General features: G+C 42.8%; 3 protein-coding genes, 2 long non-coding RNA genes and 1 other non-coding gene across 7 annotated transcripts; 4 read left to right on the top strand and 2 right to left on the bottom strand.

Annotated features, from left to right (window-relative positions):
* Positions 1-26987: 26987 nt before the first annotated feature.
* On the bottom strand, positions 26988-53331 carry Lbh (LBH regulator of WNT signaling pathway). Its single transcript, XM_070025307.1, has 3 exons — positions 53059-53331; positions 49929-50031; positions 26988-29584 (listed from the first exon to the last, which is right to left on the bottom strand). The coding sequence occupies exons 1-3, from the start codon at positions 53082-53084 to the stop codon at positions 29396-29398; spliced, it is 318 nt and encodes a 105-aa protein (XP_069881408.1). The 5' UTR covers positions 53085-53331; the 3' UTR covers positions 26988-29395.
* A 407-nt stretch (positions 53332-53738) lies between these two features.
* Positions 53739-57103, top strand: LOC138829169 (uncharacterized). The gene is made up of 3 exons (XR_011372500.1): positions 53739-54525; positions 55940-56073; positions 56697-57103. It is a non-coding gene; the product is annotated as an uncharacterized lncRNA (long non-coding RNA).
* A 50623-nt stretch (positions 57104-107726) lies between these two features.
* Ypel5 (yippee like 5) lies at positions 107727-123474 on the bottom strand. Of its 2 annotated transcripts, none has more exons than XM_070025305.1 (3): positions 123394-123474; positions 111265-111429; positions 107727-109573 (listed from the first exon to the last, which is right to left on the bottom strand). In XM_070025305.1, the coding sequence occupies exons 2-3, from the start codon at positions 111403-111405 to the stop codon at positions 109349-109351; spliced, it is 366 nt and encodes a 121-aa protein (XP_069881406.1). In that variant the 5' UTR covers positions 111406-111429; positions 123394-123474; the 3' UTR covers positions 107727-109348. The 2 variants fall into 2 exon arrangements, with proteins under 2 accessions (XP_069881406.1, XP_069881405.1); XM_070025304.1 differs by lacking the exon at positions 123394-123474 and adding an exon at positions 122396-122475.
* Trnaa-ugc (transfer RNA alanine (anticodon UGC)) lies at positions 111490-111553 on the top strand. Its single transcript has one exon. It is a non-coding gene; the product is annotated as a tRNA-Ala (tRNA).
* LOC138829329 (basic salivary proline-rich protein 3-like) lies at positions 122408-123482 on the top strand. Its single transcript, XM_070025702.1, has 2 exons — positions 122408-122464; positions 122787-123482. Exons 1-2 carry the CDS (start codon positions 122408-122410, stop codon positions 123480-123482), a joined length of 753 nt encoding a protein of 250 aa, XP_069881803.1.
* LOC138829167 (uncharacterized) lies at positions 123482-284785 on the top strand. Its single transcript, XR_011372499.1, has 3 exons — positions 123482-124051; positions 191941-192055; positions 284675-284785. It is a non-coding gene; the product is annotated as an uncharacterized lncRNA (long non-coding RNA).
* The last annotated feature ends 3573 nt before the right edge of the window (positions 284786-288358 follow it).

Genomic DNA, 288358 nt, shown 5'->3' with positions numbered 1-288358 from the left:
TTGGTGAATGGATAAATGCTCTGTGGTACATCCATACAATGGGATACTACTTTGCAATAAAGAAAAATAATTACTGTATACAACAACTTTAATGAATCTCAAATGTATAATGACAAGCAAAAAAGCCATAGGTCATATACTGTACAATTCTATTCATATTGCATTCTAGAAAAGGAAACATTATAGAGACAAAAATAGCTCAGATTTTTTTTCAGAAGATGAGAATAAAGGCAAGGTCTGTATACTAAGGATTAGCATGAAGAAATTCTTTGCAGTGTTGGAATTATCCTTTGTCTTTTTAGAAGCAATAATTATATCCATCTATTCATATTCAGAGGACTGAATATTACCTCACAAAATACCTTCTACCATAGGTAAATTAAAAACACAAAAAGCTGATAAAGTATTTTTGTATTGTTAATTTATCTGAGTTTCCGAAGAACATATTAGTGAATTCACTGGACACTTTGAAGAAGGATTAAATCATTCACTCATTTATTAGTTTCAGAAATATTTATGAGCCCTTATCATGAGCCCTAATCTAGGTAAAGATCAAAGCAACAGGCAGAAAGTTCCCATTCCCGAAGGCAATTCTTCTAAAGACTCGGTGGAACCCACTGGGAACCTGTAACTTTCCATTTCAACTTTCTCTGCCTCCTGAAGAGCAAGCTACAGCTAACCTATCCATCCCAAGATTGGGCTATGGTCTCTGTGGTTGCCTATCCTTCAGCCCTGAAACTCCTACCAAGCAGTAAAGAGAGCCTGCAACATCATGTCTTTTATCTGGTCCAAGCTGACCCTGCCAAGGTAGTATTTGACCTGACCTTTTCTAACACACTACAAGGATCCTCAGCATAACTTTGTTCTTGTACTGGGTTTTTAGGCCATTTCTGCTGTGAGTTCCATTGTTTCTCTGGTGATTAGAATCAACTCAAATGTGATTAGGAAGGGGGTAAAGAGTAGTATGAGCAAGAGGCAGAGAGGTAAATGGTAGAGGATGAGTGGTTATGCAACACTTGTTTAGGCCAACTACCTATGACAGGTAATTCTTTGGATCTTTCTTGAAATCTTATAAAGCAGGTGCCTTTTCTCTGTAGACAAATGACCCTTGCAGGAGAGGCACTTAAGTGACTTAACTAGTACCACAAAAAGACTGAACTGGGTTTCTAGCTCAAGTCCTTAGGATGTAGGGCCTGTGCCCTTCCCTGTACCACCCTGACTTCGGTCCATGTGAGCCACAGGCCATTTCTTGGACAGGCAGCCCAGAGCGTCTCTACTCTCCCCCAAACCCCCTGGCCTTACACACAGGGTGTACACAGCTGCAAAGCTCCACCTGAGTCTGGGTTCTACCTTGCATTGCTTTAGACCAAGAGATCATTGCTTCCCAGCCTTAGTTTCCAGGGATTGTTGGGGGGAGGGTATTTATGAATCTCCATCCTATGATGGGATAAACAGTTACTCAAACAGCAACTACAAATTGCAAGGTGAGCCTGATAAATCTTAGTCTAAGTTGACCCTCAAGCCATCTGAAAGAGCTACTTGGCCTGTACTTTACCGGCCCTTACTAGTCTTGACAGGGGCTCCGTGGAAACACAAGGTGGCTTTGTGATAGAGTACACTTGCCTAGCATGCATGAAGCTCTAGGTTCAATTCCTCAGTACCACATCAACAGAAAAAGTTGGAGTGCCACTGTGGCTCAAGTGATAGAGTGCTTGCCTTGGGCACAGAGAGGCTCAAGGACAGTGCCCAGGCCCTGAGTTCAAGCCCGAGGACTGGCAAAAAAAAATCAAGGGCTCCTCAGGAAGTCACTGCTAAGTCCCATGAGAGGCTGGAGGAGGGCTGAGAGCTGGTTGGCACAAGAGAGGGGCCTGGATGTAAACAACTCATGGACCAATACTCAAATTTGACTGAGCATCCTTGGCGGGGGGGGGGGGGGGCGGGGAGGACTTGTCAACTAGTTTTGCTGCCCATTCCTAGAGGGAATCTCTAAGTCTGTATGTATGGGGTAGGATCAGGAGATGTGCATCTCTAATCATTTTCTAAGAACATGCTGTCTTTGAGACCACCCTTTGAGAGGCAATGGTGAAGCTCTCAGGCCAGCACCTAGGAATAGGGGGGAGATTCTGGTTCACTTTCTAGCTCTGAGAGAGACGCTAAACAATTTACTTCATTGGGTCTTAGTTGCTTTGCTTCAAATATTAAAGACAATTGTACCTTAGAGTTGTTGGGAAGTGTTGTAAAGGTTAATAAATGCATAAAGGACTTAGAAGCATACCTGATAAAATGTAAACACTCCAATGTGTTAGCTCTTACTACATGCTAGGCTCTCTGAAGATACAGTATCTCAGTTGCAAAAGACCATTCAAGGTCAATGTCATTATCATTCTGCAGAGGAGGAAATGCAAGCTCAGAAAGGTGAGGTGGACCAGGCGAGCAGGATCTAATCTCAGTTTCTGTCTCCATAATTGGGGTTATTAAAATCTGCCCTCACTGCTTCCTTCCTTCTTGGCCCCTTTCTTTAGACCCCAATGACTGAGAATTAGTGCTCTGTTAAGCTGAATGAAGACCTGGGTTGCTGAGAGTACACAGGGCTTGGTGCTCAGAGACAAAAGGATGTTTAGATGGGAATCTAGCACAGAAGTTGCTCAGAACATCCAAGGTGGGCAATTTTGTATGTTCAGAGGGCAAATTTGTGAGGTGATTCAATGTTGTGCCCACGCATTCCCTCTTTTTTCTTTTCTTGGCTGCCTTGGCTGATTGAAGTCATTAGTGAATGATGAGGCAGGTGCAAATGGTTCACCCACTGATGGTTTACACAGCCCTGGAGGACATCCGTCCTCCTTGCCTAATATGGACAGAAAATCCAGCTAGTGGACTCAAGCATCAGAGCTGCTCCAACCTGTGGATGATGAATCAGAGCACCCACTCACCCACATGGACCACAATGTTCTTCCAACCAGCAGGAAGGATCCACATAACAGGCCCATCTGCCGTAGGTGGGGAGCCTTTGTATCCTCCATTCTAATTACAGTCGGGATCACATGCTTATAAACAAGGGGGAAGCAGTATGCATGCTCAGCCTAAACCCTCCTGGTTTCAGAAGAAACTTTGATCCCTATTTAGCATTTGGTGGGTGACAGATTGATCATAGCCGTCATGTATTTTCAGCCTGAATTCCAAAGTCTGCAATGCCCTGGTCTTGAAGATGTGGTTACCCAAGTGTGCCTCACTTTTTGGGTTTGTCATATCTAAATCTCTATTCCATTTCTTGTCTTCAGTGTACATCCACCCACTGAGCCACCCAAGCCAGAGACTCAGAGAGGACCAAACATGTACTTCTAAATTTTAACTGATAGATTTTATTTCTTAGAGAATTTTTAAGTTTGTAGAAAATAAAAAAGAAAATACACATAGCTTCTCTCCCTGTTTAGGGCCCCCCTATTACTAACATTTTGCGCTAGTATGCCATGTTACTGTTTTTATAACTGATGAATCAATAATGACACATTAATTATACACTAAAGTCCAAATTAACATGGGGACAGCATGGGACAAATGGATTCTGTATAAATCCATTATAATGGTGCAAATATCACAGCAAGATGCACAATTTAGTTATAAAATTCATTTCTGAAGGGTATAGTGACTTGAAAGTGTGATCCACCAAGAGCATCCTCCTGGAAGAGGAGCATCAGGACATTTTTAAAAATTTGATTATCAAGATGATGTACAGAGGGGTTACAGTTACATAAGCAAGGTAGTGGTTACATTTCTTTTATTTGGGGGGGGGATCCAGTTGTGGGGCCTGAACTCTGGGCCTGGGCGCTGTCCCTCAGCTCTTCAGCTCAAGGCTAGCGCTCTACCACTTGAGCCATAAAGCCACTTCCGGCTTTTTTCTTTTTGCTTATGTGGTGCTGAGGAATTGAACCCAGGGCCTCAGGCATGCAAGGCAAGCGCTCTACCACTGAGCCACCTTCCCAGCCCCGTGGTTACATTTCTTGAGTCAGGACATTTTTGATAGCACCTTGCTCTCTTTACCCCCAGGTCCCAGGAATACCCACAACCCTTATTGGGTTTCCTATTGGTCCTGGCCCTAACCTGCCTCTTTCAGAAGGGAAGTGTCCATGGTTTGTAGATTAACTCTTATCTTGAATGCTAAATTCAAGGAGCTGCCTCACACACAGTATTGGCATGGTCTGATAGTCTTGGGTATAGAGCACATACAATAGCTAAGCCAAGAGCCCACACTCTTAACCAGAGTGCCCGTGACTCAGCCCTTGTCAGTTTTATTTGCTCAGAACCTGATGTCTACAATAGGATTTCCACTTCCAAGGGGGAAGCAGTGACTTGGGACATCTGAAGTCCTAAAAAATTTCCATTTGACCTCCTTTAATAGTTTGTTGAAAGGAAAGAATGCTTTTTACTCCTTCTTCCTGCTCCAATAAGGCCTTGAAGTTCAGTTCCTGGTAGTAGGATAGGGTGAAGGAAGGGGAAAGGATAGGAAGAGGAAGAAACTGAGATATTCAACCATACTTCTTACTCTTCATTACCATTACCTTAGCTTGAGTATGCTACATTACGGTTTATAGACTATAACATGCTAAATCACTAGAAAATTTGTTGTAAGGGGGTAAAAACATTTCAATAAGATATATTTACAAATGTGTGTACGTTTGTAATAAACCTTATTCCTGATCTTCACATTTAGACTTCTCTTAGCTAGAACAGTTAACTTTTAGAAGGAACAATAGACCGACTGATCTGGAATGCCTCCACTTGTTACAGTATAATTCAACCAGGAAAAAGGAATGTATTGTTCAAGTCTCCAAGCCTTCTTTTTCCTTTTTGCTTGTGTGATGGGGGCTATTAAAATGTTTTCCCCAAAGCAACAACAGAAAGGCTTCTTTAAAAAGAAGCCTAGGAAGGTAATCATTTTAGTGATGTTGCTTATAACTATAGAGTTAGGCATGCCCTAAATGCTGAGAGGAAGGCACAGCAGCAAAGTGGTCTGTGTGATGAACATTCTAGACCCATCTCCAGAAAAATCCACTTTGATCAGGCACCCATAGATAGACAGATCTGTATTTTCATTGCCCTATATCTCACAATAAGATAGATAAACAGGCAGGCCAACAGGCAGACAGACAGACAGATGGGAGGAGAGAAAGAGAGAGAATTACTATGTATTCCAGGCCTGGAATTTACTGTGTAATCCAGTCAGGCCTCAGGAATCCTCTTGCTTCACTAGATGAAAGACATTTTTTATAGATGATCGTTGGGGTGTGTCTTAGTTCCTCTGCAGCCCATCTAGTGATGGCCATGAGGTCAGAAAGGTAAAGCACAGCTAGGTAGCCCAATCCCAGCCCCAAATCTCTGATTTCTCATCTGTAAAATGTGGACCTAGAAGATCCATCAAGACAGAGTCTCCCAGCTTTTCCATTCTGATGGCATGTCTATGTTTCTATGTGTGAAGTGGATGATAATAAAATTATGAGGCTGTCTGATGCTGTTTTGGCCCAGATGCACACATAGACATCCCAACAACACTCCTTCCCTGACTCTTCTTACCTTTGACTTTCCAGAGATATTATCCTTTCTGGGAAAGGATGCTCCTCCAAAGAACCCAATTTCCCAACAACCTCTTACAAATATTGTAGATAAATGTTGTGTTCTAGTGGAAAACTATGCACCATCTACAACCCGGCCTTCTAGGTTATCCAAGTTTACTATTCATTTTCTTTGAGTTATTTTGCAATACTCTTTAAACTGTAAGTATAAGATACATGCACCCTGTTCTATCTGATAGTGATTTAATTAACTTCTCCTTTGGGGAAAAATATGTCTATTTTGTCTCCATATATAATGCATCTTAATAGAAATGTGTGTGTGTGTGTGTGTGTGTGTGTGTATGTGTGTGTGTGTGTGTGTGTGTGTGACAGAGAGAGAGAGAGAGAGACTTCTTTTGAGAACATCTGTTTGGTTTCTTGGCATAAGAGTAAATAAATTCTTATATTAGCATATACTTTTATGTTTGTATGTGAATCATGATTTTATCTTTTCCTGAATATTTCCTTTTAATGATATATTGTCTCTTCCAAAGCTTTTAAGAGATGATTTCTATTTTCATCTCATTGCTTTGATTTATTGTCCTTCATCCCTTTCCATTCCTTACAAACACCCCTTTCCTCTCCTCCTCCCTACCCTACCTACTTACAGCAACTCCTAAATTCCTCTGCTCTTTTACCCCAGACTTGGGCAAAATCAAACTTGAACACATGCTGGAAACCAAATGTTTTGAGGTTTGTTATGTTGGAAATTTCAGCTCCAGTGCCTAAGAAATACAGCCCGGGCATGTTTTGGAATTTAGAAACAGGGCTATGTAGCTGGTGCCAGGAGACAGAGACCATAGTTAGCATTTTCCTAGCTGACCTAAGGTCTGCATCTTTTCACATGATTGGTATGACATTAATTATGTGAATAATCTAGTCTTGTGCTTCAGACTTTTTTTTCATTTTATGATATAGTTTAACATTGAAGAGGATCTCTGTTACCTTTAGTTAACATTTTTGTTTTTAAATAGCTTCCATGAAGAACTACAGCAAACCTTCAGTGTAACTTTGTCAGTATATTTAGGCTGATTTATTCGGGTGTGGGTGTGCATGTGTGTGCAAAACACAGACAGAAAATAGAGGAAATGAGAGAAGGCCTCACCGACTTGCAACGCGTATGAACTGTAATGCACTCACAACCCTCCTTTCTTCTGCCACCAGGTTTGAGCTGTAAACATTTCTTATCTCAGCAAAGACAACTGCTCTGTCAGCAGTCCATGTTCATGGCTTTTCTGGCCCTTGGTAGAGTCTGAGCCAATTTTTTTGTTTGTATAAACTAATTACAGACATTCAGTTTACTGTTAGTCAAATTCTTCATGAGGGGAGGTAGGAGAGAGAGGAAGTAAATAACTTTTTCTTGCTGAAGTTTCTATTTTCTTTTTTTTTTAACTCCTTCTTTACAGGTGTGAGCAAAGTGAATTATAATCCAAAAGGTCATGATTCCAATTGAACACTTGATTTATGTTCTTAGATCTCCTGCCAAAAAGCATGTTGCTACATTGGAGAAAGGGGGAAATTATATGCTTCACAGCTTGTGTGTGTCTGTGAAAATGAGGATGGAGGCTGGCTTATAGATTGGGACTAAACATAGACTATGGGCCTTGAAGAAGTTTCTCTGGTTAGCTCAGTGAGCATGGAGGATGTCATTTCAATGTTTTATGAATGAAAGTCTTCATTAACATTTTTTCTTCATTAGAAATAGAGACAGACAGACTTGATCCTAGACTAATATAATTGCAGCACAGAGCCATTAATGTAATTTTGAGGCATCATTTCACATGATAAAAACACAGTGCTATAAAAGACTCTAATTTGCCAAACACCCTGAGGCACCAGATGGTACACGTACACAGAGAAAATTGTTCTTTGAACAGGAGAAAGTCTGTGATGTTATAGGCAGGAAAAATCATCGATGCTCAGGGCCTTAAAATTGGACACTGGTAAGGGACAAAATCGTAACAATTTAGTCTAAAGATCTTAATTGGCTTCATTTTCTATTTTAGAATCTGACAACACTTCATTCCATAAAATGGAATGAATGTTTGGATAGGCTGAACAGAGAGTTTGGTTTTATAGACGGAAGAAGGCTGAAAAAAAAGTTTTTGAAGAGTGTGGTTTCAAAGCCTCTGTCCTTATAAGCCAGAGATAGAGAGACAAGAGTCAAAGCGTAGAGCAATAACAGATGGGCTAGTGACAGGTTATCTTTTATTTTAAGGCAGAGAGTTCATTCTCATGCAAGTTAAAACTGGCCTTTTGAGGAAATGTGACTAGCTTTCTCATTTGTGATGTTTTGGAGCATTCAGTAAACATCTAATTTTAGTTTGATGGTATATAAGTTTAGCATGGGTGACTCCATTTTAGTTTTTAAGTCAGGTCTATGGCAGAAGCTTAGTCTAAAACAGTGGCCTCCTGTAATGTCTTTTTCAACAACACTAAGATTTGTTTAAGCCAAGAAATAAAAACTCAGCAGACACTCAAAGGGAAGTGCTCGGTTGTATGGTCCTGCCTCTGCCTCTGTCTGTCGTGGGTCCTCTAGTACTAACAGAGACTCAAGAAGGGGTGATGGGCAATGCTGGCCTCTAACAACACTATTATGATTTCATCTCCTCCGAACCCAACAGAAATCCAAGTGGGAAACCACAGATCACTTCAAACTCATCCTTTTATTCTGTTCATATCAATCACCATTGACTGGAACCCTGATGTCCCAGACCCTTGCATTGACTGCTGCTTGAACTCCAGGATTCTCTCCTCGAGCCAGATGAACAGTGGGCTCTGCCTTGGATCTCTGTTTTCTTCATGCTTCCACAATGGGTTTTCTTTTCTTTTTCTTTTTCTTTTTTTTTTTTTTTTTGGTTGGTTGTGGGGCTTCAATTCTGGGCCTGGGCCCTGTCCCTCAGATCTTCAGCTCAAGGCGAGTGTTGTACCACTTGAGCCACAGCACCACTTCCGGCTTTCTGGTGGTTAATTGGAGATAAGAGTCTCACAGATGTTCCTACCAGGCTGGCTTTGAACCATGATCCTCCTGAGTAGCTAGGATTACAGGCGTGAACCACCGGTGTATTTGTATTTCTTAAATACAAATCCTATTATGCCCTTTTCTTGCTTAAAAAAAAATCATGGCACTTCACTGACTATACCCCTAACACATAGCAGGTGGTCCTTCCCCAAAAGCAGCTCCCCATCACACTTCCTACATTATCCAGGCAGCATAGTTGGTTAAGGGAAGAAAAACTGAGCCCCAAATAGGGTGGAGCTGTGCCCAAGGGCTTTCAGCAGCACCCTTCCCACACCAAGATGGCTTCCTATGGCCTTGCCTCCCTGCCCAATCTGCTTCTCTCCACTTGGTCAATGAACGTGAACCAGCCCAGCAGACCTGCTGTCCAGCTGCCTGGGTAGGGTCCATGGGGGCACAGGAGTGGTTCTGTGGTCACAGGCCTCCTTAAGGCTGGGTACCTAGGATAGGAGGGAGTGGCTGCTGACTGAGTTCAAGATCAGCCTGAACCAGATGTGGAAAATTCTAGAAGGGCAGCAGGATCCAGATACTAAATATCTCTTCCTCTTTGCTGAGGTCCTGTAATAGATCTTCTCACTGTACCCAGGTCTCTTCCCTCCACTCTTTTTTTTTTTTTAATTGTGAAAATACTGTACAGAGGGGTTAAAATTACATGGGCAAGGTAATGAGTGCACTTCTCATCAAGCATTGTTGTCTCCTCCATTGTTTTCCCTTCCATCCCTTCCCATCTCCACCCCTCCTCCCTCCTCCCCACACCCCGTGCCAATGTTGTGAAGTTCATTTTCAACATAACATCTTGTACATCTCATTGTTGCAATGGGTCCACCTGTATCCCTATTTAAACAATTTGTTTTTTCCCTTCCCCTCCACAAAGTATACCAACATCAAATACAGTGAAAGCAGGGGGTTATACCGTGGGGGAGGGACATACAAAGCAACAAAAAAATAATCTTATAAATATGCTAGAAACAATAGCAAGAAAGAAAAAACATTTGAATCCTTATCTTGGGGTTCATTTCACCTAACATCAACTTATCTGACCTTTTCTGCTTGACTCAGACATATACTAGTTATTGCAAATAAGGGAAACCATGGGACCTATGTTTCTTTGGGCCTAGCTTACTTCACTTGATATAATTTTTTCTGTCTTTCCATTTCCTAACAAAGGGGCAATGTCATTCTTTCTGATGGAGGCATAGAATTCCATTGTGTATAGATACCACATTTTCTTTTCTTTTCTTTTGGTGGGGGGTCCAGTTGTGGGGCCTAAACTCTGGGCCTGGGCACTGTCCCTCAGCTCTTCAGCTCAAGGCTAGCGCCCTACCACTTGAGCCACAGTGCCACTTCCGGCTTTTTTCTTTTTGCTTAGGTGGTGCTGAGGAATTGAACCCAGGGCCTCATGTATGCAAGGCAAGAGCTCTACCACTGAGCCACCTTCCCAGCCCCAGATACCACATTTTCTGATCCATTCATCTACTGAGGGGCATCTGGGTTGGTTCCATACCTTAGCTATGGTAAATAATGCTGCAATAAACATAGTTATGCTGGTAGCTTTAGTATGATCTTGTTCGTGATCATTCGTCTACCCTCCACTCTTTGCCTGGAACTGAGGCTTCTAGTTTTAACCAATAGTTCCAGTGTGGGCTTAAAAATAGTTAGCTCCCCAAGACAAATGATTCTAGGACTAGAGAAGGGGGGCTGGGCTGCAGAAAAACAGCCCCCATGAAGTAGAGTCCTCTGTCTTTCAGCAGTCTACACTGTAGCCTGCTTCAAAGAACTGTTTTGTTTGGAGAGGCCCAGAAGGACAATCCAGAGTGCCCTGGCCAACTCTGCTGAGAATGATCCAGAATGGACAGAGTGCTCAGGCTTGCAATTGGCGAGCAAAAAGAGCTGGTGAAGTTCTTTATTCTAGGATCCAAGAAGTGAAGTGATGAGAGGCGAAATGTGTTGCGTTCTGAAAGCCACAGCCCTTGCTGATGTGAATGATGGAGTGCAGCAGTCATGGTAGTGGGATCCTTGTGAACTGGAACAGGAACTATATAGTATTCCACAGGAGGAATAGGGCCTGATTCAAGACCTGGTGTGCTCCAGCCTCGGGGCTTTTGCACCAGTGATTATCCAAGTGTTCTAGCTTACTCCCATCTTTGCTAGGAAGGAAGCTTCTCCAGGCTTTCCAGGCTAAGGACCACTCAACTGAAAATGGTACTTTCCAGCTCCATTAGGTATTTTGTAATCCCTATTTTCTGTTTTCTCCACTATGTATCAATTCGATCTACTAACCATTTTGCTATGCATATATGTTTTATTGTCTAACACCTCCTATGAGAAGACAGTGTACAAAGACTGACCCATGAAGTGGGTTAGGGGAAAAGCAGCAGGGAAAGGAATCTGTGTGATTTCCTGAGGAAATGGTGAAGTAAGAAAGATAGAATCCAATGTGAAGCAAAGAAAAAAAAACTTTTTTTAATTTAATTTTTTAAAAGTAATGACATTGGGCTGAGAAAGTGGCTCAGTGGTAGAGTGCTTGCCTTGCATGCTCAAGGCCCTGGGTTCGATTCCTCAGCACCACATAAGCAAAAAGAAAAAAGCCGGAAGTGGCGCTGTGGCTCAAGTGGTAGAGTGTTAGCCTTGAGCTGAAGAGCTGAGGGACAGCGCCCAGGCCCAGAGTTCAGGCCCCACGACCAGAATTAAAAAAAAAAAAAAAAAAAAGTAATGACATTTTAGTTCGCGTGCATTAACTATTCAAGATGGGATTTCATTGTGACATTTCCACACACGTATAGAATGTATTTCAATCAATCTCTCCTCCCCACCCGACCTCTCATCATTTTCCCTAATCCACTCTGAGAAGGGAAATGTTTCTTCCTTTGGGCTTTATGGGCTGGCAGATTTAGCTGATGGTTTGGGGAATTAATGCAGAGACTTTCTAAGTAAAATAAGAAAGGCAACAGATGTAGGACACTCTAGGAAATGGATTAAGTGTTTTGCATGCTTTGGCCTTGAGTGTTGGCTGACATGGGGGTGGGGTTCACCTGGCTCTCTCCAAGGACATCTTATGGGCAACACTCAGCCTTTTAAAGACTAACTCTGCCCTGTCTCTTTCCCTTGGTAAGACAGAGCATTCTACAAAGTGAGCAACTTGTGGTCCACAAAGATTTTGCCCAGTGTTCCAGGAGAAACCATTCAGCCAGAGCAGGCCTATGGTGATGAGGTAGGCCAGGTACCTAGGGTTCGAGATTTAAGGAAGCAACTCAGTCACAACAGCATGAACTCATACTTGCTGGAACCTGAAAACGAGTGTGTCCTTGGTTCCTCATACTTAATAGGATGCTCACTTAGGATGGCAGTCAGTAAGACACTTCTTTTGGTTTTGTAGTCCACCGTAGGCATAGTTACATTTTAAAATCATATTGATATAAAGACAGACATGATCTATTTCTTCATTTCATCCATCTATTCATTCTCCCCTAATTAAAAATAAGTTGAAATATTCTCATGCCCCCCCCAAAAATGTCCTTCATCCTAGAATTACTAAGTGCTTCCTAATGAGAATTTGGACCCTTTGGAGGGGCACACAAAACTGGAAAGGAGTCTCCCACATTTCACACCTTAGACATCTCACTTATGTCCCAGCCCTGGGCACAGAAATATTAACAACCTCAAAGTGAACAGCCTTCATTGAGTGAATCCATGTCCTTAATTTTTCAAGTTTTAGTGTCTTTGTGTTCAAAATGACTACAATAAAGCAGTTCTTGGTCTGAGGTATAATTTGGTTGTAGAGCAGCATATATAAAAACCTGGTTTAATCTGTGTTTGAAGGGAGAAAGGAAGGGAAGAAGAGAGGGTGCTTCATTTCAACATAAATAAGAAAGAGTAACAGAATTACTATGAAATCCAGCCTATCCTGCCCCTAGGTATATACCCAAAAGAGATACTTGTATAGATCAATGTTTGTATCTATGGGCAGGTGAATGGGCAAACAAAATGTAGTATTGTACACACACACATACACACAAATACACACACAAATATTATAATAGAGTATGCATTATACATAGAAAATGAATAAGTTCTAATATGTGCTGCAATATAGAAAACCACAAACATTTTGAGTTAAGAGTAAATAAACCATACACAAAAAGACAAATACTATGTTATTTCATTCCTTTGAAATTCATATAGATGAGAAGTCATTTCGTTTCTGTTTGCCAGGAGGAGAAACTTTTGAACATGGATAGGCATGGTTGTTGAACAACTTTGTGAATATACTTCATGTCACTGAATCGTACACCTAAAAATAGGCTGGTAACTTTTATGTACATTTTCCACAATAAAAAAGGAAAATACCTGCGTAAGTGCTTTATATGGGGTAAAACGTCAGACAAATCATTATTGATAATTACTATATTGCTATGGTAAATGAGTGTTCCAAAGTTCAGACAGACTGGCAGGCATAAACTGCTGTGTAAACAGAGCCTGCTCTAGCCCAGACCTGTTGCTCACCACCCACTCCATTCAACCCACAGACTTGATGACCAAGTGGAAGAATGAGTGGCCCATAGCCAGGATTCTGGAGGCCTGGGCATCCCAGAGCAAGCATGCTCATCCTGGAAACAGGTCATCCCTTGCTCTTTAACAGCATGCCCCTTGGGGACCAGGGATTATGGTTTGGGCCCAGAGTTCTAAGACACTAGAGCACTATCTAAGACAGTGATGTTGAGAGAACAGGAGTGACTGGTAAGAGATAAAGCCACCTACCAGACCATTGGGCACTTGTGCGGGGGTGGGCCTGATGAGATTTCCTAGTTTGGAAAGAACATCTTGGTCCTTGAAAAAGCTGACAAGGGAGAGTTGTGGAGGTCTTGACTTGGAATTTGTACCCATCAGCTTCAGCATCTGCGTTGCTTCTCACTCTGAACCCACTTTCAAACATGAAGTTTAACAACACACAGAATGGAGATTTGGCAGGAAGGGCTCCAGGGAGAAAAGGACATTTCGCAAACAATTCTCATATATGTTTCTGTCTCATATAATTTGGTTTTGGGGGATCCCCTACCCACTCCCAACCCCCTAGAGCTTGTAAAATAAGTTTGTGGGGAGAACGTCATCTATAGCTTCTATCATATTCTCAGAGGAAATGACTGAAAATGCTCTCCTGGAATTTATGATCTCTGAGATCAGCATGGAACTTGTGTCCAGTGTTTGCTAAGCCATATGCGTAGCTTTAGTGATGTGTTCTCTATGTATATGAGGGCCTGCATGCATGATGTCAGGACTGACCACTGACTCATGCGACATTGTCCTCCCAAGCAGAACCATTTGTTTTGAAACAAGCAAACCACAAGGGTGAAGCTGTTATTTCACACCAAGATACTAGTTGCAAGTGCCAGCACTATCTCATTGCTGACTACCATTCCTCCTCATTCTGCCTGGCTTTGGTAGATGTGTGAATGACACATTCATGTCACCAGTTCAGCTCTGAGCATGCAGGATCTAGAGGCCAGCCTTCCAGTAGCCACCTATCCTTTAAGAACCCATTTGGGTCTCTTTCATGCCATGAGGTGAGTCTTAGGTAGTGTGCAGAGTCTTCCCAGGTTGTCAAGCAGCAGGAAAATGGCAGCTTTCATGGCCCTGCCCATCCCCTGGGCAGGGAGGGGACAGGGTGAACCGAAGGGTCAGAATGAACCAACTGGTCATTTAAAGACTCTGCAAGAGTGACTCAGACATTCCAGATGAGTTTTTATTTCTCCTTTGTGTTGATCTGTGAAATGTAATTGTGATCATTTTTTTCCAACAAGTGGGTAAACAATGATTAGGCATGCCAGCTTGTGAGCCGGGACATCAGAAACAGTCCACATGCCAACATTCCTCTCTCCTGCCCTAACGTCTTAAGACTCAAGCCTGAGGTTGATAGTTTCTTGACCCCAGGTATTTTAACAAAGGTCCAGGCTGCTATGCCAACGAGGGTGCTGGAAGTACTGGTCTGATCTCCCCAGCCTTTGCTTCTTGTTACCTGAGGTGAAGCTAGAGTACAGAGATGGCTTGTTGGCGGCAAAAAGGTGGTCACTAGAGAAGAGACCGAAGATGATATTTGGTAAGCACCCTGTGATCACTAGCAGGCATGCTAGCTAACTCTTCACCAGCATCCATGTCAGTCCATAGCAGTGGAGAAATGAAACGCTTGGTGCCCACTCATGTCTGGCTTTACAACAACACACAGCCTCCCTGTCCATACTCTGCATTGAAAATATATTTAGAAATTGCATAGAATTCCATTGTGTATATATTCCACATTTTCAAGCAGAAAAGGTCAGATAAGTTGACATTAGGGAAATGAACCCTAAGATACGTATTCAAATGTTTTTTCTTTCATGCGATTGTTTCTAACACATTTATAAGATGATTTCTTTGTTGCTTTGTATGTCCCTCCCCCACGGTATAACCCCTGCTTTCATTGTATTTGATGTTGGTATAATTTGTGGAGGGGAAAGGAAAAACAAATCATTTAAATAGGGATACAGGTGGACCCATTGAAACAATGAGATGTACAAGTCGTATGTCGAAAACGAACTTTACAACTTTGGTGGGGGGGGAGGGTTGGGTAGGGAGGGAAAGGATGGGATGGGAAGGGGAAACAAAGGAGGAGGCTACAATGCTTGATAAGAAATGTACTCATTATCTTGCCCATGTAGTTGTAACCCCTCTGTACAGTCACAATTTTAAAAAATTGTGGCTGAGCTGAATGTGTGCACACTTTTTGTTTCCTAAACAAGGTAGTACAACAAATATTTACACAGGACTCACATTATATCAGGTATTTTAAATGATCAAGAGTTGGCTTAAATCCTACAAAGGGGAGGTGTAAGTGATGTCCAAATACTATCCTGTTTCATATAAAAGACGAGCATCCGAGGGCTTTGATATCTTGGCAGGGGCACGGGTTCTAGAACCAGTTCCCTGCACACTCTGAGGGACAATTGTATTGCAGTATAATACAGATTACAAAAAAACTTTTATTCTACAGTAATTTCTCTGATAATTACTGTCCTTTGTAATTTACAGACAAGGAAACTGCAATGCAGGGAATTAAAGTATGTGACCATTTGGTGAGTGATAGGAGAATCAGGATTTGAAACTAGGATTGTCTATTGTAAAATCTATTTTTTTAACCGTCTGATAAAGGACTGTCTTGCATCAGGCTCTGGCCTCATTATTCCCAGTGGCCATGTGAGGAAGTCAGTCTCATATATACAGCTGTGGTGATGAGTTAGAGCCCCCAGATAGCCTCTGTACCAACTACATGTATACAGGCTGCCCAGGAGAAACTGTTATATGTACCTATCAGTTGGCTCTATAGTAATTCACTCACACTCATGTGGTTGTGGAGGTCATGAAGTTCCCCCTCCATGTGCAAACTAAGCACAGGTTTAACCCAGACACATCATTCAAACCCAGCTGAAAGTCTGAGAATTAGGGCACTGAGCCAAAAGCCAGACAACCAAGAGCATCGCATTCAAGGGCAAGTGAAGATGGATGCCCAGCTGAAGCGAGACAGTGCATCAACCCTTCCTCCTCCTGCACTCCTCCCAGGCCCGCCGTGAATAGGAGGGTGCCACCCACACTGGGAAAAGGTTTTATTCAGCTCAATCAATTCAAATGCTTATTTCTTCCAGAAATAAAGTTTTATCACCTCTGTGGTAAAACCCAGTCATGCTGACATAGTTTACTAGCACAGCAAAGCTGGGACACAGCCTTCACCTCTATGGGGAAATTCTCTTGTTGGTGCCATTTGGGAATCAAAAATACACAGGACTCTTGGAGAGCTCCATGCCAGGATGCCAAAGCCCAAATCTTGCTGGTACTGAGAGAAGGAAGAGGAAGCAGGGCAGACCTGGGTGATTCTTTGGGGGACTGGTAAAAAGGATTCTGAGCTGCTCTCTCTAATCAATTCTTGAGGACCCCTGCCAGAGTCTTCTATACAGTGATGATAAGGAAGGTTGAGACAGCAAGAGCAATGGAGAAGAATGTTTCGGTGAAGATAGACTGGTCTTAAGGAAATCAGAAGTGAACCAGTAATTTGAAGCTGAGATTAGGATGGAAGGAACTTTTTCCAGTTAAGTTCATGCAAAAGACCAAGTAGAGCTTGGCTCTCCAAGCTAAAATCGTGTTTGGGCCATTTCTTCCCATAATGCTCTGGTACGAACAGAAAGAGCCTGAGCAGGCACAGGAGCTATCAATCAATCAATCAACACAGCCTAAGAGAGGTGATATGGGAGGAGCCCCATACTGTCAAAATTGCCATTGGACTTCTGGGGGGGGGGGCTCTCTTTGGTGAAAGTCTATTTCACTGCTTTCCTTCCCCTTTTAAAGAAACTTGCTCTGAGCTAAAAATAAGTAAATACAGTAAGATTGTAATTAAATTCTAAAACTTAGGCACAAGTTTAAAGAGGAGTGAGTGCTGGAGGTGTGGCTCAAGTGAGGATCAGCCCAGCAAGCGTGGAGTTCTGAATTCAAACAGATCAAACCTTGGTACCACAAAATCAATTAAGTAAGGTATAACTTTAGAGATAAACAAAAATATCAATAAATATAAGAGGGATGATTAAGGGTTAGTCAAATAAAGCCATTAATATGGGGAGTGGGGAGAAGGGGGAGGGCTGGGAGGGGAGACTACTGTCCTTCATTGTTAACATAAGGATGCCACTCCTCAGGACAAACTTTGTCATATAGAAACCACATGATCAAGCAGTGTACCCTTCCTGGTAAAGAGAGCCAAACACACAATGATTACAGTGGGCAGGGGGTCGGACGCTTGATAGACAAACTGAAAGCAAGTCATTGCAAATATATTTCTATGATGAATCGGGATAGAAGGAAGAGGACAGGCCTTCTAGATCTTTGCTACTCTTCAGTATGACTTATGAACAGGTAGTGTCACAACTAGTGCCACAACTTGTTAGAAAATCGAACTCTCAGGCCAAACCCAGCCCTGCTGAAACAGAATCTTCTTTAAACAAAAGCCCCTAGAAGATTCATATGCACTGTGAAGTCTGAGATGCTCGCTTCCTTCCAAGCCACGGCTGGGAATACGAGTCACCTGAAGTGTCGGAACCTGGCTCATCCTCAGAGGCGATGGTTTCTGTGGTCTGGAGGGAGGCCTGTGTACTGCAATGGTTTTAAATCTTACTTTTGCTATGCAGCCGGGGTTGAGACCCACTCCTGTAGTTCCTGTCAGCTGAGAAAAGCATCTGGAAAGGGTGAGGCAAGGAAACACCTGTCCCTTCTCAGCCTTCCCCAGGCCAAACCCTTCTAGCCAACAGAAATCAGTCCTGGCTTTCCCCAGAGAGCTGAGTTCTAATCTCAAGTCTGCTTTTGCCAACTGGCTGTGTGTTCCTGAGTCCAATCGATGCTGGTCAAAGAAATAAAGGATTAAATGAACCACCCCTTTCTGGATCCTCTGTGTTCTCATTGAAAATGAGGCTGTTGCTTTCCTCCAGCCAAGGTATCCTGTGTTCCACCCACCTTCCCAGATCCTGCTCAAGAGAAGGATCACTTGCAGCTTCTATCAAATATAGAGGTACAAAGGATCTGCTTCCATGGACAAAGGTCACACTCAGCTCTGGTGACAGAAGTCAAAGGTGTGGACAACAAAAGGCATTACAGAACCTTCTAGGGCCAGGTGCTAGTGGCTCACACCTATAATCCTAGCTACCCGGAAGACTGAGATCTGAAGATCACGGCTCAAAGCCAGCCTGAGCAGGAAAGTCTGTGAGACTCTTATCTCCAATAAACCACTCACAAAATGGGAAGTGGTGCTGTGGCTCAAGTGGTAGAGCGCTAGCCTTGAGCTGAAGAGCTGAGGGACAGTTCCCAGGCCCAGAGTTCAAGCCCCACAACCAACAACAACAAAAAAAGAACCTTCTAGAAGGGATTGCATTCTGCATCTTGAGCTGGGTGATAGTTTCCTGGTCTATAAATGGGGGCTGAGCTGGTCAGCTAGGAATTGAGCACTTTATGTTAAACTTCATTCTGTGAAGGAAGCATCAGTGGAGCTCAGCAGGCCCCGCAGGGGAAAGGCAAGTCCTCAATGCACTTAGCCAACAGAGCTGGGGCCAAGCTTGAATGCTAAACAGAAACTCGGGGGGGGGGGGGGGGGGGAAGGTAAGCACTACAGAGACCCAGATAGGCAAGTATGGACAGAGACAGACAAACTGGCACTTAATGGTATTCTTGCCTCCTGATTCTAGGCAGCGGAATCAGTTCCAGGTGTAATAGCAGAGCTTAGCTTCCAACCAGGGTGACCAATCCCAACCAGGGTGACCAATCTTACTGGTCTGACCTGGGATTGTCCTAGTTTCAGCACTGGAAGTGCTGCACTCTTGAGCCAAGATGAATGGGGACAGTTCATCATCACCCTGCTCACAGGCCTGGGGCTGTGGGTGGTGTCTGAACTTCTTAGGGAGGAAATGGAGCCGGCCCAGGAAAAAAAGTCATTCCATAAAGGGTTCCTAAGCTCTTCACAAGAGTCGATGCTGGTGTAGGAAGGCAGCAGTGGGGTCAGGAATCCAGAGTCTGGTGGAGGCAATTGCCACCTGATTCTCAGCCCCAGACTGCAGCAGCCCTTCCAGGCTCTCCAAGCCTGACCTCTGACCTGCAGTCTCCTGCACAGTTTCTCATCAGGTCAATGTGAAATTTGCTTATGGGTATTTCTTTCAGGCCCCTGAGGATATTGATGAGGCCTTTGTACCTTCCCACAATACTGCAGCTCTGCTCAGGGCTCTCTGGCCAGCTCTTCTGCAATTTCTCTCTCTTTGTTTCCCTTTAGCTGTCTTTAAAAAAACAACATTACCATCAATTACTTATGCATGGGGGGGCATGCCTCATTTTTGACATGTCCCTTTGTGCATACAATGCATCTTGTGCAGTGGATCTTTTGGGCAGCTGAAAGAATTTTTAATCCCCTTTCAAGTGTAATGCTTTAATAGTATGACATGATTGTGGGAAAACCTGTAGGAGGGGGAGGGAGAGCAGAAAGGAGAGGATGAATATGATCAAAATCATCATATATATACATATGAATATATATGTATGAAAATAGAACATTGAATGAGCTGGTGGCTCATGCCTGTAATCCCAGCCATGCAGGAGGTTGAGGTGAGAGGATCTCATTTGGAAGCCAAGCTGGGCAGGAAAGCCTCTGAGATTCTTTTTTTTTTTTTTTTTGGTCTGGTCGTGGGGCCTGAACTCTAGGCCTGGGTGCTGTCCCTCAGCTCTTCAGCTCAAGGCTTGAGCCAAGCACCACTTCTGGCTTTTTCTGCTTATGTGGTACAGAGGAATCAAACCCAGGGCCTCATGCATGCAAGGCCAGCACTCTACCACTGAGCCACCTTCCCAGAGCCACTCTGAGATTCTTTTCTGGAGTAAACCACCAAAACATGGAGCTGTGGCTCAAGAGCTCTAGCCTTGAGTGACACACACACAAAATAACATAATGAAACTCACAAAAACTGGTAAAATGTTGAGCAAGAAAAAAAGGATTAAGAAAGATTGATCAGGAGAATTTGATCAAAGTTCATTGAGGGCATGTATGCAAATATCCCCCCAAAACCCCTTTGTATGAGAGATTGATGCTAATAAAAACAGAACAAAAAAGAATAATTACTTAAATGTATAACATGATATACAGAGAATTGCAAAGAAAGTCAATTTTGCTGAGATAAAACTGTCAAAAGGGGGAGAGGTTTGGGTCGGGGGGTGGGGGGAGGATGGGAAGGGATGGGAAGGGGAAACAAAGGAGGAGGCTATAATGCTTGATAAGAAATGTACTCATTGTCTTGCCCATGTAATTGTAACCCCTCTGTACAGTATTTTCACAATAAAAAAATAAATAAAAATTTAAAAAAACTGTCAAAGGGGTGACATTGATCAAGATTCATTGTATTCATAAACTGATTTGTTAAATGGCAATTCCTTTGTACAACTACTTAAAGATATTTTAAATGTTTAAAAGCATATACATTTGTAAACAATCATAATGTCCTTTCCCCCCACTTTATCAGTGCTGGGGTTTGAACTCAGGACCTTATACTTGATAGGTGCTCTACCACTTGAACAATGTCCCCAGGTCCAAATACCCTTTTTTGTTGGTCATGGGGACTGAACTCTGGGCCTGGGCACTGTCCCTCAGCTCTTCAGCTCAAGGCTAGCACCCTACCACTTGAGCCACAACACCACTTGCAGCTTTTTCCTACTTATGTGGTGCTGAGGAATCAAATCCAGGGCCTCATGCATGCAAGGCAAGCACTCTACCGCTGAGCCACCTTCCCAGCCCAATACCCTTCTTTATTAAAGCTTTGCCTATTGTAATCCAGCAGCATGTGTACTTTGAGGTAGCTATGCTACAAGTAATAGCTCATGATACCTGCTTGCAACAAGTATAATGTGAAAATAACAATACTTGTGATTTCTATGGATAACAAATGGAGGGTGTTGCTGACATTACTATGATTTGTTTCCTACACTCCTAATAACAGGAAATGCTAAATTTCACTTGGGAGTTTACAAAATATAGATGTCATTTTTACTCCAGTTTCACATGCACTCCTAAATTCTGCAGATTCCAATTTAAGAACTGCAGTACAAGCAAATGAGAGATAAGAAATGTGCTTTGCCAACTGTCAAGGGCAATGTCCTTCTGAAGACCATTAGTCCTTGAGGGATGAGAATGTTTCTAGAATCTACTAGAAAGATACAGAACTGGGCTCAAACTGCATTATTTATTTGCTAAGGAACTATGAGACCAGAGGTAAACAGAGATCTTTTGTCTCTTTTTTCCAGAGCTGGGTGATGATTCCTGATGGGTTTTCTTGCAGCAAAATGGCATTTGATGTGACCCTCACCACCCTAGTGGCTTCCTGATGTTCAGGAGAACAAGCTGGCTGGCCAAGCCCAGGTATCAGGGGCACATGGAGCCTGTCTACATTCTGGAGAGAGACCTTTGAAGAATAGCAACAAGCCTGGGTTGGAGTCAGCCCATCTTGGCCAAGAAGAGGGCTGCTTAGAAGGCCTGTAACTCCCATGGTTCTTTGCATAACTGCACCAGGCAATCCTTCTTATAAAAACCACAGGGCCCCTTTTGAAGATGAAATCCATGTTGGAGTGGGTGTGCAATCAGACCTCAAGATTTTGGCATGAGTGATGCTTAATTATCACCCTGTACAAGAGAACAGAACATGTGAGACCCCACAGGCAAGTCACCTGCCTCCTGGTACCAGTCCAAATGGCCTTGGGCAGCAAAAGTGCCCTCCAACAATCAGAAGAGCAAGGCCTATCACAACACCAAGTGGCAAAAACCTCTGCCCCCACCCAGCCTGGCAGAATTTGAGTCCTCCAGACAGCTTGCCCTTTCCTGCCATTGCACACCAGGCTGAGACCCCAGGAGTTATTTTTGTCCCGTGGTGCTATTGCTGGTTGTTGTGGTAGCTGCTGCAGTGGCAGCAAGCATGTAGAGATTTCCTGTGCAGCTTCTTCCTCCTTCTCATACACTGCTGCCCCTCCCCTCCAGGGCTCATGTGGCAGATGCTTCCTGGAATCTAACCTTGGCCTTGGAGGAGACCAAGGGCACAATGGTCTTCCCAGGCTTAGCCCCTATACACTGTCCACCCAAGATTTACCCTTGCATGTTGCCACCCAGTTTCCTTTGCAGAAAGGCTACCTAGGTACTTTTCCTAGTTGTCTCTCTCCCACTCACAACTCTGTTAAGTGCCTTCTAGAAAACTAGATTCACCAAGTTGGCACCCAGACTGTTTTGATTAGGAGCCACCAGCAAGAAAAGTACGTTCCCCATGACCCAGTGTACATATTCACCCATATCTAAGGGTAAAACAAAAACTTCAGGGACTTACTCTCTTCCTTTATTTGCTGAACTTGGATCCCTTCACTTCTATACTTATCATTTTTATTTGTTTTCTTTCTTTAAAAATTTCTGGTTTTTACCCATTAGTAAATTGATTTCATAACCCATTAATGAGTTATGATTCAGCTCCAGATAATTTTCTGCATGAAGGAAGGTCACTGGAACTTACAGGGGCCCTATGAACTAAGCCCTGCTTTGAGGTTATACCCACTTTACAGAAGAGGAAACTGAGCCTACTGATAAGTTAGCTTAAAGGGGGAGGTTTGGAAAGTACTAGAAGTATGCCCAGCAGGCTCATCCTGGCTCCACCTCCAATCAGTCTCACAAAAATAGCCAGAGTGGAAGAATTCATACCATGGAAATGGGCAAATGCCTTAAGTCAGTACATTTGTTCTGTTTTGTCTTTCAGAGAATTGGTTGTTCCATATTACCAGTACATAATTGATTCTAATTCTGTCCTATTTCCAAATGCAGTATAGTATGAAGCCCTCTGACTTCAGCTTCTTTGTCTGTAAAACTGCCTACTTCAAGGGGAAAATATATGCACTGAGTATTTTCTGGTAAGTAGGAGGGACACTGACTGGAAGGAAACCAAAATGCAAATAATTGATTTACTATCATGATGGGATTTGAAAGACAGAGTCCCCGAAATTCCACCCTGTTTTATCATTTCTGTTACTGCTAGTTTGTGTGGGAACAAAATAGATAGGAGGCCACAATTTTCAGAAGTGGGATGAAAATGAGAAGAAATGAGGGGAAGCCAGCTCTCTGTAAATGGCAGTCAGTGGTAGAACAGCATGAATCTGTGTTTTTCTCACTGGAAATGGCAAAGGAAATGTGGTAAATGAATTGCATTTCAAAGCAGGACTCCAGGTAAACAGAGAGAAGGAAGCAGTTTAAGGGATACTCTAAAAACTAGAATGATGAAAATGCCATACATGAATCACTCATTCTCAGGTCTAGAAGGAGGGTTTTATAGCTATAGAGTTACTCAAACCCCTAGCTAAGGTAGACCCACTGTCTGACAGATGCTGCTGCTTCATTACACCCATGGAAGATTCTGAGCCTCAGAATATTGTGGACCCTGGCTAACAACAAGCAGCCTCAGCCCTCTTCTACTCACTGTCACCCTGTTGCCTAAGGCCACACAGATAGATGATAGCTCCAGCATCATTACCAGTTATGAGGACCAGGGAGATACCAGTTTCCTACTGTGGCTGTAACAATCACCCAAAAATGAGCAGCATAGAATAAAGTTCTGGAGAGCAGAAGTTTGAAATGAATGTCACTAGCTAAAATCAAGGAATTGGCAGGGCTGTGTTCCTTCTAGATGCTCCAAGGAGAATCACTTCCTCACCTTTCTCCAGCTTTTCCAGATGCCTGCTTCTCTTGGCTGTTCCCCTTTCCCTCAGTTTTCAAAGTCAAGAGGATGTCATCTGCAAATCTCTGATTCTCACACTCTCCTGCCTCCCTCTTTTACTACAAGGGCCTTGGTGATTAGATAGAGCTCACCTGGCTAACTCAGGATTTCCCCAAGCCCAAGTCAGCTCATTATCTGCAACCTTAATACCGCTTCGCCACATCACATAACACAGCCCCAGGTTTCTGTGACTTTGAGCACTTATCAAGTACCTGGTCCAATTCTAAGCATGTTGATTTAATAGCCTCACCCCATACCATGAACATGTATGCATGTGTCATCACTTGCAGAAAAGGGAAAAGGACGTGTGGAGAGACTAACTTGCTCAAGTCCACACAGCTAGTAAGAGGAAGAGCTGAATTGTAGATCCAAGATTTTTACAGCAGAGCCTATGGTCCTTACTACAGTCACACTCATTTGAGGACAGTTACACAAACAGGTCTCCCTAACTCAATCCTCTTGTGAGGATCCAGAATCCCCTCAGGACATGACAATGACTCAGGGTCATCCACTATATACCACTAATTTGGGATAGGTTTCCAAGGGCTAGGATTCTGTGATGAGCACATTTCCTTCCCTAAACACTTCTCACCCTCATGCAAACTCACAAGACACTGCCATGTGTGGCTCAACTCAGCTGCTTCTTTCTCTCTACTCCAAGGCCATATCTAACACAGGACTTTTGTACTTGTTGTCTCACTCACCTGGAACTTCTCCCTAATCTACACAAAGCTCCATCATCACTTCAAACAAGTGTCTGCTCAAGGATCATTATATAACCTCCCAAGTGAGAGACTACCCCTTTTCCTTTCTTCAATATTTCTTTAATATTTTCTTTGCCTTTACCCTCTCTGGATAGTGAACAACAAGGTGTAGACCAAGGGAGTTGCATTTGAGGATAGAGTGTCTTTCCCTTGAGTCTACATGAGGTTTGGTGTCAGGACCTTGAGCTTCCTTAGTAGGTGCTCTACTTCTGAGCCACTTCAGCCCCTTATTGCACTAGTTCTTTTTGAGACAGGGCCTCATTTCCTATTGGGAAATGTTTTTTATTTCTCTACCACTTGACCCATAAACCAAGTCCTCTTGCTGAATTTTCAGTGTGTTTTGACATCTTAACGACATCAGGTCTTGGGGTCCATGAACATGGTATAGCACTCATGTTTGTACCTCTTCTTTAGCATCTCTCAGTGTTTTGCAGTTTCCGTAGAACACATTTCATATGCCTTTTATTAGACTTATCTCTTCATAAATTGTATTCCTGATGCTAACACAAATGAGATTTTACACTTCAACTTTCAATTATCCAGTACCCAGAAATAGAATCCATTTTTGTATATTGACAAACCTTGCTAAGTTCCATATCAGTTCTCATATAACTTTTTTGGGGGTAGTTTTACCTTTTTTTTTTTGCATAGAGGATGCCATGTAGAGATAAAACTCGATTTCTGTAAGAGTCCACACAATAAACTCTATGTTCAGGCTGTTAGAAGGAAAAGAAGGGCAATCCAATATAAGGATGGACAGATCTTGCAAGCTGTCCACAGGACAGCAGTTCTGTGGATCCGGTGGCTTCATTAAGGCTAATGATAATACGGACTAGTAATCATATTGGAGGACATCCTCAGTACAGATCCACACTTACCTTGGTTAAGAACCCAAAGACTGAATATAAGTAAAAATATTCAGCCATGGATTATTTTTAAAATGTCCAAAAAGTCCTTCTTACTAAACACAACCTTTCACTCTGACTTTCACAAAGCCTCTTCCCAGTCTCTGGTTTCTCATCTTGCCTCCTCCAGCCATCACTGTCAAGATATACCATATAAAAATGTATCTCATACTGGATAGGCCTTGCACTTAGACTAAGATCTAGACTTTTCACCCAGGCCTTAGCAGCCCTCTGCACCCGACTTCCTTTCCCAACTGATCTATAAACTACAGACACAACACAATTAAAATCTCCTCCATCAGGCTGATTCCAGGCTGTTTCCCCGCCCAAACCATTCCCCATGCTCCAAATCCCTCTTCTTCCTGCTACTCATTATCTGTTCACCTCCTCTGGTCACTTTTCTAGAAACCCTTCCTGACCTTGCTAACTAATGTGTGCTTTCAGGGAACCCTGGCTTTCCCCTACCTTGCACTCATATATTTTCATTAACTTTACACTTAAGCAGTGCCAAGCTATGAGGGTCAGGACCACCACTAGTTTGTCTCTCACTCCATCTCTTACCTAACTACCAGTGGGTACTCAATGAATCAGTTCTCTCTGTACCTGCATTCATTCACAGGCACCCCAGGCTTTGTGATCAACCTTATAATTCTTGGGTTTCTTTTCCTTTACAAGGGTAGTTTAAACTTGGTTAACCCCTCCCCCAAGTAATTCTAGAGAATACTAATACTTTGACCCTACCCCAAACCATTGAAATCCAAGTCTGTCAGAGTAAGGGCCAATTGTTTGTATTCATTTATTTATTTTTATGCCAGTACCAGGGCTTGAACTCAGGGCCTGTCCATTAGCTTTTTCCCTCAACAATGGTGCTCTACCACTTGAGCCACAATTCCACTTGCAGTTTTTTTGCACGGGGTGGGGGTGGTGGCTAACTGGAGATAAAACATGGACTTTCCTGCTAGGGAAGGCTTCAAACTGCAATCCTCAGAGGTCAGTCATCTGAGTAGCTATAGTGTTTGTCTTTAAAAGTCTCCAGTCTAGATGCTTCTGATGTGAACCCAGAATACAGAACCACTGACACAGGAAGACAAAATTGGAAGGGAAGAGGTGGGAAGGGGAGGGGAGGAAGAGGAAGAGGTGAGAAGGGAAGGCAAGGCAAGGGAAGGAAAGGGAAAGGAAGGGAACAGCAAAAACCAAGACTGCTTTCAGTCAGCTAAGTGATGGGCCAGCTTGTGAGATGTATGAGGTACCTCACGGGGCTCCATGATCCCCAACTTAGCCTATTAGGAGGACTTGCCTTCTTCCTGAGTTGACTCCACCCAAATTGAGCAGGATAAAAGAAGGAAACCAGACCAGAGTGGAAAGCATTTTCAAACTTTATTTACAACTGTCACAGTGACAAAAAGTAGTTTGGAAAAAAAAATGCTAGTTTCTCCCTGAGCCTCAAAAAAGAACAGATAGAAGTTACAGGAGGTTCATCTGACAACAAGCATGTTACTCAAATACTAGGATTTTTTTTTTCAATACAATCCATTAAAAATACACACAAATTACTGAGAAAAAAAAAAAAAAAAAAAAAGAGGAGGCCAGACAGGAGCTCAGCCACTTGTCTGAGAGCAGCTGGGTCCCCGACAGCAGGTTCAACCACTGAGGCTCCTGACCTTAGCTGTCAGCCCCTGGCCTGCTCAGACTGCAAACGGCTGTACAGAGCCATCTACGTGACCGGCAAAAAGAAGAAACCACCCCGGACACATACATATACACAAAGTCAATTGGATACTTGGTTTACAAGCACGTTCCCGTCACACAGCAAGACTGGGACAAACAATCCAGGGTCAGGGATGAGGGAGACACCAAAACACAGGGATTTCAAAGGCAAGACCCCCCACCCACCCATGTCGGGAGGCAAGGGATGAGAAATGCTGCAAGGGAAGGAGAATGGGGTGAGCAGATCTCCTTGCATGGCCGGCTGCAGCCCTCTCCTGCTTCCTTGAGGAGCCTGGAAGAAGTTATTGCCATTGGTGTGTGCATTACTGGCAGACGACAGAGGGAAGAGGCAGGAGGCGGGGATCCCAGAACCAAAGCCTGTTGCCTACTGGGTGAACAGCACACCTCCACCCTCCTGCCCCGACGTGGCCCACAGCCACACTGACCTTGAGGTATTAGATACAGCTAGACACACAAGTCCAAAGCCCGGGGGGGGTCAACCTGGACTTATCAGAGACCTGAGGGGGTGGGGGTGGGGACAGGGGACATCTGGCAGGATATAGTCTAAGGAAGGCTCGAAGAACGCTTCTGGGCCCACAGAGTCCCGCTCTGAAATGGAGATGGAAGAGTCTTTCCTGCAATCTGCTGCTCCAGAAGTTTGGGGGCTCTTAAGTCCAGAGGTGACTTCCTCATGCCACTGCAGCCCTTGCTGGAAACAGGTGGGAGGGCGGTGGGGATGGACGAGGTCCACCATTCTACAAGGACACCACTGTGTTCCCCATGCCGTCCTCCAACCCACACCCAGGAACAGTGAAGAGGAGAAGCAGACACACGGGGACGACTATTGTCCCACACTGACCCATAACCGCAGCACAGGGGCCTTGGCATCTCTGTGCAGTCCTGCCTTGACTGCGCCAGTCCTTAGGACCTGCACAGAAGCTCCCTTTCCCACCAACAAACTTGCTCTATTCTCAGTTCCCACAAGAATCCATAAGGGTGTGGTGCTGCTGCTGCTGCTTCTCCTTCTGCTGGTCATGTAGGCTTCGAGCCAGAATAGGACTGGAAACCACTGCCTGGCTGTCAGGGCTAGAGGAGAAGGATGGGCAGACCTAGTGGAGCAGCTCCTCCATCCCTCTGCTTCCTGGGACTCTGAGAGCAAGTTTGGGGAAGGGGACAGTGGAAGGAAGGATCTGCCTGCTCAGGCAGTGGCCTTGGAGTTCAACGATGGTGGGTGGGAAGAGTTCTCGTTACTCTCCCAAAGTGCTGGGAAGCAGAATGGATAAATCAGGGGCAAAAAAGCTCAAAAGTACTGCTTAAAAAAAAAAAAAGAAAGAAAGCAAAGCAACTTCCAGGTGTCTGGGGTCTCTGAGAACCTGGGGCAATGGGGACAAATCCATGGGAAAGACAGGGTGCCCTGCCAGCCAGCTTTGCACACGGCCCCTTTCCCCTCTTTTCCACCACCGACCAACACACCACCGGAAGTAAAAGCAAACGCTGGCTGTGGGTAAGACAAAGCTGGAGATGAGGCCGCAGGTGTCTGGTGCTCTTGCAGCCAGAGCGAAGGCTGACTGAGCACTTCCTGGCTGCGACACTCCGTTTGATAGCTTCTTAAAAACACGTACTTTGGGCTTTTGCCTGTTGTTGATTACCCCCCCACACACAAAGTTCCTTGTTCATTTGCCCATCCCTCTTAGCCCCACTGCCTCCCCTTCCGACCCCTTCCTCCAAACACTGCTGCTTCCTTCTGGGGAGTGGAGCTCAGATACTGATCTCAGAAGCTGCACCCCTTCCCCACACCCCACACCCCTTTCTCAGCAGCTTCCTTTCTCACAAGGCTTTGCAAGTTACCAGAGGGCTCCGCTGCTCAACGAATTAAAAAAAAAAAAGTCAAGAAAAGAAAAGAACTCAAAACCAACTGGGTGATTTGCAGGTGTAAAACGGAAGCCTCGTTTGATATTTTCAGCTTGTGGCTCACTCTCTTCTTCCATCGAGATGGGAAAAAAAACAGTTCAGGTACAAGTTGTTGGCTGGTATGACCCAGGCGAGATTGCAGGGACTCTTACTGCTCCTTGTTTTCTTTCGCTGTCTCTTCGCAGGTGTCTTGCTCATTCTCCTGGACCAAGAACTCCTCAGGAGGCCATCGGAGCTCTCCACTTTCCACCTCTCCCTCCGTGGGTTCCACTACTATGGAAGGCAGGCGGTCCTTCAGTTTACAGCAGCGGTCGAAGTCCGATGGGTCAGGAAAGATCTGAAATCAAAGCAGGGCACAGACCTGGGTCACAAGCATATCTGAAAAAGAGAAATTCAGTTCTCTTCATACACACATGGTATTGTCTGTCTACAGGAGACTAAGCTCCGCTTCTCAGACACTGTGGACACACGAGACAGAAACCAGGGAAGAAAGTTCTAGGAGCAACTGTCCCTCGATCAGACTTCATTTTGAATCCTGAAGCTGCAAGTTTTGGAAGGAGTGCCACCAAATTGTAAAGCCTGGTTTATTTTATTTCCTATTTCCAGATAAAAAGAATTCAAAATCATGTCATCACAGTAAGCCATGTTTTTTCTTGCCAGCAAGCATTTTATTCTTGGAGTCCAAAGCATGCAACAGGTACCGAAGTATTAAGTTCTTGCCAGCATCATCACTGGCACCTAGCAGTTTCTTTACATAGCTCATTTCAAACCAAGGCAGTCCAAAAAGGGTGCTTCTCAGGCTGCCTGGAAGACTCTCAGGCTTGGACAAGTCAACCATACAGACAGTCAGGGATGGAATGAGAAGCCAACTCAGGTCTGTCTGACTCTTGTCTATCCTCCAAGACCACCCTGCCCCTCATGTAGACAGGTCCTGATCCCACTATAGCTGCCAAGTCCAAACCCAGACAGAACGCAGGACTCCCAGTCACTGGCCAGCAGGAAACAAGATCCAAGGTGCCTTCCTTTATCACCTGTGAGTAACTCCAGGCTTACTGGCAGCTCTACATCTGGAAGAAGCTACTTGGCTTTCCAGAGTTCCATCAGTGAGTCTCTGTTTTATAATGCCTACTGTGTGTCCTGCTTAGAGCTGGCAGAAACCCCAAGCCAAGCTATAAAATCAAGGGCCAAGTCTGGCTCTGTGGTTTCCCTCTGCACACACTGCCCTGTGACTACAGCTGACCCAATTCTTTGCCCAACCGCTTAAGTACTTAATCCGCTGGGCTGCTGCTCCCTTGCCTTTCACAGCCCTCAGTGACACACCCAAGAGCTGGAGAAAGGAGGCTGGACCTGGGAAGCAGGGGCTCGCCCAATCACACACATTTTGGCACCTTTAAAGCTACCTCTTTCCAGCTCTTCACTGACAGAAGAAGAAACTCAGGTCCAGAGTGACCAGAGGACTTGCTCAAGGTCACCAGCTTGTTCATTGCGAGAGAACAGTTGGCAGACACCTATGAAGAGTTCCCAGAAGGCTGCCTGCTCCTATCTGGATGAGGATAGATCCATGGCAACAGACAGTGGTCTTCCGTCCCCAAGAGGTAGAAGAAATGCTCAGGACCTCCCAGCTTCCATGGTGCACTGAGGGTGTCCAATCTTACTGTACCCCAACTATACACACGGTGCTTCCCCAGCCATGTCACAGTCTGACCATGTCACAGGCCACATGGGGCTTCTGAGAATCACAGGCCTCAAGAAGCCTCCCAATCCCTACAGACCAGTGGTTATTAACCATTTATCCAATAAAGGCCTATTGCTGGGGATTAAGCCTTAAGCCAACTGCCCAAGCAGGCATCATTAAAGACTTAACAGGGCTCATAAAAAATATCATAATAGCAGCCAGAAGAAAGACAAGCCAGGGAGGGGCCAGGCCTGGGCAGGTGAAAGGAGGGAAGCTGAACACCATCCGCAGCTTTCTCCTCCTGTGTGAGCTAACCCCAAAGTTGTGTCCTTGGTCTGTGCTATGTGAACAGACTGGAAGGTGCTGAATGGGGAGCGACAAGGTTAGAAAGGCACGAGAACTGTAGGAGGGGAGAGCATTTGATTTCAATGCAAGCTGCGAAGAAATATCTCTCATTTGGATTTTAGGTAAAACAATGTCGATGCCGATGCTGATGGATGCAGTTTGTGTTGAGCACCCTTTCTTCATAAATAATAATTCCACAAAGTCTGTACTGGGTGATCCCTCTGTGTGTGTGTGTGTGTGTGTGTGTGTGTGTGTGTGTATGTGTGTGTATGTGTGCACATTTGCTAGCTTGAACTCAGGGCCTTGTATTCTCACTTGGCTTTTTGCTCAAGGCTGGTACTCTACCAGTTAATCCATATCTCCACTTCCAGCTTTTTGTTGTTGTTGTTGCTGGCAAATTAATCTCAGATTTGTCTGCCTGTGTTAGCTTCAAACCACGATCCTTAGATCTCAGCCTCCTGAGTAGCTAGGAATATAGGTGTGAGCCACCAGCACCTGGTTGAGTGATTCCTATTGCATGGGTCAAAAAAAAACAAAACTGTAGTACAGAGGGCATGTCCCTTGCTCAAGGCCATATCCTTGGAAAGTGTCTGTAGAATTTGAAGGAAGTATTCATTTGAGGATACTCAGTTGAGCCACAGAACAGAGGTCCTCACTGTGATTGTTATTGATTGATTTCTGTCAAGTCCTCTCAATTCCAGGCTTAATTTCTCCTTTTGAGGAGCCAAGTAACCTTCTGGTCTCATTACATGGTTACAAGTTCTTGACAAATACTGAGATGGTGGGATGCTTTGGGGACACAAACAAAATTCAAATGTCTTCTCCGGAGCAATTTCAACATCACGATAGCAAGTAGCCAGTTTCTAAGCAAGAGACAGCAATTAAAATAACTCCAAATATGCTTTTCATACCAAGCATGCCACAATTAAGTCTTTGAACTCCTTGGAGGGAAATCTGAGCAATGAACTTCTGATACTGCTTAGTTGCCGAACAACTTTGCTCCCTGAATTGCTCAAAATAGGAACCATTTTCTTTTTAAAAAGTGAGTGGACAGGGCTGGGAAGGTGGCTCAGTGGTAGAGCGCTTGCCTTCCATGCATGAGGCCCTGGGTTCAATTCCTCAGAACCACATAAGCAAAAAGAAAAAAACCCGGAAGTGGTGCTGTGGCTCAAGTGGTAGAGCGCTAGCCTTGAGCTGAAGAGCTGAAGGATAGTGCCCAGGCCCAGAGTTCAGGCCCCACGACCGGATCAAAAAAAAAAAGTGAGTGGACAAAGCTTGTTAACTGTACTTTAAAAACCATTATAATAATTACTCAGATAATAATAAAATCAGAGATTTTATTATCAGATTATATGAATTTTTGCCTCTGAAAAATTGCTGCTCTCTTCAAAATTAAACAGAAGGTGCCTAGACACAAACAGCCTCACGGTTTCCTTGCAAACAAGACAGAAAGTCTTACAAAGTGTTGCTAAGTCCTTTGCCAGAACAATCTTATCTCCAACAGCTGCTTAAGAGGCTGACCCTAAGGAGGTCAACGTTTTTCCACTAAGTCATGCTTTTTAATCATCCAGGCAGCAGAAAAATGAGAGGTTGCAACTGTAATTGGATGGGGTGGGGAAGGGAGTGGAAAAGAAAAAAAAAGAACTTGAGCTAGACTTGCCAAGCACATGACAGGTAGGGTTGAGGCCAGCCCAGCATGTTGGTTGCCTGCAGGAATTGGCAGGGAATAAAGAATGACTCCTGTTCCAAAAAGAAACTGCTTCTGGTCAACAACCTAGTCCAGAGTACCCCTTCTTTTCCTTCTGAATTGCAGAAAGTCAAGGGGAGGGAGGTGGGGGAAGAAAGAGAATATCTTTCTCAGCAGACACTTCTCTAAGAGGGTCAGAAGTGAAGATGGGGAAACTGAGCATTTTTTATCCTTATCCAGGGCAAGGTAGATCTAGAAGCAGCCATCCCCAGCTGTGATTCTCCCAGCCCTACATCTACAGCCATTGCTGGTTGCATCCAACTGTCACATGGGCTGCCTGGGAGGAGGGCTTGGACATAAGGAATGGGCACCAAGCCTTTCCTTTGCAAATAGAATAAAGTCTTGTTAACCACACTCTAAGAAATCATTGAGTTGTGTGTGTGTGTGTGTGTGTGTGTGTGTGTGTGTGTGTGTGTGTGTGTGCCCCCTCTGTGCAAGCGTTAGCAGGCATTACCAGGGCCAACTCTGGAGAGGCAAATTTTGTCAGGTGGTCCCCAATCCCAGTAAGTCATCACATTCGGAGTACTCAAATGAATTCGTGTGAAAGGTCAAAGGGGATTCAGGATAATCGAGGAGGGATATAGCCTGTGAGATGGAGTTGAGAAGCTAATATATTGGAGTTTCTAGCAGAAGTGAGTTCTGTCCTTCAGAATGCTCTGTTATAAAGAAAATATTCTGTAATGTCCAATAAGCAAACACTAGTCAGTCACGTGCTGGCTCCTGAGCACTTTTAGTATGTCTGAATTTCATTGAGATGAATTTACATACGGCTTAATATAAGATAAATATAAATATAATAAAAACTTTAAAAGCTACCTGTGACTAGAGGCTACTACATTGGAGACATAATTACGAAGACAACGAAGGAAGAGCTGTCCCAAAAACTCAGGTGATTTGCTTGGCTGACCAACACAGGTACCTCACAACAGAAAACTAGGGGCTTGGGGACAAGCTTCTGGAGAATAGTAGTTCATCAGCAAGGTTTTGCTCGGGTATGAAAGTCCCAGGTAAGCCAGCTCCCATTTCATACATGGAAGGGAACTGAAAGGCAACACCAAGTCTCCAAAGGCCCCAAATTTGGAGGACTGGCTATCAACTGTCTGCTTCTAAGCCAGGTGACCGAAAGCTGGCTGCCCCTGGGATGGGGACAGAAGACAGAGATGCTTGGCATCTTGTGTGGAAAATGTGAGTAATTCTGGTCAGAGCCACCCCTGCCCGTGTGTGCATCCCTCAGTCGGCAAGTCGAGCTGGCCACAGAGAGGCTGGAGGGGCTCCACAGAGGGCTAAGTGATGCTGATAGGGAAAGCAGACACCAGCAGGTGGAGGAGATGAAAGGTGGTTAACTGGACACAAAGAGCTAATTACCAGCTCTGCAAGCTGAGACCTTGGCAGCCTGAACACCCTGCTCCTCTTTGCTGGGGAGGAACAGAGGAAAGGAGTGGTGGAGGAGGGGCAGTGGGAGGGGAAGGAGGGCAGAGGGCCTGGGAGAAACAGTCTGGCTAGCTCCCCAAGGCACTGGGTACAAAACCACACAGTAAGCCTCTACCCTCTCCAATTGCAGAGAAGAACAAAGAATCAACCCCAAAGCTGCTATGGAAAATCACCATCCCACAAATGAGCCAGGAAAAATTCTGTTTTTACCTTGTTCCATCTCGTCCTAACCATGCAACCATGATCAAGTCATTTTGACTTTTTAGAACCTCAGCGGCCTCCTGAGAGAAATGGAGCAATGAAAGCTAGGTACCCCAGCAGCTCACCCCTGTAATCCTAGCACACAGAAGGCTAAGATCTGAGGATCACAATTTGAAGCCACCCTGGGAAAAAAAGCCTGTGACACTCTTAATTAACTACTAAAAAGCTGGAAATGGAGCTGTAACTCAAGTGGTAGAGTACCAACCTTGTGTGAAAAAGCTAAGCAACAGCACCCAGGCCCCAAATTCAAGCCCCAAGACTGGCGCACACACACACAAACACACGAATGTGCACACATCACACACACACACTCTCTCTTTGCAGTGTTTTCGGAGTGGATACTGATGTTGGCTATTAAGAGGCAGACATTCCCCTCTTCTCCCGCTGTATAAATTCAGATGAATGCACTAGTAGGGCCTTGGAGAGAATCTAATATAGTTATGTGTAAACTCTTGAGTTCCTAAACCTGGTTCTTAACTTAGTCAAGCAGGGGTCCCCACAGAGCATTTAGAGTGAGGAGCGACCTGGAAAGCCAACAGCCATAGCTTGGGATAGTAGCATATGAACAGCAGTTTGGGCTCCAGATTCACTGGAGAAATGACTGTGGCATCACTGTCCACCTCCCAGTGCTTCTGTTTCCTCAGCACTTGAATAAGTCCATGGATTGTGCAGCCCCTGGACTCTTTGCGAAGACCCTAAAGCCAGAGGGTCTCCTACTCCAACCCTCAGCTCGTCACTCCAGGGACCTGCACCTGAGCAGGTCAGATTCCTCCTGACTCCCAGTGCCCCATATCTGAGTTTATTTTTTTCTAGAGATTAACAATGGATTGGCCTTGTATGTTTATTGATTCCTAGGAGGGGGTTGGTCTGTAACAATGATCAGATTTCTCCCAGCATCCTGTTCTGCCAAGGGAAGAATGAATGAGCAGCAGCTTATTCAGATGAACAGAACATCCTACACTTTGCCCCTGACCATCTTTGGAACATTTGCCTTCTACTATTTTCTAATCACTCTAGTGTTAGTACTGTTTGCACCTTAGTGGTTTCTCATGTGGTATGTGACTGGTAAGAACATAAAGAATTATAGCACCGGAGTAGCAGGGCAGTCAGGGATAGGAGGGGAGAACCCTCCTCTGCTCCAATGCCAGTGACTCGCTGACCATCCCACTTCCCTGAGCTGGGACTAAGTCTACCTCACTCAGTCCTGCTCTTCCTTGGTGCCTCTAATCCTCAGGGCACTTGAGCAGAGATTTGGGCTTTACAGCAACTGCTGAGCCTCCTTCCTTTGGATCAAAGATGCTTAAGCCTCTAGCCTGGAAACTTGAAAGAAAAGGAAATCCTTGGGATAAACACCATCTTTCATAAACATCTTTCAAACACACACCCATCCTGCAAGGCAAGAGTTCCAGATTCCAATTAATTAATACTAATTGCTACTAATAATGCTGGACCCAGAGAACAGATGAGTATTTTTGAAATGTGAGAGGTTTCCCAAAACTCTCTAGGCATGGCAGAAAAAAAAGGAATAAAGTTATCTGACATAGATGATTTCAGATACTTGCATCTGACTATGTCATCACTGAAAGAAGACAGGTCTCCAGTCTACTAGATCTTTCTCTCTCTATGGTACACTCATACGACCCAAATGTCCCATGATCAGACCCTATTCCTTCTTTCATCATACAGCCTTCCCATCCTTGTCCAGAGTACCCTTCTTAATCCTACCATATCTTCCAAAATCACCCTGAATGGAAATAACTCTTTTTTTTAGGCCTTCTTTGCAGCCCTGTCTCATGGTCACTGTTTGACTTCCAAAGACATTAGCAGCACATTACCAAAGCATGAATAGTATAAAAAGCAACAAGGAGTGACACTAGTGATTAGTGACACTAACGAATACAGTTGCTGTAAATCGTACAGGTCCCACAAGCATTAACTCCACAATTAAAATGAAAAACAAAATGTAATGTCCTTTCAGGTCCATTCATGTCCTTAATGCATCAACAAAGATAATCTTCATTGAATATTGGATCTTACATGCAGGTAATTTTTAATCATAGGGAATGGTAAAATAGAAAGTTGAAATATTCTTCTGCTTACTCAGGTGTCAAGGTCCTAAGACAAGCAAAGCACTTGTATTGACTGAGTGGCCAGCTGAATTAGTCACTTTCTCGATGGAGTACCATTGTTACTTGAAAGAATGACTAGCAAATGGATTATTCCAACTTGGTATTTGGTAGCCAATTTCTTCAAAGTGAACCAAGTGAACTTGTCACTTTGAGAAAAATGATTGCTTGCATTTGTTACTGATGATTTGAAAAACTGGGCTTTCAAATGACAACTAGACTTGTATCAGCTTAATAATACTTACAGACTTTCTGATGAGACCAGTGGAAATATTAACAAATACGAATTTTTAACTATTACAAAATGAGATATATCAACACTGAGACATCTGCATAATTCAGAGTTGATTTGTTTTTCAAACAACCAGTGCATTATACTATAAAACAAAGTATGGGTAAAAGATTCAATAAAATGGCAATCCAGATGAATGAATGTTATCTGTTAGTGGTGCTGGAGACAGTCCAGGGCCTCATGTATACCAGGTAAATACTGTACCACCAAATCATGTTTCCAACCTGCACCAATGAATTTCAATGTAAAAGATAAAAACTTCATTCATAGACTTCAGATATCATATGACTTTTAAGGAACTACCACTTGGCTGGGCACTGGTGGCTCACACCTGTAATCCTAGCTACTCAGTAGGCTGAGATCTAAGGATCGCAGTTCAAAGCCAACCCAGGCAGGAAAGTCCGGGAGACTCTTATCTCCAATTAACCACCAGAAAATGGGAAGTAGCACTGTGGCTCAAGTGGCAGAACGCTTGCCTTGAGCTGAAGAGCTGAGGCACAGTGCCCAGGCCCAGAGTTCAAGCCCCACAACTGATTTAAAAAAAGAAAAGAAAAGAAAAGAAACTACCAGTTAGGGTTTGATGAAGTATCTAATTCAAAACACCTGAAAAAGCTGTGAACATATATGTCTTCCTTTTCTAACTACATATCTATATAGGCCAGGTTTTTCCCCCCTAACTTCAACCAACAATTGTAAAGGACTGGCTTATGGGAAACACATGTGAGGATTGAGCTATCTCCCCTTAAAATAGACATGAAAGAGAGTTACAAACATGTTCAGCAATGTCCTTCTTCTCATTGCACATCTTCTGTTTTGGAAAATATAGTTACTTTTATAAAAATCCAATATTTATATTAACATATGAAGGTTTTATTGTTCTTCTAAATGAATTAGCAATGGTGGAAAAATCTGTTTTAATTATAAAACAATAAATAGAGACAAAATCCACATAAACAAAAGCTCTTTGGGTGATCATAAACAATTATTAAGAACATAAAAAGTACTGAGACCAAAAGTTTGAGATCTCTTGGTCTAGTGGGGGAAAAAATACCCTGAGGAAGAAAAACATGTAAGTCAAGGTTAAAAGGCAACATTTCAAAACTGGGAAATAGTTGAGGGGAACCTACCAGGGGCTTTAGATGGCTCATGCCTATAATGCTAACTACTTAGGAGGCTGAGATCTGAGGATTAAGGTTTGGAACCAGCCTGGACAGACAAATCTGAGGGATTGTTATTAACCACCAATTAATTAATTAATCAGTTAATCAACAAAAGCTTGAAGTGGAGGTGTGGCTCAAGTGGTAGAGCACCAGACTTGAGAGAAAAAATTAAGCAAGAACATGAGACCCTGAGTTCAACCTCTACTACCAGCACAAAAATTAACAAGTGGAAAATCAAATGAGGTGCCTTCACACCTGTCCAAAGGAGGATATAAGAAATACTCTCCCTCCCTCCAATGTGAAAATCTAGGATGAGATTGAAGGATTCCATTTTATTACTTATTTTTCTAATAAAAATGAGAGAGAGGAACTCTTGTAGGTAAGGAAATGAAGGCCCAAAGAGGTGACATACGTTGCCTATGATGGCAGAGAGATTAGCAAAGCCAAGGTCAGGAGCCAGCTATCCAGAGTTGCAGTTCTTTAACTCCCTGAGTGGGGAATTCTGAGTTCTTTGTCACTGGTGGTGTCCCAGCAACCCTTGGGTGACCTAATGTCATACTTCTGTAGAGGATGACCCATGTTCAGATGGCTGGCCCAATCTCTGCTCTGAGAGGCAACAGCGTACTGATTCCAGGAAGAGTATATATCCAGTGTTCCTAAACTCTTAGTCTATGTGCTTCTCCAGAAGAAGTGTGTCTCTATTTGCATGTCCTAAACTTCCCACTATATTATAAATATTAACACTGCAAACATGTATTAACATGAAACATGTATACCTCTCTTTCTGTGTGTGTCAGTACTGGGACTTGAACTCAGGGCCTGGATGCTGTCCTTGGGTTTTTTTGCTCAAGGCTAGTGCTCTAGCCTCATGGACTTTTGCCCAGGTTGGCCTCTAACCATGATCCTCAGATCTCAGCCTCCTAAGTAGCTGGGATTACAAGCATGAGCCACTGGCATCAAGCACCATTCTTATTAATGAACTCAATAGGTTATAAATACCATAGCAATTTAAGATCAAACATCAGCTACTAAGAAATTCATGAAATCTAATACTTAAGTCTTAAAGCATCATTTCTCTACCAGAAACTTTCTCTTTTGTTTCATAGATATTTTCCTTAATGTAATATATATCTTAATATATATGCATAAGTTTCAGTCATTAGCTTTCCATAGTTCTCTGTAATAAGAATATCTATTATGTATATAAACTGATATATTCAAATGTCCAGTGACCTTAAGGTTTTGTTAAAAGAATTCTGTGACATAATTCTGAAGCTATGTGTGGTAGTGCATTCCTATAATCCCAGTACTGGTACTTAGGAAGCTAAAACAGGAAGATCAGTGTTCAGGCCAGCCTCAGCTACATGATAAGTTTGAGGGCAGCTTGGACTTCACAGCAAGACTATATCTTACAACACAGCAATATGGGGCCAAGAGGAGAGGAATAGATGAATGAAGAGAAGGAGGAGGGGTGGTGGTGCAGTCAAGAATTCAATGTATATACTACACAATTAAGGAAAGTAAGGGAAGGGGTGCATTGGGAAGGGTAGGTAAGAATATTGAAAGGGATGACATTGACTGCGGTGCATTGTATTCATAAACTGCTTTGTTAAATGGCAACTCCTTTGTACAACTATGCAGAAAAAAATGTAAAAACCCAACACAGTAACAAAAAATTATGGGTTAACTTATTGTAGCTAATAGTACCTAAGTGATCGAGGAATATATCACAATAATTAATAAACACAAAGGTAAATTAATTTCTTACTGTGGAGGAGAGATGGACCTTAGAGGGATACCTAGACCACAACATTTGCTTGACATTCTTAAAGTTTCAAACCCTGGGGTAGCATCATGAGAGAAGGGTAGAAAGCAGATCTTCTCTTAGAAAAAGGGAGGAAACACTGGAAAATGGTATGGAGGTTCCTCAAAAGACAAAACATAGTTTCCCTATAACCCAGCAATCCCACTCCTGGGCATTTGTCCAATGACCACAAACCGGGCCACACTAAAGCACAACCATGTTCATTGCAACATTGTTTACCATAGCTAGGATATAGAATCAACCCCGATGCCCCTCAGTGGACAAATGGATCAAGAAAATGTGGTATATATACACGATGGAATTCTATGTTTCCATCAGAAAGAATGACATTGCCCCATTTGTTAGGAAATGGAAAGACTTGGAAAAAATTATATTAAGTGAAGTAAGCCAGGCCCAAAGAAACATAGGCTTCATGGTTTCCTCATTTGTAATAATTAGAATGTGCCTATAAATCTACAAGTGAACCCAATGAATAGTAAAAAACAAAAACTTATACGTGGACATGATAAATTACACAAGACTCCAAACATTCACACAGTGAGAGCAAAGGAGGATATTCCTTAGAGAGGATCACAAAGGCTCAGTAGCTATGTGCACACGCTCATATAAAATGATGCTTGTCAAAATGAACTCCAAGAAATGGAAACAAGGGGTTTTTTTAATCACACTATTTGCGGTTCTTTTTTTTTCTTTTGTTTTTTCCCTTTTGTCGCTGGTTTTTTTTTTTAATTTCTGTACCTTTTGTCTTATATGTAAGTTTATCTGATTTGGGGAGGGGAAGGGGAAGCACAGAAATGGTGAGACAAAGGGTGAACTAATTCAGCAGTGATCCTCACTAGACAGCCATACTGAAGATGAACTACACAACTTGTAGAGGAGGGGGAATCAGGAGGAAAAAAACTAGGAGAAAACGAGAGAGGGAGTGACATTGTTCAAAAAACAATTGTATTCATCACTTGACTTATGTAACTGTATATGTGACTGTGTGTATCACCGTCGTGATGTGCACCTTTACAATAAAAACAAATAAATCTGCTAAACCAAGAAAGAAAGAGAGAGAAAGAAGAAGGAAGGAAGGAAGGAAGGAAGGAAGGAAGGAAGGAAGGGAAGGAGGGAGGGAAGGAGGGAGGGAGGGAGGGAGGGAGGGAAGGAGGAAGAAGAAAGAAAGAAAGAAAGAAAGAAAGAAAGAAAGAAAGAAAGAAAGAAAGAAAGAAAGAAAGAAAGAAAGAAAGAAAGAAAGAAAGAGAGGGAGGGCAGTCGTGACAGAAAGGTAGGAAAAGGAAATCACGGAAGCCTATCTTCAGGAACTGTAATTTGAAAAAGTCACAGAAGGAAGCTGAAAATGAGGATATGAATTTCCTGAGAGCCCTTCCTGCTGACATGGCTCTTGGAAAGTTTCTGTGAATCCCTGGGCCAGCCATCTTCCTGTTTAACACTGTTCAAATGCGGAGTAGTGTATTCACAGAAGCATTATTAAGAAGTTATTTGGCATGAAACTCTCTGAAACTAACGTGCCAAGCAAAACAGCCAGAAAGGATCCGGAGGCTTCAACTGCCTCCTCCAAGGGAGCGAATGACCAAACAAATACAGAAATCATAATTGCGTAGTAGCTGTTGTTCTGAATGCTTCTGTCTGAGAGGATAGAAGCAACTTCTGAAGAAAGCAAACTCCCTTGTGATATCAGCAGTACTGTCCCCTAGAAGAACTGCACTGTATAATTTCACAGTTCAAGAAGCTGAAGTCTCAACCTTCCAAATTCTTGTTATATCCAGATACCTGCTTTTTTTTTTACTCACTTGTTGAAAAGCATAGGTGTGTAAAACTCAAACTCCATGACCACAAAAATGTAAAACTAGTGTAGGTGTCATAGTACTAACATTTCTGAAGTTGTCTGTGTAATGCCTGAATTTACTTTATAAACCAATAAGAGGATTGTAGCCTCTACTCAAATGCTTGGCTAGGCTGTCTGTATGCACCTGGAGTCCAGCAGACTTGGGGTAGAAGGCCCCTGGATTCTGAGTTCAAGATATCCATTATGTTTCAATCTACTTCTAAGCATCCAGCTGAGCCTTACTGCCAGGGAAGCAGTATCTCTCAAACGTGACCATTCCATGACCCAGGCCAAGAACCCCTAGGACCTCATAGTAGTTTACTGGACTAAGCATGCATCTGGCCAAGCTTCATAGGTCTCTAAGTCAAAAGGATTTCCTGGTTTTTTCCAAGGTCATATAGTACTCCAATGCTGTTAATGGAATAAAAAGGACACTTGGAGCCATGGCCAGCCCATGGACATGTGTAATCCAGAGTGTGCCTATCATGGTTAAATTTGGCTTCAACATCATCATTATCATCATGCTTGGAATAAATAATGAACTACAGGAAAAGATAAATAATGTTGAAACACACTGCAAAAACAAGCACCTTTCTGACTCAGTACACAGTGCTCCTCAATCATTACCCTATCTCAGTAGATGTTACCGCCCTGAGCTGTTGTTTTCTAGAGCTTTCAATGCTAGGAGCTTAATGTTTTGATATGCTCTTTTATTTTTTTAAGGTAATACATAATCAAGAGGCTTAATGATGTTGAATTTCTCTGAATCAGACATTTTACCTCCAGGAATTTATTCAAGGAAACAAACCAAGCCTGTGCAAAAAATTTATGTAAAATGGTGTTCAAAACATTGTTCCTTGTAAGAACAAAATATGCCACAACTTAAATATTCAGTAATTAGAAAGGCATATAACAAGATGTAATCCTATTTTGCAAAGGAAACAAAATACAAAGAATACAGTCACAATATTGTATTAAATGAAAAATAAGGATTCACTACAGTAGATTTTTAAAAATAGAAAAATGTAAAAAATAGATGTACAAATGTTTCAGTATTCAGAGAGCAATACACGGTGTTTTTATTTTTTTCCTTCTTCTTCTCTTTGAACTACTGCATGCTTTTCTAATTGCCATAAAAAATGAATTGAGGTCAAGCATGGTGGCAAGGGTCTGTAATTTTAGCTATGTGGGAGGCAGAGGCAGAAAGATCTTGGCTTGAGGCTGACCAGGGCAAAACTAAGAAATCCTATCTTAAAACTAAAGCAAGCTGGGCGCTGGTGGCTCATGCCTGTAATCCTAGGTACTCAGGAGTCTGAGATCTGAGGATCATGGTTCAAAGCCAGCCTGGGCAGGAAAGTCTGTGAGACTCTTATCTCCAATAAAAACCACTAGTTCAAGCGGTAGATCGCTTGCCTTGAGCTGAAGAGGTGAGGGACAGCGCCCAGGCCCAGAGTTCAAGCCCCATGACCAACAAAAACAAAAACAAAAAAACTAAAGCAAATGAAGGCTAGAGGCATAACTAAAGTGGGAGAGTACCAGAAGAGCAAGCAAGCCAGTGAATTAAAAAAACAGTACTACCAAATATTTTCTTAAATAAAATACATACTTTACCAAGAAAACTACCCCCTGAACCACAGTAAGCAGACCTGGAGATCAACCATCTTTGGATGATTGGGTGACATTCATCACACTCTCTTTGCTCAGGTCCATCCAGAACCTTCCTTCCCATTGATACCATCATTTCTCCTGGCTGAGAGGCCAAAGTCCAGTGTATAGCTAGATGCTTAAGGGCTTTTTAAAAACAACTTATCAAAATGAACAAGCCCCAGGGAACTCAGTGAAGTCCCCACACCCAGCCCACTCCCCTCAAGGCCAGGATGCTTATTTGACAACACTTTGGGGAAATTGTAGGCACATTTACATTTTGTCCAAGGTGGGCTTGAGCCACAAGGAGTCGTCTTCAGACTATAGAGGGAAGCACTCAGTAGACACAGGATTTGATTTATGGACACAGGGGAGAGGCTGGCAGAAGACTGGAAGAGAAGGAAACCCCCACAAGCCTCCACCCTGCATGAATGAGGGCTTGTCTTCATATCCTCTGAGGACTATTTCAGCACTTGGCCCTGAAAGATCAGCTCAGGACATTTGCTAGACACCCAGGAATAGCACTTGGCTTCCATCACAAGATTCACCACCCAAAAGCATCCCTTTTCCTCACGGTACAATCCTCCTTTTTCTTATCCAACGGAAGAGACTGGGTGAACTAGAGGGGAAAAAGTATCTGATTCTATAAAAACATTTGCCATGGGATATCCAGAGTACCGGATCGTTCACAGCACAGGAAAGGGAGAGGGGAAGAACCTAATCATTAAGGGACTGTGTTCTCAACACTGTAGGAACAAAGTGGAGTCTAAGACACAGCCTGGCTCTGCAGTGGGATGGATGGATGCACGGCCACTGCGAGAGGGGGGCGATAGGTCCAACACAGGCTCTTTGAGAGCAGCTAGCTGTATAGCTCCAGTGTGCAGACTGGCTGGAGAGTGAAGAACACTTGTTCTCTTGCTGGCTACGCACAGACCCACGGTTGTGTGCACGGGAGACAGGGGGAGAGGGAGAAGTCTCCTAGGGGACCAATTCCCAGCCCTCCACAGGCCCTAATCCAGGGGTCATCCACAGCGATGAACATGACTTTGTGCTGAGGCTTTCAGCACAGGAGGGAAGATGCTAGATCCTCAGACAACGTGAACTTGGTAGAAAGAAGGGAGGCGATGGCTCTGTAAGGGCTAATGCCACTGAGAGAAGTAGGCACCTTGTGATTCTGACCCCCATGGTCCTAACTGCCTGCTGTATTCCCTTCACTATGATTTCTACCCAGGAGAGGGGTGGAGGGAATAAGGAGGATAGGAGAAAGAAAACTTGTCCCAATTCCAGTAACTTGTCGTGTCTATGGCTGCCCTTCTCCTGCCAAGGCTTTTGGAATTTTAGCTTTATGTCTCCCTAGGGACAACGGAGGCTTTTTAAAGTCTGGTGTTGTGAAAGACGATTTCCTGACAACCATGGGACTTGTGTGCACAGCTGCGCATCGCAGCCTCCAAGAAACTCTGGACTCCATGTGGGGTATGATGGGCTGGGGGTAACCAAGGAGACAAGGGGAGTGGGGAGGAGGACACAAATGTAGCTGATAAGTTGTGTCCAGTCTGGAGGAAGAGGAGTTGCTAGTGGGGACAGGATGGTGATTAAGAACCTGCCTGAGGGCTTCACCAGTGATAAAGGAAGCAGATTCTACTGTTAGGCAGCTCAGCTATGCTGCGTGGGATTAGAGGGGCACTTAAAAGATGACAGTGTTGGACTGGGAAGGTGGCTCAGTGGTAGAGTGCCTGCCTAGCATGCATGAGGCCCTGGGTTCGATTTCTCAGCACCCCATAAGAAAAAAAACGGAAGTGGTGCTGTGGCTCAAGTGGTAGAGTGCTAGCCTTGAGCTAGAGAGCTCAGGGACAGCGCCCAGGCCCAGAATTCTGGCCCCATGACTAAGGGGGTGGGGAGATAACAGTGTTGAACTTTGCTGCTCCAGATACGATAATGCACAGTGAGTTCATACCTACTGCTGGGCACTGGTGTGGCTCACACCTATAATCCTAGTGACTCAGGAGACAGAGATCAGAAGATCACAGTGTGATGCCAACCGAAACAAACAAACAAACAAAAAAAGTCTGTGACACTTTTATCTCCAATTAATTGCCAGAAGTGAAGGTATGGCTCAAGTGGTAGAACACCAGCCTTAAGTGGAAAAAACCCCAAAAACTACAGACAGCATTCATGCCCTGGGTTCAAGCATCAGTACCAGCACATTAGGGGGGAAAAAAAAGACTTCATGCAGACAGACTTACAAAATGGGAGGAAAGTTTGTGATAACAGGGAGCAGCCTCTCCTTAGAGAGAAGCCACTGCTCTTCTAGAGTGAGGGGCAGAGGAGGCAGCAGCTGACGCTAAGACCTGGTACTGGGAAGCTGCTTTTCAGGCCACACAAATCCTTCAGTCCTGTCCCCAGGAACACAGCCTCAACTGAGGTTCTTAGTACTGGAAGAAGCAAATAATAGGTAGACATAAAGAAAGGTCAGCCCAGCACTCTCCCTCCTGCCCAATTTCTCTCCCTCCTACCTTAGCAGATGAAGCACTGGCTCTGTAATCAAAAGGGAGATCTGTGATCTGTTCCGTGCACTGGGCATGGGAGCCCTGCATGGGGCCTCCTGGAGGAGAGACCCGATTCCTGCCTGACCCAGAGTAACAGCTCTTCATGACCAAGAGTAACGGTGGCTGGAAGGCACGTGCAGACACACAGGTGCTGCTTAGGGAAGGATTTAAAGAGCCCAGGAAAGGATGACGGTATCAGATACTAAGGAAGGGACAGACAGAAATGAAAACCAGATGTCACCAAGGGCATAAAACTGTAAGCCTCCACATGCCGTGCTAGGGGAGTTTAGGCAGCAAGGCCAGCAGCCCAGAGCCCCTTGGGTTTCCACAGACAAATCCCCAGGACTCTTCTCTGTCTAGAGCCCAGGCCAATGTGGGTATAGAATGGAAAACGTCCCTCAGAGAGAGACAATTTCCCAAACTCTATTTATTTGTTTTTTGTAGTGCTTAGGGATTGGATGCAGGGCTTGGGCATCCTAGTCCAAGACTCTACCAAGACTACCTCAGCCCCAATCACCATATTCTTAAAGAGTCCTAGAGCCGTGGAAAGAGCAGGCTCCACCAAGAAGCAAGTGACTTGCAAGGGATGGATGCAAACATCCTGTCTCCCAGGCTGGTACTCACGAACAAGGTGCAGAGAGAGAGACAAACAGGCAGGCAGGCAGACAGACAGACAGACAGACAGACAGACAGAGACTGCAAAAGAGAATGCTACAGCTCTGGTGGACACAAATGATCCTCCCACTCATCTCTGAGAGCTGGCTGCTGCCTGCAGCCTGCTCAACATGTCCTCAGACTTTCTAGTAACCATTTACTCACCCACTCCATGAGGTGTCACAATTTGTGCCAAGTAAATGTGCAAGCATGGGTTCCACTTGTTTCATTGGAGATGTAGACAAAACAAGGCACAGGATTTGTAGACTTTTAAATATGCTCGCAATATGGCACTAACTTTCAAGGGACAGTAGTAGACCGACCTAAATCTTTCAGGACATAAAAATGCATCTATCTGTAGTAACCTGGACAGACATAGGTCTGAGGCTAGAGAAGAAGTAATGGGTGCCTACATGCCCAGCACCTGCCATGTGAAGATGCTGGGCATCCAGGGTGAGGGAGGGAGGGAGGGGGATAACGATAACAGTAAGTTATCCCTTGCTCTCAATGACCAGGTAAGGAGACGGTGAGGTATCATTGAGAAGTACAAAATGCCACAGGCACTGATAGACAGGTCACGCCCAGGAGAAAGAAATCAGAAAAGCTTCATTCTCAGTAGGGCTAGATGGTGGGGGCAAGGATTGACAAATTCCAATGGGTCATATATTTGATGACCTTGTTCCAAGGTCAAATCACAAGCTTGAGATTCTGTTCATATGCCAAGTCAGGATTAATGCCTCTCTCAGTTCCTTGGAAAAGTAGGTCTCAGAAAAAGCTACATACTATTATTATCCTCAGGAGTAAAGCCAAGAACAGAGCTCTGAGACTCCTAGCCATGAGCCAAGCCCAAGTATTCATGGTGATAGACTTAGCTCAAGAGGCGGCCCAGACAATCCCCAGAACGTTAGTGGAAAAGCTTTTAGTTGGATATCACTAGCTTGAAGGGGCCCAGAGAGTCAACTAAAAGTTGTTCTACCTGCTCATTTCCGAGCCCCTCATTTAGCCTAAACAGGAGCTAGCCAAGAGGGATCTGAAGCCTCAACAAAATTACATGAAAGGTGGTAGTATCCCTCCCAGGTCCTCATTTTCCTTTGAAGCCCTACCCTGACTTCCCTGCCCCACACTTACTCAGCTTCTGTGCATCAAATTGCATCAGCATGGCTTCTATTGAGATTGACTGTAGCTTCCTACAGCCCATCCCTGAATGATTGACCACACTGCCTGTGTTCTGTAAGTTCGTGTGCATGTTAGTTCCCCACCCAAACCTAGACTCTGTGGAAGTGGCCAACAGAGCAAGTTTCACATGGAAAAGGCCCAATAAGTATTGCTTCATTCCACATCAAGGTAACCAAGAGCCTTTTCTGAAATCCTCTCATGAAAATAGTGATCGGAAGTTCCAGGTAAGGTCTTATGGTACTGGGCAGTGGTCCCCACTCAGAGGACAGGGACAGATTTCCTGGGGACTGTGGGAATGGGATTTAGAGCCAGCATCATGAGGCCAGAAAGACATGATCTTATTTTTCTCTGGCCACTGCAGCCCTAACTCAACTCCTCTTGGAGTTGGTCACTTGTGCTAATAACCCTCAGATCTAGAAGAAGGGCCTGAAAGACTTACAGGTCTAAAAGACTACCCTGCTGTGTCTGGCTGATGTTGCAAACAATACAAGAAGTACATGCAATACTTACTGATGACTATGTCTGGAAAGGTTCTGTGATGGAAATCTAGAAAGAAAACCTCACCTATAACCATTAAGAGATTCAATATGACTCAGGGGCTTGGAAATTACTATACAAAAACATACTGGATGGTTGACCAGGAAAGTCCTGTACCTCCCCCTAGGCCAGGAGGCCCTTGACTGTCTTTCTTGACCTACTTTGATGGAGGAGAATATGCAACCAGCCCAGGAAAAAGCAGCACCCTCAGCTTCCTACTTCTGTAGCTTCATGGGATACTTATTAGCAACCAGCAAGACTGACTATATTGACACAAAACAAAGGGGCCTCCTTGATCCTCCCAAGCATTTCTGAAGTTATGTTCCCAACCTTAGTTTTCATCTTTGCTCCTTTTGAGTCCCTTCTTCCTATCATTCCAACTTTCCTACTAGTTTCTATCTTTATGAAATCAATGCCCCTGGAACTACTTTTGGGAATAATCAACCAGATAGCTCTAGACTACAATCAGAACCAATCCAAGGTGCAGGTGCATGGTACAGCAGAAGAACAAAGCTTTGAGGGTAGAAAGACCCATGTTCTTCCCTAGGGCTGGGCCTAGGGCCTCATTGCAGGATGAGAGGTCATAATTTTGCTAGTTACTTGGAGGTAGAAGTCTCTCAGATTTGCTTGCCCCAGCTGGCTTCAAACTGTGATCCTCCTATCTCAGGATTATAGGCATTATAGGCATAAACCACTGGCACCTGGAAAAAACATTCCTTGACAGTCCAAAACCAGTTCTCTACCCCAGAGATGACTGAAGTGCCCCGTCGCCTGCTAGGCATGGCAAGCCTGAAAGAGCACAGGAAAAGGAGTGTGGAGAAGTCACTTTACTCCCTTTTTGTGGTCTTTCTGCAGTTTGGATCTGGCATTCAAGACGTTCTCTCAGCTAGATTCCAGTAGCAGCACACCTTGAGAGAGCTTCCTTTGTTATTTTAAGCAGCTCAATCACAACCCTGAGGAGGCAGAGAGGGTCTGACAGTCACTCTCCCATCAGACTGCCCTCCCCCATGGGCCTTCCCATTGCCATGTTCCTCCTGCCCCAGGCATGGCTGGTGAGGGAAGTTCTGGTCTGAACTGAGTACACCTTTGCCAATGGGAATGAGATTTCTCAGAGCCAAGCTGGCTAATTAATAATGACAGCTAATGTCTGCTGGACCCTTATGTGTCCCAGGCATTATGTCTTAATCCCACACTCCTGTGACATTGCATCCTTACCATGTGTGTGTATGTGTGTGTTTGTGTGTGTGTGACATCATATCATTGCTCTCCACATTGCAGATATACAGCCCAGGATTACTGATATTCAAGGAACTGTCCTGGAGTCACATAGCTCTTATAGGTGTCACGGGGACACAAAACCAAGTCTTCTTCCAATCCCAATGACAGCCACCAGGCTCTGAGCAATCAGAGGGAACCTAGTACTTAACTTACCTGATAAGACAGACCATCCTTCCGGGGGCTGAGGCCAATCTCCTCCATGGATGGGGCATTCATCATCACCTCAGTCATCTCGGCCGATCTCAGACAGTCAGGGCTGCCAAGAAACCCAGACCAAAAGTCAACACACACACACACACACACGCGTGCGTGCATGCACACTCTTACATTCCTCTTCTCAGCATCTTTATGGCTCTGAGAACAGGGCACTGTCTGAAGACAGGAAAAGAGGTGCCCAAATCAGAGCTCACAGCAGCAAAACAAGCTTACATGGAAGTAAGCACCTTCCAGGCCTCCAGTACCATGGATTAGCAAACCCCATTGTCTGCAAACCTCCTTTTCCCTACTCTCCTCTACACTGTAATCCCCTCCCACAAAGGGTGACCCTGGATTTTCTTTCCATTGATGAGCTAAAAAAAAAAAAAAAAAAATCCACAACAATAGGTAGCTGAGTCAAGTGTCCATATGAAAGCCAATTCCTCCAGGTCACCCTTCATTCCTCTACCTAGAATAAAAATCTCACATAAATTTACAAAGAGAAAGTCCATATCATTATTATTACATAATAACAATAACAGGCCAGCCACAGGGAAACAAAGCCCAGCCATGCTGGCTCCCTATATGGCTGTCTGTTTGGTGCTCCTTTTAGCAAACTGTCCCACTTAGAGTCCCAAGGGGTCAGCTTTTCAGCCAGCTTCTTATCTGCCATCCAACTCCCTCCCCTCGCCTCGCCTCTCCTCAGCGTGGGCAGCTGCATGCTCATAGTTTGAACAACATCCTCTGGATTAAAAAGCTTTAAGGATACTAGGTCTCTGATTGCAAAGGAAATTTCCAGAGGGGCCAAGCCGGCCCACCAATGGCCGGCATGTGAAAGTGCTTTGTACTCTCTAAGCAGGATACAAATGTCCCATTATCCTCGCACAGCCACGGGAACACACAGGGTTCCCATAACTCGTAATGCCAAACACATCAAATCCAGGTACCAGCTACGTAACACCTAGTATTTTCACCATCATGTCTGTGCAAATTGTTTAAGAAAAAGGTGAGGTGGGCATTAGAGAGACGATAGCTAAGAAAACAGCAGGTTCTTCATTGTCTTTGTTACTACATAGAGTACATAGAAATGCCATTGGAGCTGGGTGCCCAGGGCTCATTGTAATCCTAGCTACTCAGGAAGGTGAGATCTGAGGATTGAGGTTCAAAGCCAGCCCAGCAGGAATGTATATGAGACTCTTACTTCTAATTAAGCATGTGTGGTGCGTGTGTGTGTGTGTGTGCGCGCACACACACACACACACACACACACCTCTGAAAGTGGCACTGTGGCTCAGGAGGAAGAGTGCTAGCCTTGAGAAAAATGCTCAGGAACAATGCCCAGGCCCTGAGTTCAAGCCTCCAAAACTGAAATATGAGAGGGGAGAGAGGAGAGGGAGAAGGAGGGGGGGGGGAGTCAGAGGGAGAGAGGGAGGGAGGTAAGGAGGAAGGGAGGGAGGGAAGGAGGGAGATGGTTAGCATCAGGTTTGGAAACAGAAGCCAAGAGTTTCTGTTCTAGGCTCTGCCATTCAAGAGCTGTGTGATCTTGAAAACAGTGGTACAACCACTGAGCCACAGGTGCCCTGCTTGTTACTAAGAGGCTAATCTTAATGCATGGCATGATTGTATTAAAGACATAGTCTAAGGAAAGAATGTGTTGCAGACTATCCAATGCTTGTCACTACAAAGAACCTTAAACTTCCAATTTCTTGAAGTGTAACATATATATTACATATATATATATATATATATATATATATATTTGAGGGGCCATCTACTTACTAAATGCCATCTACTTACTTAATTTTAAGAGACACAAACCTCTACCAGCCTTCAAACCCTCACCCTCAAGACACCCTACCAATGGTGTACCAAGGAGGAAGGATCTAAGGACCCCCCTCCCAGAAAAGAGGGGTACCAAAGTCTCAGGGATAGGGAATTTACTTCGTTGTGAGAGTTCAGTCCCCTCTCTAAACAGCCAGGTTGTTGGATGGGAGGGGAGATTAAGGGAAAGATGCTGGGCTGGAGAACAAGTTTAGATTCAGGAACTGGGACTTGCAAGGCAATTTTCCCCTGGGCCCTGAAAATCCCCCCCAAAAAAACAAAAAAACAAACAAATAAATAAATAAATAGCCAGAGGAGCATCCTCGGGGCTCTTGTGGTCTGGTGGAGGGGTGTTTCCTCCTCTCTTGGATTTGAGGAACAGGTCCCACAAGTTGAAGCGCGAAGCATGAACTTGCCGGGGTGGGGGACGGGGGCTTTTCCAATGCAGTCCACCCCTGTCCCCATCCCGTCTGAGCTCTTTGTGCCGGCACCTGAGAGCGTGCGCGGGAGATGGCCGCCCCTGGTCCCCCTCGGCCGCCCCCTCCTCTTCCCCGACCCCCCCACCCCCTCCCCCTGCCCAGCTCAGGAAGGAAGAAGCAGCCGCCTGCGCGCACGTCCCTTCTCTCTCCCCCATCCTTCCTCTGCCTGACCACGCTGGCTAGGGACAAACGTCTACCCACCCCAGCTCGCTCCGGGCAACCTGGCCCAGGAAGGGTGGCTTCTCCCCAGCCCGGCCCCTAGGAGACAGGGGCTCTGGGGAGGACAGGGGTGGAGAGGGTGCGCGCGTGCCCGGCTGCAGCTGGTGGCTTCGGTGGTGTGAGGACAGCGTCCCCCGCCCCCTTTCCCCAGAGCTCTGCAAACCCGGAGGCTGCAGCGGCTCAGCCCCGCTGCAGACAGCCGGCCTCCACGTCCGGCCTCCACGTCGAGGCTCGCAAGCAAACAAAAAGGAAAAAAGGGGGGAGGGGAGGGGAGAGCAGACCCCCCCCCGCGCCGGGCGGCACGCGTCTCCGCATAGGGGGTCCCCCCGGAGGGTGGGGGTTCAGGCAGGACCCCGGGCTCCCGCACCCCCCCCCCAGCCCTCCCATCCCTCCAGGGAGGGCTCCCAGCTCACTTCCTTTGTCTGGCTGGCCCTCGGGCCACCACCCCCCACCCACACCCGCACCTTGGGCCACCTCGATGTGACTCCCGCAGGGGCTGGGGCGGGCAGTGTCCGTGCCACCGGCTGACCTCGAACCCGCAGCCCGGCACACCGGCTTAGGATACTCACCAGTGAATGGGGAAATACACAGACATGAAGTCCTAGGGGAGGCTGACCCACGCCCTGGGGGATTTAAATGGTCTGTGCGTCCCGAATGAGGAGGACACGGGCGCTGCCAGGCACGGCGGGCAAGCCGAGCGCGGGCACTGCGCGATCGCCGGTCCGCCTTCCCGAGACCGCCCCGCTGCCGCTGCTGCCGCTGCTGCTGCTGCTACTGCTGCCGCTGCTGCTGCTGCTGCTGCCAGCGGCGTCGGCGGAGCACGCGGCGCGCCTCGCTCTCCACCGAGCTCCGGGTCCCACAAAGAGCCGGGCCGGCCGCCTTTATAGCGGAGGAGGCGGGGCTTGGCGCCGCGTGGCCCCGCCCCCTCGCCCACTCCTGGAATAACGTCACCAAAATCATGAATGGCTTCAGCGGCGCGCGCTCGCAGCTCGCGCGGGCGGCGGCTGGGGGGCGCGCTCGGCCGGGCCTCGAAGCGGCCCGAGGTGCGCGGAGAGCCGGCTGGGGGCGCGCTCGGCCCGGCCTCCCCGCGGCCCGAGGTTCGCCGCGCCGGAGCGCCAGCCGTTCCCCCCCCCCCCCCCCCCCCGCCTGCTTGCGCGCCCGCGGCCCCGCTTTGTAGTTCAATGACACGGCCGTTTCCAGCCCCGAGGCACCGCTCGGCGCCTGCGCACCCCCGCAGGGAACGAGGGGGCCGCGGGGGCCCGGCCGGGACCGGTCCTCGCCCCGGTGGGGGGGGGCGCCTGGCACCGCGGCCCCCTGGGGCACCTCTCACTGTCCCCAGCGCTCATCCTCCAAACTAGGCCTCTCCCCGCGATCGTTGTCCGGGGCAACGTCATCGCGATACCCCCACCCCGGCTCGGGAGCCTAGCGCGCATCCCCGGGATGCTCCCCGTGGAGACGAAGACGGAGCTGGGGAGGAAGCGGTGAGAAGGTCGGAGAGGAGGAGAGAGGCGGCGGGTCCGCGGCGCCCGCGGGGAGGGGACATCTGCAGCCCTGCGACCCGTGCAGGGGTTTGTTTATGGGAGAAAGGATGTGGCGGCTTACTAGGGTTTTTCCATTGCACACACGCACACGCGCACACGCTCCACCAGCCTTTGCTGCTCCCCAGATCTGCTGCTCCCCAGGGTTCGTTCTCTCACCGCAGAAATAAAGGTTCAGGCTCAAGCCGCACACACTGCCCAGATTGCAGCTCCAGGCAGTGTGAAGCGGCGCAGCCCCCAGAGCCGGGCCGGATGATGAAGAGTCTCATTGTGCATCCAGCGCTGCCCCTCTGTGGCCTCGGCTTCAATTACTCCTGTAAAACAGCTTTATAACCTTGACCTACGGGAAGAAAAGGAAGCTGCGGAAATCGGATAGGGCTGCTCAAAAACTAAACCAAATTGAATTTGCTTTGAAGTCAGTTATTTGAAAAAAAGAAAAAAAAAAGACTTGAGTATTGAATTCATGTATATGTGCAGCAAATGGAACTATAAAGCCAGGTAAGATTACACACCTATAGCTTAGCAGTCTGGAGGCTGGGACAGGCGGCTCATAAATCCCAGGGTAGCTTGGGCTATCTAGCAAATTCCAGATTATGCTGAGCCACAGTGAGGCCTAGTCTTTGAAGAAGAAGAGGAATGGTAGAGCACTCTCACCTTGAGCTGAAGAGCTCAGGGACAGTACCAAGGACCAGAGTTCAAGCCCCATGACCCACCAAATAGCTATAATAATTTTTAAATAATTGTGCTTTTTTTCTTTTCCTTCGTTCCTTCGTTCCTTCCTCTCTTTCTTTCCCTTCCTTCCTTCCTTCCTTCCTTCCTTCCTTCCTTCCTTTCTTTCTTCCTTCCTTCCTTCCTTCCTTCCTTCCTTCCTTCCTTCCTTCCTTCCTTTCTTTCTTTCTTTCTTTCTTTCTTTCTTTCTTTCTTTCTTTCTTTCTTTCTTTCTTTCTTTCTTTCTTTCTTTCGCCAGTCACAGGACTTGAACTCAAGGCCTGAGCACTGTCCATCAGCTCTTTTGGTCAAGGCTAGCACTCTACCTCTTTGAGCCACAGCTCCACTTCCTGTTTTATGATGTTTAATTGGAGATAAGAATCTCACAGACTTCCTGCCACAGCTGGCTTTGAACTTTAGTCCTCAGATCTCAGCCTCCTGAGGTAGCTAGGATTACAGGTGTCAGCCACCAGCGCCCGGCAATAATTTCTATTTTTAATTGCATTTACACATATACAAGTTGAATAAAAACAGCATACTTCCTAATAAAATATAGGCTTAGGATACGCTGTCTCCTCCACTCAGAAACATTCAGGAGCCTGCCTCTACCACTCAGGTGAAGCCAGAAATAGATGTGTGATGCACAGGACCATATACAGGTGGAGGCCATACTTCCAAGGACAGGGACAATGTGAATTTTCTGAAGGAATAGGGGAACTTCTGTGTCATTGCTGGGTTTGACTTGTCATCTGAGGAGCCAAAGGAGAAGCCAGTGTTTGGAAAGCTAGATCCCAGGCTGGGGCTTTCCAGGGCCCTCCATAGGAGAGTCTGAGCCAGGTTCGGGGTGAACCTGAGGACACTTTTGGCCAGAGATCTAGGCAACCAATCTCTTACAGTTGAGAAGCTGCCGTGACACTTTGACATTGAGCAAGACACCTTTTACATATTTGTCATTTTGACCTAGTGAAACTTTCAAAACTTAGAAAGCTACCTCACTCCCTTTCAGTCCCCCCCACCACACACCTTGAGTCAAAATGGGTTTCTTTTATTTATTTTTTATTTGTGCCAGTACTAGTGCTTGAACTCAGGGCCTACGTGCTATCCTTTAGCTTTTTCACTCAAGGCTAGCACTCTATCACTTAAACTATACTTCCTCTTACAGCTTGTTGTTTGTTAAATAAACATTTTTAAATTTGTCTGCCAGGGCTGGCTTTGAACTGCAATCCTCAGATCTCAGTCTCCTGGATTTCTGGTGCTGCCAAAATGAGCTCCTTTTGGCAAAGATCTCCTAAGGCCTCCCATCCCCTAGCAGTGACCTGGCCCCAGGAGTACACTGAGGTAATTATCTGCTGCCTAACCTTGGGAAAACTGTATGGGGTCCTGTTTTGGCTGCATATCACTTATTAGTAATTACAGTGAAAATCAGCCTTGGCTGAGATCCTCCCAATCTACACTTAGTCTTTCCTCTGGGATCACAGACTCATTCATGTGAAAATCTTGGAGGAGCGGTGCTGAAGGAAGCTATCACAGCATGTCCCAAGCATGCCCATTCTCAGTTTACTCTTTTCCTTGGTGCCTTGCAAATTTCCAAAGCACTTTTATTAACTCAGCTTCCGAAAGATGATGAGCTTCACGCAGCACAATTTCTAGTGCCTAATCTACAGAGGTGCAAGTAGAGGCTGAAATTAATTAGGCGTCTTGCCAGACTGCATGGCTAGATGAGTTACGCTGGGCCTGGAACCGGAAGGTACTCACACTCAGTCTTCTCCTCTGTTACATTGCTCTGCACACATCATTCCTTATACCTCTAAAGCTACAGGGACTTCCAAGAAGTGCATTGACTATTTCTATCCCTAAATGAAGAAATAGAAACACACGCGAGTGAAGTGACTCAGAGCCCCAGAACCTTAGAGCTGAAAGAAACCTTCCAAATAGCCCAGTCCAGTCTCCTCATTTTACAGGTGAGAAGACACTTAAGAGAGATTAAATAGCACATCCAGTGTCACCAGGCTATGAAGTAGGATTGCTGGAAGTTGGACCTTCAGACCAATGGCCAAATGTTCTTTCCACTATAATTACTAGTGGCTTGCTATATTTGCCAAGAAGTCAGCAACAGAGATCAAGGCCAAGATGAAGTCTTGCTAAACGTCCTCAGTCTACTGCCAATATTTGTTGAACTTCATCTATTACATACAGACCAGTGAGCTAACCCCTCCCCCACCCACTCAGAGCCCTCAATTCTCTCTTTCTTCCCACCTGTTTTTACTGGGGAGCAATAATAGGGTCAGTTTGTGCTTCAGCCTCAATAAAAATCCAGATAGAATTGTCTTGTTTTCCAACATCACAGAAATCCACTTTCGCAATTTCTTCTCCCCTTTGCCTAAAATTTTTAAAAAGAAATGGTTAAAAAATAAAGGTAACCAAAACACAGGTGTTCATAACCTGTAATCTTCAGGAGCCTGCGATCTGAGGATCAAAGTTCTAAGCCAACTTGGGCAGCAAAGGCCAGGAGGTTCTTATTTCCACACACAGAGAGATGGAATTAGATGTGTGTCTTAAGTAACAGAGTGTCAGCCTTGAACAAAAAAAGCTAAGGGACAGCACCTATGCCCTGAGTTCAAGCCCAGCACACACAAAAATAAATAAATAAATAAGGTAAAGAACTTAAGTTAAAGAACTTAAGTTGTCAGTTACTTTAGTTGCAGCTGTGCAGTGATTACAACTATGTAGCTAATTATTTACCTAGTTAAGAAGGACTCCATCTAAATTCATTTAGCAACATTTATACCTACATGACATCTCCCTGTGGCTTGCAGAAAACAATGTTGTGTTTAGGTTGCCTAGTTGTGGTGAAACTGGTACTTTCGCTAGTACTTTTGGTTTAGTTATAAGGAACTTCACAAAGTGGTTGCTTGACCTCAAAGAGGAAAAAAGAGGAAGCAAAGGGACAGCGTTTCTGATCTGATCTGCTGCCACCTCATGCCTCACAACACCTTATTACTCCATTGCACAGAGGAAGAAATCAAGACTTAAGAAATCAAGTAACTTAACTATGGCCACATGGTCCTTAAATGGTTGGATCAGAATTTGACTTGCTGGTTCCAAAGTCTGTTCACACACACACACACACACACACACACACACACACACACACACACACACACACACACACTACTGTACTGTACTACATGGTCTCTATAGCTTTTTTGTGTGTGTCTTAACAGCTCAACTATGAACTGAATTACAAAAGGGTTAGTTCCAATAGCAAAGACTAAGGACTCCTACTCTCCATTCAGTAGAGCAGGGCAGGCACAGTAAGCAAGTTTGCCACCCTGCCCGGGGATGTGGAGCCTCTTGGGATATCAGTTGAAGTTTTAGGGGTTGGTTTGGTTTGGTTTTGAAGTGAGTAGGAGAAGAAGAGTTTCTGTCCAATTTTTTTTTTTTTTTTTTGGTGAAACTCATTTGGGTACATAAGAAATGTGAAAGGCAAGAATGTATGTGGGTGGGTTGATGAGAAGGCGAAATGAGACAATGATGGGAAAACACTTGGTAAATGGGAAAGCACTGAGCAGATGTAGGGCTTGTTTTAAGTGTTTGGGAGGGAAGGGGGAGTTAAGCAGATTTAATTGCATCCACTTTGGGCTTTTGCTCATTCGTACACAAACCTCTCAGTTCCACTGATTGATGTGAGGCTCTGCCCACATCAGGCTACTGTTCTGGTCCTACCATCTTCTTACTTGTACCTCCACCAGTACCTCCCAGGAAGTACTCAGCTGGGTATTAGGCACACAATTAATTCAGAGACCTCAAAATGTGATCTTGTGCCATTGGAAAACGAGCAGATGACAATACAAAGCAGACAGGTGCCAGCAACTCACTCTTGTAATTCTAGCTATTCAGGGACCTGAGATCTGGGAAAAGCAGTTCAAAGCTAGCCTGGGCAGGAAGTCCATGAGACTCATTTGCAGTTAACCACACAAAGGCCAGAAGTGGAGCTGTGGCTCAAGTAGTAGAGCACCAGTCTCAAGAAGATAAAACTAAAGGATAGTTCCAGACCCTGAGTTCAGTACCAGCACCAAAATAAATAAATAAATAAATAAATAAATAAATAAATAAATAAATAAATAAATAAATAAATAAAAGCAGCCAAAACCCATCGGAAAAAAACTTCCAGCCTTTGACTTCTCTTGCTGTTTGTCCTCAAGCAATAAATACACTTGACCTCTCTGTATCTCGGATTCCTAACGCAATCAAAGCAGGCAATGGAAGTCTCTCTTTTCAGGTCGTAGGGTTGCTGAGAGGAACTGCTTCTATAACTGCCCAGAAAAGTGGTTTGCTTCAGGACTCAGTACAAAGTCTGGGGGGCTCCCTGTTCTGGGCCATCTCAGAAGGCGCCTTCTTCTTTCCATCTAGAATCCTCCTGCCCTTAAAAGAAGCCTGGAATCTGACTGCCCATAAACTCTTGCCTTCCCAAATATCAAAGAAATTCAGCCCTGACTTTTTCTTTATATCTATCAAGGGGCCTTTGAACCAAAGGGATTTTTTTTTTTTGAGAAAGAAAACTATGGAACCTTAAGGGTTCAGGCCCTAAAAGAAAACACTCCATCTGGAACCAGTTCAAGGCTCTCATGTCCAATTAAGGAAGTACATTCCTGCGTTAGCTCTGGCTCTATCTTGCCTTTTCTCCTTCCATATCCGCAAAGGAATGTGTTTCCACAGCCAGAAAAGAGAGGTTTACTATCACCGGACATGCTCACATAGCAGAGCACCCCTTAGCAAAGCTGCAAGCTCCTTCAAATTAGATGGGAATGCCCGCTCACAGAACAACATAGACACCGTCACCTGCTCTCTACATCCTGCGTGTAACTACGAACTCTACTGTACCTGCGGGGATGTGAAGAAAGTAGAAAACAATCCAACAGTTTCCCCCGGAGAAACCCACTTTCAGTTTTCTTTTCGGGTAGACAGGATGTCAGCCAGCTTCCTCCAGGGACAGCTGGTCTCTGCCGATTTCATACCCCTGCCCCTCCTTGGAGGAGCAGGCAGCGGCCAGTCCTACAAAGGGCTCCTCCTGAGCATCACCTCGCTGCCTGCAAGCTGGACAGAAACCCGAGCCTGCCTAGCCTGTTGGAGTCTGTGGTGTGGATCACACCACACACGCCTGCCTTGGAATCAGATAGCTGGGTGTCTGATACACCTCCCTGCCCTTTCAACAATTCCAGCAGGCATCCATCAGTGCCTACTGTCTGCCAAGCAGGAGGCGGTGCTGACAAAGAATAAAGTTAGGAGGACTTTTATTCTCTCCCATCTTTATCACCTGCAAAACCAGCCCAAGGAAGCAAATAGTCTGCATAAGCATTCAGGTTAAGGCAGGAGGGAGTTCCAGGCCATGCAGATTACAGAGTGAATTTCAATCCAGCCTGGGCTTCCCAGCAAGGCCCTGTCTCAAAACATTACAACAACAACAACAATGACAAAAACCCATAGCTGGGCATCACTGGCACATGTCTATATGCTAGCTACTCAGGAAGCTGAGATCTGAGAAGCTCTAGTTAAAGCCAGTCAGAACAACAAAAGTCTGTGAGACACTTACCTCCAATGAACCAGCAGAAAGTCTGTCCTGGAAGCATGGCTCAAGAGGTAGAGCACCAGCCACAAGCAAAAAAAGCCAAGTCAGTGAGGCCCTGAGTTCAAGCAATAAAACACCACCACCATGAATAAGAACAACAACAAATTCCCTCAACGGCATCCAATGATGCCTAAAGATCATGAAGTTCGGAAGAAGCGGCACAGCCACCATGCAAGTACAGGGTGCAGCTGAGTCACACCCTCTAGGCTTCCCATGGATTGCTGCCTGAGTTCCTGTTATAAAGGAAGAGCTGACCCTGTTTCTTGGCAGAAGGTCAAACACTGGGGAGACAGGACAGAGATGCTAGCTAGCTCCTGTAATACTGTCTGCAAACTGCCACAACCCAGACCCTGGTCATGTGACATGGTTAGGTCTGCCTAGAAGAGAGGCTAGGAAGAGGGGTGCTGACCTCAAGGTCGTAAGCTCTGTCTGAGAAAGAATTGTGCTGGTTGCATCCTGCTGTAACTCTGCTACCCAGCACACAGTAGTTGCTCCACCATAGCTATTGAGTGAATGGTAGCAGGAACAGTTAAAGGAGGAGGGTGCCCATTGAGGGGCCTAGAAAGATAGGCAGATGTTGGAGAAGGACCATTCTGTTGATGAGAATGGAGGGAGTGAAGGCTCATGGGTAGGAAAGGCCAGGGGCATACCAGGAACTAGAAGAGAGCAGAGAGAACCCTGGGAAGAGGGACTAGAGCCCCCTGCAACCACAATTGAATAACTAGTGGTAGGAAGGGGCCTTGTGCTCTGTGTATGGGATTATGAAAAATTTCTTACGAACTGAAAAAGATCTGTCGCTGTTATTAGTCAAGCCAATCTAACTTCTTTCACCTGTTTTCACTGGGATAATGTCAGGGCCTTGTTTCCCAGCTGGGAGGGGCCTCAGCAGAAGTGTTAAGTAGGTCAACTGTAGTTTATATGACCCGTGTCTTCTGAGACTTCCCTTTGAATCCCCACTGGTTTCACACCTCTCTGCAGACCATAACCTCAGGAACTTGTTCCTCCCTTCCTAGCAGCCTCTCCAGCTTCCCCTACACCCCTTTTCTTTTCCACTGAAACTTCCATCCTGTGGCTCCCTGGGTTCCTGAAGCTGCTAGGCAGAGAACTAGATCTAACAAATAAATTCACACTATTGTGAGAATGAGTGACATGTAGCACTGGCTCAAAGGTTTGATCTAAGGTGGGGTTTCAGGCAGGGTCAGTAGAGAGGGGAGGGCTGTCCAATGCAGGAGCCGGGATAAACCGTGATGACAGACAGGAAGGAGGGGGCTCTCCTTAGAGAGTCTGGGATGTGCACCATCAGTGGGCACACATAGGAGAAGATGACTTTCTTCATGGGTCACTGGCCCTTCTGGAGAGGGATGATTGGATCCCTTAACCCTAGCAATAATGTGATAACAATATTTCAGTGTATTAGCTCCAAAGATTAAAGAGGAAAAGGGGGGCTGAAAAAATATGTTTCTTCATTTTAAGAAGCAACAGCTGGGCCAGGTGCACATACTTAGGAGGCTGGGATCTGAGGATCACAGTTTTAAGCCATCCCAGGAAGGAAATTCCATAAGACTCTTCTTTCCAATTAACCACCAGAAAACTGGAAGTGGCGCCGTGGCTCAAAGCGTGAGAGTGCTAGCCTTGAGAGAAAAAGCTCAGGGACAATCCCCAGGCCCTGAGTTCAAGCCCCATGACCACCACCAACAGCTGGGTGCTCATGCCTGTACTCCTAACTACTCAGGATGCTGAGATCTAAGGATTGGGGTTCAAAGCGAACCCAGTCAGGAAAATACATGAGACTCTTATCTCCAGTGAACCACCCTAAAAGCCAGAATTGGAGCTGTGGTTTAAGTGGTAAAGTGTCAGAAACAGTTAAAGGACAGCATCCAGGGTTCCCTGATACCAGCACAAGTAGAAGGAGGAGAAAGAAGAGGAGGAGGAGGAGGAGGAGGAGGAGGAGGAGGAGGAGAAGGAGGAGGAGGAGGAGGAGGAGCAGGAGCAGGAGGAGGAAGAGGAGCAGGAGGAGGAGGGGAGGGGAACAACTCTTAGAAGGAGAATGAGGAGGAGAAGGGGAGGGAAGTGGGGAGAAGAAGGGGAGGAAAAGAGGAGGAGGAGGGGAGGAAAGGAAGAGGAGGCGGAGCTTTTGACCTAAGGTTATTCTCTCAAGTGCCTTTCCTGGGAGCCTACTACCCTGTCCAGGTGTGCACCTGCAGAAGAGGCCCTGGCCTTGCTGCAGAATTCCTGCACCAGCCTACATGAAAGCTGGGTGACAACTGAACAAAAGGCACCTGGCATCTCTCGTGCTTGAGGAAGCAACAGAGGCTTTGCACAGGTTGAAGACTCACAAGAGGAGTAATGCAATACCTTTTGGCCTTGTTTAATATTCTTGGCCCTAGGTACTGAGGATGGTGGGGTAGCTGGCCATGTGTTCCTCCCACCCTTACAGAGGGTTCTTGCCCTCAGGATTCTGGCCCTGCCCTTACAGAGCACTGGACTCTTCTGCTGGCTCTCTTCAGGAAATGAAAAGTAGGAAAGCATAGTGATGTCCCCAGGACCTTAGCTCTGATGCTTCTGATGTTAGTCCTGGAAAAGCAGGAGCAATTTGTGTGCGTCCAGGGTGGCATCATTTCCTGTGTGTAGTCACCAGCTCTTTTTTATCTGGGGTGGCCACAGAGTACACCAATGACAGTCGTGATCCTGCTGAGGGTCCTTCATGCACATTCCTAGTGTTATTTTCATCTTACTGTCTTCATCTCCAGAAACCCTCCTCATTTCTCCACTTAAGAAAATATAGGGGCTGGGAAGGTGGCTCAGTGGTAGAGCGCTTGCCTTGCATGCCTGAGGCCCTGGGATCGATTCCTCAGCACCACATAAGCAAAAAGAAAAAAGCCAGAAGTGGCGCTGTGGCTCAAGAGGTAGAGCGCTAGCCTTGAGCTGAAGAGCTGAGGGACAGCACCCAGGCCCAGAGTTCAGGCCCCACGACCGGACCCAAAAAAAAAAAAAAAAAAAAAAAAATATATATATATATATATATATATATATATATATATATATATATATATATATATATATATATATAACTGAGCATGGTGGTACAGACCTGTAATCCCAGCATATAAGAGGCAGAGAAGAAAAAAAGAAAAGAAATGATAAAGTCACAGACAGGTGACAGTGGCTCACACCTGTAATCCTAGCTACTTAGGAGGCTGAGATCTGAGGATGGAGGTTCAAAGCCAGCCCTGGCAGGAAAGTCCATGAAACTCTTATCTCCAATAAACCACCAGAAAACCGGAAGTAGCTCAAGTGGTAGAGTGCTAGCCTTGAGCTGAGGGACAGCGCTCAGGCCCAGAGTTCAAGCTCCACGACCGACGGGAAAAAAAAAAAATGAAAAGGTCTATGTTTGGATTCAATCCATAATCACAACTTAGATAGATCCCATCTCAATCAATAAAAAGCTGAGCATGCCTGTCACCCCAGCTGTGCAGGAATCAGAAGCCAAAATAGGAAAACCAAAATCCAGGTCAGCCTGGGGAAAAAGCAGGACTCTATTCCTAATATAAATAAAGAAAAAAGGTCTGGGGTTGTGGATGAAGTGGTAGAGCACCTGCCTAGCAAGCAAAAAAGTGCTGAGTTTATACCCTAGTACTACCAAAAAATAAAGGGCTGCATAGAAGATAGGGTATTTCCTGGCATTCTTCTTTTGGTTTTTGTTTTGTTTTGTATTTTGTTCTACTGGGGTTTGAAATTGGGATCTTGGGCTTGCTCAGTTTGCCTTCAAACTATGCCTCCAGACCATACCTTGCATTCTTAACAAGAAACAGCAGCTCCCTTCTCTTTTCAGACCTCACCTAGTCATCTGTAAAATGGCCCTGATATTCCCCACCCTCAGCTTAAGGCACAATATGACCAGTCTTAGCTTGCTTAGCAGAAAGGTGCAGCACTAACTTTCCTTTGATTGGATCTACTTGAATATGGAGCGAGGAAGAGGGAAAGTAAAAGCCACACTGACTGCTCCATTTTGCTGCTTAGCAGGCAAACAGGGCAAAGGAAGCAGCCCTCTTTCTTAATTTCTGAACAGGAAGCCAAATCAGCTGTAGAGGAGAATGATGCCATGTAGAATAACCGTACTTCATCGGGTGTATTTGTCTCATATTGGTGACACCTTGTGTACTAGCCCGCAGGAGTGAGAGCTGACCTATGTGTATGGCAGTACAGGGAGGTGACACTGATTTTTGATGGCAGGCTTGAAGTCTCCACCCTCACCGCTTGCCCTTCTGTACATGTAGCCAGTGGTATTGCCTTCAGCATCTTAAAGTTGGTTCAATAGGAATATTAATAAAATACCCTAAACTGACTGCTGGAGCATCACACCTGCAATCCTAGTTACTCAGGAGGCTGAGGTCTAGAGGTTCACAATCTGAAGCCAGTCTGCAAGATCCCACCTCCCATTAAGCAGCAAATGTCTGGGCTGAAGGTATGGCTCAGTGAGCAAGTGTGCCAAGACTGGAGCTGGAGACACTGAATTCAAACCATGAAAAAAGAGAAGAAAGAAAAGAAAGGAAAATACGATGAGAGAAAAGGAAAGGCTACCCTAGTATGGAGTGCCAGCTAGTCTACAGGCCACCCTGATCTGTTGGCATTTCACATGTCCACACAGGCTCACACACCTCATGAATCTCAACACTTGAAGAAGTGCTGTTTTCTCTGTTGAAGCTAGGGAAAGAACATGGCCTTCCATTGAAACAGAGACTTCTACACTTCCAATTGCATTACCGCCTTATGTTTGTTTGGGTGTTTCCAGCAAGCAACAACCAATACCCGCCAGTGAAATGGGTATGCAGGATGGGCCTGCCTCCTATACGGCATGCTCTTCCCTCTAGAGAGCAGTGACCCCAGGAGGGCAGACAGCAGAGGGGACATCACATGACAGGACTGGCCACTAGGGAGGAAGGAGGGAGTATCCAGGAGAGGTGGGTGAGGGTGCGGGTGAGTGACAAGGCAGAGACCATGCTTCTGAACTGTAGGTATGAGAGCCAAAGGGAGACAGAAGGGAAATAGGCTTGGAGATCTTGATCCGGAGTAACTGGAAAAGAGCATCACCAGCTGGAAAAGCTGTCTGGAAGGGCAGGTTGAGAAGAAGAGGGTGACACCTATGGTGGAGCTCCACCATGTGTGACAGCATACAGTGCAGTAGCCGTGGCAACTCGTGTGGCCAAACCATCATCATATCCGTGGCTTCGTAAGCTCTCGGGTCTGTAGCGCTAAGGCTTCTGTTGAAAGGTCATGTGGAAGCCTGTGATGGGGGTGCTTGGCTCTACAGAAGCAGGAGCTGAGGAGGCAGGGCCTGGATCAACCTCTCAGAAAGAAAGAGGCCAACTGGGGTGATAAAGGGATCCACTGGAGATGCAGGCCAATGAACCTTGATCAACCCTATGGAGAGGTTTGGAGCAAACAGTACCTGTCTGGATGCAATACTTGGGCCTTTCTTCCCTTGTCTCACTCAGTCCATAGTATGGGCTATGTTGAAAAGGCAAAAGTAGCCAGGCAGTACTGGCTCATTATTTGGGAGGCTAAGAAAGATCTGAGGATTATGGTTTGAAGCCAACCCAGGGCAAGAAAGTCTGTGAGATGCTTATTTCCAGTTAGTCAGCCAGAAGCTGACATAGAGCTGTGACTCAAGTGGTAGAGAGCCAGACTTGAGCAAAAAAAATATCTAAGGGACCATGCGTAGGCCCAGAGTTCAAGCCCCAGTACTCTCTCTCTCTCTCTCTCTCTCTCTCTCTCTCTCTCTCTCTCTCTCTCTCTCTCTCTCTCACACACACACACACACACACACACAAATGTTTTTTAAGGGGAGGGAGAAGAGGAGAGGAGGACAAGAGCTTGAGCTGGGAAGGTAGTCCTCTGCCCCCAAGGCAGACTTGGAAAGGCTGCCAGCTAGAAGGGTTGCCCACAGCTGGGCCTAGGGTTCTAGATGGTCCTTTGTGTGTTTCACAGACCCCAAACTTTGCAGTATTCCTTCATTGCATCTCTTTCGTTTGCTGTGCATCTCAGAACATTGCAACTTGGAGAACTGCTGCTAAGTTCACGGTCAGTGAATGGCAAGCCCAGGATCAGCTTGCGGTCCTGCTAGTCCTGCTCAATTCCACCATGGAAACTACTCTGTGCCCGTTTTCCATGTCTGCAGCTTTGCTCAGAGCCCTAGCAAGTTGTTTTCAAAAGCATTGAGTGAGGTCAGTACAAGACCTGGAGAGAACCAGGTTCAGATTCCCTGAAAGGTGGGGACCATCAGAGTCTCAAAGCAGGTCATTCTGAAGCCTTTCATACTTGCTCTTGCTGGACATGGGCATCCACACCACCCTCCGCCTGCACTGAAGGAGTTACAGGAAGCATCCCATGAAAATAATTCCCTCTAGGCTTTGCTGTAGGGCTGCTGCAGCACATGCCCTGGGACTTTCTGAAGTGTCTTCTCATTCTTCCTTAAGAGGCCCATAGGGGTCTCAGCACTGAAAATTGACCTGCTTCTTTGAAGCTCCTTTCCTTGAGCTTTTGCTTTATAGAGTCAGAGGATCAGAGGTTGCGTTATAGGGTCAGGACGTCCAAGCTCAATTTAATGTGCCAGGTGCACAGGAGCTCACAGCATGCTGGGAAGCAGCAAGCACTTAGGATCCTCCTCTGCCTTTATTTTCCCTTCTGTTTATACCCTCTCGTTGAAAAACAAAAGAACAAAAGACAACAACAACAACAAAAATCCAAAACAGGCCAAACAAACATCCAGATGCTGCAGCTTATGCCTATAATCCTAACTGCTCATGAGGCTGACATCTAAGGATTGTGGAGATAAAAATCTCAGCACTTTCCATTGATCAGCCAAAGGGCCAGAAAGGGAGGTATTGCTCAAGTGTTAGGATGCCAGCCTTGAGTGAAAAAGCTAAAGGAAAATGCCCAAGTCCTGAGTTCAAGGCCCATTACCAGTACACACACACACACACACACACACACACACACACACACACTAAAAACAACAACAAAAAAAAACCCTTTGCTTTATTTTATATAGTTTATTTTATATAGAATGCCTCAAAGCCATTCTGGAACAATGAAATATATAAAGACCAACATTAATATGCCTTTTTTTGTTGGGGGCAAGGGGGAGCTTTGGATTTGGCCAGTGTAGGTGGGGAGGTATTGCACAAGGCCCACAGTGCAAATTCTTCTCAGAACAGCTCCATTTGCTAAGTGGTCATTAAAGCTCAGGTCTTCCCAGATGTTGTGGGAGGGGGAGTGGTTGGAGGAAGCATTTTTTCCCAGAGTTTTCCTGAATGTACCCTAGGGCTAGGATCAGCCAACCAGGCTACCTTGCCCCCTGCCCCTTTGTAGTCCAGAAATGATGCAAGCTTCCTGCTGAGAGCTGATGAGTTTTGCAAGTTATATTGCAGTTCTTCAAGGTTTGTTGTTGTTGTTGTTGTTTTGTCAGTTGTGGGAGGCTGAACTCTGGGCCTGGACGCTGTCCATCAGCTCTTCAGCTTAAGACTAGCGCTCTACCACTTGAGCCACAATGCCACTTCTGGCTTTTTTCTGCTTATGTGGTACTGAGGAATCGAACCCAGGGCCTCATACATGTGAGGCAAGCGTCTTCAAAGTATTTTAATACCTCCACATGGGTCAGTCAGTTCTTCGTGGCCTTCTTTTGGTGTTTCCACAAGCTAAGGCTTCTGTTGCTGCTGCTCTCCTGTGGTCGTGAATGGCCTTCACCAGGCGTTCTTTACAAGCTGACACATCAAAGAGATTCTTCCTGGTATTAAGAATTTTCTCCAACTGTATGTCCTAGAGTCAAATACATCAGCACCAGGCATTTGAAAAACAGACAGGTCCACCTTTCTGAGCAACTGTCTCTTGATGCTAGGCCTTGGTAAGTCAAACGCTGATACTAGGATCCCTGAATCTTTGTGCTGATGATTCTGTACAAAAGGAATTATTCATGCCCAGGTGTTGAGAAGGCCACGCCCATTGCTACCACAGAGTATCTATTATCCTTTGTCTTTGGGTTATTTCAGATCACCAGGAAGGGAATAAAGATAGCAATGAAATCTGTCAAAAAATGACATGTAGAAAGCATGAACTAACCTCTTCCATCCCCTTGCCTGCCAACAAGGGGGCGAGATTAACAACAACCACCTTACAGAGTTGATGTGAAGAGTTAACAGAGAGAGAAGATAGAAAACACCTGGTCCAGCACCTGTATCCTGTCTCAGTGCAGCCTAAAGGGTAAGCGTTTATGCAAAATCCAGTCATCTGAACAGTCTTTACAACTTTGCTGGTTCCTTGTGACCCACACACTGATCCCTCCATCAGCACCTGAAGTGCTGGCAAATTTGATGGGAAGGCAATTTCTGGCCACCCAGTCCTGCTGAATCAGAGCCCACATTTTCAATGAGATTCCCATATGCACATGTTTGAAAGTCTTCTATTTGAAGGACAGGAATGTTTGATAGCGTTTCACTTGGCAACTAGTATTCAGTTCTGCCCATCAAATTAAAAACAATATTGACCTAACCCAAGTGATCCTGGGCCAGTCTGGCTCGACAGTGGTTCTGGCCAGTCCAAAGCTGGCTCACCTGCGCTGTTCACCTGCCTCTCTGTGTCACCTGCTCGGTGGCCAAGGCTCTGGGGAGATTACAGCTCCTGGTTTACTGGGCAGGCACAGATAAGGTTTCTCACAGCCCCACCTGAGCTCTTATGCCAAGGTAAACTTGCTCTCCAGAATCGCTCCCTGACTGGAAAATGTGTCAGTCTATTTATTTCACACTCCCACTGGAAAAAAGGTGGGGTGGGGGGGGAGGGGTTGGTGATGATGTCATTTTTTCCACAGAACTTCTCAAAGGCATCGCATGTCAGGCTCTTCTTAGGTTTCTCTACACAGGGCACACAACAAAACTGGCTGAGGATGCAAGTTTCTCTTTCTTCTCTTCCTGCCCTACCCCTCCCATGCCAGGGCGTTTAGTCCCTGGGGGTTGGAGTGGGGTTGGGGGGGGGGTGGAGAGACTTGCAGGCAGCTCTGAAAAGGAACCTGGGCTGGCTAGCAGGTGTGGGAAAGTTTTCTTGACAACTCTCTGGGGAGGTGAGCTCCGGGTGGGACAAACAGTTGTTGATCAGTGGGGATTGGAGAGCAGGTGCTGGTCAGACACATCAGAGAATGTAAAATGAGCTTTCAAAAAACCACACCAAGAGTCAGCAACAGTTGCATTCATCACAACTCCATTTACATTTCTCTGAAGCAGAGCTAAGCTTTCCGTCTGAGAGACATCAGTCAGTATGGAATTGGCTCTTGAGGTCATTTCATTTATACTTCACTGGCCAAAGGAAGCTTCTGGGCTACCCCTACCTTCCAAATGGATAGGAGATGTTCCTGAAAGGAACAGTTATTAGTAGTATCCATGATGGCGACATCCATTTAGCAAATATTAACATATCACCTTATTTGCTTCATCGCTTTTACTTGAAAGTAAGTAAATATTGGAATTACAACTGAGTGCCTGTCTCTAGGCCTCCTCGTTCCATCCCTCACTTCCCATAGCGAAGCACAGTTCTGAATCACCTTCCTGCATGTATCTTATTACTGCATTTTATGAATTCACAGACATTATAAAACACGACGCAAGCTTTTCAACTTTATACAAAAACTATTAGAACTTTTCATAATACCTCATATGACATAACACATAATCATATACATACAGAGTATTATAATCTGCAGTGTGCAATTTCTCCCTTAGCCTGACAATAGTGAGATTTTTATCTCTGCTGACACCTGGTGTTGTATTCCATTGTCTTACCAAAATACAATGTCGTTATCTGTCCTGTTGTTGATGGATGCTTTGGTTGTTTTCAGTGTGGCGGTGAACACCTTCATAGATGTCTTTCTGTCTGTTGATCTAGAAGTGGAATTTCTGGATTCAATCACTTTCAACTTTGCTAGTTCTTGCCAAAATGTTCTCTGTCATGCTTGGATCAACTTACAATCCCGCTAGTGATGAATGAGACTCCATGATTTAACTGCTCTTTCCCAACATTTGGCATGAGCTGACACACATTTTTGCTGATCTGGTGGGTGTGAAGTATCTCACTGTTGCTTTGAGTTGTTTTTCTTTGATTAATAGTAAGAGTGTACATCTTTTTATGTTATTGTCTCCAATGAATTTATAGTTTAGTTTCTTTGCTTATTCCCCTTCTATGTCATCTTTTTCTTATTAAGTTGAGATTTGTATATATGTCATATTCATTGCAAATATTTTCTCCCAGCTATATAATTAAAAATCCACTTTGCTACAGTGGCTTTTAATAGAAACAAGTTAAGTTTCACATAATCAAGATTATCAACTTTTTGCAGCTTTTATTTCTCTATGTTTATGTGTTTGAGGGTTTTTGTTGTTATTTGATTGTTTGATTTGCTGTGGTTTTTAATGAAATAATTATTATGGGGTCATGAAAATGTTTAATACTTTCTTTTTTGGGGGGAGGGTCCAGTTGTGGGGCCTGAACTCTGGGCTTGGGTGCTGTCCCTCAGCTCTTCAGCTCAAGGCCAACGCTCTACCACTTGAGCCACAGTGCCACTTCTGGCTTTTTTCTTTATGTGGTGCTGAGGAATCGAACCCAGGGCCTCAGGCATGCAAGGCAAGCACTCTACTACTGAGCCACCTTCCCAGCCCCATGTTTAATACTTTCATATGATGCTTTAAAATTTTACTTTTTAATTTTTGTCATTTGATTAGGATTGATCTAATGTATAGATCTACTTTTATGTTTTCTGTACAGACCACAGCTGTTCCTAGAATGTGTGGATCAGATAGTCTTTCCTTTCCACACTAATCTATAACATCATTTCCGCCCTACATTGTTTTCAGAGCATGGGTGGGCCAGGGCTGTATTCTGTATTCTGTCTGTCTGTCTGTCTGTCCCTGAATTGTACTGTCTTCTTTACTGCATATTCTGAGAACAAATTTTGACATCTGATAGAGCAAGTTCTTTGGCCTTGCACTTTTTCAAATTAATTTCCTAGTTATTTCTGGCCACTTTTTGCTCTTCCAAGACAATTTTGTGAACAGATTGTCCAGTTCAAAGTAAGACAAAAACCCTATTGTACTTTGTACTTAATCTATAGTTTAAGTTGAGAAGAAATGCTATCACAATTATTTTCTTTCATGTAATTTGTGCTTATAATTTCTGAGTGCTCCATAAGACTCCTAATCTCTTTCTCTCATCTCCTTTTCCCTCTTTTCCTCTCCTCCCTTCTCATTACTTCAACTGAAACATTACATTTTATTGCTTATTGTAACTTCAACATCTTTCTTTATGGCAACATCAATCTCTTTAAAAAGTTTCCTCATTCTCCTAACCATTCTTGGTATGTAAAAGCTAAAGCCGAGACATGCATCATACCGAGGGGAGGGGAGGAGAACATTCTGGCAGTCTTCTATGTAGGGTATAAGGCGCAGTTAGTTACACATGAGAGGTACACAAAAATCCTTTCTGAGCTTCAAAACATATGTGCCAAAAAATTAAAAAAAGAAAATACGTGCCTGGGTGCTGATGGCTCATGCCTATAATCCTAGCTACTCAGGAGGCTGAGATCTGAGGATCACAGTTTAAAACTAGCTCAAACAGAAAAATCCCTGAGACTCTTATCTCCCCCTGCCCCATTAACTACCAAAACACCAGAAGTGGAGCTGTAGCTCAAGTGATGGAGCACTAGCCTTGAGCCAAAAATCTCAAGGATAACATACAGGCCCTAAGTGCAAGCCCAAGAACCAGCACGTGCACGCAAACACACACACACACACACACACACACACACACACACACACACACAAAATATGTATAGTGGTTAACATACACCTAATGTCTGGCATGTAGCCTTCTGGATTTGAATTCCAGCTCTTTCATAGTCCTGATCTTGAGTAAATTATATAACTTCCCTGTGCCTCAGTTCCATCCAACTACATGGGGCAGAAAATATTAATTATCTCGTAATCATTGTGAGAAGTAAATGAATTAATATGTATAAAGTACTTGGGACAGTGTCTGACTCATTGTAGTTGTCTCCAATGTATTGTTTCTCTGTCATTAGTGAGATGGATACCTAAAGCACGCTGAAAATACTTAGCTTGAATGTTCAAACTGAATTTCAGAATTACGCACTGATCTTCCTACTAGACAAGAAACTTGCTTGTTACTGTTGTGTGTTCTCCTTAAGCAGAAAGGCATCATGCTTGCCATATTAGATATAATAATTAGTGATCTAAAAAGATGTTATGTTAGTGTTAACCATGTTCACATTTTCACTCAATATAGCTGCTCCAGGTGGAATGACACTTGAGGTAACCCAATTCAATATCCCACTGCATGCTAGAAACCTCTTAACATAAAGTATCTATGAAAAGGAGGGTTTTAATGAGAAAAGAAAAAAATCAGAAAGGGAGGAATATTGAAAGATTATCAGACTTTTAAAAACTGAGGAGATGAAAATAGTATGAATCAACAAAGCAAGGCTAAAGGTTGCTGGGAGTGGCTAAAAGAAGCCAAGAGAGGAAGTTTCTAGAGAGCTGATAGTGGGAGGTCTTAAAGAGAGTTACCAGAGAAAGGTCTGAACCTTGGCTTAGGAATCATGAACTATTTCTCATTGGTCTACATTACTAACTGGCTACTTGTGGCACTTGGGACATGGTCCCCCATCCCTATCCTCGGCATCTAGGAGACCTAACAATTTCCACCATTTTTGTTGGTAGAGGTGGTGGGGCTTGAACTTTGGGCCTGAGCCCTGTCTCCGAGCTCTTCAGCTCAAGGTGAACACTCTACCACTTGAGCCACAGCACCACTTCTGGTTTTTCTGGTGGTTAATTGGAGATAAGAGTCTCACAGACTTTCCTGCCTGGGCTGGCTTTGAATCACAATCCTCAGATCTCAGCCTCCTGAGTAGCCAGGATTACAGGCATGATCCACTGGTGCCCGGCTTCAATTTCCACCATTGATGGCCCTTCTGGTTAGGAGTTTGGATGTTCCTATTGAAAAGAAAATAAAAATTATCTTCTGAGGAGTAGGTCCTTGTTACCTTGGAGGCCCTTAATTTAAATCCCCTGGCTTAGGCCTAGCTGAGAGCCCAGTTATAAGGTGGAGTGTAGCACAAGACTTTCTGCTGGGAACAACGGGGAAAGGGAAAAACTCGTTAAGTCAGGAAGGCCAGAGGGAGGCCCAGGGAAACTAGAAGAGAGGCTGTTGGGAGGATGGGAAAAGAGTGAGTTGAATCACAGCCATGGAGTTTTCTCCACCTGACTTAAAGCTGGCTCAGGGATCCAGAAAGGCCTTTTCCAAAGATCAATATGGGTCAGGATGCAGGATGAAATCAAGGACTCCACCTCAGCATGCAGGATTTCTCTTTAGGCCTTTAAACTGCACACTGGCATAGGGGTGTTGAGAGTTACCCCTATTGTGTGTCACTCTGCATTTATAGAATACATAAAGGTCTCATTTGCTTCCCCTTAGCCCCTGGGAGTTTGGCAAAGCAATGGGTTTGTTCTCTAAGAAAACCACTTATTCCGAAAGAAGAGGATAAGTTAGGCCTAGCTGTCAGAATGGAACATGGAGCCAAATGGAAACCTAGTGGAGAAAGCCAGCACTTCCTCAGGTCTTAACTCTGGGTTGGGTGGGGTGGGGCTGGGCTGGACTAGGCTAGGCTGGGCTAGGTGGCTGCCCCAAGTGTTCCCTCCTACTGGGAGGGTCTTCTACAGGGGTTACCACCCTGATAGAGGTCATGAACCTGGGTGTGAGCTCACAATACAGTACAATCTCGAGGCTTGGTTCCTGCTACATCCTGAGCTCTTCCTGTTCCTGCTTGTGGTCACATTCACTCCCTCCTTCATTGTCTTCATTCATTCATTCATTCATTCACTCATTCACTCAGTGCACAGTGGCCACTGATGAATTAGGGATACAAAGATAAAGTAGGACCTTTCCCTGCCTTTCAGTGCAGTAGAAGGAGGCTGGACCTGAGCAGACAACCACAGGAAAAGGCTGATTGTCTTTTCAGCAAGGGAGGACCATATGGTAGGAGCAAAGGCTTGGAGCCAGCAGGAGAAAAACAACCCCTAGTGTAAGGTATATTAAGGAGGTAAGTTTCATTAGGTAGCCAGTGACGAGAGCACCATGCACTATTCAGGCAGGAAAAGAAGTTTATTTACCCAACTGCTGCCCTCACTGTGCATAGTGGAGAGGCATGGCTGAAAAATGGGGGAGGGGGGTGACCCACCCCTGGGCTAGGACTTATCTAGGCCAGGGACAGAAGAGGTATGGCCAGGTGGGGGAAAGCTGTGGTCACACTGGATCTGGATGTGACCTTAGGGCCTGGGACTCCCCTAAGGTCAGATGGGAGGCATGTGACCAGAGTCTAGCATTTTGTATCCAGACAAACAATATTTATAGAAAATGACTATTAATTATTTAAGGTTTCAGTTGGATTATCCCAAATCTCTTTTGGAAACATTCTTGTAGTTAATTTTTCTTTCTTTCTTTTTTTTTTTTCCCCCCGGGTCTGGTTGTGGGGCCTGAACTCTGTGCCTGGGCGCTGTCCCTCAGCTCTTCAGCTCAAGGCTAGCCTCTACCGCTTGAGCCACAGTGCCACTTCTGGCTGGTTGGAAGCCAGCCCAGGCAGGAAAGTCTATGAGACTCCTATGTTCAATTAACCATCAAAAAGCCAGAAATAGAGCTGTGGCTCAAGTGGCAGAGTACTAACCTTGAACAAAAAGCTCAGGAACAGTGATCAGTCTAAAAAAAAAAAAAAGCTAAAGGAAAAAAGAAGTAAGCTGTATGTGTCTTAATATGGAACCTTAAGGGATCCTAAATAATTCTGATAAAAAATAACAAAGACGGCCAAGTGCTGTAGGCTCATGCCTATAATTCTAGCTACTCAGGAGGCTGAGATATAAGGATCACAGTTCAAAGCCAGCCTGGGGCCTGGGCAGGAAAGTCTGTGAGACTCTTATCTCCAATAAACCACTCAGAAAACTAGAAGTAGTGCTGTGGCTCAAGTGGTAGAGAACTAGCCTTGAGCTGAAGAGTTAGTTGAGGGACAGTGCCCAGGCCCAGAGTTCAGGCCCCACAACCAACAAAAAAAAAACAAAAACAAAACAAAGATGGAGAACCCACACTTCTTGGTTTCACAACATACTACAAAAATACAGTAACTGAAACACCATGGTACTAGCATAGAGACAGACAAATGAGGGAAAGGATAGAGTCTTAAAACAGTATTGACAGAGAATGGGGTATCCATATGTAAAAGGATGAAGACAAATCCTTACCCTATTCCACATACATATGAAAATGCACTCAAAATATGAGTTAAAGATCTATACATAAGACCCCAAATTGTAAAATCCTAGGAGAAAACATGTCAAAAAAGCTTCATGACAATGAGCTTAGCAAGTATATCTTGGATATGATGTCAAAATTACAGCCAACTGTAATTCTTTTTCTTCTTTGGTTTCCCCCCCTCCTCCCCCTCCCCCTCCCCCTCCCCCTCCTCCTCCTCCTCCTCCTCCTCCTCTTCCTCCTCCTCCTCCTCCTCCTCCTCTTCCTCCACCTGCTCCTACCCCCTTTATTATTCTAGAGAGAGAATGTTACTATGTAGCCCAAGCTGGCCTCAAACTCACCATCCTCCTAGCTCAGCCTCCTAAGTGCTGGGCTTACAAGTGTGTACCATTAGGCCTGGCACTCATTTCACTCTTCAGTGGATTCATTTAGACTGGTACTTGTAAGTTTTGCATTTCTTATTGTATTTCCTGAATTCCTCCTTCAGTTGTATCAGATCCTCATCTTCCAGTGCTATGTTTCTAAAGCCACGCTCTGCTATTCACTGCAAAGAGATCCAAGTCCACTGAGTGACACCTGCAGCACAGGGGGCAGAACTGCACCTGGAGAGAGGTAGAGAGGGGACAGGTTTGCCTGGCTGAGTGAAGATCTCAAATAGTGAGGAAATCTCCCTGAAGGAATATGGGACAAAGCCTTCCAAGGCCAGAGAAATATAGTGGGGGGGGGGGGGGGCGGCGAGGAGGAAGAAGGAAGAACAAGAGACTGACTTTGGTTACCTGAAGTTTTGGCATAGGAGCTACTGAACACCATCTGTGCTCAGCCTCTGCCACTGGTGAAGGTTTTGCATTCCTGAATTAAGGTGTCACATCTGGAAACCCACACACCTTGGCCACTCACAGCCCTGCTCTTTCTACCTAGGACTCAACTCTTAAGCCAAGCATCTGCCTTGTAGTTCATTACAATTCTCTTTCATCTGTGTTCTATCCCCTTGGGGAGAAAGTAGGTGTGGATTTAAATGAGATGGCATTGTTTGCTAAGAACAGTTTGCTTGGCCTGCAACTTACCTGCACACACCCAGGTGTATGACCGTGGCACAGAGGGTATATGGATCTGCAGGCTCCAGTGAGGTAGAGGCAAGGAGAATCTCAACCCCTGCTTCTCTAAGTGTCACCCAGAGCAACAGCCTGGATCTCATCTGGGGCTCATTAGATGCTGAGTCTGGTTTGCACCATCACAAGATTGCTGGATAATTTACAAAGGCACTGAAAGGGAAGACGCATGATCTTAAAGAATGCTTGCCCCCAACCTCCCAGGGAGACTTCTTCTTTCTCATCTCAGTAGTTGGTATTGGAACTCTTCCAATATTTTCAAAACCTTTCTGATTCCCCCTGACCTTTTCTCTTTATAGGAAAAAGAAAAAAAATGAAGAAGAAAAAAAAAAGAAATAAAATAGCTGTCATCACTGATTTGGAGCCCTGGGGGAGAGAGGAAGAGGTCAAGGGTCAACATCTGTGCTTCTGCAAATAGAAAATGAAGTTTCCCAGGCAGGCTGGGAAGTGGCTTGAGGTTGCCTGACTGGTCCTCCCTGGGCCCTTCTGAGATGGCTGTGCTCAGTGCAGAGCCTTTAAAGGGAACACCAGGGCTGGCTGGCATGGGGAGGAAGGCACACTCAGTCAGGTCCTCGGGGAAAACTCGAGGTGGGTGTACAAAGGCCTGGGAACTAGCAGTAACAGACACAGGGAGTCCTGCTGTTCACTGGAGATCTTTAGGAGGGGCAGAAAGTCCCCCCAGACACAGGACACTTAGTACAGGTGACATTCTATCACTTCCTGGCTTATTGCCAGAAAGTGAAGGAAGCTAGGTTTGTCTGGGACACAGGAAATGATTTAAGATGCTAAGTCCTCTTGCTAGTGTTCCTTTTTTAAATTTCTTTATTGAGATTAAGTGATTACATAAATTTCACAGTATTGTGAGAGAGTGATACTTAGCTAAAGTCACAAACACATTTTAACTTTCACAAGGCGAAATTTCATTATCATGGTCTATAAAGCTTGTGAACTCTACAAATTTTGACAATACAACTATTTCTTCCACATCGGGTGATAAGTACATTTTTTTTTTCCTTTTGCTTAGTGTTAGCTGTTCCCTCTACCTCTCTCATTCCCTCCCTCCCATCGCTTCCCTTGAGTTGCTTAGTTCGTTTTCATCAATGTCCAGTGCAGCTGATGGGAGCCTCTGCTGTATTTTTTTCACCTGTTTCCAGCTGATTCGGTGCCCTCCTCCTAGCTTCCCTCATCTGAGGGAACATGTATTTACCATTGTGGGGTCAGGTACGTAGAGGCATCTAAAAGTGATGCAACCAATTAAAGAGAGGCCCTTTGTTTCTTGAGTCCTGTTTACTTAGTATTTCTATTTGGCTGTTTCAAAAAATCCAGAAGGTGGAAGAAGAATCTGGCTGGTCTGAATGTGGTGGGCATGGTTGGAACTCTCTGGGTGGATTTTTCCATCAGGACTCCTAGAAGAGGTGATGGCAGTAAATGAATGTTAGAACTGACTGTAGCGAGGTCTTCTGGGGACCAGATAGCACACTGGATCTTGCCAGGTGAGCAGTGGCTGGTTGGAGCTCTGGGGGAGGAGTCACCCTGCCTAGGTTCAAAGAATTCATAAGAGGCAAACCTTGGAGTAAGTCCAAAGTTGATGATCTTTCCATGCTGTATCTGCCTCGGTACCCAGGGGTTGAAAGTATCCAGTTCTACTCCCAGCCTTCTTAATTAATTAGTCCTGTAACTTTAAGTAAGGCCATTTGTTTCTCATGGCCTTGGCTTGCTCTTTTTGAAAAAAAAAGATGAGAATATTAATAAGATTCCCTTGTGTGGGGAAGTGATGGGTAAAGACTACATCTCCAAGCGAACGTAGTTTTCTTCCTTCTTGTTTTGTAAGATGAACAGATTTGCCTTGGCCCTGTGGGGTGAGCAATGGAGGTTTAAGATGGTGTTACTGGGTCTCAAGGAGACTGGCCATCCTCTGGCCAGGACTGAGGCCGCTGAAGGACACTCCTGGCATGACTCCTGGCTTCATTAGTGGTCCGAGTTTTGCTGTCCACATGCAAACACAATCATCTCATCATCCTACTTGGCTTCAGCTCATGTGCCTTCTCCTCCATTTAGCCCAAGGGCTGCACCAAGACAGGCTCACCTTGGCCCAGATGCGTTACTCCTCCCTGCTCTGAATCCCAGCCAAGAGCAAAATTCAGATGTACTGGTGTCAGGAACATCCATTCCTCAGTGCCTGGCAGGCTGCCCAGCTGGAGAGAGAAAAAGGATGTTCATGAAGCCAGGTGGAAAAAGGCTCCTGAGTTGTGCAAGAGGAGGTAATATTCCAGCCAGTGCCTCCTCTACCCCACCACAACACAGCCTGAAGGATACTCTCTGAACAGCTCAGCAGGGAGTCCTGAGCTGGAGTCCCTGGTTCACTGCATGATTGCTCAGGTTTGTGCCTTCATGGCTGCCAAGCACCTGCCACCTCTGATCTCCCACCATCAACACAGAAGCCCTTCCAGGCCCGAGTATAAGGAGCCACATCTGGAGAATGAGCAGATGTCTATACACACTCTTGGTCCTGTTCCCTTCCCACAGGGGTCCAGGCCAGGTTCTAGCTGGGCACAAGAGCCTGTTCTCCAAAGAACTTGTATCTGCCTCAAGACAACCCTCTACCTGGAACACTGGGTGGGCACTGTCCTCACCAGAACCTGCCTCTGCCATTCTTGTTGCTAGCCCTCAAGGCTGAGAAAGCCATGAGCAATGGAGCTGACAGAACCAGAGAGACCTCACATCCAGGCTGTATACTCACTGTAATATTCCCTAATCTGAAGTTTTGCTTTCCACAGTTTCAGTCACCCATGGTCAATGGTGGTCCAAAAACTATGAAATGGGCAATTCTAGAGATAAAGCATTCATAATTTTAAGTTATATGCTTTCTGATTAGCATGTTAAAATCTTGCATTATCCAGCTGTGTCCTGTGTTGAAGTTGAGAATATATTTGTCCAGTGTGTCCACACAGCATGCGCTACCTGCCCACTAGTCACTCAGCAGTCTTCTTAGTTATTGTGTATCACAGTGCTTGTGTGGAGTAAATCCCTCCTCTTTTCTTTTTTTCTCTTCCCTCTTCCTTCCTCCCTCTCCCTCTCTCCTTCCCCCACTCCCTTTCTTTCTTGTTTTCTTTTCTTTTCTTTTCTTTTTTTTGTCAGTCGTGGAGCCTGAACTCTAGGCCTGGGTGCTGTCCCTCAGCTCTTCAGCTCAAGGCAAATGCTCTACCACTTGAACCACAGTGCCACTTCCTGTTTTCTGAGTGGTTTGCTGGAGATAAGAGTCTCACAGCCTTTCCTGCCCAGGCTGGCTTTGAACTGTGGCCCTCAGATCTCAGCCTCCTGAGTAAGCTAGGATTACAGGTGTGAGCTACCATGTCCAGCCTTTTATCTCTTTCCTCTTCCTTTCTACCTCTTTCCCTCCCTCTCTCTCTCCTTCCCCTTCCTTTCTTTGTCTCTCTTTCTTTTGGTGGTACTGGTGTATGAACTCAAGTCCTCACATGTGCTAGGCAGGTACTCTACCAATGAACTATGCTTTTAGACAAGTAACTCTTATTTTTCTTAAAAACAGCCCCAAACTTGGGATGGGAGAGAAAAACTGGGAGTAAAGGAAGGGGTGACACTGTTATAAAAGAAATGTATTCTTTACCTGATTTATGTAACTGTAACCTCTCTGTACATTGCCTTTATAATAACAATGGAAAAAAACAATGGCTTCAAACAGCCAGCCTAGCAATGATGGCTATTTAAGACGTAAAGAGTTTCCTTTCTAGGAAAAAGTATGTTGTTTACTTGAGGAAAGAAAAAAAAAAAGCTAAAGTTGCTAAGAGAATTAATCCTCTGTACAGTTTTGAAGAAAGTAAAAGAAATTCGTGCTGATTTTCCTATCATAACTCAAACTGCAAAGGTTACAGTATATGATAAGTGCTTAGTTAAGAAAGAAAAGATAGGGCTGGGAAGTTGGCTCAGTGGTAGAGTGCTTGTCTTGCATGCCTGAGGCCCTGGGTTCGATTCTTCAGCACCACATAAGCAAAAAGAAAAAAGCTGGAAGTGGCGCTGTGGCTCAAGTGGTAGAGCGCTAGCCTTGAGCTGAAGAGCTGATGGACAGTGCTCAGGCCCAGAGTTCAGGCCCCACAACCGGACCCAAAAAAAAGAAAGAAAGAAAAGATATTGACACAGGAATGGAGTGGAAGAGTAAGCGAGTCAGTCATTATATTCAATATACCTCATGTAAAAATGAACTATGTAACTTGAAGGTAGGGATGGGAGGGAGAAAATGGGGGAGAAGGAAGGAAGGAATGACACTGACCAAGAAGCATCGTCCTCATAGCCTGACTTATGGAACTGTAACCCCTTTGTACTACTACTTAATGATAGTAAAAGAGGAACAGGCATTGACCTGCAGGGTTTGGTGCCTATCTGAAGTTTTAAGCATACTGAAGATTGGCGTTTCCCCATGAAAGAAGGGAATTTTGCTCTAGATTCTCCAGTATCCCTTTTGTGAGGATCATTTTGATGGTCTCAGGCCTCAGCAGGCAGTCCAGGACAGCCCACACATCCTGATCCTTCACAGATCCTTAATCACAGCTGTGGAGTCACTTTGGGAAAGGTAACACAGTCACATCTCCTAGGAATTAGGACACATTCATCTTTGGTGGACATGATTCAGCAGACCTTATCCTGAGAGTGGACAACTAACAACCTTCCCCACCCTGCAATGTCCTGAGGTGTGAATCACACCCCGGCCTTTCCTGTGTCTGTGGATCTGATAACCTAGTCACCACCCTGCACAGAGGACACAGGTGCAGAAGGACCGCCAGGCAGTGCCTGAGGCACCATGAAAGAGACGAGGCTCCATTTTTTCCCCCATCACACGCAAAACCCCAATTCTAAGGTAGAATAACAAAGAATGTCAAGAGGGCAACTAGAGAACTAGAGAACTTGAAGTTCCAGGTCTAGGAGCCCCACAGTGAGCCAGGTACCCTATGGGATGGTATAGATCCCATGTCTCTGAGACTGTCCTGCCCAGGGTGCCTAGCCTGATGCCCTCCCTTGAAGATCCGTTGGGAATCTTCAGGCCCCAGACTCTGTGAGGCACAACCAGTCATAGCAAGTCCAGAGAAGAGGGAGCTAGGAAACAAATATAGAGGGCAGGGTGGTTGTAAACAGTCACTAAAGCCTAGGAAACCACTGAGGAGACATAAGGCTATGTAAGATGGCCCAGGATATGTTTTTCTTTTGAAATCACTTCATACAAGCTAAATGATGCTCTGTTGTGATGTTTTCTTTTTAACAAAAAACTCTACTTTGATTATTTTTTTGTCCCTGCAGACTATCTTTTGACATTCAAAATAACACTGGTACCATCAAACTGAATCTGTGCCTGCCTGAAAGTAAATGTTTTTGGAGAGTTGTAAAAATATTTTTGTTAGTAGACTGGTTTTTTTTTGTAATCTTAGCCTAAATAAGAATATTACAGAAATATGAATTTATGATGTTTTCTTCATTTTAAATGTCAACTTAAAAAATAAAAGGATTTTGCAAAAAGCTGCCTGTATAAAGCTTCCTCTGTTTTTCATCTTATTGTTTACAAATGTTTTGTGTATATGTCAAGTTACTTGACAAAAATATAATACCATCTATCTCCTATTATAGTATCAGACAGAATAGTTTCATGTTTATTCTCTAGGATCAAAAACCAAAGCATAAAAGTTGCATAGTCTTGGAAGTGGTAGAGCACTCGCCTTGAGCTGAAGAGCTGAGAGACAGTGCCCAAGCCCAGAGTTCAAGCCCCATGACCAATAACATCAACAACAACAACAACAACAACAAAGTTTCATGGTCTAAAAACTGTTCGTACTGGGCCTGTTTGCATCTCCATTCCCCAGGCCACTGCAGGATGTCAATAGTTGGGATGATACAGTGTATAGTCTTTGCAGCCTGAATTCTTTCATTTACTAAAAATGCTTAAGGCTCCTCCATGTCTTTTTATCTCTGAATAATATCCCATTGTCTGGATGTACTAAAGGTACCTACTGAAAGACATCTTGGTGGTTTCCAAATTTTGGTTGCATAAATATCTCTGTATAAGTTTTTGTATAGACATAAACTATTTCAAAATACCTTATTTACTTATTTTGAACACCAGTCCTGGGGCTTGAACTCAGGCAAGCACTTTACCATTAAGTCACATTCCCAGCCCAAGGTGCCTTATTTTTAAGGAGGTACAATGCATAGCCTAGTACTACTAGTTTCTCACACCTGTAATCCTAGTTACTCAGAAAGGTGAGATCTGAGGATCACAGTTTAAAGCCAGCCCCAAATAAAAGTAGGCAAGACTCTTTATTTCCAATTAACCAGCAAAAACAAAACAAACAAACAAAAACTAGACTGGAGGTGGGGTTAAAATGGTAGCATGACAGTTGTGAGCAAAACAGTCAAGTGAGAATGCAAGGCCCTGAGTTCAAATGCTGATTTTAGTGTGTGTGTGTGTGTGTGTGTGTGTGTGTGTGTGTGTGTGTGTGTGTGTGTGTGTGTGTGTGTACACACAAAGTTACAAGGCAAAGAAGAAGAAGGAATTTTTCAGGCCTTGTGAAATGAGTTGGAATTATGGGGACCTGTGGTATCTTACCTTGAAATCTTGAGACCAAATTCACATTTCCTAAGCATCAATCTTGTGACAAAATTCACATTTCCTAAGCAGCAATGGGAAGACAGCCTGGAATTCCCTCCTCCAAAGGAAAGGAGGAAAAGGAAAGTGCCCTTGACCTTCCCTCCTACTGCCTCCAACTCAAGAGACCTCCAAGTTGTCACAGGACCACAACTTGATTGTGCTCCTGGCATGTTTAACACTGACCTCCTTCCCAGAGGCTCTGGATGGGGAACTGTATGTTCCTTATCTCTATGTGCTCCATCCTGTTCACTGAAACCCCTCTTAATAAAAACTACTGAATAAAAATAAGTATTTTTTAAAGTGTTACCACTTTTAAAAGTATGCATTAGATGTATTAGGGAATGCTGGTAACCACCACAAGACACACTAAATCCAGATTTTTTTCCTGTATCTAAAGCTGTATTCGTTCATGTGTTTGGTGACTGCTCTAGGAGCCAAAGGGCTTACTAAAAACTTATCCATTTCACTGATCCTATGAGTCAGAAGGTGTTGCTATTCCTGTGAGGATGTAAATTCCAACGTCACTGAACAAGTCCTCAAGCCAGGAATAGAACCTGGGTCTTGGGTCTTAAACCAATCTCTTCTGTATCTATGCCAGCACTGTTTTCTGAATATCACTGTATAGATCATCATTAAGTCAGGAAGGGTCAAAGTTCACTTGATAATAATAACATAATCAAGTAATAAATCTAGGATCTAGACTTCCTAGATCTCTCACCTTATAATATAGAAACTCCAAGCCATACATACTAATTTCCAGGGACTCCCATAACAGTGTGTTCAGTATAAGTAGGGGCTAGGACTATAACATGTACAGAGTTGCATTTAGTCACAAGCATAGAAATAAAAAGGGGGGAGAGAAGGGAAAGGGAGGAAAAAGAAAATGGAGGGGGAAGAGGACAGAAGAGAGAGAAGGAGGAGGGAAAGTGGGACTGGAAGGAGGAAGAGAAGGGAGAGGGGAAGGGAAGGGGAAGAAAAGGGAGAGGGAAGAAAAGGGAGAGGGAGAAGAAAAGGGAGACGGAAGAGAAGTTTTCTCAGAGTCTGGATGGCCAGAGGGCCCTCTCTTTCCAAAGTCCAGAGAAGAATTTCCCTTGCCTCTTCTAGTTTCTGGTGTCTGCTATTCTGGGTGCTTTTTGGCCTATAGCTGTGTCACTCCAATTTCTGTCTCATAGCCTTCCTCTGCATCTCTGTGTGCATATTCCCCTTTTTCCCATAAGGACACCAGCCATACTGAATATAAGAATTCCCTCTAACTTAGTATAATATCATCTTAACTTGATGACATGGTCCAAGACCCTATTTTCATTCAAATATGTTCAGTCACAGGACTTTGAGGCTAAAATTTAAAGACCTAAACATACCTTTCGGGCTGAGGCAAGTCCACCTTTATTTAGCACCTTGTTTTCTCTATAATTTTGCTCTGATGACAGATAACGAAAATGTAAAATACTTTACCCTCACACATTATTTATTCTTGGTCTGCTTAAAGACATTAAAGTATGGAAACAGAAGTAAGATGATCATTCCTGACAAGCTGTGCTTTATACTAAAAGCAACTGCTTCCCTTCCTGTCTCGGGGCTACTGTTTCCACAGGTTTGATCTGTGGGAATCAAACAAGCGAGGTAAGGAAGTTCCTTTCTAGCCTTCTAGATGGATATGTGGGCTAATATAAAGAAGAGAAAGAGAAAATCTCCTAGCCTGCCTCTCTCTGTCCTAGTTATGGCTATTGAATCCCATTCACTAAGTATTTACTTTGCACCATTCTGCATCCATCTCTAATGATAACTGCTATTTCTACTACTAGATAGGCTCCTGAGTGGTAGTGGTTATATCTGGCACTGAGGGTAGGCTAAGGAAGTGTCTGTCAGATATACACAGTGTGATAGAGTGGTCAGAACAGAGGAGGCAGAGAATTGTGTACTAATAGCCTGTAATCCCAGCTCTTCAGCAGGCTCAGATCTGAGGCTTGAGATTCCAAACCAGCTCAAACAGACAAATCTCAGAGTCTTACTTCCAATGCACTAGCAAAAACTGGAAGTGGAGCTGTGGCTCAAGAGGTAGAACTCTAGGCTTCAGTAAAAAAATCCAAACAAGACTGCTAGACTCTGAGTTCAAGCCTCAGTACCAGTTCAATAAAGAAACAAAGAAAAGAAAGGAAAAGGAAGAGTATTGAATTATTATGCTGACTTGCTCACTAAGTGCTTCATGGATTAGTCTTTGTTTTCAAATGGGTTTGAAAGCTGCCAGTGAAGAGAGTATTTCTCTATTCAGTAGAGTGTAACAGGACTAGAGCCAAGCAAGATACACGTACAGCTTTAATATCCCACCTCTCCCTTTGTTAAGTAAACATATAAATGTGATTGTATCATTCCTGCCTGACTGGTGTTTTGGTAATTTTTTTTTAAATTTTGGTACATGAGCATATATATACATATTGAGAAATGTTAAGTGGGAGTTGGTTTTTCATTTTTTATATAATAGGATCATATCACAGAAGCTTTAAAAGCTACAGTACCTTGCTTTCCCCCATCAATAATACCTGGTGAAAATCCATCCAAGTTCACTGATGCAAAACTAATTTGTACTTTTAAATGGATGCACGGTATTTCATGGTGTGGGTGTACTGTAATTTATTGAGCCATTCTCAGGCAGATGGGCAGTGTTGATTTATTGATCCCTTTAGGAAGAGTGTTGCTGAGAATTCTCTGCCCTCACTGCCTAAGTACACTGTCTCCATTTTACTCCTTTCCCCTCCCATCTTCTCACCCAGGTGTTCACAAAGTCTCCAGGTACTTGGAGTTCTGTTTTCTTCCATCAAATCTAAATCCACATGGTTCTCTATATTTCATCTTAATGGGATCTAAGGCTTTTGAAAATGGAATCAAACTTTTTGGGCCGTTTCCAAAGGAGAAGAAATTTTATATAATGGCATCAACCCCACTAATCCTGTCTGAAATCTAATCAACACATCAGACAAGGGAGGAAAATTCTGTTTCTTACATGAAATGGAAGAAGCTGTCTACAAGTTATGCCTCCTCTCCATCAGAAGCTCTGAAATGAGCCCTGAAGTCATCTGGAAGGGGAAAACAATTCCTGGGAACTTTCTCTCAGAAAAGGACAGCAGAGCCAGTGGTTAGACCCCTCCTTGAATTGAAGCCACTCTACCTGAGGTCATTCCCAGAGCCTCAGCTCTGCAGTAACATCAAAAGAACAAGTTTCAAGCATTTTGTGGTTTAAAGCTTTTTGAAGTGGTACAACACAGCACATATACACAACAATATATAAGACACAGGTGTCAGGAAGCATTCATGAATGTGCATGTAACACCTCCAGGTCTAGAGCAGAAAGTGATCTCCAGTATACCTTTAGGAGCCTTTTCCACCTATATCTTTACTCTTTAAAGATTGAAGTCTCCTGTCTCCTATAAGAATCATCTCTGCATTAAAAAAATGTTTACTTTGCCAGGCGCTGGTGGCTCACGCCTATAATCCTAGCTACTCAGGAGGCTGAGATCTGAGGATCGCGGTTCAAAGCCAGCCCGGGCAGGAGAGACCGTAAGACTCCTATCTCCAATAAACTACCAGAAAACCAAAAGTGGTGCTGTAGCTCAAGTGGTAGAGCGCTCGCCTTGAGCTGAAGAGCTGAGGGACAGCGCCCAGGCCCAGAGTTCAAGCCCCACGGCCGACCAAAAAAAAAAAAGTTTACTTTAAAGCTTCATACAATACTACATATTTGGCCTTTTCTTTTTTTTTTTTTTTTTGTCGGTCGTGGGGCTTGAACTCTGGGCCTGGGCGTTGTCCCTTAGTTCTTCAGCTCAAGGCGAGCGCTCTACCACTTGAGCTACAGCGCCACTTCCAATTTGGCCTTTTCTTGAGTTGCAACAAGTAGAACAAAATGCCTGAAACATGATGGAATGTTTGCATATGGATATACTTGCAGAATCAGTACCTAGCCCAAGACCTAGAACCTTCCCTGTACTCCCAGAAGACTTTTCATACCCATTCTCAGTGAACATTTTCCTAGGTTACCTCCTTTTCACATCAATCACCCTTAAAAAAAAAAGTAGTATCTGTTTTTAAACTTCATCTAAATGGAATCTCATATTGCAAGTCTACTTTTCCCACTTGATAAGAGATGAGACTCATCATGTGTAACAGTAGTTACTTCTCTTTTAATGTGGGGGTAGTCTTTCACTGAATAACTGCTTGCTTTCGATTTATCCAGTCTATTGATAAATGTTTGTTTCCAATTTTTAGGTGTAAACAAATACAAAAAGGTGTGTGCATTCCTGTGCATATTTTTGTGGACTATTGCTCTCTCTCTTGAGTCTGTTATATACTTGAGTCCTATTGCTAGGTGATAGAATAGGAATATATCTGACTCTAATAATACTTCCTGGTAACTTTCCAAGTAAATGGTACCAATATACATTTCTAATGCCAATTTATGATAGTTCCAGTTGTTCCCAGTCCTTGCCAGCACCTGATATGTTTAGTCTTTTAAAGATTAGCCATTTGGGTGCACCTAGTGCTACATCATTATAATATTAATTTATGCTTTTTTTCTAGTGACATTGGATGTTGGCACTTAAGACCTGGGGGGAAGATAGGAGGGCAGGAATGGTAAGGGGAAACAAAGGAGGAGGCAACAATGCTTGATAAGAAATGTACTCATTTCCTTGCTCATGTAATTGTAACCCCTCTGTACGGTATTTTCACAATAAAAAAAAAACTTATTAATAAAAAAAGACTTAGAGAGACCTTACAGTTGATTGACATCAGCTTTCAGAGGGGACACTCAGTAGAGCTGCCACTTGGTCCAGCCAGTCTGTAGCAGGGCTCTTTCCATCCCTATACTCATCTCCACTGAGCAGCCAATATTGGAGACTCCCAGTACTTAAATTTGTTCATTCATATGTAGCCACTCGGCCCACAAAAAGGTTAGCTCCAATGTGATTTATGATGTATTAACTGGGAAAATTTGGTCAACTCACTGTAACAATTAATTCTGTGTGTCTAAAGGGCCAAGCTGTGGGGCCCTATGTTTGCTCAACAAACTTAAATGTTGCTGTTCAGATATTTTTTTAGCTGTGTTTAACATTTACAATCAATAGATTTGAGTAAAGGACCTCCATAATGTAATGGGCTTCATCTGTGTATTTACTTGTTTGCTGAGTTGTTTGTTTTGGTTGTTTTTTTTTTTGAAACAGTATATCACTATGTATCCCAGACTGATCTCAAACTTAATATCCTTCTGCCTCAACCTCTTAAGTGATGTGATTACATGCATGACCATCATGCCTGGCCTCTAAGTCCATCAAAGATTGAAGTTTCCCAAAGAAGAAGGAATTCTTCTCAAGAATGCTGCACTAAAGCCTACTAGCTTGCTGAATGAGGCACAATAATACAGCACTAGTTCTTACCTGAATTTCTAGTCTACTGGCTTGACCTGTGGATTCTGGACTTGCCAGCCAATTCTTTAAAATGAATCTCACACTTTCTCTCGTCTATTGATTTTGTTTCTCTGAAGAACCCTGACAAACACATTCATTTCATTTTTCAAGCTTCAGTTTGCTCATGTGTAAAACAGGAGATAAAGAAACCAATCTGTCACTGTTGTTGTGAAGAACAGATATAATGCATATGAAATCCCCACTCTAGCATAAATGTTTGTATTTCATATATAACTATCAAAACAAGCACTAATTGTGCCAGGCATGTTGGTACATGCCTGCAATTCCAGCTCTTGTAAGGCTGAGATAAGAGGATAGTTAAGTACAGGAGCCAACCTGGGCTACATAGTATTGACATACTATCTTAAAAACAAACAAACAAACAACAACAAAACACTGATTTATGCTAAACAGGTTTTAAAAACAACATGCCTGTGTTGAGAAACTTTTAAGTAATACAGTATAAAATAAAAGGAGGCATTTTTAGCCCAAAGAAAACTACTGTTAATGGTTGCTTGCAATTTTTCCAGGAAGTTTCTATTTAAAAAAAAAAAAAAAAAAGGAAAAAAAAGGCATAAATGGAGGCAGGCCCACCCAGTTCTAAGACTTAATTTCGGTTACAAATATGTAATGCATATAAAATGTTCTCGATGTGGTCCAGACTCTGAGAAGTATCCTGCTTGGACAAGCAAAAGCTAATCCATAGAGACTTTAGTTTCTTAGGCAGTTTTGAACCACACAAAGAGTTTTTGTTAGGAAATATTACTTCCTCTTGGCTACACATCTGAACTGAACTTCACCCCACTCCCATACCTGAGCTGACCTGCATTTTTCTTCAAAATTCCTTGAAAAACCTCTCTCTTAGTGGAAGTCCTGGTTTATCTTCCTCATCTTTTGTTCCTTCTCTCTTCCCACACACAAAAAAAGCTCTAAGCCAGGCGCCGGTGGCTCCCGCCTGTATCTTAGCTACTCAGGAGGCTGAGATCTGAGAATCAGGGTTCAAAGCCAACCCTGGCAGGAAAGTCCATGAGAACCTTATCTCAAATAAACCACCAGAAAACCAGAAGTGGCACTGTGGATCAAGTTGAGTGCTAACCTTGAGCTGAAGAGCTGAGGGACAGCACTTAGGCCAAGTTCAAGCCCCATGACCAACAAGAAAAAAAAAAAAAAGCAGCAGTTCAGTGAGAGGTCCTCAAGCCACTGTGAGCATGAAAAGGATCATGCAACCTCCCTCCTACCTCCCCACCCTCCACCCCCACTTTTTTCCTATTTTATAAGCTCTTACATACAGTTGTGCCTATACCATGAAATGATGCTGCCTAGAGAAAGCACCTCTCTCTGTAGATAAAAGCACCATACCCCTTTAACCTCCAAAACAAGAGTTTAATAAACCTCTTCTTCATAAGTAGACTGTGTCAAGTATTCTACTACAGAGGTAGAAAGCTAATATATTTAATGATGCCTCCTATTACCTCTCTTTATTTACAGGATAAAACATCCCTTCCCTGCATCACAATCCTCATTTCTAAGAACTCTTGTGTTCTTCTGACTGGAACCTGAAAGAGTCCTCCATCCTCTTCTCCTGTTTTCGGGTTGGGGACAGAATGGCATTGAGAGCAAAAGTCTTAATGAGTTCTTTCAGCATCTACTCTCTTCAAGCTTCAATGCCTTAATTTTCAGGAAGAAAAGGGAATACAGGATGCAACATCCTTAAAAGACCCAATTTATCAAAATCCCTGTAACTCTTAAGATCTATGGGAGTTTTAAAATAATCTAAAAATTCTCCACTCAAATGGTGGAATCTATTTCTCCTCTTCTTAAGTACGTTTCAGGCTTTGTCCTTACTTCAAAAAATAGCACAAGGCAGAAGTCACCCAGTGTGGCTTCCAAGGTTAGGTTATCAGAGGATACGGCTTCTCCCTGGCTTTCTCTCTTGGGACCTTTGCCCAGGCCTCACAGAGAGGCTATATGTTGGTGTTCTGGCCAACAGCCCTGGAGCCCACGGTCAGCATCAGTATTTTTAGGCCCTTAGCCTTTGCTTTTCCCAAACAGGATCCAGATTACTGCCGTAGGGACAGGCTATCTTCTCTGTACTCTGCTCGGTCTACATTTCTGAGCCACAAAAATTATAAATCATTATTGTTTTAAGCTACTAAGCAGTGGAGTGATTTGTTAGGCAGTATTTTCAACCCCTTCTAGTTTTAGGGTTAATTCATTATGATGAAATGTCAGAGTGAATGACTGAGGCACAGTGTTCTTATTCTTGGACTCTTCTGCTAGATGGGAAGTGGATCAGAGACACATAACCAATGTCTGAGTGGAAGCCTGTGTGCCTACACCTTACCAAGGCCTGGGATGTTGGGTAGTGGCCTTCAAAGCATGGGGCCACACCTGCCTTGGGTCCAACAGAAGCCCATCTGGACACCTGGGACCTGAACTCCCTTGTTCTCCTTACTTTCTGTCATCATTAGTGTTGTTGCTCTTCCTTCCTGGCATTCCTAGTAGATTGTAGATCAGAGAAACAATGAGTGTCTCTATCCTGCTTTAATTCATCTCTAGTGGCAAGTATCTGTTACCTTTGAATGTTTCTGATCTCCAAAACTCATCTCATATATTAAAATCCTAACATCCAAGGTGATAGAATTAGAAGCTGGAGCTTTGGAGAGGTAATTGGGCTTTCATAAAAGGGATTAATGCTCTTATAAAAGGCTCAAGACAGCTCTTCACCCCTTTTCCCATGAGGAAATGGCCAGAAGGCAGCCATCTGCCACCCAGAGGAAAGCTTTCCCCAGATCCCAGCTGCGTTGGCATCCTGACCTCAGACTTCCAAACTGTGAGAAACAAACTCACATTACTTAAAGGCCATCTGATTTATAATATTTTGTTAGCACAACAAGAACAGACCAAGATGCCCTTGTAACAGGAGTGCTGTCAGAGCTTTTATGGACTTCCGAGTCTTGTTCTTGGGTCCCAGGCACTAAGTACACTACTATGGTTTTGGGAGACATCAATGCTGCCCAAGTTTCTTTTGTGAGGATATGAATTCAGTGTATCTGTTGCTATCTGCCTTACCTTGTGCTCAGAGTATAGAAAGTGACCCATCCAGAACCAACCTCCACAGTAGTGGCTCAGATATACAACTCCTCTTGGGTGGGGCCTTGCACAAATGTACCCATGAGTACAAGCATGTCTCTTCAAAGGCCTGTCCAGCGTTATGTCCTTGCTGTGACACAGAACTTTGCTTATTCTAAGCCTTGTCTTCTCCCCAACATAGGGCTCCCTCCTTATTCTTCTCATTTCCAGTAGATATGAAGTTTCCTAAATTTTCAGACCTACAATGGCAGGTTAAGTCCCCGACTCAAGGATGGCCTTGAGCCATCCTTACCAGGTCACATAGATTTCATAAGGAGTCTTAGCCTTCCTCATTTTGGTGACTCATATTTTGGAACATCCAGTTCTGAACCATGCTGTCCCCTACAAATTGTAATTCTATTCACAGCCTCTTCTCTGCAATGTCTCCTTGGCTTTCCAATGATGTTCCAGGAAACATGGACATGCCAGGTCATCTCTCTCTCTTTTAGGTGGCCAGGATACAAATGAGCTTTGGGCTCCAATCCAGGGGTATGATTTTAATTCAAGATGCCACTGACATCTTGGGCTCCAAAATCTTTACAATTGCCCACCTCTATCGTAACACTCACAAAGCCATCAGTATGGCACCGATTTCCAGTAGTAGGACCATTAATGAAATATCATGCCTTGTTCTACTTCATTTAATTTAATGGCTACATCATGTACTATGGATGTACCCTAATTTGTTTAACTAATTCCTTACTGAAGAAAATTAAGGTAATTATTATTGTTGTTGGATGAGCCGCTGAACCTTGGAAACACATTCTTCAATGCTTTACTATGAAGAAGATGAAGCCCCTGTTTCTTATCAAGCTCACTGTACCCCTTGAAGGTTGTTATACCTGAGTCTGGGGGTACAGGCTCCTTGGTTGTTAGAAAGGGCAGTAGACCCCTTAGGAGAACTGGGATGGAATAAGCTTCACAATCACAGCTTATGTGGAATGTGTCTAATGTCTACAATAGCCCCTAACAGAAAAGGAATAAAACCAGGTGCTGGTGGCTCATGCCTATAATCCTAGCTTCTCAGGAGGCTGATATCTGAGGATTACAGTTCAAAGCCAGACTGGGCAGGAAAGTCCATGAGACTCTTATCTCCAATTAACCACTAGAAAACCAGAAGTGGCGCTGTGGCTCAAAGTGGGATAGCACTAGCCTTGAGCTGAAGAGCTCAGAGACAGCACCCAGGCCCAGAGTTCAAGCCCCATGACTGATAAAAAGAAAAAAAAAAAAGAATGAACACTCACTTATATTTTTCTCTATTTTCCTCCCTAGAGTCCTCCTGTTCCCAACCAAGGACTATGTCTTCCTGCACGTGCTTGAAGCCCTGCATTGTAGATAGTTAGAAAGGACCCGATGTGAAACACAGAAGCCAAGAGGCTCAGATATCTGTACAACTGCAGGATCCTCAATTGAGGGCTTGTGTCTTCTTACCCCAATGTGCCATGTCTTGTGACAGTATTATATAGCCAAAGGCCACCACATCTAGGCAGACAGAATTCTGCAGCCAAGAGGGGACATGACATTGAAGAGTGGCAGATGTAAGAAGAGCCTAGACTGGATGGGGAACCCACAGAAAGATGATGGTGGCTGCAGAGGACAATTGTCAGTAGTATTTGCTGAGTGCCAGACACTCTCCTAAAAACTGCTCTTCATATTCGGACTCCTTTAATCTCATTATAACCCCGGACATAGGCCATTATCTTCATTTTGCAGATGAAATGGCATGGCAGGTTTCTATAAACAGCCCAGAGAAGGACCCAGGCAGTGTGGCTCATGCTTCTTCTATCTGTCCAGTCTTCCAGCACAGCTGCAGCAGAGGGAGCTACAGAAAAGGGAAATGGAGGGGCTGGGAAGGTGGCTCAGTGGTAGAGCCTTGCATGCCTGAGGCCCTGGGTTTGATTCCTCAGCACCACATAAGCAAAAAGAAAAAAAGCCGGAAGTGGCCCTATGGCTCAAGTGGTAGAGTGCTAGCCTTGAGCTGAAGAGCTGAGGGACAGCGCCCAGGCCCAGAGTTCAGGCCCCACTACTGGACCCCCCCCCCCAAAAAAAAAAGAAAAAGAAAAGGGAAATGGAAAAAGGGAGAAAGGAAGTATGCGTGTGTGTGTGGGGGGGGGGAGACAGACAGACAGAGAAACAGTGCTGGGAAATAAGGACTTCCATGCTCTGAGGGGAAGATAATCAGGGAGTCAGGACAGCCCTGAAGAAGGAGCCTTGGTTATTAGGCACAGGGGTTAAGGGGCCATGCCAGACAGGCCTGCTATTTGAATCAATCCGGAAGCAGAAGCCAGGGAAGGTAGCATAAATGCTTCATACTAATACAATGGGGGGAGGGGAGGAGTGAGCAGCAGAACCAGACCATTAGTGTAAATGTGTTAGGTAATATCACACTGTGAGAGGCAAGTGTGGACATTAGTCACAGCTCTACATTCTGTGACATCACTAACCTAACTGTGGTGGCTTGTTGTTGCCCGGGGTCGGGAATAGTTATCCCCAAGGAAAGTGGTGAGCACTACAAAGCAGATGTTTTTGACACCCCCTGCCACTCAGAGCTGGCTGCTAAATATTTACCAGCACTCCACTAAAAAATATCTTAATAATTGTTCAAATAGGTGATAATGAAAATATTGCACTTTAAGATCAAAGTTGATGCTTCATAGCAGAGATAGGGGAAATGTTGTCCCCCTCCCCCCCCCCCCCCCCCCGCCAACGCGCCATCCCCTTCAATTTACCCTGTTGTGGGAACAGAAGCTAGAAGAACTAACATTTATTTGTGTTTGCTAAGGGCCAGTCGCTCTGCTGGGTGCTTTAGACATTTGCTAACGGATTCAGCATCATGCCCCTACGTTGCACAAGTCATGCAGCTAAAAAGTGTTGAAATGGATTCAAATCTAGTTTTGTCTCAAGTTCTTAATTAAACCTTAATAAGAATAATAAGAATAATTAAGGTTTAATTATTCTTTTTTTTTTTGCCGGTCATGGGGCTTGAACTCTGGGCCTGCATGCTGTCCCTCAGCTCTTGAGCTCAAGGCTAGCACCCTAACACCTGAGCCACAGCATCACTTCTGGCATTTTCTGCTGATATGGTCCTGAGGAATTGAACCCAGGGCCTCATGCATGCAAGGCAAACACTCTACCACTGAGCCACCTTTCCAGCCCTGTTCTTATTATTTTATAAGTAGAGTTCTCTCTTCAGTCTCAGTGTTCCTCCTGTCTTGCAAGCATACAATGGAATTATAACTAAAATCAATCAAGACAACTGATTTCTAACACACAATAAATATTTTAAGGGCCATCTCTGATCTCAGTAAGATTCTATAACCTATGAGACCATTTTAGCAATTTATAATCACTGCCTATAGAGAATGTCAAAATTAATATTCTGCCCTCATTATTTCAACCATTGGAGATCTCTTACATGATAATTGGCTCTTAACAGCCACAATCTAACTTATTTATGAATACCTAGTATTTATATTTCATGGCTATTGTTTTAATTATTAAATCACTACATATTATGAGGAAATATAATTTTGTTCTAGGGCAAATGTGGCTCATGTCGACATCTCTAATGATATTTTAAAAGTGTATGAGGATTAAAAGATTGCCTAAGTTTCAAAGACAAAATTTGTCACATTTTGCTGAAAAACAATTTGTCAGAAAAATCAATCTTTTACATGCAGAACTGTTTATAGAGAGCTACAGCAATTATCTGCATGACAAATGAAAATAAAACAGCTGTTGGTGCATTTTTAAATGCCTAGAACTTACGTTCTAATTTAAGGAGGTATGAAGACTTGAGCTAGACAGCTAAGCCAAGGGGGCAAGAGCACTCAGTCATCACAGAGCATTGACCTGGGATCTGTGGAAAGAACCTGGCTTCAAACCCCAGAGTTGCCATTCTCAATGGGATCCTCAGTTGTCCACATTAAAACTGAAATTAATGATATCTACTAAATAAGAGTCACGGAGAGGGTAGGAATAGTTCTATGATTTGCAGGGTATGGTACAAAATGAAAACGCAGCATCCCTTGCTCAAAAAGCATTAAGAACTTCAAAACTACAACAACACAGTAGATGGCCCTGTTGAGACAGTCCCTGGGCAAATGCAAAGTCATAGATGCCTTTGAAGATGGCAGTGGGGCCAGATGCTTGTAGCTCATGCTTGTTATCCTAGCTACTCAGGAGCTGAAATCTGAGGATTGCAGTTCTAAGCCAGCCTAGGTAGATAAATCTGAGAGCCTCTTATCTCTAATTTATCATTAAAAAGTCAAAAGTAGAAGTATGGTTCAAATGGTAGAATGCCAGCCTTATGCAGAAAAGCCAAGTGAGAGTACAAAGACCTGAGCACAAACCACTGTACTGGGGCGTACACACACATACACACACACTGACAACAGGTAAAGATTATGCTAAATGACACAAGGAAACCACATTGCACTTTTGAGGGGTACTATAGAACACTGGCTATTTGTATTTGGGCTCAGTTTCCCACCCTATTTTTACAACGAAAGAAAAAGAAATCTAAGGCAGATGCAAATAAAACTCCATACAATGGCTTCTTAGCTACCTAGGACTGCATAGGTTCAGAGCAGGGCAGGGTACAGAACCAAGCTATGCTCCCATTGCCCCTCCTCTTGGGTTGTGTCAATTTTAGGAAGAGGAATAGAGTATAGAGGTGCTGTTTCCTAGCACAGATCTGAAACCACAAAGCTAATCTCATTGGGCTTTGTACTACATTGAATTAAGCTCCTAATTCTAATTTCACCAAATAGGGTTACCTAGGGAACAGGAAGCAAAGCTGGGTAACTAAGTTCCACTGTACAGAGAGTCAAGAGGGAACAGAAAATCAATTTTGTGACTGCCAAAGAGTGAGTGAAACTATTCTGATCTGGTGAGGAAGTTTGTTTCCTTATAAGGAATACAAGACATTTCTGTTCGGGGACAGCATGGGGTGGAGGGGAAGAGGGCGGGCTGTGTGATTTCCCAAGCATGATTTTTTGGGAGATCCTGATTATGATGGGTTGATGGAGGCTCTGCTGACTCTCTTTATTCCTGACTAGAACAGAGACTGTAAAAGAAGAGTGCATGTGAAACAGAAACATGCATTCATCGTGCATAAGATAATCCAGAGAGCTTGTTTGGGATACTTTTTCTTCCTAAAAGTTTATATATGAAGTTTCTCCCTGATGACTATCACCCTGACTTTCTTCCTTGTGCCAGAAGGGACCTTCCCTACTTCTTAGTGATTTTAGAGCACTTTTCGTTTTGTATATAGCTGTGCTCTTCCATTGGTATAATCATGTGGGATTGCCTAGTGCACTACGGTTTTGATACTGTTCTTCCAGATGGGAGGTCTGGGTCTCTTCTTCTTTCTTTGCACCTGGGAAGTGACTGACATGTAGCACAAGGTCTAACGTGCAACTGGCACATAATTTTTGCTTATGAATGAATGTAGTCCTATAGTTTTATCTATTTAGTTTTATCATGTCATGTAGATGATAAGCACTTGAAGCATTTCAGGGGGGAAAAAAAAAGTCTTGTCAGCCATGTGACAGAAAACTCCGAAAACAGGGCTGGGAAGGTGGCTCAGTGGTAGAGCGCTTGCCTTGCATGCCTGAGGCCCTGGGTTCGATTCCTCAGCACCACATAAGCAAAAGAAAAAAGCCAGAAGTGGCCCTGTGGCTCAAGTGGTACAGCGCTAGCCTTGAGCTGAAGAGCTGAGGGACAGTGCCTAGGCCCAGAGTTCAGGCCCCACGACTGGACCAAAAAAAAAAAAAAAAAAAGAAAACTCCGAAAACAAAGAAATGGACAAAGATTAACCCTATCCAACACGGACACATATTCTTTTCTAGCAAGGGCGTGGCTTTTCTGGAAAGCAGAAACCATTGGAGGACAGAGTTGGATCTGATTTTTAAGACAGATTTCCCCAGGGATGGGACTTTACCCCACTGCTAGAATTTAAGACCTGGGAAGGGGATTGAGGAAGGACACAGGACAGGTATGCTTTGTGGCACTAACTCAGAATCAGACTTGTGATCAAGTGGGCCAGTATTGTCTGCAGCAGCATCAAGGCAGGGTGTGACAAGTGTGATCTTCTGAGTCCAACAGGGTCATCTCTTCCACTGGCAGCTGAGCTGTGGAGAGCAAAGCATTTGCATTATTTCAACTGTGGGGTGAAGGGACCACCCTTGGAGGACTGTTACTAGAACCAGAGATGGAAAAGTACACCTAGTAGACAGCGATGAAGGGACAGCCCCCACAGCATGTTAGCCATGGGGCTGATACCAGCACAGACCAAGACGTGCAACCAGCTAAGAATGAAAGCACCATCTATACCTTTTAACCAGAGAGATGAGCCTAAGAGGGAAGTTCCTGCAGCAGGTCTGGATTGCCAAAGAGTGAGCTAGGGCCATCATCTGCCTTTCACAAGCAGACCCAAGGCCCTCATTTTATAGTAAACATGTTAGTGTCTCTCTGTGATGCTGAGATCCACAACTGAGATCTATTACATGCATCGTTTCAAAGAATTAAAAATAATGCCCTATAATATAAAGAAATAAGAATAATTTGTACTATTACATATATCAGTGCATTGCAACCCATACATGGTTAAGCATAGCACAGGCCTTCCCTGCATTTCCACAGCATCCTGCAGGTGTGTCCTGCCTTCTAGTCAGTTCTACAGGCAGGGTGAGTCTATACCAGGGCTCATTACTTGACTAGGGATCAGATCACTCCCAGGACTCTGGAGGTCCATTGACCTTTTATCTTCTCATCACTTCTGCCGACAGCCTTCCAGCCCTGTGTCATATGCCAACACACAAGGAGGTGATATGTCTAGGATACACCCATCCCTTCCTTTCTTCTGCTACAAAGTGCTGCCTTTCCCTGGATGTAGCAGAAGGACATGGAAGGCCTTTTATGCTTTAGGTCTCAAGTTTGCAGGTAATGAGAGCCCTTAAAGGCTGTGTTCTTTCTGGTGGGCATGGGAAGCAAGCTGAGGTATGCTCTCTTGCCTCACTCACCTCATTCACCTGCTGGAAGGAAGGTTGGTTCTGCATTATCGCAGCTGTCTCCAGCTTACTGCATAGCCCTCTTCAGGCTGGCTGGCTGGCTGTCCATTGGTGTGGTTCCTGGCTGCACAGAAGTTCTCAGGCTGCGGTTAACCTAGTGACAGGCCCTCATTCCTTAAGGCTGGGCCTCAAGGAGGTGAGGCATGTAAGATCAGAGAGGCAGTGATATCTGAGGGTCAGTTATGAAATGCAGAGAGCCAAAGGCTCACCTGTAGAACACATTCCATGGTACCATGAGACAATCACAGGGTCGTTACTGACAGGGAAGGGGAAGGTGCTAGAAGGTGCTAGGACAGCAATGCATAGGACAGCAGCAGGAGGAGGAGCTAACAGAAGGGCCTCCTCCTCCCTCCCCCCCCAATCCTGGGGCTTGAACTCAAGGCCTGGGTACTGTCTCTGAGCTGCTTTTGCTCAAGGCTAGCACTCTACCATCTGAGCCACAGCACCACTTCTGGCTTTTTCTGTGTATGTGGTACTGAGGAATTGAAACCAGAGCTTCATGCATGCTAGGAAAGCACTAAGCCACATTACCAGCCCAGAAGAGCTATTCTTAAAATCAAATTAATTCCTGGGAACAGACAGAGGCGCCTCTCCCCAAACAGCTCTGCTCACAGCCTCAGCAATCTCAGCGGAGTCTTTGCTCAAACCCAAGACCATGAATTTTGGCCATTTGAGGAGCTGAATTCAAAGGCCACCTAGAAACTTGCTTTACCAACCATAACTGAGTCATTCTCTGGGTTATGGGGGTAAAAAGTCTGCTTAGAACTAGTTCCTGGTTCTAGCTTTATAGCTAGTCTCAAGAATCATCAGCTCATTCCTGAATAGAAGCAGGGAGGGGCCTGACTGGTCAGGCATTTGGCTCACTGCTTTAGTGAAGAAAATGCCTGCTTAACCAGATAATGGACCAATAGCGCCCCCTGCTGTCCACACACTAAACAATACTCTCAATTGGAAGGGAAAGGGGATGAAACTTTAAAAGGTTGTTTTGTGTATATGTGTGCATATGTGCATGCACACACTGGTTTGGGGACTTTAATGCAAAGCCTTGTACCCTTGCTTGGTTTGCCCAAGCTTGCACTCTACCATTTGAGCAATACCTCCATTTCTGGCTTTTGCGGGGGTGGCTTTGAAACTCTGATTTGCAAACATCTGCCTCCTTGAATAGCTAGGATTACAGGCTTGAGCTACCAGTGTCCAATAAATAAAAGTTCTTTTAAAAATTATGGCTGGGTAACAAATGCAGAGCCTAAAACAATGTAAAATTTTTTACCATGCATTTTTTTGTGGCAGTCCTGGAGTTTGACCTCTGTTCTGCTCAAAGCTAGCACTCTACCACTTGAACCACAGTTGCACTTCCAGAATTTTTTGGTGGTTACTTGGAGATAAGTCTAATGAACTTTCCTGCCTGAGGTTGGCTTCAAACTTTGATCCTCAGATCTCAGCTTCCTGAGTAGCTGGGATTACAGGCATGAGTCACCAGTGCCCAGCTTAGACAGTTTTCATATGAGATAAAGATTTGGTCTTTGCTGTAGTCTAAATACTGGTGTGCCTCTCTAAATTCTAATGCTGAACCCTAATCCCTGATGTGATGGTTTTAGGAGAAAAGTCCCTTGGAAGATAATAAGATTGTGGGGGCAACCCATATCTGCCATCAATGGTTAGTGCTCTTATGAGGGCTGGAGACATGAGTTCTTCCTTCTATGGAGTTGAGGACACACCAAAGCACTACTCTATGAAGAAGGCCCTTACTCCAGAGACACCAGATCTGCAAACAGCCCTGACCTGGACTTACCAGCCTCCTGAACTGTGAGAAATGTTTGCTGTTCTTAAGCTACCAGACTATGGTACAGGGTGAGAGTATCCCTTTTATGGAATGCTCAGGACTAGAAGTGTTTTAGATTTCAGGTATTTTTGGGATTTGAAATATCTACATAGACTTTTACTGACTGAGTATCCCTGCGTCAAAATTTGATCTAAATTCGGCCAAATGTTTGGTCTGGAATGGCCTGGCTTTGGGACTTTTAAGAGCTTACAAGGTATCTACTGTGTGGACAAATTTTGGAACCACTACCTAACATACCAGATGTGGTCTCTTTGGAAGACAGGTTGGTCAATATTAGAAATTTAGAACAGAAAAATATATTGTTAAATTGGTAATATATGACAGTGTGAGGCTATGTGCATGAATGTTACAGAGGAGGTACTCCAAGGTATTCTTAGGGTGGGCCGGGAGGAACACACCATTCACACTGCAGTGGGGACATGAGGAATGAGGAGTCTGAGGAGTCCAAGCTTCAAGGCCAAGATCCCAAATGACCCCAGAGGCCATGTGCTGAAAGTTTACATGCCAGCAGGTAGCACTATTGGAAGGTAGGTAAGGCCTATTGGAAGAAGTTAGGCCATTAGTCATTGGGGGCAAGTTCTTCTAGGGGATATTGGTACCCATCAGTTGGAAGGGGAAGGAGAGTCCTTCCTCTACTTCCTGGCCACCATGAGGTGAGTAACCTCCTCTTTCATATTTGGGTCTTCCATACTGTGGTGTTCTCCCTCCCCAGAGGCACATGACAATTCAGGAACCAAATCAATCCTTCCTCCTTTGAATTTATCTTTGGTATTTTCCACAGTGATAGAAATCTAATACACTCTCTTTTGTTCCTCTGGCAGAGAATAAATGGTCATGCGTAGGCCACATGTGCGAGTTAGAAAAAGAATAGCCTTCAGTCAAGCCAACTTAATTCAAAACCAGTTTTATTCCTTACAAGTGGTGTGAAACTGGAGGGGCCAGCCACATGCTCTGATCATAGTTTTCTCCATGACAAAATAGACATCATGCCAGCCCTTAGGGTTACTTCAAGGATTAAAAAGAAAAGGTTTGCTTGGTACAGTGGTTCACTCATGTAATTCTAGTTCCTTGTGAGACAGAATTAGGGAAAATCATAACTCAAGGCCAGCTCATCTCAACCAACAAAAGCTAGGTATGGTGATGTACTCCTGTTATCCCAGCTATACATAAACAGGAGAACTAAGGTCCTGGCCAGCCCAGGAATAAAAGCATGGTCCAATTGGAAAAATTGTTAGCACAAAAAATGGCTAGTGGTGTGGTTCAAAAGATAAAGTGGGCTGGGAAGGTGGCTCAGTGGTAGAGTGCTTGCCTTGCATGCATGAGGCCCTGGGTTCGATTCCTCAGCACCACATAAGCAGAAAAAGCTGGAAGTGGCGCTGTGGCTCAAGTGGTAGAGCACTAGCCTTGAGCTGAAGAGCTGAGGGACAGAGACCAGGCCCAGAGTTCAGGCCCCACGACCAGACCCAAAAAAAAAAAAAAAAAAAAAGTGAATGACTAGCAAGTGCAAAGTCCTGATTTTAAACCCAACTGAGCACTAGTGGCTCATGCTTATAATCCTAACTACCCAACAGGCTGAGATCCGAGGGATCCAGTGTGAAGCCTGCTTGAGCAGGCAAATCTGACACACTTCTCTCCAATTAACCTGAGAAAAGCAGGAAGTGGGGGTGTGGCTCCAAGGGGCTAAAGTATTAGCCCTGAATGAAGACCAAGTGAGAATTCTGTGCTTTGGTTTTAAGCCCCAGTGCTAGCACAAAATAAAAAATTCTCAGACTTCACCCTGGTCCTGAAAATCCAGTAGTGAAGCCAGTTTCAGTACACCTTCCTGATTATTCTTATGTATGCCTAAGTTTGAGACTATGTGGACTACTTCTTTATCATGTGCTTGCTTTTAAGAAGCCTACACTACTCCTGAAAAGTAGAAAAGGCAAATAGCCTCTAACTGTTCAGTCCCTGTATTTGTTTGCCTTCTCAGATCTGGTCACTGCAGATGTCGTACATTGAAATCAGTATCCGATAGTGAAGTTTCATACAGCTGCAGGCATGTGCATTTGACCACCAGTAAAGCTGTCACTTTGACCTCTAAGCAGCAACCTCCTCATCAGTAAATCAGAGTGATAATGCTGGTGGGTTGGTCTCTGGTCTAAGCACTTTACATCTATCAATTCATTTTGGCCTCACCACCAGATTGTAAAGCTACTAGTATTATCATCCCTATCTTTGTTCTAGCTGTTGAGATGAGGGACCTGAAGCACAGAGAGGCTAGGCAGCCGGCTCAAAGGTAGAGCCACTGGGAACACGGGTCCAGATGCTCACAGAATGTCCTCAGATTATTTCTAAAGAGTTAATAAGGGCTGCCGGCATAGCTCAAGTAGTAGAGCCTATTTTAAGTGGTAGAGAACTAGCCAAGCAAGTAGGATGCCCTAAGTTCACATTCCAGTACCAGAAAAAAAAAATAAGAACAACGAAATCCCTGCTAATAAATGGGTAAAACATTTAGCATTCTCTGTTGCTCTGGTTTCATTGAGTCAGCTTACCTTAAGGAGAGTTTAGCTTAAGTCACTTCAGTTTCCTAAGTTAGACTAGAAGAGAGAGGTAAACTGGAGAGCTTAAGGCACCCAAAATAAGCTGTTTGGACAAACTGGGTTTTTTCCTTTTAAATGGAAGTGAGAGACTGCCTCTGTGAGGCACTCCAGATCCACTACTTTGCAGACCTGCTTCCTTTAAATGTCTGTTATCTGGAGACATCGAGATCCCTCATCAGTGTCTAGATGTGAAGTACTATGGATTTATTAAATACCCTTGCATCTTCACCTTTCTTCCTCTTCAACTTATACAACTCTTCACTGGCATGTTTCTTGGGCAAAGGCAGCTCTGAACCTGTCACTGCAATGGAGTCTTCTACTTTGCTTGTGAAAAGTCAGTGTTTCTGCCATGGGATCCTGAAAACACTGATTTATATTTGCTTCTAGAAGAGAGATGGATAAAAGAGGTCAGTCTGGAATCTAACTGCAAGAGTATCTACATTGTCCCATTAGTGTTCTTTTTCCAGAAGACAGGTCAGTCTAGAGGCTAAAATGGAACTTCGTGTCCTCTCATGCCATCTACTGGTACTTCTCTAGCAGTGTGAGCTCTGGCTATAGTTCATGTTATTGACATTCAATTTTCAGTGTAAATTCAACAGGCCAAATTGAACAATTTTACTCCTTGTTACTCAGGTCCTTAAAGACGTATCCCCTCCTACATCTTCGAAACTGGGTTAAAAAGAATGTTAATAATGTAGTGATTTTAGAGACAGTCAGACTACTTTAGATTCCTTTGTATATAATGCAGCTTTCAGAAATGCTTCTGAGCATCTCTGAAAATGCTGGTTTGCAATTAGGGGAAGAATGATGGCTTAGCTGAAGACAGAAAACTCACTGAATTTTTACAAGTTCACTATAATGAGGATACAATGAGTTGTCCAAGATGGGGCAGACAGGGCTAGATGCTGACGGTGGCAGGAGTAAAATTTGGGCAACAGTTGAAGCCAACCTCCTGACTTAGAAGTATGAGGGAACACCAGTTCCAGAAAACCTCTGGTCCGTCTACAGGGACCAAACAAAACTACATCTTCAAATTTACTCTGGATACAGGCTTGTTGTTACTACAAGATGGGAATTTGCCTATATTTCATTTTAAATCCAAGGACAAGAGAGGACTTGTCCATTTTTAGGAAAAATCAGAAGAGAATTAAAATAAGAAATTTTGGTATAGAAGCCACTTCTCACCCTGGGAGTCTTTAAATACTAGTCTATCTTTACAACAGTGGCGTGAAGCACTGAGATAAAGAAAACTGGGTATTAAAAGTAACTCTAGTCAGTAGCTATTCGTGAGAATTCTTGCAAGATTCTTCTCAATTACCTTGTCTGGAAAAAATGGTGGCTTTATTTCACAGTGAGGTTGTTGGTATTCAATGACCGTTTCTGTGGGCCTTTTCTTTTTTTTTTCTCTATGACAGGAGAAATATAGGAGCTCTGAAGATTTTGAAAGCAACATAAAACATCGGTTGCAGTAGATTATGAAAGAGTTCTCATAGCCCAAAGTCAAGATGGCATGATAAAGTGCGCATTTCATGCCCAGTAATATGTGTCAAGTCCAGGAAGAATCCAAAGAACTTTCAAAACATTCTGGTTACTTTCTAACTTAAATCATATTAAACTGTCAAGTTCAGGGTTTTAAGATTAGTTATTCCATAAATTTACATAATACTTAACAGGAGAGTATGACCTATATTTCAAGATATTCTAATAAGAATCACTTAAGACAAGGCTTGTTTTCACATTCACCCTTGAGAGAACTAATTTTCAGAAGTGACTTCCCAAAGTTACAAAGCCAGTTCAATTAGTCACCATTGAGGACAGGTCTTTAGATTTTTATATCTTCTAATCTTTCCAGAAACTAGATTCCTCTTTCTCAGAGCCTTTTTTACTCTTTAAAGACAGTTTGTAATTCTTGTATTTAGCTGACTTATGAGTCACTTTAAGCAAGTAGAAAACATAGTCATCTGTTTTTTCTTATCCACACCTGAGCTTCTGGGCCTAATTACATGTTTTACCACAGAATAACATATCACATATCACAAGAATAGATTATTTTGATTTTGAACAACTTTTAAAATGTAACTCCTGTATTAGATGTTATTTTTGGATCTGGCTAAAAAAAACCCTTTGGATTTTTAAAATCTATTTCAGAGACCTATTCATGCGTTGGGGGGTAGGGTGAACTGGTAGGAACATAGTTCATATATTAAACATGCCTTGTAGGTGGTCCTGTTGTAGAAAAATTTAAATGTCCAGAATCACCCAATACTTTGAAATGTGTTTTATGCCCTACTATACAATTTTGGAAGCCTATATTTTTTTAAAAATCAATACAATCAACATCTAAGGATGAGTGCCCACCAAATATCTACTTACCTCTGCTTTATTCCTATAGTAAATACCTTATCATTGCAAAGTGTTATCCTAACAGGGAGGTTTTGTTCAGCTTAATCCTACTGTTTAGTCCCAATTCACAATTCCTCAAGATCAGAAGTTTTATATGGTTCCTGGTGGGAAGGAGGTGTTAAACACACAAGTAATTAGTATGTATCTGATAAAACTGTGAGCTTTGGAAATGTTTGGAACTGAATACACATCTCTGAATGTTTTACAACTGGAAATTTTCAATTCTGCTACATCAAATGCTGAGATCTATACTCAGCAATTTATACAGCCCATGTGATATTTATGAATAGGTAAATTTAGGAAACAAACTATACTGACAGGGCTGGAAAGGTGGCTCAGTGGTAGAGCGTTTGCCTTGCATGCCAGAGGCCCTGGGTTCGCTTCCTCAGCACCACATAAGCAGAAAAAAAAAAAGCCACAAGTGGCGCTGTGGCTCAAGTGGTAGAGTGCAAACCTTGAGCTGAAGAGCTGAGGGACAGCGCCCAGGCCCAGAGTTCAGGCCCCACAACCGGGCCTAAAAAACAAAAAAACAAACTGTACTGACATTGTTTTTCTTTCCAACCCTAATAAGCTACCATTGACTGTCTCTAAAATCATTACATTATTAACATTATTTTTAACCCAGAATACTCACATCAGGGCCTCTTTAAATAAAACTTATGGTCACTGACATCTAAAACTAGTAAGAATTCTAAAAGTTTTTTTGGGGGGGGTCCAGTCGTGGGGCCTGAACTCTGGGCCTTGGCACTGTCCCTCAGCTCTTCAGCTCAAGGCTAGTGCTCTACCACTTGAGCCACAGCGCCACTTCTGGCTTTTTTCTTTTTGCTTATGTGGTGCTGAGGAATTGAACCCAGGGCCTCAGGCATGCAAGGCAAGCGCTCTACCACTGAGCCACCTTCCCAGCCCAGAATTCTAAAAGTTTTTAAAAGGAAAAATACTTACTTTGTATTCCCTTCAGTAATTCATACCTGAAGCAGTAAGTTCATCTGTATTTGACCAGTTAACTCACCCCAAAGCAGAATCATTCCCATGTTTGTTTTTCAGTAAATAATCTGACTGGAGCCCCCGATATCTAAATTTATTTTGTGACTGTGCTAGAGAATCCACACCAGAGCCTCATGCTTGCTAGGCAAGTGCTCTACCACTGAGCTATACTTCCAAACCGAGCAAATAATGGTGTATGGTATATGTAAACATATATGTATTTCATGCCAGTACTGGGACTTAAACTCGACCTTGTACATTTGCTTGGCTTTTTCACTAAAGGCTAGTGTTCTCCCACTTGAGTCACCTTCTTCCAACTTCTTGCTGCTTAATTGGAGATAAGAGTCTCAGGGACTTTTCTGTCTGGACTGACTCTGAACTGCTATCCTTAGATTTCAACCTCCTGAGTAGGTAACATTACAGGTTAGAGCCACCAGTGCCTGGCAAATTCAAGTTTTTAAAAGGAATGTATAGAGGAAAGCTTATGGCTGTACCTGCCAGTCACCTAAAATATAACCTAGTATGTGACATTTTAATTACTTTTTCATATACCAAACTATAGTTGTCTATCTCCCAGGCAAAATGAGCTCAGAGAAGTTAATAAGGGCAAACTCAAATATTTTTGGCATAACTTAGGCAGAGTTAACAAAGAATGGTCATTTTATCACTTCCAAGCACAGAAAGCAATAGCCATTCAAAGGCATGGAGTGTTTGTTCAGAGATTTTTAAAAAATGATCATTAATAAGATCAGTGGGAAATAATTAGCAGTATTGCACCAATGCAAGACAAAATATACTTTATTTTGACAGCAAATGCACACAGTGCTGTAGGTAAGGCATGCTTCTAGGTATAGGTATCTGCATTTCACCAAAGGCCAGTATGGAAATCAATGGAAATGAATGCTGTTTCTCAAGGCTTCAAGATTTCATTCATTATCGCAGAACAGAGACAATCTGTGTCCAACTTACTTCAAATGCAATATTATACTATACCTACTTAATGCCTCTAACCAAGAGCCCAAAGCTTAACTGTACTCAGAAGTCACTAATATCAATGACAGAAAGCTTTCACTAATTCAACGGAAGCAAATTTCCTTTCTAGACATCTTGAAAACTGAACATGCAAACATTCATGCACTCATTTGACAATTAGCCATTTTTGCTGTCAGATGTTCCAAAAGCAAATACTAGGATACCTAGTATATCCTAGCAGTTTGGACAAGGAAATACTTATACATTAATACTTTATAATGTCTTAAAATTTGGGGCTAACACCCTGAGTCAAATTTGACGACCCCTTCTCACCTGAGAGTACCAAGTACAGTTCAAAGCCAATTAACTGAACTTTTAAGGGAAGATCTGAAAAAAGGTAAGGCTAATATGAGATCTAGACCTTTGGGTGAAAACGCATAGGATCCGTAGACCTCAATGTCAATGAAAAACTGAGGGGTTAAAATGTTTTGCCCCTCCTTTTAAAACAGATGCAGATTAAAGGCTTTCTGCATGGATATACACTGATGTTCCATCCAACTGTTTTCGAAATACTGTGGGGATTTAAACAGTATACTTTCATTTATACAAATATCCTCTACAGTCTCAATTTAGTGTAAGGTATGGAAAAAGCACTTAACTACTATAAAAGTTACGTATCAAATACTCTGCTCTTCTGTAAGGTGTTTTTAAAAGCAACACAGGACCAAAAACATCCAACTATTACTTTATTTATATTACTATGCTTAAGTTACATGGAAAAAGACAACCAAGCACTTCTGCCCCATTTCGAAAAAAATTTCCAATCAACACCAATTATGTGGTGACAAGCAACTGGGAATGGTGACATCTTTGGGTCAAGACTGACAAGAAAAAATGGGCTCTGGTGCTACAGTTCATCTCCAACAAGAATATGGCACACTGGCCAGCACAAGCCATACTAACACTGAGCCTTTAGCGCTGGGCACAGATTCGGATCTCTTCTCTGAAGCTAGCAAATCAAGTGAAATAACTGGGTTAAAAAAAAAAGTTTTAAAATGAAGCCCAAATAAGTTTTAAAACCATGCTCCTGACATATTCTCCATCAAAGTTTACATAAAACACACTTTTTCCACTCTAATAGCCCCAATTTTTTTCCTCACATAGCCTACCATGTAGTTGCAGAGACTCTTCTGCCTCAAGATGTAAACGAAGGGAAAAAAATTAATGGCATGTGCATCATATTCTCTACACACTGCTGTTGGATGGAAAATACAAAATTAAAAAAAGAGAGAAAGGTTCCATCTTAGATTCTCACAACCTCTTGTTCCGCAGTTCATGAATCCGACTCTGATGCTAAGGTGACAGTGTATGTAAGTAGATTTGTTTTCAGTGAAGGAAACCTGGGAAAAGATGGATTTATCTCTTTTTCTTCAAGAGTTATCTGATGGTACATGCTCCTCAAAGCCCTCACTCTCTCGAACTAGAGCACGTTCCAGGATCACACGGCCTTCCTTATAACGCTGGCTGTCTTCAGTGGCAAACTCATAGATCCATCCCAGTTTGCTATTGCAGTTTTTGCAGCTCACATCTCGAACCATGTGGCGGCCAGTGAGCATGACTCGATCTTGAACTTCACTGTACTGCAGATTAACTACCTAAAAAACATACAGAAAGAGAATGGCAAAGGCATGTATGTTATTTGTCAAGTAAGTACACACTATTATGGTTGGTGCAGTAACATCGACTTCAGAAGAGAAAACAGATGTTGCTACTTCAGTCAAACCCACAATACCCTTCTCAACAGCTGATTTTTTCATGTTGCTAGGAGAGATAAACATTGCCAATTGCACTGTATTGGTCATCTAATGGAACCATGCCTTGTTGTACTAGCCATTTTATACTATTTATACACAAGCTAGTTGTATTTTTGTATTGTAGTGAAAAAAAAAAAGAGTCCTGGAATTGGGAGTCACAAAATGTAGGATTCAGTCCAACTACTACTGTATAGTATTTAATGATTTTAACTGCAGATAAATAGATGTAAAAGAACATATTACACCATCCATGTTCCAGAAAATGTTTGTCAAATATGTTTCTGAGAATAAGTTTTATATAAAAATTAGATCAGGATACTTAGCCTATTAAACTACTCAGTGCAAAAACAGTTTTCAAATAAGTTCAAGGACAATGAACACAGGAAGTGGGTTCTAAGACAGTCTGTGATGAATTTCTAATGATGCTAAATAACCAACAATCCTCTATACTTTACTTTCCTGCAACCAGATGTTAAATATTTTTGGCTTCGAAGGCTCTCTGGACTTTACTGGAACTATTTAACTCTGGTACTGTAGTGTCAACACAGCAATAGATAATATATAAATGAACAGGTATGGTTGTTTTATATCAATACTCATTTATTTTTTGGTCGTGGGGCTTGACCTCTAGGCTTGGGTACTGTCCCTCAGCTCTTCAGTTCAAGGCTAACACTCTACTATTTGAGCCACAGTGCCACATCCGGCTTTTTCTTTTTTTTTGGGGGGGGGGGGGGTCCAGTCGTGGGGCCTGAACTCTGGGCCTGGGTGCTGTCCCTCAGCTCTTCAGCTCAAGGCTAGCGCTCTACCACTTGAGCCACAGCGCCACTTCCGGCTTTTTTCTTTTTGCTTATGTGGTGCTGAGGAATCGAACCCAGGGCCTTGAGCATGCAAGGCAAGCGCTCTACCACTGAGCCACCTTCCCAGCCCCGGCTTTTTCTACTTATATGGTGCAGAGGAATCGAACCTAGGGCCTCATGCATGCAAGGGAAGCACTCTACCACTGAGATACCTTCCCAGCCTATTAACAGCAAATTTTATTTTCAGAAATAGATGGCTACCCTCTGCAGCAGAACCCCTCTTCTGTATTTAAGTAAAAGCTCAAGGGAAACACATAATTCTTCATGTAAGGAATTCTTTAATCCTTTTGAAGTTACATTCCAAATTAGGAGTGGCTACACATGCTTGTAATCCCAGCTACTCAGGAGGCAGTGACTGGAGAAGCACAGGTTTGAGGCCAGTACAGGCAAAGGTAACAGCAAGATTCTCAAAACAACTGGGAGTATAGCTCAAGTGATAGAATGCTTACCTAGCATACACAAGGGCCTGGGTTCAGTCCCTAGTATGGAAAATATATGTCACTTTCTACTAATGCTTCATAAGGTCTCCTAACAACATAAGCAGTGAGCGATCAATTCTATAGATTTAAGCTCATTCTGGCTCTTCTCGGTATCTGCAGTTCTAAGGAGGGTACTCTGGTGTTGCTGTCAAATATAGCCATTTAATTTAGGAATGAAACTTTTTTTCTTACCAACCTTGTTAAAAAGAAATGCTCTACCAGTGGCACCTGTAAACCGGGTGGAGATGAGTTCTGAGCGGTTGGTGAGGATCGTATCACAGTTTGCACAAGAAAACAGGCGAGTACCACCAATATGATCAAGGAAAATTCTTCCCATTTTGATAGCTGAAGTTCTAAAAACCTAGGAGCAAATAGAAAATGAAATCATTATGATTAAAAATTGGCTAGCTGAGGCTGGGAAGGTGGCTCAGTGGTAGAGTACTTGCCTTGCACGCATGAGGCCCTGGGTTCGATTCCCAGCACCACATAAGCAAAAAGCCAGAAGTGGCACTGTGGCTCAAGTGGCAGAGCGCTTGCCTTGAGCTGAAGAGCTGAGGGACAGCGCCCAGGCCCAGAGTTCAGGCCCCACGACGGGACCCCCAAAAAAAAAAATTAAAAAATTGGCTAGCTAGCTTCCATCTGGGCAATGTCATAGAGAACCATTTATATATGTCATCTTTGCTTCTCAGTATTTGCTATGTGAAACAGCTGACCCTGAACAAAAGGTTCTAAAGTTTGAACTTTGGACAAACTGGCAGATGCCAAACTAAAACCCTTTTAGAAGCAGAAAGAATGTTATCACTGGAAAAAATATGGAAAGTGGAATTTCAGAAAATGAATAACAAAACACTGGTACAAAGACAAAGAAAGAACAAACATGTAGCACAGATATTTAAGAATACATTCTGAGAATGTGTTAATTCCAGAAAAGGTGTGGGGACTGAGTGGATACAAAGGATAACTGACAAACAAGGGCAGAAAATATAGTGGTGAAACACTTGCCAAACATGCTTGAGGCCACATGCACATATGTGCACACACACACATTCACACACACGCACACACGCACGCGCGCGCGCGCACACACACACACACACACACACACACACACACACACACACACACACACACACACACACACACACACACACACACACACACACACACACACACACACACACACACACAGAGTCTGGGAGCAAAAGGTGAATAAATCTGGTTACTAGATGCACCAAAAACTATATAGTGGTGATGGCACTAATTTTGAGTACAACGGTCTAGGCAGCACCATGGTTTATTTTAAAACTAACATAGCTCAGAGATTGTTACTGCCCCCAGAGATGACTCTAAGCCAATCAAAAAAGGCTATTAACTGGTCAAAGGTTATACGGTTGTTAAAATACAGAAAATCAGCTGGAATGCAATGCTACCCAATTTCAAGACAAAGTTCTTCCATTACTTCCCATTAACATCCCCATAAAAAGAGGATCCAAGATGGTCTAGGCCTGGCATAGGACTACAGCATCAAAAAAAGAAAAGGGAAAGGTTACTTTTATTGTCCATACAGAACTTAGCTTCAAACTCTATGGATAGAATAAATCACAAAAGTGCTGAAACACTCAATTTTTTTTAACAAATTTGTGAAACTACAATAATCTTATTTTAATATTTTTAAGTTAGAAAAGCTGGGCACCAATGGTCCATACTTGTAATCCTAGGTAGCCTGGACAGAGAAATCCATGAGAATCTGTCTCCAAAATAATTAGCAAAGGGGGTAGGAAGGTGGCTCAGTGGTAGAGCGCTTGCCTTGCATGCCTGAGGCCCTGGGTTCGATTCCTCAGCACCACATAAGCAGAAAAAGCCAGAAGTGGTGCTGTGGCTCAAGCGGTAGAGTGCTAGCCTTGAGCTGAAGAGCTAAGGGACAGTGCCCAGGCCCAGAGTTCAGGCCCCATGACTGACAAAAACAAACAAAAAAACTAGCAAAGAGCAGGACTGAAGGCATAGTAGCTTAAGTAAGTGTCTGCTGAACAATCAAACTGGGCACGGGCAAAGTTATAAGTTAAAAACTAACTCCTTATATACATCATAATTAATTATCCTAGGAAATATGCTTAAGGATATAGATATACTCAAGAATATACTTCAGCCTTCATTTTAAAAACTATTCTGAAGTATAGTTATCAGCTCCTAAGTATTTAATCTTATAAATCTTTAATATGATATGCAAGGCAGATATAGTTGCCTCTTGGGGTAGGGTTGGGAAGGGCAGAAAGTCTGTACTCCACTGTCATAAATTTAAAAAGAAAAATTCCAAGGGCTGGCTCAAATAGTAGAGTGCCTGCCTAACAAGTGTGAAACCCTTCCCAGTACTATCCCCCCCCCCATCACCAAAACAAAAAACATTCTACAGACTTCCTCTGTGTAATCATTAATAATCATCATTATGACTCCCCGCAAACATTAAGCATAAAGCTTAATAAGGAATACAAAAATTTAATGAATACAATTACCATTTGAAGCTATGAAAAGGAAAACCAAGGCATTATCAAGAATCACAAGAAGTAAACCTTAGACTAAAAATAGTAATTTACCTTTCCAATTACATTTCTACACAATAATAAAAACTAATCCTTATTGCCTATCTTATCACCTGTAAAACTCCAGCTTTACTTTTTCCAGATGCTTAATAAACAACATAAATAGCTGCTGTATATAAATCAGACTGTGTAACAAGTGGTATAGCACTTTCCTAGCACATAGTATCCTCCTAGGGCAACAACTGACTAGAGATGAGCAGTAACTACTCCTTCCCTGCTTCCTCCACTCCCCCACTCCCATTCCTAGACCATTTCATTTGCTCATTTTCCTGTTTTATACAATCACCTTACCTTGCATTTATGAGACTCACACAATACAAATAAAACATTCAACAGAGCCTGGTGCTGGTGGCTCACACCTGTAATCCTCGCTACTCAGGAAGGCTAAGATCTGAGGATCACAGATCAAATCCAGCCCGGAAAATCTGTGAGACTCTTATCTCCAATTAACCACCAGAAAACTGGAAGTGGTACTGTGGCTCAAGTGGTAGATGCTTGCCTTGAGCTGAAGAGTTCAGGAATAGAGCCTAGGCCCAGAGTTCAAGCCTCATGACTGACAAGAACAAAACAAAAATCATTCAACAAATTTGTGAATGATGATTCATTATGGTTGTTTGTGCATACTGATGATTTCCAGGAAGGACTCCACAGCAAGGTATTTCCGGTCTCAGTAACAAAGGTATTCAGCTCTCTCAGATGTTTCACTTGAGGGGTCACAGCCAGCTAGAGCTTCTAGGTCTTATTTCAAAGCTCATTTTCCGGGCTGGGAAGGTGGCTCAGTGGTAGAGCGCTTGCTTTGCATGCCAGAGGCCCTGGGTTCGATTCCTCAGCACCACATACGCAAAAAGAAAAAAGCCGGAAGTGGCGCTGTGGCTCAAGTGGTAGAGTGTTTGCCTTGAGCTGAAGAGCTGAGGGACAGCACCCAGGCCCAGAGTTCAGGCCCCACGACCGGACCCAAAACAAACAAACAATCAAAGCTCATTTTCCTTCGAACTTGTTACATTTTCATATTGTAATTTACTTCAATCCTAATGCAGTACTAACTAGATGTTTCTGTACTGAGCTTGGCAAATAAAAGTGTTGTGGAAAATGTCATCCACTTCAAATGAATGCTCTCTATACCTTCTACAGAAGCCTTTCTATTTTTGGCTCAAATTATATACAATACAGCTGTGACTGACCATTTGGTACTGGGCAAAAAAGATTTAATATGCCTTCTTTTATCCTGCTTCAAATTCAGTCTATTTTGACTCTTCACCAAAGTATTTTTACTGGATCCAATTATATGATTCATTACCCACAACCAAAAATATATCTGGGCAGAACCTTATGTTACACTATTCTGAGTGTGGTTGCCATTTATAGAGTTCTATCTATGTATTTTTAAACTGTAAAATGTGGGGGATTTTGCCAAAAAAGACAAACTAGAATGTTATAAAGTCTAATCTTTAAGAAGTATAAAAACTTCTGCACTGACATTAGGTTCTAGGGTTAAGCATTAGCTTTGCAAGGTTAGAAATTGAACCTAGTACTGACTTAAAACTATTCAATCTCTCAAGAGGATTACATCAACTAGAATGTCATTACTATGTGTCCCTGCAAAATTTATGTTGCATCTTAATCACCAGTGTCATGGCATTTAATGTTGATTGGGTCCTAAGAGCAGAACACTCAGGAGATTACTGTCCTCAAAAGAGGCCCCAGAGGGGGCTACCTTGCCCCTTTCTATCAGATCAGGTAAGGACACAGCTGGATGACACTATCAATGACCTCAAAATAGACCCTTACTTATCAGACACCAAATCTGCTAGTGCCTTGATCCTAAAATCCCCAGCCTCCAAACCAAGCTAAAGAAACTCCAGTCTATAGCATCTGGAAACAGAAGCTTGAATGGATTAAGGCAGCCACACTTTATCCTTTGACGAGGAAGGTCACTAAAAAGCTAACTCACCACTTCAGAATCAGGCTTCTTTGATGATAGTGAACTTTGCCTCAGAACTAATATTTACTAACTCTATAGGACTTCGTATATATTAAATATCATTCAGTTGTAACAATTTTTTTTTGCCAGTCCGAGGACTTGAACTCAGGGCCTGGACTTCTTTTGCTCAAGGCTAGCGCTCTACCTCTTGAGCAACAGCACCACTTCCAAATTTTTCTTTTTTGGGGGGGGGGGGGTCCGGTTGTGGAGCCTGAACTCTGGGCCTGGGCGCTGTCCCTCAGCTCTTCAGCTTAAGGCTAGCACTCTACCACTTGAGCCATAGTGCCACTTCCGGCTTTTTTCTTATGTGGTGCTGAGGAATCGAACCCAGGGCCTTGAGCATGCAAGGCAAGCGCTCTACCACTGAGCCACCTTCCCAGCCCCCAGTTCCAAATTTTTCTATTTTTATGGCACTGCGGAATCCAACCCAGGGCTTTATGCATGCTAGGCAAGCACTCTACCACTAAGCTACATTCCCAGTCAAATTATGACAATTCTTAAGGCAGACATTGCCCTGCTGTTATTGATGAAATAAAGACTGGGTACTTGCTCAGTTCACCATTCCATTTCAAGTGTATTACAGTCCAGTTGTTATGACCATTAAAATGCATTTCAACTTTATTCTAAAAATTGAATATAAATAAAAGATCAAAAAAGAAAAATAAAGAAATTGATTGTTCACTTTCCAAAGTGGCCAAACAAGGCTCTGAAGTAAATCTTGCTCCACCAGTTCTTCTTACTCAGTCACCGTCTGGTAACTGAATTTTTGGGCTATGGGATTCTGTCTTTTCCCTCCTCCCCACTCTAGGCTCTTCTACCAGTGCTCCTTAATCCTAGGAGACCACAATCAATCACAACCTCCTAGATTAGGGAGAACAAGTGACTGCAAAACTGATAATAAAACAAAAACAGAAACAACCCTCTACAGACATCAAATTTACCCTATCTAGGTTTTACTTCATGGTCCGTGTGTCTATTAAACACACAAGCACAAATGCCACCACAATTGTGCTGAATTAAGACCAGAAGAATGTGCTCATAAAGACTGCTTCTCTATAAAATTTGAAAGTGTTTTTGACAGGATAAAAATAGTGCTTTTTATGAGACAGGGTCTCAAAATTACAGTGCAGGTTGACCTGGAATGTTGTAGGACAGGCCTTAGCTTCCTGAATGCTGGTATGAGAACTGTGTGCCAGTATACCTAGCTAGAGCTGCTTCTTAAAAATGAACAAAAACCAACTTTACTGGGCTTGGGGTGTGGAGTTCAGTGGAAGAATGCTTGCTGGTATTTATCCAAGAGGCCTGGGTGTAAGTTCTATCCTTACCATCTCCTCAGCACTACAAAAAATAAAAAACCATGGTTTACATATGATAAAGTTTATTCTAAGTGTGCTGTCCAATAATTTGTAGCAATTTTACAAAGATGTAACACCGCTACCACAAACAAGCTTTAGAATACTTCCATTTCCCACAGACCAGTCTGTAGCCAACCCCTTCTCCCACACTCAGCAACCAGCAAGCACTAATCTGTTTTCTGTGATTATTTTTACATCCAAAATATCTCCCACATATGCCAATCACTTTACTTGCCTTAGTAGAATCTCAAGTCCCTTCAGCCACATACTTCTGAAATGGAGTGAAAGCTTTCACAGATGTCCTTTCTCTGTTGATTCTGAGGAACCTTATTGTGTCCCACAGTAGGAAAAATGGGTGCTTTGTGGTACTTATCAGTGCTGCTGTTCAAGGTTTATGGAGGAAATTATGGCCAAACCCAAAACAAATGCTCAGGTTTACTTAACATGCTCCCTTCCACATCAGCATTTCAAGTAAAACCCAGTAATTTGATAATCTTATTTTTTATTTATTTTTATTTTTGTCCATCATGGGGCTTGAACTCTGGGCCTGGGTGCTGTCCCTCAGCTCTTCAGCTCAAGGTGAGCACTCTACCACTTGAGCCACACTGCCACTTCCAGTTTTCTGGTGATTAATTGGAGATAAAGAGTCTCAGACTTTCCAGCCTAGGCTGACTTTGAACCACAATCCTTAGATCTCAGCCTCCTAAGTAGCAAGGATTACAAGTGTGAGCCACCAGTGCCTGGCAATAATCTTAATTTTTAAAAATAAGACTTCCATTCTAGTTTTGCACAGCTTACAGTCTGAAATAAGAAAATTACTCATTTAGCTGGGGGTGGGAGAGTGGTAGTCTCAGTATATCCTCTTACCTGAAATTGTCAAGGGCCAGGTTAAAAATATAAGTGAATTCATTAGTGATCTGTAGATCATATTTCAGTAATGTTTTCAACTTATTCTTCCCAAATACCTCCCTTTGATTAGAACTTCAAATTCCTATTTTTGCCAGGAGTTTCTGGGGGAAGCAGATTTTAGGACCTCTACTTTTGTATTTTAATTTACAGAATTTAAATAAGAAAAAAAAAGATATTTCTCTTTCAGTAATCTATGAAAGACAAAATCCCCAGGAATGTACTATATTAAAACTGGACATGGGCTGGGAATATGGCTCAGTGGTAGATTGTTTACCTAGCATTCATGAAGCCCTGGGTTCGATTCCTCAGTACCACATACACAGAAAACACAGGAAGTGGTGCTGGGGCTCAAGTGGTGGAGTGCTAGCCTTGAGCAAAGAAGCTCAGGGACAGTAGTACAGGCTCTGATTTCAAGCCCCAGCCCCAGGACTATCAAAAAAAAAAACAAACCACTGGACATGACAGATTATATAATTTCTTAGTTTGTAGGTCATTAAGTAATTCTCTAAGAAGTCTATTTCTTGTGTATATACACTTGTATATATACACAACTGAAACATGACTGTATTTTTAGTCTGTATTTTCCTTAAAAGCAGGGATGAGCAAACATAGGCCCATGGGCCAAATGTAGTTTGCTCCCGTCTAAGCTAAAAATTAGTTCTTTACTTTTTAAATGAATGATAAAAGAAACAAAACAAGGAATATTTTGTGACACAGAAGCATTACGTGAAAGTCTAACAAATAGTGATAAAACGTCTTTGGCTCACAGCCATCCACGTTTGTACACACTCAACTGCTTTCTCGATACAATGGCAATCTAATTAGTTGCTAATCAAAGTTTGCTACACAAACTTGGGGTCCCAAAATTCAAAATAATCACGATTCCTCTCCTTACAAGTAAGTATCCTGCTCAAAAACATTCATGCCGTGAACACCTTTTTAGTTAGAAATCCATTTTTTTCTTAGAAAAAACAAAAACTTGTTAACAATTAGGTTTAAGAATCAACAGAAACATTTGACAAGATTAAAGTTCCCTGCTCCCAGTTTAAAACGGATTTTCTAGATAAAATTCTTAACTTTCTATAACCAGTTCAATATTAAAGGCTGAAGATGAACTATATAAAGACTATATACACTGATATTTATATACCTAGTTACATATAACATATATGTGCAAAATATATATACACATATATATGAAGGATGAGAATTAAATGGACGTACTATATTCTGAGAACAAACAATAAATGCTAACCAAAGGTCAGTGAAACTAAGACTATCTTTTTCTACATATCCCATTCCAACTCCCCCATCACAGATAAGGAAACTCGGCTCAGAAAATAATAAACAATGAACTGTTTTTACCTCCTCTTGCTGACAGAAATGTAAGAAATGAAGGGACAGAAATCAGGAGGAACACTTGAAACCTTCCGAAGCATCTCATACTCTTGGTGCTACCATGCTATGTCTTAAAATGCTTTTCTTCCCTATAATTAAACATCCAGTTTGGTCTCAACGCTGGCAAGTGGAATTAGCAAAAGGAGGCACCACTTCCCCCAACATTAAAAACATCAGGGAGAACAATAGGTATCTATTTGCATCTCATAGGACCCTTCAAAGAAAACCTCCCAGGGGCTGGGAAGGTGGCTCAGTGGTAGAGCGCATGCCTTGCATGCCAGAGGCCCTGGGTTCGATTCCTCAGCACCACATAAGCAAAAAGAAAAAAGCTGCAAGTGGTGCTGTGGCTCAAGTGGTAGAGCGCTAGCTCTTGAGCTGAAGAGCTGAGGGACAGCGCCCAGGCCCAGAGTTCAGGCCCCATGACCGGACCCAAAACAAACAAATAAACAAACAAAGAAAACCTAGAGTTCAGGCCCCATGACCAGACCCAAAACAAACAAATAAACAAACAAAGAAAACCTCCCAGTTCTGAAAGACCTCTCTCCAGTAAAGGAATTATCCACAGAACACACACTTCAAGGAATTCCACTACAGGATAGATCATAGGGGAGTTTTCATTGTACCAAAAAGGGGTACACAGTCACCAAAACTCTGATACAAAATTCTGCTACATTAGAACCTAGTTTATGAAGGGCTGAAGACATCTGCCCATTTTCCTGAGGCAGTTAACAGAATCATTTGGAAGCCATGAGTATTCCATTTGCAGACTCTTCCCTTCAAAACATACTAAAGAGGGCTGGGAAGGTGGCTCAGTGGTAGCGTGCTTGCCTTGCATGCATGAGGCCCTGGGTTCAATTCCTCAGCACCACATAGGCAGAAAGAAAAAAGCCGGAAGTGACGCTGTGGCTCAAGTGGTAGAGTGCTAGCCTTGAGCTGAGGGACAGCGCCCAGGCCCAGAGTTCAGGCCCCAGGAGCAGACCCAAAAAAAAAAAAAAAAATACTAAAGAACAAAACCCAAAGAATTGCCAATGCTGGGTTAACTACAATATTGATCATCATCATAAACACAATGCTTCTATAATTTTATCAGGTATTATACAGATGTAGCTATTTTATACTGATTTGATGTTATACAGGGAAATAAGTTTTACTCATAAAACTAATTTTCAAGTTTTTGTAGACATATTTACTGCCAAGGTTAAAGTGACAGAGGAATGTTATATATGCCTTTGTTCTTTCCTTGTAGAATACCTTATTTTATGTCTTGTTTCCAAGTTTACTACATTTCTATAATTCTGCTTAATCATCACTGGAATATAAGACCAGCCATATAACTCAATTAGTTATGAGTCAGCAAACAATCTGAGTTGGTAATCTCCCCAAAAAGTCTGTTGGTATGAAAAATTCATGATCTCCTGTTCGTTGTGATACAATGCTTAAAGTTTTGAACTAGATGATGTGAAGTTCAATTTAACATCTGATTTCCTGATTCAAATGTCAGAGTAAATTCCTGTGTAGCTAAGATTTGGGTCCTATATTATACACCAATTACCACATAAGATTACCAGGGAAATAAATATTGATGTAATTAAGGCACTATAAAACCTTAAAGGATATTCTGGGCATAAATACACTGAATATACAGTAATATGTTAAAAATTAACCTCAGGTCTCACAACATTTGAGGGGTAAGTTTTACTTAAAAAAAATTTTTTTTAATTGGCAAGGCAACAAATACTAAGTTTCTTTTCCACAGAATATTTTTGGCCTTGTTTCTAAATCTGCTTCTCTTCCCTTTCACTTAAAAAGGGAACCGTAGATGCAAATAAGTCTAGAGAGAAGTTCTCAATGATCCAGCCAGATAACATTATTTTTAAATAAGTATTTCACCAATCTTGTTTACAAAAAGCTACTGTTAAAGTTCAACTTAGGTTTCCCATATAAATAATTAAAACAAATTTCACCACTTTTTGTACAGATAAGAAGGTTGCTAGTTATCAACTGTAGTGGGCAGTAGCCCAGATGAAAGTTAACAAAAGCAGATATTCGCTCCTTCCAAAGAGTGTATACAGTGTACTTGATGTTCCAGAACATACCCAGAAAGACAATGGGGATATCTGTGTGCCATATTCCACAAGCCTCCACTTTCTTGCTAGATGTAAATGTTCCAGGCCTGGTATTTTTTTAGTCCTTATCTGCCTAAAAGCAACCAGTCTCTTCATTTTCTAAGCCTAAGCAATTACCAATTCATTGCAGAGTGCCTCCTACTTCCTCTTCATTGCCCAATCTTTGATTTCTTGTAAACTCTTATTTCATGATTTATATCTATTATATATGTGCACATATATACATTTATATGGGGTTTTTGTTTTGTTTTTTGGGATTTTGTTTTGGCTGATAGTGAAGCTTGAACTCAGGGCCTCTGTTCTCACTCGGCTTTTTCAAGCACCAGGTTTTGTCTGGTTAATTGAGTATAACTCTGCAAGATTTGCCTGCCCAGGCTAGCTTTGAACCTAATACTCAGATCTCAGCCTTGGGAGTAGGATTACTGGCATGAATCACCGGGGCCCGGATTCATAACTAATAATAAACTGTGTTGTTACTCAATTTTGTGTCTTTTTCTAATTTCCTTTTAACCTGACCCAGAATGTGAAAAACTTTTAGGAAAAGAATTCACCACAGTTTTTCACATCTGGCATAAATTATGTGCCCTGGAAACACTGCGTGCTTTCTGCTTCCGCTTTACTGGGTTGCAGCTGAGGTCCTGTATATGTGTCTGTACAGGTTAGCTAACACCTATCCTATTAGCCCAGTTACTTCACCAGCAAGTCTACTAATTTTCCAAAAACACAAGGTTAGCCCGAGGTTACTTCAGATTTTCCGTCTGTCAAGGAGACCTGGAATAAAAAATCCTCAGATTACCAATAGGGCTCAGTAAACAGAAAAAGTTTAAAAATAAATGAGCTGTACACCTTCCCTGACTCTCCCTTGAAAGGGAGATTAGTCGGTGTCAGGGACTAAACCGATCTGTGTAGCATTTCAGTTTCCCACTTCTGCTGACACGGAATACTCGCTCGTCCTACCCACCTGCACTCGAGGATGGAAGAAAGGGGGTGTGCAGGGCACGCCTACCTCCCCACCGGCCGGCGCGAGCAGGTGGCGGGACGGCTACGCGGAGGGATGGACCGGCCCCCCGCAACTCTGCAGGGGAAACCGCGAGGCCCTTTCTTTCCCTCCCCCCCCATCCCCCCTCCCCGCCCGCAGAGGGCCCAGCTGATCACGGTCACGTGACGCCTGCCGGCCAATCACGAGGCGCCGGGCGGCGAGCGCGGCGGTGGCGGGGCCTCCTCCGGCACAACAAACACGGGTAGAACAGCTGGGCGGGCGCTGCGGCCCGGCCGGGGCAGGTTGCCCGTCGGTCTCCCCGAGCCCGACGTACAAGAGGGTAAAGGCGGTAGCTGTTTACCCGACGGGGCAGAGGCGGGCACCGACCCCGCCAGGCACGAGCTCAGCCATTGGGAGCAGGCGGGGTCGTCTTTCAGGCTGCGGCGACCCCCACGCCCGCCGGGGACTCCGCGCCGGGCCCCGGGGCGCGGGCCTGCAGGCCGACCCCGAGCGCGCCCCCGACGCGGCGGCGGGCACGGCGGCCGTGGGGGCGGGGCGGCCCGGGAGGCCGGGAGGGGGAGGGCGCGGGGCAAACTGTCCGCCGACGGGCGCCCGCGCGGACGCCGCCCGCGCTCGGCGTGGGGCCGTCCCGGGACGTGGGCGCGCCGAGGGGTCGCGGCTGTGGCGGTCTCGCCGGTCGCCCCGTAGCGCGGCGGGGGCGGGCCGACGGCGGCCGCTGCGCCGGAGCCTCACAAAGAGCAGCGGGCCCAGCCCACCGGGCCGCGGCCCCGCACCGCGGGCCTCCCCCACGGGCCGGGGGGGCGGCCGAGCCGGGACCCCGGGAGGTGCGCGGCGAGGAAGAGGCACTTCCTGCCCGGGCCCCCGCCCCGGGCCGCTCCCCGAGGGCTTGAAAGCCACCCGACGCGAAGAGTTCCTCCGTCCCCACCGTCTCCCGGCCCAACCCCCGTCGTCGCACTCACCCGGAGCGGCGGTGAGGTCGGCGCGGCCAGCGACTCCTCGCTCCTCAGCTGGGTCGAAGCCCCACGGCCTCCCGAAGCTCCCGGTTTAGTCAGGCCCCAGCCTTGGCCCCGCCTCTCCCAGGCCCGGCCTCAGCGCCAATCACCCGGCGAGGCTCCGCCCCTCCCCCATTCCGCTCTCCCGGTTGGTCCGGGACAGACTTCATTTCTAGGCCCCGCCCCTCTCTCTGGCACCCTGCCCTTTCTTCTGGGCCCCGCCCCTTCCCTGACTCACCCTCCCCCACTCCCGCTTCCCTGGGCTGGGCGGCCCACCCCTCGCCCAAGCCGCAGAACTGGGGCTGGCTAGCAGCTGCTCGCCCCGCCCCCGGCCTGACACCTCGGACTCGTACAGCCAATCAAAGAGGCTAACTCTGCCTCCTCTCCCGAGACGGCCAATGTGGTGAGACTGAGGATCCACCCCCTCCCTCCCAGCTGAGAGCACACAACACAGCGTCCACGTGAGTCAGCTACTTAAAGGAAAAGGCTCAGCCTTTCTCGTCGTGGCAGCTGGGACTCCGGCGCGTCATCAGCGTCGCCAGGTGGCTGCTGAGGCCTAGCTTCCTGATGGCCTGTGAGGCCCGATGACCAGGAAAAACAACAGGCTGTTTCCTAGACAAAGCAGGTACCTGGGTTCAAATGCACCCTAGATTAAGAGGAACCTTGTCATTCATTTCTTTGAGGCTAATTCCTCTTACCACTCTTCTATTTACAAACCGAAGCCTTTTGGAATTCCTGAAACATTTGTGGCCAAAAAACAAAACAAAGAGTATTTTTTCGACTTTATTTACAACTCTCCGAGTTTACTCTTAGCAGTGGAAATGACTGTCTTAAAAAAAAAAAAAAAAAAAAAAAGAGACTCCAGCAGGGTACCTCCAGTAGGTGATTCACACCTGAAATCCTAGCTACTCAGCTGAGATCTGAGGATAATGGTTCAAAACCAGCCCAGGCAGGAAAGCCTTATCACCAATTTACTGCCAGAAAGCTGGGAATGGAGCTATGGCTCAAGTGGTAGAGCCCCAGCCTTGATAAGAAAAAATGTTAAAGGAAAGCCCCTGAGTTCAAGCCATAGTAAACCTCCCTCCCCACCCACCCACCCCCCAAAAATTCTCTGTACTGTTGCTTCCTAAGTCTGAGATTTGTTGTTGAAAAGGTAGTTGTTCCCTCAGCCCTTTATCAGTGTTAAAGGTGGACAGGCTTCCCACCTATTTCATTGAATATCCCAGGTTGGTTATCTCTGTTTGCTCACTTTAAGAATAATGTAAAAATAGGGGCTGGGAAGTTGGCTCAGTGGTAGAACGTTTGCCTTGCATGCCTGAGGCCCTGGGTTCAATTCCTCAGCACCACATAAGCAAAAACAAAAAAGCTGGAAGTGGCGCTGTGGCTCAAATGGTAGAGTGCTAGCCTTGAGCTGAAGAGCTGAGGGACAGCACCCAGGCCCAGAGTTCAGGCCCCATGACCAGACCCCCCCCCCAAAAAAAAGAATAATGTAAAAATATGTCTTCATGTCTATTTCTTGTCCTAAATATGTATAGGTCAGGAATTGAGGTTAAGATGCAAGATGTGCAATGTTTTTGGTGGGATAGAAGTTCACATGCAAATCCCAGCACTAGACTCTTGGTCAACTCCAAATCCCCAAGACTTTTCACTCAATTTTGGTTAAATAAATCTGAACCTCAAATGTGAAAGGAATGGGTATCTTTGTGTAAGTGAATTTCCTAAGAGATTGAGCAATTTTAAACAATGGGTTTTTCTTCCTTATTTCTTGGTTTGTATTAAGTTTGAATTAGAAAGAACCTTTTTCCCCCTTAATACTGGAAAATGAACCAAGAGCTTATAGAGGGCAAGCTCTCGAACTCTGAAGTACATACCCAGCCCTAACTCCCATGTGAGAGTCTCCATATGAGCACAGGCTAGCATGGAATTTGGGATCCTCATGCCTTAGCCTCCCCAACACTGGCAGGGATTACAGATGTATACCATCAGGCCTGTCTGTCCTTTATAAAATCATGAGACAAGAGACTGCTGATTTCCTAAGCTGGCCTCCAACTTTCTACACTTAACCATCTGAGTAACTGGTGTTATAAGCATAGCTCATCATGCCCAGGGTTCTGCCTCATATTACACCAACTTCTGCCCTCTATTGAGAGCTTCATGTGTATCCTCCTGTTCTTCCCAAAATGAATATGCCCGGGAGCTATGGGTCTTCAGCTTGATCTTTTGCACTTAGCAGTAAGTTATGACCATCTTTAAACATCCAATGTGTCTTTTATCTACAAATTTATCTTTGTCTCCCTATTTTCCATAGTATGACATCACCATCTTTTATTAAAAAATGTTCTACTAATGGACATATGGATTACCTTCTTTTTATTTAAAATACCGCTGCAAAAGAATAAAATAAAATACTGCTGCAATGAGCACCCCTGTTCATTGGTAAAATATTTTCTGAGCTTTTCTGAATATAATCATTTGAAAAGGAAGTACACTGACTTAACCTCATAGGAAACAGAACTTCGAATGTTAGGTAAGAAAATGGTAATTATATATATATATATATATATATTTTTTTTTTTTTTTTTTTTTTTTTATTTTTTTTTTTTTTTGTCAGTTGTGGGACCTGAACTCTGGGCCTGGGCACTGTCCCTCAGCTCTTCAGCTCAAGGCTAGCACTCTACCACTTGAGCCACAGCACCACTTCTGACTTTTTCTGTTTATGTGGTGCTGAGGAATCAAACCCAGGGCCTCATGCATGCGAGGCAAGCACTCTACCACTGAGCCACCTTCCCAGTCCTGGTAATAATATTTTTAACAAATACTTATTAGCCACATGCTGGTGGCTCATGCCTGTAATCCTAGGTACTCAGGAGACTGAGTTCTGAGGATGGTGGTTTGAAGCCAGCCCAGGCAGGAAAGTCTGTGAGACTCTTATCTCTAATTAAGTACCAGAAGGGTGGTGCTCTAGCTCAAGTGGTAGGGGGATTGCCTTGAGCACAAAGAGGTTGAGGGACAGGGCTAGGCCCTGAGTTCAAGCCTAGGACTGGCAAAAAATAAATAAAAGTGCACATTAAGTATTTCCTATTCTAAAATAGAAAATAATTTCCTATTCTAAAATTATTGAATTGAATGTAGATGTATATTTTTTTTTTTTTTGGTCAGTTGTAGGGGCTTGAACTCAGGGCCTGGGCACTGTCCTTGAGCTTTTTTGCTTAAGGCTAGGGCCCTATCACTTTGAGCTATAGCACCACTTGGTTTTCTGGTGGTTAATTGGAGATAGTCTCAGGGACTTTTCTGCCCAGGCTGGCTTTGAATCCTGATCCTCAGAAGTCAGCCTCTTGAGTAGCTAGGATTCCAGATATGAGCCTCTTAAATGTTTTGTGCTGGTACTAGAGCTTAAACTCAGGACCTTGGGCTTTTTCATTTGAGGCTGGCACTTTACCACTTGAGCCACAGCTCTTTAACCTTTTTTTTTTTTTTTTTTTGGTCAGATCTTTGGCTTGTGAACTCAGGGCCTGAGGCTGTCCCTAAGCTTATTTGTGTTCAAGGAGATCTCTCCACCACTTGAGCCAAAATGCCACTTGCAGCTTTTTCTTAGTAGTTTATTGGAGATAAGAGCCTCACAGACTTTCCTGCCCAGGCTGGCTTCAAACTCAGGGCCTGCACTGTCCCTGAGCTGTTTTGCTTAAGGCTAGTGTTCTAGCACTTGAGCTACAGTGCCACTTCCAGCTTTTTCTGTGTATGTGGTACTGAGGAATTGAACCCAGGGCTTCATGCATGCTAGGCAAGCACTCCACCACTGAGCCACATGCCCAGTCCCTCTGCTTTCAGATTTTTAGTGGTTAATTGGAAATAAAGGTTTCATAGACCTTCCTTCCCAGGCTATCTTTGAGCCAAGACCCTCAGTTCTCAGCCTCCTGTGCAGCTAAGATGACAGGTGGCATCCTGGTTATAAACTCTTAATTTTGAAAACTATTAGGTAAGTACTGTTGTCACCCCTTTTTTATAGGTAAGTTAACTGAAGCACAGTGATTAGCTCATTCAAGGTCACCCAGTTTAGACATATTGAATACAATGTTTGTAAACTTGAAAGAAGATGAAAATAATCAAATTGTAACCGTTAATCTAGATAATGGTAATGTGCAGAATTAAAAGCCCTAGTATGCTTTGTGGGGAGCAAGAAGTGTTCTCTTCCCTAGTTCTCCCTACTTGAACTAAAATCTTTGCTATAATTTTAGAGTCTTAAGTATTAGGAAAGGAAAACAGAAATGGAATGGAAGAGACAGGTTTACTGGTAACAAGAATGACTGCGTGAGTGGGCTGAGGACAGACTTTTCCAAGTTATTATTAAGTGACTGGTTAGAATGATGGTTTCCCATAGTTAATAAAAACTATAGAATGATGGTTTCCCATAGTTAATAAAAACTATTTGGAAATGCTGATTAGCATTGAAAAACGATGCATCAGAGCTGATGATGGAACACTCATATGAAATAAAAAAATACCAAATTAAAGACAATATAGCTAGTGTGCTGGTCTACCTACAATCACAGCACTTGGAGGCAGATCTCCAGTCTGAGGCCAGCATGGGCTCCATAACAAAACCATGTCTCAAAAATAAACAACAAAAAACTAAGCCGGGTACCAGTGGCTCACGCCTGTAATCCTAGCTACTCTGGAGGCTGAGATCTGAGGATTGACATTCAAAGCCCCCTCCCTTCCCACTCCCCTCCCGGCAGGAAAGTCCATGAGACTCTTTATCTCCAATAAACCACTAGAAAACCAGAAGTGGCACTGTGGCTCAAGCAGTAGAGCACTTGCCTTGAGCTAAAGAACACAGGGACAGTACCCAGGCCCAGAGTTCAAGCCCTATGACCGACCAACCCCCCCCCCAAAACTAGTAATAAAGAGTCAATGTAGCAAATATAGAATAGCAATGCAAAATGAAAACAAAACAAAAACCCTAGGAGGTTGATTTGAAAAAAATCTATTTGATTCCACACTGCCCCCTTCCCTCACACCCCCTCCTTTGGTAATAAAGTTTGAATTCAGGGCTTCAGTTATTTTTCCTTAGGGTCCTGAGTTATGCCCAGGCGATCTGGATCTCAGTGTTCCTGTTTATGAAGGCTGAGTAGGATGATGACAGACATATGCTACCACATCCAGCTTTTTTCTTTTTTGGCTGTCCTGGGATTAGATCCAGCTTTTTATCGATTAAGATGGATCTCATGAATTTTTTGTCCACACTGGCCTAAAGCTGCATCTTCACCTCACTCTTCACCTCTGAGTAGCTGGGATCTATGCATAAGCCACCATGCCGGGCTCTACCTGACTTTTGATTAGAATAATACAATTTGGCACAAATTGATGTTTTATTGAAACTAAGATTTTCCCACCATAAACAAGATGTTCCTTTCCATTTATTCAAACATTTTTCAATGTATTTTGGTATTTCATGGTATCCAAGCCTCCTCCTAGTCTACATTGTTAATATATCATCTTAGGGTTATATTTAGATATTATACATCTGCTGAGGGTGTGTTCAGCTGAATTGTAGCCATCTCTGGAAATATGTATGATGAAATCCAAACTCTTAGTACCTCAAAATGAGACTGCAAGCCAAGCACCAGAGGCTTGTCTATAATCCTAGCTATTCAGGAGGCTGAGATCTCAGAATCTAGGTTCTAAGACAGCCAGGACAGACAGATTTAAAAAGCTCTCATCTCCAGTTAACTTGAAGAGTTTCTTGAAAAAGAAATAAAGAATGGGTATGCAGTTCCATCAAATATTATTTTAGCAAAAAAACTGACATTTGAAGTATGGCTCAAGTGATAAAGCAAAATATAGCCAAGTGAGAGCAAAAGGCCCTGAGTTCAAGCTCCATTAAAATACAGAGGCTCTGCTGGGAATGTGACTTAGTGTTAGAGTGTTTGCCTAGCAAGCATGAAGCCCTGGGTTTGATTCCTCAGTACCACATAGACAGAAAAAGCCAGAAGTGGCACTGTAACTCACGTGGTAGAGTGCTAGCCTTGAGCAAAAGAAGCTCAGGGACAGTGTCCAGGCCCTGAGTTCAAGCCCCAGGACTGACAAATAAATAAAAATAAATACAGGGATGAGATGGGGATGTGGCTTAGTGGTAGAGTGTGCCTAGCATGCATGAAGTCCTGGGTTCCATTCCTCACTACCACATAAACAGAAAAAGCCAGCCAGGTGCCAGTGGCTCATACCTATAATCCTAGCTACTCAGGAGGCTGAGATCTGAGGATCTCAGTTCAAAGCCAGCCCAGGCAGGAAAGGCCGTGAGACTTTTTTTTTTTTTTTTGGTCGGTTGTGGGGCTTGAACTCTGAGCCTGGGCACTGTCCCTGCACTTTTTTTTTTTTTGGTCGGTTGTGGGGCTTGAACTCTGAGCCTGGGCACTGTCCCTGCGCTCTATCATCTCAAGGTAAGCACTCTTCCCCCTGAGCCACAGTGCCATTTCCTGTTTTCTGGTGGTGAATTGAAGATGAGAGTCTCATACTTTCCTGCTCCAGCTAGCTTTGAACTGTGATCCTCAGATCTCAGCCTCCTGAGTAGCTAGGATTACAGGCCTGAGCCACTGGTACCTCTGAAATTCTTATCTCCAATAAACCACCAGAAAACCGGAAGTGGCACTGTGGCTCAAGTGGTAGAGTGCTATCCATGAACTGATGAGCTGAGGGACAGCGCTCAGACCCAGAGTTCAAGCCCCATGACCGACAAAACAAAACAAACAGAAAAAGCCAGAAGTGGCGCTGTTGCACAAAGTAGTAGAGCGCTAGCCTTGAATGAAAGAGATCAGGGACAGTACTCAGGCCCTGAGTTCAAGCCCCATGGCCAGCCCTTGCCCCCCAAATAAATTATAATACAGGGGATTACTGTAAATGGGAACTTCCCATATTACATCCTATAAACCCCAACTGGTTATTATTTTGTAGGAAAGGTAATGATTTTGTAGTTTATACTATCTTGCATTTTTTTGGCCAGAAAAATTTCCTTATTTGCAAATGATCATAGTTTTACTGCCTACTTTTCAGTCATTTTGCCTTTTATTTCTTTTTAAAGCCTTGTTCACATTATCTTTGAGTACATGTGTGAATATTTCTGTCATATTCCTAGAATTCAATTTGCATCATTTCTTTAAAAAGAAATAAAAAATGGGTATGCAGTTCCATCAAGTACCATTTTTAGTATCCATTAAAAGGACCATAGCTTTTCTCTCTTGTGCTACTTTTTTTATAGAATCCATTTTATAGACCATCTCTACATTTAACCAGCTTTGCATTGCCAGGATAAAAATCCCTTCATACTGATGTGTGCTATCTCTAACATTCTTTGAAGTCTATAGAATCAAAAATAAGATGATAGCTGGAATATGGCTTAGTGGTAGAGTGCTTGCCTAGAATGCATGAAGCCCTGAGTTCGATTCCTGAGTGCCACATAACCAGAAAAATCTGGAAGTGGCACTGTGGCTCAAGTAGTAGAGTGCTAGCCTTGAGCAAAAGAAGTTCAGGGACAGTGCCCTGGCCCTGAGTTCAAGCAAAAAAAAAAAAAAAGAAAAGAAAAAGACAACACACCCTGGTACTTTTTTCTAGCTAATAACAAGGATATTTCCTGTATTCTATGCTCCCAGGAGATGATTCTATTTAATAGCTGTGAACTCTAGCCCAGGTTCTCTGAGTCCCCTGCCACTGAGACTTCCTGGATTTCTTCACTCTGGGATTCCTCCTCTTGCTTTGAAGAACTCTCACCCTGGAGCTGCCAAGCAGCTGTCAATTTTCTCTCTACGCCTCACATTTTCCACAGCCTACTAATCTTCCCTTCTCTCCCCCAGCCTTCTACACTGGGTCACACACCCCCAACCGTTCTAAAGGTAGTAGTACCTCTCAGGCAATGCCAGTTAGAGTCCTGTTGAGACCCAGTGGAAATGAACTGCCTCAGATCTCTATCTCACTTATTTTTCTTGGCTTTTCCTTGGATCTAGGATTGATTATCTTTGATGGATAATGAGAGACTCAGCCTGTCCTGAATAAAACTCATGAATTTCCTCCATAGCACAAACTACGAATATGTCCTTCGGCCTGGGAGTGTCATTCCCTTCTTGAGTCTGATTATGGGCCATAATCTGCTTCACCACTCCCCTGGCTCCTTCAGTTGTTTATCATCTCTGCCTGGTTTAACCTGCTAGATAAATGTAAGAGACTTCATTATGGACTAAGCTGCTCCACTAGGCTCAAACGGACCAGATTAAGTGTGTGTGTGTGTGTGTGTGTGTGTGTGTGTGTGTGTGTGTGTATACTTATATATGTGTATATATAAATATGTACTTACATATGTACTGTATATATAAAGTATATTCTTCATATAGACTTTATATGAATATATACACACATATACTTTATATATTTTATATATACTTTAGCTGAGCTTATGAAAGCTCTGGTTAATGTAACTAAATAGAAGAGCTCCTTAAGGGAGAGTCTTGGTCAGTTCAGGCTGCTATTAAAAAATTACCATATACTAGTGGCTTAAACCACATTTGTTTCTCATATTCTGGAGACTGAGAATTCCAAGGTCAAGGCCCCTGCAAACCTGGTGAAGGCCTGCTTATAGGCACAGTCACCTTCTTGCTCTGTTTTTACAAGACCAAGGTATCTCCTCTCTTCTAATGAGGTTATTAATCCTGTCCTTGAGGGCTCTGCTCTTGAGACAGAGACACCTCCCACAGGTCCTGTTTGCTATACTCTATCTCACAGGGTATTCAGTTTCAACATATGAATTTGGGGTGTGAGAGTGTGGGAATCTTAGAGACCTGTGGGGACTGTGACTGGCTGCAGGAGGTTTGACTGTGTGCTTGAAGTATGAATGATACCAGTGGAAACCCCTGGTTTATGTTGTTTTTAATCCTGTGTCTAAAGACATAGGATTCTGAGTGTTTGACCTTTTTCATTAATTCCTGTCAAAAGACAGAGTCCCTATATGTACTTACCTTAGTGCAGAAATTCCTGGATCCCTTATAGAAACTGCTTAAAAAACTTCCTGATTTTTTGACATCTACTCTTTAGAATGTGCCCTTTTGTTTATTTTCCTGTACCCTTTTTTCAAACAATTTCCCCAGGCCAATTTGAATGTATAAAGTAGAAGCTGGGGGCGTGATTTTCAGTTTAACCATATCTGTGGGTTAAACTCATTCTTTGCCCCATGGTGCTAATTGCAATATTAATTATTTAATAAACAATGTTTTGAGATATTACTGCATGGGCATTTCTTCATCCTTTGCCTAGGAGTCTGCTGGTCAAATCTGGCAGAGGAGGGGGATATGAACAGTCTATAGTATGGAGAAACAAATATATAGCCATAATCGCCATAATCACGTTTGTAGATTAATGATTTAGAAGCTTGCCATTTCACTAAAAGTTGTCACAAAAATCATTAATTATACAATTTTACTAATCCATATGATCTAGCAACTTCACTTCTAGGTATGTAGTCACAAGAACTGCAAGCAAGGTTTCAGAAAGATCTCTACATCCCTGTTCAGAGTAGTGCTACTGACAATAGCCAAAATGTCCACATAAACAAGATATGTTATATCCATACAATGGAATATTATTTAACTTTAAAAAAGGAGGATAGCCGGGTGCCGGAGGTTCACTCCTGTAATACTCAGGAAGTTGAGATCTGAGGATCGAGGTTCAAAGCCAGGCTGGGCAGGAAAGTCCCTGAGACTCTTTTCTTCATTAAATCACCAGAGAACTGGAAGTGGCACTGTGGCTCAAACAGTAGAGCATTAGCCTTGAGCTGAAGAGTGCAGGGACAGTGCCCAAGAGTTCAAGCCCCATGACCAACCAAAAAATAAATAAATAAATGAAAATAAATAAATAAAAAGGAGTAAATATCTGATACATACTACCACTTAAATAAACCTTGAGGATATTATGCTAAATGAAATGACTAGTTATAAAAGGCAAATGTATAACTCCATTTGGATGAGGTACTTAAAAGTAGTAAAATTCACAGAAGAAAGTAAAGTAGTGTTTATTTGGGCTTGGAGGATGGGGAGATGAGTTATTATTTAATAAGAGAATTTCAGGCATGCAGAATAAAAATGTTCTGGAGATCTGTTGCACAACAACATGAATATACTAACACTACTTTTTCTTTTTGACATATGGTTTCACTGTTATAGCTCAAGTTGGCTTCTCAACAGCCTGCAGAAGAAGCAGCACCCTGCCAACTTAGCTGTGTTTTGCACAGTAAAATTCATTTTGGACATGACCTCTGGAACCATAAGATAATCGATTCATGTTTTAAATTCACCCTTTTTTTTTCTTTTTTTTTGCCAGCATTCTCCCATTTGAGCCACAGCACCACTTCCAGCCTTTTCTGTTTATGTGTTACTGGGGAATCAAACCCAAGGCTTCATGCATGCTAGGCAAGCACTCTAAAACTAAGCCATATTCCCAGCCCTCGATTCATGTGTTTTAAGCCAGTAAGTTTAGGATAATTTGTTATAGCAGCAGCAGAAAAACAATAGATCACTGGATTTTCCTAAAAGTCATATTTTATATTGAATTTTGTTATTTATTACTTGATATTGTTTATAGCGTGTGTGTGTGTGTGTGTGTGTGTGTGTGTGTGTGTGTGTGTGTGTGTGTGTGTGTGTGTGTGTGTGTGTGTGTGTGTGTGTGTGTGTGTGTGTGTGTGTTGGTCCTGGGGCTTGAACTCAGGGCCTAGGTGCTGTCCCAGAGCTTTTTGCTCAAGATTAGCACTCTACCACTTCAGACAAAAATCTGCTTCTGGATTTTTTGCTGGTTAATAGGAGATGAGGATATCGTGGACTTTTCTATCCTAGCTGGTTTCAAAGCATGCTCCTCAGATTTCAGCTAGGATGATAGGCGTGAGCCACCAATGTTTGGCTTTATAATTAGTTTTTTTATAATTAGTTTTAATTTCAGTGGTATACACAATCTCTCTCTCTCTCTCTCTCTCTCTCTCTCTCTCTCTCTCTCTCTCTCTCTCTCTCTCATGTAGGTATTAGAGTATGATTTTCAGGCCTTGTATTCTTGCTTGTCTTTTCCTCACTCAAAGCTGGTGCTCTATCATTTGAGCTGTACCTTCACTCTCTGCTTTTTTTTTGCTGGTCAATTGGAGATAATAATCTCATAGACTTTTCTGCCTGGGCTGTCTTTGAACCCTGATCATCAGAACTCAGCCTCCTGAATAGGCTGTAATATATAACTTTAGGAAAATCCAAGCTAGAATGACTGGGGTGAGCCACCATACTTGGTAATAATTTGATTTCTTGTAATGCAAATTATTTCTATAAGTCTAACTTATAGAACTGTCCAATGGGTGAAAGAACAGAGATTTTTGTCCCTTAACTGATATCAGATATCTCCAACTAAGAGGATATTAGACAATCCCCTTAAATTATGTTAAAAACAACAAAAGTTTTAGTAAAGCTTCTGCTAACTCACCCCAACAAGAAACCTCTTTATATTTCAATATCTGAGTCTTAGGGCAAGAATATACAAAGTTAGGTGAGCCAATTAAGAAGCAGAATAAAATGTTAATGAACATAACCTTCAGAGTTTTTTAGTCCTAGGTCAAAGCTCAGCACTACAACTTCCTAGGCAAGAGGACCAACTAATTATTTAAAATAGTAATAATGTTAGGTTATTGTGAACACAAGATAAATAATGGATGCTAGGTGCTTAGGTAATGTCCCTAAAACCTATTAAGTGCTCCATAAATGCTGCTATTGCGTTGGTCCTTGTTATTTCCATGACTCTTGATGATGAAACAGTCTGAGGTAAGCAGGGTTTGCTATTTTATCTGCACTGTCCACATTACAGAACATTAAGGTCACCTGAGAGACTGCCAGGCACATGCCTCCTAGCTTGCTTTTTTGTGAGTTAATTCTGAATGTAACACTGCCAGTAGTCTGAGGTGATTTGTATCATGGAAATGAAAAGAATTCAACTTCTTTTTTTTTTTTTTGGGTCCGGACGTGGGGCCTGAACTCTGGGCCTGAGCGCTGTCCCTCAACTCTTCAGCTCAAGGCTAGCGCTCTACCACTTGAGCCACAGCGCCACTTCCGGCTTTTTTCTTTTTGCTTATGTGGTGCTGAGGAATCGAACCCAGGGCCTTGAGCATGCGAGGCAAGCGCTGTACCACTGAGCCACCTTCCCAGCCCCAGAATTCAACTTCTTTCAAAACCTATCTGCACATAAAAATGTCAGTAGCAAGCTGGGTGCTGGTACCTCACACTTGTAATCTCAGAGGCTGAGATCTGGAGGACTGTGGTATGAAGCCAAGACAGGCTTAAAAGTCCACAGGAGGGCTGAGATATAGCTCAGTGGTAAAGTGCTTGCCTAGCAAGTGCAACATCCTGGGTTCGATCCTCAGTACCAAAAAAAGAAAAGACAAAAAAAAAAAGTCCACAGGACTCCTTCTCTACCACATCCAGCAAAAAGATAGGCTGAAGTACTGGCTCAAGTGGTTTGAGTGCCAGCTGAATAAACAAGCCAAGAGCATCAAGCCCTACAAAAACAAAAACCCATTCTGTAGATTCTAAATACAAATTTTATCAGTGGAATTATATACACTTCAGTGATCATACTCTGAACATAAAATTAACATGTATGTATGCGTGTGCTGTTATTACTGTGCCTTGAACTCAGTGCCTGGGTGCTGTCCCATAGCTTTTTTTGCTCAAGGCTAGTAGTGCTCTTCCCCTTGAGCAATACCTCCACTTTCTAAAATTAACATTTACTGTCACCAAGCACTATGATGAACTATATCATGACGTGCAAATTTGTTAATATGTGGGAAATGCAGCCTATATAGGATTATATACATCATCTGAACCAATTTTTGTAAAATATTAAATTAATGTGAATATATATGTATATGTGATGACATTTGAGGTATCTTCTGCATTGTCCACCTTTCATAAACTTATTTTACAATGCATATGCTTTAACTTTAGAAATTAGAAAACTTATATAGATAAATGTTACCATTATAGCCATTTTTGTTTAGTTTGCCCTTGAATTTCACTGTGGCGCAAAATAAAATGATCAAATGAAGAATCAGTGTCTTATTTAAAAAACAAGAAGTAGTCAGAACTAGTAGCCTGGGGGGGAGAGGGAGAGGAGGAGAGGAGGAGTGTATGGGTGTGTATACCTGTGCCAGGAGGGTTTTTTGTTTGTTTTTGTGGTGGTATTGGGGCTTGAACTTCAGGGCCTGGGCACTATTCTTTAGCATTTTTGCTCAAGGCTAGGACTCTACCACTTGAGCTACACCTAGACTTCTGGCTTTTTGGTGCTTAATTGGAGATAAGAATCTCATGGACTCTCCTGCCCAGCCTGGCTTTGAATCTTGATCCTCAGATCTCAGCCTCTTAAATAGCTAGGATAGCAGCCGGGAGCCCTCAGCCCCCAGCTGGCACCAGAGTCTCTAAGCAGCAGAAATTTAGGTTGAAGCAGCTGAAGCATAAGAAGGAAAGGTGTTGATCCACATCACCAAAGTATGGGAAGAATGGTTTGAGCTGACCACCTAGGTGTTGGGAAACATGGAGGAGAATGGAAAAGCAATAGGCCAGACTTGATTGTCAATAGGTGAGGACTGTTTATTGAGGAACAGAGAGGAACATAAACCTTCTCATCGTTTGGAGGTTGTGCCAGGGTCTGGATTTTGGGGTGGGCTTATACAGGGCTTAACAAGGAAGCAGAGCATAAAAAATGGGCTATGGTCTCCTTGGGATCAAGGGCGTTGTCCTTGGCCAGACCCACAGTGGGGGCTATTGTCTTCTGGGGACCAAGGTTGGAATGAGCAGCCTGCTGAGCACCTGAGCACACACCTGGTTCTTTGCTTGACCCTGAGGAAAAGGCAGGACTCAATCCTTCATCCTTAGATACATAAGAAGACTGGGCTGAGAGGGGAGAGGCAGATCCTTCACTAGGGCACTTGGATGCAGGAGAGACTGGCTGGCTTGTGTCTCCACCTGACTTTTAACTCCTTCCCTGCCTTGCCACACCTTCAGCAGCTCCATGAGTGCACAGGGCTTCCTGGCTAGAAAGGAAGCTCCAAACTGAGTTTTGGAGAATGAACAAAAGGATAGCTTCTTCAGTAGAGAAGGGAGAAAGAGTGAAAAGACACAGATTGTGAAGATACAAAGATAGTGAATACAGAGTAGATAAATCAGCCGTGAATGCTTGTTTATTGAATTGTAAAGAGTCTTCTCTTTCCCTAGCACCCTGATCCCTGTGTCCTGCTGTGTTCCTGGAAAGTCTACATCATCCAACAGCTGGAGAGATAGCTGTGTTCTCCGCAGTACTTGTTATACTAGTGCAGCTTGACTCCATGAAGATCTTGCAGAAAGACTGCTACAGGGCAGGGCCGTCTCAATGTCAGGATGAACACACCATGGATAATTGCCAGTGGCAGGGGTAAATGGAAGTACACCAGCAAGCTTGTCTTGCTGTTAGATTTACTCAGAACAGCATTTAGTGATGAGAACTACTAAGGTTTTCTTGTTCTCAGTCCAGTGTTTGAGTAACATATCTTGAAGGTAGCGTAGATGGATGTGTAGCATTCTGTGTGATGCACAAACAAGTTGAAATAGATGAGAAATTTAATAAAGAGTAGCTCATACCTGTAATCCTAGCTACTCAGGAGGCTGAGATCTGAGGATCGCAGTTCAAAGCCAGCCCAGGCAGGAAAGTCTGTGACACTTTTATCTCCAATAAATCACCAGAAAACTGGAAGTGGCACTGTGGCTCACCATAGAGTACTAGCCTTGAGCTGAAGAGCTGAGGGACAGCACCCAGGCCCAGAATTCAGGCCCCATGCCTGACTAAAAAAAAAAGGGTCAATGGAAGGAAATGATTAAGACAGAAATTTGTACAGTTTATGAATGTGTGAAGATCTTTTCATGTTTTAGCAAAAAAAAGCATTAAGAAGTAGCTGTGTTCTTCATGAAATGATGTTTCATGCACCCAAATCAATCACAACATCAGTAACCAGAGCACTTGGATAGTATTTAGTGTGTGTTACTCAATATTCTGCGTATTTGACACGTATTAATTTATGTAATCACAACATTTCTGTAGGATTATGGATGACCTTTTTTTTTTTTTTTGTCAGTTGTGGGGGCTGAACTCTGGGCCTGGGCGCTGTCCCTCAGCTCTTTAGCTCAAGGCTAGTGCCCTACCACTTGAGCCACAGTGCCACTTATGGCTTTTTTCCACTTATGTGGTGCTGAGGAATCTAACCCAGGGCCTCATGCATGTGAGGCAAGCACTCTACCACTGAGCCAACTTCCCAGCCACCCTTTTATTTTTTTAAGCCTCTAGGCTTTAACTGGGGATTGAAGCAAGGGCCTTGAGCATGCTAAATAAGCTCTCTACCACTGAGTTGTATCTTGGCCCAAATAATTTTAGTTTTAAAAAACTAAGCCAGGCATGTTAGTTCAGGCCTATAATTTCACCACTTGGGAGGCTGAGGCTGGAGAATGAGAATAAATGGACCTTGGGCTACATAGTGAGAGATAGATAGATAGATATGCATATATTTGCATACATGCAAATAACCTTTACATTAAACAGAGCCCAAAGATACGTGTCCTTCCCACATCTCAAGTCCTTAGTGCCACTCCTCCCTGCCCCCTCATTCCTTTCCTGCTGCACTGTGCCTGCTAAGCCACCCCATCCTGGGATTACTAACCGCACTACTCACAAGAAAGGCCTGCCCAGTCTTCTCTGTTCATTGGCTAATAGGTTCAAGGCCTGCCCCACTAGTGGGGATTGTATTGGACCAGGATCTTGAGCTTGCTAGGCAAGTGCTCTACCATTGGAACCACACACTTCTCCCCCTGACAAGAAAATAGTAAAGATCGCCTTTTCAAAATACTTCAATTTTTTGTTTTGTTTTAGCACCAGGAATGGAAATCTTGGGCTCTCCTGGGTTAGGCAAATGCTTTTCAACTTTAATCAGGCAGTTCCCCAAATTTGACATCTTAACACACTCAGTTTGTAGACTCAGGAAGCTGGAGATTAGTCTGTCCAATACTCATTCAACAGTTGAGCACCCCAAGCTCAGCAAGAGATCTGGGTTCGGGTGAGCTCAGGTGGTTTCCTAGAGTGGTGACATAGAGCAAGGTGCTGCTTGGTAATCTGTCAGATTCAAAGTTGTGTCCCTTCCTGTCACCAATGCAGTGTGTGTAGCTCAGCTATTCTTCACCAGGGTAACAGCAAAAAGTGTGAGCTGGTATGGGACCTGTACAACCTCAGCTCTAGGAAGGACGTTGGCTAGCCCAGCCAGCAGTGCCTGGGTTCTGGTAATCATAGTACAGAGCTTCTACCCAGCTTCCTCCTCCAGCAGTCATAGATTCTCTGTACGGCAGTTCAGGATCTTCAGGAAGACCACGTTATGGGGCCATCAGACAAGCAAAAGATATAGTGAAGGAATTGCTGGTGAGGAAGAAGAGGAGGGAACAGCAGGAGGCAGGAGAGACATCGGTTTGCCAAGTGGATCTGACAGTAGGAAGGAGAGAGGCAGGGCAAAAGGACTGCACAGAGAGCTCAGGACCATGAAGCAAATCTGAGAGAAAGTAGCAGTGTTGCCAGGAATCCCATCTCAGGCAGGAAGGGCCCAGCTATATAGCACTCCTGTAGCTCAAGCCCCACAAGGTGGGACTGGACAGCCCCAGGAAGCCTGCATGCTCTGCGATGGGTCCAGTGTTGTATATCTGGGAACAGCAGATTCTTTTGAAGGGAAATGTGGACAGTGACAGACTCTATCTGCTTTTGGCACCCATCCTCTTCCTGCTGTCTTCCACCTCCAAAGCAGGCCTAATGCTCTGGCTGTTTTGCATCCTGCCTGCTCCTCGGAGCTTGGCAGACAAAACCAAAAACCTCTGAACAGCTTTTAGGACTCGGGTTCTTGATATAGTCAAGTTTAGACAGTTCACATTTTCTTTATTTTTGGCTTTTGAATATTTTGTTTTGACAGTACTGGAGTTTTGAACTCAGGACCTCATGTTTGCTCAGCAGGGTTGCTATCACTCTAGCTACATTCTCAGCTCTTATTTGTTTTTGGTCCTGGTACTGGGGCTCGAACTTAGGGTCTATACTGTATTTGGATTTTGTATTGGGGTGTACAAGCTTCCTAAACAAATTTGTGAGGTGATCTTTCACCTATTTTCCACAAAAGACTGATACAATTTATCAAGCATCACTATGTTTTTCAAAAGTATGCACCTTGTTTTATTGGAGTTTATGATTATCTCATGTATTAGAAATTATTTCTCATTTTGCACATAACAGCATAGAGGTGCAGAGAGGTTGAATATCATGCATGACGATTATAGTAAGCTTCAAAGACATAGAGTCAGAACCAAGTCCTTCAAATTCTACCACCCCTTGCTTACCTGTAGCCCACTCATTTCTGTACTCTGTATAGAATGAAACTGTCACATCTTTAGCCCTAGAAAGAAATTGAGAAGAAAATATTTGAAAAAATGTTCTTTGGTTTTGTTTGCACTATTAAGGCTGCAGCTGATTTTGTTTTCTTCTATATACTACAACTACAGCATTTTCTTAAAATATTTGTAAGAATCTATATTACATAAATTAATAGGAAAAAAGCTTTTAAGAAAGAAAACAGACCCAAGAAAAGTTAAGTATGAAGCCAGCTGTCAGTGGGCACAGTGTGAGAAAAACACCCATCTGAGAATAGATATTATTTATATACTCTGCCCTCATTTGTAGAAATGATTCAATTTATACATAAGATGAGCTTCTGAAATGAGTTTCTTTTCTAAGTTGAAGCTTATTTTTAAAAGGCTATGGAAAATACTTACAGATATAACAATGTAGTAGTTTTCTATGTAAAGTTATAACCATACATTTGCATTTTACAGTTGAGAAATCATTTAATACAGGTTGAATATATCTTATTGGAAAGTTGAAGCATTTTGATGTCAGATCTTTTTTTTTTTAATTCTGAATTTTTAAATATCTTAGAAGTGGCACCCATATTGCATACACATAGCCTGCAGGTAAATTATAGACTTTCTTTTGTTTATTTATTTATTATGTTTGCTGTCTTGGGTGAGGACCAGGAGACCCTGCACCTATAGGCAAGTGCTCTACCACTGAGCTATACCTCACCTCTCATTTCAAAGCAACCTGTCACATGAGGTCAGGTGTGGAAGTTCTTGCTTGTGCTGTCCTGCTGGTGTTCAGAAACTTTTGGATTTTAGAATGTTTTGGATTTCAGAGTTTTGGATTAGGTATGTGCTTTTTGGTGGTTAATTGGAGATAAGAGTCTCTAGGACTTTCCCTCCTAGGGCTAACTTTGAACTATGATCCTCAGATCTCAGCCTCCTGAGTAGACTACAGGCTACCATCACCTGACTACCTGACTGCTTTCTTATTTTAATACTTCTTTGATAGTTTATTTATTTATTTTTGGTCAGTTGTGGGGCTTGAACTCTGGGCCTGGGTGCTGCCCCTCAGCTCTTCAGCTCAAGGTGAGCACTCTACCACTTGAGCCACAGCACCACTTCCAGTTTTCTGTTGGTTTATTGGAGATAAGAGTTTCATGGATTTTCTTGCCGCGGCTTTGAACTGCAACCCTCAGATGTCAACCCCCTGAGATTACAGACTAGGATTACAGGCCTGAGCCACCGGTTCCTGACTACTTATTTTAATACTCTAAAACTTGTCTTCATTATGTCATCTTTGGATTTAATTACCTAAAAATAACAATTTTGGAGACAACTTGGAATGAAGGCATTTGTAGTTTTGCCAGGAATTCTTTCTAAAACCATTGAGTGTTTACTGTATCCCAGCCTCTTTTGACCCAACACTGAACAAAGCAGATAAGGTCTTTGCCTCCAGGGCTGTGATGGTGTAGAGAACTGAAGGGAAAGAGGATCCTTTCTGGTTAGGTATCAGGAGGGCAGGAGGCTTATTCTGTGTGGCTCTTCCTGGGCTATTTATTAGGCAGAAATTAAAGCCAGATGGAGAACTTGGCCTGTGGACCCAGGGGGCTGAGCATATACCTGCAGGGAAAATGTCCCTAAGCCATTGCTTGTTTGAGGAACCAAAGGCCGGATCAGGAGATATCAGGTGTATCTTGGTGAGGATAAGGCCTCTGCCCTCACGTCTGTTGGGTCACAAGAGGCTGTTGTGCAACCACAGCTGACCTGCTCTGAGTTCCAGAACTGGCTCTGGCCCTGACTCCCAGCCTCCCATTTCCCAACACAAAGACAGCAATCATCATTGTCCTTTTCTCCTACTGAATTCATTTTCTCTTCCTGCCTAAACCTCAGCCCATCTCTCCACCCATCTCCAAAGAACACAGAGGCCATTTTTGCTAAATCACATCAGATCTGCAGATATCAAAAGCATTTAAATACACAGGGCTCCAAGAAGCTGGATGTATTGGCCAGCTGTAAAAAGTAGCAATTAGGATTAGTCATAAAAAAAGAAAAAACAGAAAGCTGTGTGGGCAGCCTATGCAGCTGGCTCCTTGCTATCTCCCAGCCTCTCCCCTCCCTTTGGGGCCTGGGGCAGAGCCCAGGCTCCGGATATGGAGCCTCAGGAGTAGCTTTCTGTTTTGTCTTAGTCTAGAAGGCTTTTTTTTTTTTTTTTTTCCCAGTCGTGGGGCCTGAACTCTGGGCTTGGGCGCTGTCCCTCAGCTACTTCAGCTCAAGGATAGCTCTCTACCACTAGAGCCACAGTGCCCCTTCTGGCTTTTTCTGCCTATGTGGTGCTAAGAAATGGAACCCAGGGCCTCAGGCATGCAAGGCAAGCACTCTACCACTGAACCACCTCTCCAGCCCTCTAGAAGTCTTTAAGGATGAGATATCTTTACCTAATCAGCCCTATTTCCTACCTGAGGCTCTCTCCTTTGCAACCTCAGTAAAAGGAGAAGTCTTGAGGAAGCGGTAGATAGTTTAGCTTGCTTAGCTCCAGGGACAAAGGAGCGAGCTTTCCAAATTCCATTCTGATACTATACTGAAATCCCTGCTCCAAACTCTTGTGGGGCTCACTATCGCCCCCAGAAGGAAGTGAGGTGTCATTATAAAGATGCTGTAGCTTCTACCTGTCTCCCTTCACAGCGCCACTTCCGGCTTTTGAGTGGTTAATTGGAGATGAAGTCTCCTGGGATTTTTCTGCCCCAGCTGGCTTCAAATGGCAACCCTCAGATCTGGGCTTTCCCCTTGGCTGGAAGCTCCCGGAGGGCAGGGTAGCTGCTTTGGTGTGTGCAGACTCACAAATTTAAAATGGCAAATCAGTGTTTAAATAGAGTGCACCCCAGTAGAAGGAAATGGTGGGTGGGGAGTTTAGCTTTCTAGAGTTTGGAGAGTGTGGGAGGAGTTTATTTTAATAAAGTTAAAGTAAAGAAAAATTTCCTGCTCCCAGGAAGGAAATAGGAGTTAAAGAGTCAGAATGGCAGCTATACCTTCTGCCTTTATTCTTTCTGAGCTGGGGGAAATACACATGGTCATGACGCCAACCAGTAGACAAATAGTTCTGGGTAGTCAAGCTGGATGTCACTTAGTATTCGTTTCTTTGTTTTTGATAAGTTTTTTATTGTGAGAATACTGTAATACTGTACAAGGGGTTACAGTTACATGGGCAAGGTAATGAATACATTTCTTATCAAGCATTGTTGCCTCCTCCTTTGTTTTTCCCCTACCATCCCTTCCCTCCCACTTTCACAATGAGACCCCCCCCCCCCTTACTTACTATTCTAAAATAGAGAGATGTCACTGGGCTTTACTCAAAACATCAAACTTTACAACTTTCTTTTCTCATCTTACTAACTCTGCCCTTTACAAAGAGTTCCTAAGTTTTTACTATTTCAAAGGACAGGGCAGATTTAGATAACTAGTTCTCTCAATCCTGGTAACTTAGCATTTAAACGGAGGGAAGCTTAACTGTTTTGTTTAATTGCTTCCTGTTTCTTTTTTTGTTGAGACTAGACATCTTAATATTCATTAAAATGAATAAACCAGATGTGGTGGTTCATGCCTGTATTCCTAGCTACTCAGGAAGCCAAGATCTGAGGATGCCAGCTTGGGCAAGACAGTTAGAAAAGAGACTCTTTATCTCTAATTAATCATCAAAAATCTAGAAGAGGAGCTGTGGCTCAAGTGGTAGAATGCTAGTCTTGAGCAAAAAAGCTCAGGGACATTGCCCAGGCCCTGAGTTCAAGGCCCAGGAATGGCACTAAATAAATAAGCACACATTTCCTCTGTGTGTGTGTGTGTGTGTGTGTGTGTGTGTGTGTCCCTGTCTCCTGGACTATCTCTGCTGCCACACCCCCCCTCAGTGACTTAGTCCCTTTTAATCTTACCGGAGGTGGCAGAGGAAGGAGAAGGAACCTTTGGTGTTTCCCAGGGTGTGACTAGCCAAGGGGTTTTGCTGCAGGTAGCCAGATAGCTAGCTTGCTCAGGTGGATGAACAAGAAAGCCTTTGAAGCATTCCAGCATCGCCTAGATTTCAGGATGAAATCAGAGCATCTCTTGAACTTCCAATTTTCGGGCTCTAGTAGAAGTGGAAAAGCCCAGGACCTATGGCTAGGAAGGGAGGCCCTGGAAGTGAAGCAGCAACAGAACACTTTCCTTCCTTCCTTCCTTCCTTCCTTCCTTCCTTCCTTCCTTCCTTCCTTCTTTCCTTCCTTCCTTCTTTCCTTCCTTCCCTTCCCTCCCTCCCTACCTCCCTTCCCTCCCTCCCTCTCCTTCCTTCCTTCCTTCCTTCCTTCCTTCCTTTCTTTCTTTCTTTCTTTCTTTCTTTCTTTCTTTCTTTCTTTCTTTCTTTCCTTCTTTCTTTCTCTTTCTTTTTCTCTCCCTTCCTTTCTTCCTTTTTTTTTTTTTTTTTGGTCAGTCATAGGGCCTGAACTCTGGGCCTGGGTACTGTCTCTCAACTCCTCAGCTCAAGGCTCCCGCTCTACCACTTCAGCCACAGCACCACTTTCAGCTTTTTTTCTGCTTATGTGGTGCTGAGGAATCAAACCCAGGGCCTCATGCATGCAAGGCGAGCACTCCACTACTGAGCCACCTTCCCAGACCCCTTCCTTTCATTTTTACTGGCATATATAGTAGTACAAAGGAGTTTCATTGCGATGTTTTCATACATTCATATAGTTTATTTGCTTATCCTGTCATCCTTCCTTTTTAGAATAATTTCAGGCCAGGATCCAGTGGCTCACGCCTGTAATCCCAGCTACTCAGCAGTCTGAGATCTGAGGACTGTGGTTCCAAGCCAGCCCGAGCAGGGAAGTCCATGAAACTCTTTATCTCCAATTAACTAGCAAAAAAGCCAGAAGTAGAGCTGTGGCTCCAGTGGCCAGAGTACTAGCCTTGAGTGGAAAAAGCTAAGGAACAGAGCCCAGGCCCTAGTATTGGCGTAAACCACAACAACAATCTCAACAGTTCTCATTGTTACATTTTCATATGTGTGTATAAAGTACTTCAACCATATTCATATTTTTACCCTCCCCCCTCCACTGGTCCCTACCCCCAAAGAGATCCCATTTTACAGTCCCGTCCTTTATTTTTAAGGACTCAATTCCACATATGATAGAAAACATGTGCTATTTGTTTTTCTCAGTCTGGCTTATTTTGCTAAACATGATGATCATCTAAGTCCATCCATTTTCCTGTAAACAGCATAATTTCACTCTTCTTCATGGGTGAATAATACTTTTAAACTTTTTTGGGGGAGGGGAGGTCTGGTCGTGGGGCCTGAACTCTGGGTCTGGGCGCTGTCCCTCAGCTCTTCAGCTCAAGTCTAATGCTCTACCACTTGAGCCACAGCACCACTTCCAGCTTTTTTTTCCTGCTTATGTGGTGCTGAGGAATAGAACCCAGGGCCTCATGCATGCAAGGCAAGCCCTTTATCACTGAACCACCTTCCCAGCCTGACTTTTAAACTTTTTTGTTGTTGTTGTTGGTCATGGGGCCTGAACTCTGGGCCTGGGTGCTGTCCCTCAGCTCTTCAGCTCAAGGCTAGCACTCTACCATTTAAGCCACAGCATCACTTCTGGCTTTTTCTGCTTATAGGGTGCTGAGAAATCATACCCAAGGCCTGATGCATGTGAGGCAAGCACTCTACCACTGAGCCACCTTCCCAGCCCACTTATAAATTCTTATCTGTGTTGAGCCTGCTCTTCATATGAATCATCTCCTGAGTCCTACAAGTATTGCCACAGTCTCTACTCCACAGCCAGTGCTGGGAGTGAGGGCAGGCGGGCAATGGACAGCACTAGGTACAGAGAAAATCAGGAAATAAAGTGGGCAGTGGGACTTTATGTAGACAAAAAAAGCAGGCTTAATGTCAGGTCAGCTGGAAGCAAGAAGAGAGGTCCCAGTTCTGGGCCCAGGACTTGCTACCTGAGCTTGTACTAGGAAGACCCCTACTCAGGCAAGCCCACCTAGTCGTCCGGAGTGGCAGAGCTCACCGCAACAAAGTTGTTAACAAAGAAGCAACTTTATTGAGAAGGTTCCTACACTGACGGTCAGGGCCGCAGCACAGGCTCTGGAGCTGATACTGCGGCCCCCATGCTTTGGTTTTTAAAGGCAAATGCATGAGCTCGAGCCGGTCACAGGTAGGTGACCAGTGAGATCGTAACACACAAAGGATTGTACAGTCATACCAGACCACACACCGGTGGCCAATGAGGTTATAGTTTGTCTGTAATGGCTGTTTAAACCAGCCTATCACCTTGGCACACAAAGTTAGTGGGTAAGGCGCATCTACCTTTTGGTGGGCAAAAGGCAGAGTTTATCTTAAGCACGTGCAAATGGCGGGATTTACCATAAGCACATGGTGTCTCCAGTTTGAGCCAGATTATAACCTATCTGTTTTATCAGTCAGTCTTTAACTGAACAATCAAGGGTGGGTTAGGTTGTTAAGGGGAGGGGGACCAGATGCATTTTTTTCATTCTGGGAGCTAGACCCTTCGAGTCTAAAATCCCAAAAACCAAGGCAAAGCTCAAAATGGAATCAGACCAGCTTGGGCACCATCTCAGGGTCCACTTCAAGCTTAAATTGACTGGAAGTCTAGTCACATGCTAGGGACTCCTGCATGAGCTGGAAGAAACAAGTGTGTCTGTAGCTGAAATGTGTTTACTTGAAACACACTGTGGTAGGGATTTATACAAGCAACATACTAGCCAGGTCAGTAAGGTCAGGTCTGGGTGACCCCACACATAGCCTCTGTCTCAATAAAAGAGAGATTTATGTTACATTCTTCAGTCTGGATGCTACAGAAGCCTCTTTTTTGTTGATACTGGGGTTTGAACTCAGGGCCTTGTACTCGCTAGGCACTCTACTCTACCTGTCTCTAGTCCCTCCCCTCCTTTTTTGATAGTGACTAATTTTGAAATAGGTCTTGCTTTTTGCCCTGCCTTCACCTCCACTACAGTCTGCATATTTTAAGTTTCCCGACTTAGTTGAGATGATTGGGTGTGTACCTACCACACCCAACTTTTCTGCCCAGACTAGACTGAAATCAAGTTCCCCCTGATCTCAACCTCCCATGTCACCCCATTGGGGTGATAGGTCATGCCACTACTACACCCAGTTACTGGTTGAGAAGGAGTCTTCTGTATATGGCAAGGCTGGTCTCAAACCATAGCCTTCCCAAGCCCAGCTTACCAAGTGGCACAGGTTATGGGTATGAGTCATCAGCTGTGGCCTTCAGCTGAAAATTAGCAGTCTGAAGATATTCCGACTCTTGATCAGAATATTTCTGGCTAGTATTCTAAGTAATTTATCTGCTCCATAGGATAATCACAAAACTCGATCTTTTTTCTACAAAGCAAATAAAATAAAATAAAATCTCCTTCCAAAGCTTAATGTGTCAGGTGTCTGAGGCTAATGTCTATAATCCTAATTATTCAGGAGGTGGAGATGTGAGAATTCTGGCTTGAAGCCAGCCTGAGCAGAAAGATATTATCTCCAATTAATGACCAAGAAGCCAGAAGTAAAGTTATAACTTAAGTGGTAGAGCATCAGTCTTGAGCAAGAAAACTAAGGAACAGTACCCAGGCTCTTGAATTCAAGCCCCAGGACCAGCACCAAAAATAAATAAAATAAAAATAAAGCTAAATATCTTCTACCACTGGCCAAAAGCTAAAGGCTCTTATTTCTTACATTTTCTACTTGCAGTGTCATTTCATTTCTCCAGATGTGGTGACCAACTTACCCTGGGACTTTGGTGATATTAACAAGGTGCCCGGTGTTCTAGGTAACCCTCCCTGTTTCACACTGACTGGATACTTTGTCACCCTACACTGGAAGAGAGCAAGGCTTTTTTCCACCCACCATCACCTTAGCTGATTTCATGACACTGTCACCAACATTTCCAGAAATTGGTAGTCAGGTGGAATGAGTTCTGATGTTCTTGGTGCATTTCATGCCTACATTACCCCATATTGGACACTAGATGGCGACCTCTCCTGTTGAAACAACCAGCTTTTTGGAAAGGCAACCATTTGGGAAGATCTCTCGGAGGAAAGTGGAATGTATATGTTTATGAGACAGACTGGACAATGTCGACTTGTGTGAAGTGGTCAGTGGTAAAAAGGCAAGAAAAATAAGTATCAGATGTGGTTTAAAAATCTCTCAATCATTTAGAATCGGGGGTGGGGAGTTCCTGCCTCTCCGGCCATGCTATTTCCTAGCAGTGGGCTTCTGTCACCATCTGATCCGAAGAACATATCCACCGTGAATGTAATTGTGTGAAAGAGAAACAAAAGCTAACTGGAGTTAGAGAAGCTGAGGGAGCAGGGAACATCTGTGTGGGTTTAATTACAGCTTTGGTTCCCTTTAGGCTCAGCTGACCGGGCAGGGAGGACAGGCTGCAAGCTTGCTAGGGCTCATGCCACCTGCAATGAGCAAGTGCTGAGCCTGAGCAGGCTCCTGGAGCAGCTAAAGGGATGTTCTAAGAAAAGCATGTAGTGGATCTGAAGCTGACGGAGGAGCACAGGGGCGAGGGGAGAGGATAGGACGGATGGGCTCAGAAGCTCAGAGGTCCCAGGCCTTTTCAGATTGGAGGACTCCTGGATGTGTATAGCACAAATCCAGCACTGCCTAAAACCCAAATGCATTTTATTCTTCACATGAAATATTTAAAGATTTGAAACAGGATACCCCCTGTATGGGTTTTATGTCTTATTTTAGGCTCTGGAAACATTGGGCCTGACAATCTCTTATTAAAAGTTTGGACTAAAGCACTGAATGGATCATGTATGTAATTCTGGCTACTGAGGAGAATGAGATCTGAGGAGTGAGGTTCAAAGCCAGCCTGGGCAGGAAAGTCTATGGGACTCTTATCTCCACTTAACCACCAAAAAGCTGGAAGTAGAGTTGTGATTCAAGTGGTAGGAGTGCTAGCCTTGAACAAAAAAGCTCAGGGGCAGCACCTAGGCCCTGAGTTCAAGCCCCAGGACTGGCACACAAAAAAATATACATTAGTAGGTGGCCCTCTATATGCCCTAGGCACTGTTTGTGTTTCATTAATATGAGATTACTTCTTTTCTTTTTTTGTTGGTTGTGGGACTTGAACTCTGGACCTGGGTGCTGCCCCTGAGCTCTTCAGCTCAAGGCGAGCATTCTACCACTTGAGCCCCAGCACCACTTCCAGTTTTCTGGTGGTTTACTTTCCTGCCCAGGCTGGCTTTGAACTGAGACCCTCAGATCTCAGCCTCCTGAGTAGCTAGGATTACAGACATGAGCCACGGGTGCCTGGCTCCTATTGTATTTTAGACCTAACTTCCACATATGAGTGAAAACACATACCATTTGTCTCTCTGAACTTGGCTTACCTCACTTAGCATGATTTGTCCTAGGTAATAGATTGCCTCGGCACCCCGAGTCTGCCTGGCATCCCCAGGCACTCATGAACTGCTGCCCAGATGTAGCCTATTCTTTACAGGTCAGCGGGCTTGGAGAGTGGATGCTGGTGCTGTGGCATTTGGACTCACTTTATGCAGAGATTAAGGATTTGAAACTTTTCATACACAAAAGTTTCTTTGCCCCATAGCATTTACCAGGAGTTATAGTTAGGTGAGGGACACAGTTCCTGTCCATAAGGTTATCTGAGTTAATTTTTAGGAAAAAAATTCGAGATATTAGTACAAACATTAATAATGCAGCATATGTAGTCCATGCCCAAAGTCAAATGACAGAGCCTGCATGCATCCTGGATGCCCTGGACAGCCACTATTTCAAATATTTTGCTCCCTGGCTCCATCAACCATTAAAACATTTGTGCAAGTCCAATTCTTGAACATCCAGGCAACATGTCTCAGACTGTCTTTCACATCTGTCAATTGCACACAAAAAAAATCTATATCCACATGCCCCAATTTTGGGTTCAGAAATATAGTCTCTAAAGATAGGTTTTTAATGAAAGGAAAGACAAATAAATGATCATGTAGTGGTGAAGGCAAGACAGGATTTGCAGAGGGTGGAAAATGAAGCTGGGCCTAAAAGGGGGAAGTGCAGCCAGGGACGGAAAGGAAGCAGGTACAGCAGGGATGGCCAGGAGGGAGTAAGGACACAGGGGACTGGCCAGCAGATCAGATCAGATCAGCACAGAGGAGAAAGTGCGAGCTGCATCTGACCTTGTAAGCCATGTGGTGGGGGCTGCAGAAGACCCCCAGAGCTCACAGTGCCCAGACTCTGAGGATGCTCACAGGATAGTCAGGGAATGAGAGCCTGAGATGATTATTATTATTATTTTTTGGTCGGCCGTGGGGGCTTGAACTCTGGGCCTGGGCACTATCCCTCAGCTCTTCAGCTCAAGGTGAGTGCTCTACCACTTGAGCTACAGTGCCTCTTCCGATTTTCTGGTGGTTTTATTGGAGATAGGAGTCTCACGGTCTCTCCTGCCCGGGCTGGCTTTGAACCGCGATCCTCAGATCTCAGCCTCCTGAGTAGCTAGGATTACAGGCGTGAGCCACCAGCGCCTGGCTATTTTTTTTTTTCCTACAAAGGCATTTGTGCATCCCAGATTGTTTCTGTGCCATTCAGGGGGTATGGATGGCACTCAGCCTTTTCAGGGCCTTCAACTTCGTGTGACTATGGCTTCAGTCTTCAGATCTGCCCATTCTCAGTTTCTTTATCTGAATGTGCGATCAATGGCTTTCCCAGGAGGTTAGTTCCTTGCAACTCCGGCTCCAAAATGCTGTTAATCTCTTTCTAATTTGTGTACATTTTGTTCTGCCTCTTGGTTTATTTTCCCCTCAAGATGAGTGACCTTCTCTTCCTGGATCAGTGTTTGACAAACGGTGGTGGTTATTGGAAAGCCACTTAACAAATATCATGGACTTTCAGTGGCTGTACAATGGATTGTGCATATTTTAAAACGCAGTGTTGGATGTGTTGACATATTTAACAACACAATCCAGTTTATGCATGCACATGTTACTGATGCAAGTTTTCTCATGTCAATTAGGAGTCCCTTTTAATAACTGTATTTTCAGAGAGAATATCTTCCTGGTTGAGGTGGTGGCGACTGGATTGCAGGTGCATCTCCTCCCCACACCCCCAAATCAGGCAAAACTGTGGACTCTATGCCATTTCATGGGCAAGCCCAGCTACCACTCTGTCTCACTGCTGTGTTTTGTGTTGAGCATCCCCCAAGGAGCCATTGTGATTAAAGACTTGGTCCCCAGACTGGCACTATTAGGAGGTGATGGAACCCAGAAAGGTGGAGCCTAGTGGGAGGTCATTAGGTCATGGGGGGCAGTGTCCTCGAAATCATGAGATGCCTGTCTCTGTCTCCATATTCCTGATTGGTGATGTAAGCTCCTCCATAGTATGCACTGACTCTTCAGTGTCCTCATTGGCAATGGCACACTCATCTTCATTGTATTTTCCTGATGGGCATGAGTCTGAGGAGGGGCAGGGAGGCAAATCCAACTATGTGCTAGGAAGGCAGAGAACTAGAAAGCTTAGTTAGCCATTCTGGAATTTTCCAAAGGAGTCATGCATACCACATGACACCATACAGACCTTTCCAGAACGGATGTAGACTCTATCTTTTCCATCACAGAAGACGGACTGGGAGGAAACAAGTTTGTAGCAGACAAAAGGAGGTCAGGATGTGGAAAAAGATGGCAATCATCCAGAGCTAAGGAGGCAGGAGGAGAGGAGAGGAGAGGAGAGCCAGGTAACAGGCGTGGGAGCCAGGGTCTCACCACTCACCCCTGCTTCCTTGCTCAGGTGAGCTTCCAGTGGACTGATTGCTCAGGTCAAAACCACACATGAACAATGTGTGGTGAGGAGGTTCAGAGGGATACAATGTGGGTCAGTGAGGAGAAAGAAAGCATAGGAACTCAATTAAAAGAGAGTGTTACACCCTAGGTACAAAGAACTGAGAAGTAGAAAGGAAACCCTAAGGAGCCTGGAGGCAGCAACACAGGAGGTGCCTGCCACTTCTAGGTCTGGGAAGGAAAGGAAGATGCTGGAGGCTTAGAGGAAGGAGTTCTTCTACCTGGTGCTGGTACTGTCCCTGTGCATGGTGGATGGCCTGTGTGGGCCAGGATCCATTTGTGGGATGTCGGTGGAAATGCAGACAGCCGGGTATGGTGATTCTGAGGCAAGGTGTTAAGACCGGCTGCAAGTGCTGAACAAAACCCACAACCAGCATCAGCTGTTGCAAGGAACTGGCACTGCCAGCGTGAAGCAGCAGGGCAGGTGATCTCAGAGGCAAGAACTTTCCAGAAAGAGCAGGATCCCTCCCTTCTTTCATCCAGGCTGGAAGATGCCCTCCAGGGCTCTCCATCATCACAGGCTGGCAACAAAGGAGGTCCTGCATTTCAACCCAGAGAAAGAAAGGTGAGTGTGAAGCTGAGACATGATAGCTTACTGAATCAGCCGACCTATTCTGATAGCCATCCTTCAAGAGGAAAGATGAGCTTAAGAGAGCAAATACGGAGCAAGTATTCCTTTCTGGAAGATTCCATCCTGGCCAGAGAACACACTCTGTTTCTATTCTATTCCATGAATTTATTTATTTATTTATTGCCCACCTCAGTATTTGAACTCAGAGCAGGGTGCTGGCTCAGCTTGCTTGCTCACAGCTGGTACTCTCAATTTGAGCTATGCCTCTACCCTGGCTTTTTGGATTAGATTTGGCATCTAGTATATTTTTCTGCCCAGGTAGGCTTCAAATCATGTTCTTCCAGATCTCTTTTTCCTGAGAAGCTAGGAGTACAGGTAGCATGGGCCATGCCTATGTTTTTATATTCATTGAGGTTTGCCTTATTTATGCTTAAGGATCTAAAATACTGTGTACTTTGACACACTTCCCTAAGTATTCCAACGTGTGGAGTGTTTCCTACAATTTTTTTTTGGGGGGGGGTCTGGTCATGGGGCCTGAACTCTGGGCCTGGGTGCTGTCCCTCAGCTCTTCAGCTCAAGGCTAGCGCTCTACCACTTGAGCCACAGCGCCACTTCCGGCTTTTTTCTTTTTGCTTATGTGGTGCTGAGGAATCAAACCCAAGGCCTCATGCATGCAAGGCAAGTACTCTACCAATGAGCCACCTTCCCAACCCCAATGTAGAGTGTTTTCTAAAGATCAATTTGATTCTGATAGTCTTGATGGTGTTGCTGGCTGTTGGGCTCTTTTATAACCTTGTTGCATTTCTGTCTCATTCAGTTGCTGAAAGCAGTATGTTGGGCATCCCAAGGATACTTGTGAAATGATATCTTTCTCCTTTCAGTTCCTTTGGTTTCATGGAACTTGCAGTTCTATAGCTAGGCATGTACACATTTGGGAATGTTGTGTCTTCTTTCTAGATGTACTCTTTAAGCGTGGTGTATGATGCTTAATTCTTTTTTTTTTTTTTGGGTCCGGTCGTGGGGCCTGAACTCTGGGCCTGGGCGCTGTCCCTCAGCTCTTCAGCTCAAGGCTAGCACTCTACCACTTGAACCACAGCGCCACTTCCAGCTTTTTTCTTTTTGCTTATGTGGTGCCGAGGAATCAAACCCAGGGCCTCATGCATGCAAGGCAAGAGCTCTACCACTGAGCCACCTTCCCAGCCCCTCTTTTTTTTTTTTTTTTTTTTTTTGTCAATCATAAGGCTTGTTCTGGGTCCGGACACTGCCCCTTAGCTCTTCAGCTCAAGACTAATACTCTCCCACTTGAGCCACTTCTGGCTTTTTCTTTTTTTTTTTTCTTTTATTTGTGAACATACTGTACAGAGGGGTTACAATTACATGGGCAGGATAATGCGTACATTTCTTACCAAGCATTGCAGCCTCCTCCTTTGTTTATCCTTCACATCCCTTCCCAGCCTCCCCCCTCCCCCCCCAGTCCCAATCCTTCCCCCCCCCAGTCCCAATCCCCCCCCCCCCCCAGCACAGACATTGTAAAGCTCGTTATGGACATGACAACTTGTACTTCTCATTGTTGCAACAGGTCCACCTGTATCCTTAAACGACTTGTTTTTCCCCATCTCCTCCACAAGTTATACTGACATCAAATATAGTGAAAGCAGGGGTACTTCTGGCTTTTTCTGTGTATGTGGTACTGAGGAATCGAACCCAGGGCTTCATGCATGCTAGGCAAGCACTTTACTACTTTACTGCTAGGCCACATTCCAAGCCAAGTAATGCTTAATTCTGATAATCAAGTTGATTGGGCTGCACTTAGAGATTAGTAAAGTATACCTCTGAGTATGTCTGTGGAGTGTTTCCAGAAAGAATTTACCAAAAGGGGAAGATCTGCCCTGCCCTGGATGTGTGTGAAGGGCACCATTCTACATCCCAGTTAAAATGAAACAGACCACAGTGCTCATGATCTCCCTCCCTTCCTTTCTCCCTCCCCCACCTTTCCTTAAGGGCTATCATGATGTGAGCTGCTCACCATATCCCCCTCCATAATGGCCCAAGAGACCTCTGAAACAATGAACCAAAGCTAAAACTAATTTGGCTTCCCTCACTGTGTTTCTGTCAGATATTGGTTATAACAATTTAAAATGAACACATTAAGCCAGGCGCCAGTGGCTCACACCTTTCATCCTAGCTCTTCAGGAGGGCCGAGATCTGAGGATCAAGGTTCAACGCCAACCCAGGAAGAAAAGTCCATGAGACTGATTATCTCCAGTTAGCCACCAGAAAACTGGAAGTGGTGCTGTAGCTCAAGTGGTAGAGCAGCTCCCAGGCCCAGAGTTCAACCCCATGACCACCACCACCACTACCACCACCACCATCACCACTACCATCACTATGATCACCACCACCACCACCACCACCAACAACAACAAAGGAGCACATTATGTAACATCCCTCTCTGTCCCTGGTAATTTACTTAATTGGATAATGGAGTAGTAGCAACCTGCATTATTTTATAGGTGTTTACACAGCATAGGGTTTCTACCCTTTTACTATAAAATACCTATATCTTGTTTTTTTTTTTTTTGGGTCCGGTCATGGGCCTGAACTCTGGACCTGGGTGCTGTCCCTCAGCTCTTCAGCTCAAGGCTAGCACACTACCACTTGAGCCACAGCGCCACTTCCAGCTTTTTTCCTTTTTGCTTATGTGGTGCTGGGGCATCGAACCCAGGGCCTCATGCATGCAAGGCAAGTGCTCTACCACTGAGCCACCTTCCCAGCCCTATTCTTGTATTTTTAAATGAGTTTCTTGTAGGAAGAGTACTGTTTGTTGAGTAATGCATTTAATTTCAATCTATATATTTTTTATTTTGACATGGCAATTGTATATAAATATAGTGGTACAGTGATGTTTTAATATGAAATGATTGAATTAGGCTACTTGAGTTAAACTGTTTAATTTTTTTGTTTTTGCCGGTCATGGGGCTTAAACTCTGGGCCTGGAAGCTGTCCCTGAGCAATTCATCTCAAGGCAAGCACTCTACCACTTGAGCCACAGTGCCACTTCTGGTTTTCTGGTGGTTAAGTGGAGATAAGAGTCTCACGGACTTTCCTGTTGGGGCTTTTGTGAACCATGATCCTCAGATCTCAGCCTGCTGAGTAGCTAGTATTACAGATATGAGCCACTGATACCCGGCTAAGCTATTTAATCAGTCACTTAAAATATTTATTGCTCTTGTCTAATTGGGACTTTGCACCATTGACCAATGTCTTTTCAGTCTCTTCAGCTGATACATTTTGGTCATTTATATTTAGTGTCATCATTATTGGTATGAAGGAGCTTAAATTCATGATTCTTGTTTTTGTTGTTTCTCTCTCTCTCTCTTTCATTCTCTTTCTTGGTGTCTGTTCTGGGGCTTGAACTCAGGGCCTGGACATTGTCCTTGAGCTTTTTTTCTCCACCCCCCCCCCCCAGTTCTGTGGGTTGAACTCAGGGTGTGGGCACTGTCCCTGAGCTTCTTTGCCTCAAGGCTAGCACTCTACCACTTGAGTCACAATGCCACTTCCAACTTTTTCTGTTTATGTGGTTCTGAGCAATCAAAACCATGGCTTCATGCATGTTAGGCAAGTACTCTACCACTAAGCCACATTCCCAGCCCCTTTGAACTTTTTTGTTTAAGACTAGCACTCTACCACCTAAGCTATAGTTCAACTTTCAGCTTTTTGATGATTAATTGGAGATAAGAATCTCAAGAGGGCTGAGAAGGTGGATCAGTGGTAGAGTGCTTGCCTTGCATGCATGAGGCCCTGGGTTCCTCAGCACCACATAAGCAGAAAAAGCTGGAAGTGGCGCTGTGGATCAAGTGGTAGAGCACTAGCTTTGAGCTGATGGACAACACTCAGGCTCAGAGTTCAGGCCCCACGACTGACAAAAAAAAAAAAAAAAAGAAAGAAAGAAAGAAAAAAGAAAAAGTAAAAAAAGAACCTCAGACTGGCTTTGAACCAAGTTCCTCAGGTCTTAACCTCCTGAGTAGCTAGGATTACAGGCCTGAGCTACTGGAGCCCAGTTTTTTTTTCTTCTGTTTCTTATTTCTTAGTTTTCTTTATGTTCCCTTATCTCCACTTTGTTTTATCTGTGGTGTTTCTGAGTGTTCATCTTTGTTAGCACCTATGGGTTGCTCTATGTCTTTGTATATGTAGTTTATCACCATCTATTGCCATCAGTATTTTGTCAGTTTAGATGAAGTATAGTATATATATGCATACACATATATACACACATATGTATGTATATATGTATATAAAACACCTGCTTGTAATTTTCTTAATTTTTTTCTACATATATAACAAACCATATTAATAGCTTTGCTTTAACCATTATGCATACTCTAGAAAACCTAATATAGGGAAAGTCTAGTGCATTATTTTTGCCTTTTTTCTTGTTCTTTCATCCTTCTTGATGTCTACATTCCTGTCTAAAAAGTTACTTTCTCTTTGTTCAAAGAATTTCCTTTAGAAGTGCTTTTAACATAAGCCTAGTAGCAACTAATTCCCTTAGCTTTGCCACATCTGACTTTTTCCTTTCTTACTAAAGGATATTTTCTTATAGATATGGAAATTTGGGTTGATTGTTTTCCTTCAGCACTTGAAAAATGTGGAGCCATTTTCCTTTTGGCTCTGTGTGTGTGTGTGAAAACTAGTATCATTCATATTGTTTTATTCTATGTGGTGTTTACTTTTTCTTTTCCTTTGTTTTGTAGTTTTTCACAAGTTTAAAGGTGATACACCTTAGTATGGATGTTTTTGGGTTTCTCCTATTTGGAGTCCACAAAACTTGTTCAATCTGTACATTATATGTTTTTCCAAATTTGAAAAAAAATGGCCATTGTTATTATCATTTTTGTTTGTTTTTGTGCCAGTCCAGGGGTTTAAGCTTCTTTGTGCCAGTCCTGGGGTTTGAGTTTCTTTTGCTCAAGGCTAGCACTCTACCACTTGAGCCACAGCACCACTTCTGGCTATTTCTTTGTATGTGGTACTAAAGAATCGAACCCAGGGCTTCATGCATGCTAGGCAAGAACTCTACCACTAAGCCACATTCCCAGCCCCATTATTATTATTTTTTGTGAGTACTTTTTCCAGCCTCCTTCCTTCTCCTCTCTGAGAATACTGATGGAAACCAACTGTTCAGGAGAATCTTACCGGTTCTTAAGGTTGAAAGATTATCAGGTATCTCAGCTACTTTACACTTCACTTTGTTGGATATTGCCACCTTGTGAAGCAAGAAGGAATTGCATGAGACTGAAGGAGATCCAAGGACAAGGGAATATCAGAAATTAATCATTAAAATGTCCCTTGAGTAAACAAATACCCTTTCTTTCTTCTCTTGATGTTGTACAGTCATTTAACTGGTTGGTGATTCTGAGTCATATGCATCCCTTTAAAGGAAAGTGCTTAGAGAAGCGTAAAACATGGACTTTGGAGTTCCAGAAGAAATAGGTTGAATCTTAGCTGAGCCTCTGGAGAGCTGGATGACCTTGGGAAAGTCACCTGGCATCTTTGAACTTTTGTAATTAAAAAAAAAAAAAGGAGGAATACCAGGGTGAATTTCCAAAGGCCACTTAAGGAGAAAGTGCTCTTGAAATGTCAATTTTCTTCCTCTTGTACTAAAGGAAGGAGAGGGTTTGCATGTGAAGCTTTAAGAGAAAAGGGCTAGCACACCATCATGTGGGGGTCATGGTGAACAGGGTGACATTTAGTGATGTGGCGATTCCCTTTAGTCCTCCCAGCACCGTTTTTTTTTTTTTTTTTTTTTTTTTTTGTCAGTCTTGGGGCTTGAACTCAGGGCCTGGGCACTGTCCCTGAGCTTCTTTTGCTCAAAATTAGCACTCTACTGCTTGAGCCACAGTGCCACTTGTGGCTTTTTCTGTTTATGTGGTACAGAGGAATTGAACCCAAGGCTTCATGCATGCTAGGCAAGCACTCTACCACTGAGCTATGTTCCCAGCCCCTCCCAGCATCTTTTACAGAAGGTTCTAGGATTGTCTTTTTAAAGTGGTGCTTTATATTGTTCCTCTGATAAACTGTAAGAATAAATGAATGAATGAATAGTTGGAGGCAGGTTTGGGGCTCCATCTACTTTCTCTTTCTTGCTTTTCCCCATCACATCATCAGATTAGTGTGAGCAAGGGTCTGCTGAATTAGACCTGGTTTGTTACTGGCTGATCTTGAGATGGCCAAGTTTAGAGTAATCTCTCCCCAGAGGAACTGGCAATAAGCAAGTTACTGCTCCTTGGGTTACTCTGCCTTGTGGCAGGAGGGGAAAGTCAGGGTTATCTGATGAGATTTCAGTACTGGGCTGAGGAGGGAGGAAGGGGTTAACAGCTGGGCTGAGGGAGGAAGCCAATTCGGGTGCTATCTTAAGGGAGGATGATTTGTCTGACTGGAGAGGGCATTTGGGGGAATCAAGCCTGTCTCACACCCCTGAGATCCTACATGTAGAACAGCCATTTCTGTGCCAGTATCTTCTCAGTATCTCCTGATCTCAAAAATCAGGAAATCTTCATTGTGTGAGGGGATTGGGGGGCCACATTTTCTTGCCTCTGGATCAGTTGATTGTGTGTTTGGGGAGATCTAAGGGAAGCTTATAGGTTGAAGGGTGGATTGGTCAGGTAGAGGACAAGAAACTGTGGGTCATGAAAGGAGGCAGATTTCCTTTAACATCTGGATTGTACTTCCTAGTTGGCACCTACCATGTAAGCTATCATTTAACTATCAATGAGTTTCCAATTGACCATGCAGGCATTGTGCAAGGTACAGAGGTTCAAATAAGGAAGGAGAAGGGCTGGGGTATGTATATATAGCTCAAGTGGTATAGGGCTTGTCTAGCAATTGCAAGGCTCTGAGTTCAGATCCCTATATTTCTGCCCCAAGCAAAATATTTGAGTACATTGGCAGTGTAGTGGTGGACATGGCTGTCTCCCACATGAGGATCCACAGTCATCATTACAGTGCTGGGAACTGCGCAGATCAGGCACTGATGGGACCATGGCTCAGCACGGCTGGTGATGTGACGTGCCTGCTAGCTGAGGCCATCAAGGACTTGACCCTGACCCAAGGGTGATTTGCCAGGTCCAGTCCTCTGGGCACACGCCATCAGCCTCTGTTGTGAGATCTCACTGTGGAGACAGCCAAGGCTGTAGCTACTCATACCCCATGGGCACGCATAGTCTCTCATAGCCAGGAGCCTGAGCAGTAGAGATGAGCTGACAGAAAGGTGACCACAAGTGACTCCCTTCAGTTCCTTTGTTGAAGTTCCTTCAAATATTTAAACAACATTTCTGGAATGTTCCCTAGTTCTGCAAACTATCTATTCTTCATTTTTTTCTCTTTTCTTTAGTTGGTCGTGGGGTTTGAACTCTGGGCCTGGGCGCTGTCCCTCAGCTCTTTAGCTCAAGCTGAGTGCTCTACCACTTGAGCCACAGCTCCACTCCCGGTTTTCTGGTGGTTAATTGGAGATAGGAGTGTCATGGACTTTCCTGCCCAGGCTGGCTTTGAACCACAATCCTCAAATCTTAGCCTCCCTGAATAGATAGGATTGTAAGTGTGAGCCATCAGTAGGGTCTTTCTTTTTTCTTTAAAAACAATTATCTCTTGAAGCACATCCTGGGAATTTCTCAAGCTGTAGAAACGGATTGCAACCATCAAAAGAAAAACAGTTGATTCATTGGCATATTTAATGGAGACTGTAATTACAGAATCACCTGTGTATATATATATATATATATATATATATATATATATATTTGGGTCCGGTCATGGGGCCTGAACTCTGGGCCTGGGCGCTGTCCCTCAGCTCTTCAGCTCAAGGCTAGCGCTCTACCACTTGAGCCACAGCACCACTTCCAGCTTTTTTCTTTTTGCTTATGTGGTGCTGAGGAATCGAACCCAGGGCCTCATGCATGCAAGGCAAGTGCTCTACCACTGAGCCACCTTCCTAGCCCCAATCACCTGTATATTTATATATACTCAAACACAAACAAGATCACCATTAGTCAACTCCTTCATCTCAGCTGCTCCCTAGCTTCCCGCTTGCTTTGCTACTGCTACTGTTAGCTTCTCCCCGTCAGCAATGCTGCTGGTTTTCAGGATGGCATTGGCTCTACCAATTATGCCTTGTTCAGGACTTCAGGTTCTTTAGCTATAAGATGCTGGAGGTGAACTCAATGGTCTCTGGGCCCTTTGGATGTTCATTGCACACGAACCCATGAGGTACTTGAGGTCTTTAGTTGATGTTTCTACAGAAGCAGACTCTGAGACAAGAGTGTAAGTATTTTCTTTGGAAGGTGATACTGGGAAATACTTAGGAAGGGCAGAAGGGTGAAGCAAGAATGGGAATGAAGGCAATAGAGAATTACTTATTCACTAGTTCACCATTGCGGGCAGTCAGAGCTCATTACTGCTGGGGCATTCTGGGAGTTAGACTCCTGGAATAGTGGGAAGAAAGTTTTTTTTTTTTTTTTCCTACCACTACCCCATCTTTTATTGCTGGAGGCTGCCTCTGGGGCACTGACCTTCAAATATCCCTGGCTTTTTTCTGGTGGGGGAAGGGGAGGAAAGGGAGTGGTAAGCTTCTCCTGGGGCCAGGGAAACTTTCCAGAGGTACAACTCTTCACAATCTTTGATGTATAGATGTAAGTTTCCATGAGACAGAGTCTGGATATCTTTGCTACATTTTCCCCCTTTAATAGTTTGTCTATAAAAATTGGGGTTGAAAGTAATTTTTCCCCTTAATGCAGGCTAGTTCTGTTGTCTGTTGCCATATCTTAAGAGGAGGAGAGATTGCAATTTTGTGAGAAGCCCTGGATTATAGGATCACCCTAGAAATCGAATCTGTGATAAGATGGAGGCAGCAGTTTTTGTATTAATATTGTTGAATTGTCATGAAAATCATTGAGCTACAAATATAATTCCTGCCCTGCTCCATGACAGTAGTAGGGCTGAACTCAGGGTCGGTATACTATCACTTAGCATTTTTGCTCAAGGCTGGCACTCTACCACTTGAGCCACAGCTCTACTTCTGACTTTTTGGTGGTTAATTGGAGATCATCTCATGGAATTTTCCTGCTCTGATTGGCTTTGAGCTGTGATATTCGGATCTCAGCCTCCTAAGGAGCTAGAATTATGGTCATGAGCCATTGGCACCCAGCACATCTTTCTCTTGTTATCCTGCCCACCCCAGGTGGTCTAGAAGTGACCTTATGGCTGGGCAAGGGGTGGCTCATGCTTTTAATTCTAATTACTCAGGAGGCTAAGATCTGAGGATCACAGTTCCAATATAGCCTGGGAAGATAAATCTGACAGACGCTTACTTCCAATTAACCATTAAACTGTTTGAAGTGAAAGTATGGCTCAAGTGATAAAATTCCAGCTTGAGTGGCAAAGCTAAGAAAAAGTGTGAGGCCCTGAGTTCAAGCCCCAGTACTGGGACTTGTCAAACAATATCCTCTACTCAGTACCCCATAACTATTGCTGCTGATCTTTGAGAATATGAAGCTGGGAAATTTCTCCTGTAGCCTATGAAGTAAGTCTAAAAGAATGTGTTGAGCTGGGTGCCCAGGGCGCACACCTTTAATCCTAGCTACTCAGGAGGCTGAGATCTGAGGATCATGGTTCATAACCAGCCTGGGTAGGAAAGTCTGTGATACTCTTATCTCCAATTAACCACTAGAAAACTGGTAGTGGCTGTGGCTCAAGTGGTAGAGTGCTAGCCTTGAGCTGAAGAGCTGAAGGACAGTGCCCAGGCCCTTAGTTCAAGCCCCACAACTGACCAAAAATAAAAAAGAATGTGTTGAAAGGGTGGCTTCCCCAGGCTCTGGTCATAAGAAAAGTTTCTCCCTTTCCTGGTAGAGAAAGCAATCATGACTTCTTTGGCTAGGACTGAGATTAGTATGTGTTGTCAGAGTCTTATGATCATCATAGTTTTTAATAATAGACACCTGTAATTATATTTGGAAATTTTGCTACTTCTCTGATAAAAACAAGTACATAGAAAATCCCACAAGGAAATCGAAGCCTTGAACATCATAATCAACTAACCTGTTAGCATTGGTATTGGCAGAATTGTTCACCAGGCAACAGCATGATATTTTCAAGTATACTTGGAATATTTATTTATATAGGCCATCTTTGAGGTCAGAGAACAAGTCTCATGTTTAAAAGGATTCAATCATGCAGGGGCTATTTCTGACCATAGTGGGATTAAATTAGAAACCAATAAAAGATAATTGGGAAGTCCCAAACATTTGGGAACTACACAGCACCCTTCTGTGTGACTCATGGCTCAAATAGGAAATCACAGCCTGGAGATATTGCTTAGTTATGGCAGGCATGCTCAGCATGTGTAGGATTCTGCGTTCACTCCCCCAGCAGGACACACCACAGCCTTGTTTCAGTGAGGATCAGTTATTTTTTGAGAAGATTATCTAATTTGGCTGATGAGCACGGGCATCCCTCTCTCTATGTGAGCACTGGCTGTTGTTTATTTCCCCATCCAGGCGATTTTTTCCCCCTGGTGTCAGGTACCTTCCTCTCAAGTGTATACAGTCTTTACACTTGGATGCTCTGGGCACACTGTGGTGGTCCTTGTGGCTTTATGTCTGTAGCAGGTTCCTCTCGAGGATTCTGTTCTGTCAACTCTGACAGCATCATGCTTCTCAAGTTCTCTAAATGTTGTCTATTCAAGGAATGCTCCAGGGTACTGCTTGATTCCTTCTCTGGTTTCAGCTTGGAACTTCTCTTAAGGCAGGTAGCTGGAAAATTGTAGGTCTCATGTTTCCCTACCTCATGTTTCAGGGTTTTTTGTTTACTCTTTTGAGACTCTGGATGTGTGTGTGTTTGTGTGTGTGTGTGTGTGTGTGTGTGTGTGTGTGTGTGTGTGTGTGTGTGGGCGCGCGCATGCGTGCACGTGCGTGCCAGTCCTGGGGCTTGAACTCAAGGCTTGGGTTCTGCCAGCTAGCACTCTACCACTTGAATCACAACTCTACTGCTGGCTTTTGGTGATGAATTAGAGATGAGTTTCACAGATTTTCCTGCCCAGACTAGCTTTGAACTGTGATCCTCAGATCTCAGCCTCCTGCATAGCTAGGATTATAGATATGAGCTCTGATTGGCTTTGAGCTGTGATATTCAGATCTCAGCCTCCTAAGGAGCTAGAATTATGGCTCTTGTAGAACTGAGCCTCCTACCTTTGCCTTTTCAGTAGTTGAGATTACAGACTGCACTACCACACCCAGCTTTTATTTTCTATTTTAGATTTTATTTTCTATTCTATTTCTTTGGCATGATGTCTTTCACTAGCTTTTTAAACCTTCTTCTTTTTTTTAAACCCCAATCTTCTTTTCAGATACTATGCCATGTTCTGATTCCCTTAGCTGTAAACTATATTTTTTGATATCCACAAAAGATATCAACAAGATAGTATAAGAAATTGCTGTTTTCTGAAAGCTATGATCAATTAGTCTCCCCCCAACCCCTGCCCCTGAGCTTCTATTTCAAGACTGTTCAAATGCTATTGGTTTGTAGAAACCCATTTTTTTTTTTTGGAGGGGGTGGTACTGTTGTGGCATTGCAGAGATCATGACTACGTTTTAGATCATGCCTACTTTTTAGCGCCAAAAGAAGTTCGGATAGACAGGGAGGGGAGCCCCTGGGTTTCATATAAGGTGGTTACACACTATATAGATATTAATCAGATATACAGAAGATCAGGGATGTCAGCAACTTTTTTTCCCCAGTCATGGGGAACTGAACTTAGGGCCTGGGCACTGTCCCTGAGCTTCTTTTGCCCAAGGCTAGCACTCTATCACTTTTTTTTTGGGGGGGTGGGTCTGGTCGTGGGACTTGAACTCTGGGCCTGGGCGCTGTCCCTCAGCTCTTCAGCTCAAGGCTAGCATCGCTTGAGCCACAGCACCACTTCTGGCTTTATGTGGTGCTGAGGAATCAAACCCAGGGCCTCAGGCATGCAAGGCAAGCACTCTACCACTGAGCCACCTTCCCAGCCCCTAGCACTCTATCACTTTGAGCCACAGCACCACTCTGGCTTTTTTTTGTTTATGTGGTACTGAAGAATTGAACCCAGACCCTCATACATGCTAGGCAAGTACTCTACCACTAAGCCACATTCCCAGCCCTGTCAGCAACTTCTAACCAGGTGGGCAGTTCCTTTCTAGTTGTGTAGGAATTGAGACCCAACTGTTGCTACCCCTCCCGTATTATCATTTAAAATAATGCCTTGTGGGCTCTTGCTATCCAGATAGCCCCACCTTTGGGCCCTCAATCCCCATTCCAGCAACAGCCCCACTAGGCCACATTCCCACAACTGGGTGGGGGCCACATTCTGGGCAAGTGGATGCTACAAAGTCCCTTTGTCAGGAAGGGTAACTTTTGTCTACTTCAGTACTGGGGTTTGAACTTGGAGCCTCATGCTTGGTAGGTTGGCATGCCTTTAATGGCCTCCTACCTATTGTCCCTCTGTGTCCAGCCTTTTAGTGCTAAAACACCCTGGCATGTCTCAGTTCCCCATCTTCTTGTCTTCCCATGCTTGTTTTTGTCAAGACTTTTCCATCTCATGTTTCTCAGTATGCCCTACATGCCTCTGACTTACAATGTCCTCTTACTCCACACCTCTTCTTAGAACCAGCGTTTGTATATTCTACTGCCTGCAAAAAATCATCTTTAGCTGGGCACTGGTGGCTCACGCCTGTAATCCTAGCTACTGAGGAGGCTGAGATCTGAGGATCACGGTTCAAAGCCATCCCAGGCAGGAAAGTCCGTGAGACTCTTATTTCCAATTAACCACTAGAAAACTGGAAGTGCTGCTGTGGCTCAAGTGGTAGAGCGCTCACCTTGAGCTGAAGAGCCCAAGGACAGTGCCCTGGCCCAGAGTTCAAGCTCCAAGACTGACCAAAAACAAAAAAATCATCTTTAGTAGATGTTTTAAATTTAACATGCTCCAGACAGTGCTCCTGCCCTAAACTTGCTTTCCTTTCAGTCTTCTGTAGGATGGTTGATGACTTCAATTTTTCATTTCCAAATTAAAAAAAATTTTTTTTGTGGGGAGGGACCAACGGTGGAACTTACCTTTAATCTCTTTGAAGCTGTCACACTCTACTTCCAATGACAGGTTATACTGGCTCTGCCTTCAAAATACACTAGAACTTGACTATTCTTTTTGTTTTCTTCTGTTTTTTTAAAAGGCATACATTAGTTGTATAAGAAAGGTTTCATTGTGACATTTCCATACATATATAGGATTGATACTTTCTAGGAGTAAGCTCATTTTCTCCACCTATTAAAGAATTAAAAGGCAGAAAAGTGCTTAATGTGGACGGAGCACATTTATTTAAAAGTGAAGGGAAAGTAGCAAAAGGTTTTCCAAAGAGAGAGGCCCCAGAAAGGAGGCCTGTGGAGTTCTCTCTTAGGTCAGGGCTCTTCCCGTATTTCCACCTCTGGGCTTTGCACTGATTGATGGATTGACTGCTTGTGCATGCACCATGATCCACCCCTGCTCTTCTCATTGGTGTAGTGGGTACTCAGAGCATTATGGGAAAGAAAGGCATTTGAGCAGGAATTTTACCATATTATGAATAGCATTTGAGCAAGAGCTCAAGGCACTATGAGAACAAGAATTGGGCAGATGGGCCACATGTTATCAGCCATATATTACCTCCATGACTTTTTTTTTCCAGTCATAAGGCTTGAGTTCTGGACGTGGGCACTGTCCCTGAGCTCTTCAGCTCAAGGCTAGTGCTCTACCACTTGAGCCACAGTGCCACTTTATGGCTTTTTCTGTGTATGTAGTACTGAGGAATTAAACCCTGGGCTTCATACATGTTAAGCAAGGACTCTGCCCTTAGGCCACATTCCCAGCCCCCTCCACGACTTTTTATCCCCATCTATCAGTTCTCTTTTCATTTTAGCATTCTAGCACAATTAACTACACTCTCAATCTGATTCCTTTATCCCTCTCCTCCTTTCTGAAACAGTTTCAGCAAGTTATATTTGTCTATGTTCATACACATCAACAATCAACTGACCACAAAGGACTTTGTTCACTCATTCATCTTCTTTGTTCCTGCTGGTGCTCTTCCCTATAAGATCTTGGGGGAGAAGAAAAGAAGCTTTCTCTAGGTTTTCCAGGCTGGCTAGCAACTTGCAGTCCTCTTGACTCAGCTTCCTGAGTGCTAGGATTACAGGCCCATACCACCACTCTGGAAATTGAGGGTTTGTTTTTGGTTGATTGGTTGGGTTTTGTTGGTCATGGGGCTTGAACTCAGGACCCAGAGCTTTTTTGCTCAAGGTTAACACTACCACATTGTGCCACAGCTTTACTTCCAGCTTTTGAGTGGTTAATTAGAGATAAGAGTGTCAAGAAATTTCTTGCTTTGGCTGGCTTTGAATTTTAATCCTCAGATCTCAGTTTCAGAAATAGCTTGGGTTATAGATATGAGCCACTGGCACCCTGCTGAGTGATTCTATCTATCTATCTATCTATCTATCTATCTATCTATCTATCTATCTATCTATCTATCTATCTATCTATTGTTTTATCTTTGTAAATATTCCATGCATGCTCTGAAGGAAAGTTATGTTCTGGTGCTATGTGCAGAGTATTGAAGACATCAAATGGCTGGCTGACTATAATTTATTGTTCCTGTCACAACCTACCTTATAGTGGAGGGGAACACTGGTAGTAACTAGCAGCCAGAGCATCAGGCATGAACAAGCACTATCCTGAACATACTTAGTCACTGTTGATAATTCAAGGCTATTAATTATATTGGTCTAGTGTTCAGTATCCTTGTCATTTTTTAAAATTTTGCTTTGTTTATAGACTTCTTGAGAGAATGTATAAAAATCTTAAGTTATTGGGCCAGTTGATCTATTTCTCCCTATTTTGATATTTGTGTATTTCATATATTTAGGCTTTACCAGTGCCTTTTAAGCCCTGATCATTTTCCGTAATTATAGGAAACTTAGTTCTATTATTTCTCAGATGTTTCTTCCTCATCTTGTCGCTTCTTTTGCATTTACCATTTTCCAGATGTTTGCCTCTCTGCCTCCATCTGCCCTGTCTCTCAGTGATATTTGAAGAACCTTTCAATGTCTCATGTGTTCCTGCTTGCTTTTGGTCAGTCTAATTTTCCACTCACAAATGCTTTTTTTGGTGCTGGTCCTGAGGCTTGAACTCAGGGCTTGGGTGCTGTCCCTGAGCTTTTGTTGCTTGAAGCTAGCACTCTTTCACTTGAACCACAGCTCCACTTTTGGCTTTTTGGTGGTTAGTTGAAGATGGGCTAGTTTTGAACAGCAATCCCAGATCTCAGCCTCCTGAGTAGCTAGGATTATAGGCATAAGCCACTGGTTCCTGGCTTTCAATTTATATTTTGTATCACCAACATCTTTACTAACTTGTAAAGTTCGTTTTCAACATAATGACTTGTACATCTCATTGTTGCAATGGGTCCACCTGTATCCCTATTTAAACAATTAGTTTTTTCCCTTTCCCTCCACGAATTATACCAACCTCAAATACAGGGAAAGCAGGGGTTATACCATGGGGGAGGGACATACAAAGCAACAAAGAAATAATCTTATAAATCACCTGAAAGAAAAAAAAAAACATTTGAATACGTATCTTAGGGTTCATTTCCCTAACATCAACTTATCACCTTTTCTGCTTGACTCAGACATATACTAGTTATTGCAAATAAGGGAAACCATGGGACCTAAGTTTCTTTGGGCCTGGCTTACTTCACTTACAATTTTTTCCAAGTCTTTCCATTTCCTTACAAATGGGGCAATGTCATTCTTTCTGATGGAGGCATAGAATTCCATTGTGTATATATTCCACATTTTCTTGATCCATTCATCTACTGAGGGGCATCTGGGTTGGTTCCATATCTTAGCTATGGTAAATAGTTACAGCCTTTTTTTTTTTTAAAATCACAAAATGTTGGCTCCTCTGTCCCAGTGTTTTGGTTCATATGGGCATGCAGTTCTTCAATTTGTTGACTTTCTTTGAGGTGGTTGTAATTCTCAGATGTCTAGTTAGTCTCTGAGCTTATGCTCCACTGGGGCTATCAGATATTGTTTGGTAATGTGCATTTTAAAAGTGCTGTTTGCTTTTTGCTTTTTAAATTAATCACTGTGAACAGAAAAAAGTGAACTCTTTCACATAGACCTTTTGAAATGCAGATACTTGCTTTAGTCAATTTTTCTGGTAGTTCAATATGAGAGTTAGAACAATACACATTCTTTAATTGTTGGGGTAAGCATCTGTAAATATTCATTAGATAATGTATTGTTGAACTACTCTGTGACTTTGTAGACATTTGGCTATTAAATCTTTTCAATACTGAAAAGATGCATTAAAATAGGTCTCACAAACTGGGCACCAGTGGCTCACGCCTATAGTCCTAGCTACTCAGGAGATTGAGATCTGAGGATCATAGTTCAAAGCCAGGAAAGTCAGTGGGACTCTTATCTCAAATTAATCACAGAAAAAGTCAGAAGTGGTGCTGTGGCTCAAGTGGTACAGTGCTAGCCTTGAGCAAAAGGAGTCCAGGGATAGCACCCAGGCCAGAGTTTAAGCCCTGTGACCTGAAAAACAAATCTTACTAGGATGTTGAATTTATTAAATCAAACAATGCAGTGATCTCTCACCTGTCACAGGAGTTGTGCTCCAGCAACCCCTGCAACAGGTGGAAATCCCAAAATAGCAAAATAGCAACATTAAGTTGTCCTTCACTGTATTGTGGTTCACTTATTGCTACTGTGTGTATCTGTATATATACATATATTATACATAATATATATTATATAAATATATATAAATAAACAAATATATATATATTATATGTTATTATGCTAGTCTGGTGCTTGATTTCAGGGCCTGGGCACTATCCCTGAACTTCTTTTGCTCAATGTTAGCACTCTACCACTTGAGTCACAGCTCCATTTCTGGTTTTTTTGTTGCTTGATTGTAGGTAAGAGTCTCACAGACTTTCCTGCCTGGGCTGGCTTTGAACTGCAGTCCTCAGATCTCAGCCCCCCTGAGTAGCTAGGATTGCACATATAAGCTATACACTTAGTCTTCTTTTTTATTCTTTTTCTAAAGTGGAAAATAAATTTTATTAAAAGTATATTGGAACTGGGCATGGTGGTATACGTCTGTAATCCTAATATGAAGGATTCTTGTTTATTCTTTAGGCAATCATTTTAATTTCAGATCCATTGTATTTTTCTTTTCCTGGTGTGTTTGGATCATTTCTAAGTTTGACCATGTTTTACTGACTGGGGTAGTCCTGAGAAGTCTGTGCCATTTTCTCATTTGTGTCTGCTGGGTATCCTGTGTCATTACAACTGAGAAGTACTGGAGATTACTTTTTCCCTGGAGGAGGGAGGGAGGGCAGGGAGAAAACATCTTTATCTATGTATCTGCACATATATTTCTAGTTGGTTTTTCTTTCTTTTCTTTTCTTTCTTCTTATTTTATTTTCCATTAGATTTTTCATTCAATGCTGGCACTCTTACTTGAGCCACAGCTTCACCTCCAGATTTTTGCTGATTACTGGGAGATAAGAGTTTCACAAACTTTTCTGCCAGGATTGGCTTCAAACCATGATTCTCAGATCTTAGCATCCTGAATAGCCTGTGTGAGCCACTGGCCTGGCTCAAACTTGTTTTTATTTTAACCTCAACCTGTGTCCTGAGACAGACAAGTTTCCCAGTCAGTTCCTCCCCTTGCCCTCTCCCTTACCCCTTTCTTAGAGTCTAGCTCCTCAGAAATCCTGGATTCACTCTCCATCCTAGGTCTCTCAGTGCTGTAGCTCCCCCACAGAGGGCTTCTAGGCTGTGGGCAGAATCCCCTGAGCAGTCAAAGCTCTGCCATCCATCTTTGTTCTGTTCACTCTCAGATAACATGGATTCCTTTAGGCACTTAGCTACAAATTTAAAAGGATGCATCTTGTATGAATCTCACACCCTTAGATATTTACATGGATTTTATACCCTTACATATTTACAGCAAGAGTTCCTCTTCTTCCCTGCCCACCCAGGGCAATATCTGGTTCCCTTTTTTCACAAACACTTCCTCACAAGCTCTGCTCTGCCTTCGGCAGAGGGTGCGGCTCTGTTTCATGCCTCCTGTTTTCTCTATGTTTGCTCCTATTTGGGGAGTGAACAGCAAGTCTGCTTACTCAACATCAAATCCCCATTATGACACAGGTTTTTAAATCATGCCCTAGCATCCATTTCTTGGCTATCTTTGATGAGCTAAGGTAGGGCTTTTACCATTACCAACCTCTGCTTTTTGTGTGAAGGTTTCTCATCCAGTGTACTTCCTGCTTCTCCTACCACTGGGTGGATGTGAATTCCAGGATGCTCTTCCTCCATTGCCAAGTTAACAGTTGATATTGATGAATGGGTTGACTACCACAGAACGACAGGACTAGGTACCACTCAGGGATGGAGAGATGCTTCTATCCACAAGCATTGACTGTCCACCAGCTGTTTTCTACTTCCATTTCTTATTTTCAGTGACTACTCTTCTTTCTTTTCCATCCCTTGGGAAAGGAGCCTTGTGTAGAAATGTTTTCACACTGTTGTTTTGTCCTGAGAAGCTCAGTGAACAGGCAAGAGTGCTCACCAAATGCACTTGGAGAAGGAATCTGATTTTGTGTCGGGGGCCCTAGATGTGTGGGCCTCTGGATGCGCACCTCCATCTAGAAGGTGTCTCACAGCTAAGTCGATGATGAGCTGGTTATGCAGTGAGCACTTGACTCAGAACCAAGAGACCTTGAGCTATAGACCTTTGCCTGTGTCTCAGTCTCCTTTCCATAAAATGGGGTTGTTTTGTCTGGCTCTACCTGCTTCACAAGATTGTGCAAGGTGGCATAAGGAGAAAGTTCTTTTACACAATCATGCTCTCACCCGTTGTTACCTGGCACTGCTTACTGTTTTATAGGATTTTACCAGTTCTCCCATGGTCACCTAGTTCTGCTTCTTAGCCTGGCTTTCCCTTTTAACCTGGGAAGCTCAAGGGCAACTATCTGCGTGATGCGCTGGCATCACATTCTTCTGCTCTGGATGATGATAGAGGTGGGTTGGTGCTGAGAGCCTGCAGCAATCATTGTGACCACTAGGTGTCACGCCTGACCACAAAATCAATTTCCTTTCCAAGTCAGCCATGGTTCTCCTGAGTCTGGCTAGTCTGGATTCCCAGTTTGTGCCTCTTCATTCTAAAGATTCTTGTCAAGAACACTTGTGGGGGAGGAGGGGAGTCGGGGAAGTTGGGAGGGTAGGGATGGTAGGGGAAAACAAAGCAGGAGGTAACAATGCTCAATAGGAAATGTACTTATTACCGTACGTAACTGTAACTCCTCTGTACAGTATCTTTACAATAAAAAAAATACAAAATAAAGAAGAACACTTGGGGCCATCAGACAGCATCCATTTAGGTTTTCACATTCACGTACAAGGTGTCCGTGCAATTCTAATTTATTTTAATTTTCACCTAACCAATGCATGACCAGAAATGGGGAAAAAAAAGAGTTCATACATTGAATTTCAGGATGAAAAAAATCAGCAAAATTTGGGAAGTCAGCAAATGAAGGATTGGTTGTAACAAGTGCTTTGACACCTTCCCTTCCCCATATCTACTGTTGTTCAAAAATATGCTTTGAAACAAGCACCTCAGGGTGGCCCAGTTATTGTAATAGCAGGATGAGAGACTTTACTGCCCAAAGTTCTCTAGATCAAGGGAGCTAAGGCATGCTTTTATCTTCCTGGAGCTTTCTGGGGGCATTTACTCTGTGGATTAAACTCTTGTTTCAAAAAGTCTTCCTCAGCTGGGTGCCGGCTATCTATCTCTGCAGAGTTTGACCAACGCATTCTTCATTTCTCAGAAGAAACATGCTGAATACATTGGTTTTAAGAAAAAACTCTTTTTTCCCGAATGATTTGCTCTTCATGTCTTAAAGGCTTTGGTTCTTTGTTCTCCTGCCCTAAAATCTTCTGATTTTTTGCATTTGATCCGCTACTTGCCCCTCCATCCTTGATAACCACGGGGGCCTGCTTCTTGTTATTATGTTGCTTTGTCTTTTTTTTTTTTTTTTGCCAGTCATGGGACGGGAACTCTGGGCTTGGGTGCTATCCCTGAGCTTCTTTTTGTTCAAGGCTAGCAATCTACCCCTGGAGCCACAGCTCCACTTCCAGCTTTTTCTGTGATTAATTGGAGATCAGAATCTCACAAACTTTCCTGCCCAGTTTATATTGAACCACAGTCCTCAGAGCTCAGACTCCTGAGTAGCTAGGATTATAGACATGAGCCACTGGTGCCCAGTTGCTTTGCCTTTTGAGAACTTCATGAAGGTGGAATCTCACGCTATAGTCTCTTGTTTGACTTTTTAAAATTTTTTTATGTTTTACAAATTTATTTATAGTACAGATAAGGAGTCAAGTGTCTTCCATACAAACATGTTGACATGTATGCTTTCTTACACTGAACTTCATCACCTCATTTTGTTTTAACGTCTGCAGTACGAGGGCTTGAACTCAGAGCCCAAGTGCTGCCCACTTAAGTCACAGCTCCACTTCCAGCTTTTTGGCAGGTAATTGGAGATGAGTCTCACAGACTTTTCCCACTCCACTGGCTTCTAGCTATGACGCTCAGATCCCGGCCTCCTGAATAGTGAGGCATGCAGATGTGAGCCACAAGTGCCCAGCTTTCATCACCATTTTTTTTTTTTTTTTGGTGCTGGTCCTGGGACTTGAGCTCAGGGCATCGGGCCCCGTCCTTGAACTTTTGTTCTGGAGGCTAGTGCTTTACCTCTTTAAGCCATAGTAGTGGTAGTTAATGCCTCACAGATGTTCCTGCTCTGAACTGTGGTCCTCAGATCTCAGTTCATCCTGGGTAGCTAGGATGACAGGTGGGAGCCATGGGTGAAGGCAAGGCCGTGTTTTCCTCCAGGCTTCTCACACAGTGATGTGTCTCCCTGCACGCCAATATCAAATCTACAAAGCTGGTGCTATCCCCCTGAGGCCCTCTCTCCCTTCTCTAACCCCTTTATGCAAGTAGTCAGGAAATTCTCCTCCTCCTCCTCCTCGTCCTCGTCCTCGTCCTCCTCCTCTTCCTCCTCCTCCTCCTCTTTGTCCTCCTCTGCCTCCCTCCTTCTACCCCCTCTTTTCTCTTTCCTGAGACAGGGGCTGGTGGTATCTGACACTTGTGTTCATTGGTTGGTGCTCTACCACCTGAGCCATGACTCCAGCCTAGCCCTCTTCTTTCTCAAGGTTGCCAATGTAATTGAGATACTTTTAAAATGATTTTTTAAAATTATTTTTTTTATCGTCAGGATGATATACAGAAGGGTTACAGTGACATAAGTAAGATAATAAGTACAAACTCGTTATCCCTTCCCTCAATTTTTTCCCACTTCCTCCTCAACGCCCCCCCCCCCAAGTTGTACACATGGTTTCCAACATATTGTCTTGTGTATATCGTTGTTGCATTGGTTCCCCCTTGTCCTTTGTCTCACCATTCTGTTGTTTCCCTTCCCTTCCCTAATTCACATAAACATATATACACAGTACCAGGGTACCAAAATCAACAGAAGATATACCATAGGGGGAAGAACATATAAAAGAAACAAAAAAAATCACACAGTACATTAAAAGCAACAACATCAAAGAAAACCTCTCTATGTCTTTGAGTTCATTTCGCTTAGCGTTATCTTATATGGTCATATGTACATAGCTATTGAGCTATTCTGCTTATCTGCTAAGATTATCCTAGACATATTCTAATTATTACAAATGAAGGAAACCATGGCGTCAATGTTTCTTTGGGTCTGGCTTACTTCTCTTAACATGATTTTTTCCAAGTCTTTCCATTTTCTTACAAATGGGGTGTTGTCATTCTTTCTCATGGAAGCATAGAATTCCATTGTGTGTGTGTGTGTGTGGATATACATATATATATATATATATATATATACATATATATGTACATAGATACACTCAATGTTTCTCCAAGGCTTCTTGGCTTAGCAATAGGAACCTTCATGAATTCTTTCATTTTTACCTGAACCTCTACATCTTACTTCCAGAACGTTCCCAGTGTGCCTCCAGGCAGCCTTCCTTGTCATTCTCTTGCGAGGGCCATGCTTACTGTGCCTCTCTGCCTTTGCCCGTGCTGTTCCTTCTATCCGGGACCCTTCTCCTCCTCCTGCATCTAGTACTCTGCTTATTTTTTAGGAACCAACCCAAGTGATGCTTGACATTTTGCAATATCTTCCCTGACCCCAGCCCCAGGCTCTGTTAGATATTTTTGTAAGGTATTTCCTTCACCATGGCATTTTTGCTGGCTCCTTCCCAGTTGTATATCAGTTTACAACTAGATTTGATAATCTGTCCTTTCGACCAGACTTTATATTTACCAGGCTTTGTGTTTTTGTTGCTTGTTCAGTCTTGTTCCACATGCACAAGAGGTGTCTAATGAGGATGGAGGAGACACCTGACACTTCATTGGAGCGGAAAGGGTCATGGGTCATGAGTCAGGATCAGAAAGACTGGAGATGGGAAACAAATATACCATTTTATCTGACCTCAATGATAGACTAGTCTGCTCATCATCCCATCATGAATAGAGGTGAATAGTTAGGGTAGAGCCAAAGGGGGGCAGATTTTTTCCATATAAGTATGGAAGGGCCAAGTTTGAATGTCTAGATATTTGGTTTCAGCAGCAAAGGTATCTACTTAAAGCCAAAAAGACTTTTAGGTGAGGGGAGGTTTTAGCCAAGAGGGAAGATTGGAAATGATGGGAAACAATAGACAGCAGAGAAGCACCCTTTCCTAGAGAAACAGAGTCAAGAGTCTCAGCTAGCACTGTTTTCATGTTACAGAGAAAAGTTGGATAAAACTGGCATTTATTCACTTATTTATTTTATATTGGTACTTGAACTCAAGGCTTGGGCACTGTCCCTTAGCTTTTTCACTCAAGGCTGGCACTCTACCAGTTGAGCCACACCTCTACTTCTGGTGTTTTGGTAGTTCATTGAAGATAAGAGTCTCCTGCCTGGGCTGGCTTTGACTTCAGATCTCAGTGTCATAAGTAGCTAGAATTATAGTCCTGAACTCACCTATCACTGGCATGTCTGTCTTTTTTTTTCTTCTTTCTTTTCTTTTTTGCCAGTCCTGGGGCTTGAACTCTAGGCTTGGGTGCTGTCCCTGAGCTTCTTTTACTCAAGGTAAGCACTCTACCAGTTGAGCCATAATGCGACTTCCAGCTTTTTCTGTGTATGTGTGACTGAGGAATCAAACCCAGGGCTTTGTGCACTCTAGGCGAGCACTCTACCACTGGGCCACCTTCCCGCCCCTGTCCCTGGCATTTCTAATCATGAATGTGCCCTGCAACTTCCAAGCCACTCCGTGGCCTTGTCCTCTCCTTCCCAATCACCAGCTCTGCGAGTCAGGGATAGCTTTTAGGAGGAGTCTCCACTAACCAGTGTGAATCCCACCCCTGGGCCTGCCTCCTGCCCCAGGGCTGCCATCTGCCTCCTCCAGCTCCTATCTAAAGAGGGCTGAGTTGTCCACTCCAAAGTGTGTTCACAGAGCCCAGCATGAGAAGGTATGGGGCTATTTATAGAATCTCCAGTAAGATACTGAGACCCAAGAAAGAACTTCCAGAGCGGAAGCTACTGTAGGATGGAGAGCAATCTCAGAGTCAATGAAATGTTCCAACAATTTCATATTAGATTAACAAGAGAGCTGTGAGCTCCCTGAAGTCTTCATGTCTTCCAGTTGCACAGCTGGGGCAGCTGGCCCAGGAAACTTTGATTAGCTGGAGCTTTATGGAATGAAGCATTTCCTGTGATACACTTGTGTGTTTTTTTAAATTCATTTTTTTATTTCAATGAATGAGGAAAGAAATGATCCTCCAAAGGGAAAGGAGAAAATCATAAAAAGAAAAGGCTTTTTTTTGTCGCTCTTTAATAGCTGTTCTTATATTAAATGATGTTCAATCTTAATACCATCCTGTTAATCTTACCACAGTGTAAGCTATGAGAGCTTTTGTTCTGAGTGAAAGGCCAGCTTTTTTTTCTTTTACAGCTGCATAACCTAGGGCTTAAGGACACAGAAGATCTGGGTTTAGATATGGTTGTTCCATTTCCAACTGTTGGCCTTTGGGCAATTTGCATAATTGTTCTGTGCATTGGATCTGTTACTACTTCTCAGACTTTTTAAAGTGTTAGTTGATATGATCAACAGAACGTACTTAGCATATTTTTGATAATAATGTAGTTATTATTATCTAGACTTATATTTGAATTAACTGTTGTTCATTAACTTTTAGAAACTTTCCATTTATACATATTTGGGAGTGGGGGTTGTGAGGCTTGAACTCAGGGCCTGGGTGCTATCCCTGAGCTCTTTTTGCTCAAAGCTAGTGCTCTACCACTTTGAGTCACAGCTTCACTTCTGGTTTTCTAGTGGTTAATTGGAGATAAGAGTCTCAAGGACTTTCCTACTCAGACTGGCTTCTAATCTTGATCCTCAGATCAAACTAGGATTATGGATGTGAGCCACCAGTGCCCAGCTCCATACATTTGTTTTAACAACTCTGTGACAGTCTAGGGGTGTGTGTGTGTGTGTGTGTGTGTGTGTGTGTGTGTGTGTGTGTGTGTGTGTGTGTGTGTTTATTGTTGTGTTTTAACAGATGAGAAAAAGGCAACCCAGAAGAGGTATTTATACAAAGTCACAGAGCAAGCCAAATATATCTCTTGTCTGCCAGTTCAGACTGCTGATGTGTGTGTGTGTGTGTGTGTGTGTGTGTGTGTGTGTGTGTGTGTGTGTGTGTGTGTGTGTGTGTACTAGTAGTGAGGCTTTAATTTGGTGGCTTGGGCACTTTCCCTTAGCTTTTTTGCTTAAGGGTCGTACTCCATTAATTGAGCCACACTTTTACTTCTAGCGTTTTGGTGGTTGAGTGGAGATACGAGTTTCAAGGATGTAGGAACTACGGAAAACCTCTCAGTCCTAACTCTCAATATAAATGGACTTAACTCTCCAATTAAGTGACATAGATTGTCTAGCTGTATCAAAAAGCAAGATCCTTCTATCTGCTGCCTTCAAGAGACATACCTTGCCCACAAAAACAAACAAATTCTGAGAGTGAAAGGCTGAAATAAAGACTACCAAGCAAATGGCCCCAATAAACAGGCAGGAGTTGCAATCCTAATATCAGATAAAATAGACTCCAAATTAAAATTAGCAAGAAGAGATAAAGAAGGTCATTACATACTAATTAAGGGATTTCTCCTTCAGGAGGATATTACAATTCTAAATATCTATTTACCAAACAATGGAGCACCCAAATTTATCAAAGAAACACTACTTTCCCTCAAATCCCATATAGATCCAAAGACATTAATTGTTGGGGATTTTAACACACCACTCTCCCCACTAGATAGATCAACTCGGCAAAAACTCAACAGAGAAACCGCAGATCTAAACAGCTGCATAGATCAACTAGACTTAACAGACATCTACTGAATATTTCACCCAGCAACACGTTCTCAGCAGCACAAGAAACATTCTCCAAAATAGACCACATTTTAGGTCACAAAGCAAATTTGTTCAAATTCAGAAACATAGAAATTATGCCCTGCATTCTCTCAGATGACAAGGAAATATAACTAGAATTCAATACCAAAATCCACCAAAGAAAATCCTGTAACACATGGATGCTGAACAACACACTGTTGAACCACCAGTGGGTCATGGAAGAGATTAGAAAGGAAATTCAAATGTTCATGATATTTACCAAAATGAACACACAAATTACCAGCTTCTCTGGGACACAGCAAAGGCAGTACTCAGAGGCAAGTTTATAGCTCTGAGTTCCTATATCAACAAATTGGAGAGATATGAAACCAGCAATTTATCAAGGCATCTGAAGCTTCTTGAAAAAGAGCAACAAGCTAATGCCTAATCCAATTGATGGAAACAAATAATTAAAATTAAATCAGAATTAAATGAATTAGAGTCCAAAAAAAACCATAGAAAGAATCAACAAAGAGTTGGTTCTTCGAAAAAATTAACAAAATTGACAGATCCTTAGCAAATCTTATCAGAAAAAGAAGAGAACACACCCAAATAAACAAACTCAGAAATGAGAATGGAAACATCACCACAGAAACAACCAAGATTCAGAACCTTATAAAGAAATACTTCTCAAACCTTTATGCTAATAAGTTTGAGAATCTGGAAGAAATGGATGACTTTCTAGCAAATATTGACATGTCCAAACTAAACCAAGATGATTTAAACCAACTTAACAGAACCATATCAAACATTGAAAGAGAAACAGCAATAAGAGACCTCCCACCCAAGAAAAGCCCAGGACCAGATGGATTTACAGCTGAATTCTACAAGGCCTTCAAAGCAGAACTCACACCAATACTCCTCCAACTCTTCAATGAAATTGAAAGTGAAAGTTTACTACTAAACTCTATGAAGTCATCATAACCCTCAGCCCAAAACCAGGCAGGGACTCATCAAAGAAGGAGAACTATAGACCCATTTCTTTGATGAACATCGATGTGAAACTTCTCAACAAAATTTTGCCAATAGATTTCAACAACTGATCAAAAAAAAAAATACACCACGATCAAACAGGATTCATTTCAGGGATGAAAAGCTAATTCAATATACACAAATCAATCAATATAATTCTTCACATCAACAAAGCAAGGATAAGAACCACATGATTATCTCAATAGATGCAGAAAAAGCATTCGACAAGATCCAACATCCCTTTATGATGAATGCTCTGGACAAACTAGGAATCCAGGGAAAAGTCCTCAGTATAATAAAGGATGTGTATATAAACCTACAGGCAGCATTATACTTAATAGCAAAAAGCTAAAGCCATTTCCTCTAAATTCAGGAATGAGACAAGGATGTCCACTCTCTCCACTTCTCTTCAATTTAGTATTAGAGTGACTAGCTAGAGCAATAAGACAAGATGCAAACATAAAGGGGATTCAAATAGGGAAAGATGAAGTAAAACTCTCCCTCTTTGCAGATAACATGATCTTGTATTTAAAGAACCCCAGTGGACTCCACTCCCAAGTTACTGGAGCTGATCAGGTATAAAATTAACCCTCAAAAATCAGTGGCTTTTCTGTATGCCAATAACGAGAAGAGCACGGCTGAAATCAGGAAAGCAACTCCTTTTGTAATAGCCCCACAAAAAATAAAATACCTAGCAGTTAACAAGAAGTGAAGGACCTCTATGATGAAAACCTTAAAAACCTGAAAAAGGAAATTAAAGCAGAACTAAGTAAGTGGAAAAATCTGGGCTCCTGGATTGGAAGAATTAACATTGTGAAAATGGTAATACTGCCAAAGGCTATCTACAAATTCAACGTGATACCTATTAATACCCCAACCTCATTCTTCAATGAAATAGAAAAGCAACCCAAAAATTCATATGGAACAATAAAAGGCCCTGAATAGAAAAAACAATCCTTAGCAGAAAGAACAGTGCTAGAGGAATATCAATACCAAATTTCAAACTCTACTACAAAGCCATAGTAATCAAAACAGCTTGGTACTGGCACAAGAACAGACCTGAGGACCAATGGACTAGAACAGAAGACCCAGAAATGAATTTGCAGACCTGTAGCCTCCTAGTCTTCAATAAGGGAACTAAAAATAGAATGGAAGAAAGACAGCCTCTTCAGTAAGTGGTGCTGGCAAAATTGGTTAAACACCTGTAGAAAACTAAAGCTAGATCCGTATATATCACCCTGCACCAGAATCAACTCCAAATGGATCAAAGACCTCGAAGTAAAAGCAGGCACCCTGAAAACATTACAGGAAGGAATAGGAGGGCTTCTTTGTACAGGCTGAAATTTTCTTAATAAAGACCCAGAAATACAACAAATCATAGAAAATATGGACAAAGGGGATTGCATGAAACTGCAGAGCTTCTGCATGGCAAAGGACATAGCAAGCAAGATCAATAGAAAGCCCACAGATTGGGAGAAGATCTTCACTAGCCATACAATGGACAAGGTTCTCCTATCTAAAATATACTTAGAACTCAAAAAGTTAAATCCCCCAACAACAGATCCTCAAAGAAACAAGTGCCTGATTAATAAGTGGGCTAATCAATAATATTCTGATGTCTGGTGTTCTTGGCAGATTGCCATTATAGGATACCTCTGAATGGCATGACTTCCAGTCTTCTACAAAGCAGAGTGTGTGGTCAGTTGATCACTTGAAAGTGAGGAGGCTCTTTTTCTTTATTTCGGTGCTAGAGATGGATCCCAGGGCCTTACACTTTCCTGTGCTAGGCAAGTGCTCTACCATTGAGCTATATCCTAGCTCTTGGCTTTTTGAGACAAAGCTGTACTATCTATCTAGGCTGGCCTGGAACTTGAGGTCCTCCTGCATCCACCTCCTGAATGCTGAGATTATCAGCATATGTCACCATAACTGGCTAAGGGTGAAGCTCTTACATGCTTTTGGTCCTATTTTTCAATCCTGTCCTTATCCTGGCCATTGGAGTTGTCTTCTTCCTCCAAATTCAGAGCTCTCCAGTGATTCTGACATGCCAATTAGCTTTGTTCTTGATGTCTCCCATCCCCCCTCCACCTTATTCCTACTTGGTTTTCAGCAGTCTCCCTACCACGCCATCAGCTGTCACTCACACCACCCAGTCTTCCCGATGGATATATTTCATCTGCTCTCATCTTCTTTCTCCTCTTTCCTCCTCATGGATTCACATTTCAAAACTTCTTTCCTGTCATTTTACCAAGATGGAAGAAGGGGGACAGATAAATGTATGAATATAAGCAGAAGTTGTACACAGAACTACAAAAGCAAGGCAATCAGGTAGTGGTTGATTTGTTGAGTCCTAACGGAGCTGCCTCCTCCTGCCCTGTGCCCGGCCTACTCCACAGAGCTGTGATGGAGCTCCTCCTCACAGGCATCAATTTCACTGTTGCTGGACCAGGCCCTGGGGCTTAACCCAGCCCTGAAAACTTGTCTCCCCTGTGCTTTCTAGAAGCGTCCATGCCTTGACTGACAGGAAGGAGATTGAAATCTCTGAATCCCATGGTCCCCCACTTCATTCATGGGATTGTCTTCTGGGGCTTCAGTGCACACAGACAAGCTTGAACAATGCCATTAATTAAAGCAGGTTTTAATTGATTGGGTAATCCCTAGGTAGCTTAAGTTGAGGGAGAAGGAGAAATGAAGCAAATAGGAATAGATGCAGTAATGTAGACTAGAAATATTCCTTATTCTCTCAAGCTTGTCCTACCGCTTACACACCTAACAAATAGAGGTCATTGTCACCCGTTATTTGCTAAGTCACCCCCTCTGTCTTTGTCTTTTTCTACCTCCATAAACTTACAATGTCTCTTAACTGTGAGGCTGTGGAATATGGTGACCAAGAGTGGGAAGTCTGTGTTATATTATGATTCATGAAGTTGTCCTTTGGGACTTCAGTGCACACAGATGAGCCCCCCACTCCCTAGAATTGGGAGATGTTGTACAAGTGCCTTTACCCCTCTGTGCTTGAGTCCCTGCTCTTCCATCATGAGCTCAGTAGTCATGGTCATCTCACGTGACTTTTGGGAGAAGTAACATGTTAAGTTATAAAAGGATGGGGTTGGAGATGTGGCTCAGTTGATAGAGTGCTAGCCAATGGGCAAAAGTAGCTGCAGATACGGATGAGTCCTGGTCTTGGGCCAAGACAAAAAGATATAAAAAAGTGTAGAATGACACAGTCACATATTAAGACGTGTTACTTGTGATTATCATTTTGTGTGCTTCTCTACAGACAGAATTGAAAGACCACCATTATACCCAATAGCATGACATCACAATGAACAAGATAGTGCATGGGAGCACAGGACATTACCAGAGCATTCACTGGTTGGCAGGGGTTAGCAGTGGAAGGTTGGGCAGGGAAGGATCATTTGGGAAATTATCCTTACTCAGGCAGGATGAGTTGGTGGCCACCAGAAGGTAAAGTATTAGGAGGACAGGAACAGTGCCCAGTACATGATAAATGCTCCATAGACATTACATGAATGTCTGATTGATGAGTTGAAGGGTTGGGCAGAGGAGTAAAGGCAGAGGGTATGTGGGAAGGCCACGGTCTCAAAGTGTGCAAGATACTCCTCAGGAGAAGGGAAAGGGGGGTAGAAGCATGGGGATCCAGGGCTGGTGGCAGAGAGTGGAGGCTAGAGAGGACTTAATTTCAACACTAGTGAGAATGAGAAAGATGTCTTCATTTGACAGCCTGATTTTAGGAGAACACTTCTTAGATACTAACATCTCGATTGTAATACCAATCCCAAATAATAATAACAATAATATAATAATAATAAACTTTCCATTGTTAAAATGCTACCCACTCTACAGAGCAATGAAACACTTTCGTATATACTGATTCACTGCAGAACTAATAATCTGTGATATCAGTAACCATTTTGCTTATGGGAAAACTAAGGCTGGGAGAGGGATTGTGATTTTTACGAAGGTTACTCAGCTAGCCTGCTTGCAAACTAGGAATTTGGACTTTTCTTGCTTAGTAGTAGTGATACTGACATATATTTCCTTGGACAGCTGAGTGGTCACTGATTTTAGTTGTTATTGCTGCAACATGAATGTGTAGCGTAGCGAATAGTTTGAAAAGACATACTCATATATCTGTGGCCTAGGTGAAGTGATGGAAACACTGCTCTTCAGATGAATGGAGAGAGGAAGTGTTCATATCAGTGTGCATATGTGAAAATGGAATCAGGAAACAAGGGATGGATGAGGTAGGGATAGATGAAGGGAGAATGATGGAGGGGGGTGACAGTGATCAAGATACATTGCACTCAGAAACAGACATGTTGAATTGAACTGTACAGCCACTTAAAAATAATAGAAACAGTCGGGCACCAGTGGTTCACACCTGTAATCCTAGCTACTCAGGAGGCTGAGATCTGAGGATCATGGTGCAGAGCCAGCTAGGGCAGGAAAGTCTGTGAGATTCTTATTTCCAATAAACCACTAGAAAGCCAGAAGTGGTGCTGTGGCTCAAGTGGTAGAGCACTAGCCTTGAGCTGAAGAGCTGAGGGACAGCGCCCAGGCCCAGAGTTTAAGCCCCACGACGACCACCACCAACAAAACAAATAACAGAAACAATAAAAGTCAGGTACTGGTAGCTCATGCTGCTTGTAATCCTAGATACTCAGGAGGCTGGGATCTGAGGATCATAGTTCAAAGCCAGGGCAGACAGGAAAGTTGTTGAGAATCTTATCTCCAATAAACTACCAAAAAGAAAAAGAAGAAAAAGCCAGAAGAGGGACCGTGGCTCAAGTGGTAGAATGCTATTGAGTGAAAAAGCTCAGGGACAGTGCCATGGCCCTGAGTGCAAGCCCCAGAAGTGGCACACACACACACATACACACACACACACACAAACATGTACACATGCACATGCACATACATGCATGCACATGAATAAAAAAGAAACATTATCCTTGATCCTAGAATGTTGCAAGTGTTCTGCTCTTCTGTCAACTCATCCCTCCTCCAGAGATAAACAGCCTTTGCATTTATGGTATAGTTACTTTTGCCTTATGATCTAATGGTTGTTATAATCTGGCCCTTTCCCCATTTTCCTGTAAACTAGAGGGACCACCTCAGTGACTCAATTCAGAGTTCTTTTTTATTGTTGGTCATGGAGCTTGAACTCTGGGTCTGGGCGCTGTCCCTTAGCAATTCAGCTCAAGGTAAGCACTCTACCACAGCGCCACTCCTGGATTTCTGGTGGTTTATTGGAGATAAGAGTCTCACAGACTTTCCTGCCTGGGCTGGCTTTGAACCATGAACCTCAGATCTCGCCTCCTGAGTAGCTAGGATTACAGGCATGAACCACTGACCCCAGGCTCAGAGTTATTCTTTCATGGGATGTTTAGAAAACATCTCCCAGGAACCCTACCAGAAATAAAACAAAAACTATTAACTGTCTTCAAAGTGGCTTGTTTTTTTTTTTGTTTTTTTGTTTTTTTTTGTCAGTCGTGGGGCCTGAACTCTGGTCCTGGGTGCTATCCCTCAGCTCTTCAGCTCAAGGCTAGTGCTCTACCACTTGAGCCACAGCACCACTTCTGGCTTTTTTCTTTTTGTTTATGTGGTGCTGAGGAATCAAACCCAGGGCCTCATGCATGCAAGGCAAGCGCTCTACCACTGAGCCACCTCCCCAGCCCTTCAAAGTGGCTTGAAGTTAGGGCTTCTTGCCCTTGCTTAGCTCTACTACTTGAGCCACACCCCCACATCCAGCTTTTTGCTGGTTAGTTGGAGATAAGAGTTTTTCAGATTCATCTCTCTTAGCTGGCTTTGAACCTTTATCCTAGATCTCAGCCTCCTGAGTAGATAGGATGATGCATCTGAGCCACCAGCACCCAACCATGGTAACTGCTTATTTATAGGAATCCTAATTTAAAACATCCAATAATAGAAGCCACCGAGACTTGGAGCAGCTCTGGGACGGGATCATTGATGGCGTTTGAACACTCACAGGTGTCCTCCTCAGTCTTTACCAGGAGTGCTTTGTCATGTGAGAGATGGCAGAGAGGCCAGATGCCTGCGCCTCACTTGCTATCATGTTACAGTTGGAACGGCGTTAAGTATCAGCGTTAAGTATTTCCCCCAACTTGGAAATTCTTGGGTTCATGAGAGCACATCTATAAATGTCCAGAGAGAGAGAGAGAGAGAGATCATATATTAAAAACACATACAGCACTTACAGTTCTGGGCAGTCCCTGTGTGCCAATGATCATAGTAACACTCAGTTCTCATGGCAGTGTTCCGTTACCAGTGGCTTTCCATGAGATACAGAATCCACTTCGATTAATCTTTTAAAGCTTATCATAAAAAATTAAAATGGGAAAGTATTCTTAAAGCAAGTACTTCAAATTCCTGAGGGTATCTTGACAGACCAGCTCAAGAAACATTGATGTACTTAAAGGCAGGGACTCCCATGTTCACTGAAATTATAGATAAACTCAAGACCCATTGGCTTTGGGCTCCATTTTTGATGCCTTGATGTGGACTGTTTACCTTCCGGTTATAGTTTTTTTTTGTTATTTGTTTTTGTTTTGCCAGTCCTGGGGCTTGAACTCAGGGCCTACGCATTGTCCCTGTTCTTCTTTTGCTCAAGGCTAGCATTCTACTACCTGAGCCACAGCTCCACTTCTGGCTTTTTCTATGCATGTAGTACTGAGGAATCGAACCTAGGGCTTCATGCATGTGAAGCAAACACTCTACCACTAAGCCAAAATTATGTTTAAGTTACATTCTTCTAACAAATGCTGCCTCCAGGGAAAGTTGTTGGGGCAGTTGGAAGGAAGCAGGAGGCTCTGGATGGCAGATTTATCCCTGTAGGGTCTATGTGTAATCAACAGCATTCTAAGTCCAGAGACCTGGCTTTGGGTCTCCAGAGCAATTTTAAGTTCCATTGAACTGAAATGTGATCTGTTTTTCTGATGTGGTTGCTTGGTAAAAAAATTTTTTGGTGTGTATTTTTTTGTGTGCGTGTTTTCTTTTTGCTTTGCTCTTTCTGTGGTCACTAGCCTCGCTAGAGTGAAAAATACACTGGCAGATTGACCCACATTGGGGATAGCATATGCAACTGAGTTAATGAGCTTATTGCGACTACGAATAGCACCTTCCCCAGCCAGGAAATTTCAGTAGAACAGAGAGCCTGCCTGCCTGCCTGCCTATCTGCCTTCCTTCCTTCCTTCTTTCCTTCCTTCCTTCCTTCTTCCTTCTTTTTGTGCCAGTCCTGGGCCTGAACCTTATAAGAACCTGGGCTTTTGTGCTCAAGGCTAGCATTTTACTATTGAACCATAGCTCTACTTTTAGTTTTGTTTTTTGTCTTTTGGTTTTTGGTGATTAATTGGATATAAGGCTCTCATAGATTTTCCTATGGCTTCAAACCTCATCCTTCTGAGTGGCTAGGATTACAGGCATGTTTTTGTAAAACTTTACTTTTATTAAGTGGTTATACTAAGCGGTTTCAATTCCAGAAGTCAGGTCATAAGTACAATGAATCTTGATCAATGTGTCACCCCTTCCATCCTTCTCCCCATCTCTCCCAAGTGATGTGGTTCAGTTTTCACTTAATCTACATTGACTATAATGCCTGCATTTTCTCACCCTTCCTCCTCTGGTTGGCCTCTCCTTTCATGAACATGTTTCAGCTTCCTGGTATTCATTTTGTTACAACAAACCAACATTTCTTAACGGGAAAGTTACAGCAGCCATGTAACTCGTATTCCCGCCTTCACGCTTCCCTGATCTTTTTCTATGCAGAATCTTAGCTGTCTTGGGTCAGGCTCCCTGTAAGCACTGCCTAAGTGATGGCTTGGGGATACTTATACAAGGGATTTAGAAAGAGAATGCCTTCCTGAGGAGAGGCAATGAGAAGCAGAACCTCGGGGTTGAGGGCTGATGCAAGGCTGAGGTCCTCACTGGAACTCAGCTTGGGCTGGGTCCTATGGGATGCTCTGGAGTAGAAATGGCATCACACAGGTGGCCCCACCTTGGAGCAAGGAGCTGACACTTTGCACTCAGGTCAGTCAGTCATTAGAGGAGGGCTGCCCAGGAGAATGGAGCACTGGAGGGGTGATTCTTCAAAGGTGGGGGCAGTGGGGGGGTGTCTGCAGACAGCACAGCCCTGACTCCTCCACGGAAAGAGGGTAAGGAGAGGATGGGGGGAAGGAAGAAGGGGGAGAGGGAAGGGAGGGAGGTGCCCAACCTAGAAAAGAGGACCTGGGCTGGGCACCAGATGTGAATACTATGCCAGGAAACTGCAGAATGCTGTCAGCTTCAAATCTGCTGGGATATAGTCTTCACGCCTTCAATTGCAGTCTGGCTTAGGTGGTATTTGGTGATTTTCCCAAGGTCCTATAGCCTATGGATTATAGTTCAAATGTTTAATCTGAGATTATACTTTTTTTTTTTAGGTAGAACAAGGAAAACCAAAACCAGGGCACTGGTGGTTCACACTCATAATCCTAGCTACTGTGGAGGCTGAGATCTGAGAATCAAGTTTTTTGTTTTGTTTTGTTTTTAGGCAGAGTTGATATACAGAGGGGTTACAGTTACATGAGTCAGGTACTATCAGTACAATTCTTTCTGAACCATGTCTCCCCTTCTGTCACTCTCTCCCAATCTTTCCCTCCCATCCTCACCCACAAGATATCCAGTTCATTTTCCACATAGTGTCTAGTGAGTGTCACTTGTATTTGTTCATCCTTGTTCCATCTTTTATGTGCCCTCTGTTACCCTCCCAAATAAAAATAAACTAACAGACAATACAATAGGAGAAGAAAACAAAAACAGCAACAATGGCAACTGAAGGAGGTCTCTTGTTTCCTTTTTTTTTTGGAGTTCGTGTCATCGAATACTATTTTATGTGGTCATCTATCCATAGTTCTTGAACCTTTGTCTTCCTCTCCTATGCATCACCTCCTTTGGCCTCTGTATGCGAACGGCTAGGGGAGGATCAAGGTTTGAAGCCAGCCTGGACAGAAAAGTCCGTAAGACTCTTATCTCCAATTAACCAGAAAAATGTTAGAAGTAGAATTGTGACTCAAGTGGTAAAGTGCCAACCTTGAGCAAAATGCCTCAAGTGTGAAGCCCTGAGTTTAAGCCCAGTATTGGTTAAAAAACAAACAAAAAAACAAAAAAACAAACCAGGCTCCGGTGGCTCATGCCTGTAATCCTAGCTACTCAGGAGGCTGAGATCTGAGGATCTTGGTTCAAAGCCAGCCCAGGCATGAAAGTCTGTAAGACTCTTATCTCCAATAAACCACCAGAAAACCAGAAGTGGTGCTGTGGCTCAAGTAGTAGAGCGCTCGCCTTGAGCTGAAGAGCACAGGGACAGCGCCCAAGCCCAGACTTCAAGCCCCACAACCCCCCCCCCTCCACAAAACAACAAAATGAAACAAAACAAATAATAAAATGATATACAACCCAAACATTTCTGGCTTTTCTGCCTGGGCTAGTTTTAAACTCTGATCCTCAGTTCTCAGCTTCCTGAATAGCTAGGGTTACAGGCATGAGCCATTGGCACTAGACTCAAAAATTTCTAATAATCAAAAAGATACAGAAGATAGATGCCTTCAGGACTGGGGAAAGGCAAACCTGGAAAGGGTGGAGCTAGGACCAAGATGTAGACTCATTAGAACACAGATTTCTGAAAAAGGATTCCTACAGTATCCAATACAATGGCAATCTTAAAGTCAGGTAGCGAATAGGACAATTCTGAATAGGACACAAAGGGCCCAGCTCATTACTAAACTTGGACCACTACCTCTGATCAACATGCTGTCCACTGAGAGTGAGTCAGGGCTGGCTCAGAGGCTGGACTCTACCACTGGGTGTACAGGGCTAGGTAAGATGGAGACTAACAGGAACTAAGCTTTGATTAACATTTTCTTTTTAGGAAAAGATAACAATTACCAATTGAGAAGCTCTGGTGAAGAACCAGTTCCAAGGGGAATCTCTCTTATTTTGTTACAAACTAGTTGTTGCCTCATTTTGATGGAAATGAGGCTTTTCCCTGAAGTCGCTGAATGGTTTGATGTTTTTGTGAGAGCAATTGCAGATGAATGAAGTCAGGAAGCTGGTGTGGAAGGAGAGGCTGTGGTCCGCATCCCTGTGTGCTCTATTGACTGGCAAATATGGCACAGAGAATTTCAAGCATAATGATTGCTCAGCCAACTAGATCCAATCTTATTTCTAAAAGCCGTTTTCTCTCAGAGTGAATGCGTCTGTTCTTGACTTACTCTGATCGGTGGGGCATCGAGTGTAAGGAACGGATTGGAAATTATTTTATTGATTTTTTTCCCCTCCTTTTTTTTCTTTTTCTTTACCAAAGGTGAGAGAAAATTTCTCTTCCCTGAGTGATATTCAGCAACGAGTTGGCCTAAGGACACTAGGAGGTTTGCATAGAGGTCGATTTGTAAACACCATGACCTGACACCCCTGCCTGAGTACGTGGACACTCAGGGAAGCAGTAGTGTCTTTCTTCTACTGTCTAATGACAAAAGTCAACTTTTCTATGTAATCCCGGCTGTCATGGTTATTGGCAGGCTGGTGGCTGCAATGAGAAGGATCTTGGTAGCTCATCAAGGATGCAGAGGCCTCTCTTTTTCTTGGCTCAATTCTCCTTTGCGAATTGTCTGCTTGAGCATCTTTCTTTCCTCCCTGGCTCCCCCTCTATCAAGGGGAGGGAGGATAAGGAGAGCTGATCTCTTCTGAAGCCACGAGAAAGAGCCTTCCTCAGTGTTTGCAAGATGGAGGGGTAAGCATGAGGAATTGAAGATCATCTTTTCGCCACAATTTATTTCTTCTTCACAGACCTCTCCTCATTCCACCTTCACGTTAATGATGTTCTCCCATGATCCTCTGTGTTTTTTAATCCTCTAAATGATTTCTAAAGTTATGCAAAGTGAAAACTTTTCTGTGCATTTTTAGAAAACATTAATTACTTACCATGACACTGTACTAAGTAGCTTTACATGCATTACTTCATTTAATCCCCCAAAGAGCTCTATGAATTAGATAATCATGACTAATTCTAATTTACACAACCCAGAGATGTTGGACTTGGAATTCAAGCAGGGATGTATCACCTAGCCCATGCCCTTCACTATGAAGTTGTGTCACCTCTCAGCTCATTGCAGGTAAAGCTAAACTTAATTGGTGAGCCTGCTGTGGAGCCGTGGATTCATGCCCTAGTGCTCTTCACTCAGTCTTCACCTAGCCAAGATCTTGTTGTGGGATGATCATGGTGATCAGAAACACTCAGAGCCAGGTGCATGCACAGAGCCCAGCAAGCTCACTCCTGACTGCAGTAGATGCTTGGTGTCTACGGGTCTATTGTTCTAAGAAGAACCATATAACCTGGATTCACGCTGGGGGAACAATGTGCACACTCAGGATACACAACATTCAGAGCTGGACTATGGATACTTGATTGATTGTTTTTCTCATAATACCCTCCAGTTTCCACTAAAGACAGCTGTCTTTCAACAAATCTGAAATGTTCATATTATTGCTTTGTTATTGCTTATGTTAAACATGTTAACTGTGTGTGTGTGTGTGTGTGTGTGTGTGTGTGTGTGTGTGTGTGTGTGTGTGTGTGTGTGTGTGTGTGTGTGTGAGAGTTGTGAGGCTTGAACTCAGCTTGAACTTAGCTCTTATGCTCAATGTTAGTGCTCTACCACTTTGAGCCAAAGCTCCACTTCTGTTTCCTGGAGCTTAATTGGAGAAGAGAGTCTTACAGACTTTCCTGCCCAGACTTCCTTTAGACTTCAATCCTCAGATCTCAGCCTTCTGAGTAGCTAGGATTACAGGCATGAGCCATCAGAGTCTATCCAGAGACTTGCTTTGTAAGCAATTTGCTGTGCTTAGAAGCTTCTTGGTCTAAGAGGCCCAGGGAGGTAAAGACCAATCACATTGTTGTATCATGACACGATCTTACCTCTTTCACTTCAGCTCAATAGATGTACCTTCCTGACGCCAGCTTCTCCCCCCCTGGAACCACAGTGGAGTGAAACAGAAAGAGGATGTACACCAGCACCTACAGGACAGTTGAAGTTTACACAGCAAGGTAATATATCTTCCTGTATCCCCAGAGTTGGGGGAAAGATAATTTGTAAAGATACAGCATAATGTGCAATAATAGTTAAGCTGTTAATATGATCAAGATCCAAGACATCAAGCTATAGTTCAGGTCCATTGCTCTATTTTTCATGTCAAACCTGATACTTAACACAAAATCATATGCTCTTTGGAAATGAGGCGAAGCCCACAGGAACAGAAATTCCTTGAGCATTCTACCAAGAAGAGGCCATTACAATATTTACGTGCCCCAGTTTTCAAACTAGCTCTGTTACCATGGTCTTTCCTCCCAACCCTGAGCCAAGTGAGGAGACCAGCTTTGACATATGGGAGAACTTTTTGGGGTGTGAATTATTCTAGAGGAGAAAAACAAGACATGATTTGCAAATGCTGTCAAGGAAATGTTTCTTTCTCCAGGCTGAGAGTAGAGAATGTGGTTATTGGCTTTGAAGGTGGTTGTAAATGGAAGGACTGAGGGGACCAGAGGACCAGGTATATCACCTGCTGTCATCTGGATGTGCCTTGTTATGGGGGGGGCAGTCTAAACTTCCATCTGTAGTCTAACGGTGGATCAGATCTGGAAGGAGCGGATTTGTCCCATTGAAACAGGTTGCTATGAAAAGAGTGCGGTTGATCCCTCCCTGGTCTCTTTCTGTTTTGCTGTGGGGTCACTTCTGCATGCTGTCCTACCATTGTGATGCCACCCACTCTGAAGCCCTCACCAGAGCAAAACACATGCTGGCATCCTGCTTTTGAATTCCCCCAAACTGCGAGCTGTATAAATCTCTTTCCTTTATAAAGTACTCAGCCGCAGTTATTTTATTAGAGTCACACAATATGGACTAGTATATAACCCAAGCTGTCCACACAGATACTTTGCTACAATGATCTTCTGACACAAGCACAATCACTTGAAATCCCCAAGGAATCAAATATTCCAGGGGACAGAACTCGTATGCCTCTGTCTCCCATTAGTTACAGGTAGGCGGTCACCTGGGTGTCGTTAAACACTGTGGCCAAGCTCTCCCAAGAGCTATCTGCTCTTGGTTGCACCACTGAATGGCCTTAAACGAATCTTTAGAAGGCATTTTCTTAAATTATGAAGATCGTTGTAACATTTTCCCTGCAGGCTATTTTTTTTCACTATATCCCTGTGCAGTCATACTGAGTGGAAGACAGAACTGGAGCACAGGAAAACCAGGAAGCATTTATCTGGCAGAACTTACCGGGAGGCAAGCAATGAGTGTGTCAGGAAAGCGTCATTTCCTTGGTGACTGACATCTCCTCCCACATTTCCCAGGAGCACTCAACAGGAACCAGATACTCTGCAGGGTGTTTTTCCCCCTATTAAATGCATGAGAAGTGCAAGTGTAGTAGCTAACAGCATACATTTTGAAGTTAATAAAATTATGGATTCTGTGATTTTCTAGTCTGATGATTTGAGGTGAGGTTTGAACTTCACCTCTCTCAGCCTCAGTTTCCTGAGCTGGGAAGATGGAGGACAATAATGATAGCCTCTGCTTCATAGGGTTGCTGCAAGGACTGTGGGTAATAGTGCTTGCAAAGCCATTGCCCAGTAAGTGCTTGCCACGGGTGAACTAGGTACTTCCTGCTGAAGTTAGTGAAGCTCAAGCATTGTTATTGCCAATAGTAAGTGCTGCCATGCTCATGCCTGTAGCCAGACAGAAGGTTATCATAGATAGTCACTTAGGAATGCAACGGATGGCATCTCCTGGTTTCTGTGAGCTTCTTTATGATTTCATGATGCACAAGATGCTCAAGTTCAGTTCCTGTGTGTTTGCATTGGGAATTAGCATGCTATTTGATGGTTTCTCTCATTCTAGCAGGGTAAGCAGACAAATCTTTAAGCAGGTCAGAATTTAAAGAACTTGTGATTTGCTCTTCATCTTCAAAAAATTTTCCAGTTCTGCTCTCTTTGTCTTTGTGAACCTGTTATTCCTTTATTGCCATTTTAGTGAAGTTTGAGATGGAATCAGAAATAAATGCTAGGCCGGGCATTGGAAGCTCGCTCATTCCTATAATTCTAGCTACTCAGGAAGCCTAGGCAGGAAAGTCCATGAGACTTCTGTGTGTGTGTGTGTACGTGCGTGCACACGCATGTGCATTGTTGGCTCATGCCTGTAATAGCTTCTCAGGAGGCTGAGATCTAAGGATTGTGGTTCAAAGTCATCCCTGACTCTGATCTCTAATTAACCATCAAAAATCAAGAAGTAAAGCAGGGTACTAGTGGCTCACACCTGTAATACTAGCTGCTAAGGAAGCTGAGATCTGAGGATCATGGTTCAAAGCAAGCCCAGGCAGAAAAGCCCATGAGACTCATCTTCAATAAACCACTCAGAAAACAGGAAGTGGCTCTGTTGCTCAAGTGGTAGACCACTATCCATAGCAAAAAAGCTCTCAAGGACAGTGCCCATGCCCTAAGTTCAAGCCCTAAGACCAACACACAAACAGATACACACACACACACACACACACACACACACACACACACACACACACACACACACACACACACACACACACACATACACAGAGTCACATAGACATCAGAGTATAAAATTGTTTTTAGCATGGAAATTTCCATTATTTCATTCCAACTTTGATTTTTTTCAAAGTTCTGAGATGTAGCTTTTTAAAATTATTTTATGCCAGCTTAAAATTGCTTTGGAAGTAGTAAAACAAAAAGGATTTTTCCTCAATCTGAACAAAAATTTTAAAAGTTGACTAAGTTTTTGAACCCAAGCCAGTATTTTGTATTTTGATGGCTTCTGGATTCTTACTGTGGAATGGCTGACTAGATATACCAAAAGCACCAATAAAAGTAAAGCTTTGGAAAAGATAGGAGAAACACCTCTTTCATCTGCTGCAGGTATCTTGGGTCCAAGAATGAAGGCAAATGGGCAGTAATAGTAGCCACTGTAATTCGTGAAAGACCCAGAAGAAGTGAGGGGCAAACTGTGATTTGAACTCCTATTGGTCCATCTTGGTTTTAGCCATCATACTAAACACAGGCATCCAATGCCTTGGGACAAAAGTGAGAGATTAGAAGGTGTAATTATACCTGGAATATTCAGGAAAAGCTTTATCAACACTGTAACATTTCTACTCAGGAGGCTGAGATGTGAAGATTGTGGTTTGAAGACAGTCTGGGAAGAGAAGTCAGTGAGACACTTTTTTTAAGGTTTTAATTGTTTTAATTTTATTGTCAAGGTGATATGCAGAGGAGTTACAGTTACATAAGTAAGGTAGTGAATATATTTCTTGTCACACTTGTCACCCCCTCCCTCATTTTTCTCCCACTTTCCCTCCCCTCAGCCCCCCTTCCCTCTAAGTTGTACAGATCATTTTCAACATATTATCTTGTGAGTATCCTTGTTGCATTGGTTTCCCCTTCATCCTTTGGGTGAGACTCATCTCCAATAAACAACTCAGGAAAAGCCAGAGTGGTGATGCAGCTCCAGTGGTAAAGTGCTAAGCTTGAGCACATAGAGGGTCAGGGACAGCACTTGGGTCCTCAGTTCAAGCCCCAGGACCATAGGAACCTATGAGGATCCAGATTCAAAGCCATCCCAGCAGAGAAAAATTCATGAGACTCTTTATCTCTGATTAACCAGCAAAAAGCTAGAAGTGGAGGTGTGGCTCAAGTGATAGAGTACCAGCTGTGAATAAAAAAAGCCAAGTGAGAATGCAAGACCCTGAGTTTAAGCACTAACATGTGTGTGCGTGCGCGCGCGCGCACACACACACACACACACGGAGCTTGAAGAGGGGCAGTCGTGGCAACAATTCAGACTTTTTAAAGGATCATCATAATGATCATCATCATCCATCGACACTATTCTGTCTAGTAATCAGAAAAAGTAATTGTTGCTAGAATGCAAAAAACAAAACAACCCACTCCAAATGAGTTGGTTTAATTTTACAATGTTAAAAAATCTTCATAGCAAAGAAAACAATGAAAACATGAGTACATTTCTACTTTAGTATCACTATCCCAAAGTCTATAAATAGGGACATAAATGATGTCAAACTGAATTGATTAAAGTCTACCACCTTTAATGGTTCATGAGATTATCAAGCAAAACAAGGGGCAGGGAGAAATATGTAATTAGAAGTTGCCTAGTACATTTGTAATGGATAAGTATGAAATGTCAGGGTTCAAGTTCAGTCTGGTGTGTGTGGGGGGAGAGCTAGGCAGACACTTAAATCAGACTCAGAAAGATCTTTCTTTGTCCCTCTTTAGTGGCAGAGAGGAAAGCCCAGATAAATTCTGGTTGAACAATTTTTCCCAAGAGGGCTGAAAGAAGAATCCCTGGGCTCTGCTCTAGACTTGTTGAATCTCTGCAGTAGGGCTTTTATTTTAACAAGCTGCACTTAGGGCTTCTTAGGAGTGCTAAAGCTTTCAAATCACTCTTCTTCAGGGGCCCTATCTGTTTATCCTCCTAATTCATCTCAGTCTTAGAAGAGAGATTAAAAAAAATCCTGCTATAGAGTTAATAACAGATAACAGCTTATATGTGTTTCTAAAGTGTTTGCATTTTCGAAGTCTTGATTTACAGTGGTCTGGTTCTTCACCCAAAGGAATGAGTGTTAGGAGCCCTAATTGGCAGGTGTGGATAAGAAGGTATTCAACTCATATGGGTCAGTGCTCTTTCTCTAAGTACAAAGTTGGGTTTGCTTCTATGACTGTGTTAGGTCCTGGCCCCTCTCCCGTGGGCCCCCTGGACTTGGTTTTGTGAATAAGTCTGATTTGCTAGTCCAGAAGTCCCCCTACTCTCTCTTTCTGTCCTGGTACTGGGCTTGAACTCTCATCCTGGGTGCTAGCCCTTAGCTTTTTTTTTGCTCAAGGTTGGTGGTCTTGTCACAGCCCCACTTCCAATTGTTGTTGTTATTGTTTGCTGGCTAGTTGAAGATAAAAGTCTCATGGAAGCCGGGTGCCGGTGGCTCACGCCTGTAATCCTAGCTATTCAGGAGGCTGAGATCTGAGGATCGCAGTTCAAAGCCAGCCCGGGCAGGAGAGACCGTGAGACTCCTATCTCCAATAAACCACCAGAAAACCGGAAGTGGCGCTGTAGCTCAAGTGGTAGAGTGCTCTCCTTGAGCTGAAGAGCTGAGGGACAGCGCCCAGGCTCAGAGTTCAAGTCCCACGACCGACAAAAAAAAAAAAAAAAAAAAGTCTCATGGACTTTACTACCTGGATTGGCTTTGAACTTTGATCCTCAGACCTTAGCCTCTAAAATAGCTAGGATTACAGATGTAAACCACTAATGCTGGGCCCAGAAGTCAATCTCAATGACAAAAACACTAATGGAGTACATGACAAAATCTCTTCCATCTTTGAATCAGACTAGACTTCATGGTCTGGACTTGCTCAGATGGTGATTCTAGAAATTAGCAATTTCTAACATGTGCACTGAAATTCTGACTCACTCCTTCACTTATTAATCGACTATGTGGCTGTATTCTGGGCACTGACAGTACAGTAGGTAATAAAATAATTTATGTATTCCCACTTGATTGTAATTTAGTTGTGAAAGGAGTGAATGGATTAAGAAAATAAAAGTGTGGGAAGCCTTTGTGGCCAACACCATTTTGAACTGCAGGTATTTCCAGTGTGTTCATATGTTACTGTGCATTGTAAGTTACTACAGCGGTTGAAGAACCAGGGTAGACAAAGGTGAGGATATGCAATACAGTGTTTTAGAAACTTATTGACCATGCAGCCTCTTTATTAAAGTACTTCCGGGAGGATTCATGTTCTGCAGAAAATACTTTGACAAATGTAATCCCAAAGTCTTAATAGTGAATTTCTTGCTGCCATCAGTGTTGTTTAGGGTCTTGGTGGAGGTAAAAATTTGTCTTTCCTACAGCCCAGAGATATTTACTTCGCTCCTTTACCTGCACATAATGATATTTTACACTTATTTAACAAGTAACTGTACTGATACTTAGAAACACTGACAATACATCATGATGATGTTAAGGCTAACTAAAGTAAGTCATCCTGACTCTCATATAAGAAAGGTGCCAGGCACTGGTGGCTCCTGCCTGTAATTCTAGCTACTCCGGAGGCTGAGATATGAGGATCATGGCTGAAGCTAGCCCAGCTAAGAAAGTCTGCAAAACTCTTATCCCCAATGAATCACCAAAAACTGAAAATAGAGCTATGGCTCAAGTGGAAGGATGTTAGTCTTGAGCAAAAAAACTGGAAGGATAGTGCCCAGGCCCTGAGTTCAAGCTCTAGTACTGGCACATAAAAAATGAGAAAATTATTAGAAAGATAATAACTATGATGGAGTATGTGGATCAGAAGTTTTAAGATGGCTATGGCCTTCATCCCTGGTATTATTCCTGTGGTTGAGGGTTTGCAGATATAATTAATGTTATTAGACACTTTATCTTAATACAGGGCACTATCAGGTGAGCCTAGCCTAATGATACCAACCTCTGTATAGGTAAAAAGCTTTCCTTGGCTAATACATGGGTTTTTGGCCTTTTGATAACCCATATGAAGACCCTGTCTTGTGGTTGACTTGGATTTCTGATCTGTGAAACTCTGGGACTTGTTCTAGCTGTGGAGTCTGTAGCTGTTTGTTACACATAATAGAAGACTAAAACACAAAGCTAGAATACAGTCATGCCTCTCCTTGGATAATGAAGAAATGGGAAGCTACAGCTCGCTTACTGTCAGTGTCTTCATTTGGCCTCTGAGGCCACCTTCAGCTTTGAGAAGCAGTGGTGTTTTTGTTTTCGTTTTTGTTTACATTTATGTCCCCTCCCATCTCTCTCTGGAGGACTTTCCTAGCAGGCTATTTCTACTACTTGAGTGGTGCACACTAGGCACAGCACCTTTCTTCCAAGAGCTTGGCTGCATCTTTCTGGGGACAGCCAGTGAACACAGCTACTTGATGCAGAATCCCCAGAAATCCATGACAAGAAGGTGGGGTATACCCTCTGTATACTGTTGGTATGTTGGTAGGAAAAAACCATATGCTTTCTATTAGGGGTTTGGAGATTTGTGATATTGTGAAGTCCTATTATGACAACGAGGCCACGGACTTTCTGCTGGGAGCCATCAGTCATTTAATTAATTAATTTTATTTTTATCTTTTAAATTAATCTTTATTATGTATTTATGTATTTATTTATTTGCCAGTCCTGGGGCTTGAACTCAGGGCCTAGGTACTGTCCCTGAGCTTCTTTTGCTCAAGGCTAGCACTCTACCACTTGAGCCCTAGCACCATTTCCTGTGTTTTCTGTTTATGTAGTACTGAGGAATCCAACCCAGGGCTTCATGCATGCTAGGCAATAACTCTACCACTGAGCCATATTTCAAGCCCGATCAATCATTTTATTGATGAGGAAGTCATGTACAGGAGGGAAGTCATCACTTGCCCAAAGTTACCCTGTGCAGTCTTCAAACTGAGGATGAACTCAGGTTCACTGATTCTAGGATTGCCTTTCTTCTGTTACGTTTCATATATACATATATATATGTTTATATGTATATATTTATTTCCTATATGTTTTTTTCTCAAAATAAGCTATGGTTTTCCTTACATTTGTAATAGTCTACAAAGGAAAGTGTGTGGGGGCGGGTAGAGGGACACAAAACACTTCAGTCCACTACAGAAGAAAAACTTTAAGCTTGCATCTAAGATGGCATTTTCCACCGCATGTTGGAATTTTACTTCCCCAAAGGGCTGGGTGGATCTGATGCTGTTGGTCTGCTCCTGCTGCTCCTGGGGCTGCTCTGGCTATTTTCTGTGCCTCTATTCCAACAGCGTTTTTCCTAGGATCCATGTGCCTCCACTAGGTGAAGCCTTGGAAAACAAGCTCCTGGCTGGGCTTTTTTTCCAGTCCTTACTATATTGTTTGTCATTTGGGGCATTTGAGAGCAGTTGTCCACTCTTGGCCTGCAAGTGGGCTATGCCTTTAAGAAGTAGATCCAGAGATCATTATTCCAAATGCCATGTGAGGGTGGGTATAGCTCATTAAAAAACTACCTCTTCCCTGGCAAGCTGTACCATGTTATAAAAGTCTCATTCTCTTTCCTCCTATTCTCTAGTAAACCCCATTACCCAAAGACCATTTAGGTCATTTCCTTTGTTGCTTAATCTTTAATTCAGCTCTTTCATCTTTCAGCTTTCCCACTAATGCTTTTTGTCTCTCCCCCTTGAATTAGAATATTCGTGGAGGACTTTCAGGACATACCTTTAATAATTTCCCATGGTCCCTGACATCTTCCCTTTCTTTGTCTGTGTGAAGAACGGCCTCAACCTTGATGTGTCCTGGCTTTGAGGACAAGACCCAAACAACCCTGGCTGCAAGGAGCAGATGGGATGCTGCTGACATGTACTCTGAGGGCCCAGCTGCTTGGCTGGTGTGAATGCCAGGTGATGTCCGTGAACATGACTGCCGGAACCCCAGGGCCACATTTGGCTCTCCAACTCTTCCTGTGATTCACCCTCACTGGGGACTGTTGAGTCACTACAATCAGGAAAAGGTACTAATACTTAGCACTGAAATTTAATAGCTCTCCCAGCCTAGGGACTTCATTAACGGGAGGCAGAATCGATGACAAGCTCTTTATGACCCTGGGCTTCCTACTTAGAGTTCCCTAGACCTATGAGCAGGAGTTGCTGGCATCTCAGAGTGGACATTTGAGAGAGAGAAGAAAGAAAAAAAATTCTGTGTGGTTTTATAGACCTAGATATTCATCGATCTTTTTCTAGAGCTTAGACCTGCATCTTATATGCAAAGGTCATTGTGCTTTTGGCCTGTGGAAAAATGTGAGGAAAAATAGATTGCAGATATTTGGCAAAGTCTGACCTGAGAAAGTTAACAGCTTTGATGTTGGAATCCCCACTGTCTTTGGGGATGTATGCGGTTAGCGAGTGCCCCTCTGCTTGCTTGCTTAGCTGTATCCTGAGGCATGTCAATTTATATGTGAGAAGTACCCCCTTCTTGTAGGAGTCACTTCCCTCAGTCCTGATCAACTCTTGTCCTGCTAACAGCTCTGTTTGATTAGAGTAGATTAAATGCGTAGGTTTGGCTTCAGAAGATTTGGGCTCTACTTAATTCATGCTGTAGGCTCGAGCTCATCAACTAGGAGGCTAAAGATAACTAGCCTAGCTACCTCTTAGCATCAAAAGAGAACACCACTGGAAGTTGTTCTGCTTCTTGGAGCTTGGCTTATGTACCTTTAAAGTAGGCATAATAAACTTTGCTATGCGAAATTCTGTATTTAACTCGATTATAACTTAACAGGAGATAACTGAGTGTGTAGGATGTAAGTATTATTAAAATATTAAATATGATGACCTATAGGTAAGTTTTCATTCCTCTAAATTTTGTATTAAGAGTTTAGAGGTTTGTTTGTTTGTTTGTTTGTTTTTGGGTCTGGTACTAGGGCTTGAACTAAGGGCTTCATGCTGACTTAGCTTGCTTATTTGCCTGGAGCTTTATCACTTGAGTCATACCTCCAGTCTGACATTTTGCTGGTTAACTAGAGATACAGCTTCATGGACTTTCCTGCCTGGACTTGTTTCAAATCTTAATCAGATCTCAGCCTTCTGAGTAGCTAGGATTGTAGGTATGAATAACCAATGCCCAGATGTTTATGATTTTATTATGAGGAACAGGGAGAAACATCCTATAGACACTTGAGGAGTAACACCACAAGTCTTGTTTGTATGTCTTGAGAACTACAAAGTTCCATGAAGGTAAGAATTGCCATATTTACTCCATGGCCACTGAGTCTCCCTGATCACCATTCCACTCTTGTGGTACCACCCACCCAAAAGGCTGAGCCAAAAGGCTCTCCCAAATCAGAGGCATTTCCAGAAGCACATTCCACAGGGCCAGCCTCAGGTCTTGTGATCTGTGATCTTGTGAACACAGACCCGGCTGAGCAGTCAGCAGACACAGTTCTTCTCCTTCAGAACATTCCTTTGTTTAAGCTTCTCTTCCTTTTCTACCTGTGCCTTGGGATCCCCCAAAAGCCTCTTTTTGGGAGGATGACAAAATAGGTTATGACAGCTGTTTTGTTAACCTTTCTTTCATCTTTGGGTAAAACCTTTTCTTTGTACCTGTACTTAGGATGTTTTAGATTTACCTTCATTATCCTTCTTGAAGGAATGATTTATATATATCTTCTGAGTCAGACTTTAACAAGACGCACACACACACACACACACACACACAGAGGAAAATCGAAGATTAATTTTCCTCCTTCCTCATAGTTAACTTCTGTCATGAAATGAATTTGGGTCAGTCTTTTATATTAATATTTTCTGATTTAGAAGTGATAGGTCTTTTCATTGCTTCCATTAAAAATGTAAAGTGAACATTTTTATCGAAAGGTAGCATGCGTATAGGAGAATTACACAAATCCTAAATGTAGTGTTGGATGTAGTGGGAGAATGTGAAAGTAGTTCACCCAACTTTGCACAATAAGGAGGTTCATTGTCCATAGCGAGTTCAAATAGGATGGAGACAGTCAGTCTGCTTTTTAGTATCATTTTGCATTGAGTGCCCAAACGTTGTCAGTGATAAAATACAGTGACAGAGGCTCCTCTTGTGTCCACTTTTTACGTGACTCTAGCTCCGGCAACATCACAGTGAGCTCATCCATACAACCATCACCTTGGTTTACAAGCATGAGAGGACCCACATTCCTGAAGACACTTACTTGTGTATAGATTCATTTTTCCTTTCCAGAACTTTGGCTAGTACTAGATATTGATTCAGGGCCTCACATTTGCTAGGCATGTGATCTATCATTTAGGCCTTGTTCCCAGCCCTGTCTTAAGATTTTTGCCTGAGGCTGGTCTTATATTATGATTCTCCTATCTCTGAGTCCTGCAGCTCTGGAATCCGACATGTGAACCACCATTCCTAGCTCATTGAAATGATTGAAATGGAGTCCTTTTTCTTGTCTTTTTTTTTTTTTTTTTTTTGGCTCAGGCTGGATTCAAACTATGATCCTCTGCCTCCCAAGTAGCCGAGGTAACAAGTGTAAGCCACCATGCCTGCCCCTCCAAGAGTGTAATCATATATAAATGGAACAATATATTCTGTATTTTTTTTCAAGTTTGGCTTCTTTGGCTCAACATATTTGTGAGATCCTCCCATCTTGTTTTGTATGGCAGCAGTTTATTCTCTGCTGTGTAGTATTTCATTCTGAGTATCTGTTCTAATCTATCTTGCCTTTGCTTGATGAATAGTAAGGTAGATTTTGTTTTAGGGCGATTGCAAACTGTGCTATTAGAAGCACTTTTGTACCTGTCTTCCAGTGCATACATGCAGGCTTTTTCCATCAAATATATATCTGGAAGTACAACTGCTAGTTCATAGAGGATGGGTATGGTTAACACGTTCGTACAATGACTATGCTGTTGAAACCCTCACCAGAAATTCAGGAGAGGTTTAGGAGGTCCATATGCCTGCCAGTACTTAGATGGGCCAACACCTAAATTTTTATTCCTTTTGAAAGAAGTATAGTGATAGCATAGTATATTTTTAGTGAACATTTTGCTTGACTTTTACTGAGTTTAAGGATTATTTGCATATTTTGTGGGTATCCTTTTTTGAGAGATGCCTATTCAAGTGGTTTGCTACTTATTTATATCAAGTTGTCTGTATAACTGATTGGCAGAAGTTTTTTTTAATATAGTTTGGATAAGTTCATTTTTTTTCCCAGTTACATGTGGTCTTCTCTAACAACTCTGTGTCTGGGAACACAGCAGCAATTTCTAATTTTTCTTCCCTTTCCTTTCCCTTCCCTTCCCTTCCCTTCCCTTCCCTGATCTGACCTCCCTCCTCCCTCTTTCTCTTTCTCTCACGCTTTTCCTTCCTGCCTTCCTTCCTGCCTTCCTTCCTGCCTTCCTTCTTCCTGCTTTCCTGCCTTCCTGCCTTCCTATTTTTTTTTTGCCAGTCATGGGGCTTGAACTTAGGTCCTGGGGACTGTCCATGAGCTTCTTTTACTCAAGGCTAGCGCTCTACCACTTGAGCCACAGTGCCACTTCCAGCTTTTTCTGTTTATGTGGTACTGAGGAATTGAAACCAGGGCTTCATGCATGCTAAGTAAGCACTCTACCACTAAGCCACATTTCCAGCCCCTCCCTTCCCTCTCTACCTCTCCCTTCTTTCCTTCCCTCCCTCCCTCTCTCCTTTTCCCTCTCTCCTTTTCCTTCCCTCCCTCCCTCCCTCCCTCCCTCCCTTCCTTCCTTCCTTCTTTCCATCTTTCACCAGAGTTTGAACTAAGGGCTTTCTGTTTGCTCAGCTTCTTTGCTAGGCTGGTGCTGTGGACTGTTTTCCCTGGGCTGGCTTCAAACTGAGGTCCTCTAGATCTTAGCCTCCTCCTGAACAGATAGGATTATATTCATGAGATACTGTTTCTAGGTTAGTTGCTTCTAAGTTTATATGATTTATACTCATTATAGTTAGGGCAATTAGTGTCTTGTTTAAGACATCTTTGCCTACTATTAAGGATAGTTCTTTACATCATCACTTAGAAGGTTTCTTGTTTTGCTTTTCAAATTTAGGTCTATAAACTGTCTCAGCTTCATTTTTCTATGTGGTATGATTTAGGGGTCAAAGTTTTTTTTTGTGCCATGTTTGAACTTACCCAGAAAACAGAAAGTGAAGCTAATGATTATGATGGTTTGGCTCCCAGTTGCAGAGGGAAAGCTTTGAACAACTTACCACCAAAAGACATATTTGCTGAGAGGTTTTGTTACCCATCTTTTGTTAGATGAGGGATGTTTCCTTCCCTACTTGATTAAAACATTATCCTTTTCTAAGCTGGGGCAGCTGGCTCATACCATTTGGGATGCTGAGCCAGCCTGAGCAGGTAAGTCCCTGAGATTCACATTGTTAATTAACTAGCAAAAAGTCAGAAATGGAACTGTGGTTGAAGTGATAGAGCCCCAGCCTCGAGCAAAAAAGCTAAGGGACAACACCTAGGCCCTGTGTGCCATTACTGGCACACAGATGATTTGTTGTTGTTGTTTAAAATCATAATTAGGGTTGAATTTTTTTCTGGTCCTTGAACTCTGGGCCTGGGTGCTGTCCCTGAGTTTCTTTTTGCTCAAGGCAAGCACTCCACCACTTTGAGCCATAGCACCACTTCTGACTTTTTTGAGTAGTTTATTGGAAATGAGTCTCACAGAGCCGGGCGATGGTGACTTACACCTGTAAACCTACCTACTCAGGAGGCTGAGATCTGAGGATTGCAGTTCAAAACCAGCCTGGCAAGGAAAGTCTGTGAGACTCTTATCTCCAATTAATCACCAGAAAACTGGAAGGGGTACTGTGACTCAAGTGGTAGAGCCCTTACCTTGAGTTGAAGAACTCTGGTCTGGCTTTAAACCACAATCCTCAGATCTTAGCCTCTCAAGGAGCTAAGATTATAGGCTTGAGCCACCAGTACCTAGCTTAGGGGTAGAATTTTTGTCAGGTGATTTCCCCTCATTTAGTAAACTGACAATATTGTTTCTTCTTTTCACTTTTGCTATTTTAAGTTGAACCAGGTTAATGTTTAAAAGAATGTTAAACATTTTGGAGTCAACTTGACTTGGTTTCAGTGGTGTCTATTGTTTTTGCATACTGCATTTGGTTTGTTTTATGATTGTGGATCTTGCTCTCATGCCCATGGGGACAGGAGGATGCCTGGCACAGATTTGATTCCGTCTCCCAATAGTGACAAGCTCTGTGGGGTTGCTTATTGGAAGGAGGCAACATAGTATAAATCTGAACGGAGTCCTTTTCCCTTCCTTCAGGTAGATGGGTTTGACAGCTTGGATGATGTGATTCTCCCAGTGGCTAATGAGCAAGCTCAGGAATCCTAATGAAGGACTTCCTTTGGTTGTCTCTTGTGAGTCAGCAAATGAGTTCTGTAACTTGGAGAGCCCAAAGTTAATTAGCAACCTGGTATAGACAGACCTTGATGGAAATGGGAGAAACAGACCTTGATGGAAATAAGAGAATTTAGGTCTGGCACAGCAGAGTGGTAAGAAACTTTGAGGGTGAGGCCAGGAAAAGAAGGAGAAAGGGAGAGAGAGGCAGAGAGAGTGTAAAAAGTGAAATGAAGCCAGAGCCAGGGTTTATAAATGAATTTCAGTGCCTGGGCCTTTAAAGAAAGCCAAGAGAGGCCAAGCCAGTGGCATGCAAGGGAAGAGAAGCAAGCCCAACACTGGCATATGGCTGACATTAGAGGTGCTATCGATTCAGATCTCTCCCTGATAGCAGAATAAAGGAGAGAAATGTAGAGACGTGCTCTCCGTGGACAGCTGAAGCAGATCACCTGCCATCTCATCATGATGGAAGAGGAATTGTCCGTGTCTTTGAATTCCTTGTGCATTTTTCTTTGAGACAGGATGGAAGTCTGAAATTCTATCTGCTTACAAGTTTACTACAATAACCCAATGGATAAATAAGTTGCCAGGCAATACCATGGATAATGGTCTCCAAAGACAGTCAAACAGACTACAGACATCAGACAAAGATGAAGGACTGGAGCTATCCTTGTCCAACTGCTTACGTGAGGGTCTCCATAAGCGCTGGACGCAGATGTGCTGGAGGTGTTCACAATCCTTGGAAGGTTAACTTTGGCCAGAATAAAAAAGAAAGTATAACTCCCTTGGCTTCAGCAGGTACCAAATTAGGTTAGGAAGGCTGCCAAAAAGCAACCTATTGAAAGCTGAAGGATTGCAAGGCACTGTGGGTAAAATATGCAAAATGTCATTGAGGCAGAAGTAAGGATGCCTGCAGAACAGGTGTGACATAGAACTAACCTGCCAGGGAAATTGTTAGTTCTGATTCTTTTGGAAACGTGTGTGTGTGTGTGTGTGTGTGTGTGTGTGTGTGTGTGTGTGTGTGTGTGTGTGTGTGTGTGTGTGTGTGTGTGTGTGTGTGTGTGTGTGTGTGTGTGTGTGTGTGTGTGTGTGTGTGTGTGTGTGTGTGTGTGTGTGTGTGTGTGTGTGTGTGGTCTCCCTCCTCCCAGCTCACCATTACTGTGGAAATTCTGCCCTCTTTGCCTTTGGAAATGCAAACCAATGCCTCTCTCCACTCAAATTTTAATAAACTGAAAATGGAAATAGGATTCTGACTCCACCATGCCCGCAGCAGGAGTCCTAGCCAGGCTGACCTCACTGGGAAATGGTGCAGAATGGAATGAAATGTCTCAAGGCATATCTGCCCAGTTTTAGCCTTTGGAAGTTTTATCAATTTCAATGTGACATTCTTCTTCTTCCTCCTCCTCTTCCTCCTCCTTTCTTCCTTTTTCCTTCTTTCTTTTCTTGTGCTAGTACTGGGGCTTGATTCAGGACCTTGGGCTCTTTGCTTAGTTTTTGTCTGTTTGTTTGTTTTTTGCTAGTTAATTGCAGATAAGAATCTTTCAGGGTTTTTTATTTTCTGCCCAGATTGGCTTTGAACTGTGATCCTCACATCTCAGCTTCCAGAGTAGCTAGCACTTCAGATGTGAGCCACCAGTGCTCAGCTCATACTTTTCTTATTACAACAACAAGAATGCCACCACTGGTGTTGCCTGGGGTCTCCACAGGTGAGGCCTAAGCCTGTCCGGATGGTTTTCTGCAGATTCTGGCAGATTTGCTTTCTGGTCATCCTGAGCTTCATTGATTGGAAGGGCCAGGTGTAAAACACAGCTCAGCCCGCATTCATACTCCCCCTGCTACCAGTGCAGTGCAGTGGTATGGGTGTTGTAAGCCTGCAGCCTCTGGCCATCTCTCTCACAGTACTTTCTCCTCAGCCTTTCATGCCTTAGTTTGCTTCACTTTGTTTACAAATTTCTCTTGTGTCATGCAGAGAAATGTCAGCTTCCTTCCCTGAACCCTCATTACCAACCCGGACTGTGCCCTACAGGATGTGGTGAGCACCAGGTAAGCTTCTCAGGGAGGCTTTCCTATGAAGGAACCTGCACCTAAAAGGAGATTTGCAGTAGGTCTCATTAACCCCCAGGGCTTGAGGTGGTCTCAGGTCTGGATTGAGCGAGTTTCTTATGATACCACAATAGGGCAAGGACTCAGAATAAGTTGATCTGATACCTAGTCCCATGATCTTTCTATGACTCCACGCTGGCTTCAAGGACCATTGATGAGCATTTCAAAATACACTCTTTCTTATGGTCAGTCAGGAAGAGACCTTCATGCTAGGCTTTTGTGTTGTACTTTTACCCATTTGATTTTATTTACTGCTTCCCACAAGGCTGCCAGTGACCCATTTTTAAGGAAGAGGAGGGACGTGATTTGGCTAGTGTCCTGCTTCCAGGAAACATTAGACTGAAGTCTCAAAACCCTGGCCTCCTGCCTCCAAATCTAACATTGTTCTTTATGCCATCGAATGGCAGAACTTCGAGGTGAACAGCCAGAGGATGATAGATTTCTAATGATTTTGACTTGGTTTTTCAAGAGAATGTTTGGCTGGAACTAGAAAAAATAATTAGCTCAGCCACAGATTCAGGCTTATCCTGTGCCTGCCTATGGTCTCCAGCTCTGGTCCGAGATAGATTCACATCGAAAAGCATGCAGTGGGTGTCAAGCAGGGAGCGGAGATGCCTGGGCCTTCCCGTTTATTTTTCTCCCTTCCTTTGGCTTTTTGTGAAGCTAAGCGTATCATTAATCAGGCTGCGAAGCAAGGAAAATAAAAAGCTGCCTTGGATAGAATTCTTATTTATTTAAAATTGAAAAAAAAACCCAGAATAGACTGAAACATGTTTCCAATATACTGAATTTGATTAGCTGGCTGTGAACAATGGAGCCTATAAAATTAAAGTTGAGATATTTGGCAAGTTTGTTTGATGAATCAATTACAATGAGAGGAGCCCCCACCCACAGCCGTGGTGAAACTTCTTCCAGCTTCTCTCATTCTGGGCATCGGTTAATTGCTCTGATTTTTCAGTGCCATTGTTTTACAAGCTCCTTACTAGGGAGGGAGAGTATCAGCAATGTCCAGTCTGTCTTTATATGTGGGCTCAGATGATGGTCTCTATCTCTGGTCTTTATCATGGTGACCATGAAACTACCCAGTTCTCTGTTAGAGTTGCTTTTTAAAAATATTTTTATGCTAGTATGGGGGCTTGAACTCAGGGCCTGGGCACTGTCCTTTAGCTGTTTTGTTCAAGGCTGAACCTCTACCATTGAGCCACAGCCATACTTCTGGGTTTTTGCTGGATCATTGGAGATAAGAATCTCTCAGACTCTCTTGCTCAAACCTGGTATCAGACCTCAATCCTCAGATCTCAGCTTCCTGAGTAACTAAGATTACAGGCATGAGCTTGGCCATAGTTAATTTTGACTTCGATTGTGATATTCAATCAGCAATCCAAGCCTTGTTCTTGGAGGAGCAAGGACACATCATACAGATGTAGGGCAGAATGGAGGCTGGCAGGAAGCAGAAGATGTTCTTACTGTTCTCTAGGGTGGCTCACAGACAAGAAACCTGGCAGTGAGTACACAGGAAGCTGTAACTGGTGGATAAAACCCTGCTAATTTGAACGGTGGGGCCTATTGCTCAGCCTTTTAGGTTAGAATCATAACATACAGCCCCTGCAAATGGGAGATCCTCTCCCCATGAACTCATGTTCTTCTTTCCTCATACTGCAGGGTTCACTTAGGTTTTCTCTTCCCTAATGCCAACTTGACTTTCCTAAGTTGCAGTTCTGGTTGTGCATATCCTGTCTGTCCTGGAGCCCATGGTAGGGGCCTCCTCATGCCTAAAGACAGCGAACTTGCCACTCACTGGTGTTTCCTGTAGCATCCTGCTCGCCCATTGGCCCACCTGTTGCTCTCACGCCTTTTCTTGCACCTGCATTTCAGCCAGATAGATAGAACTTGGCTTCCATACCTCGCTCTGTCCCCAAATTCACTAAATCCCATCTTTGCAAACCCTCATTCCTCCTATGACTTAAGAGCTCTATCAGAATGGCATCACCTTCTTTGCTTCCTCTCCCCATCCCTTCTTCCTCCAGACTCCTCTACCACTGTCATAGCATTGTATCACAATATCCATCAGTCCTATTTCTGCATGCATTTCTTTGTGTTCTTTGAAAGCAGGAGGGATTGATTCCTTGTTTTGTCCATTCTGGGGACAGGCAGGATACTGTGAGTGGGTACCTGTCTCTGATGAATGAATGAGAAGTTTATTGAAGCAACACTTATGAGGCTTTGGCCCATGTTGTCCCCATTGTTTTATCTCTTCATCCTTTCTATCTCTTTTGCACCTCTCTCTCTCTCTCTCTCTCTCTCTCTCTCTCTCTCTCTCTCTCTCTCTCTCTCTCTCTCTCTCTCTCTCTCTCTCTCTCTCTCTCTCTCTCTCTCTCCTTACTGTGTTTTTTTCCTTGTTAGAGCTCACCTGCCCCTAAACCTTAGTATTCTCTAAACAGCTCTGTCTTCTACTGCTGTAGAAGACCTTGTTATAGTACAGGGAGAATTACAGGGCTTTGAACTCAAGACTTTACACCTTGCAAACAAAGCACTCTGTTGCTTTAGCCATACCTCCAGCCCTTTTTGCTTTGGTTATAGGCTCTTGGTTTTTGTAGGAGTCAGCCTGGATTGTGATCCCCTTATTTTATACTTTCCACTTTAGCTGGGATCACAGTTGCATACCACTATGCCAGGTTTTTTTTTCTGTTTAAATGGAGTCTCAGCTACTTTTTTCCCAGGCTGGCCTGGAACCATCATCTTTCATCTCCAGTCTCAGCAGTCAGCATAGCTTGTATAACAAGTGCCTGCTACTGTGCCCTGTTCTTGTTGAGATAGCATCATGAACTTTTTCTTTTTTTTTTCTTTCATAATAAATTAACTTTATTACAAATGAGGAAAACCATGGAGCCTATGTTTCTTTGGGTCTGGCTTACTTCACTTAATATGATTTTTTCCAAGTCTTTCCATGTCCTTAGGATGTCATTCTTTCTGATGGAAGACTAGAAGTCCATTGTTATAAACCACATTTTCTTGATCCATTCACCTACAGAGGGGCATCTGAGTTGGTTCCATATGGCAAATAATGCAGCAATGATCATAGTTGTGTTGGTAGCTTTATTTTTTTATTTTTTATTTTTTTGGTTTTTCTTTTTTTTTAAATTTTATTTGTGAACATACTGTACAGAGGGGTTACAATTACATGGGCAGGATAATGCGTACATTTCTTACCAAGCATTGCAGCCTCCTCCTTTTGTTTACCCTTCACGTCCCTTCCCAGCCTCCCCCCTCCCCCCCAATCCCAATCCTTCTCCTTCCTCCCCATTCCCCCTCCCCCCCCCCCCCCCCCCGCACCGACGTTGTAAAGCTCGTTTTGGACATGACAACTTGTACTTCTCATTGTTGCAACAGGTCCACCTGTATCCTTAAACAACTGGTTTTTCCCCATCTCCTCCTCAAGTTATACTGACATCAAATATAGTGAAAGCAGGGGTTATACTGTGGGGGAGGGACATACAAAGCAACAAAGAGATAATCTTATAAATGCATTAGAAACACATGCATGAAAGAAAAAAACATTAAAATACATATCTAAGGGTTCATTTTCCTGACATCACATTATCTGACCTTTTCTGCTTCACGCATGCATATACTAGATATTGCAAATAAGGGAAACCATGGGACCTATGTTTCTTTGGGCCTGGCTTACTTCACTTAATATAATTTTCATGAACTTTTTCTTAAACCATGGCTGGCCTTGATCCTCAATCCTCCAAGTCTCAGCCTCCTGAACAGTTATGGTTACAAGTGTAAGACACTGACACCTGCCTGCAAACAACTTTTAAAGAATAACAACAAAGAAACTAGATGGTTAGGATGGTCTCATATCAGGGAAGTAGGGAACCTTATTTCTACATGATGTTCATCTGCTTTGGAAACACTATTTGAAAATGTTTCAGATAGAAGGGATGTCCCCTTCTCTTCTCTGAAACATGAAAGACAGTCTTCTGGTAGTATCTTCATCATCTCCAAGAGAGGGCAAAGCCCAGAGGAGGCAAGGAGTCCTGGAACAGGATAGCGATTCAGCCAAGCCTCTTCACTTGCTAAGATCCCTACTCTGTGTGGACTTAAAGAAGCAGAAAACCAGCAAGGCACCAGAGAACGAGGGCTTTAGGGCTTTGGAGGAAAGCCTGCCAACCATTCTGGGAATTGATTTTCCTCCCTGCACAATGGGTTGACGTTCAAGTCCACTTTTCCATCCTGCTCCTCTCCTTGGCCCACCTGCATTTTCCACCTGTTACCTCACATCCCCAATATGTCCCAATGTGAATGAGGACCTCTCTGTGCTAGACCAAACATTCCAGAATTCCTGATTCAGGATTGTGGCGTCTCTGGACAAGCGTGGCTCAGGAGAGCTAGAGCCAGGAGATGGCAGCACTTTCTTTGCTCAAACTGCAGGCAGGGGCTGAGCTGTCACTCCAATGGGGGCGGAGTGTACATCATCTATTACTCCCACTTGGGCTCTTTTGTAATGTTCTACCTCAAGTTATTTGTAGTCTGCTGGGTTCAGAGATGGATCCTGGCAAGACTGCTAAGCACAGGGCTCAGGAAGCACTTACTGCTACTTCACTGTCTGCATCTGACTTTACCTGGAATGACACACTTATTCCTAACGAGGCCCCAGTGACTGGCTCATATCCGGGCTCCTGGCTGGCACTCCTTGACGCAAGCTTGGGTCTCCCCTAGAGCAGATGAGGGCTGCATCTGTGAGTAAGTCTGAGTCCTCACCCACTCCCAGCATGCCCTCCTGTCTCCACAGCCCCTGTCTCCCAACAGCTGCATTGGCTCTGGACAGAAATGGAAATGCCTGAGTGCCAGGCATGACAGAGCCAAGGATGGATAAAACAACTGTGTGTGTGTGTATGTGGAGGGGGGGTGTTGGTCAAACTTGCAGCAAGCTCTGACAGGCAGAGATGGACAGGAACTTTAAAATGCTATACGATGTCCGAATTGTGAGATCCTTCAGGCTGATCCAGCTCAATGATTCTCAGACCTCATGGGGCATCACCTTGGAAGCTTGTTAAACACAGGAACTTCTGGGCCCAGCTTCAGTCTCACTGAAACCAAGAATCTGAATTTTGAATAAGCTCTGCAGGTGTGTGGCATGTAGCTGCTGCAGAGGAAAGGCAGTTAGGGGATATTAGCTAGTCTGTATCCAGGCAGCGTTCAGGGAGCTTGTCAGCACACTTTTGGACCTCATTTCGAACAACCCACCCAGAGGTTGAATGACCCTCGGGGCCTGGTTTACTGGTAATGTCTAGGTTTTAGCATTGAAATGTCAATAATCCAGGAACTCCCTTAGACTTGGAAACACCAGCAAGTTACACAGTCTGAAGTATAGGAGACACTGGAAATGGTTCATTGCATGTATGAGGGAACAGACACAGGACAGGAGGCACACAGTAAGTAAGCGACACAGGCAGGCGAAGGTCTCAGCTGAGTGTTCTTGTTACTCTTGGAAATGAGGCTGAACCTCTCACTTGCTCTCCACAAGGAGGGAACCTTGGAGAGGCTCACCATGGAGTAGCTATACTTGAGGTGAGCAATCCCTGTGCCCTGGCCTGACTGGAGAGAGGTGTGCAGGGGTGGCAGGCACAGGTGCCATTGTACATGAATGAATTCTTCCAGGGCTTCGTGTGGTCTGTGTAGGGATGGTGATTTATAATTTAATATATTTGCATTTGGCATTATCTTTGGAATAACAGGATTACAGAGATGGGGAATTTTGTATCCAGGAACCGTGGTACAACTAATCAGGACCCCTGGCTACTCTGCTTCCTCCAGGGTTTCCCCTAGAGTCCCAGGGTAAGTTCTAACATGTATGTCTCTCTTTGTTCTATTACCATTAGCCACCCGTATTTCCCAGTTTCTGCCAGATTGTTAACTCCAGGTCTGATTTCCTTATTTTAGGTGCCCATTGTCCTGTTGATTAGCATGGGGTGCAGTGTTAGGCAAGAAGGTTCTGGAAACCCAATGTTTTGTATAAGAACCACCTGGAGGGCTTGTTAGAGCCCCTTTCTCAGCCCCAGCCACAGCAGATGACTATGCAATGAGCCCTTGAACATCTTTGTCATGTTAGGCTTCTCTTGATGTCATCAGGTTGACCTTTTACAGTATGTAGCAGGATTCTCCTGGCAACAAGAATTTTAATGTGCAGAAAGTAGGTATAACTTTACTTATGACATACTTTCATCCTTACTCTTCCTCTTCCCTGAAGCCTTCTTGTGTGCCCACAAAGAGTAAGTCTTTTTAAATTTTAATTTTAACTGACCTTCATAATAATAGTATAAATTTAGGGCATGAATAGACAAAGAATGGTGGCATGCATATACAATGGAGGACTACTCAGCCTATAAAATGAATGAAGTCCTGTCATCTGTGGAATCATAGATAAATATAGAAGGCATTTATTATGTAGGTGAAATATAATGATAGTAATACTTTTTTGATGTAAAGGTTTAGCTTCATCAACATATGAATATCTAAGAGCAGATGAAGTAAGACAAATAATATTTATTTGAAATATTTTTTGTCTAACTATTAAAGAGTTCTGTGCACGTACAAGTTTCTGTAGGAGCGTGGGGGGGGGAGTTCTAACCTAGCTGGTTGATTTAAAGCATGGAATCTGGGGGCTGGGAAGGTGGCTCAGTGGTAGAGCGCTTGCCTTGCATGCTCAAGGCCCTGGGTTCGATTCCTCAGCACGACATAAGAAAAAAGCCGGAAGTGGCGCTGTGGCTCAAGTGGTAGAGTGCTAGCCTTGAGCTGAAGAGCTGAGGGACAGCACCCAGGCCCAGAGATCAGGCCCCACGACCGGATCCCCCCCCCAAAAAAAAAACATGGAATCTGAACAGGCAGAATTAAGATTTTTTTGTTTGTTTTGGTGCCAGTATTGGTGTTGGAACTCAAGGGTCTGAACACTGTCCCTTAATCTTTTGCTCAAGAATGGTCCTCTACCACTTGAGTCACAGCTCCACTTCCACCTTTTCTCTGGTCAACTGGACAAAAGAATCTTGTAGACTTTCCTGCTTGCATTGTCTTTGAACCATAATCCTCAGAGCTCAGCCTCCTGAGTAGCTAGGATTACAGGCATAAGCCACCAGTGCCCGGCTTTGAAATTGGTTTTAATTCGAGGCATTTAGTACTTATGAGGTAACTATAAGCAAGTTGTCTCAACTGCTTTTTCTTGATTTTCTCACCTCTATAACAGAGGAAACAATGGTACCTGTTGCTGTTGTGAGGAGGTGAAGAAAAATTGTATTCATGAATATGACATGAAGCCTGGCACATAGTAAACACACAGTAAATGATAACCACTTTGCTCATGATCATAGTTATAGATTGGATAATTAGCTTTAATTCCAGTCTATTTCTTTCTCATTATGAGGGTTGAGCATCATTTCTTATCAACATCAGCCTCTGTCTGTCCCTGCTGGGGTCCACATTCTTAGTGCGAAGAGGTCACATTTGGTCACATGACATGCTCTGGACCATATAGACTGTGAGGATGTGATATGTGCCAAGTCAGAGTAGAAGTTGTTTCCAACAAGAGACTAAATGCTGTGTCATAGACCAGGGCTGCTCTGTGAACCTGTGTCCTAATGGGAGAAGGTACAGTGAGCAGAGCCGGTGTGCACTGTGGCCCTGGCTGTTTGTGGTAAGCTGCTGAGATTTGGTGGTTGACAGTAGCTTCCTTTCAAAGAAGGGGAAGATTGGGAGACATCCTTTGGAGGGAAGCCTTCCTATGTCAAAGAGGATATACATATGTGTAAATATGTAGACACAATGGGCTGGGGGAGAAAAGACTTGCCCAAATTCACACCTTCAGGAGATACTGGGGCTCATCAGAGGGAGGGAAAGTAAGTTCAGGAATGCTGAAGGATGGGAAGTGCGGCTGCAAAGGAAGTTAACAACATTGCACTTTATCCTACAAGTACCACGATACCACCTTGCGATCTGTTTTTGCCTTTTGGAAAGACCATTCTGGCTGACTGCAGCCTAGATCAGAGGGTCAAGAGGACCCTAGAGAAACCAGGCAGGGGACAGGTTAAGTAGATGAGTGTGGGAAGTGTTTGGAAAGATTTGACGTTGTCCCACGAGAGATTTGAGAAGGAGCCAGTGAAAAAACAGTGTGGGAGTTAGATGGGCGTGTTGAATGTGAGAGGGTCAATTTATGACCAGCAGCTGAACAGGTTTGTGTGTGTGTGTGTGTGTGTGCGCGCGCGCACGCGCGCGCGCGCGCGTGCGCGCATGCACAGTGTGTTTGTTCTAGTATTGGGGCTTGGATTCAGGGCTGGACACTGAGCTTTTGTTCTCAAAGCTGGTGCTTTATCACTCGAGCCACAGTTCTACTTCTGCTTTTTTGGTGGTTAATTAGAGATAAGAGTCTTATGGACTTGGACTTTCCTGTTTTGTCTGGCTTTGAACCACGATCTTCAGATCTCAGCCTTCTGAGTAGCTGGGATTACAGGTGTGAGTCACCAGTTCCTGGCTCTGTAACTTTGTTTTAAAATTTAACCCCCTATCACATACAAACTAGGGCACTCTTTTAAACTGCTTCATAGTCTTCCAATGTGCTAGTTAAGTGTGTGTCTAGGTCTTTGCTTTTTGCCACAATGCTCTGAATGACTTTGAACTTGTTCCTTTCTGTTGGTGGTTTCTGTCTCTTGCAAATACAAATCTTACGAATAATGTCTAGGACAAATAAGGGAATAAGATGATAGGCAGATAAACATGTTTTTAGTTTGAACAAGTGCTTTCTATTAGTTACCAACATGTTTGTATTGATTTTTACTACCACCAGCAGGGCAGGAAAGTACCTGTTTATCTGCACCCTGCGATCACTGGATTATGATGTTTTAGCCTTTGGAGAAACTATTGAGTGAAGTTTGTTTTCTCGAGTATTAATGAGATTGAATATTTTCTGATCAATCTCCATTTGTAAATATCCTATGAACTTGTTTGTCTATACCCTTCACCAGATCATTTTCTATTAAGCAGTTTATCTTTTCCTTAAAGGTTGCTAGAAGTACTGTGTATATGTATTACCTGTAGTAACCTCCTAGAACCTTGGGTGAAACACACACCTTGTAATTTTGGTCAATATTGCATGAAATAAGTATGATACTGAATCTCCATCAATGATGAGTCTTGCCAGTAATTCATATCTTCATTCAGGGTCTCTTGTTCTTGCTTGGCTATTTTTTTTATTTTTTTATTTTTTATTTTTGGGTCTGGTCGTGGGGCCTGAACTCTGGGCCTGGGCGCTGTCCCTCAGCTCTTCAGCTCAAGGCTAGCGCTCTACCACTTGAGCCACAGCGCCACTTCCGGCTTTTTTCTTTTTGCTTATGTGGTGCTGAGGAATAGAACCCAGGGCCTCAGGCATGAAAGGCAACACTCTACCATTGAGCCACCTTCCCAGCCCCATTGCTTGGCTTTTTTTATATAAGTTTTTTATTGTAAAAATACTGTACAGAGGGGTTACAGTTACAAGGTAATGAGTACATTTCCTAGCAAGTATTGTTGCCTCCTCCTTTGTTTTGTGCATCTCATTGTTACAATCGGTCAACCTGTATCCCTATTTAAACATTTTGTTTTTCCCTTCCCCTCCACATTGCTTGGTGCTTATTTTTGCTCAGGTTATCGCTCTAGTACTTGAGCTACTCCTCCACTTCTGGCTTTTTTCTAGATAATTGCAGATAGGAGTCTCATAGACTTTTCTGCTTGGGCTGACTTGTAACTGCTATCCTTATATCTCAGCCTCCCAATTAACTAGTATTACAGATGTGAGCCACCAGTGCCCTGCTATTCATGTCTTTAAAAAATCTTTAAAGTTTTATGGTTTGTTTTCTCAAAGCTGTTTTACATATTTTTGTTTGATTTATTCCTAGGAAGTTTATATTTTGGCTCTATCATGAATAATCTTTAATTGGGAGGTTTGTAGAAAAGCCACTAATTTCTTTTCAGGGAGGGAAAAGGAAAGTGACTTTGTATCTGATTACAAATAGTTCCAATAGTTTTCAGTCAAATTGCTCTAGATATCTAGGCATAGAATGTATGGGGAAACAATGAAGCGGCAACAATGCTTGTTAAGAAATTTACTCGTTATCTTGCCCATGTAATTGTAACTCCTCTGTATGGTATTCTCACAATAAAAAAAGAATGTATATAGATAATGACAATTTTATTTCCTTTCTGATTTTTTATAGTTTTTGTTTCTTTCTCCTTTCTCCTCTATTTTGCCACTAGCTATGTTAATACTATTGGTGAAAGCAACATTTTTGTTTTCCATGATATTGACAAGAGTCTACACCAAACTTAAGACTTTAGATTCGTATTTCTTTGCAAAAGGTTTATAGAAAAAGTAAATAGTTAATGGAATTATATCCAGTGCTTTCTCAGTGGTTTTGAGACATAGTTTTAAGACATTAATTCTTGCCGGGTGCTGGTAGCTCAACACTTATAAACCTAGCTACTCAGGAGGCTGAGATCTGAGGATCACACAGCCAATCCAGGGATGAAAGTCTGAGAGACTCTTATGTCCAATTAATTATCAGAAAATGGGAAGTGGTGTCATGCCTCAAAATAGTAGAGTATTAACCTTGAGCAAAGAACTCAGGGACTGTGCCCAGGCCCCAAGTTCAAGTCCCACAACTGACAAAAATTGAAAAAAATTAATTTTTGTCAGTTAAACAGGTACATTTGATAAAATGTAAAGGTGCCAGTGGCTCATGCTTGTAATCCTAGCTACCCAGGAGGCTGAGCTCTGAGGATCATAGTTCAACGTCAGCCTCAGTACAATGGTCCATGAGGCCTTTATATCCAAGTATCTAGCCAGAAGTAGAAGTAAGGCTCAAGTGGTAAAGTTCCAGCTTGAACTAAAAAGTTAAAGGAGAGTGCCAAGACCTTGAGTTCAAGCCCTAGTGCCAGCACACAAAGAAAAAAAAAGTTTCCTTAATCTTTATCTCTCTTTCCTTTATTCTCCAAGTCAGTATTTCCAGTTTGTTTAGCTATTTCTTTTGGATATTTGATTCTGTAGTTTTAAGTTACATGTATCTCCTATTGCTTTTTAGTTTAAAAATTCTTCACTGGTTAGAGAATAATATACTTTATCTTGATTTTTATAGGCATTTACCCCATTTTGTCATAAAAGCTCAAATGAATATTTTTCTAATGAAATTTAGAGTCCATTAATATTTTTTTTTCTTTTGTCGGTCGTGGGGCTTGAACTCTGGGCCTGGGCACTGTCCCTCAGCTCTTCAGCTCAAGGCGAGTGCTCTACCACTTGAGCTACAGCGACACTTCCGGTTTTCTGGTGATTTATTGGAGATAGGAGTCTCACGGTCTCTCCTGCCTGGGCTGGCTTTGAACCACGATCCTCAGATCTCAGCCTCCTGAGTAGCTAGGATTACAGGCGTGAGCCACCAGCGCCCGGCTTCCATTAGTATTTTTAATCTTTACCTGCATATAACAAAAAGCACACCTTTGTTTGTCTTCCCATTATCCAAACACTGTGTTCTTATTGACTGGAATTTTAGACTCAGATTTTTATTAACTTGTGTTTTCATTTTTAATCAATACTTCTTTAGAGTTAGCAATATGCATTTCTGATTTCTTTCTTCACTATTTCTTCTTTATAAACATTATTGAAAATTTTTATTAAATATTGAGTATACACAGAGCAATATTTATAAAATATGCATAAAGTACAGAATAACAAGACATTTGGAACTCAAATCCAGTACAAGGAACAGACATTTTACTGGTGAAGCCCCCTGGACTCACTTCTTTTAATTTTATTTTTTTATTGTTATTATAAAGGTGATGTACAAGGGGTCACAAGTAAGCCAGGTAATGAGTACATTTCTTTTTGAACAATGTCACCCCTTCCCTCACTCTCTCCCAGTTTTTTCCTACCACCCCCACCTACAAGTTACAAAATGTCTAGTGAGTACCAATGCTGCATTTGTTTACCCTTTGTCCCTCCATTTCTCTGTCCCCCTTATCTTCCCATAGATAGGTATACTGGACTCCTTATTTGTTCTTTTCTTCTTACTTTTCCTTTTTGATACATTTTCTCTAATTAATACATCTTTCTCTCCCCAACTAAAGTACATTATCTAAATCAATTTTTAAGTTATAATTGCTTTCAATTTTTTCTTTTTAGAAATTGGCACATAAGAATTGCATGTATTTATAGGGTACAGTATGATAGTCCATCCATGTGTATAATATGTAATGATTAAATGAAAATAATTAGCATTTCCTTCCATATCATTATTATTATTATTATTATTATTATTATTATTATTATTATTATTATTATTATTATTATTATTATTGCCAGTCCTGGGGCTTGAAGTCAGGGCATGGGCACTGTCCCTGAGCTTCTTTTGCTCAAGGCTAGCACTTTACCACTTGAGCCACAGCATCACCTCTGTTTTTTTCTGTTTATGAGGAATTGAACCCGGGCTTCATTCATGCTAGGCAAGCACTCTACCGCTAAGCCACATTCCCACCTCATGTTAAACATTTTTCTGCAATCAGAACCCTCAGACTTGTCTTTTCTTGTTATTTTGAACTGTTTAATTAATTGCTATAGGCTGGGAAGGTGGCTCAGTGGTAGAGCGCTTGCCTTGCAAGCATGAAGGCCTGGGTTCAATTTCTCAGCACCACATAAGCAAAAAGATAAAAGCTGGAAGTGGCACTGTGGCTCAAGTGGTAGAGCGCTAACCTTGAGCTGAAGAGCTGAGGGACAGTGCCCAGGCCCAGAGTTCAGGCCCCACTACTGGACCCCCCCCCAAAAAAAAACAAAAAAAACTTAATTGCTGTAGACTGGAGTTACCCCTCGATGCTACCACACATTAGAAGTAATTTCTTTCATTTCTTTTTACTCTCACAAATATTCTACAATTTTGTGCATAAAATTTCCTTTCTTTCCTTTATAGTTTGGCCACACACTTTTATCTTATGTTGTTTTATTTTTATTTTGTATTTTTTTATAAAAATGATGCACAGAGAGGTTACAGTTACATGAGTAAGGCAAGGAGCATATTTCTTATACGTTTCTATCAGAAGGATGACATCACTCCTTTCATAAAGAAATGGAAAGACTTGGAAAAAGTCATATTAAGTGAAGTAAGCCAGATCCAAAGAAACATAGACTATATGGTTTCTCTCATTTGTAATAATTAGAATACGCCTAGGATAGTCCCAGAGAATCGTAATAGCTCAACAGTTATGTACATCTGACCACACAAAATGATGCTAATTGAAATGAATTCCAAGACATGGAAACAACAGGACTTATTTTTAGTTATTGACCTTGTTGTTTTATTTTATTTGTGGTACTTGGATTTGAGTTCAGAGCACTACAGTTTTTAGGCAGGTGTTCTATCACTTGAACCATACCTCCGTCTTGTTTCTACTTTTATTTTTGTTTTTTTTTTTTTTTTTACAAAGAATTTCATACTTGGGTTTGTTTGCTTGCTTGCTTTCTTGAGCTGACCTTGAAGTATGATTTTCCTATCTTCCCTTCCCACATATATTTTATTTTCACATACATTTTAAGTGGCTATTTTTATCTATAAGCAACCTATGTTCTAGGATTCACTTTTAATATTTACGTAAGTAGAATTGTCACTTATCTTATAATTGTATCCTTCCTTCCTTCTTTCCATCTTTCTTTCTTTCTTTCCCTCCCTCTTTCTCTTCTTCATTCCTTCCTGCTTGCTTGCTTGCTTTCTCTTTCACTCTCTCTTTCTCCTTCCCTCCCTCCTTCCCTTCTTCCCTCCCTCCCTCCTCTCTCTCTCTCTCTCTCTCTCTCTCTCTCTCTCTCTCTCTCTCTCTCGCTTGCTTGAACTCAGTGCCTGAGCACTGTCTCTAAGCCTCTTTTGCTTAAGGCTAGCACTCTTCCACTTGAGCCAGAGTCACTTCTGGCTTTTTCTGTTTATGTGGTACTGAGGAATGGAACCCAGGGCTTTATGTATGCTAGGGAACTACTCTACTACTAAGCCACATCCCCAGCCCTATGATTGTATCTTTAAACTTTATTCCATTTTGTGAATTTTTAAACTTTATGTAAATAAATTGCATCCTATTTATTTTTCTGCAATGAACTCTCACCTTATTCAATTTTATGTTTTAGATTGTATCTTCATTTTTGTGTATATTTTTGATTCATTAATTTACATGATTCTATAACAATATCTTGGGAGGTAGGTAGGAAAAAATTAATGGTTAAGGGGGCAACCTCAAGAATTCTACTAACTGCCCAACCTTTGGGTCCACCATTTGCTAACTTTGTCACCGAGGGTGCTTTTGCTTTGTTTTGTTTTGTGCTGGTCCTGGAACTTGAACTTAGGGCCTGGGCACAGTCCCTGAGTTTTTTGCTCAAGACTAGTGCTCTGCCATTTTAGTCACAGCTTCACTTCTGATTTTTTCTGGTTAACAGGAGCTAAGTCTTGAAGACTATTCTTGCCTGAGCTGTCTTCAGGCAGCCATACTTAGATCTCAGCATCCTGAGTAGCTAGGATCACAGGTGTGAATCATCAGCATCCACACAGAAAGGAAAGTTTTGATAAGCCATTTTCTTAAACATTTAGCTAATATCTTGAAAGTATTCTTAGGAATGGTATGGTTGTGAAGTTTGAGTCGTGAGAACAGACTGTGCCTTTGCAATTCTAACTTCCTGCTTACTCTCCATTCTCTTAATTAGAGTGATTTATCAAAGATATTCTAATTTTGGAATTTCCCTCCTCAGACATCTAAAATGGGAAGATTAATTTTCAGTTTATAATTCATGCTCATGTAAGAAGAAAATTAAACTTTATCACAGGCAGTGACATAGTTTGGATGTTGGCCCCCAAAGACCCATGTGTTAACATTGTCAACTGCAGGCAAAGTGGCGCTATTGGGAGGGGATGTGGACATTTGTATGACATTTAGGAGGTATCCCTGGAGAGAAGTCCATAGCGCACTGGGAAGTACCCTTGTAGGGTGTGGTTATGGTATCCCAGCTCCTTCTTCTGTGTCTGACTTTGTCTCTCTCTGTCTCTCTTTCTCTCCCTCTCTTTCTATCTCCCTCTCCCTTTTCTTCAGTCATGAGATGAACAGTTTTGTTCCACTATGGTACGCTGCTTTGCTAGGCCCAAAGCAATGGAGCCAACAAACCGTGGACTATAATTTCCAAAATTGACCCCAAATAAAACTTTGGTCTTTATAAGTTGAGTCTGGGATATTTCATTATAGTGATAGAAAGCTAACTAATATATGTATGAAGGTATAGGGGAAAAACATAGTGTAGTTGGAGTTTGGTACTAACCTCAGTTTCAGGAATTTGTTATGGATCTTGCACTATGTCTCTAGCAGGTAAAAAGGATTACTATATATGATAAACACAATATAAATAGGAGCTATGGTCACTGTGTAAGTATTACATAACTCATTTATCTATTTAGTGGCTGGTGAATATTTTTTACGATATTGAACAGGATTCCTATGACTATTTTTTTAAATAAATTTTTTATTGTGAAAATACTATACAGAGGGGTTACAGTTACATGAGCAAAGTAATGAGTATATTTCTCATCCAGCATTGTTGCTTCCTCCCTTGTTTTTTCCCCTACCATCCCATCCTTCCCACCTCCTCAACTACATCCCCCAGCCCCCACCCCCACCTAAATTGTAAAGTTCACTTTTTGACATAGCGTCTTGTACATCTCATTGTTGCAATGGGTCCACCTGTATCCCTATTTAAATATTTAGTTTTTCCCCTTTTCTTCCCCAAATTATACCAACATCAAATACAGTGAAAACAGGGATTATACCATGGGGGAGGGACATACAAAGCAACAAAAAATCAGATGGTATCTTATAAATACGTTAGAAACAATAGCAAGGAAGATAAAAACCACTTGTGTCCCTATCTTGGGGTTCATTTCGCTTAATATCATCTTATCTGAGCTATATGGTCCACCTTCATGTACGAAGTCAAAGGCAACGAGAATCTCCATTTACCTCTTCATTGTCACTGTGTTCTTTGCTACACACCTTTATTATACTTGAAGTTAAGATTTCAAAAAGTTGGCCAACATAGCGACTATACAATAGTATTCTGAGCTTGGCACTGGTGGAGCATGCCTGTAACCCTAGCTACTCAGGAGGCTGATATCTGAGGATCACAGTTTGAAGCCAGCATGGGCAGGAAACATTCTATCTCCAATTAACCACCAAAAAGTAGAGGTGTGGCTCAAGTGATAGAACACCAGTCTTGAGCCAAAAAGAAGCTCAAAGACAGTGCCCAGGTCCTTAAATCAAGCCCCAGGACTGGCAAAAGAAAAGTCAACAAAGCAAAGAAACAAAAAACATGATCTTTTGGGGTTGGAGGTATGGCTCAATTGATAGAGTGCTAGCCAGTGGCAAAAGTGGTCACAGGTACTGAGTGTGAGTCCCAGTCTTGGACCATGAAATAAAAATAAGGAAAAAGAAAGCAATATTCTGTTTTGTATTTTCCTGATAAGCAGAGCAGCTGATTACCAATTGTTCTATGGCCAGTGCCAGCTGATCTTCTGTGCAATTCTCTATTCAATGAATGTTTTTCATATTTTCTACTATATTTTTTCCTTATTGCTGTTTAGAAGTTTAAAACTATATATTGGACAGCTTACTAATAAAATATGCAAAATGCATTGTAAGCTTGAAACTTGTGTTTTTACTTTTTTGTTGTTGTTGTTGGTCGTGGAGCTTGAACTCTGGGCCTGGGTACTATTCCTCAGCAATTCAGCTCAAGGTGAGCACTCTACCACTTGAGCCACAGCACCACTTCTAGTTTTCTGGTGGTTTATTGGAGATAGGAGTCCCACTGACTTTCCTGCCCAGGCTGGCTTTGAACCATGATCCTCAGATCTCAGCCTTCTGAGTAGCTAGGAATACAGGCATGAGCCACTGGAGCCTGGCAGTGTTTTTACTTTTTAAGTAGATTTTTTATTTTAGTGCTGGAGATCAAACCCAGAGCCTTGCTCATGTTAGGCAATTTATCTACTGCTGGGCTACTATGAGTGTGTTTTGATAGTTAAATGTTACTCAATTTTATGATTTATATAATTTATCCTATATAATACTGCTATTTTAAAGAATGTGTGAATATGCGTTCTGTGAATATGTAACTATCATTCTGTATTATCTTAAAAATGCCTTTCCCTATTATAGCTTTAATCTGCCTAAAATTGAATTTTATATGTGATAGGAGGTTTGAAGTTCAATTTCATATTTCTCCATCAAGAAAACAAATTGTCTGAAGAATACTTTTTGAAAAGCTCAGCTTTTTTGTACTGATAGGCAGTATTCTGATATAATTATTTTTCTTGTTGAATCTTTGTCTTTTACCATAGGATTTTAGTCCATTTGCACTTATGAGAAGCACCAATTTATTGATCATTTTCTACCACCTTTTTATTGCTACCCTATATATATACATATATATGTGTGTACATGTATATATATATATATATATATATATATATATATATATATATATATATAGTGTGTGTGTGTGTGTGTGTGTGTGTGTGAGTCCTGGGGTTTGAACTCTGGACCTAGGCACTGTGCCTCAGCTCTTCAGCTCAAGGTGAGCGCTCTACCACTTGAGCCACAGTGCTACTTCCTTGCTGCCGTAATCTTCGTCTTGTGCTTGCTATATGTTTTATCCCCTCTCTCTTACTGTTTATTGAGTGAAATTAATTCCTCACTTTACTTTCCTTGTGTATTTCTTTTAAGTTATTTCCTCTAGAAATGTTTGTATATATGTGTGTGTATTTCTTTCTTTCTTTCTATGTATGTATGTATGTATGTATGTATGTATGTCTCTCTCTCTCTCTCTCTCTCTCTCTCTCTCTCTCTCTCTCTCTCTCTCTCTCTCTCTCTCTCTATCTATCTATCTATCTATCTATCTATCTATCTATCTATCAATTTCCCAGGCAGGAAAGTTGATAAGATCTTATCTCCAAGTAACCACTAGAGAACTGAAAGTGGTGCAATGGCTCTAAGTGGTAGAGCACCAGCTTTGAGCAAAATTGTCAAGGACAGTGCCAAGGCCCCGAGTTCAAGCCTCACCACCAACGAAGAAAAGAAAAAAAAAGAAAAAGTAAAAAAAAAAACTTACTTAATATACTTAAATAATATTCTCAAATCTAAAATCTATCTAAATACCTTATTTAAAATAATAAAATGATCTTAACACAATTTAGCTATGCTTGGCTCACCCTCAAATTATTTCTGCCTTTGTTGTAAAATTTAGTTTTTCTGTCTTTTCCAAAGGGGACAGTACAGGAGTTTGAACCTAGTGCCTTGTAAGTACGAGGCTTGAAAGATGCTCTGCTTCTTGATGCATGCTGACAAACTCCAGGTTTTCTTATTTACCTTAACTCCTACAGATGATATCATTGGTAAATTATATGGAACATATTTATTTAAATTTGCCCACGTATTTCTGTGTTCTTTAGCCTTCTTGTATCTTAGATCAGCTTCACTAGAAATAGTCCCTTTAGAATTTCATGTAGTGATGATCTATTGTGTCAAACATTCATCTTTTCTTTGTCTGAAAACATCTAATTTTGTGATGGTAATGATTTTTAGTTGTGGGGCCTGAACTCAGGGGCTGGGTGATGTCCCTGAGCGCTTTTGCCCAAGGCTAGCTCTCTACCACTTTGAGCCATAGCACCACTTCTAGTTTTTGAGTGGTTAATTGGAGATAAGAGCCACACAGGGACTTTTCTGTTCAGACTGACTTGGAACCACGATCTTTAGATCCCAGCCTCCTGAGTAGCTAGGATCACAGGTGTGAGTCCAGCATGGTTAATATTTTTTTAAAGTTTTTGTGACAATTTATTTTAGTATAACATGAAAGAGTATGAAGAAATTGGGAAGAGAGTGAAGTGTTTCCTGCTTCCTATGTAGGAGATGGGAGTTAAAGATCCTGCTTTGTTTTTGGAAAGATGTTTTCACAGTGAATTTTTTTTTTTAAGCTTGGGAATGTCTTACATCTTATTTCACTATCCTCAAGTTTCCATTGTTGCTATTTGGAAGTTAGCTGTAGGATTGATGATCATCTTTTCCTATCAATGTATTTGTTTCTATGACAACTTTTAAGAACATTTTTGGGGGCTAGAAAGGTAGCTCAGTGGTAGAGTGCTTGCCTTGCATGCATGAGGCCCTGGGTTTGATTCCTCAGCACCACATAAGCAGAAAAAGCCAGAAGTGGTGCTGTGGCTGAAGTGGTAGAGGGGCTAGCCTTGAGCTGAAGAGCTGAGGGACAGCGCCCAGACCCAGAGTTCAGGCCTCAAGCCCGACCAAAAAAAAAAAGAACGTTTTTATCCTTTGAGATTTCCATTTCATTACTATATATCTTTTGGTCAGAGTAAATAATGAGATAAGCCCAGATTCAAAGAATGAGGAAACAGGTTCTACCTCTTGATAGAAGAAATACAAAGGATTATGTCCCTTTTTTCTAATGAGCATGCATTTTGTAAGTTAGCAAATCCACTTCTTTGTTTATCTCTGAAAAATTTTAGTAAACAAATGTAAAAGATACCTTTTACTTAAGACAATATGAAGCTAGGCATGGTATTACAAACCTATTATCCCAAGACTTGGGAGGGTTTAAGGCAGGCAGATCCTGAGTTCAAGTCCATACTGGCTGCATAACATTCGAAAGTCAGCCTGGGTTGCAGAGGAGAATCCTATTTCAAAAAATAAAATATAAAATAATAAAGACAATATCTATGATATACCTAGATTCTTCACAAAATTATCCTCTGAGGTAGGTACTATCAGGGTAGGGAATTCCTTGTTTTGCTAGCGTTGCAAAACCACCACTAGATGGTTCATAATCAAGCCTTAGCAGAGGAAACATATTAGCATAAAATATCTTAAAAGAAAAGCTATAACAGTAACAGCCTTATGTTGAATATTTATTCTCTATAGCCACTGTCCTAAGTGATTTAAAAAGTTTAATTTTTATGATATAGGAAATTTACAAAAATAGTGCACAGAATTTTAATCGATCCTTTATTACACTTTATGTTCATGCTGACATCTTATGTAACCATGGTATGATAGAGAAATGTGGAAATTAATACTGATACACTATTTTGTCTTTTGTGGTGTTGTATGCATGCTAAGGAAGCATGCACAACTGAGCCATACACCCTACGCTGATATACTGCTTTATTCTTTCTTTCCTTGTTGGGGTTTGAACACATGGCCTTGTGCTCACTAGGCAGCCACTCCGTCTAGCTGAGGCATGGCCAGCCGCCACCCATTCTATTAAACAAGGCAGATGTGCTTTAATTTACATTAGGGAAAATAAAAAAAACAAAAATCCCCAATACATTTCAAAGCAGGCACCTGGATTTCACTGGGTTTATAATAATTTAATATGCCTGAGAATTTCTGTGTACATAGATGTATTTCATTAAAAATAGGCACTTCGGAAAAAGTTAGTGGTGATTAACATTCTTTATTAAAATTTACATATATACTTAAACAAAGTAACCTAATTCTCAGTGACTGAACTTCTGGTTTAACCATTTCTAGCTTACAAGGATATTTGTAAGATATGGAATTATGTTTGTTTTCCTTGACCACTGTTCTGGCCAGAAGAAATATTCTAAAACAAGTTACTTTGGTTCCAATTTACCCATATTTTTTTCTTAAATTAATCCCCTACCAATTCTTACTCATACTGTTGTGTTACTTTGGATATATTATAAAAATATTTTTTTATGGTACTGGGATTTGAACTCAGGACCTTGAGTTTTATATATATATATATAATTGTAAAATACTGAACAGAGGGGTTCCATTTACATGAGTGAGGTAATGAGTACATTTCCTATGGAGCATTGTTACCTCCTCCTTTGTTTTTCCCTTACCATCCTTCCCTCCCTGCCTCGACTCTCCACCTCCTCCTTCCCCCCACAACTTGTAAAGTTAGTTTTCAACATAGTGTCTTGTACATCTCATTGTTACAATGGGTCAACCCATATCCATATTTAAGCGTTTTGTCATTTCCCTTCCCCATGCTTAGAAAAAATTATATTAAGTGAAGTAAGCCAGGCCCAAAGAAACATAGGTCCCATGGTTTCTCTTATTTGCAATAACTAGTATATGTCTAGGATAAGCAGAAAAGGTCAAAAGCTATGACATATGACCATATAAGATGATGCTAAATGAAATGAACCCCAAGATAGGGACACAAGAGGTTTTTTCTTTCTTGCTATTATTTTTAATTTATTTATAATGTATTATGTGATTTGTTTCTTTTGTATATTCTTCCCCCGCAGTATAACCACTGTTTTCACTGTAAAAGTACACTTTTTTGGGGGAGGGTCCAGTCGTGAGGCCTGAACTCTGGGCCTGGGCGCTGTCCCTCAGCTCTTCAGCTCAAGGCTAGTACTCTACCACTTGAGCCACAGCGCCACTTCCAGCTTTTTTCTTTTTGCTTATGTGGTGCTGAGGAATTGAACCCAGGGCCTCAGGCATGCAAGGCAAGCTCTCTACCACTGAGCTACCTTCCTAGCCCCTAAAAGTACATTTTTAAAATAAAAGAATTTTAAATAAACATTATGCCAATACTGGGGCTTGATTTCAGAGTTCAAAGCTGTTCCTGACTATTTTTTTTTAACATGACAATCCAGGGGCTTGAACTCAGGCCCTGGGTGCAGTTCCTGAGATCTTTTTGCTCAGGGCTCTTGCTCTGCCACTTGAGCCATTGCTCCAATTGAGCTTTTTTTGGTGCTTAAAGGGAGATAAGTGTCTCATGGACTATCCTGACAGGTCTGGCTTCAAATTCTGATCCTCCTATCTCAGTCTCTTAAGTAGCTAGAATTACAGGCATGAGCCATTGGCACACAGCAAATCTGCTTAGCTTCTACTATAGCTTTTGGTCAAATATCTTCATCAGCTCAACTTCAGGATGATCTTCACTGGAGCAGACTTCCTTGGTGTCCTCAAGTCTCTGTGATTGCTACTCATGAGGTTTTTTTGTCTTTTGGTTGTGGTATTCCCTTGCCATGGTGATGTAAAAATGGGATTACTCATGTGAATCCTTTCATGATTATGAAGGATAGCTGGGGTATGAATCAGAGTAAAGGAAATCCATCAAGCCATTTAATAAAGAAATGAATATGGTGATGTGGGTGTTTTCTCTGACACAGTGACTTCTGCAGCAATGATGCTCTCATGTGATTTATCATTCGTTGCATAGTCATGATCAGAATGGCCTGCTATCCTCCATCCTCTGCCTACTTAGATTTATCTGATTTTGTGTTGGGAACAATACCATGTCAGAAATGTGCCATTTAAAATGCAGTATATCTTCTGGATACCAGTGGATCACAACTGTAATTCTAGCTACTCAGGAGTCTGAGATCTGAGGATTATGATTCAAAGCCAACCTGGGCAGGAAAAGTCCATGAGACTCTTATCTCTAATTAACCACCAAAAAAGAAAGAAAGAAAGAAAAAGAGTTGGAAGTAGAGCTGTAGCTCAAGTGGTAGTGCACTAGCTTTGAGCAAAAGAGCACAAGGACAGTGTCCAAACCCCGAGTTCAAGCTATAGTATACACACACACACACACACACACACACACACACACACACACACACACACACACACACACACACTATATATATATATATTTATATAGTGTGTATACTAGATATACTAGATATATATATCTAGTGTGTGTATACTATATATATATATATATATATATATATATATATATTTGTGTGACATGGTGTTGATTTATCTTGTTACAAGAAATGTGAACTTTGACCATATTATTAGAATGATGTCTCTAGGGCTTTTTGTTTGTGAGATCACTTTATAATTACTAAAACTTACTTATCAATTAAATCATAATTAATAGGAATATGAAATAAGTGCTGTGATATGCTACTGTTTTAATCTGTAATCCTGTAATTAATCTATCACTTTATTTGCTGCCCTTTCTTTGTTTAATGATAAATAATTATTATTGTTTTATCATCCAGTTCTTTAATTTTTTCTTCAGCTGTGTCTCTTCTCCTGCTGAACACATCAATTATATTTTTAATTTCAGGATCTTGATTTCATTTTTAAGGAACTATTCACTTAAAAATCTCACTTTGGGGCTGGGAAGGTGGCTCAGTGGTACAATGCTTGCCTAGCATGCATGAAGCCCTGGATTCAATTCCTCAGTACCACATACACAGAAAAAGCCAGAAGTGGGGTTGTGGCTCAGGTGGTAGAGTGCTAGCCTTGAGCAAAAGAATCTCAGGGAGAGTGCCCAGGGCCTGAATTCAAGCCCCAGTACTAACAAAAAAAATCTCACTTTATTGATACTTTTTTGTAGATAATTTTAGTTATATTTTTTGAAAATACTCCCTGTTTCCATTGGCAATTCTGTCCCTATGCTAAGCCTACTTCACCTGACATAGTAACTCTATATTAAGTAAGTCTATATATTGAGTAAGTCTATATTTTCTGACAGGATCTTCCCTGTGATTCTGGGACATGCTGGTTTCTTTCTAGGTGACAAGTAAACTCTCCACTAGTGTCATCAGCTGTTTCCTGGAAGAGCAGATGAGAAAACCTCCTGTTAGGATGCCTGCTGTGGTTCCTCTGGCTTTCTGGCATGACCCATCAGCTTTTCCTGTTGTTTTTTTTTAAATTATTTTCCTGGGTGCATCAATGCTCCATGGAATCTTAGCAAATACAAGGCTTATCAATTTTTTCTTACTATGCTCCATGGCTTCATAGCCACAAAACATTCTCTATTTACATATATTACTTAAAAAATCTTAGGGATTTGGGCAAAGCAAACACATTTACATCAATCTTACCATATGCCCTAGTGTTTATTTGCTTATTTATTCTATAAGTTTCTTTATTTTATTTTATATTTGTGCCAGTCCTGGGGCTTGAACTCAGGACCTGAGCACAGTTCTTGAGCTTCTTTTGCTCAAGATACCTGCTGAATGCAGGTATCAAGTTTTCCCTTGCATTCCTGTACTGACCAGTGACCAGTGGCCCCAGCTTCAGCATGACATCCCACTACTCCATGGGCTGCTTGTCACTACAGAGATTGCCATTTCAAGAAGGGTAATTAGTTCTGCTAACAGAACCCATGAGACCTTTAGGGCACAACAAGAGAGGAGGATTTTGTTCCCAGCTCTTTCTGCTCTACCTTCCTGTTTGATCCTGGGCCTGTCTTCTTTGGAAGACTTAGGGCGAGTAATTTCTCCCTTCTGAGTCTTTTTTTCCCCACATGTAGATGTACAAGACTATTTAGTGTAAACTAGAGGAGGGGCTTCAGATTTTTTTTCCTAATTCTATAGGTACTCTGAATCTATAATCCATACGTGACCATATTTTCAACTTGGATCCCTTTTATTTGCTCTATTTGTTTTAACCAGCTTGATAAAAACGAGAGGTTAAAATTTGATTATATATAAGTGCTTAAAATGAGAACACGTGCCCTGCTACCCACCCTTTTTGTCCTCCCAAATATTGCTTCCTGAAAACAACCAGTCATGGCGGTCACTGGCTTTGATTCTACCAGAGTTTATTTCCCCAAAGCTAAATAATGTGTGTATTACTATGTCATGATTTATGAACACCAGACATCATCCATTGGCTCCTGCACTGAAAGATGAGGACATAGCTCACCTATTATAGTCTGGGGTGGAAGCCGTTGATTCAGCTCTGTGACCTCAACTCAATCCCATGACTGCAAGGTGCCTCTGTTAGAGGGGAAATTGACCCCGGGATGGCTGCTGGGCACTGCGGGGGCTTTATTCATGTTTGCCAAGTGGAAGTTAGGAGCACAGAGAGGCTGGCAATGAATGGCTCATGATTCACTCTGAGGAGGAGCTTTGTACTCTTGGGAATAGTGGCTTGGTTTTTTAAAGAGGTTAATCAAGAGGGAGTGAGGTGATTGTCTTTGATGAGCACACAGTTTATTGCTCCCAAGAGGGCCTTGTGGCATTGGGGAGCCAAGAAATAGGAGCTATTTTACTATAATAGATGTGTGCTATCATTCCAGGCAGTGAGGGAAACAGCAAGATCATTTGAGATAGGAAGAGCCAAGTACCCAGAAGTCGTCTGGCTACATCCAGTAACTGGAAAGGAGAAATTTGGAAAGTGACCTGTATTGTTTTCTCCTTCTTCCTGGGGACCAGGAGAGCATCATTTGGGACCTCTGTGGGAAGGGTCTGTATCTGGGGACTGGGAGCAGGTGGCTGCTCCCCCACAATTAGATTGCACCCCAGGAGTCCTGCAGGGAGCAGAAGCCACCAAAAGGAAAGCTGCGTAACTCTGATCATCTTTCTTTATCAGGGTGGGCATATTAGTTCACAGAGAATGCTGCCACACACTTGCCACCTGTGCCAACTTCCGCAAAGGTCACCTTCCCAGTGTCTTTAGAGACAGAGGATTTGGTTTAAAGCTGCTAGTACCCCACCTATTCCCAGCTATGCCATGTCTCCCTTACCACCTCACCCTTGTCACCATGTGGAAGTTGGGGCTGCCATCTCAGGCAGGCCTTAGTGAAGGAGCAACATGGGAAAAGTGTCACCTCCCTGGCCTGCCCTGCTCCCTTTTCCCCCTCCATCTCATCTCTGTGCTGGCTGAATGGCTGGGGACAAAAACTAAAGGTAATTACTGAGTGGGAGGAAAACGTGAATTGGTGTTTGCTTTCCCTGTTTCCATAGTCCATGTGGGGGTAGGGGTGGGGGCTGGCAGGAGGAGAAGCAAAAACCAAGCAATTAAACCCCTCATGGGGGGCGAGTGTCTCTCAGGTATAACTTGAGATGGGTACCCAGCCTACCTCCCTGTGCTTGATGTCCCTTCTGTACCTTTTTCCTGAGAAACTTCTTCCCTTATTCAACGTACAAAACCTCCATCCTTTTGAAAGTCAAATCTCAGACCTGGTCTGACACCAGGTCCAGGTTTTTGTCACTTCATTTCAAACCAGGCATTCCATCCCTCACAATGGGATTTTAAGAAATCAGGGTGGGCTTAGGAATTCTAAGGCCTAACTTTGGTGTGAGAGTAGGCCCTTTATTTATTGCTGGTTCTCAGATCTACACACACACACACACACACACACACACACACACACACACACTTATGTACACAAACATGTGCATGCACACATACTGTATCTTACTGTGGCACAGAGTAGCAAAGAGAATACAGTGCCAAATTGTTCTTTATCTATCCTCCAATGTATCCCAGACCCATCTAAAGAAAAAGATGGTCAAAGACACCAAGCATTATAGAAAACAATCACTTGCCCTTACCTTTGATCCAAATAAATTCTCAGGGAGAGGCCTTCTCTTAGGTAGATTGCTCTCTAGAGATAATGGAGGATGGCAATAGCAATTTCCACATACATACACAAGCTCACCTGATACCACAGCAACACCATGAAGACCATTTTAGAGATCAGGACACATTTATAAAAGTTTCTCCCAGTTCAGATATGGCCACTCTAAGACTCTAAGCCAGAACTTATGGGTAAAGACCTAGAGTTCTTTCCTACTATATTAAAATGGAAAAACTTGTTAGAAACAGACTTCTGTGTTCATGAAGAAGCTACCATGAGAATGTTCAAGGAACAGGGAACCCAGTGTTCAACATAGATCAAGATATCTGTAGTTAGTGTTTTCCAAGGGAATATAAAGAAGAAGAATCTTGACTGTGATATTAGAAGTCTTATTTCTACTGTTCAGTGAAATTTTTCATCAGAAACTTCAAAAGAATCTTTGTTTTTTCTATCTGGATATGGGAGGAAAAAAAAAGGAAAATAGTTGACCCTTTCCAACCCAGCCTTCTATGAGACAGTATGATATGTAATATAAAGTACGGTGATTTACTTCCTTCATCACATGTAGACTTAGGAATGGTCTTAGCAGAGTATCTCAGAAAAACAACTGACCTTACAATCAAAATGTATTTCATGTTGGTGAGTTAGTCCAGCTGCAATATGAAGGACTTGATTTCATGGAGTAGGAAATCATTGGCCATGATCAAGAGTGAAGAGCTCACATCAAATTCCCCATTAGGTTAAACCAATCTTCAAATGAGATACTTGACATGTAAAAGGGAATGTAAGGGGACCAAGAGAAAGGGCTGTCCACCGACACCGGAGAGCTCATGAAAGTCATGGACAGGTGTGAAGTGGGCCCATCATCTACAAGATGGATAACAATTTGAAAAGGTCAGAAATTTCGTTTGTACAAAATAGACAATTATCTGAGAGAATGATGGCTGGGATTTAGATTGAGATGAAGGAGCAGAATCATTTTGAGAGTGTGCTGGTGTAGGACAGTTTCTGTGATGAGCATGTGGTGCATATGATTAATCGTCAGACCCAACCATGTCTTGGTATTCATCTGGATCTCTCAAGGGAAGCTAGACACAGTAAAATACTTCTGAGGGAAATAGTAACTGGCTGAATCAAACCTTTCTGTCCCAAGCTAACCTCTTGGTTTACTCACGGTGGCAATTATTGATCTGGAAGTGCTTGTGGGGAAAATAATGAGGATGATATCTGTCTAGATAACTGTGGTCAAAATAAGATGAGATGATGCTTATGAACAGGAAGTCTAACTCACCAATTCTTCATGTTGGGCTGCAGGGAGGGGTATTGGCAAAGAAAGACAGTAAGGAGCAGAGGGTATCTTGGCCAAATTGTGTACTTTGAATTAGATGGCAGTTTTCAACCCTGGCTTTGCTACCTGCAGATGTATCATTTAATGCTTGACTCTCACAGCCTGCATCTGTAAAGTGGGAGTTACAATCCTTAGTTTTGTGTTTTTTTGTTTTTCTGTCAATCGTGGGGCTTGAACTCTGGGCCTGGATGCTGTCCCTCAGCTCTTCAGCTCAAGGCTAGCGCTCTATCACTTGAGCCACAGCGCCACATCTGGATTTACAATCCTTATTTGGCACAGGTGTGAGACTTAAAGCCCAACACACAGATGGACTCTGAAAGGCCTGAGCACTATGGAGGTGTGAAGAATTATAAATAAGATTGTGGTTGCTTGGGTCTTCAGTATATGGAATTAAACTTCAGCTGCTCCCATGACAGCTGCGTGGGAATACATGAATAATTACCCCTACAGTATACTTTTTTCCTCCTTGCCACCTATCACCAATAAATATTTAATTTACATTTGAAATCTGGCAACTCTGAAAGCCATTAATGCAAATAAACACTCAGTGCTCTGTGAAGCAACGTTTGTCCCAGCCAGAATCTCCACCCACATGGTGACACCTGCCTTTATGCACATGCTGGAAGACCTGGCCATGGCTGCTAGAACTGTATACACTGACTACCCACCAGGCCATCAATAGCTTAGAGTGGTGGCCCTGGAGCTGCTGGAAGGAAATGGTGGCCACGACTAAGGGAAGACAATATGGTATCCACAAGTGAGTTGACAAACTAGTAGAAAGAATGAGAGGAACACAAAAACCTCATGACAGATCATCTCTATCTGCCTTTCTGCCTTCTTTCATCTCTCTTCCTCTGGTAAGCAAGCAAGCACAGGGATATTTTCCTTTAGTTATCCAATCCCCCCCCCCCCATTCTTACCTGGGAGGTAGCTGGGTGAGGCGGATTTCATGCCCTTGCTCCAGAAGTGGGTGGTATTCTAACCAGAGCCTTAATGGCTGCTTCTGGGAAATGCAGATGAGTTTGCTTCAGATCCAGAGCTACTGCTCAAATACGAAGAAAAAAACGAAGTATTTTCTTGAACCTCATGATATTCATAAATAGCTGCTTCCTGGTGATATTTCTGAGCACCTGAAATGAGATGGACCTGAAGTTTGCTTGGACTTCCCAAGCATTCCAACCAGTGAAGATTTGTTGAATCCATTCAAAGAGATGCATAACCACAGAACTAGGTCTTGTCAGTGCACCTCCTTATGTTAGAACTTGTGTAGGACATTTTAATTTTTAATTTAATTATATTTTTGCCAGTTCTAGGGCTTGAACTCAGGGCCTGGGCACTGCTCCTGAGCTTCTTTTGCTCAAGACTAGCATTCTACCACTTGAGCCACAGTGTCACTTCTGGCTTTTTCTGTATATGTGGCACTGAAGAATGGAACCCAGGGCTTCATGCATGCTAGGCAAGCCACTAAGCCATAATCCCAGCCCTCACTGAGCTGCTTTTGTTCAAGGTTAGCACTCTACTACTTGAGCCACAGTTCAGTTCTGGCTTTTTTCCCCCCAGTAGTTCACTGGAGATAAGAGTCTTTTTTTTTTTTTTTTTTTTTTTTTTTTGTCGCTTACTCTGGGTCTTGGCGCTATCCCTCAGCTCTTCAGCTCAAGGCTAGTACTCTACCACTTGAGCCACAGCACCACTTCTGGCCTTTTCTGCTTATGTGGTGCTGAGGCATTGAACCCAGGGCTTCATGCATGCAAGGCAAACACTCTACCATTGAGCCACCTTCCCAGCCCAGATAAGAGTCTTATAAACTTTCCTGACTCAGCTAGCTTCAAACTGTGATCCTCAGATCTCAGCCTCCTGAGTGTTAAGATTACAGGTGTGAGCTACTAGCACTCAGCTCTGTGCAGGACATTTTGGTGAACCAGACTTAGGCTCACCCATTGCAAGGTAATAGTAGAGATGCACATTATTAATAGTAAGTATGAAGTATTAAAATGGAAAGTTTTTAACTCTTCTATAAGTGGATCAAGCATGGGGAATCCAAGAGAGAGCAAAATGTCAAGTATTTCTCCTTAAAATGTATTGTACTCTAGAAATACATTAGAAAAAATTTAAAGAATAGCTTCTTTTGTTTTTTAAATTAGTACATATAAACTGAACAAAGGTTTTTCATTGTGTTATTTCTATACACACAGACATTATACTTTGATTAAATTTACCCTATTATTACTCTACATCTTCCCTCTGTCTTTACTGTTTATAATTTTAGTGAGTTTCATTATGTTGTTTTCATCCATGCCTAGAAGTCTTCATTCTTTGTTCTATAATTGTCAGGTAAAAGAGAAGAGGTCTGGAGGGAATCACAGTAAAAGAGAAACAAAGTGGGAAGGAGAGAGAGCCTTTCAGGGCCAGATAGAGAAAGATGGAGAGAGAATGGCCTAAAGATTTGTCTTAGGAGATGTAAGAGGCATCTGTCTAGAGAGATAAGAAGAGAACATATAGTCAGTGAGTGGTGAGAGCAGCTAACATTCACCATGCACTGACCACGGAAAGCCACATAGCCAACCAGATGGCAATAAGTAAGCTTCATCTTGTGTGCTTTAAATACATTGGCATTCATCTTTCCAGTAGTGAGGTGGTTCTAAGTCAGGGCACAGATGGGAAGCCATATTTTGTTACTGTTCCTTGGGCTAGGATAAAGTTAGAATAGCCTTGAGGCAATGGTAATCTCAACAGTTTGTCGGCCACCAGAGGAGGGTGAAGGTCAGTTCAGCCCAGGTCCTACCACATGGACCCCATCCTCTCTGCCCAGCTCAAGGGAAATGGGAACCCAGTTTTTCAGAATTCCTGCCACAACACTATGAGCTTAAACTCAGGAACTCTGAGTGTGTCCCCCACCGAATCCTCACATGAACTCCAAGCCAGAGGTCTCATTGTTCTCAGATGAATGTGAGACAAAAGCCTAGAACAACTTTCATTTGCCCAGGATCAGGTAGCTAATCAAATCAGCACTTAAGGTTGATTGTACTTGTTCCCTAAAGTTTACCTTTTCATTCTCTTTCTTGAGAGACTGACTGTCAGAGCTAGGAAGTACAGGTTACAAAGGAAAATAAGATAACCAAGTCCTGGCTCTGCTCTCTGGGAGCTAACACGTCAGTAGAGGAGGTAATGAAGATGAAGGAGTCCACGCACAGTCCTAGGTGCGTTGCTAGATGGTGTGGCTGGACTGTGAGGACTGTGGCCTGTGAAGGGAAATGTCACCAACTCTCAAGCACCATCCATAGAATCCATTTTCCCAGGTGAATAGGATGCTGGAGGTGCCCGGCCATTCTTGTGGCCATTAGGCTGTGGTTTAAATGCTGCCTTCTCCTATCTGGGAGGCCACAGCTCCCTTCTTTATGATTTGGAAAAAAGGGATAGCAAGAGAGAGAGAGAGAGTGAGAATAAGAGAAGAGAAATGAGGAGAAATGAGAGAGTGATAGAGAATGAGGGAGAAAAAAGAATGAGCGAGACAGAATGAGAGAGAGAGAGTGGGTGAGAGTAAGGGAGAATGAGAGAGAGGACACAAAGAAAGAAAGGGAGAAAGAGGCATGCGGGGAGGTATAAATAGGGCTTCGAGACTCTCACAGAAACAGAGGAGCAAAAGGATCTGGGCCTGTGTTTTCCACAATGAGTTGTGGGCACTGAATCATCACAAAGTCATTAACATAAATGCCCACAGGAGCTAGGACAGGAATTGGAAAGGCAGGTAAGATAGAAAGATCATGTGGCCCACTTGGCCAGCCTTGAACTTCCTGGCTTTGAAACTCTTATCTCCTTGTAAGCAACAGAGTGTGGACAAGGATCCGTGGTGACTGAGTGGAATACGGTGGTTGCCTGAGTCATTGGTGATCAGGAGAGCAGAGGAGAAGGCTGAGGCTGAAATGAGTATTGGCATAGGCAGTGTGCTGACTTGCAGAAATGTAGACTCAGTTTTTCCTAAATCTGATCCCTTGAGAGAAGCTGGAGAGCTAGCCTTTAATGTAAAATCACTCAATTTTTATGTGTAGACACCCAATTAATTTTTTTAAAAGATGAGTTGAGATATTGATCTGCAGGCCAAACAAAATAAATCTGCAAGCTACTCTTTGCAACTTTCAGCAAGCAGCACCTTGCCGTATTTTGGAGCCTTGGATAGCTTTGCCCCTTTGGGAGAGAAAGAGTCTTGATGTGGTAGTTGACGGTGTTCTTTTCTGACCCACTGTAACTTATTGTTCTATGGTTTATGTTTTTGTTTTTCCAAGAGAGCCTTTGCTCTTATTGTATATATACCTAAAGTAGAAATTTCTGGAATGATTGTAGATCCCAAAGAGTGTGACTTTCTGGAAATTCTACCATGAATAGGCCACCTATTAATATAGATACTGGGCAGATGTGAATATTGAGTAGCTTAAATGTGGTCGGTCTGAATTGACACATGCTATAAATGTAAAATACATACAAAACCAATGTTCTAAAAATGATATAAAATAGTTCCATAATTTATTTTATTTTTTTTTTGGACCGGTCGTGGGGCCTGAACTCTGGGCCTGGGCACTGTCCCTCAGCTCTTCAGCTCAAGGCTAGCGCTCTACCACTTGAGCCACAGTGCCACTTTCAGCTTTTTTCTTTTTGCTTATGTGGTGCTGAGGAATCGAACCCAGGGCCTCGAGCATGCAAGGCAAGCGCTCTACCACTGAGCCACCTTCCCAGCCCCCCATAATTTATTTATTATTATTACTATTTACTTTAAGTTTTATGTCTGTCCTGGGACTTGAACTTAGGGCCTGGAAGTTGTCCCTGAGCTTTTTTTTAATTTGCTGGAGGCTAGCATTTTACCACTTGAGCCACAGCTTCCTATCTGGAATTTTTTGAGTAGTTTTTTTGGAGATAGAGTCTCATGGACTTTTCTACCTACACCTGCTTTGAACCACAATCCTAAGGCTTCAACTTCCTGATTACAGGCATGAGCCACCAGAGCCAGCTTAGCTCACCTTGCTTACATGTTGAAAATAGACTATAGTATTAAAATTAATCGGTTTGCATATTATTAATATTAATCTTTATTTTCTTTCAAGTACTCTCCCAGGGCCTCTTGCTCTTACTTAACTTTTTCACTCAGGCTGGTGCTCTGCCACACCTCTGCTTCCAGCTTTTTGCTAGTCAATGAGAAATAGGAGTCTTGGGGATTTGTCTACATGGGCTGACTTGAACCCAGATCCTCAGATCTTAGCCTTCGAAGTAGGTAGGATTACAGGTATGAGCTACCAGCACCTGGCTTAATGTTTGTTTATATATTTATTAACACAGGTGCTAAAAATTTGGATGACATACATGGCATATATTATATTCTTGTTGGACAGAAGTATATAAGCCTCTGCACCCTTGGTGTGAGTCGGGTAAAGACGCTTGTTCTCTCTCCATGTGCAACAACCACACGACAGTGCGGGGAGATGGTGGGGGTTCTGAGGGGTGAACATCTGGGCCTGTAAGTGTTGGGCATCACTGTAGGCATCCATGCCTTTAAAATATGCAAATTTGCGCACTTGGAGTAGCTATAGAACCCTTAGAGGAACTGGCAGTCCAAACACTTCACCCTACAGGTCCTTATCTTTGGCTTTTTACCTCTGAGTGGTGATTCTACCTCCCACTCCTTTTCTCTGGTATCAGACACAGCTCTCTGTTTGGACAAGCATATTTGAGGGAGTAGCCATAGGTGTTTTCTTCTATAATCAGGATAGCACTGAGACACATGCTGTCCTAATTCCAGTGAGCAGGTCTGGAGATCAGAGGATCTTTCACAAGATGGCCAGAGTACCTGCAACAAAGTCCCTTTCCCTGGCTGGTATTGGAGCCTGTCTAGTGGCCTCTATCTGCTCTCTCCAGACATGAGATTAACATTCCCTTACTTTGGGCTTTGTGGTATATGATTCTAATCCCAGCGCTTGTAAGGCTGAAAGAGTAGGACTGAGAGTTCAAGGCTAGCCTGGCCTATATAGGAAGACTTTTCTTCAACAAAATAAAATGAGAAAAAGCAAGCCCTCTCCCCAACTATTCCTTCTGATAGCTGATAGAAGTTAATAGTCTGTGCAGTAGAATCCAGAGCCCCTGTCCCATCTCCTTTTTCAAAGAGGGAACAATGGAGCCAACCTGTGCCCTGTCCACTGGGGAGAACTTAGTGCACACAAGCGTGGAACCTAGAATGTGCTAGCGAGAATTTTAGCTAGCAGAGAAATCAAAGTAGTAGGGATGAGGGTACAAGTGTTGGATGAAACCATTAGAAATCACTTATAGAAACAATGTGCTACATGCTACCACTGGCATTATCACAGAAAGGTTCCCTCCGTGCCTACCTCCACTTCCATCTGCCTCGTCTTTTCTTCTTGCATCCTTTCTGCCTTTCTCCCCTCTCCCCTTTTCCTTCTCTCACTCCCTCCTTTACTCTCTCCATGTCTTCTTTTTATCTTTCTTTGTATTGGAGCATGAACCTGCCAGCGTCTTTCAGAGCAATCCATCAGAGTCCTGATTTACACCACTCACAAGTTTTGCATGGCTGTCACCTCATTAAGGTATTTATGTCCTGGCAGAGCCTGAACTTGAATCTACCTTGAAGGTGTAATTGTGTGTTGCTAATGTAATGGCTGGAGTTGCCCATGCAGACAGCAACATGAGAAAGGTCACTGGGAGGAAGGCAAGGTCACAGAGCCACCTGAAGCGTGCTTGGTGTTGATTTGCCCATTTCCTCCAATCCCAGGGAGGACCAGACTCATGATAATGGCTAGGGCTTGTGGAGGGGAATGGAATGACTCCAGCATGGGCCTGTGCAGATGGCAGTGGAGAGGAGTTTATTGTGCTTTCCAAATGGCTAAAAGCCTCACTGATGATCTGAGTACCGGCCCAGATGCCTGTAAATATGAATAGACCAATAGGAGAGGAGAAGCTTCTCCCCCATCTCCCTCAAAAAAATCGCTTGCTGTTTTCTCTACACTAGTCAATCAATCTGAAAAACAATTTAAGATGTTTCTCGTTTCAGGACATAAAATCAGGCCTTTCACTAGCATTTGATCTACTTTCCAGATTTCCTATGTATGAGAGTTGTGGTTTACCTTTACCACTGAGATGATTTTTTTCTCCTACTGTGCAGGGGAGGGGTGGCTGGCTGTGGCACCAGAGCCTCTGAATCTTAGATTATATCACATTTTTCAACTTAGTATCTATCTATCTATCTATCTATCTATCTATCTATCTATCTATCTATCTATCTATCTATCTATATCTATCTATCTATCTATCTATCTATCTATCTATCTATCTATCTATCTATCTATCTATCTATCTATCTATCTATCTATCTATCTATCTATCTGTTTGTTTTGTCAGTCAGGGGGCCTGAACTCGGGGCCTGGGCACTGTCCCTCAGCTCTTCAGCTCAAGGCTAGCGCTCTACCACTTGAGCCACAGCGCCACTTCTGGTTTTCTGGTGGTTTATTGGAGATAAGAGTCTCATAGACTTTCCTGCCTGGGCTGGCTTTGAACCATGATCCTCAGCTCTCAGCCTCCTGAGTAGCTATATTATAGTCATGAACCATCGATGCCTGGCTTGTCAACTTAGTATTTATTAAGGAACTTCTATGAGATGTGCCAGGTGGTGGGGATACAGTAGAGGACCAGAGAGACATGACCTCACCTTGGTGGTGCCAACTAACTAGGTGAGAACGAAAATGGTGTGATGACAAATGCTACCAGGAAAGAGAGAGCAGGGCCCTGGCTTATATACAATAGGACTGACTCACTCAGACTTGTTGGGAGCAAGCAAGCTCTCCAAGGCCAGAAAATCCTGCAAATCTCAGAGACTTAGAGTCAGGGAAGAAATCTTATAATTCACCTGGCCCAATATTTGCAGCAGTAAAGACTGAGTCCTAGAGCAGGGAGGTAAAACCCCCAAGTTCACACAGCTGGTAACTGGAAAACTGCCTAGATAGAACTTGACTCTGTTCCATGGAAGTTATGGAATTCTTTTGCCAGAGCTCTTTTATAAAATGAAAGAGTTGATGAGGACCAAAATATTGATGTGATGAATACTACAACTAGTATTGGAGATTGTTATGGTCTCAGGTGAAGGCTGAAGGCCGATAAGAAGGACCACTAGTCTTTGACACTCTTTTCCAACCGAAAGACTCTCCTCAGAGAATGTTTGATTGATGTCACAGACTCCTGAGTTTAGAAGGGGCTCAGTATAAATGCATGTAGATCTTGATGAAAATTGTTTTTCTGTTGTCTTAGCACAAAATATGGAGACAAATAAGTTATTTGGGGGCAATTCCAAGGAGCATCAAGGAAGAGTGGGAAAGCAATATAAAGAAGAGAACCAAAATAGCTAGTATATGTCTCAGACAAGCAGAAGAGGTCAAAAGCTATGTACCAGATAAGATGATGATAAGCGAAGTGAACCCAAGATAGGGACACAAGTGGTTTTTTCTTTCTTGCTATTGTTTCTAATGTATTTATAATGTACCATGTGATTTTTTTTGTTTCTTTGTATGTTCCTCTCCCATGTTTTCACTGTATTTGATGTCAGTGCTCTGCATCTTGTATAGACACTTCTCTAATTTAGAGAGAGGAAGGGAAAAAACAAAATGCTTAAATAAGGATACAGATTAACCCTTTGTAACAATGAGATGTACAAGACACTATGTTGAAAAATGAACTTTAAAATTTAGGTGGTGGGGGAGGGTAGGTGTGGAGATGGGAGGGAAGGGATGGTAGGGGAAAATCAAAGGAGGAAGCAACAATGCTTGATAGGAAATGTACTCATTACCTTGCTCATGTAACTGTAACACTTCTGTACAGTAATTTTACAATAAAAAACTTATTAAAATAAAAAAAATAAAAAAGAAGAGAACCAAGCCAGACAAGTGTGGATTAAGCAACAAGTGACTGTTTTGGGGCACTTAGGAGTCTCTTTATCTGAGACCCCCAGAGAGACTGTGTGCAACATGCCTTAGAATTATCCTGGAGGAGCTAGGCACTGGTGGCTCATGCCTATAATCCTAGACACTCGGGATGCTGAGATATGAGGATCATGGTTCAAAGCTAGCCTGGGCAGGAAAGTCCGTGAGACTCTTATCTCCACTTAACCACCAGAAATCCAGAAGTGGGACTGTGGCTCAAGTGGTAGGGCACTAGCATTGAGCTGAAGAGCTGAGGGACAGCACCCAGGCCCAGAGTTCCAAGTCTCACAACTGAAAAAAAAAAAGAATTATCCTGGAGGGGTGAGGAAGGCAGGGTACTTGTCCAGTGAGTTCCAACACCTACTTGGTAAAGGTTGTTCCTGGGAATTATCTCCCTTAAAGTTCTTGTCCCAAAGCAGATAGTTGAGGCCAAAAGCCATCTGGTTTGGGCAAGATTACTTGGCCATGTCTCTGAGAGTTTTTCATGCTACTCTTTGAAAAAGAACACCATTGTACTTACGACTCTTCAACTTTACATTAATTTGTCAGTTTATATGCCTAATGTCCATCTTATTTCATACTATGTACACAGTAGCTAGTCCAGTGTCTGGAACCTAGGAAGGCTTCCCTAATTATTTGTTTCCTGAGTGAATGGGTGAATGAATGATTCCATGCTGAAGAGTCATCTTTCCATTCTTGGCCTGAGTCTTGGATCATCTCTGAGGCTTTAGATTCTGGAAGGAGGGGAGTAGAGACTGATTGATTCTAGGTGTATGTTTTTCGTTTTTAAAACTCCCTGAGAAGTGTCTGTAGGAACATCGTATGTGTTTCATTCGAAAGATGCCTCCTGTCCCTGGAGGTCAAATTATTCTGGACATTTAAAGAACCATTCATAGGCTCACTCCCTCACTTGACAAATATCAAATGTCCACTATGGACAATGTGCTATACTTAGACTATAAGAAATACAATACAGATACGAGATACAAATCTTGCTTTAGTGAGTTTATAGTCCAGTTCAAAGAACAAAATAAACCATGTTAGCTACAAAACAGCTTATAATCAAGTGATGAATTGTGCATTCCAAATAAAGTGTTCAGCATTGCCCAGAGGATTCAGGACAGCAAGCTGACTTGTAGTGATGAAACTGGGATGAGGCTCCCTTCTTTATTCCTATACCATATGACTCATGAGGGCATAGACTAGAGTTGAGCTGGGCGCTGGTGCTCATGTGTGTAATCCTAGCTACTCAGGAGGCTGAGATATGAGGATCACAGTTCAAAGCCAGCCCCAGCAGGAAAGTCTGTGAGACTCTAATTTCCAATAAACCACCAGAAAACCAGAAGTTGCACTGTGGCTCAAATGGTAGAGCACTAGCCTTGAGCTGAAGAGTTCAGGGATAATGCTCAGGCCCAGAGTTCAAGACCCACGACCGACAGAAAGAAAAAAAAGTAAGAAAGCTACTCCCAGTATCTAGATCTCACCGTGGTAACATTCTCTACCCCCCAAGATAAAAAGAATGGATTCTATTAATGGCATTCAAATTCTCTGGTTTCTGGTTGGGTTTGGCCAATAGAGAGAGCAGCCGGAGAGAGGAAACTGAGGCCAGCATTCCACACATCAGTCACCAGGACTTGATGTCTGACTCTGCCTCACTTGTTCCTGCTAGGCATCATTAACTTGACCATGTCTCTTATTTCTTGTCTCTGAGATACTATCCTACACAACCCTTAAAGTTCCTTATGTCCTAATAGCTTAGAAACAAGTCTCCTTGAAAATAAGCCATTTCCATTCTCCAGTTGCATTTTGTTTCCTCTTTAGACCTGAATTCTGCATATAAACTCAGGTCTGCCTTTTTTTTTTCCTCCTCAGAATAGAGGCTTGAACTCAGCTTGTTTGCTTATAGCTGGTACTCTACCACTTGATCCATTATTTTCACTTCCAGCTTTTTGCTAGCTAATTGGAGATAGGAGTCTTATGGATTTGTCTGTCCATACTTGCTTTGAACCTTGATCCACAGATCTCAGCTTCCTCAGCAGCTAGGATTATAGGCATAAGACACTCTCTGATTGACAGCCTCCAGACCTCCACTTAAGAAACTCAATCTAACCTCTTCCAACAGGCAGACTGAAGGCAGAAATCTGGTACAGAGAAAAGGGTGATGATTCAGATGGCAAACAGGGACCTTTCCAATTGTACTATGGGAGTTAAGTGACGAGAATCCTTAGAGAAGAGTTTCTATGGTAGAATTACAGTAACAGGATAGTTTACTGAAAAAGCAATTGAATTCATTTTCTTGGTGTTTTATAGTTAGGTCTTTCCAATCCCTGAAGGCCTCTGATCCCTGACCTAGGGGCTTTTGCAGGAAGCTGTGATCAGGCTCAGGGGAGACAAGTCATTTTCCTGGCTTTCGCTTTGCCAAAGTCTGTGCTCCAGAGGGCAATAGCTGAGCTGCAGGGGGAGAGATGAAGGTGGAGGGAAGAGTTCAGCTGTTCAGTATCCAAGAGGATCAAGCTGTTGAAGCTGTCATAGGAGAAAGATGGTTTTAGCTTATCCACTAATACCAAGAAATAGCAAAAATATTCACAGTTAGTGTGTGCTAGGAACCAGGGCCTCATCCCCGAAAGTCCTTGAAAACAGGGAGAGCACAGGATCTCAACTGAAGATGACTGTTTGGGTCATCCAGAAAGCTGGACCTGAGGCTCTGGACACTCAGCTTTGGCCATGAGCCCAGAACAGAGTTGATACTGACCTTTGTGGGATTTCATGGACTTGAAGAATGACAATATTAGTGATGCCCTTTGAACAGAGAGCCATTCCTAAATGACATACACTGTGTCAGATACCTGGGAACTTTGCCAATTTTGAGTGAGGAAAGGACACCCCAAGAATGACTAAACTTAAATTTGCCACCAATATAATGGGATGGGAGTTCAGAACAGATTAAGGCTCCCACTGCAGAACTTACCTGTACCCCAGGTTGACTACTGTCACAGCAATGGGACTAATTGGTTTTGAGGCAATGGTTTCCCTTTCGGAACACTGGTGAGAAGAAATAAGAGTGAACCCTAGAAGTCAAAGGTGATTTAGGGGTATCATCTATGTGCAGTGAAGCTGGTTTGAAAGTATATCTGAGAATGAGATGAACTTCTGGGTCGATAGAAGGTGGTTGAGCAAATGTTTAGAAGGAAGAGCACACAAGTGTTGCCTTTTTAGATGACATGAATGGCAACAATTTCTTGCAGTTCTCAAGGAAAAGGAAGAAAGATTAGACTCACAGAAAGAGGACTCCAAGGTCTCATCTCTGATTTTATATCTAAACACAAACCAGGAAATAAACACAGTTGAATCTCTTTCCAAAATAGAAAGTGAGGACTGGGTAATACCAGAAAGCTCATTGAGAGGAGTTTGGGTCCCATAAGTCATAGTGGGTTGGAGCTTGGGCGACTGGAGTGTCAATTCTTTCCAGGTAAGGCACCTGGGACCTTGAGCCAGAAGATACCCTGTCAGGGAGAGGAATAGGACGTCAGCCCACTTGACACAGTGACTACAAGAATAGAATGTTTGTGATGATAGGAGTCATCTCCATAATGCACTCTTTAATGAAATGTGTTTTAGCCTCAGTGCTAGGTCCCACCAGAAGAGGTCAAAGTGAATATAGAAGGCATGTATTTGATAGATGACCTGTAGCCAAAACATACAAACAAACAAACAAAAAAACCTCTAAAAGTCAACTGTAAAGAAAATAACCCAATAAAAAGAAATGGGCAAAGATCTGAACAAATATCTCACCCAAGCAGACTTTTTTTTTTTGTTTGTTTGTTGTGGGGCTTGAACTCTGGGCCTGGGCACTGTCCCTGAGCTCTTTAGCTCCAGACGAGCACTCTACCATTTGAGCCACAGCGCCACTTCTGGTTTTTTGGTGGTTAATTGGAGATAAGAGTCTCATGGACTTTCCTGCTGGTACTGGCTTTGAACCATGATCTTCAGATCTTAGCCTCCTGAAAAGCAGATATGTTTATTAAAAAAATTTATTGTAACAGTGATATACAGAGAGGTTACAATTGCATAAGTTAGTAATAAGTACATTTCCTTTTGAACAGTGTCACCCTCTCCCTCATTCTCTCCCAGTTTTTCCCCTCCCAACTCCCCCCACTCCCAAGTTGTACAGTTTATTTCCAACATAGTGTCCAGTGGGTTTCACTGATGAGTTGGTTCACCCTTTGTCCCACTGTTTCTGTGCTTCCTCTCCCCCCCCCGCCCCCAATCAGATAAACTTATATACAAGACAAATGGTATAAAAACCAAAAACAGCAACAGAAAGGAATAAACCAAAGGGGAAAAAAGGAAAGAAGTAAAGAAAAAAAAGGAGAAATAAAAAAGAACCACAACAGTACAATAAAAACCTCTTTGTATTTAGAGAAAAGAAACATATGAAAAGGTAGGCATTGTGTGTCATTAACGATTGTAACTTTAAACATTACAACATTATCCCCATCTATTAGACTAATTTGAAAATAGGATCTGGATCATGTGATAGAGCATCAGCCATTAGCAAAAAAAAAGCAGTAGTGTGAGACCCTGAGTACAAGCTCTAGTCTTGGCATACTATAACGGACAATACCAAGTGTTGAGAAGGATGTTAGACAGTAACTCTCCTTTATTACTGGTAAAAGTGCAAAATAGTACAGCCCCTACCACTTGGATCATTCATATAAGGAAAACGTGGCCCTACCATATGAATTGGTTGTCATGATCACAAGCATTTACCAAAAAAGTTGAAAACCATGTCTATATCAAAACCTGAATAACCATTTATAGCAAATTTAATTGTGGTTGCTGAAACTTTGAAGTGGACAAGAAGCCCTCTTGGTATTGGTTATTTGAGGCTAAATGTAACACAGACTGGCCTTAAGCTCAAAATTCTCTTGCCTTGGGCTCCTGAATACCAGGATTACAGGCATGTGCCACTACAACAGGTTCCAAGTTTTCTGCAAATGAAGAAACAAATTGTGGCATGCTCATACAACAAACAGGATATGACAATGAAAAGAAGAAGTGAACTACTTTTCCTTCATGGAAACCCATAGAAGAAACTTAAATGAGTATTTGTTAGTAAAAGGAGCCACTTTTTTTTAAACCTGCTGACAACATGATTCTACTTATATGACATTCTAGAGGGTTACCATATTGCAAAGAATTTGTAGTCAGATACCTAGATAGAGAGGCCAAACGACCAATTGATGTCTTAAATTACGAATATTATTGGCTAGATACAAGAGTGTGTCTCTAGATAATTCTAGCCCTCTTGGTCTATTAGTGGAGGACTCAGGTACCATAAGCAGAAAAGCATACAATCCTTAGGGTATTCTGCAAAAATTCCTGATGCATGGACTTCAGGAACCTATTATATGCTGGTTTCATAGCACTGTATGGTTGGGTAAATTGTAATGAACTAAGCCATACATTTTATTTTATTTGTTCTGTTTTCCATCAGAAGCTTTGATTTGTAGCCTAGCAGGCTAGGCCTTGAACTTATGATCTTTCTGTGTCAACCTCCTGAGGGCTGAGATTCTATGTGTCAGCAGCTAGTCAGGATGACTCAGAGACAAAACTCATTTAGAAAGGAAAAGATGTTAACTTGCAAAGGAGTACAAGAAAATAAGAAAGACTGGCTTCGAATTAAACAAAACAGAACAAAGCTCAGCTCTGATACTCATTTCTTAAGACTGCTGTGCTAAAGTATTTAAAAACCTAGTGCTTAAAACGTCACCAAGTCATCAACTTAAGTTCTGGTGGTTCAAAATCCAAAAAGGATACAGCTGGGCTGCAATCAAGCCGTGAGCTGGGTTTTATCCTTCTGGAGAGATAGTTCTTTGACTTTTTCTAGTTTCTCAAGGATGCCTAGCTCCCAGGCTTTTAGATATTCTCTTAGATCTTGAAAACCAACCGCATTGGGCCCAGTCTTTCCTGCACTACCATTTTTGTTGTTTCTCTGAATCTTCATATTTTGCTTTACTTTTGGAACTACTTAGCTATCTTTAATTACATTTAGCCCACATTTGAGCTTTCCATCTCAAAGTCAGCTAGATAACACACTATTCCTTATGGTTACTTTATTTTCTGTTTCTATAGAAATTTACACATTCACAAGTTCTGGGAGTTCAGATGTAGACATGCATGGGGCTCATGATTGTATGTACTGAAGTCCCAAACTAGCTCTGCTATCAGTTATAAGCTGAGAGTAGAGGTAGGCATTTCTATTTATTACGGTGACTGAGATTAAGTTTCATACTTTTGCCTTCCTTTACATGTTTTTCCTGTGGTAGATTCTCCATCGATTTTTCTTGGGGATGCCCTTTCCCCCTTGAAACGTGCAAGTAGTGTAAGTAGGCATTTTTATACCAATTATATTGTTCCACAGAGAGCCAAAAATGAAATGACAAGCAGTACAATCTGAAATCCACCTGTGGTACGATAATCTACCTCGACTCGTGTGGTTCATTGAACCCTTAGAGTAAATGTGGAAGCCATGCAGTGGGTCTGTTATCCATATTTTACACATGGGAGAGGAAGCTGCAAGGAGGCAAAGGTACTCCCTAAAGTCACCAAGGGGTCACTATGGTGCCAGCCTCAGCTTCGGTCTCATTTCCAAATGCCATGTATTTCTCCTCTACACCTCTGCCTCCCTCCCCTTGGCTTGTTTCTGGGTAGATGAATTTCTGGTACATGTGAATCTCAGATCTTCCTCACTCCTTTCTTTCTTCCTATTCTGGCCTTGAATAGTTATATTATCCCTCCTTTCTCCTCTTATGATTTCATTTCCAGCCTGTTGTTTGAATGAAGGTTAATACTTTAGGGCATTCTCTGGGACCAGCCAAGGAAAACCAGCCTTTATTTCACTCTCCTCTCCTGCATGCAGATGCTCTAAATTCCTGGCTTTTGTTCCAGTGTGTTCCCACTGGCAACCGCTGATACAGTTGAACTCACTCTTAATGTCAGGACTAAACTCCCAAGAGTCTTGTAGTTATGATTGTCAGGGGCAAAAAGACAAAGTCATCACTGCCTGTTGCTCCTTTGAGCATTCAATAATTTAAACATCCATCTATCTGTGTAAAAATCATTATGGACATACTTGGAAAAGGGGGAATTGTTTCAAGGTCACTCTGCCAGTTAGCAGCAGAGAGAAGATTAGAACCCAGTGTACTTCCCAAGTTACTCTGGTCAACATCATTAAATCATTAACCAAAGCCATCATGGTTAGATGCTGTGGACAGGCCACAAAGATTGCATATCTCCATTAATCCCCACGTACTGTTTTTCTTTTTTGGGGGGAGGGTCCAGTTTGGGGCCTGAACTCTGGTCCTGGGCACTGTCCCTCAGCTCTTCAGCTCAAGGCTAGTGCTCTACCACTTGAGCCACAGAGCCACTTTCGGCTTTTTTTTCCTTTTTGCTTATGTGGTGCTGAGGAATCGAACCCAGGTCCTCAGGCATGCAAGGCAAGCGCTCTACCACTGAGCCACCTTCCCAGCCCCATGTTCTGTTTTTCTAAGTTTTCTTATGTTCAGGGATTTGTTGACAGTGTATGATAATCAGGGTATTGAGGGAAGAGATTTGAGTAAGATGGGCATTTGGGTCCTGACTCTGCAAGCTATATAATTGCTTACTGCAGAGTTGTCTCTTTTCTTACATTTCCTTTTTTTTGGTTGGTTGTGGGGCTAGAACTCTGGGTCTGGGCGCTGTCCCTCAGTTCTTCAGCTCAAGGCTAGAACTCTACCACTTGAGCCACAGTGCCACTTCTTCTTTTCTTACATTTCTGTGTAACGAGAATGGTAACTATTTTTTTTAATAATTTAGTTCATATGTTTTCATATGAAAACATGTGACAAAGCATATGGCATAGACAGTATTCAGTAAATACCCTGTTCATTCCCTTTTCCTGTCTGAAATATACTCAATTACTCCTCAACTTTGTCACTGAGAGACACAGAAGGTACAAAGGAGGAGGAAATCCAAGAGCGTAGGTAAGATACACCAAGCTCGTAGCTGTGGCCTTGCTTCTAGCATTGTTGCCCTGGATAAGATGTATTGATATTTCTTTATTTTACTCACAATATTTATCTCTTTATTTATCAACTTGCTTATACAAGATACATTTCATTACTGTATTTTGGTGTTTTTTTCTCTCTACCCATTAAAATGTGGCCAAGTTAAACCTGCTCCCTCCTAACCTCAAGAGGCTTGGTGAATATCTAAACTTGTGAGACTAAGAATTCAATAGAACAATGTGTATACAGAAGAGGCCTAGTTTCTAATTTCACTGTACCAACCAGTAGAACATAAGCCACCAGACAACTTGCCAATGATGGAGGACTATAAATATTTTAGGATGAAATTAGTTTAGCACTGGTCAAAAAGTATTTGATTAATAGTTCCAAGGATTGCAATCCTTTATCAATGTCATTACTATTTCTGATAGATACATATTGAGCAACAACAATGCTCCAGGCAGGCTACAAAGAAGAATAGTTAAACATAGTATGTCCATAATGAAAGGGGATGAAAAATATGCCAAGCATGAACAATGAGATACGCACTAAGGAGAGAAAGCGGTGGGTTAGACTGTGTGAGTCTGGAGAGCCACAGATCACAGTGTACCTCGTGAGGCCCATATGTCTTATCTCATATGAGAAGGATAGGGAAGTAGGCACTGGACCAAAGCAAACAGGGCAAATGGTGTGTTTTGGAAAGGGTAAAAGTAACTAAATTTTTCCTCTACTATGAAGAATTGGCCTTATGAAACTCCAAGCGACCATTGCATGCATTAGATCCAACCTCTTCTGAACGATTTCCTCCTTTTCCCAGTCACATTCTTTGTGGTCATTTTGCAAGACTGCAAGTCTTCTAATATCAACCCATTGGCGCTTACTCATGGTAAAGTGCTTACGGACATGTGGTGGACTGTTGAATGACTATAAGGGAGAATAGATGGTGTGTGTTCAGGCCCCATGTGGCTCAGAGAACTGAGAAAATACAGACCTTTTGTCAATAATCTAAAAAGTTCCATCTACCCCATTCTCCTGTCTTTCTAATAGTGTGTAGAGTGACTGAGAGGGAATCACCTCACTCTTAGAAAATTTATCTGTCCTCCTCACCTGGGTGTTGGTCTAGGGTCAGGGTTAAGCCAGGTCTACTCCAGTCAATGCATTGCCATATCTTGATCACTGTTGGTTCTCAGTCCAAATAAGAATAAAGTTTCTTAGTTGATTCCTAGTTTTGAAAGAGAAGGCATTTTTTTCTCCTCTCTCTAGATGGTATAGAGCATGAATATTGTGTTAAAATCATTGTCACCACTTCGGTCCATGAGGGATGCCAGTCAGATATGAATCTAGCACAAGAGAACCATAAAGAAACCTGAATCTACCCTTCTAAAATGCACTTTCTGTTATAAATCAATGCATTGCATTTAAATTCCATTGGATTCCATTAATACTTACAATCCAGTGCGACAGAGCCATGGTTCTGCCATCACAGGGGTAACCGGGAGATCGTGGCATGGCGGTGGGGGCTGTGGGCCTGTTTTTGCCATTCCAACAGCTGTGACCCGGGATGAATGATTCGACTTTTCTGAGACTCGGTATTTCCTGTGTGAAAGTAAGGTAAGGATAATAATAGGCTTGCCAGGATTAAGTGAGATAATTCATGTGCACTGCAGAGCATATAATGAGAGCTCAGAAGAGAACAGCACAATGGGACTGACATAAATGGCAGGACCTTGAAGGGTCCTACCTGGGAGTTTAAGTATAAAACCAGAGGCCTCAAGTTATAATTGAACTTTCTTGTCACATTTCTCTTACTTAGACTTCACTTTAAGTTCTACTTAGAAGCTCAAGATAACTCAAATGATTTATTGTTACTAACACTTTCTATTATTGTGCTCTATGAATCTCTCTCTGTCTCTGTCTCTGTCTCTGTCTCTGTCTCTGTCTCTCTCTCTCTCTCTCTCTCTCTCTCTCTCTCTCGCTAGCTAGCTAGCTATCATCTTGGTTCACATAAGTAGGAAGGCTGAGAAATCTCACAATTCACCAAGAGAACTGGTGGTACCATGTTCTATGCAAGCCTGAGAACTAGGAGAGCTGATGGAGCAAGTTCTATTCTGAGGTCAGATAATGATGTCCCAGCTCAAGCATTCAGGCAGGTAAAGTTCCTTCTTACTCAGACATTTGTTCAATTCAGATGTTCAGCTGATTGAATGGAGCCCTCCACACTGCAGAGGGCAATCTACTTTACTTAGCTGTTTATTCAAATACTAACATTATTCAGACAAACCCTCTTAGGTAAACCTAAAATAACATTTGGCCAGATATTTGGCCATGCTGAGATCCAGTAAAGTTGATAATGTAAAGCTAACCATCATATTCCTGTGTACTTGATATTGTTCTATACTAGGATATATGGGAATGGACACACACACATATGTATTTGTGTATGTATGTGTGTATATATGCACATACATTTATATAGAAAGAAGGTAACCCTAGTTTCATATTTTTGTGAAACAAGTTTCTTTGTAGGCTAGTAAGTTATTTCTTCTGTTCATTGTCTCACTTAATCCTCACAATAATCCTTTGACACTGTTTTGACATGTATTACATCCTCACCCTATGAAGGAAGGGATAAAGACACAGGGAGATTAAGTCGTTGTTTGGCCAAGGTCACTGAGCTGCTAATTGCTGAAATCCAATATGGTACTCTTTAGCTGTACTCAGCTTTTACCTACCTGATTACCTGCAGAGAGCTACAACATGGAGAAGAATCCATTTACAGTGTTACCTGTCTCTACTCGACAAATGTTTAGGAGAGGCTGATACAATACAAATTGTCAGATCATATGTAATTATTATTATGACTCATTTGCCAATATACAGTCGGACAACCTTTATGCTTTGGTCCAGTGAGAATCTGTGTTAGAGAAACACCCCCAGCTAGGCATTGCTTGACCACTTAATTCTCAACCTGAGAGGGGCTCTTGCTTTGTTTAATGGCTCTGAAAAGGTTGACATGCAAGAGAGCACAAAACAGCATTCTTTCTTGTTTTTCCCTCCTTCTGAAACCACACGAAATTATTTAAGGAAGTTTTAATGAAATGCATCTGTCACTTATTAAGATGGATGGCTGGAGTGCAGCTTTCCATTACTGGAAATGGCAGAATCAAATTAGGAAAGAACGGTCCTCAGCATCTTCTCCAACTGGCGTTTGCATAATGTGTTGGGAAAAATGCCACCTCGGCAGAAAACAGCTATTGTGAGGGCCAGGGTTCTTTCCCCAGAGGGCTTGTGTTCGCCTGCGAGGTTCTCCTTCCCCGTTGGCAGGTGGAGTGGCTGGGCTTGGGGGTGGAGTCTCCTTGTGCAGAATGATATTGGGGGTTTGGAAACCAGAGGCTCTGTTTCACACTCCAAGGAGCTCAGATACATTGTTGTGCTGTACAAGTCAGAAGCTCTGCCTTTTGGTTGGTTCTCTAAGCTTTGAATTTCCTTTCTTTTTGTGTACACCAGTATTGGGGTTTGAATTCAGGGCCTGGGCACTATTCCTTAGCTTTTTCACTTACTCCTTTTACTTTTTCACTTAAGTAGAGCCACTCCTCTACTTCTGGCTTTTGGCTGATTAATTGGAAAAAAGAACTCCAGACTTTTCTGTCCAGGATGGCTTTGAACTGTGATCCTCAGTGCTCAGCTTCCTAAGTAGCTAGGATTGCAGGTGTGAGCCACAGTTATCTGACTTCATAGTTCTCATCTTTATTGCTATATATTAAATTGTACACAGTAAGGATTTTCATATAGAATTTCCATACACACTAGATATACATATATATGTATATATGTACATAAGTATTATAGTATATATAGTATATATATAGTATATATAGTATATATATGTATATATGTACATATGTAAGTATTATAGTACACAGTTGTCCTCCTTTTACTTTTCATGACCATGGATTTTGTTCTATTTTCCTCTAGCTCCCACAAATGAGAGAAAACATGTGATCCATGTCTTTGTGAGACTAGCTTCTTTCACTTAACATGATTAGCTCCAGTTTTATTCATTTTCCCTGAAAATGGCATAATTTCCTTCTAATTCATGACTGAGGAAATCTCTATTGTGTCTATATCTCATATTTTATTGGGCCAAGTGGCGTCCATTCAACAAATACTGGGTATTTCCTGACTCTTTTCACACAGAGGTTACCAGAGAGAATAAAGTAGTGCTTTCATCTTGCCACTGTGCTAGCTGCGGACACAGTAAATAAGGTTCAGGAAGTACAGCACATTATCAATGTAATGAAGCAAAGTAAGAAGTAGATGAGGACGGGTTTATTTGAAAGAATAAAAGCTCTTTTATAAGCCACGAAACCCCGGTCATTACTTGAAGATTATCATTGCATTTTTATGTCTCCAAATGCATGCTATAAGCAAATTTTTTGTTGTTATTAAAAAAGAATTTTGAAATAATTTAATTTGCCTTCCACCTATTCAGAGGAATCTGATTTCAACATCCTATTAAGTGATGGCAGACTAGTCACCCTTTCCTAATAACCTTTTCAGTTTTGAAGTTCTCAGTAAGAAAATTCAGTCTCAGAAAACATTTATTGAGCTTCTACTATGTATCAGACATGGGACTGAGGTGTTAAGAGGCAAGCAATGAATGAACAAGATGTACAATGCTCTCAGCATCTGCTCATTTTAATAGAACTTTGCCATTTGTGAAGAGTTGACACACACATGATTTTATGCTCTCATTATCCTACAAGGCAAGGCAGGACATACAAAATTAGGAGGTTGAGGTTTATGATCTTCATTAGTGCTCTTCTCCAAATAGTTCTAGAGTTCTGCTCTCTGAAGACAACTCTTTTTTTTCCCCTCCCCCTTCCCCCCTGAAGACAACTCTTTTAAGTAGTCGTACCCATGTGCCAAACCTTGGTCACTGAAACCTGCAGAGGAACAGTCATGTGACTTGGTCACAAAAGCTCTAAAAGGACCTTCCCCTTTCCACTCGAGCCCTGGTCATGGTACTAAAGAACCAGCCCACTGAGTAACCATAGCGATCACAGAGCCTGATACTCCACATTGGGTATGTAGCCTTTGCCAGAGAAGCTACTGACATTGTATATTGTTGGGACCCTCCCAGATCCCACTCTCAACGAATGGAAGGGTCCACTAGATTGCCTTTCCTCAGTGGGCTTTACTGTCTTGCAGGGTAGAGAGTCCATGCCATTGCTTAACAGGTGTTGGCTGGGAAGTTCTCTCTTGAACACTGAAATAAAGCCTGTTTTCCTATCCTTTCCCCTAACCCCCACTCTTCCCTCTGGAATGCAGGGAGAAGCGAGCCCCTCCTCTCCATGCCTGCTCTTCACATAACATGACAGCTGTCACGTCTCTCCTCAGAGTTCTCTTCCCAGGTGAAATGGGACTGATACCCTCAAATGAATTCTTGCATGACATGGTTCCCAGATGCCTCATTATTCTGGTTCTGAGTCTCCTGATTTACCAATGGAACTCTTAAATGGGGATATCACTGCCTTCAGATCACAGTTAAAATAATGATACCACACTGTTTTTATACACAGGAACTAAAATTAAACATATGTATATATGTATTATATTTAGTAATTTCTTAAGATAAATCAATCATAAGCTTCTGCTTAAAAAACCCTTCAATACGTCTTCATTGTGATTAGGATGAAGAACCTGCCTACTTTCCCTCAGATCTGTTCCCTTCCCTGCTCCACTATCACAAAGAGCGTGGCTCCTGAAAGAATGCATTCTTAGATTCCTAGATCAGCTGGATTCTACTTAAGTTTGGCTCACCAAAGGCACTACTGCTAGATTGAGAGTTTACAAATCCCCTCCCACTCTACCTCCCTAGGTCTCTGGTAGTAGGTGCATTTCCTGTTTCCTCCAGCCCCCCAGCACACAGCCACAGCTATCTGATAGTTTGGCCCCTGCAAGATTAATCTAGCTGTGGGCTCTGGTGACTCTACTTTCCCGGTGGCTTTCTACTGATACTGATCTCTGAGTTGTTTAATTGTCTCTTGAGTAGTGACTCAATTCCTCCACTATGCTTTAAATCCCCCCCCCCCACACACATGTTAAATCTTTTCTTAAAATACCTTGAGAGGTTTCTGTTTTCCTGATTCTAATAGCCATAGAGCATTCAAATCTCTAATTGCAGTGAAGATCTTTCAGTTCTTGGAAAAAGCCATAGTCTCTTTTGCACACTAATATAGCGTTCTCTCTTTCTCCTAAACACAACTGTCATCTTTTCATCCTTCAGTTCTGAGTGTAGGCATCTCTCTTCTTGGCTTCCTTATGACACAATGCTCACCTTTATCAGGATATTTATTTGCCATTGGCTATTTCTCTTTGTAATACTGAATTCATGGCAGGCAAAGATTATGGCTGCTGAACCTTGTTCAATGTTGTAGCCTCTGTACTTAACCTGGTGTTTGGTTCACAGAAGGTGCTCAGCAAATAACTGAAGAACAAATTAATGAAATATACATGGAAAATATGGCTCTGAGCCAAGCATTATGTATTTTGAGAAGTAGATAAGCACCTTAGTGCTACCAATAATGTTTAGGAAGGCTATACATAATTGTCTGATGCCTGTAATCCTAGCTACCCAGGAGGCAGAGATTAGATTTGTTTGAGATAATCCCTGGAAAAATATTTGTGACATCCTGTCTTGACTAGTAAAGTTGGACGTGGTAGCATGCATTTGTCATCCTAGCTACATGGAAAATCTAAGGATCTAGGCCAGTCTAGGCCTAAATGTAAGGTCTTATTTGAAAAAGGACTAAAGCCAAAACATCTAGAGGCATGGCTCATGTGACAGAGTGCCAGGCTATGAGTTCAAACATCAATACCTACAGAAAATTTAAAAATAAAAAAAATTATGTTTGGAACTCTGTGATAAGGAATGATAAGTGATAAGGAATGTTTTGATGAGGACTTACAATATGCCTTTAATGTGTCCAGTGACCACTGTAACTGATTTACATTCTGTGAGGCCAGGAATTTTCTGTGGTTTTCTTACTCCCACAAAAGGCAGAATGTTTGAGTAAGAAATTGTCATTTTCTAGTTGCTAGTGGCTCATATCTATAAGTCTAGCTCTATCTGTAATTCAGAATATGGAGATCTGAGGATCATGGTTTGAAAGCAATCCAGGCAGACAAATCTGAGAAATTCATCTCCAATTGCCATAAGTAGAGCTGTGGCTCACTTGGTAGAGCTCTAGCCTTGAGCAAAATCATGAAGGGAGAGAGCTCAGGCCATAAATCTAAGCTCCAGTACTGGCATAAAAAAAAAAAAAAAAGGTAGCTGAACGCCGGTGGCTCATGCCTGTAATCCTAGCTACTCAGGAGGCTGAGATCTGAGGTTCGTAGTTCAAAGCCAGCCTGGGCAAGGAAAGTCCATGAGAATCTTATCTCCAATTAACCACCAGAAAACCAGAAGTGGTGCTGTGGCTCAAGTGGTAGAGCGTTTGCCTTGAGCTGAAGAGCTCAGGGACAGCACCCAGGCCCAGAGTTCAAGCTCCACGGCTGGGGCTGCGGGGAGAGGCGGGGAGGTGGGGAGGCAGTAAAGTTGTTACCAAATTGTTACAAGATAATCGTAATTTTGGCAATGGCTCAAGATTCTGTAAAAATAAGTGGATGGGTCTGGTTGTCGGCCTGGCCCTCTCAAGCACTAAGACAGCTCCTGGAGGTTTTCTCAGTTTTTCTGTCCAGTTTTTGTGACCCTTGGGCCCTGTCCTGGATGTCAGGACTGTCTTCCTGCCAGAGGATGGAAAACAGCAGTTCCCGAGGGGGCTCTGTCCTGTGTGATGGTGCCACTGCCATCCATGAAGCACACAGACTTTCTGTTTTGATCATTCAGTGGATTCCTAGGGACTCCTAGGTGACCAATGGCTTGGAAGGTTGATGACCTCTCCCTGCACCCTTGTGCCTGACAAGGGACTGAGGATGGGGGAGGCCATTCTTTCTCCTATGCCATGCGGCTTGGCTCTGTTCTATAAATATTCTTTCTGATTTCCATCAGGAGGCCTCTCTGCCCATGCTGATCCCTTACTGATGCGTCCAGGATCATACAGTGCCAGGTGGGGAAATATGGGTTTGTTAAAGCTGGGTAAAAGTTGGGCTCAGGATCTGTGAAAGTTTTTATCCATCTCTAGGGGTGCCCAGTGCACAGCAGAAATTGTGACTTGATTGTGTGTCATACAGAACTGAGGAGCTTTATGTACAATAAATGTGCCTTAATAGTGTCATCACAAGTGGCCCAGAGACTTGAAGAATCATAAGAGGAAGTTGCTCATGCCTCATATCTGGTGGTCTTCATGAGATTGCCAGTGCATCTGGGCAGATTTTACAGCCTCTCTTTGTGGGGTCCCCCTCAAATTGGCCAGTTTGTTAGTATTAGCATAAATGAACGTAAATAAAATTTGTAAATGAGGAGTTATAGCAATCCCAGAGAACCAGTGAATGTGGGGTTTTCTTCTAAGTAGTGGATGCCGATAATGTGAAGAATTGATTCTCTCCCTTGACAGATCAAATAATATCCAGAAATTTTGTTGAAGCAGTTTAGAGTCTTGACTTGTAACAGACACACTAGCTCAGTCCCTGTTGGAAGAGTTCTGTGACACATTGTTTTGTATTCTGTGTAAGCATACCCTTTAAATACTGTCGGAGGAGGATGCCATCACCATAATGTCCTGTCTGAGTTTCCTAGAGGAAATTGGATATGGTGAAGATCCTGCCTGCAAAGACTGACCGTGATGGCAGAGTGATTGAAATACTCATGGGGAGCAAGTGAAGACGTGTTGTGTCTAGCCGGGTACAGTCGGCTCATGTCTATCATCCTAGTTACTGAGAGACTGAGATCCGAGAATTGTGGCTCAAAGCCATCCCAGGCATATTCTTATCTCCAGTTAACCAGCAAAAAGCCAGAAGTGGAGGTATGGGTTCAAATGGTAGAGCACCAGCCTTGAGTGAGAATATGAGGCCCTGAGTTCAAACTTGCATGCGCACACACACACACACACACACACACACACACACACACACACACACAAAGGTGTATTGTATTCCTTCAAAAGTGAGGGCAAATAATGGCTGAAAAGCCATTAAAGCATGCTCTGTAAAGTACATATTAGTCAAAACTATCACAGTAAAATATTTCTCAGTTGTTACTATATGAAATAAGCAATATACTTATTACCTTGCTCATATAACTGTAACCCCTCTGTACAGTATTGTTATAATTAAAAATGTACAAAAAATTAAATTAAATAAAAAAAAGAAATCAGCAATGTCAATGTTATTAGTTAGGTATGGGACTTTGTTAAAAGGACCATGACATTAAGATTTTGGTAAATCACTCTTAGGCATCATTTATTTCCATTAAACTTGTTCACTGGCCAAACTGGGCCTCTCAACAGGGAGACAGTGGGAGCAGTAACCTTTTAATTCACCAGGTCTTTTATAGTGATTCTTCATTCTTCTTGCCTATATTTTGGAATATATTGGACTCTAATTCTTTTAGCAAGGTGCATGAGGGTGTGTGTGTGTATGGAAAAGGCCTGTAGGTTTCCATTTTGAGAAACTATAGTTACAAAGACATAATTTGCTTCCAAAGTACTCCGTATTGAGTAGTCTACCTCTACCAAATACAGGATACATTAGAGCATTGAGTGCTATGACTGTAATGAATTTAGGCAAGAGACTAGTTCTGATATTTAAGATGCTCTATATTTTAACCTTTATTTTCCCAAAAGTATAGACATAACTTGGTTGAGCTTTGTATTCATTAAAGCCATGAAGATTTGCCAATTATGAGAAGGCCAATAAGCCAACGGGAGGTACAGGGGCAATTGTCCCCAGGGAGATGCTGAGTCTCTAGGAGGCTTAATGTGGTTGCCCTTGCCTAGGTCAGACTATAGAATGACAGGCGGCAGAGCTTGAGAATGAGGGGGCCTAGAGCCATCTTGCTGGATATCTGATCAACTCTGGTATTGGGATCTTTAGCTTTTCAGTATTCAACTGAAAAGAATCTGTAACTTTTCATGGGTGATGACCAAGGTTAAATGAGTGGGAAAACACAGATTTTAAATCCTCGCTATCAAGACCTTTTGATTAGGTTCTTTGAGGGAAGTTGATTGCCAGAAGATCCTCTAAGGAGTCCATTGACTCCTTTATGATTTTTATTCCTTGGATTATTTCATTGATAGGCATTTATTTCTTTGGGCTTCATATTGTTCTTTACAAGTATCTGATAACTCTAGGCCACTTAGTATTTCCTTACTAGCCATAGGTTGGCTAATAAGGGAAAGTAAGTTGAACTGATAATATACTTCTTAAAATATTTGTCTTCTATCAGCATCCAAATTTAAGGATAGTGAGGGTCTGTGTTCCATTGTGATGTTCAGGAATATGGCAATAAATTCCGTACCTGGCCCATTTTCCTCAGAAACCATTGTCCTATTCCCAAGGCTTTGAGACTAGTGAAGGCATGAGTATGTACAGTGTTAAATGTGAAGGCATGAGTACAAACAGCGGTAAATGTGAGTAGGCTACATTCTATACCATGAGCACCCCATAGAAGAGAAGAAAGGCAAGGAAATGAGTTCTAGAATTCTGCATATCCATTAACTAAATGGGTTTCTAATAAATTAACAACTTTTAGATCACAGGCCTGCCAGGTGCCGTTGGCTCACTCCTGTGATACTAGCTACTCTGGAATGTGAGCTCTGAGTATCACGTTTTAAAGTCAGCCTGGGCAGGAAAGTCTGTGAGATTCTTATCTCCAATAAACTACTCAAAAAAAAAATCTGGAAGTTTCTCTGTGGCTCAAGTGGTAGAACACTTGCCTTGAGCAAAAAAGTTCAAAGACATTGCCCAGCCCTAGAGTTCAAGCTCCAGGAGTAGGTGGGGGGGGGGCGGGCGCGGGGATGGGGGGGGGGGGTGGATAAAGACCATGTACCTGCTAATTGGCACCTCTCAACAGATTTTGAAGGTAAGCCTGAACTAGTTTTTTTTCTAGTACACAAAAAGTAAAACAACTGACTTCATATTCATCTTCCTATTAGATAAATTTTTAAAAGAAATTTTCAAACAGCAAGTCACATACTTTTGTTTCTATTCCTATTTCTTCTATGTGAATAAACTTGTTTGAATAGTCATGAGAAATATTTCAGGGAAGTTTTTGCCTGACTTATATTTTAAGTTTCTTTATGTATTGTCAGTCACTTTTGTCAACATCAGGAATTTTATGCACACACATATACACACACACATATACATACCATACAATATCCCATGTGGCTCAAAGCCTGAAGACCCTCAAATCTGGTGAGTTTGGACTGGCCATTTAGCAGCTGTTAGATGGTGGCACACAGAGTCTTTGGTGATTACTTTTCCAACTTTCCAATGCATTTGAAGTTTCCCTTTGCCTCTTTGGGATCTAGGCCTTGGGAGATCAGGATTGGGATCCACTTTTGTGACAAAGCAAAGCAACAACAGCAGAGACCATATAGACTCCATGGATTCCTGATAAGTCAGTGCTCTTGAGTCCTATTCCTCAGCACACCATGAATTAGTTATCCTTATATACATGAGTGACCCCTGGAGGGCCCACACATCACATAGAGTTCCAGCCTTGTCTTGAGAGCACTAATAGACCAGGCGTCAACACCTTGTTGGTACATACAAACAGGAGCAGGTGACATGAGGCCTTTCCTAAGTCTGGAGTCAGTTGACTCCAACTTATGCTGGAATCAAGGCACATTAATCAATCTGAGACATAGGGATAGATCTAGGTTATGATATACAACCTCAAGTAACAGTCCCACTTAGGGACCATCCCTAAATACTAGCTATTGGAGTTTCTGGCTTATATCAGTTAAATATACAGTAGAGTCTCTGACAAATGCAACATACACTAGCAGAGCCCAAAGTACACATTGGCCAGCATGCAGCAGAGCTGTTGGTAAGCCAAAAGCTAGAGAAGAGAACAAAGATTATGGTCGCTGCAGAGACCCCCCCCCACTCCCCCACCCCCCACCATGCTCATGCTGCCTAAAATCTTATGGTTACCTACAAAGGATTACACCAACCTCTCACCCAAAGTTGGCGTGAATGACAAGAATGATAGAACCACAATATACTCAGGGAATATGAAGAATTGATTAATCGCTGATTAAAGCTTTCTGAAATTACTTGAATGAAACAAAGGGGAAAAGACTTTTTTTAAAATTGAAGTTGGGGGACAGGAGTAGAGTAAGAATTCTTATATGTGGCTTAGGTTTGTGTGGCTCCAACTTTGCTCCTGGGATAGACTACTTGGACTTGCTCATCAGCCTGCTCCACATAGGGCAAGCGAAGAAAGACAAGTGGGGCCTGTCAACTATCAAAAAAAGGAGTCTGTTTCTTCACTACATTGCTAAAACATGCTTTACAAAATTCTAATTTTGGTGAGAAAGCTCAAATCATATCATTAGCTCTAAGAATTGTCAGGTGTTTCCCTGGAAGTGACAGTCTCTGCTTGGTTTTAACAAAGTATCTGCCAAATACATATGTCTGAATAGGTAGAGCTTGTTAGTGATTCTTTTTTTTTTTTTTTATTGTGAAAATACTGAACAGAGGGGTTACAATTACATGGGCAAGATAATGAGTGCATTTCCTATCAAGCATTGTAGCCTCCTCCTTTGTTTCCCCTTCCCATCCCTTCCCATCCTCTCCCCCCCCCTTGCCTCCCCAATCCTCCCCACGCACCCCCCCACACACCAAAGTTGTAAAGTTCATTTTCAACATAATGACTTGTACATCTCATTGTGGCAATGGGTCCACCTGTATCCCTATTTAAACGATTTGTTCTTCCCCTTCCCCTCCACAAATTATACCAGCATCAAATACAGTGAAAGCAACGGGGTTATACTGTGGGGGAGGGACATACAAAACAACAAAGAAATCATCTTATAAATGTGTTAGAAACAATCACATGAAAGGAAAAAAAAACATTTGAATACATATCTTAGGGTTCATTTCTCTAACATCACATTATCTTATCTAACCTTTTCTGCTCGACTCAGACATATACTAGATATTGCAAATAAGGGAAACCATGGGACCTATGTTTCTTTGGGCCTGGCTTACTTCACTTAATATAATTTTTTCCAAGCCTTTCCATTTCTTAACAAATGGGGCAATGTCATTCTTTTTGATGGAGGCATAGAATTCCATTGTGTATATGTTAGTGATTCTTTCAAGTAAAGACGGTGTTCTCTGGACAACATAGCTGCTGTAAATCACAGCTCCGCCCCACATAAATGTTTCCTCTCTACTTGGGTATGTGGCAGGTGTACTTTATGCTTAGCTGCCCATTTCCTCACAGAGACCATTGGAAGATATTTACTTGAGCATCAAGACTTGATAACATTAGCAGGGTAGGATAACATATACCTAAAATCTGTTACTTGGGAAGCAGACATCTTGAGGATCATCATGTGAGTCCAGGTCAGAGAGACACTTAGTGAGGGCTCATATCAACCAATAAAAATGAGTGTGGTGGTATGTGTCTACAATAGGTGGTGGGACAGTGATCTAATTCTGGCTAGGGCCTACACAAGGAGATCCTATCTGAGCCATGGTTCAAGTGGTAGAGTACCTACCTAGTGAGTATAAGGCCTTCAGTTCAAACTTAAGTACTGCCCTCCCCGCAAAAGATATTTTTTTGTTGGTCATGGGGCCTGGGTGCTGTCCCTCAGCTCTTCAGCTCAAGGTGAGAGGGCTCTTCCACTTGAGCCACAGCGCCACTTCCAGTTTTCTGAGAGGTTTATTGGAGATAAGAGTCTCATGGACTTTTCCTGCCCAGGCTGGCTTTGAACTGCAATCCTCAGATCTCAGCCTCCTGAGTAGCTAGGATTATAGGCAGGAGCTACCGGCACCAGCCCCCAAAAGATTTTAAAGCATTAATCCTATCTTTTGGTTCCTTAAGGAAAATCCTAGAGAGATTACCATTCTCTTTTACTAAGAGTGAATATTGGTGAAGATTAGATTACAGGGATTATTGATGGAGTTTGGTGGTGTGACTATCATTCATGCTGAGGCACTAGCAGATCTGTTAAAAACAAAATAAGTTTTAAAAAAGCTGGCTGGGCCCCAGTGGTTCATACCTATAATCCTAGCTACTCAGAAGGCTGAGATCTGAGGATCACAGTTCAGAGCCAGCCCGGGCAGGAAAGACCTAGAGACTTTTATCTCCAATAAACCACCAGAAAACTGGAAGTGGCATTGTAACTCAAGTGGAAGAGTGCTAGCCTTGAGCTTAAGAGCTGAGAGACAGCACCCAAGCCCAGAGTTCAAGCCCCACGACTGACCAAAAAAAAAAAAAAAAAAAAAAGATGGGCACTGGTGGCTCACACCTGTAATCCCAGCTAATCAGGAGGCTTAGATCTGAGGATTATGGTTGGTTTGAAGCCATCCAGGCAGAAAAGTCTCTGTAAGACTCTTATCTCCAATTAACCACTCAAAAACTAGAAGTGGTATTATGGTACAAAGTAGTAGAGCACTAGCCTTGAGCAAAAAAGCTCAAGGACACTGACCAGGCCCTGGGTTCAAGTCCTACAACTGACAAAAATAAAATAAAATAAAAAGTAAAAATGTCCACTTAGTGAAAAGAGCAAATAATGTCCTAGTATTGTTATAAAAGTAGTTTTGGAATGTTTTCTATCTAATGGTATCTCAGAACTCCCTATTTCCAGATATATGCATTACATACTTTGAAAGATGTTGGAAAACATCACAGGCAAGAGGCAAGGAAGTGTAGTCCCCAGTTCTGAGGCCATGGTACAGGGCTACTACGATGAGACTGAGTGGTGGTGAGAAATTAAGAACAATCTTTCGGAAAATGAGGGAGAGGGTAACACTGTTAAAAAAGAAATGTCTTCATTACCTAATATATAATTGCAACCCTCTGTACATCACCTTTACAATAAAAAAATTTTAAAGACAAATCTTTTAATCTTACCAATCTCAGCTTGTCTCTAACCCAACTCAGTTCCTTAATTTACATTATGTATGTCCCAGGCAGAAGAGCTGGGATACACTGCAATAAATAATCAAGAAATACTTATTGACAGATTCAGCAATAGGATATGTGCTGTGTACTGAGAGAATATGGTAAACCCCCAGTGTGTTCTGAAAAGGCTTTCCTAAGGATATGATATTTGGTCTGAGTTTCTAAGGACAGAGAAAGAAGACAGGAGCTTTAGACTAAGGAAATGACATGGGTCATGACGGGAAGGTCACAAAGGAGACCTGAGACCTGTTGACATTTTTTTCAAACCAGTTGTAACTCTGGACTCTGCGGTTCTCTTACCAATCTTTTAGCTGTTGCAGATCACAGACAAGCTAAGGCTTGTATCTCATTCGTGAGTCTCTTCTTTAGCCAATCATTTATTAAAAATTATATCAAGTACCTATTAGCTGAATCTTATTGGGAATGATGAGAGAGGCTCAAAAGTCTGAGCTGGAGAAGATAGGCTGTCCCAAGGAATCAGATACTCATGAAAAATCATAGCTGACCCATAAAGGACAAGATGTATAGCTTGGGGAAGATACAAAGACTTGATTTGGGGGTTCATGTTGGATATGACAAAGGACTCTATAAATTTCATGTCTTATAAATTATAATCTTACATGTAAGATTCAAGGTGATGTGAAGCACTTGGGCCTAAGATTAAAGGAGGGACAGCTTCCTATCTGTCTCTCTTCCTCTTTCCTTCCCCCTTCCCACCTTCCTATAACTAGATCATGCAGATTAATGTTCTTTTTTGAGTTTGTCTCTGGTTGGTGAACATACATCACTACCTATCTGCCACATTTGTGGCCTCCTACCCTGGGCCCCTGGGTCATTGCTACAGTCTAGGATAGATGGCCACTTTCCTTGGTGTCTGTAATTTCCACCCACTCTTGGCACAGAGGTAGAGGAAGTTCCTAAAACCTCGTTGATTAAAGACTTCCATATGATCCCCATGGTCATGTGGACACTTAGAACAGACAGTTTTGTACAGAATAGCTTAATCTCCCTGAGTTCTCCAGCCAGGATGAGGGATCTTTGAGGGAAAAAAAATCACTTCTTTTCTGTGAATATCCTTTGATTCTTCCTATGGCAGGATTCCAGGAATCCTGCTCCTTCTCAATGATGATGACAATGACACTGAAGCAAAGTACACTTCATGCTCTTGACATCACATGGCCAGTGTGATGTCATAGACCTTTTGGAACCTCACATCCTGTTATGACCTCATAAAGTTTTACATGTGACATGCATCTTGACATCACAAACCCATTGTGACATCACATTGCCATTGTAACATCACTAACCCATTGTGACACCACAAACCTCCTGTGACATCATAACATTGTGTTATCGCATTGCAGCTGTGACAGTTTTGAATGTGACATGAATTGTGATATTAGAAACTTACTTTGACATCCTTACTATTGTGCCATCACATTGTCATGTGACATCACTAATCTATTGTGACATCACAAGCCTATTATGATGCCATACATTTTGTGACATCCCATTGCAATTGTGACATGTGAACTCATATCCAGACTGTCAGTTCATGATCCTTGAGATCTGACGTGGTGTTGTGACATCACAAACCCATTGTGACATCATGACCTTTTGAACATTCATTTCCATTGTGACATCACAAAACTATTAAGAATTTATAATGTATGTGATATCATATTGCCATTATGATGTCACTGTCTCATGTGACACCATACACCTATTATGACCTCATAGTTTGTGCTATCACATGGGACATAGTGACACCACAGACTCTTTGTGAACTCATATCCTCACTATCACTTATGACAAGTGAGCTCTGACATGACATTGTGACACCACAAACCCATTGTGACCTCATCACCATTGTGACATCAGTGTCACCATTGCATTCCTGAGCCATTGTGATCTCATAACCCTATGATGGCATCATAACATTGTGTCATCACATTGTCATGGTGGCATCAGAGAGCCATTGTGACCTCATATCCTGTTTGTGACCTCATAAAATTTCAGATGTGACATGAATTGTGATACCAGAAAATGCTTGTGACATCCTCCCCATTGTGACATCACATTGTCCTCATGATATCACCATCCCATTGTGATGTCACAAGCCTATGATGGCCTCATAACAGTTGTAACGTCACATGGACATGGTGGTATCATAGTCCCTTTTGTGAACACATGCCTCATGGTGACCTCATGACAATTGAGATCTAACATGTCATTGTGATATCACAAGTCCATTGTGACTTCGCATTGTCATCATGACATTGCTGTCTCAATGTGATATCACAAACCTATTATGACATCATAATATTGTGACATCACATTACCATTGTGACATTATAGACCTTATGTGACCTCTTATCCTGCTTGTGACCTCATAAAGTTTCAGATGTGACATGAATTTTCATACCAGTCAACCATTGTGATGTTATGAATTGTATCATTCTATCCTCGGGCATCTACTTGGCTCCTCCCTTTCTCTGCCTTAAGACACTTATGACTTCTGCATCTAGAAAGCCTAAGACTGTAAACCATTTTATTTCTTGCGGATCTTTCTTCTTTTTTCCCAACAGCGTTCTTTAAAGTCCCTAGGGCAAGTGCAACCAGTTTTGTAGGCACTTACATGGTAGTTCCTTCTTCATGGGGGCACAATTGCTCCCTGTGGAGTGAAATTCTTCCCTCTGGCTGACTTCACTACTGTAGATCTTGGAAGAGCTTTGACACCGCCTTGTCTAGATGTGGAAAAAGAGTCCAGGGCCTCTTCCTTTAGTTCCTCTCCTTCTTTCAAGGCTTTAAAGTGATAACTAACTTTAAGTCACAATGCCCAGAGGTAGAAACAACCCAGTTGATTAAATGAAATGTAAAAGCTATTAGTCCAGACTGAGGTTTTTGCTATAGCTTTTTACAAAGAGGAACATACAGGAATGAAATCATAGCCATATAGTAATCACATGTTCTCAGCACAGATGTAGGAGTAGGAACCATAGAGCATCTCCATATGTAGCTTTAGAGAGAGAGAGAGTGCCCTGTCTTAAAGTTTCCTTTTAGCCCTTAGGAGGGAAGGTGGGTCTATACTAAATACTCACAGAGCAGAAGAGGACAGAATGTTGTCCTGGTAGGTCAAGACAGCACGAGGCCAACAAGAATAGGCAAGACTGAACTGGCCAGGCACAATGGAACAGAACAGGATTGGATGGAACAGGGCTTACCTGGGCAAAGCTGAGTTGGGCAGACACAAGGCATGTCTACATTGTCCTGGGCAGAGCTTGGCTGGCCTGGGTAGGCCAGGGCAGAACTTGTTAGTGCTCCTAGGGTTGGATAGAATAGGCAGAGGAGAATGGGGCTGGGTGAGACTGGACAAGGCTGGGCAGGCCTGGGCAGGGAACAAAGCATAACAGGATAGAATCTTGGAAGAAGTTGCTAAAGGAAAGAGAATGTCCCCTGTTCCTGGCAATTCTGGGAAATTTCAAGCCAAGAACTCATCCTTTTGGAGTCTCAGAAGACTGGTTTCATGGTGAATTGGGATTCCTGGCAAGGAAAGCACTTGAGGATACTGTAGAAGCAGACTGATTGCCTTAGACTGGACAAACTGGATAGAATCATTGATGAGCACCATCTGAGAGACTATGTCTTCTGTCCAAGAGGACTTTCTTTCCTGGGAACCTTCATCCTTCAAGACACAATGCCAGTGGTATTTTCTCTGTGCCACCTTCCTGTTGCTCAGCTCTACAGCCTGACCCACCACCCACACTCACCTAGGATGACCAGCCATGGATAGCTGTGTCATTGATTGACATTCTACTCCTGTCTGTTCTGCATACTCACCAGGAGTGAGATGTTATTTTAATGGTCTCTGCTTTGGTGCATGTTATATATCATGTTTAACACGTTTCACAATGAACACAGAGAGAACAAAATGCAAATAACTTCAGGAAGGCTTTTTGGAAACCGAGGCTCTTGAGAGGATAAATGGTTCACCCAAGAGCCACTCAGATAGTAAGGGGGAAAAAAATCTAAGTAAATTTTCTGACTCTTGGTCTGGTGTCATCCCCTGGGAGACTTTCTAAAACCACGTGACTTCCTATCTCTGACTCTCTGGGTTAATAGCTCTGAAACAGATTCTCCAAATTCAGGTCAGCAACTTCCAGGATCTGGGGATTTGTAGAAACTTCTCTGGAATGTCACCAAGCAGTCTGACTTCATGATTCCATTTCTTTCTCAATCCCGTGGTGTGCCCATGGGCTTCCTCTCCTCTAGGAATGAGGGGAGTGAGCGTTATAAATCTACACTCAGGCCTGCCCAGTAGGAAGAGTGTAGGCAGGAGTGAGGCAGACCTAGATTCAGTTCTTTCGTTGCTAACTTGGCCACTGGGTTTCAGCTTTCTGAGACACAAGTATTTACTTTGTAGGACTGCCCTGCAAAGCATACATACATACATACATACAGTGCCTAGTGCAGAGCAGGCCCTCAGTCAACACCTCTTCTGCCTTCCGCACCTCATTTACTCATATGGGGAGGCAGCTAGAACACCAGGGTGGTAGGGCTGCAGACTCTGAGCTCAGCCCCTAGACCTGGGGTCAGCTTTGCTCCATTTGTAGGCTGAGTTGACTTCCAAGGGTGAGCCTCAGTTTCCCTATTGTTCCCATACCCCACAACCACTGTGAAAGAAAATGAACTAGTACAAGCTTAGGGGTCAGTAGCTCAGGGTTTAGTGCCAATCAAGACCAGCTCCACCATAAAATTGTAGACAGTTGACAAGGAGAGTTTTCCCCAGGCTGGGGCTGCTCCCGGCTGCTGGCTGTCCACTTTGCCTTGGAGTATAACCCACATGGCTGGCTCCTTCTGGGAGCCATTGTGAAAATGAAGGAGCCTTAGCTGTATCTCCCATCCTGGGTGTGAGACAGCCTCAGATCTGCAAAGAAGCCTGTCTGAAAACTGGATGTGCAAGCCAGAGTTTCAACAGGCACTAGGGTTCCTCTCTCCACCCCTCTCCAGTACAGCTACCTACCCTCCTGAGCTTTCCTGCCACCCTTTTGGATCTAGAATGGCCCCAGCTTGGCAGATACCATTAGCACTGCAAACTTCAAAATCCCAGACCCACCTAATCCCTGTGTTTAAAGCTTTTAACCAGATAATCAGTTAATGAGCTGGGACAGTCCAATGGGCTCAGTCCTAAGAGTGTCAGGAGGGAGAGGAGCAGGTCGTGGGACCTGAGCCTGAGAAGCAGCTGCTTGCTTGGATCAGCATGCTCCAAATCCTGCTGTCCACCTGGCTTGCTTTTGAGTCTGGTGGATTAGCAGGCTCCCTGTGGTGAGCACACAGTTTGACTCACCCCAATCATAGGGCTGTCTTGCAGTATTCTCCAATCACTGCTGGCCCTTTGTGGAAGCAGGCCATAGAATGGGAACAGGGGAGAAAGGGTGCACCATGTCTGGGGGACTTAAGGGACACAATGGAATGAAAGCATCAACTTGGAAACCACTTGGACATGTTCTGTGAATTACGTTGCATTTCCCAGGGTGCCTGTAGCAGGAACAGGGGCATCCCCGGTTTATGGACAGAACCTGAGGCCTAGACAGTAGGGCAAAGCTTCCGAGGTTGCTGAGTGAGTCAGGCAAGGCCAACATCATAACCAGAATGTAAGTCTTCCCACCGCAGTCAGGGGAAAGAAATACCAGGCAGCTCTAGCAGCATCCTCAGAGCCCTCTTGCTCTGGATCAGGACCTCAGACAAAGCTAGGCCCAGATGTCAGCAGCTGTGAATCAGTGCTGGGCAGAATGGACAGGGATATGGGAGAAGCTCTGCATCCCCTCTACAGTACCAGTACTCAGATGTTTCCACCTCAGAAGAGTGGTGTAAGGGCTCTTCCCGACATGTCCTGGTATCTTGTTTGTTTTAAAATCTGGAAGTGGGGGCTGGGAAGGTGGCTCAGTGGTAGAGCGCTTGCCTTGCATGCCTGAGGCCCTGGGTTCGATTCCTCAGCACCACATAAGCAAAAAGAAAACAGCCGGAAGTGGCGCTGTGGCTCAAGTGGTAGAGCGCTAGCCTTGAGCTGAAGAGCTGAGGGACAGCGCCCAGGCCCAGAGTTCAGGCCCCACGACCGACCCCCCGCCCCCCCCCAAAAAAAATAAATAAAATCTGGAAGTGTCCAACCTGGTTTTAAGGTGAAAATTAGATTATATATAACATATAATTCCTAAATTTCCCCCAGTTTCATATTTTAAGCAGCTTATGATGTTGATAGTTTATTTTTATATGTATGTGTGCATACATGTATGTATGTATATATGTATGAATGTATGTATTTAGTTAGTGGTAAGGCTTGAAACATACAGCTTGGATGCTATCCTTGAGCTTTATTGTTCAAAGCTAGTGCTCTACCATTTGAGCCAGAGCTCAATAAGAGACTCATGGACTTTCCTGCCCAGGCTGGCTTCAAATTGCAACCCTTAGATCTGAGCCTCCTGAGTAGCTAAGATTACAGGCATCAGCCCCTGACACCTGGCGATGTTGCTAATTTTAACACCATTTTCTCTATTCCCAAGAATTCAAGTAGGGTATTTATCTATTTGACACTGTGCATTAAAGTAAAAACAATTTAATTTGGAAGTGCTGATGTAATATGCACACAGATAGATACCACTTAAAAATCATGTCCTAAAAATGTCAGGCTTACCTTGAACAAGTTTTAGGGTGGAGAGATTTCAAAGCAGAGGCAATAAATGCATCATATGGAAAGTTATAAAATAAAGAAGCCCTACTCAATTACAAGTACAGGTTTAGACTCCAATAAAGCAGAATAATTATAGGCAAATGAATAATTATTTTAAACACAGTTATAATTGGTATTACATTTTGGCTTACTCAAAATATTGGAAAGCAGGAACTTTATACAACAATGACATCTTGTCATTACTCCCCAGTATTCCTGATAGAATGTTCTTTGAAGAAGAAAGATCTTTGCTAAGATGGCATGGGAAGACCTATGGGAAAAAACCAATGTCTTTAACCCTTCCTTATCTAGGGCAGGAGCTGAAGCCTGCATGATTTAAGTGATCCCCAAGGTCATGCTGTTATAATAGGTACTTAGATATTGCTTTTGCTAAAATGCACCAACTCTTTACTTGGGCCTACAAGTTGGCTAAAAGGATAAAATCTTGGCATCTCTGTTTCTTATTTTTAAAAATCTGTCTTCACTCTGAGCTCTTCTCTCAGCAATCAACTTGCACCCCCTTTAGAATCCAGGAAGGACAGGATTGATCAATAAAATCTTTACGATGGGAGTTGAAACTACCCCCAAGGGAAGGTTTAGCAGAGCCTCCCAAGTTAGACCACCTCCAACCAGGACAATTACCTATAATGGGTTATAAGGAAGAGTGGGAGTTAATTATCTCAGAGGAGCCAGATTACTCCCCTGGAGGATGGCGGAGGTAACAATTTCTCTAGAACCCCTTCTGAGCCAGGACTAAGGTAATGATCTACCAGGTAACACTGTAGCTGGGACCGTATTTATTCTTCTTACCTCTTGCTCTCTTTCTTTCTCTATTTAAATCTAAAGCTCATGAAGATGAGCTGAAGAGCTCACTTTGCCTCTTTCCCTGGAGTGAGTGCCCATGTGGTGAATCTCTCATCTGTGACTTTCATCATCACTCATCTCTTTATTCATTCTATAGGGGGCCAGTGGTCACACCTGACTCCAGGAGCCCTTGTCATTGGGTCTGTGGCCTAGAAATATGGCTTCACTGTGGATCAAAGACAAAGAGGCTGCATCCTAAGTGCCACAATGCCCATTGGTCTCTAAAGTTTAGATGCTTCTTTTCATGTGTGAAGAATGCTGTCTGGTGCTATAATCTCATTTCTAAACTTCATTTATGGAACCTAAATATGTTGTTTTCTTTCCCAGAATTGGTTTTCAGATTTTAATGCAAGGAGTCCTGAGAATGTGGCTTGGTCCCCTCATGTCAATGTAGTAAATGGTGGTAGGCGATTCAGCAGAGTGCTGCAGCCTCCTCTCCTCCCCAACCTCCCCCACTCCTTTTCTAGAATCGTCTCTATGGACATAGGGTCTAGATTTCCTCTACAGCCAAAAAGAGAGTATGGAGACCAGCAATGAGAGGAAACATCCCCTCTTGGTAGCCAGATCTAAGGCTGGGGGGAGGGGAGGTTCATGGCTGGACAGCACAGGGCAGGGGCAACTGTTGTTTCAAAGGGAGACAGAGAGGAAGGCTGAGGCCAGAAAAAATTGGGCCCCTGAATGTGCTCTGTTCCCGCCCCAGGTATGAATCTGGAAGAGCCTGTGAACACCTGCATCGCCCAGCTGCTCTGGGAGGTTTTGTTTGGCTCAGGGAATCCGGAGCAGCAGCCAAAGGGTGACTCCAAAAGGAACAGGCTGCTTTCTGAAAACAGGGCATTTAGCATCTTTAAAAGCAGTATGCCCCCAGCTTTGAAAGGGAGTATTCCAGAGCTATTCTGTATTGCATGAAGGGTTCAGAGCTATGTTTCCATCAAGCAGTCTGCAACTCCATCTTTAATAAGGGACTCAATCATTTCATCTTAGAATCTCAAAGCACCTTTCCTGGCATTAAAGGTGCTTATTAGCTTTATAGTGAAAAAAGAGAGAGAGGAGAGAACAGAGACTGCTGGATGAGATAGTGGGGGAATGGTGAGCTGTGAATAAATCATGGGGCTGGAGGAGACCTTGAAATGCTGCTGGAAATTTGATGGGTTCTCTTCCTCTTCCCCCCTCATGGAGCTTGAGAAAGGAGCGTGTATGCTTTAGAATCTAACTTTAATCGCCAATGAAATAATCCTAAAGTAGGGGTTAGGAGGTTAATAAGAAACCTGCAGAGGAAGTACATCTCATATCTTTAATAGTTCCTACTCCACAAGAATATGTAATACTGTGCTTCATTGTGTACCCCTAAGCCGTGAGGACAGAAACAGACTATGAAATATATAACACTCAAGAGCCCAAGTTCGGTGTTAGTTATATCATGAAAAGAAGTGGTGATGGTAACTTAGTATTGTGTGTGAATGCGTGTGTGTGCTCACTTGCACATGCATGTGCATTCTTGAACTTAGCCTCACATTATCACTGGCTTTTTCACTCAAGGTTGGCACTCTACCAGTTGAGTAATACCTTCACTTCAGGCTTTTTACTGGGTAATTGGGTATAAGAGTCTTGAATTTGTCTGCCTGGGCTGGCTTTGAACCGTGATCCTCAGATCTCAGTCTCCTGAGTAGTTAGGATAACAGCCATTAGCCATATGTGCCTGGCTATGTGTGGGTTCACTTCATGTCTCATCTCATCCTTCATTCAGGGTGCCGTGACCATGACAGTCACATTCTTTCTTTCTTTTTTCTTTCTCAGTCATGGGGCTTGAACTCTGGGCCTGGGCACTATCCCTCAGCTCTTCAGCTCAAGGCTCTACCACTTGAGCCACAGTGCTACTTCTAGCTTTCTGGTGGTTTATTGGAGATAAGAGTCTCACAGACTTTCTCGCCCAGGCTGGCTTTGAACCATGATCCTCAGATGTCAGCCTCCTGAGTAGCTAGGATTATAGGTATGAGCCACCGGCACCTGGCAACAGTCACATCCTTATCTTACCTTATCAAACACTGATGTTAGGTAAAAGGTCAAAATTATTAGAATTTTGAGTGTAGTTAAGATATTAAAAACAATGACAAAGTATATTAGGATAAACTTAGCAATAAATATGTGAACCCCCAAGGGAGATCTCAAACAATGAAATTCCTTAAAAAACCAAAAAATCAATGTGCAGCAAAATAGAACACCAGGAAAAGGTACTAGACAGGGGTGGGATGAGGTTAAGGGGAAAGGGGTAGGTAGGCAAATGAAGAGAAGAAAGGGAAATACAGATAAGAATCCAATGCCCATTCTACAAAATTAAGAAGAGTAGTCCGAGCTAGGCATTGGTGGCTCACGCCTGTAATCCTAGCTACTCAGGAGCTGAGATCTGAGGAGCTCAGTTCAAAGCCAGCCCAGACAGGAAACTCCATGAGACCCTTACCTCCAAAAAAATCAGTCAGAAAACCGGAAGTGGCACTGTGGCTCAAGTGGTAGAGCCCTAGCCTTGAGCTTGAGAGCTGAGGGACAATGCCCAGGCCCAGAGTTCAAGTCCCACAACTAACAAAAAATAAAAAAAGGAAGAAGAGTGACAGAGGGGTGGGGAAGGCTAGGTGAAATGTTCAAAGGGTGACATTCATCAGGATATATTCCATCTCCAGGAAATGGAAACAAGAGGTTTTTGTTTGTTGTTTTTGTTTTCTTTTTGTCTTGTTTGTTTGTTTATCTGTCTTTGGGAGGCTAAGGGGGAGTACAGAAATGGAGGGTCAAAGGGTGAACAAATACAGCAGTGGTACTCACTACACACTATGTTGAAAATGAACTATACAACTTGTGAATGGGGACTGGAGGGAAAACTGGGAGAAAAAGAGGGAAGAGGACATTGTCCAAAAAGATACGTACTCATTACCTGACTTACATGACTATAACCCTTGTGTACATTACCTTTATAATAACCATAAAAAGAAAAAAAGAGAAGAAAAAAAGATATACTCATAAACTGTTTCATCAAATGGCAAGTCCTTTGTACAACTACTTGAGAATAATAAAATAAATAGATAAATACCTCCCACCCCAAAGAAATATGTGAATCCCATATGAAGAAATCCCTGGAACACTTCTAAGAGACACAGTAGAAGCAAACCCTTTGTTATCAGGTAGACTATCTCAGTGTCATCATTATGCTGGCTCTGCTTAAGTTAATTTATCAACTTAATGCAATCCCAAGAAAGTTGGTAATATGCTTTTTCTAATTTTTGAAGTTAGAAAAGATGATATAAAACGTTCAAGTGGGAAACCAGCATGCAAGCAGAGACATGCAATAGTGAAAAGGAAGCTAGATGTAGTAAATGGCAAGTCCTAGGAGATATTACTATTCAGTGCAGACACATTTTCTTTGAATATTTTTTATCATCTTAAAATATTTGTACAGGGCTGGGAAGGTGGCTCAGTGGTAGAGTACTTGCCTTGCATGCATGAGGCCCTGGATTTGATTCCTCAGCATCACATAAGCAGAAAAAGCCAGAAGTGGCGCTGTGGCTCAAGTGGTAGAGCACTAGCCTTGAGCTGAAGAGCAGAGGGACAGCGCCCAGGCCCAGAGTTCAGGCCCCACGACCAACAAAAAAAAATTTGTACAAAGGGGTTTCAATAACAGGTCTGCTTATGAGTGTAACGTATATGATCAATGTTACCCATTCCATCATTCCCCATCTCTCCCAACTCCATCCATCTCCCCATTATATGGTTCCATTTTCACATATGTACATTGAATATCAGGACTGTGTGTTATGAGGATATATGATATGTATTCACCTACCTTTTCTCTCTCCTTTCATCTACCCTTGCTCCATGACAAAACATGTTCATCTTCCTAGTATTTATTTTATTAAGCTGTCAACTAGTCATTCAAAGGAGTCACACCATTGGAATTCTACCTGTGTATACCATACTTTAGTTCATTTATTTAGGTCTGTCTGCATAGGACATTGTATATGTTTTCATAAATGTTTATGATTTAGATCTGATTTCCACATATGTCTCCCTGAGCCTGACTTACTTCCCTTAGCATCATTTTTTTGCTAGGTTCTAGGAGATATTAAGACACAAAATCTTTATGATTTAAATAATATAGGAATGGCACACAAATAGTCAAGCTAATTGCATCAAATAGAAAGTTCAGGAACTTCATAAATATAGGAATTTAGTATATGGCACAGTGCCTCATTACTTATTGCGATACCTATTTTTAGTAAGGAATAATGGAAGGCAATTAGATAATCATATAGCCAATAATAAAATCCAATTTGTACAACATACAGGTAGAAACTACAAATGCATCAGAGGCAGGGTAGAATCTCTGGCTACAGGCCTTAAGAATTTGGCAGGTTCTCTTTCCTCAAAATTAGGATAAAACTGGGCAAATGTCATTTCAGGGATCTGGAATCAACCAGAAGCTGATTATTTTTTTAAAAAGAGGAGCATGTATAATGAAAAGCTTCTAATGCTTTATCTAGGAAGGTACACCTGTTGCAAATCCCCACATCTCGAGTTACCTACAGATTCACTGGCAAGAATTATAATCTCATTATTACAGAATTGGCCAGGAAAAAAAAATCAACAACAACAAAATAAAACAACTCCTCCCACCTCAAATTCCCAATAAAATCCTCAAAGTAGCAAATTCAGTAGCAAATGAACAGGGAAAATCCTACAACTCAGGTATAACTAAAGTTGTGGTCCCAGAGCAAAATGGTGCAAACAGAATCAATCAGACACTTCACAGGATGTCATAGAAGTAGTAGGTAAGCTTCTCACCCATCTCTGACTGATTGGGAAATAATAATACATGCTCAGGAGAGATCCAAGAAAGTCCAGTGCAAAGTGAAGGTCAAGGCAGATTTGAGAGCTGGCTCAACCTTGCGTGCTTATATGCAGACAAATCAAAGAGTAGAGGATGGAGCCTAAGGGATAAGGTATTGTGAAAAACTTCAACACAAATGATTGGTATTCACTGAATTATGCAATCCTTAGGAAGTCAGATTGAACAAACAAAAAGTGATGCTCTCGAGAGTAAAATAAGTGAGCAGAAACACGGGGGGAAGAGAGCATCTGTGGTTTAGAGGAAGATGCCTTGCCCTCCAGAAATAAAAGATACAAAACAAAACAGACAAAAGCCCTCCAGAAAAAAAATCATTGGAATTAAGAGCTGAATAGTATATTACCTAAAAAGTCAAATTTCTAATAAAGATGAGACATTCATGCAAAGAGTAAAACAGAGAGAAATCAACAGAAATGGATGCTGAGTGGGTCTAGAGGTGACTTTCTTAAACAAAGAGGCATTTTTTATGTTCAAAGAATTAAAGGAAACAATGTCCAAAGATTTAAAGGAAAACATGGTTTCAATGGCTGAACATATAGTAACTCTCATTATAGAAGAGGAACTTACAGAAAAACCCAAATGGGATTTTCAGAACTTAAAACTATAGTACATATTTTTTTAAGCCAGGTATTATAGTACATACCTATAATCTCAGCAATAGGCACCTGAAACAGGAGTATCTCAAGCTTAAGGCCAATTTGGGCTACCTAGTGAGAATCTGTTTTCAAAAAAGTAAAAGAAAAAAGAATAAATCTATCTATAAATTACTAACAATGAGGGTGAGCAGAATTTCTGACTACAGACTTCAAGCAGTTGGCCTATTTCCTTTTCTTAAAGTAAGCATAAAATTGGACAAAAGTCATTTCAGGGATCTAGAAATAAACCAGAAGCTGATAAACCAACAATCAAAGAAATGGAGGAGCACTTATTCATAAAAAAAATCTCTTAAAGATTTGGGTAACGATATCAGAATGCCCATGGCAGATTCAAGATATCAGAAAGAATCAATGAAATCCAATACTTCAGTATGTCCAAAATGCACAACACAAATCTAATCATTAGGACACATCCAGACAAACCTAAATTAAAAGATATTCTGCAGAATAACTACATTTAATTAATTTTCTGTAAGATAAGTGGCCTATAATCTTTAAAAAATTCAATGTCATGAGAGACAAAAACAAGAAGCTGTTTTAGATGAAAGAAAATTAAGGAAAACAAGTTAAGGCAATTCAGCATGTGATCCTGGACAAGATCCTTCTGGAAAAACAGAAAACAAAAACATTAGTAAGACTGGTAAAGTTAGGAAATAATTTATAGCTAGATAAAATCATATTAATGTTCAACTTTTGTGACTTGTACTTCACTATGATTTTGTAAAGAGCATACTGTTTTAGAAAAGGTAAAAGGATGTGTGTGTGTGTGTGTGTGTGTGTGTGTGTGTGTGTGTGTGTTATAGCATGTGTGTGCTGTGGAGTGTATGTGGTGCATATGTGTAATATTCTATAGTCTTTTTCTGGGTTGTGTGTGAATGTGGTATAAAATGTATGTATTATGTTTTCTTTTTTTTATTGTGAGAATACCGTACAGAGGGGTTACAATTACATGGGCAAGATAATGAGTACATTTCTTATCAAGCATTGTGTGTGTGGTGTGTCATGATGTATGTTTGTATGTGTAGTATGTGTTTGGTATGTGTGTATAATGTCTATCTGGTATAATATGTGTTAAGTTGTGTGGTATGTTGTCATTGCATGTATGCTATGGAGGGTGTGTGAATGTTATATGATATATATGTTTATGTATATGACATGTGGTCATGTTTCATATATGTATTATGTTGAGTGGTATGGGGAGAGTGGAATGTGGTATGTGTGTGTGTGTGTGTGTATGTGTGTGTATCCTACAATGTTCTGTGTAGGCCTTCTCTGTATTATGTATGAAGTAGAGTGCCCTTTAGTGAAAAATCAGACATATATCATACTTTTCATGGGTTCTGGAGCTTAGATTTTAATAATCCTTTGAAAATGCTTGGTTTTCTTTCTTCTTATTCTTTTCAGTCATGGGACTTGAACTCAGGACCTGGGATGCTGTCCCTGAGCTTTTCAAGGCTAGCACTCTACCACTTTGAGCCACAGTGCTACTTCCTGTTTTCTGGTGGTTCATTGGAGAAGAGAGTGATGGGAATCTGCTTTGTTCTTGCAACTCCATGTTGCTCCCACGGCCCACTGACCTCCCTCCCCCAAGAACCCCTCCTGGTTCTCAGGAAAAATTTTCCCCTGACCTTATCTGAAAGCGCAGGACTGTTGGCTACAGGACACCCCTACCATAAAACCCCCAAACAGGACCGTTTCCACCACAAATCCCAAATAGTACAGTTTGTACCATAAATCCCCAACAGCACAGGACAAAGAAATTCCAAAGCACAGTCTTACTGTAGTCTTACTCTAGAATGTATAAACTCTTTAACCACCCCGCCCCCTCCACTCCCTGCACTTTGTTTCTCTGGCCCGGCTCCATGTCACATGGAATCCCTCAGCAGCTGTGACTAAAGCCTGTTCTAGATTGCTGAAGTTCCTGCCATCTTTCTCTCCATTTGTCCTCTTGATCTTTCCTAACAACATGACTCAGTTTCCTAAGAGTCGCTGAACTTTCCTGCCTAGGTTGGTTTTAAGGATCTCAGCCTCTATTCAGAAAATTTCGGCCTGAGCCAAGGAGACTTAGGGTTTCTCCTATTCCATCCTGTAATGTGTTCAGAGTGTCTGCTTTGAGTTCAAGGTCTTTGATCCATTTGGAGTTGATTCTGGTACAGGGTGATATATAAGGATCTAGCTTTAGTTTTCTACAAGTAGTTAACCAATTTTGCCAGCACCATTTACTGAAGAGGCTGTCTTTCTTCCATTCTATTGTTTTAGCTCCCTTATTGAAGATTAGATGGCTATAGGTCTGTAGGTTCATTTCTGGGTTTTCAATTCTATTCCATTGGTCCTGAGGTCTGTTCTTATGCCAATACCAAGCTGTTTTGATTACTATGGCTTTATAGTAGAGTTTGAAATTTGGTATTGATATTCCTCTATCAGTGTTCTTTCCGTTGAGGAGCGTTTTTGCTATTCAGGGTCTTTTATTGTTCCATATGAATTTTTGGATTGCCTCTTCTATTTCCTTGAAGAATGAGGTTGGAATTTTGATAGGTATTGCGTTGAATTTGTAGATAGCCTTGGGAAGTATTGCCATTTTCACAATGTTAATCTTTCCAATCCAGGAGCATGGGAGGTTTTGCCATTTTCTAAGTTCTGTTTCTGAATAGAGACCCGGAAACACAACAAATCAAAGAAAGGTTGGACAAATGGGATTGCATGAAGTTGCAGAGCTTCTGCATGGCAAAGGACATAGCTAGCAAGATCAATAGAAAGCCCACGGATTGGGAGAAGATCTTCATTAGCCATACAACGGACTTGGAACTCAAAAAATTAAATCCCCCAACAACAAATCCTCAAAGAAACAACTGCCCAATAAATAAGTGGGCTAAAGACTTAAAGAGAAACTTCTCTGAAGAAGAAAGAAGGATGGCCAATAGACACATGAAGAAATGCCTAACATCCCTAGCCATAAAAGAAATGCAAATCAAAACAACATTGAGATACCACCTCACTCCAGTTAGAATGGCAAAAATCAAGAACTCTAACAACAACAGATGCTGGATGGGATGTGGACAGAAGGGAACCTTACTTCATTGTTGGTGGGAATGTAAACTTGTTCAACCACTTTGGAAAGCAGTATGGAGGTTCCTCAAAAGACTTCACATAGAGCTCCCCTATGACCCAGCAATCCCACTTTTGGGCATTTACCCAAATGTTTACAAACAAGACCACACTAAAGCTACCAGCACAACTATGTTTATTGCAGCATTATTTACCATAGCTAAGATATGGAACCAACCCAGATGCCCCTCAGTAGATGAACGGATCAAGAAAATGTGATATATATATACACAATGGAATTCTATGCCTCCATCAGAAAGAATGACATTGCCCCATTTGTTAAGAAATGGAAAAACTTGGAAAAAATTATATTAAGTGAAGTAAGCCAGGCCCAAAGAAACATAGATCCCATGGTTTCCCTTATTTGCAATATCTAGTATATGTATGAGTCAAGCGGAAAAGGTCAGATAATGTGATGTTAAGAAAATGAACCCTTAGATATGTATTTTAATGTTTTTTCTTTCATGCATTTTGTTTCTAACGCATTTATAAGATTATCTCTTTGTTGCTTTGTATGTCCCTCCCCCACAGTATAACCCCTGCTTTCACTATATTTGATGTGGAGGAGATGGGGAAAAACAAGTCATTTAAGGATACAGATGGACTGTTGCAACAATGAGAAGTACAAGTTGTCATGTAAAAAATGAGCTTTACAATGTTGGTGCGGTGGGGGGGGGGGAGTGGGCGAGGATTGGGTAGGAGGGGTGGGGGAGGCTGGGAAGGGAGGTGAAGGGTAAACGAAGGAGGAGGCTGCAATGCTTGATAAGAAATGTACGCATTATCCTGCCCATGTAATTGTAACCCCTCTGTACAGTATGTTCACAAAAAAATAAAATAAAATTAGAAAAAAAAAGGATCTCAGCCTCCTGAGTAACTAAGATTACAGGTATGAGCTGCTGAAGTCTGGCATGGTTTTCTTTAAAAATAAATAAATAAATAAGTAAATAACCCCTGCTTTCACTGTATTTGATGTAGGTATAATTTGGGGAGGGGAAAGGAAAAAACAAATTGTTTAAATAGGGATACAAGTGGACCCATTGCAACAATGAGATGTACAAGATGCTATGTCGAAAAACGAACTTTACAACTTTGGCGGGGAGGGGGAGTGAGTATAGTTGTGGAGATGGGAGGGCAGGGATGGTAGGGGAAAAACAAAGGAGGAACCAACAATGCTTAATAAGAAATGTACTCATTACCTTGCTCATGTAAGTGTAACCCCTCTGTATGGTATTTTCACAATAAAAAACTTATTAATAACTAAATAAATAAATAGGGCTGGGAAGGCGGCTCAGTGGTAGAGTGATTGCCTTGCATGCATGAGGCCCTGGATTCTATTCCTCAGCAGAAAATGCCGGAAGTGATGCTATGGCTCAAGTGGTAGAGCACTAGCCTTGAGCTAAAGAGCTGAGGGACAGAGTTCAGGCCCCATGACTGACAAACATAAATAAATAAACAAACAAACAATATAATTATAAACTAGTTTATATATTTGTAAACTTACACAAATATGTATTTATAGTTATATAAAAACCATATATAGTTTATCTGTTTATATATAACTATAAACTATAAATTTATAGTTATATATGAACTATATGTATATATTTTTTATAATGGACTCCTCCACCATTCATACTCACTGCCCTTCTCACAACCTCCTCAGCCTTGCTACTGAAGAGCAATGGCATCTTCCTGGTTCTAGTCTGGTTCCTATACATGTTACATGTCCACTGACATCATACTCAACCTGGCATAGTATAAGGTGTCTTCCTCCTTCCATTCAAGCCTAATGACTTAGCTTATTTATCATCATCCTGTTCTTTCTTCTAAAGAATGATGTCACTACTGTGAATCCCTTTAGCTTTGAAGTTTTAAACTTGTGCATCTCATGACAGTATTAAATTGTACGGAAGCCTTTGAGTCTCATGACAGCAGATAAAGACATACCTCCTGACTCTCACTTCATAAAATGAGAACATCAGAGCCCTGTCCTTCCCGCTTCTTTCTTTTCCCTCACCTCTCCTTTTCCGTGAGATGAATTTTTACATTGCTGAAGTTGAGAGTATCTACACTCTATTTTGGGACTATAATTAAGTTTTCTTTCCTTTGACTCTAAGTTGTTCTAAATGTGGAAACCAACACAGAGATTTTTTATATTGTCACAAAGAGGTGCTGATTCTTTATTGCAGAGCCAATTAATTACTGTGCTCCAATTACATTTTTTCCTCTACAATTGCAAGTGCTTTTGTGCAATCCCGATGAATCTTCAGATAGATCATTCTTCCTTAAAGCCTACCAGTTGCTCAAAATAATGCTGCACACAATGCACATACACATCCTCACACACACATACACACAAACTTCATATTTGAACAATCACCTTCTTATACCTCTTCTTTCTTAATCCCATCTCCAATTTATGGACTGTTTTGCATTCTTCCTGTTGGGGAAAGAAACCCACACCTATTTGTTTTATTCCTTTTACTATTCAGTCAGTATTGTTCACAATCCATTCCATTTTTTCCTCAAGGCCAATGATCTCCTCTTCTTTGTTGAACCAGCTGCTTCATGTTTTCTTTGGGGTATCTAAGTGCCTTATTTTATTTACTCCCATGCTTTGGTGCTTTTGTATTGCTAAAGTGTTTCAAAGCCTCCTGTTTTTTTCCAGTCCTCCCACTCCTATTTTTTCTGTCTCTCTGTCTTTCTTTCTTAGAACCTTTTTTCACAGTGACTTAGTCTCTTTACTGGTTATTAGGCATGGGTCAGAATTGCCATACTAGGACTTTTTGATATTATTTCCTCTTTATTTCCAACTCTATTTTGTTGAAATATCTCCCAAAATACTTTTAAAAGCAGACGTGTAAGATGCAAGCTTCCTGAGATGTCATCTGTATCAGAACAGTTTTATTCTCCTTTAACATTTGACTTCTCCATTGCCTGGCTATAAGGTTCCCAATGGTAAGGAAGTTTTCCTGGGTATTATAGATAATCATCCATTATATTCTAGCATCTTGTTTTGCTGATGAGAAATATGGTATTGTTTGCATTAGGATGCTAAAATATTTCAGTCTTAACTGTTCCCTCTCCTGTGATTGTATTAGTTTCTGTTTGGACTTAGTGGGCATGCATCTAGATCTGGGTTTCTTTCATTCTCCAACACTGTGATTTCGCTCTTAGGAAGCCTTGTCATTGAACTGTGCATCTCTTCTCTTGTGTTTTGCATCTCTGTGTCTTCTTCTACATTCTAAAAGTAGTCCTTGAATTATTATTGCCTAGTGGTTTTATTTATTGCCTTTTACTTTGGAGAAATTATATTTTTGATTTCTAAAAGATCTATTGTTATCTGATATTTAAAAATGGCACCCTAATCTTGTTTCATGATGGAATATTTTCTAGAATTTCACTAGGGACATTTTCTTCGAATCCTTATGTTACTGAGTGATGTTGCTGGCTTTGCTTGTCCTGTTGTTGTTATTATTGTTATTGAAGCTGAGAAATGACTGGTTGGGAACTTTCTCAGCTTGCCTGGACTTCTTGATTGGCAACTTTTCTTAGTACTTGTAGACTGAGGGCTCTTGTGGGGGGGGAGGGGGGGCTCTCCAAATGCCCAAGTGGAGGGTTTTATTGGAGGACATAAGTCCTGGCTCGTCTCCTCATCAGGTAGTTTGTTTTAGTTCATTAGGAAAAGAAGAGTTTTTCTTCTTTCCAGTGTATTCTGCATATGAGGGCAGAGGCAAGGTGTACCCTAAATTAACAGTAATCTTTGTACCATTATGACTCATTATGTCCCATTCTTACTGCTTCATCTAAAGCTCTGCCTGGGCCTGGAAATGGAACAATTTCCCTCTCCCTATCCTCAGCTGCAGCTCTAGCCACCACACTCTGGTACTGGCCAAACATTGCCTTCTCCCTTTGTTGAACTCAGACCCTCCAGTTCTGTTTGATGTTTAACAACATCTTTTGAGGAATATGACATTTTTGTCTATTATCTTTGTCTACTTTGTGTGTGTGTGTGTGTGTGTGTGTGTGTGTGTGTGTGTGTGTGTGTGTGTGTGTGTGTGTGTGTGTGTGTGTGTGTACTGAGGCTTGAACCCAGGGCCTTGCACTCTTGCTTGGCTTTTTCACTCATGGCTGGCATTCTACTACTTAAACCATGAATTTACTTCTGGCTTTTGGCTGGTTATTTGGAGATAAGAGTCTTTCAGATTTGGTTGC

This window comes from Dipodomys merriami, unplaced genomic scaffold (genome assembly GCF_024711535.1).
Source record: "Dipodomys merriami isolate MVZ:Mamm:240054 unplaced genomic scaffold, mDipMer1.0.p SCAF_17, whole genome shotgun sequence".
In the NCBI taxonomy this organism is placed as follows: Eukaryota; Metazoa; Chordata; class Mammalia; order Rodentia; family Heteromyidae; genus Dipodomys; species Dipodomys merriami.
This window is presented reverse-complemented; position numbering and strand designations above follow the sequence as displayed.

Bases quoted from the DNA above. Each gene is read 5' to 3' on its own strand.
- Lbh (XM_070025307.1), bottom strand. From the start codon at position 53,084: ATGTCTGTGTATTTCCCCATTCACTG. The intron at 50,032-53,058 runs GTGAGTATCCTA...GTTTCTTGGCAG, and splicing joins GTGTATTTCCCCATTCACTG to CCCTGACTGTCTGAGATCGG. The intron at 29,585-49,928 runs GTAAGTTAAGTA...CTTTGATTTCAG, and splicing joins AGGATGGTCTGTCTTATCAG to ATCTTTCCTGACCCATCGGA.
- Ypel5 (XM_070025305.1), bottom strand. From the start codon at position 111,405: ATGGGAAGAATTTTCCTTGATCATATTGGTGGTACTCGCCTGTTTTCT. The intron at 109,574-111,264 runs GTTGGTAAGAAA...TATGTTTTTTAG, and splicing joins GAGCATTTCTTTTTAACAAG to GTAGTTAATCTGCAGTACAG.
- LOC138829329 (XM_070025702.1), top strand. From the start codon at position 122,408: ATGGAAGAAAGGGGGTGTGCAGGGCACGCCTACCTCCCCACCGGCCGG. The intron at 122,465-122,786 runs GTGGCGGGACGG...CCGACGGGGCAG, and splicing joins CCACCGGCCGGCGCGAGCAG to AGGCGGGCACCGACCCCGCC.